Here is a 248,372-nt window from a genome sequence, read left to right as displayed (position 1 = left end):
AAGTCAAGCACAGTTGTTTTGTCACACCAAAGAATGTACTGAAGACACTTTATAATGTGTTTGCAGCTGATTTCAACTGAACAAAGTAGAAATATACAATAATATTAAAAACATGAAATCTACATACATGCACAGCATATACGTGGCTGAGGCAAATTCTTAATAATTGCTATATCAATAAATGAGAAAATACATTTTAGTTTTCATATAATTAAATTTCAGACAATAATTACAATCATGTACCACGATGATTATCCAGTGATACTCAAACAACAAATCCTATTAAAAGACGGAAAATGGAATATATGAAGTACACCGTGACAAAGAGCCTCATTATAGTCCAACACCTTTAAAAAATCATTTTTATTCGTCTATTTCACTAATAATTTCCCAGAAAAACTTTTTCCTCCCTTCGAAGTGGTGTTTGCTGAAAGCTGCAGTGCCCAGATGTTTTATGAAATTATTCATAGTTTTTTTAATAAATTACATAATATCTCTGTAACTTGTTTTCAATGATTAATGTTGTCAGAAGTTCCACAGACACGTCGGGGGAGATTGTATTGAAAGTTCTGAGAACACTGCCTGCTTCATTTTGCTCCTTTCATAACAACTTGACAATAAGACGAACATAGAGACACAATAGACTCTAAAGGAAGCAATAAAGAACCACTTGTGTCTTTGGTTTTTATCTTATTATCAACTGTGAACTGAAAACTCTTTACAAAGATTGTATTGTCTTCTCCACTTGCAATAGCAACACTAATGATATTTGTTGGTCAGGATATGAATTGTAAGTTCATGTTATTGAAGTCTAAATTAAGTCTCTCATACAAACCCTAAGAATAAATGCAAATAAGGAAAAATGCAGCGAAATAGAAGGAGGTGCAAAGTTTGCATGAATGACTGAACTATCAAAACATTATTCCTTTTGATTTTGCATCATCTGCAAGATATTCATGAGCTTCTGTTTCCTAGCAACATAGTGTGTGAGCAGGACGAGCTGCAGCAGCCACGGCTCTGATCCTTCGTCTCCATCACAGACAGTAGGTGAATGAAATTTTAACTGAATATTAGAAGAAGGAAAATGTGAGGCTTTGATTCGAGACACACACGAGAGCCTTTTTGTGTTTTTTTACGTAATCTCCTTCCACAGGCGGCCCACACTCCTCCTCAGTTCTCTGCTTCACACGTTTATTCCGAGTCGCTTCTTTCCCACCAGGATTTCTTCCTCTCCCTCCTGCGTCCACAGTGAATCGTTGATGCCTCTGGATCGTTTCTGTTTCACAGCAAAGCAGCCGCTGTCGGTGTTGACTGAGCTGAGTACAAGGAGCTGGGAGGGAAGCATCGCTGTGTTGCCTCTCACAAACCTGCTGCAGATGTGTAGGTGCATCAATGTGCTCAGTCTGTCCCCTGAGGGGCAGTTGGATCATCTGCAGCTGCACAGGGGAACGAACAGGACTGTGGATAGACGTTCTATTTGCTCCGCTGTTCATACTTGAACGAGGATTGGGTCGGCACTATAGCTGCGGCTCCCCCCCCCACCCCCCCATCCCCCGAACACTGCAATCAGATACACTTTAAATGGTTAATGAAATGAAATTGGTTTCTGACGACTAAAAAAACAAAGGAAATTACTTTCTTTTGCACGTACACTTTTAAGGGCCTCCGACTGTGGCTCCATTGTGGAAAACGGCACCGAGACCATCAGGAGGACATGTGAAAAGGATTCATAATTACACATTGTGATCCGCGGCCTGATGCGTGATGAGCTCTGCGTACACGCCCCCTTTTCCCAACTGCTGTGTGAGCAGTATTTGAATTAATTGACTCCTCTAATCTCGAGCAGCAGTCGTTGTCACTGTGATCTTGTAGCGATGAAAAGGGAGTCGACGCTTTCTCTCTCTCCTCCTCTGGACTTTGTTTGTGTCGCTTCATCAACAACGTGGCCGAACATGCACAGTGTCATTAGTTCATATAAGTCATTAGCCTGTGTGGATAAACCTCTTAACCTCCATCTGAAGCTTTTGTGTCTTTCTTCTGTTTGCAATTACACAGTTGAGTAGATTGCACGGAACCTCTCGATGGTCTTATCTCTTCCGAATGCACAGGGACACTTGTTTCTGAATGTTCTTCAGAGACAAGGCCCCTGAACAATATCTCAAAATTGTCTTAAATATTCTTTGAGTTTATTGAAAAACTGCTGCTTTCAGGCTCGGATGCATCGGAGCAAAGAGAGAACAGCTGCTGGGGGAATAACACAAACTGGGATTTTCCTTCTCCACAGTTGTGAGTTGAAGTCTCGGCTGACTGGAGCTGATGGGGAAAATTAGAGTAGTGCCATCGTGGTCGCTTGATGTTGTGTGATTGATTGATAGATAGATACACACATTAAAAACTGCATATAACCCTCCTACACAAAGACATGAAAAAACAAATTAAGGTATAAGGCCATCTTCAGAGCCCATCCTCTGCGAAGGCTTAACAACTCCTCTACCGGCACTTTTAAATTCATTCGATTTAAATTTGTATGACAGGCATAAATATCACTTCCCTAAACATGCCTGGTTTATTTCATCAAGATCCATAAATTATTCTCTGAGAAATCAAGGAAAAGGTTGAAAAAACTCCTCACGAGGTCAAAAGAAAAGTGGGAAACCAAACTGGATCCGTTCCCTGATCCGGTTCCACTCCAAAATGTAAAGTGTTCTCCCTCCAATCATATCATTTCACATTAATCTGTCTCACAGTTGTGTTGACTAATAGACGACAAACAAAGAAAAAAGGGGCGAAAACTTGGCTGAGGAACCAACGTGTTAATATTTACATAATTCACATAATAACTCATGAGTTAGCAGCAGGTTTATGTCATACACACAGCTTATGATAAACCCACCCTTCAATCACAGAAGCCAAACCCCCCTGTAAACGTTAGTCTCTGGTTATTTCATCTCTTTGTGGTCTTTATAGGTTTGTGTGTCTCTCCGGTCATTTTGCGTCTGTTCGTGGGGGTTGTGCGACTCTGCTGGGATTGTTTCTCCTCTTTTCTGTTCCCTCTGACTGTCAAGAGAAGAAATATTGACTGTCACTTCTTCAGGGGCCCCGTGACTTCTCGGGCTCTCTGCTGTTGATGAAAGATCTCCTCCTCCTGGCAGCTGCTTCACAGTAAACACTCACCATGCAGCTTTACTGCTCTGCAGGCAAACACATCCATCCCGAGTCCCCAAAGCCCGAGGTGACGTCTTCAGATGTCTCCTCACGTCAAATAAATAGTTCCAAAACTCACACGCATGGTATTTACTGACATGAACCAGAAACCATTTAAACCGAGGCCAAAACAAACAACATTACGTTAATTTGGATCCTGTTCAAATCTTAATTTACCATCTGATTAATTATGAGGTTCGACATGTGTCTGTTTATCAACTCTGTATGTGGTTGTGCTGTTTACTGAGTGTTTACTGTGTGTGTTCCCTGTTGGTGATAGACTGTAAATAAAGATGGAAGCGATATCAACACTATCCAGAAACGAAGCCAATCCTGGATTCACACGCTGCCATCTGGTGCTGATGACGCCATTTGGACCCAGAATCTGTGCGAGTAGTGAAGATGGAGAGGAGCCGTGAGGTCCAATACACTGACTAGAAGAAACGTGAGTCAGTCTCAGCTGTCAATCATTTCATGTTTCAGCCCAGTTTCATACCACAGTCCTACACGATGGCTTCCAGGTTGCTCTACCACGAGCTACTGCATTCTTACGCTATGGTTCATAATGTTTTTACCATCCACGCACACAGTCAGAGCTCCTGGTTGAAGCTCCAGTTGTGTCACGGGGTTCTGTTCATGCGTTGCCACCATAGATTGACTTCATTCAGTTGGAAACACTTTCAATACTTTTAATCTAACTTTTAAAAGTCTAAATCCTATTGGCTGCTATCCTAAAGTCAACCTGTCCCCAACATGTCTTGTGGATTTTTGCTTGTGGACGTCTTCCAGGGAAGAGACTCTGAGAGACCCTGATGGAGCTGATTAAGGTCGTTTGTAACATCCCAAGAAACAAGCCTGAAGTCATTTGCAGCTCGTGTTGGTCTGAGGCAAGTTTTATTTGTCGATAATAAATTGACTGACAGATTTATTTTCTCACCCACTCACATCACTGTCGTGTCCTTCAGTGTTTTTCTTTTTTCCTCCTCTACATGCAGTATTTCTTCCTCTATAAAAATCCACAGTGCAGCAGAAAATGAAGATGAAGTAAAAAAGTCACAGTGTGAGGTTGTGACTTTATTAAGAATTCCCGGGAGAGAAATGAGCTGTGAGACTATTTTGATATCACGAATTAAAAGCTTTTGTCTGCATCATTTCACTTAAAAAATGTATCATCATTTTGTTGAAACAAAGTAAGGAAATAAAACTAAGTATGTGAAAACCTTTGCAGTTTCAGGCCAAACAGAGGAGACACCTCATTCTGTCTCGGCCGTGTGAAGATGATGTATACTCTGCTCTGCATGTTGCAGTAATCTGGTGCTTGTGCGTGCATTCAACACGCCTCTCTATACAATACCTGTTATTTCGGAGCCTTTTGTGTTGCGGGCTCGCTGCACCAGGGAGGCGTGGAGAAGATGATAGATCATGAGAGCTCGCAGAGGGCCTCGGATTCAAGTAGCTGCTCTACCCATTCATTTTAAATAATTTCATGTTGGCCTTCCACAATTCTCTGTCCTCTCTCTCTGCTATTGTCGGAGCAATCGTGGCAACATGTTATTTAGAGGACGGCCTCCCCTGTGTTTTTCTTCTCTAAGGCCGTTTAAACTATAGTCATTTCTTTCATCTATGTTATTTTCTAGCAGCATGAATACAAACGCACCCCAGCAGAAACGCTGCCAATCATTCGAGGATGAGGTAAGTTTGCTAAAGTGTCATTGTGTTTTTCCATTCAGGCGGCGGACTGTAGAACACATGAATCATAATAACAGGTTTGAAGATGTTCGTCCTCCGCTCTATTCCCCGAAAATCAGACAACCGCTGAAGTTTTAAAACATTTTTAATAGAAATAAAAATTTTGTATCAAAAAAAAAACTAAACATGCTTCAGACACTTCATCAGTTCTCATGAGGTTTTACAAATACATAGTCAGATAGCCAGGCACTGTATCTTTTTGTACATTTTCCCCCAGTTTTAGGATATGTCAGGACATAAAGCAGACATCATCAATCAATATTTAATAACATACATTAACTCGCCATTTAATTTGGTCAGCACTCACGTTTTATCCTGCAACACAAATGGTGTCGAAAGTAATACAGAGGGAGGCATGAGAAGCAGCATTGAATTCACAACACAAATGACCCCCACGATGTCACCACCCCCCCCCCCCCCCCCGAGACATTAGAGGGCTTTTATACTGCACAAAGCCAACTATTAATCTTTTCAGCGAGCTCAGGGGTGATGGATAGAGATATTGTATACTTTTGCAATTAGATTTTCATTTGTTGAAAAGCCTTACAACTCCCCGACACCTCCTCCCTATCAGGGAAGTGCCTGGAGAGGACATGTATAGTAATGAATTTCCTCAGTGGCCCGGTCCATTATGGATATCACCTTCGGGGCATATTGCACCGTCCTCTCAGGGGCCCACTTCATCTTAATTCCCCTCCTAATAGCCTTACACTACGTGTGGTGGAGAGAGTGGCTGGTGGCAGTGATGGGAGGGTCATCCAGGACGACTGCTCCCGGCTAAAAACACTGTTTATTTTAACCAGGAGCCGCTTGCGTGTCGATGCACACACACACACACACACACGTATGCTGAGTGGCAGTCTCGGGCTCGCTGGTAATACAAATCATGGCCTCACTTAAGCACAGAGAAACAATCACTCACTAGACCGTCACCATTTGAGAACAGTTTTTTTTAACGCACACAACAGGCTCAGGCCCAAACAATTGTTAACAACGCTGCAACAGAGTTTTTTTTTAAAACGCATTCCAAAGATATAATTTTTTCATTTTCTTTGTTTTTTTTTATTCGTGGTTTTTCCTCTTTTTTTTTCTTCTTTTAAACAACACAACACAGGATGTTCGAAACGGGCATGCTCAAAGTCGGCAGAGATCGTCTCCTACGTGGAGCCGGTCCGGGTCCAAGTCAGGGGGAACCTGGAAGAAGAAATCAAAACACATGGTCGGGACCAGCAGATCAGCTGGACATGTTGAGATGATCCCCCAGCTCCGGTCGTTTGAACTCGTGGGACCAGAATACATTTAGAGATTAAAAAAATAAAAGAAGAACAAAAACACAAAACCGCTTCTGGAAATCCAAGCACCACGTTTTCATGCCCTTTCCGGTGATGAGTAATCTCCTTTGTGACGCCTTGAGACTTTTAAGATTAATTGTAGTTTGCAAAAAAACTGGCAGACAACACCGAGAACACCGGAACATATTCTTCATCTCGAGTTCGGGTTCAGTCGGCGCCGCTCGGGAGACGTCGTGGAATGAGGTCATCGCTGAAAGGTAAACACTCCAAAGGAAAACGCTCCATCCCTCCAGGCCCCGGATCTCTGCCGTGCAAGTATTTTTTCATTTTCATGTTTATTCTTCTGAGGCAGACAAAAGATGGAATCTAGGAAATGTAGTGTTATCAGTTCAGGTCCTGGGATTTGTCCGTCCCTGCACGTCTCTGTGGTCTCTCCTCACCATGTCGTTTCTCAGGGCTTAACGCTTCTCTGGTCCTCCCGCCCGTTCAATGACACATCCTCTCTTCTATTAATTTTTTTTTCATTTCCCCCCCCCCCCCCCCCGGGCTGTGTTAAGTTCCCCTCGCGTGTTCCCTCCTCCGTCCGTCAGGGTGGAAATCCTGAATTACGATAAGAACCTCTGTCCCTTCCATTAGATTCCGTGGTTGCTGTAGCTGATGTAGGTTTGCTTTGTTGGGAATGCTGAAAGAGAGAGAGAGAGAGAAAGAGAGGGAGGGTTGAGGTGTCAAACTGTAGCACTAGAAAAATGATGATATGTGGCCATTTTTGCTTAAGATGAGAAGATATGTGTCCAGTCGCTGAGCAGCTCTCGTGCCACAGCACAATAATTCATCAAGATTCCTCTGATCTCCACATTTGAGCCTAAAACACATCCCAGCACGAGGGGGGAGGTTCAGTGAGACCCCCCCCCCCCCCACCACCTCTTCTCCCTTCCCTCTAGCTATCAGGCCTCAACTTGCCGCTTGTCTCCCCGGACCGTGTTAGCCCGACTCGCTGAGGTGGAGCAGATAAATCCTGACACATCGCCACCAGGATCTCGGCGGCCGTGGGAGCTGGCCCGGGACAGGAATTTTTCAATTTCATCAAGCCGTATATATCCGCGCGGCCGGCGACAGTGACAAATGGCGCTTATTCAAATAGCCGTGCCCCTGTAAACGCTCACCCCATCAGGATAAATTGCTGCCGGCTATCAATTCTGTGTCTTTGCCTTCTCGCCACTTACTGTAACAAAAGGCCTTATTAACCCTTCCACACAAAAAACTTAGGGCGAGATGGGAATTGATGCTGCGCCGTGGAGCTGTGCTGCCGGGGCCTCACAGCTCGGTGGCATCGTTACTATCGATGTGCGGCTTCGTGTGAACAGCTCAACACAACGTCAGCTCTTTTATTCTCTCCGGTGAAAGGGAACATTCCTCTCTCCCGTTGGTGCGAGAGGTAAATACAGTTTCCAAAATGTGCAACAAAAGGTGTGAGTCCTCGTTAGTGAAGTCGAGACAGAGGAAAAGTCTCTGTGCCCCCCCCCACCCCCCCACTGCCTGAGGTGAAGCAGAGGAGCAACGCTTTGAACGTTACACGAGTCATTTCTGCTGACTCACATGCTGAAGTCATTATTTACTTCACTGGTGTGTGACTCCAGTGTGTGTCACTGGTTCGGTGCAGCCAGGCTCTGTTGTTGGTAAACACTGAGACACAGAGGAGAACCAGACGCCCCCGGCTAATTCACAATTTTGAAATTAAATGATTAGTCATAAACTTTATTCTAAATCGATGGATTAAACTACAACATGTTGAACTAACACACAGTGAAATGTTTCTCTGAGCCCAACGGGAGGTTTTCAAATTGATGGTTTTGTCTGAAATTTTCAAATAAGAAATGATATTCTTCAATTTCAAGCGACACCCAGTGAATGTTTGGTTTCATTAAAATAAAAACAGATTGTGTTGTTAAGTCGATAATGAGCAACTTCACAGTTTGAAGTTAGATTGAAATGTCAATGATGATTCATAGGACAATAAAGTTTAAATCACTCATCTGGCTTCAAAATGAGTTTGATTTTAGTTTAGATTTTAGTTTAGCTTTTTGCTTTTAAATTAAATTAAAGCAACATTTTTTATATCACATAGATTAGAATGTAATACAAGCTGCATCATCAGACTGATAGGTAAGGTTAAATTGAATAAACCCCTTAGGGATGATAAGGCAAAAAATTGACTCATCAATTATTCAGTAATTTAACAATCATTAAACCCAAACTCGATAATCAGCGGAAGTTAGAGAAGTCAACCAATTAAAGCACAAGTGATTGATGTAAGTTCTACATTTTATATTAGGTCAAAGGTCAGGGGAACATTTGATTCAGTATTCGCGAAAAACAGCGCAATTTTATTATGAGCTTTATTCTTACCTAGTCGGCCTAGAAGTGAAATAACTCCAGAGACACAATCAATATATCCCTGTTTCAACATGTGAAAGTTTTACTGATGTAGAATACATGCATTGTTGAGACACAGAACGCCCTCCTCCTCCTCCTCCTCCTCCTCCTCCCCCTCCTCCTCCTCCTCCTCCTCCTCCTCCCCCTCCTCATCCTCCTCCTCCTCCTCCCCCTCCTCCTCCTCCTCCTCCTCCTCCTCCCCCTCCTCATCCTCCTCCTCCTCCTCCCCCTCCTCATCCTCCCCCTCCTCCTCCTCCTCCTCCTCCTCCTCCCCCTCCTCCTCCTCCTCCTCCTCCTCCCCCTCCTCCTCCTCCTCCTCCTCCCCCTCCTCCTCCTCCTCCTCCTCATCCTCCTCCCCCTCCTCCTCCTCCTCATCCTCCTCATCCTCCTCCCCCTCCTCCTCCTCCTCCTCCTCCTCATCCTTCTTCTCCCCCTCCTCCTCCTCCTCCTCCTCCTCCTCCTCCTCCTCCCCCTCCTCCTCATCCTCCTCATCCTCCTCATCCTCCTCCCCCTCCTCCTCCTCCTCATCCTCCTCCTCTTCCTCCTCCTCCTCCTCCTCCTCCTCTTCCTCCTCCTCCTCCTCCTCTTCCTCCTCATCCTCCTCCCCCTCCTCCTCCTCCTCCTCCTCCTCCTCATCCTTCTTCTCCCCCTCCTCCTCCTCCTCCTCCTCCTCCTCCCCCTCCTCCTCATCCTCCTCCTCTTCCTCCTCCTCCTCCTCCTCCTCATCCTCCTCCTCTTCCTCCTCCTCCTCCCCCTCCTCCTCATCCTCCTCCTCTTCCTCCTCCTCCTCCTCCTCCTCATCCTCCTCCTCTTCCTCCTCATCCTCCTCCCCCTCCTCCTCCTCCTCATCCTCCTCCTCCTCCTCCTCCTCCCCCTCCTCCTCCTCCTCCCCCTCCTCCTCCTCCTCCTCCCCCTCCTCCTCCTCCTCCTCCTCCACATTTACTGGATTCAGTGGAGTGTTAAATAACACGCTACACAGCTGTTTATAAGTAACACTGCCCCCCCCCCCCCCCCTCATCAGTATTCCTGCTTCTTACTTTGTGTTTCCAGGCTTTCACACAGCTCGGTCTTTGCTTCTCCGTTGGGTCTGAGTCCGGCCTTGGGGTTGAATTTGTTGGACATGGTGGCGGCAGTGACCACGGCCTTGAGGCTGCGCGTGCGCTTGGGCACGTTCTGCTCGGGGTGGAACAGAACCACGTAGACCTTGGGCATGTAGAGCAGCCCCAGGGACACCGAGGCGCTCAGGCTCACCGAGATGGTCAGCGTGGTTGTTTGGATGTACATCTGCAGAAAAAGGGGAAAACACCAAACAGTGCACAACACAATCAGTTTAGCGTTTTTTCCACACTAGATGTTACACGTTTCTCTGTGTGGGTGTAGCCGCCTCGATGACATCTGCTGTGTGTCATTCTAATTAGAGCGTCCAATGACCCGTTTGTGGGCCAAGCTGTTGTTGAAGTAGTTTCCACTGCGTCCAGTAAAGGATTCAGGTCTATGCAAGTGAAAGTGACGTGATTAAACTTGTTTTAAATCAGCATCTCATCTGCTTTTTTACGGCTCCTGGGCCGGACCAGCCCCGGCCACCTTGTTTGTTTCATTTTCTGCCATGCTAGTTTTAATATGACCGGCCCGTGATGATCCTATTTCTGACTCATAACAAGCGGGCCCATAAAAAAAAGAAACAAGCTCATGAAAATTTTACACAAGGTCAAACTCTCTGATTTGCGGGGGCAGGTTTGTGGTGGTGGTGGTGATGGTGGTGGTGATGGTGTGGGGGGGGGGGTGGGGGGGTATCTCTCTCATCCACGTTCCATTTTAATTGTTTGCAAAGTTGCGGCGAATTAATGAGTCATTTTCGGGGAAGCGTTAAAGTGGGAGGAAAGCCTGTGTGTATATTTCTATACATCACACTATATTGTGACTGCTTGACTGGCCAGCTGAGAGAAATCAACTTGGGTTTGCGAAGTCCCCCCCCCCCCCCCCCCCTCTATCTCTCTGCAGCAGGAGTCCCGACCTTTTGGAGACTGGCACAGACACGTCGGTGGAAACATAGGAAACAGGGATCAGATGTTTTTTGTGCCCAAATCACCTCGGAACAGACGATCAAGCTCTTCCACAGGATCCAATTTTTAACTGATTTTTAATTTGTCACATTCAAGTCATATTGTTCAAATCACAACTACAGATTGGGAATCTGTAAAAAACACAAATGACATGCTGTTACATTGAAACCGAGGTCCAACATGAACACTGACAAAGTCAATTTGCCTAATTTAAGGACCAGTTTGTTTACACGTGGTTGTGTTTGTTGACAAACCGTGTGTACAGGCTGTGCACCGCTACAGAAAAGGCTCAATTAGGTGGATTTCCCGGTGTGAATACAACGGGCTCACCATCTGTGTGTAAAAGTGGGAATCACAGGAACTCGTCCTGTTCATTCGTTTTCTGCCGACATCGCATGAAAACCGACAAACAGCTGGCTCGGCATTGTGCTCGATACCTCAGCACACCCCAGATGAGACAGACGCCTCCACTTCCTGTTGTACATGTTTTCATTTATGAATTCAGAGTCAGTGTAAGGACAAAATGTACTTACTCCGATGTGAGCGGGAGCTGACACTTCATATGAGGAGAGGTTGTTATCTCTGGGTTTTTACAATGTAGGAACATGTATTTTTGTTTTTCTCAGCCCATAGAGTATTGGGCCATATGTTAGAAATATGAACATTTTAAGAGGAGTTTCTTACTCTTTCCTTTTTAACCATTTACCAGCATTTAAACCTAACCCTGAATTACAAGAAAATCCAAAAACTATTATCATTATCATCTCCCTGGTTGAGTATTACACCCGTCAGCTAAGGAGGTCAGTTTCCCATTTGTTTGACGTAAAAGAAAACTTGGTGAAAGGATGAAACATGAAATAAAAGTTAAGTAACTGCCAGCAAATATTTAATGGATCTTGATGTTTATAGTTTTGGTAAACGGAGGGAACTGATATTTCTGAGGATAAAATTAGTTGTGGAACCAAATGAAAATCTGGATCCAGTGGATTTTATGAGAATTGTTTGTGTTCATCACTTGTTTTATCATTTTAACATTCCAGCTGAATCAGTGTATTTAATCAATTTGATATAAATAAAAGATAATCTTCCTTATAGCCATTTAGCTTATAGCAACAAATAAACTTATCTTCTTTATTATTTTTTCTTTCATTAGCTCATTTTCCAACCTGTCTGATAATATATAGCTACAAGTTTGATAACTTTGAAAACCACACAAGTATTGAACTACAAGCTCTTAAACAACTTCACTTTGAGGCTTTGAAGCCGGATTTCTTGGGTGGCTGTGGCGGAGGGGGAGAGTGGTCGTCCTCCAACCTGAAGGTCCGCTGTTCGATCCCCAGTCTGACCCATCTGCATGCCGAAGTGTCCTTGGGCAAGATGTTGAACCCCGTATGGCCCCCATAGAATAACTAAGTGCTGCGAATAGATGCACCGTATGAATGTGTGTGTGAATTGGTGGATGTCAAACTGTACTGTAAAGAGCTTTGAGTGGTCATCAAGACTAGAAAAGCAATATATATAAATACAAAACCATTTTAACCATTTCTAGCATCTGTATGTTTCTATGGCTAAAAAAAAAGAAAATAATTTGTGTTGTTCTCACACTGCCTCAAGCAGAAGCTGTTGTTATTACTTTAAATAACATAATTGAGTTGTGTTTTCATTTTCCTGTCGTCTTAATAAGGCAGCTTATTAAATAGTTGAGAAAACATAAAGCTTATTACTTATTAAAAGAATAAAGAAAAGAGCTACGTGTCTTTTAGTTTTTCATTATTGACTGAAATTAAAAGTAGAATATATGATTCCACCTTTAAAGATGGATCATATCTCTGTGGTTTTACTGGGTGAGTCTATATCAACTGCTGATTGAACCCCCCCACACACACTAGGTCCCTGCTGGTTTTTCATCAAAGCTGAGTAACATTTAGCTGATGTGCAGATGTGACCTCTGCTTGGATGTCCTGTTTGTTTGTGTGACGTGTGGCTCTCCCTCCGGACTGCATGCATCTCGTCTCAGTGCGGCCTGGTGCCATGTGGGGCTGCTGGCCTCAGAGAACAGTGGAAGAACTGAAGCAGTATGATGGAGGGACAGCTGTGGTGGTCCTCTCCCAGCTGTAAGGAGCGTTAACCAGTGAACTGCTCTGGGCTCATTTCACTGCCGCCTCAGGGACCGACGGTTGAACCCAAGCTGTTACCACGAGAAGGAAAAAATAACAATCTGTGTGGCCTTTTCTCCAAGAATAGCTTCCTACTTGGACAAGCTGTTACCGGTTACTTATAGATACTGTCAGTATATCTGAAACAAGTATTTAGATCTATAGTATATATATATATATGTGTTATATCAGTATCGTAAAATATATACAAAAGTTTTCCAAGCTCAACTACATTTTCCATTCCGATTATGAAATTCTACACAATTTCATCATCATCATCATCATTAAAACTTTTTCTCAATTTATTTGTCCAGAAAAAAATGAAATGAAACCGTGATTAACAAACATCATGAAAAACTCAAATGTCTCAAATGAGCAGTTTTCTGAAACCAACATCTAATTTTTCAGAATTTTAAAAGAAAATTGCAAGTTATCATATCAGAGAATTAAAATTCAAGTCTGAAAATGATTTGAGGATTTTCTTGAAATACTATTCGCCAATTGAATGATTCAATTGATTTTGTAAATATTGTATGATGACAAAAACTAAACCATCGATGCAATTAGATACATGTTACTGTTTCACATGAAAGGTCAAGTAAATGAAAACATGAATTTATTCTTAATTAAATTCAATTATTTTAAATTATTTTATTAGATAAAATGCTTAACAGACTTAAATGTAAAATATAGAACACAACTAGTGCTTCACTAATACTGGCTCTTTAAGGTCAATGTGAGTATTTAAAAAAATCCATCTCCCACTCTGCTGCCTCTGAGAGTCGCCCGGTGTTTACTCCCAAACCGAGCCCTGTTCACTGTGTCAGTTCTGCTCCCATGTTCAATCCATTCATTTGTCTCCTCCTGATTACAGTGCACCTGATCCAGCACCGGGCGCCGCACATGAAAGAGAGTTTCTGTGTTTCCCACACGCCTGACAGGCCTTCAGCGGAACGCGCCCGGGGCGAGAGGCAACACAGGAGAAGTACAGCCGCAAAACATGGGAGGAAAAAAAAACCCACTGGGATCTATGAGTCCATAACGTCTCTGACACGAGGAGTTAAAAGAAATCACACATCACTGGCTTTAGAGTGAGCTCAGCTAAGTGAGAGCATCTGTGATAACTGATAACGTGAGATTAATCTGAGGGTTAATCAATGTAAACAGATAAAGTGATTCTATTTCCTGCCGGGGACTCTGGAGAGCTTCTGCTCCAGGATGCAAACTATCAAATTCATTCAAACTGCATAATTCCCTATTCTACACGGAGCTACTGGTTATTTCTCAGCGTGCAGCACAAATGTTGCGCAGAGAGACTTGCTGCATGAGGATTCACTTTAATTGCACACTAATTAAGTTTATAAACAAATAGGAGCCCCTGGGGGGGGGGGACGCAATAATATACCTTCATGGGAGAATGTCATTTATTAAGATCACAATCCTTTGGCCTTGATTAGGTTCACTGCCTGCTCAGCCATTACTGGAGCACCGGGGGGGTCAATAGCCAGGACCCAGAGGGACCGCTGTGCTTTCGGCCTAATAAACACAGCGACCGCTCTATGAAGATGCTGCTCTGCTCTCTCTGCAGCATCGGTCTTCATTATGTATCCCTGAGCCTGTGGGACATCAGTGTGAGTAATGCTGCTAATCTGTGGACTGAGGAGAGACAAAGAAGGAAAAGGAAAAGGGCCGGGACGAACACACCGAGGACGCTCCGGTCTAACGTCTTGTCTCGATGAACTCCCCCTCAACTCCCCCTCAACTCCCACTCAACTCCCACTCAACTCCCACTCAACTCCCACTCAACTCCCACTCTCTGTCCGACCGGCGCACCGACAGCAGTTCAGGCTGACACCGCCAAAAGTGTGATGGAAACTTCACGGCGAAATAAACAACAGCGCTCGATCCGTCAGTCCAGTCGTGCACCGCGATGGCAGCTCCTCACTGTGTGGGCTGATTGAATTTGAATTGAGCCTATTGTTCCAAAGCCCCATTTCCATGCAGGCTATCGTGCGACGCCCCCCCCTCCCCCGGCCCCCGTCTCGGAGACAACCCCTGATTTAGACGCTTGCTCCAGGTAAGCAGGTGTCACATCTATTCCTGACGGCGGCGCACAGTTCAGTGATCGTGCTCCACAGATAAAGCAGGTGTCCCTGTTTGAATGATGGAGGGAACCTCCTGCGCCGTTTGTTACGTTCATCCCTCCGTCAGGTTGACAAATAAACGGCTGTGCCTGTAACGCCGAGGCAGAGGCCCCGTTGTAAACTGGTGATGAGAGCAGAGGCGAGGAGATAAGGTAAATCAAGACCCCGGAGGAAGTGGAGCATTTAATTGGTGTGAACTACACGTCAGCGTGGGCGGTGAGGCTTCGCGGGGCCTGTCACTTACAGTGAGATGATTACGAGGTGCGCTTGCTTTGACACGTTCACTCTTTTAATAGGTACATTGTTTATGTAACCGCTCAGAAAATCAGTCACAGGTTTTATTTTCTTACGTGTGAAATGTTAAAGCCAAGAAGTCCTGATAAAAGAACATGGGTTGATTGTCACTGGTCTTCAGAACACACATGTGTTCACAGGACACGTGTGTTTTTCTATTTGGGGATGGGGGGGATTTGTCATTTTAATTATTAGAGGTTATGTTTTCACCCCTGTCTGTTTGTTTGTTGATTTGTTTGTTAGCTGCTTTGATTGTTTGTCATCAGGATTGTGCAAAATCTACGAACAGATTTCACCAAACTAGTGAAATGATGGGAAATGGGCCAAGAAAGAAGTCACTGTGAATCTGAGGCAAGCAGAAAATGCCACGTCGGCATCGGCAAACATGCAAATCTATACCGATATGATACCACATGTTTAAAGTATAATCCAGATAAAACTGCAGTTTTTCTTTTCACAGAAATCAGGTTTTCACCACAGCTATTGCTCTAAACTGCCACTAGCGAGTGCTGTGTTTAGATAAGTGGAAAATAAGGGATTCCAGGTAGTGTAGCGTCAGCAGAGCTAGCTCAAATGTCAACAATTTGACAATATTTCATGCAGGAAAGTCAGTTTCAGGGAGTGGCACCAGTGTGGACAATTACAACAGGAGCAATCTCATGAAGTGAAAAAAATGCTGAAACTTACCCAGACTGGTCAAACTCCACGAAAAAGCCAGTTGCCACCAACTTGATTTATTTTTAAACAAAACACACACTGTACGACTTGTAGGGAACGAGAGGAGTTGGCAGCAGACAACACCACAAATGTCCAACTGTCATGTTTTCTCGCACCACAACAAACCTGGAGAGCGTCCAGCAGCTTGCACTGTGTCTGTGCAGTGCAGTGCAATGTGTGCTGAAAGGAGAGAAACAGGAAGGATCTGTCTGTCTGATGAAATACTTAATAAACTTCTCTAGTATAAATGACTCAAAGCACTTTACACTACGAGGCGCATTCACCCATTCACACACATTCATTCTGTGCTTCTTCATTTCAATGTTTGTTCTATTACAAGTCATTCACCTTAGTGGTTAGTGGATAACCTGCACTTCCTTCTGTGCCACAGACCATCCATCAATCCATCGGTCCATCCATACATACATATATCCATTTTCCTATCTACATAAACAGAATATAAATGTTGGCTGATCAAAATTAGATATCTGAAGATTTGGCCTTCCACAATAGGAAACTGTAATTGTTTTAAATAAACATAATATGATACTTATAACTACTTCCCCCCTTTGCTCCTGATGGATCACGGTCATGAACTCTACCATCACCACAGAGCTTTGTCATTTGAGGACTTGCTGAAACGGCCGATGCTGGATTTAATTTCTGGGAAGTCAGTTTGTGAAAAGCGTTCCACTCTAACAAAGAAAACGTGCACGGCCTTACTTCCCCTGAACCGTATTAGAGTGTGAATACTTTTTTTTCTGACTCGACACTCAAAGGCCCTTTTAATATTATATTAAATGTGATTTTTCTCTCTTAAATGAATACAAGGGGAAAAAGTGGAACATTTCCCTGAAGCTAAATTTCCATGTTTGAGTTTCATTTTATGTTTTACCTCAACGCTTATGGCTCAGGGTGATGGTAGAAGTTCTCTAAACGATAAAAATAGGCCTATCTCCCAGCCATTGTGTGTACAGTTTTCAACAGAACATAAAAATTAATGAATGAGGAAATTGGGAGCGAGGAAACTGAGGGTCTTTGATTAGTTTTTTTGAGTTTGTAAATCATCATCATTTAAATTCATCCGAGGTACAGAAGAAGAAGACGAAACAAAAAAGTAGGACTTCACTTACTCTTTATAGATTTTTTTTTTTCTATCCCCACTTGTATTTTTACTATTCAGAGCCATGCCAGCTAATGGATTACCTCATCCTCCGAAAAAAGCTGCTCGATATCTCTGTGATTGTTTAATTCTCTTTCATCTTCAGAGAGGAGATGGGATGATTAAACAAAGAGCTCTCCGGTCTCCATGGCTGCTGTTGACATGCGACTTAGGATGAGCAACACTCACATTAAAAAAGAATGTGGGCTTTGTACTCGGGCTGCTTTTTCTTTACTGTGTATGATAATCAAGAAGGTAATACTTTTATTGGTGCACAGGCAATTTTTCTATTGTCTACATCAGTGGATTTATGGGGCACGAGAAAACCAGCACTCAGATTCACACAAGTTGAGGCTCCGTGGTGTTAACACAACATGCAACATATGGGAAGACGTCGTTAAAGTGCGAGTCACACACTTTTACTAATTCATATTAATGTAATGCAATTGGCTGCAGCAGTGTGGGTGTTTTCTGCAGTGCCGTCGACTGTAGAATCTGATTTTAGGATGCTGAGCATGATGCAATGCACACTCTCCATCTGTGTCTCCACTCAGGTAAACCGTCGCAGCCAGTTTTCCTGAGCCAGGATTCTGATGCATTGTTTCGTGTAAAGGAGGTAAGGATTAATTTGTTGCATCTGTCAGACCCATGCTGGCACCGTCGATAGTGTCCCTGCCAAAATGAGGCTTTTCCCTCTTGGCTTCTCTTGTAGCCACTGAGCCCCTTTCGTTTCACGGCCAAAGACCTCTTTCAACTGGATATACAACATTTCTACTGTGTCATTGTTGTAGCCTTTTGGCTTCGACTCATCCGGAGGCGCGTTCCAAGCCCCTCTGGATCCCTCTTGACCTGTAGCCTCCCAGTGCTCCCACTGGATGTGATCCAGGTCCACGGTTCACGAGGTCAGGAACATTGATTTGACATGGGAATATGAGTGTGCGCTTTGTGTTTATGTAAACAGCTCATGGGTTTCTAATGCACTGTGGCATACAGCCATCACATATAAGTGAGTCACAGGTTTGTGTGCTGCCCACAGAGTTAATAGAGAATGAACTCAGAAAACTGTGTCCACACTTGGAGAGCGTTAGTGTTTTTTCAAAGTCTGAGACTTCCGCGTGACATCCCGCTTTTTAGCTGCGGTTTCTAGCAGCTGAGGTCTATTCACTTCATTTATAAAATTGCAGTTATCCTAAAAAAATTAAGTTGAATTTTGATATGAAAAAGGCAAATTTATTGAGATTACAGAGCTGCACTGTAAGTAGTGGGAAACGTTTGGAGTAGTACCTGCACGATTTAAACATGAAAAGTCAAAGCACTTACTATCCACCATAGTTCCAAGTATAAGTACCTTGAAATGACTATGATTTCAAAGTAATAGTTTCAATCAGTTGTGTCAATAGTAGGAGAAGAGAAATAAAGCAGAAGTGGTTGTAATCTTACCTTCTCCGTGGACTGTGAGGTGCCGAAGAAGATTGGGATGAACGCCAGCCAAATAATGCAGGTGGTGTACATAGTGAAACCGATGGGTTTTGCCTCATTGAAGGTCTCGGGCACCCCTCTGGTTTTAATGGCATACACTGTACAGGTGACCATCAGCAGCATGCTGTAGCCCAGCAGGCAGATGAGAGACAGGTCAGAGATGTCACACTTGAGCACACCACGAGCCAGCACGGGGTTAGACGTCCTCTGGTCCTCGTAGTCAATGATTGCCTTGGAGGGATCAACGCCGAACCAGATGCACACCCCGAGCAGCTGCACCGACGCCAGGGTGAACGTGATGGCTAGCTGGGAGGCGGGAGAAATTAACTTGGGTGCGCTCACGGACATGCTGCCCTGCTCAAAGATGCGGTAAATACGATTGGTCTTGGTGAGTAGGGCGGCATAGCTGATGCTCATCCCCAGACCCAAGAAGATCCTCCGCAGGGAGCAGATTCCGACATCGGGGGTGGAAATCATCAGGAATGTGGTGGCGTAGCAGAGAAAGATGCCGGTCAGCAGCACGTAGCTCAGCTCTCGGCCCGATGCCTTCACGATGGGGGTGTCGTTGTGGCGGATGAACGTGACCACCACAAACAAAGTGGCCATGATGCCGAGGACGGCAATGAGCACGGGGATGACCGCCCACGGAGAGCTCCACTCCAGCTTGACGATGGGGATCGGAGCACAACCCGTGTGGTTCTCGTTCGGCCGCAAATCAAAGCGGCACATCTTACAGGTGTAGGTGTCCGCCTGATACTGGTAACCATCGCAGCGCTCGCAGTGCCAGCAGCAGGGGATGCCCTTCACGATTTTCTTGCGCTCGCCAAGCTGACAGGGATGGCTGCAGATTGAGGTGGGGATCTGACGGACGCCACCCGGCCACTGCATCGAACGAACCTGCGACGGCGGAGAGATACAGAGACATGAAGGGACGTTAAGACAGATGAGAAGAGATTTGTGCTAAGCTGCCTGTATCCTTTAAAATGGCGGTGACAGGTAGTGATGCTTTACTGATCCCAGAAGATCCGCAGCCCCGGGGGTCGAGGAAAGTCTAGACAGATGGTACTTATTGTTGGGGTTTTGGAGCTTGTGCTAAAATATGATCTGATACTACTTGGTTATGAGCTGCGGCAGTGGGGCTAGTATCGTTTCCCCCCCTGTGAGTCTGTAGCTGGAACTACCACTGTGGTGGATTTGAGTACTTGGGCTTGTTTTTAAAGGATTTGTCTGCCTGCCTGCATCCCTGTCTATGTGTGGACATATTTTGTCACCGCAAAAACATCACAACAGGTAATATAGAGTCACTAAACTTTAAAGTTGTGAAGTTAAAGGGGACATATTATGAAAATTCCACTTTTGTAGTGCTTCTACATGTTAATTTGGGTATCTGGCATGTCTACCGTCCCCAAAACTCTGGAAAAAAACAACTCCCGTGATTTGTTGTGGTTCCTCTATGTCAGAAACGATACGCTAGAGTGCGTCGAATGGGATTACGACCGAAATAAACGTCAAAGTCACACCATGCCCATGTAGGAAGTCTCGCTAGCCGGGCTCCACCGGCCCGGTTAGACTCAAAACAGGTCAATCTGAGGAGGGCTGTTTTAGACAGGGTTAAAAGGTGCTGTTTTAAATTATCTTTCTGGTATTTTGACCAAAATATGTTACAAACATTTCAATAAGACCCGAAGGAACCATATCAACTTGTGGTAAAATGGGCATAATATGTCCCTTTTAATTTAAAATCAAAGGGTCGAGGTCGAAGAAGGGAGTCGCCTGACCCTTAATTACCAAAAGCTACAGGGTCAGAATGTCAGCGTGATATTAGGCGGTGTGGAGAAAGTCTCTATTTTTATATAGATTCAGTAAAAATGTCCAAGTGAGAGGTCGAATCATCTGAAGGGCAGCACACAGGAGGAAAAGGGGGGGGACATTGTTTGCTCTACAGGAAACTGACAGTGTTTCATTCCTCTTGTTCCAGTTGTTTGTTTTTCAAAAAATCAATACTCAAGAGAAATGAATGATGAATTCCATTCCAGCCGACTCCTCTCTCTGGTGGACCCCTCCCCCCCTCCCCCTCTCCCTCTCCTTTTACTGGCATACTTGTAAAGATAAATTAAATTCCTCATTTAAAACGGCGCCGCTCTCTTTAACGTTATCAATTTTTTTTACTCAATTGTGATTCGTTCATCCAAAGCCGGTAAATGTGTCTCTAAATATGTATTTAATTAAGAACTCAAAGAACGCTAATTAAATAACGCCGGCTTTAGAGTCGGAGCTGGCACGTTACACAGTCGGTGCCCAGCCACAGACCTTATTCTCTGCATAGAGCACACGTTGTGTAGAGGTTGTGCAGACAAAGCCCCTCTCGAGCTGCTTCATGTGTTCAATCGTGCTCTCCTTCTACCCGCCCAAGGCCTCCTCTTCATTTTGTCCAAACATAATTTGTTTGGTGCCTTCGTGTAATTTGCGGTTATAATACCGTTACTCCATCACAGCTCCTGCCCACAGTATTGTTTTTTGGGAGAGTCACTGATGCCGTCTGGAGAGATGATATTTAATATGTCTGTCCTTAAGCTTTCATAGCGCTCCTCTTTTCATCACAGTCTGCCCTGTTAATCATTCAAGCGCCCTCTGGATATTTACACCTTTGAAGATGGCACTCAGCGCTGTCGAATGGTTTGGGACGAGGCAGTGGGAGAACTCGCAGCTGCGGAGAAGTCGGGTTCTTTACAGAGGCATTTTTTGCCGCGGATACCAACGTTCACACAGCACTTACAAGCAGAATGGAGAATATCTGCAGAACATGTGCGGGCGATGGACAGAAAACAGAGATGCTTACGTTAAAGTGGAGCTGATCGGTCCAGTGGCCGATGATTTTGTATTCAGCCGTCTGGTTCTGGATCTGGTACTGGTAGATCTCGTAGCGTCCAGGGGCGTCTCCGTTTTCGTTGAAGAGCACAGGGTTGCCGGCTATGCCTAAACGAGAGATAAACCATCATCATCATCATCATCATCATTTCCTGCACATGCTATTTTCTGTGTTGTGAGCATGAATCCGTGAAGGCAAACTAATGCGATGCCGTTATTATTGCAGTTAATACAGCAATCATTCCAGCACATTATAAACTAATCTGATGTTTCTGGATTCTTTCTTTTTCTCTCTAATTCAATGAGAGCATATTTTCAATAGCTGTGGATGTTTCCCTATGAAAACATGTAGTAAGACTCAGGGTCACACCGGATGATTCTTGATCACAAGGTTAAACATTCAATGCCAGCAGGAATGTGGTGTGTCTCTGACTTTCATGCTGTAACACATCAATCTTTTTCTCTCCAACCGTCTTTTAAAACCTCAGATATATCAAAACCGACATATATTGAGGTCAAAGTTTGAAGTAATTGTTATATTGATTTTTAGTGGTATCACCAAGCCCTAATATGTAATATTAAAGTAGTCGTATAGCTGCCTTAAAACCATCTTACTACAGTCGGCTAATATTTCTTGCGTTCCTGGTCTCTTCTCTCTCCTCAACCCACTCGAGGGCAAATGGCCGCCCACCCTGTGTCCTGTTCTGCTTGAAGTTTCTTCCTGTTAGAAGTGATTATTCTTCTCCGCTGTCACAGAGTGCGGCTCATTATAGGAACTGTTGGGTGTCTCTTTATACTATTGTCAGGGCATGATTTCACTATACCAGGTACTTGAGACCATGTATGTTGTTGGGCTATGCAATCTACGAGGGCACAAACGGAGCATAAACCTCCTCATAGGCTGATAACCCATCATGCCATGTTAGAGAAAGCGAAAAATAAATGACTGGATCTGCCCATTCATCCAAATCTGCTCCAGACGAATATAATGGGTTCTTCCTTGAGTCAGGCCTCAACAGCAAGTGGATCATATATTGTACAATCCCTGGTTCACTGGATAGATCTAGGATTAAGAATGGAGACTCCCATCTTTACACGTAGCTAACAAGCTATAGATGCACGACAAATACAGGCAGAAGACAAAAAGGGACTAAAGTGGCCAAACTGAAAGTGACACTAGTGGGACAGATATGTCGCCCACTAGTCATCAGAATGGGCCAAAGCAAACCAAACAACACACTTCCTGACATAAATCTGCTTGAACGTGATGTCAGGGTCGGTGAATGATGTAAAACAAAATCAAATCAGATTATCAGGCTATATTTTAACTTCACGTTGTAGTTTATTGCGATATTCTCCTTACCTCAAGAATACTATCGTAGAAAGCAAAACTTTTAAATTATATCCAGACAACTACAATAACAAAACAGTTTTCATAATAGGGACATCCACATAAAGATGCTGTTTGCAACCAGGGCAGCCTCGTGTCCCTACTGAGTAATGTCCAATAATCTGTTGGGGAAAATATATTGTAAAAAAACTAAATATATATATATCGATAATTTGAAAAACCAAAATTGACCCTCACTTGAACTCCAACTCACTTTTATCCCCCCGCTCATGGCGTCTGTCCGGTTTGTCCTCTGCCGTGATCACCATGTTTAACAATGTGCTCCCGTGTGGCGTTTTTAAGACGGGCTGTAATGACGTGTCACAAAAGAGAGCGCACCAAAGATTTCTTTGTGAGCTCCCCGATGGAAAAAGCAGATGAGCCTCCATTCCAGTCCAGCAATCTGTTTAATCATGATGGAACGTGGAGTGCTTCTCCTCCTCCGAGGGAGCACGAGGGAAACTTCCTGTCTAATTGCTTTTCTCATCAGCTCCACACAAACGTCTATACCTTCCAGCCGATGAAAGCTGTAAGCCCTTGCATTTTTTTTGTTTTTTTCCATTGGCTGGTTTATTATCAAGTCTCCCAAAACACAATGAGCACCCCAGTTAAGAACAAGAGGGTAAACGTGGCCAATTGCCGCTGATGGATTTCTGCTGATGAGTATTCCCCCCCCCCCCCCCCCCCCCCCACCCCCTCGCTCTTTGTCTCAACCCTGGAGGATGCGGCGTCCTAATCCACATCTCCATGAGTCAGGCCTGCTGGATTACGGTATTACCTTTTCACTCAGCCTCGCCTGCGTGACAATGCCGCCTTTGCATCACAAAGCAGCCGGTGATCACGGGCGGATTACAGTGACTCTATGAAGCGGAGAAGCGTTATGTTTATAGAAAACATATTAAGCTCATCAGTGGTGCTGCTAAACTGTCATATTTTGCCACCACAGATTAGAATCGTGCTGTTTTTCAGCTTTAAAAAAAAAAAACCCGTCTCCTGCCTTTTACTGTCACGGTCGGGGGTTATGTGCCGGAGCCTGTAAGTGCTCATGTGGACACCGCTGTCAGTGGAAGAGGAAATTGGAAGCTGAATGCCACACTGGTGGTTTCCGAGAGAATAATACAGCAACACTACCGGCATAACGCTGCTGATATGATTATATTAAACCGCTTCATGGGTCTTTCGGTCATGCTTGCTTTTCACGTGAAGACCTTTCGGAGAGATTGACACTCTCGGCTTTGAGCTAGTGTACATCTGTAAACTCTGTATGCACACGTTTCACCTGTTACCACTGCTCGTATATAACACGCACGCTTGATGCTGGGGTCGGTAATCCTGGAAAAGCTAGAAAGACCCCCCCCCCCTACGCCCCCCGCTGCTCGCCAACGTCTGGGTAATGTCTCTGGGGTGCACCAGCAAATCATTTCATTGTGTTTGGATGACATGATTGGTCGGGTTTATTACAATCCTGCGATTGGTAACGGAAACTTGTTTCCTATTGTTTTTTTTCCCGATTTTAAGTGATTTAGTAATTTCAAGATTTTAAGATTAAAGTTTTTGGGTTTGTAATACACAAGTTCATTTTAAAAATGTTGCAAAAATATGATTGTTGACCTGTTACTCAATTTGTGAGTTGTGAGCCCCAATGATCCCGACGGCACAGACTCACCAACACAAGATGGCCGCACCAAGTATCCGGGTTTGTTTTGGCTTAATCTTTGTACAGTGGAGACCCGTCTTCCATTTTTTATATTTAAAGTCTACCTTTTTCTTAAGCCGGTGGGGCATCCTCTTCATTAAGGTGCATCGTGGGTCAGTATGCTCAACGTTTGAGTTGCAGATGAGGAATTAGAACCTGTCATGTGGCACAAGCTGCTTGTCTAAACAGTCGGCTCACCAGTCAGGTTCATAACGAGCCCCTCGGAGGCCTCTGCCACCGCTGCATCGTGCCGCGCTCCACCACAGGCCACTCGTTTGCTCCCTGCTTTGTATGCTCTCAAACAAACGCCGGGGTTAATGGAGTGCTTGTAATTACATGTAATATTTAATGATCGTGGTGTTGCTCCACCTCCCTCCTCCGCTGCACGCACACACACACGCACACACACACACACACACCTTAATAATTACCCAAGTGTGATCATTAATCCAACATGTGCTTGTTCTGCATGGATGCACAACCAGGACACCTTGGTGAACGGCAGCACAGCTTGCTGCCCTCTGCACAGGTCATTAACTCTTAATGACCATTGTCCAGGTAAATCATGCAGAATTTATCATGGATGCTCTTTCTTTGTGGGGAGTTGTTTGTGTTACTGTCCTCACCCTCCTGCCTCTGTCATTACATTTGAAAGATTACCCACTCACAGCACGTATGGTTCTTCATATGGCACTTATGGCTTTATTGTAACTTTGCAAACATTAAATTAGCTTAAAAAACTTAGTTCAGCATAATGCACATGCAAATAATACGTCTCATTACTAAGCTGCATCATCTCTCCTCTTGAACAGATACACTGCTCAATGCTAATTTCCCTCTGTCCTTGTCCTGCCCTTGCACTTCACTGTCAGGTGACTGATAGTTCAACTCAACAGTTAGTGCAGATTCCCTAATGGATGGAATCTTGCCCTCTGAGCCCCTGGAAGGTGTTTAATGTGAAGCAGCAGTGCAGGATGGATTTGAGTGTATTGACGATGACTCAAACCGTGCTGCAAAAATCTGCAGACTGGAAGTGACTTGAACTAATGACTGAGTGCTACAGGAGAGTAGCTCAGAGCAGCTGCTTGGTGACTGACCTGCAGCTCTATGGGGATGAATATCACCTGAATTTGGCCTCATAACAGGTACAAGAATCGATTTTTATAAGAAATTAAATGCAACATGTGAAAATAGTGTAACAGCAGCAGCAAGAGAGCTGTGTCGTGATGTCAGAACTGGTCTGACCAGAGCAAATTGGGAAAAAGCAGCACTTGAGTGAGTGGGAGAGAGCTTCAGCAGCAGGTCAATGAATCTAACCTCAATTAACGGCATCAGCAGACCCAACAATTTAAAGGATCCTAACTTTTTATGTTTAAAATCAAAGGTCATAAAATGTCGTGAAATAGTTTTCGAAATTTTTAGGGATCTTACATTTTGAGAAGATGACTTATTGGAAGCGATATTGGCCCTTGTGGATTTACCTCTTGCTTATTTCTTCATCAATGTCTGTTAACAGCTAAATGCAAAAACGACCAGATTACCATGACCATTAGTGGTGGTGTTATTATTTAATATAATGCATCAGACTAGAAATTATTGCTATATCATATTTTTCCATAGAACAATATTGTTGTTGATTCAAAACACACTGGCCTGCTCTAATGTTCAGCTTGACGTCCTAAAAAGCATTTCACTTGGTTGGTGCAGATACTGGGAGAATGTGATAAGACACGCTCATGAAACTGGGAAATGGCAAATCCTGTCTTTGATGTGAATAAGCCTGTTTCAAACAAAGTCATGGTTCTTCACTGCAGCGGAGTCCAGTAGAAGCTCTATCTGAGGATGTACAGTACATTTCTTTGGTGTGGTCCTTTAAGTTGACAAAATTATATTCAAACATAGCCTCTGGTACAATGAACAGGCTTCACAGTGTTATGATGTTAGATTTTGAGGAAGAACAGGCCTGGGTTTCACGTCAGCATCGAAGTGAAGACATTTTGCATTGTGCGAAAAATGTGTCAGCTGGAATCATCCTTTTGAGCTGCACAACAATGAGGACGCGGCACATCTTTGACAGGAGAGGAATAGGTGTGGAAAGACGGGGAAAAGAAAGAACTCGCCTTTTTTATTCTTCACTCGACCGTCCCCGGTGAGAAAGACGCTGGAAAGGCCACTGCCTTTCAGACGGCGCCACAGCGAAAACACTTTTCCCTGACGTGATAGCGAGAGACATGAAACACTGATGGGAAGCTTCATTCAGCCGAGGCCCAGTGAAGTCTGAATGACTCTGAGCCACACTGAATTAAGAGGTGGGAACAAGAAGGAAGCGGCTCTAAAGAGAGTCAAACAGTGCGTAAAGACGGACGGACGCTGTTTGATTCTCCTGCTTTCATCGGCCACGGCTCTCTGCTGCTGAATGAACGGGGGGGGGGGGGGGGGGGGGAATAGCATTGAGCTTTTGAAAAGGTGATTTCGAATACAGCAGCTTTCGGTTTATTTGTGGAGGAAACACACAAATACTCCCAGAGTACCGCGAAATATTCCCACCATCTACTCCACTCCGACTTGTTCTTCGTCTTCTCTAAAAGGTTATCAGCCGCCTGCCTCTCCCCGTGTCCCCTGTTGAGATCCTGACAGTCCACCGAGATATCGCAGATGAATGTTTTTTCTTCCGCGTCTTTGCTTCTTAAGAACATTTCGACATTTGACCTTTGTAAAGTTTCAGTACGTATGCAACCTGAGACACAATCCATTGGCAGTGGGTCTGGTTTTACTGGACTCCTGCGAGCTCTGCAGAGAAAGACAATACGAAGGAATTTGAGCAGATGTCCAGATAAAAACTGCTGATAACAGAAAACGTGCAATAATAGATTTTCTTTGCTGGCTCTGCCCCAAGAATGAATCATCACGATGGAAAAATATTACCTGTTTTCACAAACAATTTCTGATGGCTCCTTTTTGTTTACTGGTTTACTAATATCGCATTACGGAAAAAAATATTGTCTTTGGAAATATAATACACAGGCCAGGCAAGTCCGGTCTCAGCACTTACGTTGTTTTATGAATCTGGACAAGTTCAATATACCGCTGCCGTGTGCTGATGCAATTAGATGGAGAGTAGCATAACCTCAAGGCAACTCCCTCCGGTCAGACGGTGGTGACACGTTTATGTAGTTCGCCTGGTTCAGGAAATATTTAGTTCGATATGATCAATAGTGCAGCACTGGAGGCCACTTTGTGAGGAACAGCACTTAATCCTCATTGTAAAACCAATTTTTGTAGACGCAGTTACCAGGGGTTAGAGTTATCCCTCATTCAATAGGGTTGTGTTCTGGAATCTAACGGCAATCACGCAACGGTTCCTACACGGCTGGAACATACAAGAACCAATCACAACACAGATTTTGGTGCCTCGTTTCGGTGCTAAGTGGTTACGGCAATATGAACATCACCACACGTGCCTAGTTGACATAACACTTTGGTGGTGACACAGCACGTAACCTCACTCTACAGTTAACTGGTAGCTTTTCAAATTCCAGTCGACACAACAACAAAATGCAAAAAGCTAAACCGTCGAAATTGTTGCAGTTTTTAACGCAAAAGGATTCCGACAACAGGAATTGCAGCAAATGTTTGAAAATCAATTCAGCGTAAAAGAAACGAACACGACAAACTTAACGAAGCCTCGGCGATGCACGCGTTACATTTGAAAAGGAAACTGCTTGTTTGACTGTTTTCGATCAGCCGGCAGTGTGAGCGCCCCTGGTGGTGAGGAGACAGTTGACAATGAGTTTGGAGCTGGAATATTTACCGTATGAAGCATTAACACTCTTATTTAGATTATTGCAGTGGGTTTATATTGTCAAGGTTAAAGCACTGGAACCATTTTTAAAGAGTTGATTTATAATCTGTATCGGAATATATATATATATATATAATAGCCACACTATCATTCCACCATTTTAGATAAAAATGTGTGACTTGGAGGATTTTAACAGAAAAACCTCAAAGAACACAAACATCGGTGCCAGAGGGAGGAAAGAAGCTGCCTTGTCTTCCAGCTGCATCTGAAACTCCTGCTCTGAACTCTGTGCCAGGCTCAGTGTGCTCTCTAAGGTAAAAGATTATATGCAGAGATGGAATAAGAACACAACATTGAGTATATGCAAGTCGGAGACAAGCACATTCCTTTGCAGACAGTTGTGTAGACTTCATGAATCCTGACAAACGATCAGAGATCTGTTTTTTGTGGGAACACAACATGCATGATGCAAACAGTGGCCTGTCAGTTGTTTCTCTGCCACATGCTCTCGGATGCTCAGCCTGTGCAGTTGGGTTTAAGGGTTTTTTAAAGGTTGTTTTGTTTTTCCCAGCAAATAAAGTGATTTCAAATCAGCGTCTTTACATTCATGAACTCAATACAGGGCAGCTGTGGCTGAAGGGTAGAGTGGTCATCCTCCAACCTGAAGGTCGGCGGTTCGATCCCCAGTCTGACCCATCTGCATGCCGAAGTGTCCTTGGGCAAGATGCTGAACCCTTAATCGCCCCCCATAGAATAACAAAGTGCTGGGATAGATGCACTGTATGAATGTGTGTGTGAAAGGGTGAATGTAAAACTGTACTGTAAAGAGCTTTGAGTGGTCATCAAGACTAGAAAAGTGCTATATAAATACAAATCCATTTACCAAGTGGGTCAAAACTGAGATATTATTGAATATAATATTGTGGAAATCGTACGTTTATCCTACTCCAGATTTGAAAATGTACACAACCAAACCTAGACGCACTTTTCCTGCTTGTTGCTATAACAACATTTATAGGTACACACACTAGACGTGGGCGACTAATTCACACGGGTTTGTTGTGATAGTAAACACAAATAAATCATTAGCGAGTGACACATCTGCCCCAAGGACGTCAGTGGATTCAGACGCTGAAGTAGAGTTTTCTCTCGGTAGATGTCTGAATAAATAATTCAGCTTGAGAGGTTTTCTTTTCTGCGAAACAACTTGTAACAACCTGGAAAGCTGAATTGATCTCACCCGCACTTTTTGATTATTTGCCAGTTTGGCTGGGCAGCTGGTGAGATCCACTTTCAAGCAACACTGTGCAACTTTTTTAGACCTTAAAAATAGCAGCTTCGAAATGAGTTGGAAGATTCACAAACGATTGGAGCCTCGATCGTTCCCATTCCCCGCAGAATGAATCACCCTGTGTGGCTGCAGGGGGCGCTGCTGCTCAGTAAAAGTTACATACTGTTGCTTTAATGTCGCCTATAACTCCTCCTGTTTCCCAAACTTGTAAAAACAGCCATAAATAAACAGAAGGCTACAACTGTCTGAATCTTTAAATATTGTAAAAGTGTCTAGTAAATTACTCACGTTCATTGTAACAAACAGCTTCCTGATTTAATTGAATTGATATTCTGCCGATGTAACATGCGGAATGACAAATGAACTTGCCGGGCAGAAGTTAAATGAATAATTAATCTGTACCATCACTGCAAACTCCAGTCTCGGTCAAAGAATTTTAATTGTCTTAAATTGCTTTGTGTTAAAGAGGCAGTGTCTATATAATGAAACCCACTGATGGATCACTGCTCTTGGTGTGAGAGCAGTTCATATTAATATGTGACGTGATCCTGACTAATAGCTGGGAATAATGTGGGGCTACATGGAGGAAATTAAAAACATACACAACAGGAGCGTGAGTAAGATACTGGTTTCTGACCCAGGAGTTGGTAAAATGTCCCCGGTGTTCACAAAATACTTCAGGTTAGTGGATTTATAGACTTCATCAGGTGCCGGGTTCAAAATAATAATAATAATTTAAGATTTGACTAAATATTTGATCATCTTTTTCCATGGTATAGTCTCAGTTTACTGCTCGGAAATTATGTTCCAGACTGTAAAACAGTCATTCTTCTCAAAGGATGAAATCCTAATGACTTTGCTGATTTGGTTCATTTTTCATTCGGCATCACCACCGCTCAATATTTAATATACAGAGGATGAATCAAAGTGACTGAGGGGACCCATTGTTCTTCTCTTCCATTATAATAAAATAATAAAATAATATTTCTACAAATCCCTGATTATTTATTGTACATTGACTGTACTAGACATTTATTCACTCACAGTCTCTTTTAAACTTTTTGTTTTATTGGGTTTAAATTGTAGTGTATTCCTTTAGCTAATAGATATCCATAGCACAGTTACAAACCATAAATGGTAAGTTAATATTCAGCTTTCTCTAGCATAAGTATAGATCATAATGACATGTTAATATCTTAAGGCGCCTTGAATCTTAAGTTCAAACCTTTAATATCTCCAGATGTGTTCAGTGTGTTTCTCCTTGTCTGAACTATCCTTGAACTGCCTATGGAATAATGAGAGGAGAAATGGTTTTCAGCCGGTCCTTAAATCTTAAGGTACGACACATTCCCAAATTTAGGCAGAAGGCCCGGTTGTGTGACGTCATTATATCTCTGGGTTTGTGGTAAACAACTCCCCTATAAAACGCCTTACCTTGCAGAGTCAAGGCGGATTTTCACCATTTGGCTGTGTGATGTCTCCGAGTCTCTAGCGCTCGTCCTGACCTGTAATACTCTTGTGTAATAAACATTATACTTGTAAGTACTGGGTCCGCGTCTCCTCTCTTCGAACACCGACTTCAACAAGACACTACTGCGGGAAAGATACTATAAAATATCCATGGTTTGTCTGGCGTGTTCAAATTTTACTGTACATCAGTTATTTGTTTGTTTTCAGGCAAAAATAGATCATGTTTACAGTTGCCTGTGCAAATGTTAAAGGAAAAAAAGACTCCAACGCAGTGACCTTCAAGGTGCAGTCTCATATCATGAGGGCATGTGAAGATGATTTGCCTCTGAAATGTTACTTAGAATACCGAGTGTTTTAAAACCCCACATTAGAATAAACCTCCAAATCTGAAACTAACATAGTCTCTCCAGCATCAATACAAATAACTCACCTGCAAAGTTGAGCTGGCGGATGAGCTTCAGCAGATGAGTGCCGTTGATGGGATCCATCCTGGCGCACAGGCCGACTTTCCCTGGGCACAGCTCCTGGTGCATGTTGTGCAGGGCATGTGCCATCGCGTAAACAGCATCGATAACAAACTGCACCTTCCCTTCCTGCTCATAGTTCGAATCCTTTCCTATCCGCTCCTGATCTGTAGGACACAGACATGTAGATATATGTATTAAGTTGACACATTGCATTTAAACTATCGGTTATTTGGTACAATCATGCAATTAAATGCATTTCAATTCATTAGGAGGCAATGCTGATTTTAAAAAGATAAATGGGATGGTAAATGTTCTGATACCTATATATATCTATGCTGATTATATTATAAATATATGTATTGAGGCTTGATATTTTTTAGTGGATGTTTTTCCAATTAAATTCAAATATACCACACTTGAATTAATACATTTTAACACATTTTATATAAAATTCATACATAGATGAACATTTACTGTTTTATTCTGTTGAATACAAGTTTCCATCTAAGTTCCTATCGACATATTGTACTGATTTGTCTGTGAAAGGTTCATATGGTCCAATAAAAAAATCAGCCAACCGATAAATGGCTGAGGCTCCGATTTAAATTATGAAAACTGAGTCTCTGTGGTCGCCCATTGACTCATTGTTAACACGGTCAAGTTCGAGGTGAGTCACAGCTTCGGATCCGTGTAGTTAAGCGATGGTGTGAATAAAGAAGTTTTTTACAGAAGGGCTTAAAATACTAAATCAGGAAAAAAAATCTGCAATTCTCTCTCAACACAATCACGCAATCAAGATACATTTATTCAGTTAAACACTCGAGTGGTTTCTCTGAGTGGCTCCGTCTTAAAGAATGATCTACTGGGGAGTCTGTGCCCGACCCGAATGGGCAGCGCATTAAGTGCCTGTTCCAGACGACAAATATGAATAATGGTACCAGGAAGAACCGAAGAGTAAGTTGAGGAGACTGCTTCTGTTTGCCCACAAGTCCCTACAGCCTTTATTTATCAACACTTCTCTGCTGTGTCACCATCACTCAGGGGAGAAGCTCGGGTCGAACCCAGCAGCTCGGTGCAAACCAGTTGGACTGAGCTGGGCCGTCTGATGGGAGAGAGCGTGGCGTCCGTCCAGGAGGCATCGCTCCTCACCGAGTCTCATTCTCTCCGTGCAGAAGGAGGCTTGCCTCTCGCAATTAGCTAGAAGGTAAATATCTGCATTGCTGCAGAGGAGCGAATCAATGCCAATATCTGAAGTGCAAGGTTTTCTCCTCGGGGGAAATCTCATCACTTGAAAACAAAAACTCTCTCTGGTCTGCCCTGCAGGAATACACAGACTTTGCAAACATTAAGTCTTGGACCTACACGTCTATGTCATTAACTATTAACTACGCTGTGCAATTTTCTATTAGCAACTTCAAAAAAAACTGATAAATGCTCTAAATTAATCGAATCCCTGAATCCCGACTTGTTTCACAAAGCGTCCATATGTGAATTCTGTCTTTAGGGCTATTGCAGGAATGTATTTAGAAGTCAATACGGGGAGAGAGGCAGGAAATGGAGTCATCCATTCACAGGACAGGGATAATCTGCTCATGGGCTTAATGTAATAACTTGTGATAGGAGTTTATTAATCCTGGCCCAGGTTGTTTCTGGGCTCCCACTGATTGTTAATTGCTGAGAGAACGAGGGTTCAGAGGCGGAGATACAACATGCCAATCCCAACTTCTGCTTTGTCCTCGCGAGCAGCGTGTCTTAAAGCTGTATGTGCACAGCAGGTGAGTTCCATTTGGATTAACAATGGGCTAATTACCAGGGATGAGCTAATGATAGAGCTGCACATATTTATATATCTGCCAAATGGAATCCAGCACGTTAATAAGGGCACAGCGGGGAATCTGCAGGTGAGACTTTAAAAATAATAACTGAAAATCCAGTTTGAATTAATCAGTGTCTCGAGCAGAAATGTGAAATAACACATTATAGTTAAAATGACAATATGGTCAAACGTGCCCAATTGGTTCGGATAATGTAAAGATTAAGAGTTTTTCTGATAAATCGTACATAGTTATTATTATTGTTGATGTTTTTGTTGTTGTTGTTATTGGTTTTGAATGATTAAATGTAAGTAAACATAATTCATGGTGGGATCGTTAATAAATTAAGATGTGCTATTTACATGTCGTTCACTAATCCCTCTATCTCCTGGCTACAGTTTGGATAACCACACACGTCTCACAGAAAAAGAATGTGTCACTGATGTGCAGAATAATAAAATCAACAATAGAAAATATAATGCAAACTGTCCTGACTTCAAATGTATGTTGTTGGATGTGTATTCACATCTTACATGAATTCATCTAGAGATACAGAAACTAAACACTGACGGGAACAAGGTGACAGCAGAACACATTGATAAGTCAAGTGTGTTTTGAGGGAATGTCAATTGTCACATTTTGATAAAATAATACAATTTGAACATATGTAAACATTCAAATAAATGTGCTGTTACGCTTTCTTCCCACTTATGGTTACAGCACATTCTTTTTTAAATGGAAATCTCAAAGGACCATCATAATGATGATGAAGCCATGCACTGCGTGGCTTCAATATGTTTTACGCCTCGACATTCTGGACATGTGGATAGCAGTGCTTCACATTTTGCAGCAGAAAAGTCATTTATCATGCAACATCTGTCCCCTTAAGGTTCAAGCAATTTCAAATCGCCCCTTCAGTCTGGAAAAAAAGCTCTAACCCCCCCGAATCGGCCGAGGTCTCCGTCTGTCAGCCATCGTTCATCTGCCACATCTCTCCGGCTCCGACCTCGGACCAGAGGCGCTTTAATGTCCCTGATTATCTCATGAGCTTTTTGAAATGCATGAATTATCGTTGGAGGTTACGGCTCGGTAATTAAGGGCCACGGGGCCTTGATTGGCCCGAGATTGTCACAGTTCGGCCGGCATGCTCGTGCCACGGGGAATCCTGCGAGCCAGAGTGAGTGTGAGAGCGATATTTCTCTTGCACGCTTGGCAGGCCACCCACACCAACTTTTGTCCCCCCCCCCCCCCCCCCCCAGACCTCCCTCCATCCCCCCCTCTCTCTCCCCTCATTGGCATTTTGGCTCCCTCTCACACACATTTCCCAGGGCCGGCGTTTTGCTTTCAGAGAAATCCGTTCAAATTAAGCAAAGCAGAAGCAAAGTGTTGGTGTCTTCCGCTCCGAGGTGTCACACAAGACGTTTTGTGACAGTGTGTGTGGGCTCGTGATCTTTGACCTCCTTTTTTTTCCCCAGCTTGTGATTGGCCCCAGGACATTTAGTCTTTTCCTGCCAAAGCAGTTGGACAGCCTGTTAAATTAATGTGACACCACTGCCATGTGTGCTTCTATTTCTTTGTCTTTGCGTGTCTATATAAACAGTCTATACTGTAAAATCCATATTGCTTAACTATGTTTTGTTATATGTATTTTTATATAAGACAATAAAGGCCTAGTACAGAACAGCAAAGCTAGGTTTAGGCCAATTACCACATTTGTTCATAATTGACGAATTAACTCATTACAACATTATCTGTAACCTTTTGAAGAAGAAATGAAAATATGTTAACATTATGAATATAAAAGATTCTTTTAAAATATACAATTTACACCGTAATGACACGTGAGCCAAGGCCCATCAGTCCCCGTATGAAACCACATTCAAATCCACTAGATCTGTTATTTTTCAGAGGAATAAACATAATGTTGAAAAACTTTTATCACGAATTGTTAAAGAAAGTGAAAATATCTCCTGGATCCGCCCCCTGAACCGATCCACACTGGGTTTCTCCTTCATGCTGCCGTATCCTCCCACAACATTTCAGCTGAAACAATCCATATTTTTGTGATTTTTGTTTTCGTTTTATCTGAATATGAATAAGCTTGATTAAACTCATCTTGTTTCGTGCTATGTACAACACAGGTCTATGATTTCCTTTGTAGAAAATAATTACCAGTAATTTTGCAGTCATTTCCCTCAAATCATTTTTTGATTTTTGATTTTTGATTTTTGATTTAATTTCATCAAACAAAAGAATATCCCCCTGCAGCCGACTTGTAACCTGTCCAAAATACCCCCCCCCCCCCCCCTCCTCTCACCCACTGCATGCTGGGAAAGGCTCCAGCCACCAACAACCCCGAGCAGGATAAGCGGTTTAAAGAGGTAGCTGCTCGGATGAAGAAGCAGAGCACACGCTTGCTTTATCTGCATTGCCGTGTTACCTGCTGCTCCCCCCCCCCCCCCCCCGACCTCATTAATACACAGGAGAAATAAAAAAAGAAGCCTATATGAGATGGCTCCTGCTCCGCCGTACCTTCTGCCTTCAACATTAATCAATATCAGTTTTACATCTCCTTCATTCACACATGAAAGACCAGTCTCTCTCTCTTCCCCCAGTCACTCATGCCCTCCTTATCCTGTGATCACGTCAAAGCAGCCGAAACCCACTCAGGACACAGATAAATCTGCAGCAGGCCCCCGTGTGCTTCTTTCTCTTCAGCTGAGAGGCCGGTGTCACATTTGAACCTGAAACCAACTGGGCCCGCGAAGCTGAGTCTGTAGTGACGCTCAACACCTAGAGTGTCTCTAATGGAACAGTGACAGAGGAGAGTCTTTATAATGCTGCTGTGAGTGTGTGTGTGTGTGTATGTGTGTACATGACGTCAAACCCAGCAGCTCCCGGAGATTATAAAGAATAAAAAACATCAAGTACACAAACGATTAAAGTACAAATACTTAGTCAAAGAGACCAATCATTTACTCTTATACTGACCTCGACTGGGTATTTGATATCTTAGTGTGTAGTGATCACTTCAGACATTCATCATATCTGCTGTACCTTACATACTCACATTATTCAACATCTCACGACAGATTACATCCTTTGTTCATATTTCTATGTTTGAGTCACTTCCTCCATCAGCAGTTGTTTGTTGGTTTATTTGTTTGCATCATGATGCAAAAACTACACAACTGATTTCCATTACAATTGTCAGAAGGGTGTAACTATAGCGGAGGAAGAAACTATTACATTTTTTTCCTTTGTTTTCACTTTCTTATAAAAATTAGGTTTATATCCGACCTGTTTTAAAGATTTACATTTTCTGCATCATTATTTATTCTGGAGTACATTGAGTGTTTGCTAACCTGCTTCCTGTGTAGACTTTTGCTAAATAGACCTGATTTGACTTTCGTGATATCTCTATGACTTCAGGGGCGGATGTATACAAAGCTCCTCAGAGTCAAGACTACAAGCATTTGGATGAACAGCAGCAGAAATATGAATCCTCTTTGAGCCAAATGTAGATGCTGGGATGCAGATTCTTCCATATTTGACATTAATAAAGTTATAGTGAAATTTAACATTAATTTACTGATGTGCTGTAGTGACGTACTAAGTTGAGGTTCTTTTAATTTGAGTACTTCAGTCAGAGGTAACTTCATGCTTCTGCTCTTTTTCATCTAAGAGGTAAATATTGTGCATTCCACTCTCCTTTTCCTTTCCAGTGAAAACCACGTTCCTATAATTTGGTCATTTTTAAGGTTTTTGATAAACTAGAGTTTTAAATGTTTCTTGATTGCTCCAGGAAAACTTCACCAGCTAAATAAACAATTTGAAACCCAAGTATTTGAAATAAATGTTTGTAAACCCAACAGTAAAAAAGGGGATATTATTCTCAACTTTAACCATTTCCAGCTGTAAATTGAAAAACACGTTAATAAAGCAACTGGTTTGATAGTAAAACCTAAAAAAGGAATATTTCTCCTGGTAATGATTATATGAGTGAGGGTTTAAATGAAGGGCTTTTACATAGAGTGGGGAATGTTCACAGTGGGGTCTCAGTGCTTTCACTAAAGTAAGGTTTTGAAAGCAGGACTTTTCCTCCTGCACTGGAGTAATTATGAGCACGTGCTCCGAGCGTTATCCAGGCTGTTGATCAGTCGGCACACTCCTGAACCGTCACCGCCGCCCCCCGAGGAGCTGGCTGATGTTCTCGCCTCAGTCTCCGCTGGCAGGTGCCCCAGGGTCACTCCTACCCATCTCAACACTAACTCATGTATCAGTATTATCTTTATCCACCTGAGGGTTGTTAGCCCACACATAACCCTGCGTGTCATCTCCTCAGAGTGCTTAGCGCTGGGATTTACAGCCTGTGAACACAACACCAGCTGTTGGCCCAGCAGCCCCTTGCACCTCTGGAGGAAAAGTTGTGGTCCATCACCGGCGTGTTTGGTGAGTCTCGGGTGTTTCAGCAGTTCGGCTTTATCTCTTCACTGTTTGGCCTCAAAATGTTCATGTGAAAAATCATGAGGCTTTAATTAAATATACCTCATCAACCAAGAGTGTCTAGATTTTTCAGTTTACCTCTTTCGCTGATCACTGAACATTGTCACAGCACACGTAGGTAAATGATGATCACACGATTATATGTAAATGTATGTCAACACCTCCATTTATAACAATACGCATATGTCAGAATTATAAAGCTCTTTGTGGCAGTGGCAAGATTCCTCTTTGATTTGTTTTTAGGGATACAGATAAGAGACGTCTGGATTCTTCAGTCGGTCAAAATAACAGATGATTTGAGCCTTTAATCAATGTTTATGTTTTCCTATATGATTGCTCTACTTTTTCTGAATACAAAATACATATAAGATATGCAGTGATGTTTACAATTGAAAAAGAAGCTTATTTTCTTTGTTCCAGTTCAATATATTTGATTGTTTTGTTAATAATAAGATTTATAGGCTTAATCACTATATAAATTCAATGACTCTATTAAATGTCTTTGTCATAAATAGTTTGACAATAACATCTTAAGGAAGCGTATATAATATCAAAAACAATCCATATCGGTCAGGCTCTAATATAGTTATATATGATTCTTCATGGTATATGCAATTTACTTTATTCAGCATTTGGAATATGGAGTATATTTTGTGATAGACTAAAATCTAACTCAAATGAGAAACATCATAGATAAAATAATCAGATGGTAAGGTCTACTAGTGGATAATTGAGTTAATTATCAGACAAGCTATCTATCTGACAAAAAAATATACAATATAAATAGTTATCCTAATCATTTAAATATTTCAAAATGTCTATAAACCAGTTCTGCTCACAGATTGGTCTGTTACATAAACATTAAAGAGACACATATAAATAAAGCCAAAACCCCCATATATAATATCACCCAACCATAATGGACATTAGCCTTTACTATTGGAATGCAGTACTTTGAAAGCAACACGATTAGTTGCAAGTTTATTACGTTCATATCTTTATAACTAATAAGAGTCTAATGCAACAGCTGTGCTATAAATCCTGATATATAAGCTCTGAAGGTTATGACGCTTGGTTTTTACTTCCACTGTTTTAGAGATGATATTCAATTAACTTTATTGTCACTCTGCAGTCTGTGGTGCTGTTGATCTGAGCTTGATCGTGAAATGGGTTCCTGATATTTCATCCAGTCCCTTTATGGGAATGATAAACTTTAAAATCCCATTTAAAAGTCACTTGATAAACATTTTCCAGAGCAAACAAATAAAACCTGGTGGCTCATGAAGCCACAGCAAGACGATATACAGGGTGGGGGCGGGGGGGACTGACCTGTAGCCTCCCTACAGATAACTGTTGTCATCTAAAGTACAGTTCCCACAAACAAAGCCACGGCGTGTTTGTGTTTGTGAACACCCCTGTGTGTGTTTGTGTGGACAGTGCTGCATGCAGATTGTGTGTGCACACATCTGGCTCCAGGGCAGTGTGGTGGCTCGGTGGTTAGAGCCGCCATCTCCTAGAACGAGGTCATTACTCTGATGCACTTGGATTCCCCCGGAGTTTGTGTTGTTTTGTCGCCTGAAGACATGTTAGTCAGTCCGACTTCGAGACACTCAAAGTGTAACTCTCCAGGATGAACGTGAAAGTCCGACATTATATGAGGTGAGCAGACAAAAAGAAAAGAATCAAGTACGACTGTGTTCAATCAGGAAACGTGTTGACATGGACCTTCATCATTCCATGTGTATTGCAAAAAATGAACTAAGAGTGGTTCAAACTTATTTTATAGTTGAAGAGTAACTTTTTGCAGACCTGTCTAAGACTCCATGACCTTAAATGTTTACGACCTGAAACCTGTATGACCTTTCTATTACCTATTGACTGTCCAAAGAACCCAATGGAAATGTATGTAAATCATTTGTTACTGTGCTAGTTCCTGTCTTAAACTACCCTACAGAACCAGTCTGAACTGGCTCAGGCAAACCTCCTTGTACTCCTATATAAGACCCTTGACTTTGACTGTTCTCCATCTTCACTCTGAGATCCTTGTGCCTCCCTGTGTTGATCCTTTCTGCAGAAAGCCCCTTATTAAAAACACGTAGATAACTTTCTTTTCTTTCCAGAATCTTGTATCTCCAGATTTCCATCACACATGTTAAATATTACCTGACGAAAACATGGAGTAAGGTTAGAGAGCTACTTGCCTACACGTATCCATCTTGGCTGAATTGCCCTGCAGCAAATAACCACTCTGCAAGATGCAATACGCACAAGAACAGTAGAGGCAGATATATGTCCTGTGGTCTATCCACGTCACATCTATTATCACCAACGTCCTGATTGTCTCCCCAGGAATCCGTGTGTAATGACGCACAATGGATGTAATCACTCCACTCATGTAATAAGCATGTCTTCGATCATGACGTGCGCTCATCTGTGAGACGAAGCCCCCTCTGGTCCACGCTGATCAGTATTAGTGCAGCGAACAGTGACAGATTCCTTTCGAGTCAATAAACTGGAAATTAACACAATGGAGGATTCTTTGAGGAAACCCCCCCCCTGATAACACAACTATAATTCTCCTCTTTTAAACAAATGTTGAGCTGCGTAAATGGTGTTTAAAGCTGAATAATAAAACTGAAGCATCAACCAGACCACCTGGGACATTCACATGTTTCAGCCACGTGGGCCAAATGAACCAGACTCAGCAGAAATGAACTGTAATAGGCCGGCGCTGCTGTCAAAACACATTCACCGTGAGCCAAATAAGTCAAGTTCCCTTAAGACATCAAAAGAGAGCGTTTCCAGGTTTGGTTGGAAACCCCCGAAAACAAGAAGAACATAAAACAGAGAGAGAGAATATCTTACTTGTGCACTTCTTCAGCCCGGAGCCTTTCTTCACGGCGTGACGGCTGAGCTTGCAGCTGAAGTTGTTCTCCCAGAACTCGGCGAACCAGATATTCCGTCTGTTGTTCTCCAGCGTTCGGCTGATGAAGTAGCGATCAAACCCTAAGACAGGGGTTCATTGTCACGGATGCAGTCAGTGTGAGTGTGAGCTGACGCGGCTTCAGTCTGTGAGACAGAGCTCTGTTGTTTTTTTTTCACACAACGTTAATTAGCCGTAGACTGAATAGATAAATTGGCTTTGTTGCTGCGTTTGATTGATTTGGTTGTTTTTTGAGATCTGATGATCGTAACAGTTACAGACGGCTCAGCTCTGTCTCACATCAACATCATGGTTCACTGATGGACTGTGAACAAAGATGGACGACATGACAGCTCCCCAACAGTGAAGCCAAAGCGTCTCCACGTCTGCCCTGTGGTTGGCTGGAGTAGGCGTCAGAAACCCCGCCTCCTCCATGTTAGTGGATGGGAGATGGACCAAATTAAAAAGCCAAATAACGCATAATTCTTTATCAATTGAGGTAGATCTTATCACACTGTTGTTAGTGTTAATTATTATGTTGAATTTGGTTTTAATTAGATTATAAGATAAGATTAATTTGTGATGGTGGAGATCATGTAGCACAGCACAGACAAGATGGTGGAATTCTTATCCAGGATATTTTTGCTTCATTTATAAATAGCGGGAGGACGTGGAGATGCATTGTCCATCTTTACAAACAGTGTGTACACATGGATTCATGAGTCATGCAGGTCTCGTGTGTGCACAATGGCCGTCTCTGTACCTTTGATGGACAGGCGCTTGGGCAGGATGGTGACGGCCCCCTCTGCCATCTCCTCCTGGTGCACGACCGGAGAGATCTTTGAGCCCCAGCTGTCCGAGCCCACCCAGATGAAGTGACCTGTCTGGTTCGCCTTTTTAGCCGCGTGAAGCAGCCGCCTGCAAAGGTGAAGGAACAGATGTTGCAGTGGATAAGGTCAACAACCCCCGGCCAGCTCCGCTTTGATTTTTTATTTATTTATTCTTTCCACAGTGGTTTAGCAGAGCTGCACTGAAGCGGCCGTCTGCTGCAGCTGTGATCTTCTGCTCTTCAAAGCAGAGTTGTGTAGCAGTGTTGTGTAGCTGTTACCAGGACGTGTTTACCTGATATCGTCTTCGTTGGCAAAGATTATGACGACTCGTGCGTTCGGGTTTTCTCTGAGTCTCCGGATGACCTTGTCGAACTCTCCCGTCTTCGGCTCCCGGGGAATCTTGACGGACTGGGAGATGCAAACGCCACCTGAGACCACAGAGGTTTACAGACATCAGATTAGAATTAAGAAAAACTGGACAACAATAAGGTCAGGGTGTCAGAAGATTAACAGAAGTTAATTTGAATATATGACCGTGAAATGCTGTAAAATGTGACTGAGCAGCAGAAGGATAATTGGCATAAAAAAAAATAGAAACAAGAGATCAATCTCACATGAGTTATATAGTTTAGAAGTATCAGGAGAATGTGTTGTGGATGGTATATTTTTATATAAAGTCCGCATAAAGCCCACATGATTTAGCAACTTTCATTTTGAAAGGTTCATAATAACATCTTTGGTGTTCCATTCACAGATTTCCAATAATTCCTCAAGTGTTCTTTTATGTTCATTTAATATCATAAAGATGTGGTTCTTATGTAGAGTTCAGTCAGACAACTCACGTTCGATCATGTAATATTTTTATTACAACAGATTTAGTGTTTGGCGTCTAGGCTCCAACTTAGTCACTCCCCCATATGATTACACAGGAATGATGGGAGAGATGAGCAAATACTTGTAACCCCCCCGAGATTGAGTTATGTCACATGATGTATGTAAAATGATTGGAGCAGCGCAGCTCGAGTTGCCTGACAGAACTAGCTCGCCGGCGTCGCCACATTTTTGCCCGTTTGCAGTGAACATCCTCCAGATTTATCTTTTCTTTTTGTTCACAACTTTCTTTCCTTTGTCTTCTCATGCCTCTGCGCTGACAACAGCCAGTTGCCTTGTAAATGTGTTATTCTAAGAACGTCTGAATAGAATCCTTTCAAAATTGATACAAACATTCACTAAGAACTATGGATGATGTGATTAGAATTTGGTGGACAAAGGTTAAACATGTTTTTGGCTTTTTGAGCATTACATCTCAAGTCTGCCTTTGAGGAATTGGACTCCAAATCTCTGGCACTCAAAGATTAACTGATAAAATGATGGTGATCAAAGGTCACAGTGAACTCATGCGAGTCTGGAAGAAAATGTTAGCAGATTGAAATTGCTCTGGTGATATTCATCCACAGGGCAGTAATTATCTTTTGCTGTATGTGTAACGTTATGTTAAAGTGAATTAATTACTATTTCATGTTTTGGACTTAAAGCTCTTTTCAGTTTCTTTCCAACAGCTGTTAGAAAGGAAGTCGAGATGTTTTTACTATTTTACAGTGAAGCTCCTACTGAGGTAATTTCACAGGCACAGAGTATTCATGTGAATGTCCTGCTTCTACACAAATGCAGGGATGCTGTGCTGTTGTCTGGCTCCTTTGCTGTAAAGCCCCGAAAAGTCAGTTCTCCAAAACACATCGCAGACACATGCACAAAATGACTAACCCCGTCTGAGTCCTCGCTAACACACACTGAAATGTGTTCTGTGCAGAGACTGCAGTGCTTCTCCGACAGGATTTCTATGGGAGAGATTTACAGAGCCCCAGTGTGACGTGTTCGTCTGATGGATTGTTTCTGAGCTTCCTGCAGCTCTCAGGACATTTAGGACTCGGTGCTGCCAAGAGATTGTCTCAGTACATACTGTACACCGTAGATCCCCAAACTGCCACGTGCTGTACCTGTCACTGTGGTGGATAGAGACTATGGACTCAGAGAGGCTTAAATAACCCTATTCCACAGCGGGAGTGACTTTATTTATAGTGTCACATAAAAGTCTGACAGAGAAGTATAACTCCTGCAACCAGCAGGAGATGAAGTTGAACAATAAACCGAGGAATTAATTCAACTTAAACGTTCATCTCCATCAGGTGAGCCCTTGATTTAAATGCATCTACACAGTCAGAGATAAATACGGAAAACAGCAGAAATGCCTCTTCTGAATGATGTTAGGATGTAAAGCAGATTACTGTCCCCAGTGTGTGTGAGATTTAAAAGAACAAACTCTGCAGTGAAGCCTCCTGTCGTTCTGTGGTCTTCCGCCCTGGTACCCAGCGCAACGAGGGGGCAGCTGTCCCAATTTAGCTTTGTGAAAAAGTTGGGAGGTCTGAGTCCTCGTGTTGGATGAAACTGTCGTGTGCCTGAGCAGCTGTCACAGAAACCTCATTACGTTTGACAAGGTCAGAGCCAGTCCTCAGAAAGGCAAAGAAATACAAGTTCTTGTCAGGAACAGAAAAATCTGCAGCGATCCTGCACGGAGAGCTGAGGGAAGAGAGCGGCTCTGAGAGAAGTGAGCAGCACGGGTTCCTCCTCCTCCTCCGAAGAAGAAAATCATTTCTCTTTTTATAGAGTAAATTGGTGGACGTGTGTGTAAGAGGTCAGGCAACCTTCTCTTCTCTGTAAAGGTCAGTTTGAAATAATATCGTAGCAAACAAAATCAGCCCCGAGGCAGATTAGAGCTCGGCCAATATATCGGCCAATATGAGCTTCTCTGTATCAGTGAGGGTGTTTATGTTTGATTGTATGATTGTAGTACAACACAAACCAATCAAGCTGTTATCAAGTTATCAATCCTTTAAATATGCCCCATTTTCCAGATCCATGAATTGTTCCCTAAAAGAAAGTGATACAAAAATATTGGATCTGCAGCAAAATGTTATGATCATACCTGAGTGACACCACGTGATTTTGCCAATTCCTGGAAATCTGTTAATTTGTTTTTGTGTATTTAGTTTAAAATCAAACCAACAAACAAAAAAGGGGGTGAAAACATAACCTCTCTGGTGGAGGTAATGGTGCAGAAAATACTTTTTACATTTTATGTCAAATTACTTTTTTCTTAATTCCAGTTCTTTATTTTGTTGTATTTGTATTTAATTGTATATATTGTTATTTAGAATAAGGTTATTAACTTTAAAAAATCAAGATTCAATTTCTTTGTAATAACGGTTTGATAACAACATTTTTTCAAATGAGACGATTCACGATATCGACGTTGGAATCGGCCCCAAAAAATACCCTACTGGTTTGACTCTGACTTGACTTAACAATGAATAATAACCTAAACCCAGCACAGTAACTGTTTGACCCACTCTGAGTGTCACAGGGTCCAGTGTCCTGCCCCCTGCATGTGGACGGCCCTGTCCTCTGTCTCCTATTTAAGGAAGCTTGATGGGAAGGAGCTCTCTCTCTCTCTTTGCTGCTTTGCTTTGTGTTGTTGGAGGTTTGGTGGTTTCCAGTTCCCTTAGTTTTCTGTTTTGAAGTTAGCTTAAGGGAAACTCTACAGCCCCTGTGTGTGTGTGTGTGTGTGTGTGTGTGTGTGTGTGTGTGTGAGGGCCAGACTCCCTCCATCTTTTTGTTCTTTTGGGCCAGCGTCCAGTCGGCCAGAGTTTTGGGTTTGTTTGAATTCAGTTTTTTTATAAATCATGTTGCTGCTCCTCGGGGTGGAACCTCCTCTGAATACAGAAGGTTGAGACAATTGTTTTATTGTGCGTGAATCACATCTCCTCTTGAAGAGATGCAGAGTCCCAAATAAAAAACACTTTTACTTTCTCACATCCTGAAAATTAAACCATACACTTGCAGATCTATTGAATGATAATTGTTTGGGACATGCTAACCTGCTGCTCTTTGATTCTCATATGAACCCATACTCTTTATTTATTACAACGCTGCACACACAGCTTTCAGTATAGAAGAAATACTTTCAGCAGAACTAGGAACAACATCTTCTGTCAGCTTTGGTTCCAAAAGAACATATCTTAGGTTTTTCTTTAAAAGACAGAAGATCTATTTTGTTTCACCTCTTCTATTTGTGTTGTTGTCAAGTTTAAGGTTCGTCAGTTTCCATTTGGGAGGGAACTGCTTGTTTTTCTCTTGTTTGGCCTCCTCTGAGCAGGAGCCAGTAATGGATGTGTCCTGCTCACATCGTTTTCAGGAGGAACACAACAGATTGTTAAGCCATTAGTTTAAGAACAACACCTTTTGTCTAGTGTGGATTGAAAATGTAAGCATCTCAACACCAGTGAATAATTATGTGTTCATTCCAAGAAGTGATTTGTGTGTTCTTTTCCTAAAAATCACTTTAATTGTCGTCTGGCTTCAAATCCTCTTCTGGTTTATGGTCGACTGCCACAGGGCGATTGTGTCTCTGCTGCAGTCGACCCAGCGTTTCATCACTTCAGCCGTTTGTGTGCGATGACCCACTTGTCCAGTTGACATCATTTCAGTCATTTTGTTTTCGTTTCTTTACATGAATTGGTTTAGAAAAGTGAGAAAAGTGAAACCCGCCGCCATCGCTCTGCAGCTTCTCACATGCCAGAGACGAGGACTTTCCCCCGGTGGCATCTTAACTATGTCTTAACTAAGATTAATGGAAAGCAACAGTGACAAATAGCTGCTGTGGTGTCGGGACGGCCGCGGCCATGGAGTCCGTCTCTACAACAATGGATGAGCTGCTCTCACTTCCTCCTCTTCCTCCTCTTCCTCAGCTTATTTATTAATAGTTCTATTCGTGATTGAGATACAAACAGTCTATGCAATCACATCACATTTTAAAGTCAACACATGAAAAGACAGTTTATTATTTAAATTTTTGAATCATCTGAGTATTGGATTCCGGATCATGTCAAAATGGACATGAGAATTTAAGGTTTGGACAGATTTGGACGATTGAATTGTCCAAAATGTGAAATGATTCATGTTTTTAATGACATAAAGTCATCGTTAAATAAATCCAGGTCAGTCAGACGGTCTCCACTGTTTGGTAAAGAAACTCCAGAGCATCTTCCACATTATTAATTTTCATACTTTGGTCCTTGTGTTGTAGAAGCTCATGGCACATGAAATGTAGTCATGGCACAGCAGCAGTTTGATAGCGGGTGCAACAACCAATCAGCACACTTATTTTAAGCAAAGGTAACTGCAGTACAGCCAAGCTCATAAAGCCCTCCTCCTCCATGTTAGCAGATGGGACATGGACCAAACTAAAAAGTCAAATTACACGTTAAAACATTTTGTTCTGAAGTTTGTTTCTGTCATTTACGTAGTTCCTATCATCTTCATTAAAGTGTGACTTATACATTTGGTTTAACTTGGTTATTTGATGCCATACAAGGTGAAACATCCTGATTGACAGCTGAGACAGACTCGCCTGGTCCAGCCTGTGCATTTATCAGACACACAGCCCCGAACCCTGATTACTAATGTGCAGACTGAGGCTCCCGATGACATTAAATCAATCGCAAGATGGCGGCACACGTATCTGGATTGTTTTGGCTTTGTTTTCATACGACAGGAGGAAGTGGAGACTTCATCCATCTCTAACCCCAGTTCGTGTTGTGGATAATAACTCAAATCCTGCATTTAGACCTGCATATGTATTTTGTTCATCTTTATATCTCATATATACGTTACAGCAAACTACATGCAGCTCCTTGTCAAGTGATTCTGTGGTGAAGTACGATGGAGAAATCCTGGATAAACATCTTAAAGCTGACAAAAGGCTTTTCTCTCTGTCTATATTTTCCACTTTAAGAGCCAATTTCCTGTGTCACTGCTCTCATGTAATAATCTCAGGTAGGATGCAGTCGTTTCTCTGTTGTAACATCAGCAGAGAGTTTGCTCTCCTTGCAGCAGTCCTGTAAAACACCGGTTTCTAATTCCACTGCAAACGGCAGCGCTCCTGCTCCGTGCTCTCGTTTGAATACATTATGTAAAGACCTCTTTGTCAGCGAGTTAAGTTATTTCCCTGGAAGAGAGAAAATAATTTAAACAAAAAAAAAAAAGATGTCCTCATGCTGAATACTGATAGCACTAGATCACCAGTAATGCAGGAGAAATGAGGACGTGTGTCAGTGGGTTAGTGGAAGGAGGTCAGAGAAGAGCAGGGATCAACCTGCATGTCAATCTCACTCGAGCGGGAAATAACACTGAAACCGACACGACTGAACTATTCCTCCCGTTTTTTTACAAATGTAACGTGAACTGCAGAAAAGTCACAGAAGTTCACGGAGGGAGCTGAAGTGCTGATTGTGTTCAGAGAGGGAAACCGGATCCTGAGAGACACGGTTTGATGCCAGCGAGGAACTTTGTGACGGTTCTACCTGGCTGCTGCGCTCACAACACAAAGACGGATCTTCTAGGTCTGCTGCTGGCACGCTTTCTGTCAGGAGCTTGTTTCTGCGGATGTGTGAGGAGAATCGAAACCATCGAAATGACTCACTCTTCTCACCAAGGCTTAACTCCGACCGCCTGTGAGACTGCTTTTCACCCAAAAAATTGCCGAGACGTATTTTTCCTCAAGCGTGGCTGGCCTTGTTCTTTAATCTGTCTTGTGTCGCGTTCATGCTCAGTTCGTGTTCAATTAAACCGAAGAAACACAATAGTAGCAGGTCTGAAACACAATTTGTTGTTTCCCTGCTCCGCCGAGTTTCCTAATTGAACATCTTTCCGCTGTTATTCGTTCGCCACACACGTGTCCTTTTGTGTGTTCGGTCTGCGGCGCCACTCAAGTAAATAATTAACACGTGAGACGCGCCATCTTGACTCGTGAGTGTCTTTCCCTTTTTCCAGCTCTTGACTCTTTAAAGTGCTGTTTCCTGTTTGTGCATTCAAAGAATTTGACTGGACCGCTGTGCTGAGAGACTCCAAATGTGATATTTCTGTCATCCTGTGGTTTTCAAATGAGCTTGAGAGCTAAATTAAATTATTTGACCGACTTGTCAGCAGGAGATGTCTTGAGTTTGACTCGAGCCGTTATGCTGCTCGGCTTCACAAAAGAAAAACCATAAGTAGCAATCACGAAACTGCCAAGACGCCATTTAGCTGATAATGTCTGGTTCTTACATCGGGCGAGCTTGTCTTTTCTCTACAGGTCAACGTCAGAACTCTTCACTCTAATGAGACATTTCCTCTATTTGGTTAAAAGTGCAACGACTTCAGGCCTTTTTACACGTCGGTGTGAAAACTGCTCAAGGCTTCGATGCTTTTCAGTTTTCATGCTTTTTGTGTTATTGTCATTTTCCTTTTATAAGAATAAACTGAAATAAACAAAAGGAGGTAATTGAGGTAATTTACAAAGTTGTGTGATATTTTTCAAAGTACACTGCGGAAATCACAGCTTTACTTGGAATCCTACAAATATTGTGATGTTTCCAACCACTATTGAATAGCCACTTAGTACAAATTCAGTCAAAAAACATTTCATCATCACAAAATAACAAATTGTCATCGTTGTACGACTTTAAAATAGGTATTCAGTGAATGTGAAGTGTTTTTTTTTTAAATGGTATTTTGAAAGTAACGACTTTTCTATCTTCCAAAAGATACAATAAAACAAATCATTCTTTTCTTTATAAACAGATAGAACATATCAGATTGAAACTTTTCCTCTGACAGAAATTCCCTGTGAACTAAATTCCTTTTGCACCTCACATGCAGCGACGGAGGGGTCGGATCCCGTCAGTGTTTGAAATGTTTAACCTTTCGTTCGTATCGCCTCCATCAAGCTAATCACGGGGAGTTTTTTAAACACCAGAACAAAGTGCCGCAGTGAATCATCCCTCAAAGCAGCGGGGACATCGCGTGGAGGTGGTGCCACATCCAATTAAGGTAAAAAAAAAAAAAGTGAATTTAATTACGGAGCCCTCCGTCAGGACGACTCTTCTGAGAGATCTGCAGAGATTCCCTATTAACACATGGATTTGACAGAAACCCCTCTACTGCAATCTTCTAGGCTGTATCATGTTTTTTACTTTTCACCTCTCTTCTAAAAGAAGGCCAGCGCTTTCAATCAAACCAATTGACTTCTGCGTGACCTCAATCCTAAGACTCCAGTCCAGAAATGCCACACACAGACCAGGAGCCCCACACTAAGCCCTGAGAACAGGGGGGTTTACACTGTGGCCTGCCTAATTGACTCTGTAATAGTGTCATAGTTCAGTGGCACCAAATTGAACTGAGTTTTCAAGCGGATACAATGAAAAATGACCAAAAAAAGGCCTCGCGGTCCAAATCCTCTATGCACAAGAACAGTGTTGATAAAGCAGTTAATATTAAACCCTGTATTTAAATCTTGTCACTTATCCTCTACGTTTAAACGACACTGTGAAGGATAACACGAGGTTTGACTGAGTTCACACTTATTTTTTTGAAGAAAGACAGTTTCACAGTGCTCACCTTAAAATCTCAGCTTAACCCGTGTGAGCTGAACGGTGGAGCTGCCCGAGCCCGCTGAGGGGAGAATGATCTTTGAGTTTGGATCAGGTTCAAGGCTACAAGATGCTCTCACACAGCAAATGTGTGTAATCTGACAACAAGCATGCGTGTCAGGGACAAAAAAAACACAAACACGGTGCTGCCCCAGTAAAACAGAGAGCTTGCTGGGTCGGGGTCAAGCTGGGACGGTTCACCCAGCGTACGACCATGACTGTAACACCTCCACTAGTCTTTGAGTCATCATCCACTTAGCAAACTATGCAAATAATTATAATTATTATAAATTTGGAGGATACTATGTACAGAGGGTGAAGAGATCCAGTGGAGACCTTGTATCCATCTCTTCAACTTTTAAAAATAACACATTGTCAGTTCAACTCAATCCAATGTTCTTGGTCCAATTTGAGGCAGTGAGCAAACATACATGACTCAGCTGTACCCAAAACCAATTATCCAAAGAAATACAAAAGATCATATAACCATGGACATACCATGCAGGCAACTTAGAACCTCCTCCTGATGGAATTGGCTCAGAGTGTTTACAGAGGACATCTGAGGTTGTTGATAATCCTCTCAGCCCACATGAGGATCTGGTTCTTTTCTAAATGTGCAGATCGTTGTGTTTGACCAAATCTGTTAGAAACTGAGGTGAAGGAAACCTTGAAATAAACAAAGAAAAAAAATTGTAAAGGAATAAAGCGTCTATATTCGTCTAATTAAAGGAGTTCACTTTCTGCCGAGCCTTTTTTTTACATTCACAGACTTCACATATAGACTGGAGAGACGGAGTGGGAGTCATTTGGAGGATTATTAAAATGATAATTAAAAAAATGTTGTTGCGGAAAAACACTACATCACGGCTTTGCTCTCAACTGACGAAAAAGGATTCAATTAAAGCTGTTTCAACTAATCATATAATTCTGCACGTGTTATATCGATAGTAATCAACACGTTTAGATCCCGATGACCTTTGTTTTACCCCTCGGACCCAACACATCAGACATCTGGGACAGTCCTCTTGATTCTGTGTGAACAGCCGGGGCCTCTTTCCACAGAGAGCCTTTCTCACAACTCTGACCTGTCCTGACCGCCGCTCACCAAAAGGTGTTAATTAAAAAGAGGGGGTGGGGGGGGTAGCTGCCATATGGACGAGGCCACCGAGCAGCATGGGGCCCACTGTTTCAGAATTCCACTTTGCCGCTCCTCTGCTGCTCGTCTCACTGTGCCTGTGGACGTGAGGTCATCTGCAGTGACAGGCTGACAGTGATTAGGTAATAGGTCTTCACAGGCCTCTGGTGCTCTGCTGGCTCACACACGCGCCCCCCCCCCCCCCCCCCCCCCATCGCAGATTTGGTCACACCGGTTTAGTCTTCCCCGGCTTCGTCACAATGTGAAAAACTCCAAGCTTCTTTTCAAGAAAGAAAAGCGAAAAGTGTTTTAAGCCTTGGAACCAACCTGACCCGATTTGAGCTGAGTCCCAACAGCGAAACATTTAATTTGGATAAAATAAATTATATTGGAAATGGAGGAAGACTGTGTATATGATTATTTTAACCCATTTGGACCGGATGCAACGAATACGTGTGTGTATGCCTTTAAGACCGGGTGAGACATCTTCTTTTAGAGTTGGATCAGATGCATATGAAGTCAGATGTGATGAAATACATATTGATAGTTTTTTTCTGTTGTTAGTTAGCGCTCAGAGCAAAAAGGTGTTAAAGTTTTGTTTCAGACAACGGCTGATAAGGGATACTGAGACAGAGAACAGCAGGGCATGCTGACCGAGCCTCAGAGGAGGAGGAGGAGGAGGAGGAAGTGAGATCTTGGCGAGTTTGGGAAAATACAATGATTTTAAAATGAAACCAGATGTTTAAGCCATCAAACGTTGTTGATTTTGTGTCTCTCTGCTTCAGAGGCCGAGAAAGTTGTTGAGAGCGTAAAGGAGTTCCTGTCAGGTCCTCAGAAGACCCTCAGGTTTCAGGTGGTGGTTTTCAAATGATGCTCAGATGCTTAGGTTTTACAGAGAGCTGTTACCTCAGGTCCTATTGGGTTAAAGAGACTACACATCCCATCAACCATTACAAACCCACAGGCTGGTCCCCACTCACACTGCTCTCCAGTACACGACCTGCGCTGCGGTGGATTTTACCCCTTTGAACACAGCACGTCAGAAAGAGAAAATCCTGGTTGTTCTGTGGCGAATACAATTCTGAACAATCCACACATCAGAGAATTGGTTTTACACCCAAGAATTGTGGGTAATGTAGTACTTTTACGACTTGTTTTTCTTAACACCCTGTTGATATCATACAAACTTGTGGCTTCTACAGGAGAATAAGAAAAGATAGGAAACAACTTTATTGATCCGCCCACCAGGGAAATTCAGCGTTCAATATAACAATCATTCATAATCTTGGTGGTAAATCTACCGTGGATGGTTACGACGTTCCGGCTGATTTTAACCCGATCGATTGGTCTAAATTAAGAACTTTCTTTGTGTGAGTGAATACAGACACAGTATTTGTATTAGTTGTATTGTGGATGGAAAACTGCAATAACAGTGAAGAGTTTTTAATAAGAGAAGCATCAAGAAGCGATCCGGAGTCTTTTCGCTCTATAATTGACGTGCCAGGAGCATAGTGTCCCATCATTAGAGAGACCTGTTGCCTGGGAGGACCCAAGCCCTTAAGCTGCCGGGCCTGAGAGAGAACAGAGAATAACAGCTGCACATATATGGATAAAATATGCGGACAACAAACAAGCCCCTTTTTCTCCCAATTATTGAGCCGGGTTGTAGAAATCATATCAGGCATTCTGTTCTACATTATGCAGAGCTAGGGGGGGGGGGGGGGACGGTTTCATAAAAACATGGCCCAGGCAGTGGAGACTGAGTGCAACCTTCAAGACTGATGTGTGGAGTAAACTCTTTTAAAAATGGCAAAAACTCTTCAATGCCTGTTTACTGACGGGGGGGGGACGACCTCTGTCCATCCGCTTCTGTCTCCTAATTGGCCGATTGATATGGTGGCGTTTCCATCAGCCTATGAGAATCTTTTACGTTGATTGACCGGACGCGCTGATGCAGGAAGGTGATGTAAACAATATTTGTGGCTTCATACTGTAGAAATAACAGAAACAACAACAATCTGCTGGGGATGCAAACCAAAAGGGGAAAAAAATGTCAAGTGTTTTGTTCTGCTAATTTCCTGTCGCCGCTCAGTCTGCGGAAAACAGAAATAGACGTAGACAGAAATAACGTAAAGCTGAGATCATTTTCAACAAGATTATAGATATCCACAAAATGTGGATCGGCAAAGGCCTTGTCTGCCGTGTGGGAGTTGTTGAAAAGAGGTTGCTGTTGTTGTTGTTGTTGTTGACGTCTGGTTGGTGCATTGAGAGCTGCCCTGAGGAGGAAACCATTGTTTTGATATCCTCCATTCATGTAGGATCCCCCCCACCCTTCAGGATAATTGATTTTCTCTTATGAACAAAAGTTGAAGAATGATTTTGAGGGAAAGATTTTCCTCGGTTCTGACACAAGGTTGATGACGCGTGAAGCATTAAACTGTTTTATTTTCAGTTTCCCCTCTGAGCAAAACGGAGAATGAATCACTCTCAAATGTTTTAACAAATTTATTCCATTTATATTTACTGGTTACTCGTTTATTTCTGTCTGCAGGAATAAAGCTCCAGGAAATTACTTATGTGGCTGTTTAAAGATAAACCATCGTTAATGAGCCAATAACCGGTGACAAATAAACGCCACTGGAGAAAAATAACAGATGAGACGGTGATGAGACGCGTCTGAATCATTTTGATCTAAACTCGTCTGAGTGTGTACACGTTTGTTTTTTTTGTGTGTTTTTCCGTTAGTCTCACAAATATAACTGAAGGGGTCGGTGTTATTCCACAAAGGTCACCGTGTACCTGCAGCATTAAACCTCCTGAGACCAGAATAATATTATTGGTGATGGTATCTTTGGTGCTTCCAGTAAACTCTCTGTAGCTGTGCCGACATGAACATCACACACATATATATATATATATATATTTGAAAATATGTAATTTAGGCAGAATGACTATGAATCTATATATTCACGACTCTTCCTCTGACATTAGCTGTCTCCATGGGTATATAATGAGTTTTGTAATTGTGTGTGTTTTGCAGTGGATTACAAAACGATGATGGCAAGACGAGAAAATGAAATTATAAATGATAATATGATTTATGTGAAATTAGCTTAATCAGTCTGGGTCAGGTCACAACTCTCAGAGAAGCCGACTTTGAATAAGGATCCAGGTTAGATACATATTTAACTGGAACATTCAGATTTCTTTAATTATGTATTTGCAGACACATTTACAATGAATTTTCAAAAATTTGTTATTTTTCTCTAATGAAATACTATGGAGGTATCTCCCGGTGACCAGAGGGACCACACTCCCAGTCTTGTTGGATGGTATTTTGGTTGTGCTAAACCATTCTGACATTCGATGATAATAAAGACAGAGTCGACTTATACACGTTCTCTAAATGTTTTCTGCACTAAGAGTCACTTTGTCCTCAGATAATCAGTTTCAGATGAATTCTGGATTTCCCAGTAACATAAGGACACTCTATGTTGGGAAGCCCTCTTCATGTGAAAATTGTTTTTAGTCAAATATCCGTCGGACCAGGACGTGTGTGCTGTCGCTCACAAAGGCAGCATTCACCAACAGCGTTCTCGTCCTCAGTGTTTTGAGAGCAGAAAGGAAAAAAAGATGCCTCTCACCCTGTGATGTTGTTAAGTGCTCGACTGCACCAAACCAATTTTGCATCAAAGAAGCGAGATGAAAAGAATTCGAAGCGACAGTGATATAATTCCCCCCCCCCCCCCCCCCCCCCGAAATCTTATGCAGCAGCGTTTTTTCTTTTTCTTTCTGTGCATGCAGCAGTTTTGATTTAAACATAATTTTTCTGTTCACCAGATGTCTATAAATATCCTAATAAATAACACAAACAAGCCATTTGTAAAGGCTATGTTTTGTTATTACTTTCCAAACTGCACCTTTGCAAAACACTAGTCGAGAGCTAATGACCATTTTCATTTTAATCACCTGCAAGACCTGCTTGGCACACTTTACTTTGTGGAATGCTTAAAAATCCAAAAGCACATAGAGGACGTGACAAGGGAACACTGCAGCATATGGGTGTTTGCATTTTTGTACATGGATATTTGTGTAGTGATGACATAACACCTATATTTGTGTCATTGCAAAGGAAAATATATATATTTATGAATGCTATATGCAAATGCAACATAAGTTTTGTTACAGAGGTAAAAAACATGTGAATTTCCTGCAGCTACAAATCACCATACATGTAATTTAATCTATTTAACGTCAAATAATAATGATTGTTTCTTTCTCTGATATAGTTGTATAGTATAACACAAGAAAACGAGAATAGAGTTCATACGTCAACAGCCCAGTTTCTTCCTTGACCCATTCAGGGTCCTCCCAACAAGTGTCATGGGAATCAGCTCAGTTGCTTCTATGTACTCTCGCTCACAAACAAACAAACAAACACGCAAACCCCCAAACAAACGGACAGGGGTGAAAACATAACCTCCCGGGTGGAAATCCAATCACCTAATATGCATATTGCCACTTTGCTAATTAACTAAGCGTACAATCTCATTTAGTTCCCTTTATAGATAGCGTTGTGTTTGCATCTTTACCTCTTTAAAAAGAAAAAATCCATTCTAGCTTTTAAAGAGAGAAACTCTCCATAAAAACAGAGAGAGAGGAAGTTTATTCCTGCGAGCACACACTAATAATTAAAAACCCTAAAAACAGATAAGAGCCTCGGCGCTGCTCTTATCTGGAAAGCATCTCCATGTTGTGTCTGGTCTACTTTAATAAAGCTCGGTCTTATCAGCGGCTCCTGTGGATCACATGCAGGGTGAGTGTGTCAGGTACACACACATTAGCACAGGCGCTCTCAGGAGATGTCCTCGCTGCCATAGATTTTCACGCATGCATGTATTGGCCTCAGGGTTCAAGGGTTCAGCTTCAGGGGTCCTCACACAGTCAGCCTCTCTCCCAGCTTCATCACGAGTCCCCTGACTTTCTCTGTCACAAGCCAGGTTCTCCCCCCCCCGGGCAGCAGCTGCAAACCCACGTTATTTATTTATCTCTTAATGCACACTGGCACATTAACTCGCGCCCCTCAGCAAGAAAAGCGTCTGGTCCGCTCCTCGCAGACACGGCTCCCGCTCGGTTCATATACGATACAAACAATATGAGTAAAGTCAGATAATGATGAGACTTTAATTTGCCGGGGCGGCCTCGGGGGCCTCGCTGGGATTCTCCTGAAGACATGGCACCCCAGCTCTGCCAGCCCACTTTATTATTTCCGTGTGCTAATTTCTCTTCACTCTGCATAATGAACTAAATATCCCAATTTTTTAGGACTGAAGGCGAGCTGTGCACCAGCGTTGTGTTTAAAGATAATTTGGATTAGCTAATGTGCAAAATAGATCCGCTGCAGCTTTGTTTGGAATGGGGATTAAATGTGTGCAGCTTCTACTTAAATAAAACCGTCCGTCCACCTTAAGAAGCCGGAAAAAAAAGTACTTTCTCTGCACTCAACACAACCTTTACTTTACTTTTTATGCAGATTGATTAATGAGTCCTGCAGATGGAGATTTATGGGCCGAACTCCAACTGTTCACTCGGAGACAAATAAGTGAAAATACTTTTAAAGGAAAAGCTAATCAGCCTTGCAGGGACAGACATTCTGCTTCAATGAAACACGTGAGAGAATTCATTTAACAATCTTAAGTGCATAATCAGGAGCATAGTTCAAAAGAGGATGTACTTAGCCTCTTCGTTATTCATGGCTGTGTTCTGGTCTTAACATCCAATAAACCAATCAGAGTGCCGTCTCTGATTGGTTTAGCTTTAGAAGTGCTCTCACCTCTCTGGATTGCTATGATAACGGTGGATGTGCCAGGTAGTGAGAAACAGATGTGTACACGAGTGTAGCTGCGTTTGTGTTGTCGGTGTATTTGACATCTCAAAAACAAAAACCCAGTAAATAACAGTGACACTGACTCCAGGCCAGTTTTCTGTTGGTCAGAGACAATAACGGTGTCAACACTACCACAGGCACTCGGACGGGCACAAGTGCATTTGCTGTTTAAACAACGTGGAGGGCCGGATGGGGAAGTGACAACTGTAGCGGCCTGAAACTGGCAGAGACACTTGGGTCGAGCTATAACACCGGGTATAAGAGAGAGAGGAGCCGTGGAGATGCTTTATCTTTGAAGCCTTGTAAGTAATTAGATCAACACATTGCTCATCTACCAGTGAAGGACTTAAAGGAGGAGCACAGGCCAAACACCGAGCTGATGACAGACGACTCAATGAGGTGGCAAAATACTTAGAAGAAAAGTAAAGTTCTTCAATAAGTTTGTACCAATATGACTCTAGGTTTAAATATAATTTTCAAACTGCAGAACAACTTAATGATGCTCCTGCAGGTACAGCAGATTTACTTAGGTCTTATAAGGTGGAGAAGGGGATCACAACAACAACAACAGCAGATTCATAACAACAGCAACACAACAATCGATTCTCTGGTCCACACAGGCTCTTTGTGCAGCTGCAGGTTCCTGAGGTCCTGGTCTTTGTTTCTTGAAGCAGCTTAATTACTGCAGGGTCACCTTTTTTTTTACAGTTTCAAGGAAGAAACACTGCAACCTGCATCAGCACAGACCAAACACACAAACAGCCACTCTCACACAGGCGGGTTCACAATGAGACGCCGCACTAGTTCCTTGAAAGGTTCCATGTCAATACCTGGTGGATGGAACTCCACTCAGTCAAATGCATTTTTAATCACATCTCTCTCTCTCTTTCTCTGAATTAATCATAAATTCTGTGGATTTTCTTTCCGGGAACTCGAAAAAAACATGACAGATCTTAACGTCTCAGTTTTTTTTGTTCGTCTATCACCTGCTGCTCAACGGTTCTATTTGACAGAAGGAAAAAAACGACTTTGCACATTTGCTTTACACCGAACAGACCCCCCCCTCCCCCCACCACCACCCCCATTCTTCAGTCAGAGCTGCCACGTCCCGTAAGAGAAGGAACGGCGTCTCCTTCCTCCGCTCTGTGATGTAACAGATGACACATTCTGTAAAGTCTCCCAGCAGAGAAGCTCTCGTTCACAGCGATGGGACGTTTTCCTGACCAGCAGGAGGACGGGCTGCACCTGTTGGTGGGAACCCCCCCTGCTGTCACCAGTGGACAGGTGAACGCACCTTTTAAAATTCATGAAAACTCTGTCGAAGGAAACAGAGAAGTGAAGGGAAAGTGAATTAAACGGAGCTTTCCTTCTTTTCGCTCGCCTTTTTAGACTTTGACCCATTCGGAGTCATTTGTATACGTTGGCAGCTCGGGCCCCGTAATTGATGCCATTCATTACAGGATTGAAGGGGGGGGGGGGGGGGGTTGTTTGTCTGAGGTAGCCACACCATCGCTGAGAGCAACTTAGACGGAGATGATTGATAGGAGGCGAGTGTTGGTTGCCTAAATGCAAGTGAGTGTTACTCTCTGTGCCGGGCTCGGGGGGGCAGCCATTAACAAACCCTGCGAATGATGATAGCTGCTGCATTGATTGCAGTAAAAACACAAGCATCGGAATTGTTGACCCGGCCTGTCTCCGCCATTGATCACCACGTTGATGTTAGGGGGACGCCACATTCTCTTTTTGGTTTGTGTGGTCGGTTCATTCCTTCGTGGAGCTCGCGGACGTTACTGAACGGATCGAAGCGGGAGGAAAAATGGGAAGTATGAGATTAAAGAAATATCGATTCATCCCTGAGAAATGTGGCAGGATCCCACCCTGCTCCCCCCCCCCCTAGAACCGACAGGCCGAGACACCAGGACTGACTCCTGCAGGGAAAGGCCTCTCTCGTTAGTGTGATCACAACAAAGAGCCGTGTGAGTGTTGTCGGGTATTTATCGTTTTGATTCCTGCTTCATCAGTCTGACAAAAGAATAGATCCTCAGTAACTTGGGGGCTGATGGAACAGATGTTTTCTCGGCGTTCGGCAAACATCTCCCTTTTTTTCTTCCAGCCTTCAAATCCCATCTTGCTTTGTCTCACCCACACGTCGCCCCCCCCCCCCCCCCCCCCCCCTCTCTTTCAACTGACTGTTAAGCGCCTCGTGCAAAGGAAACGACATGCCCTGAGTCAAAGTGACATTATGTCAACATTTTATCCGGTGATTCCTGCCAGACTAAATCACTCTCGCTCTGCGCCTCATTCAGAATTCATTTAGAAGAAAACGCTCTTTCCGAGCCCCCCCCCCCATAACTTCAGAAACGCTCTCCAGTGTAATGTCTCCAATAACAAATTGAAATCCTGAACGCGAGCCAAATGTCTTTCACTCAAGTTTCACAAAGAAAGTTGGAAACTTCCACGGCTCTTTAGTGGCTGCGAAATCTCCCCGAAAAAGAAAGAGGGATTAGGTTCAACTCTTTAAATGGAAACAAACAAATGAAAAGACTGTTTGTTTTCCTCCTTCTCTCTGAAATGCCTGTCGCTTCTTATACTTGCACAAAGGATCGACTCTCACAGCCTTTCCTCAGACTCCCGCTGTTTGTCTCGGAGACGGATGGGCGGTGTTACATTTTCATGAAGCCATGAAAGGTCTTTTTTTATTCAAGATAAAAAAAAAAAAAAAAAAAGGTTATTTTAGGTCTAAGAGGTGAAAAATGAATAAAACGAGGAAAGGGAAATGGGAAATATTTAATATGCCTGAATACAAAACACATTAATCAGCATTTTGTAGAGTATAAATCCCGGTGGAGTTTGCTTATCTTTATTTTTTCCACCACCCGCTTTGAGGAAAACACCTCAACGCAATTTATGAATGCACGGCAGGAGCACTTCTCCTCAGCTGCCTGCTTCTGACGTTCCCTACAATCAACTTCTGATATTTAGCCCAGCCTACACATTCTCCTGATTCCATCTGGGCTAATGGGACAATTGGAATTCTATTTGTTTCCCACTGTGCCGCCTATTACCATATGGAAATCTTGTTGAAAATACAGCATCACTAAATTAAATTTGTTTGCTGCCATCAAGGATATTTTCAGCACAGGGCGAGCAGATATTGCCTGCTCTCAGTCGTGTGCGCGTGCCAATGTTTTTCCCCTCACACAAGGCTCCAGAGCTCCCTGTTGAACCCCCCCCCCCCCCCCCCCCCCGTGCCTCGTTAGCACCTTTCCCATTACTTCCAAATACTACCCTTCAAGCTCCCTGTGCAGGAATGAGAGCGCCATTCATCCCCCATCAGAGGAAGCACACAATTTTGGGAAATCATTGCAACTCTTTGACGGTGGGGGGGGGGGGGGGGTATATTCTGCTCGGGACAATAAAAATCATCACTGTGATTAAACTTTGAATACAGACGCAGGGATGAATCAGTCACAGTTGGACAGTAAATCACTAAATTATTGAGTTTGGCTTCATCAGAAGGTGCAATGATCCACATTACAAAGGGGGGCATGATGAGTCCAGGCCTACTGGTATAAAATCCAAGTGAATAACTTATGATATGACTGTGATTGGTTAAGATAATCGTTATTTACTTTAATCGGAATCGGTTCCAAAGCATTTTCACCGATTCGCTTTTTTAAAGATAAATTCCAGCTGAAAGGAAGAGAGAAGAATCCACTTGTTTTTCATAGTGTAAATAAAAAGGAATGATGACATTTTGATGAATCAACAGCAGATTGTGGATTAAGTTTGAAATTGAAGAACTTTATCAAGACACTTTATCCAGAACCAACTCAGAGACTTTCACAATGAGCGAACTAGCTTTTAACTGAGACATCAAGTACCACAGTGTTAACAAGCCAATCCACTAACAGCTAACTAGCAGCATCATCTTATGTTATATTAGTTCATGAAGCAAAACATGACAAGACACTGAAAATACATTCAACCTTTACCAGACCTGCTCCTGCTCTCTGTCAGTGAAGCTGTGGTGATGGCTGGTTTGCAGCATTATCTCATGGATGTTATTCATAACACACATCTCGTTAAAAATGAATAGAAACATATTTACCGGCTAGATGTCTTACTTGCTTTACTATATTTTCTGTATTAATATGACATTTGCTCTGCAGACTTCAATGTGAACGAAGGGCTGGTTCTGTCGTCATATTTCAGAAAACAAGACACCGCAAACCTTGTGGAAATATTAAACCCCACCCCCCCCAACGTGTGCACTCGACTGTTTTCAAATTTCAATTTCATCCACACAACAGAAGAGTGCAATCACACCACTCTGCACACACAGTAAATCAAACTCTCGCTCCGTGATGGAGAACCCACTGGTTTATGCTAAAGATTAAACTCCTCCTGACTCAATAGGAAACACAGAAGTGGATGGGTTTTAGCCAAATCCACTGGTTTTGAGAGGAAGAAGATGAGAAGCGGATTAAATAATAATATCCAACCAAACTCTGATGCCCTTTGATTATTTTAGATTTGTGTGAATATATATCCTCCTCTCTTCCTTTGTTAAATCGTGTTATTGTCGCTGCTGGAAATGACCTAATTCCCCCAAAGGGATCAATAACTCGAACTCAATAAACCGATCTCAAGACTGATGCCGCTCCACTTCGCCGATGGGTGCATGGATTTGGTAATCCAGAAGTGTGCAAATCAGAAACTGTGTGAGAACAGCAGCAGACGTCACTTTAAAGGTCTTTGACAGTGTGGACCGATAAAACCACGCAAACGTATTGTTCCTGGAACCGGTCCAGATAATAATTAACATTGTCCAGACCTCCCTCTGTACGTTTCAGGAACGCCAAACAGAATTCCTGGAAACATTATCAGCATGGGACAAATAATTGAGTTTGTGGTCCGTTTCCAGAAGACAGGTTTGACCGTCTCAGCGCTGGGGTCGGTCGTCTGGCCGGCAGAGAGCGATGCACTTTATTTCAAAATGTTACAAGATTATTTTCCGATTCAGCGGCATTGATTTGTGTGGATTAATCCAATTAGGAAAGTATATTAGTCTGAGCAGTGGCAGCCGCCCCAGCCGGCGAGGGAAAGACTTCCTGTTGATGTAAAGCAACAAACTTGTGAATAAACGGAGTTCTCGCTTCTTTTCACACTGATTCATTTCCAAGTGACCTCTGGGAAGCACGGTGAGAAAAACACGCACAGCCAAAGAAGAACAAAAAATCTCATTCAGTTCTTGTTTTACTTTCAGAAGCACAGGAATCGTCTCACGCAAATTGGCAAGGAATTCCATTTTGTACCTTCTCCTCTGAGAGAAACCTGCCGTTTTGCCACCAATCCGTTCTAACCACAGAGAAAAGTGACTCGTATGATGGAGAGACACATTTTCAACTTCGAAAAATCCAGTTAAATAACTGGATTTTCAGGGCTGACACGTAAAGTTGAATTGTTTTGCATAAATATAAACAAGTTCAAGCTCTACCCAAAGAAGAGAAATTAGTTTTAAGTCTTTCTGTGAGATAGCAAGTTGGGAAGAGGGAAAAACAAACTGTAAACATGTTATTGACACTGATAATCCTCGTTCTCATAGTGGAAGCAGGAAAAACCCAAAACAATAACAACATAAATAAATGCAAGAGGGCCAAAATATATGTGTCACTTTGTGTGGCCACTGTTTTTGGGTCCATTCATCTCCACATACATATATTCATCCATTCTCTATTCCACTCATCCTCTAAGAGTCGTGGTGAGGCTGGAGCTTCTCTCCCCCCCCATCACCAGGGAGCTGAGACATAAAGCCATAAAGACAAATCCACGCCCACATTCCCACCTCTGGGCGGTTCAGACTCAACACTTGACCTTCAGACTGTGGGAGGATCGAACCCCCCCCCACTGAAGACCTGATCGTTTGAACCACTGCACCACAGTGCCGCCCCGACATCTCTACCACCTCAAGCAGTCCAGCACAACCGCTCTGCCTCGATTTATTAACACCAGTGTTTCTTAAAACTTTCCAAAATCTGTTAAGATTGTTAGATAGAGGTACGACATTATATTAAAATGTGTTTTTAATATTCTCATTTAAAATTCAGTCCTTCTCAGCAACCCTGATATGGTTTAATACCTGAGAAGTGAGTCACAACTTAATCTCTAAGAAAAGACAGAATTCATAACTGAGCTAGACTTTGTTATTATGAACTTTCTCTCTTTCTTTAATTCAAAAATCAATCAAGAGATTATCTTTGAATTCAACACTTTGTCATTTTGCAGCAACGACTGACCCTGACTGTCAAACGCCCTGAACTCCTGTGTTTATCCAATTAGTGTTAAAATGATCATTTGTAGCTTCAATAACACAATGATGCCTTCGAGTTCAAGATATCGTGTTCTCTCGTTTTCATCAGAACTCTGTGATATTGAATAGTACAATATGTAATCCTAATAGAAAGCTAATTCAATTCAGCATCATTTCATTTGTGAAGCACCAAACCACAACATGGAGTCGTTCGCAAAGTGCTTAATAGAAGCTGAGAACATCTTCTGACAGAGCTGATTCTGATTCGTTGTACTGGAGAGCAGCTGAATGAGAATAGGAATTAGTTGGAGAATTGTAATCCAGATTAGCTGCATGAGCTGTCTAATTTACATTATTGTCTTGAGGTTGTCAAATTGAAATCTGCTCTTGCTGTAGTTGGATTAGATAATTACAGAGTTGAGCATATTTTTCAAAATTGAATCCCTCGGCCTTGAACCCTGACTCGTAATTTTACAATTTTCTTTTTTTCCATTTTTCATTACACAGCCCACTTTTCAATTTGTTGCCTTTTTACAATACTTGAAGCCTGTACTTCTGTAAGTGGATAAAATATTAAGCCCAATAAAAGTCATTTGAGCTCAATTTGCTACGCACATGACAGGGAAGCACGTTTGATGTCTTTTCGTCAGGATCCATTATCGTTCCTTTTCCATGTAGCTATTTATGTACCATATTAGCTTACCAGCCACTAACCTTATCTGTACCGGTTCACATTGCTTTTTGTGGCCAATTTGCGCAGCCTCCTTCGGGTACTTCAGGATGAATTAAGCTGCAGCCCCCCCGTAAACCTCCCCCACACCCTAATCCACTGCTTGGCTTCTCTGTCTTTCTAATTTTCTCATCCGTTTGAATATTTATTAATATGAACCTTTACATCACAGAAGTAAATGCCCCCATATCTGAAAAACGTGTGCTTAAATCCCCATGCTGCACATTCCCTCCGGGTATCTGGTCCTAAAGATCAAGGTCGAAGTGGTAGTGCTCGCTTAAGAAAATTCCCATTTACACTATCTGTGAATTAACGGAGATATATAACCATTATGTCACTGACAAGAAGCCCCTGAGAGAGAGAGAGAGAGAGAGAAGATGAGTGATGATTATTCAGCCTTTCGCTTTGCCCAATTAAGCAGTGACACGTAATTGTTTCAACAAATTGCAACAAGACATATCTGCGGCACTCAGGGGTCATTTGCGTGATGTCAGATAATAAATAAAGACCTAACTGGCTGACACGCCACCCAGGGGTGTGAACGGGAGATTAAAAAGGCCATATGGATGGAAGCAGGAACATCACTGCCTGCGCTGTGATCTCCTCCCCGGACGACCGGTGGCCACTTAGAATACAGATGTTCTCAGATGTGGTCCTGTTGCTCTGATTTGGAGCCGTGCTTTCCTCTAATCCAATCAACACAGACGGCTTCGGTATCCATCGATTTGCCTCTCGTGGCTCTGAGAGGTTGTGAGCCAGAGTTTGACCAACCCTCACCAAATCACATGATGAGAAATGTGAAAAGTAAATACAACCCCAAAAAGGAATTGTAAAGAAAATAGAGTAGAAGCAGTCTTACTCTTTAATTCAGGAAGTGAAAGTAAAAAAAGAAGAAACATAATAACACCAGTATTCTTGCATGGTGTAAAAGTCAGAGGCCCGGAGGTGTCTGAACTCTTGCATATGCCTCATTAATCCACAGCTGAAAATAGATTCAGAAATATCACACTGTTCAGTCTGATCTGAGAAATATTAATGCAAAACAACAGTTCTCTGCTCTAAGTGGCAATCTGGAAGGTTTCTCTACTGGTTGATTTTAGGGACACCTGTGGTTACTGGTGGTATAGCAGCGGATGGGGTTTTAGTATCACAAGTCATAGAATTCTGGAGGCACCAACACAAACTATCGTCATAAGTCAGTAAGAAAAAAGTCGAGATATATATCTGATTTTCTTTCCATTAGTCCGTGAGCCACCGGCGAGACACAGTGCGTTGTTTTGTTCACCCATTCGTGATGAACGCTACATCAAAGTACTTATTGTGTTATTATTGTCCTTGAATTTTTCCATTACATTAACGATTTAAAGAAAGAAACTTTGGATGAACCAGCACAACTTAGACAAGAAGAAGTTCATAAAGATTCAAGTATCTAGCTCATGATTTACTTTCTATTACCAGGAATAACTTCAACCCAGTTTGTCCCCTCGCATCTACAAATAAATCACCTAGGAGCAAAGCGGAGTTGTTTGTGCCCCCCCCACCTTTCCTTTTCTTCCTCTTCTTCATCTTCTTCTTCATTTGACATTCCTCCCATGTGCTCCTTCATCCTCGCTCTGTGGCTAATGCCTGTAATCCTCCTCATCAAACAGGGACGGCAGCTCCTCCATTAGCAGGGATTCTCATGTTGATGTCAGCCAGGCCATTGGTTTGCGAGGGGGGAATCTTGTTAGGGCTCTTATTGACATTGTGTTTCATTAACTTGATTAATGACATCTATTGGGGCTTGGCTCCACAGTAATCAACCTCTCTGCAGAGAGGGGCTGTCCGCGGCCACAGATGAGACTCTCCGGGCCTCCTCGACTGAAGCCGTCCGTCTCCTGTTTGTTTCCTAAAGGCTGCACTCACAGAGAATCTTACATTCATAAATACCAAAGTAGTGAGAAGAGCGTGGAGTAGACCCTGGATGACCATTACAACTTTCCATTTCCTGAGTGTGCTTCAGAGAACAGGCCCCTTTGAAATGGAAGAAATGTGTCCTTATCAGCCAGGAATACATTAGTTAAGAGGCTCCTGTAGTAGCATATCTCTAAAGCTCATTCCCCAATGTTTGCTGGAATAGAAATGCAACAGGTTCATCGCCAGGAGAACAGCAAGACTTCAAAGAACCTGAATAACCATATAAATAATTTGTTCCATTAATGTCTCCTGAAGTAGAACGTATCACTTGAAACTAATTGTTAAGGGGACACTTGTGGCTTTGGCTTAAACAATTGTTTGGAATAGAATGAGTACTTCCGTATGATTACAGGATCATTGGCTCTCAGATTCAAACAGGAAACAAACAGCTCTCTCCTGTGGTTTGTTGAAAAGTTCATCCAGCGCAAATTCGTAACAAATATTACGACAAATATTCCTTTTAAACTCCTTCGACAGGAGACTCGAAGTTCTGGACAAGCAACAGAATGTAACAGTCTGGCAATTTAGGTTGTATTTGTCAGGCCAAATTCTGTAAGGGTTTTCTGTTTGAGTTGTTTTCATGTTTGCACTCTGTGTTTCTGTTTCCTGCTTTATTTTGTAGTATCTGTTCCTTGTGTGTTGTTTCTGTCTTCACTTCCTGTCGGTGATTGTCTTCCCCAGTCCTCATGTGTTACACCTGTGTTCGATTGCCCCTGCCTTCCCTCTGTGTATATAAGCCTGTGTCCTTCCCTTTGTCCTTGTCGGATTCCTCTTGTTCCTCTTGTTCCGGTTCTTCTTCTTGTTCCTCTTGGTCTGGTTCTTCTTCTTGTTCCTCTTGGTCTGGTTCTTCTTGTTCTTCTGGTTCTTCTTGTTCCTCTTGTTCTGGTTCTTCTTCTTGTTCCTCTTGTTCTGGTTCTTCTTGTTCTTCTTGTTCCTCTTGTTCTGGTTCTTCTTCTTGTTCCTCTTGTTCTGGTTCTTCTTGTTCCTCTTGTTCCTCTTGTTCCTCTGGTTCCTCTTGTTCCTCTTGTTCTTGTTCTTCTTGTTCCTCTTGTTCCTCTTGTTCTGGTTCTTCTTGTTTGTTGATGTTCCATGGTGCTGTGTTTTCCTGCCCTGTCCTGATCTCCTGAGCCTCTTGTAAGCTTCCTTGTGTTTTTGTCCTCTTGTTCTTGTCTTTCCAGTTATTCCACTCCTTTAGTGTTTTTAAGTTTTGTGTTTTAGTCTAGTTAAGAGTCTTTATATATATTAAATACTCTTTTTGTTAAATACCTCTGCTCCTGGATCCATCTACTTCCACAAACCCTTCACACCGAAAGGACAGAAGACACATTTTCTCACATCTGATCTTTTTCCTGAGCTGGTTCTTACACGGCTGTAGTGTATTTTTTTTTTTTGTCCATCTCCTCGTTTCCTTCATCTGCTCTTAGGCTCGCTCCCTCGTGGGCGGGTGAGGTCACCTGCTGGGGTCAGTGAAAGTGAGATGAGAGGCCGCTCACCTCAAATACCCCACGTGGAGGAACAGTGAAGGTCACCGACTCCCAAAAGGAGAGATCAGAACCCCCCCCCCCCCCCCCCCCCCCCCCACCCACACCACCTGGAATTCATATTTACGTTTTATCATCTTGCTTCTCACTCACATCCCCTTTGCAGGCTCTCTTAAGGGAGCTGGTGCAGCTTGGAGACAGGTGGCTGCTCGGCTGCCGGGGAGAGCCAACTCGCATAATTAGATTTTCTTGGTGAATTCAGCACAAATCGGGCAAAGCGACAGCCAAAGTGCAGCAGTGGATTTACAGTATATATGTAATACAGTATGTCAACATTAAGTCAAAGGACACCAATCACTTACTGCGGGAATTACAGTGTTTCTATGGAGACATCCAAACTAAATGATTATCACCTGGCAGGAAATGTAACTACAGCTAAAATCTGTTGATGTTCTCCGAGCCAATTATTTTCTTATTTGACTGGAAAGTGTTGATTGGAGAAATATAAATATATTCACTGTGAGATGGAACAAACCTGGAATTAACCTCATCTTCAAAGGCTGAATTGTTTATTTTCTTTTCACGCAGACACAAATTACAAATTACCAAATGATTAAGAATTCAGCTTGTAGAAGGTTAGTGAGAAAACAGGCGACAATAAAGCACGTTGAGTGTTAGATATAGTATGATGCTCGAGAATCAACAGCTGATGAATGGCAGGGTGCGGCACGTCAGAGCTGCAATAAACAATCAATTCCCTGGTAATTTAATATATCTACTGTCTTTTTTGGGGGGGATTACTCGACTCCTAATATGTAAGAACATATTAAAATGTTTCCCCATCACATTTCAGAGCCTCTGAAACCTGATGTTATTCACAAAAAACAATAAATCCTCTCAGGTCAGAGGCTGCGAATCATTTAACATCAGAGACGTTCAGCTGAATAAAACAACGTGTTAAGTGTTTATGAAATGAAAGCTACAAACATTCAAAAAAAGTGTAGAAATTCTACAAATTCTGGGACCTGAAATTATTTTTTTGCTCTTCTTCGGTTGCAGGTTAGGTGAGTTTGGGTCGTAGAAAGATAACTCATCGGAATCTGCGCAGTCGTGGCTTTGATAAGATCTGTGTTGTTAGCATGTAGCAGCGGGATCGTCATTACCAGCTGAGTGGACGTGTGTAGTTTGTGGTCTTGTTCGAAAAGTCTGATTTAGTCGTTTGCTGTTTGATTTGTGTTTTGATGAATATGGTTATCATGTTCTAACCAGTTTGTCCATAATTGACAAACTGGTTTCACCTCGTTGGTGTGTGTAATAAAAATAACTTGACTTGGGGATTTCTCCTTAACTTGACTAAATATTTAAAGCTCTGAGTATTTTTTCCAGACGGCAAAGGAGTTCCCTGGTTTTGAAACGACACCGAGACTTATTTCAAGCGACACAAGTTCCTCATTTATTTATGCGTCTCTCTTTGAGCTCAACTGTGTCTCGAAAGTTTGCAGGGAAACAAATCCTCGGATAAGGGAGATCATTTCTAATATTTATAGGTTGTATTTTATTCAACTGAAAATGATCTGTTGGTGTTTTTTTTTGTGTTGTTTTCTCAAGCGCCATGTGAAGTGGAACCCTCTCCTGTGATAGGACCACATCAGTCTTCATTCAGACTCATTCCCAGGTTGGAATCGATTTGCAGGGACATGCATTTCCTGATTCTTCAACTCTGATTAAAATCCCTGGCTTGTTTTTACCCAGAAGGACTTGCTCTCCCTCCCTCGGCTGTCCCCGACTCGTGCCCGGGCGAGTAAGTGTTCACACAGCGACAGACAGAATTGATGAACAACCACTGTCGAGTTGGTTTTATTCTGTCCCGGCACACTGCAAGCTGGAAACATAACCAGGGCACCTTTAACACTCATCCTGCTAATTACACTTGTACACAGTCGACCACAACACACTCAAACTGCTCGGGGGATCCTTCAGCCGTGTAAACTTTGGGAGTAAATGTAAAAAGAGAAGAGGATTTAAAGATGCATATGGTGAGCATTTTGACTGAACACATTTATTTAACCTCAATCAAACTTTCTAAACAGAGGGTTTATATTTGGGGCAACAGGGGCAGACATTTTCCACACTGACAAGGAAATACTTTTTGTTTGTCTCTTATTTAGCATGACTACGCAAAAACAAATGTGCGGATTCTCACAAAACTTTACCTGGAAACAGGTTTTGGGTCAGGGAATGACAATGAAGGTTTTGGTGTGGATCCAGATCAGGGGGTGATCTTTAACGTTGTTAGGAAAGATGCTTTTTTAATATTTTCCTTGATTTCTGAGAGAAAATGGCTCATGGATCTTAATAAAAAAAATAGAATCCGGCACGTGTAGTTTTGATGCAGATCCAAATAAAAGATAAGATCAAGTGAATTTAAATGCCGTCTTAGTTAGGACTATGAAATGGTCCTGGTCCCAATATATGTTAATTACAATACCAGAGATTAACAATAGATAAACTCAGGAGAAATCTGGGTAAAAGAGTGGAAGTGAAAGCCGTCACTGTCAAGTACACACGATTACAACTAGTTGTATGTCTAACTATGGCTTCCTGAATCGTGTATGAACATCAGATGTTATATTCAATATGACGGCAAACAGCTGAGATGCTCTGGCCTTTAGACGGTGAGGGAGACAGAGGAGCGTTGCAGTAATGCTCTCACAGAGGTGTGTGTGTGTGGGGGGGGGCTGGAGTATCGAAGGTCGCAGGGTACCATGGGGGAGGGGTGTGTGGTTTGAATCCATATCTCTCTGCAGCGATGAAAGGGCATGTTCAAGCTAAACCGGAGTGTTAGGCTTGCACTTCAAAGTTGCTCCTCAGAGGGTCCTGCAGCGCTGGCAGCCCCTCCACATTACACATGAGTGTGTTAATTATGTAGCATGATTTTTTTATTTTTATTTAACGCAACTGAACGCAGCTTCAAAGGCCCTTCACATCGTTCATAGCCGGGCGCTCTGCTGAGGTCACCCCAGGTTTAGGACCTCCGCATTGTGACTGAAGGGTTTGATAATTACCTGAAAACAAGCTTCTTCTCCTGGGCTGCAGAAATGCTGCTTAATGCCAAGAAGTCCCCAGTGTCACTCCTTGTGTGAGTGTGTGTGTGTGTGTGTGTTTGTGTGTGTGTGTGTGTGTGTGGGTGTGTTTGTGTGTGTGTGTGGGCCGTCGCATTAAATCTACACAACATGATCTGTGAATGTGTCAACAAACGGAACGAGCAGCTGAATCTATAGCAAAGTGTGATGCAGTGAACTGGAGGATTTTAACCAGCAGGCGGTTTGCTCATCTGGTGTCAGAACCATTTATTAGTTTACTGTCACTGTCTTCGGGAAATCATCATGAATGTAACTGAGAATAAAAAAAAGAATTCCGCAAAACAACTACCCTCAGAAGCACAATTTATTGAAAAACTAAAGTTGAAATATGTTATCTTTCAATTCACTTTGTGTAAAGTCTTGAACTTACATGCTTAAATTGTGTTTGTTACCTTCACTGCAAGTGTATCCTGCAGATAACTATCACCTGACCCCGTGTTTACATTGTTCTCTCTCAAACCCGAATTAAAAGGCTGCATCGATCAAAGCTCGGCTTTGGCAAGGTGGGAACGAGATGAGGAGACGAGAGGAAGAGGAAGAGACAAGGTGATGAAGATGAGAGAAGAAGAGCAGCTCCCGCTCACTCTGCACAGGATTAACTCTTGTGTTTTACCCCCAAGATAAACTGACCTCATCACATTCCAACAAAGTCGACCGTATTGCTACAGAAGTTGTTGTAATGACTGTGAAACTGACTCAACAACAGCACACACTTAGCATAATTATAGCATCATAATATAGCTTCCGTATATAGTGTAAATACATTAATGTATATAAACATTTCCTCAGGTTTAGGTGCTGTTCCTAATGTGTAATAATGCACGTATGTAAATGCATGTAAATCAGGGGAGTAACAAATTTGTTCCGCTGTGTTGAATATTCAAATTCAATTCATCCCTGTTTCCTGTGTTCTGGGATCAAAACTAACATTTGACCCGGTTAATTGATTTCCGCTTGCATGTCTCCGGGCTTAACCGATTTTCCACAGTGCAGTACAACGCTGGCATAGATCGCATCTTCCCACGCAGCGGTGGAAAAAGATCCCCGAGGCCGAGTGCACTCACCGTCCTCCCGAGACTTCTGAATGAAAGCGTCCACGCCGCTCTCGCCGTAGTTTCCCTCGGAGGCCACGGTGGAGACGTAGTTCCAGCGCATGGCCTTCACGATGTCCACCATGGCCTGTGCCTGGTAGGTGTCCGGCGGCACCACCCGGGAGAAGAAGTCGTAGCGGGTGTTGTCGCTGAGCTCCGGAGCCGTGGAGGCGTAGCTCACCTGGGGGATCTGCAGGGGGAAAGGAAATTGATAATGTCGTGAGCTTGGAGTTGCCTCTTGTGGAAAATAGTTTGGGAAAGAGAGTGATGGATAGAGACGAGGAGCGGTACTTGTGTTACACCCTCCGACAACAAGGCAACCCAGGGTGCTTTGCATAAGACATAAAAACCATTGAGATATACAAGAAACACGAGGCGATAATAATAAAAACACAAATGGGATTTCAAAAGAAAATAGAGGATAAGCATGAGTGAGATTAAATGGAAGAATACAAATTACAGTGGAGCTACAGTGCGGTGCAGGATGTGAATAAATAGTCCCAAATTTAATTTCATAAAAGGGTTTGTGGTGAGCGGAAGCATCTTAAGTGTTGATTTAAACAAACTGGAGCCGGAGCCAGCCTCAGGGTTCTCAGATGTGTGGAGCGGGAAAAACTAAACGCTGCTTTTTAGTTGTGACTCTGGGAAGCAGGAGAAGACCTGAGGTTCAAACGAATGTGTAAACCATCCGGTGCTTTGTGGACCAACAGTGGCATTTTAAATGCAAAGGGGAAGGTTATATAGATGCTGAGATGGGAGGGTTGAGTAATGGGATCTGCATTTACTGGTTTTAGTGAAGATGTTTTGAATAAGCTGCTGCTTGGAGCTTTCAGAGACCAGTAGAGAAACAGGGTTTGAGTTTGATGATGATAAAAACATTGACAAGTTTCTAAATCTGTTGTAATCAAATTTATTTTTGTTATAATATAGTGTTAAGATGAAAGTTGGCAGGTCCATTGGTGGAAATATATATATATAAAAAAAATACAGCAACAATAAACAGCAACTGACAGACTTTACAAACAGCACATCACATACAAAACATCAAAATAGACATAGAAAACAGATAATGATCATACAACTGAATAATCATGACCATAGAAGTTTACAAAGATGGACAACCCACTCTACTTCCTCCTATTCTATGAAGCTGGCTCTAAAAAAGATCGGCCGCCATCTTGTGCTTTGGATTTCACTTTGAACCTGAGTCGGTGCATGAGCGATCAGGAAATGGAGCCGTGTTCTCCTAGGCCAAGATCAATCCTGATGTTTCACTCTGTTTCTAAAGCACCAATTAAATAATTATAAGCAGATTCCCAACATTCATTGGTGTGATACACCTAGAATGACAGGAAGTACTTTCATGTGACCTATCCACTAATATGGAGGAGGCGAGGTTCACGACCTATACTGCGTCCAGCCACTTGGGGTGGATCCCTGCCACGTCGTCCATCTTTATGTGCAAACTATCGTTAAACATGAGACGATTAGAAATTAGATCCCGACACCCAGACAAGTCTTCTAACGCCCCCCCCCCCCCCCCCCCCCCCCCCCCCCGTGCTGAGGCGATGAACATGTCAGACTCATGAGCAGACGTCGCTCACACACACTAACATGTTTCTTCCACACGCCCTCTACATGTGCTCTCTGGGCTCCTGCTTCTTACCTCTTCTACAGATAAACAAATAGTTTGTATTTGTCTTTACTCTTTCCAGCGCTGCAGGGCTCACAGCGGCAGTTGTATTAGCAGAGCTTTATAAATGTGAAGAAGTTGCATCACGGCGAGTTTCTGCTGCTCCCACAGCACCAGAGATTTTTTTTTACTGATGCATGTGTTCATGAAAGAAAGAATATTACATAAGAAACTTAAAAGGAGGAAATAAATAGGTCAGCTGCAGCATGAAGCCGTTCTTGGTTGACCATCATTTTATGTGAGGGTTTTTTTCTGGTGCTTGTTGTTGTTGTTGTGTTTCTAGCAGGAGCCCATTTCCACCGACTGCACTGTGTCATTTTTTTGAAATGGGTAAACGGAGTTTGTGTAAATGGAATTGTTCAAAATCCCCACGGCACACGGTGATTCACCAAACAGACGGCAAGGGTGTTTCCAGGTAATAACCCACACTGTGCCTTTTTTGATGAGGATCTGCCGTTGTGCTTATTTTTGTGGGTCTCTCAACACAATGGGGGGGGGGCACTCTCAGTGAAACGCGATCCTAATGAAAAAAGCAGCCCGTTCTCCCTCTGGATGCCTCTTTGCCACATGCAGCATTTCATTATCACAGAGAGCAGACCTGTAGGCTGGGACTCACACACACACACACACACACACTCACACAACCCTTGATATTAAATATCTGACTTCAAGGCAGCCTCCTCCCGACAGAAAGAACAACGCTGTGGCTCTGCAAGAAGTTATTAGGTAAAAAAAAAAAAATGGGGAGTGAGTTTTTCTTGAATGGCTCTCGGCGACAGAATCCAGGTTAAAAAAGATGGTGGAAAAAATAACAACATTTCAAAAGGGAGCTAATGAATTATCCTGAAAACACTGGGTGAGTCAGCAGGAAAGCTTTTTGTGTTTAGGACGTGAAGACACCATTTAAATGGTTGAAAACTGCAAATGTGTATTCATGTGTAAATAGGGGAGCCAGACTACTTACAGGTGTTTGTGTAAATGTCACATATAAGTAGGTGTTGATGACATGATGTACGCGTCTCATACACGAGTCTTTAATTCACAAATGTAAACAAACAAAGACGTGAATCGTGGTTCAGACTTTCAAGTGTGAGAGCAATCTAAGAAACTACATGTTTAGCCTAGTCATAGATTGCTTAAATAATAATACAAATTGGATCTACTCATTTATTCTGCTTAAATATGTAAATTAAAACACTTAAAATAATGTCTACTGACTCTCTTAGGATTGTTATGCCTATTGTTTGTGGTTTAACGTATTTGGTGTATTTAGTTTAATTGTGTTACTGAGTCAGTCACATTATTTGCTTTATAAAATATGTTTTATTTCATAAACACTCACTGGTGTTACTCATGTATTGATCCTATGATACCTCATATTCTGTTCACTCACTCTTCTAGTCACTGCTCACCTGCATCATTCATCTCGTGTTTTACCTGTGGCCCTTACGTGTCGGTGTATGTTCCATCTCATCTGTTTCTGTACCGTCTCATTTCTGCAGGCTGAATATTAAGCAGGTTTTTAAAAATGCAATGTGTTTGTACTACTGACAAAATAATGTCTGTTCGGTAATTTAGAGTTTGCTGTTGATTTGCACAAAGGAAATGGAGCAGCTCCTCTCAGCTGAGTGATGCAACCGTTCCCTTAATGATAGGTTTTGCAAATTGTGTTGAATTGTGTATTTAGAGTGTACATTTTCATGCCCAGCTTATGTCTCATTGGTTTGTTGGAGTATCTGTGTCTTATGTGCAGGTTTTGTACTTTATTTTGTCTTGACTGGAGTTTGTTTGTGGCCTTTGAAGTCTCAGCCGCTTTGGCCTTCTTCTTGCGTGTCCAAGTTCAATTTGAAATATATTCACAAAGACAACTCAGAGGCCAGAGTCGCTGAGGTACTTCCCTTCAGAACCAGGGTCCTTGAGATGAACCGCTGAGTGAGGCTCAGCTCAGGAAAAACATGAAATAATGGAACTGAGTGTATTCATGGAGGACTTTACAAAGAAAGTACAACATTCTTGTGATTGAGGTCATTTAGAGGAGAAGGACAGAACTAGAATCACGGCCTCGCAGTTATCCAAGTCTGACCAGACTCAAAAAATATATGTTATGAAGATTTTGAAGGAATTCATATAATAACTCTAGAAAGCTCCGTCTCTCTGTGGTTTGCATATCAGCTGCATATCGGCTTTGTTAAGGGCTCGAGGAAGTCATGTTAAATTTGATGTGTGGATATGGGATATGTTCAATATTAATACACTTTGAATAAACTGGCGACCAGCAGCAGCAGCAGCTCTTTATTTGCAGCAGCTCAATTACTGCAGGTCGCTTTTACAGTTTCAGAAAGAAAAGCTGCAACCAGCATCACCACAGGACAAACAACAGGCAGGTCTACAACAGGCATAGACGTTATAAAGTTGACTTTGTCATAGGAAGTTTGACATGAAGTCACTTTAACTGTCAAACTCAACCTTCTCTGTTTCAAGTTCCACAGAGGGACTCCTTTCAAATGAAGCAAAGATGTTCAATTAGACAAATGGACTAACGGATTAGATTCTGGTTGATCAAAGACATGTGTTTCATGGGATCTCAGGTCTGTCCTTAGTTAGAAAGGTTCAGATCTTTTGAATCTTGGTTAATTCATTCAGATTATTGTTCACGTTTCTATACCTGATATCATTTTATCTTATCTACTCTCTTGTAGGTCTTTTACTTAATCTTTATCTTGTTATTATTATTTTCTTTCTATCCTTACTCCTTTGCCTCGCTGTTTGAGAACTTTGGCTCATGTCCTGTTGTTTCTATTGTTCTACATAAATAAATCTGACTTGAATTCTCCAGTTCAGGCCAAAATCCTGTGTTTTAACTTTGACTCGTGACACTTGTTCGTTGTCTAATCTGCGAAGTGAACCTTTGATCCTTTGGATTAAATATGAAGAAAATCCCTCACGGATGAAGTTGTTCCTTGAGAAATATGCAGTACTGCAATGGAGACATTTCTAATAAGGTCTGTGAGCCTCCCTGTAATGGTGTCTTCTGTGGAATTAACACCACATTACAGGGTTTGCTGCCCCCCCCATGTGTTGGGGATCAAACGGAGACAGATGAGTCCTGCACTGCACCAACTAATCACGTGTTTCTTTACATCACATTGACAGAACCCGGCCGAGGTGTCCTGCAGGAACTCTAATAACTCATGAGTATGCACAGCATGGCGCCCGGATTACAGTGTCGAGCATCCCTGTTGTGTACCTTGCATCTAAAAATGAGCGAGAGGGAGCTGGAGCGCGGGGAATGAAAAAGTGAATCATCGCTAAGAAGTGGAAAAAAATGTGACATTCTCAGCTGTGACACCCGACTCGCCCGCTCGCCAAGGATCTCGGGCGAGCGAGGCACTGTGTCATTGTCGTGATGATTAGCAGGTACAGATCCGGACTGAAAATAGCAGATCCCTGTAACGCCGTGTCGCTCTGACAATCTGTCACTTTCTGCTCAGGTGACAAAGTTCCTGTTTACCGAGAGAGACGTGTAAATTCCGACATCACGACCGTAAAATTTTCCGAGTTCTTGCTCGTCAAACCTGAGCCTGTGAGCTCTCGGCATCGGGGCACCTGAGATTGTGAAATGCAGTGTGAGAAAAAAAAACAACAACGCTTATTATACTAATTTTAGTAGAAGTGTTTTGCATGTGATTGAATGAATTACGAGGCAACGGAGTGTGAATCATGCCCCGGTGCCAGATTCCATTATGTCCATGTGACTGTTATGAAAAGCTGTCGGAGCAGCACCTGTCTCTGCTCGTTATTTAGTCGCCTGCCTGGATTTCAACACTCGGCTCGAAGTCGTCACGTTCTGAAAATAAATCGTGTTACAAAGTCTCCTCCCTGAAGCTATTTCATCTCCGGGTTTTATTTCATGCTATAGTTTACCTTTGTATCAGATTTGTCCTGTTCACATCTCCTACAGCATCTTATTACTAAACCTTTATTATATCGTCTTTATGTTTTTCTCATCTCTTTTAGTTTATTTTATTGTTTTATCTTTAATAACCTGCATTTGGTGTTTCCATATTTCATATTTATGAGATTTCTGATAGTGTTTCCTCAGTTCCTGTTAATATTGTTATGCTCTGTGAATGGTTTTGGGTGGACGTACTGGTTTTTATTACTGTTATTGTGAAAAGATCTATGTGTAACATTGCTTGTATGTGTTATATTAATAAAGTCTGATTGATTGATGTGGACATACGTTGATATTTACAGTAAGTCTGCAGATTCACTGTATCGGTCACATCTCCTCATCCTGATATCTCACTCTGATTCACTGTGGTTTGATATCAGCTCAATTATTATTGACATTTTCAAATGTCTTAGCATCGCCTTAGGTCATAAGTTCTCACTCAGAATTATATTCTAACAGAAATATTGTGTTTCATCCTCTCACACGTTTCCCAGCATCATTTCAAACCGTTTAGTGACTCAACTGTTGTTTGTTTTCCGAGCATCTGCTGAGACAAAGACCAAATGATGATCATGTTTGGACCCGAGGGGGGGGTGCAGTTTATTTGTTTTTTTTTCTCTCGTGCACAATACTGCACGCTGGCATGCAAAACAGCCGACTACATTTGCATCTGTAATTCAGACACCTGACAGATCCTTGCAACCTGCAGTGCAGCCCAACTGCAGAGCATCTGCTCCGGTGACGCTGCGTATGGAAAACACGGAGGGTTAAACTTAGTTTATCCTCAAGCATAACGAGGAGGACGTTTTACTACAGTGGAACTTTTGAAAGGGGAGACTTTGCAAATTGGTGAGAACCCTTCTCCACCACCGCCATGTTGTCCGATTCTGTTGACTCAGCACTGCCCTCTACTGGATGTATTGCTGGGCAGTGATGGTAACATGCTGTGAAATGGACGTTTCTCTTCTTTCGTGAGAAAGAACAATGAGCCTGAACCATGAACATGATACTTGGACCTTAATGAAATATCGTTTTCAATTTCCGGGTCAGGTCTGTGGGAACAGGTGATGGGTCAGCACTGACAATCGGACACTTTGAAGTACAAACTATTCATTGACTTGAGAAAATAACCTCAAATCTGATTGGACCACTTCTCATTCGAGGGTCACTGAGGGGTGGAGCCAATCCTATCAGAAGCATCCAGAGACAAACAACCATTCACAGTCATATTCACTCGAGGCCATCTAGAGTCTCTCTGACACAAACGTCTCTGGACTGTGGGACGAGGCTGAAGATGAACCGGTTTTGGTTGGAACCAACAACCTTCTTGCAGTGAAGCAACAGTGCTAACCAAGGTCATGTTTACCTGATGATGAAGATACCTCTTCAAGTTTAGTATTGCCGATGTAACACTTTTGAAATTATTACTGATAAAATGAAGCTGTTTTTCATTCCCACGATTCCCTATTTATTGGCTCAGAAGTCATTTTGATTAAGTTCAAACTTTCCTGGGGATCCAGTTTGCTCATTACGTTCTTCACTCATGTCAAACGTCTCATTTGAACCAAACTGTCCGATAATGAAAACTCACCTTAAATTGCTCTGAGTCAAGGCTGCCCCCTCAGCGAGCTCATTAGATGAAGATATATCTTTAACACTCCAACATCAAGGCATTCGGGGACAAACATTAACCTAATCAGGTCCAGTGCCCCGAGGCAGTTCTACCCACATCACCAGCACTTAGCAGCCGGGCCCGCTCTCTTTGGACGTGTAGAAACACAAAACCGTTCCGATTATCGTACACTCAAAAAACATCTGCCGGGCTCCGAGATCCGAGCGGCTCAACATCTGCTTTGTGCCGGTGATCAGTGGGTGTTGACATTGTTTTGCGCGGTGTCACGGAGCCACAGAGCAACAAAGCAACAAAGCTCGCAGGGCAAAAAAATTATACAATAAAGCTCCTCCCTTTCTCCGAGCAGGAGCTTTGTGTTTCTGGCTGCAGCACAGCAAAGGGCTGCATTATACCTCAGTGTCAGTGGGCAAACCAGCAGGGGACTTTCTTTATATATAAATATAAATATAAAACGCCTGCAGTTTTCCTCTCCAGCTTCATGCATATTAAAAAAAGGACCGACGTATAAGAACTGACCGACTGCCGAGTTCATACTCCAAACAAATAGGTGGGCAGCGTATTACCATAGAGTGGAGACGACCACCCGTGTGCTAGGAAACAAAGGAAGGCACTGTTTGGTGCCACCCCCCCCCCCCCCCCCCCCCCCCGCCCTCCCTCCTCCTGTGGTGGAATCAGACCGGGCATCGGGCAGATGGGGACAAAACCTGGTGCCACCAAAAACGGGCCATCCATATACAAATCCATAAAGTCTCCATTGGCTGCTGTAAAACACCAGAGGTCCGGATTGCATGTTTTGGGGCGTGGCCTCGTTGGCCAATCACAACCGAGTTTCAACCCTCATCCTCACAGCGAGCTAACGTTAGCTCGCATATGTCTTACTTGGGTGTAGTTGACATGTTGCCTGGGGCAGTTGTTGACATGTTGTCAAACCCGCATGGGTCGTGTGTGTTGCTTTTCACACAGGATTAACTTGTGATCTGATGAAGGTTGCAGTTATATTATCATTAGTATTAGTCAGTTATAAGTGAATTAAAAAATGTCTTTATACTTTGTCTGGATAAATAAACACATAGCTCTGTATGGGAGTGTGTATATTGATAAGTGTCACTGTACATGTGTAAGTGAGCAAAGTATGTGGACTGTATTTATGTTAAGGGTCATCAACCACTCCAAGTGCTTTACAGGACAAGTTGCATTCAGCCATTCACACACACATTATTGCAGCGCTTCTTTTATTACACACTATTCACACACTTTAGACACACTTCAGAATGCAGACTGGAGGAGCTGGGAATCGACCCAGTGACCAAGTGGACGACGCACTATATTCTGAGCAACAGCTGTTTGTGTATATGTGTGTTTTATGGATACGTGTTTGTTTAGTAATACACGTGTAAGCAAAATGTGCTTATTAATTTTTGTAACAAGAAAAAACACCAATCACATAACAGACAGTAACAGTTCAGTTATAATGGGAAACGTGTTTTTCTCTCTCCTCTAATAGCTTGTTTTGTGTTGGTGTACTTAATGTTGTTTTTATCATTTTAACATTACGTAATCAAAGTAATTTCTATATCTGCAACACCGAACAGACAAATCTCACACACAACATCAAAACTCATTTCTTCATATTTTGTTGATAATCTTTGTTAATTTTCTAGCGTTTTAATCAAAAATAAACTTTTAAACACAGTTACAAAGTGCTTTTAAAGAAAAAGTTGAACAATATTAAACAATTCAAACCAATTTAAAAATCACTAAGAAATAGATTTAGATCGGAGGTTTATGATACAAACATGTTGCCCCTAATTTTGCTAAAATTAAAAGTGTTGACAAACGGAATTCGTACAGAAAACAACCAAAACTTGACTGTTTCTTTTTAGAATCCTCAACATCTCCAACAAACACAAACTCTGACTTGGTTCACGCAGCTTTTCAGTGTAATCCGGGCCCGAGCAGAGATTCTGGATCTGATCAGCGGCTCAGACCAAACGGGAAGTCACGTTCTGTGGCTCAACACTTTGAGTCAAACGCTCCAAATTCACTATCCAGGTTTTTCTCCTTAATTGCTATCAGCTGCTGTTGACACTGAGGGGAGATTACATGTTCACCTTGTTACTGTCAGGGTAACTGAAGCAGCAAATAGCCCAGCCATTCTGAATAGAAGAAGCAATTCCTGCATAACGATATAGGAAAACAGATTCTCACGGCTGAGGGAGTGAACAACAACACGGCACCGAACACAATGGGGACTTTTGGCTATGATTCAAACTTGTGCGTTATTGCGTAAGAGGCCTGTAGAGAGGTGGAAATGAATTCATTATCTCAGCTATTTTCCGTGACTTCCACGTCGGTGTTGCCTCAACTCTTCTGCCCTCTGTTTATTCCGATGCACAATAGTTATAATGAGTTTATGTCGACGGTTAATTGAGCTTTAATGGTAAACGTGTGTGTGTGGGTGTGGGGGGGGGGGGTTCAGATAATGGTGCAGAGTTTCAGCGGCTGCCTGTGGAGGAACCATCCACTGTCAAAGTTCTGCCCCGAGAGACAGTGGATATCCCTGACCATGCTTTAGACCTTTTCATAATATTTCCATCTCTCAGGTTTGACCTTTAATATTTTGACATTCGATTGAATCAAGAGGAGAGGGGCCGGGTCTGAAACACAGAGCTTCTCCTGCTTTGTCTTCCACAGACACTGACCCCCGCTTCAATCAAGCAGATCACTCCAGGGAACCAGAGACTCTCCTCTGCCCACTCCAGGTAATGGTAACTCTTCAAAAGGGAGGATCGGTGAACTGAGCCGACCCTGCTGGTGATGAGACCATTAAAGACGAGGCAGGGTGAGGTGGTCGCCTCCAGATGTTTGTCCTCAAACCTGGAAAATCCTCGACTTACTCAAATCTCTCCGACACACTGTGCAGCAGGGTTTCATTTATAAAATGTTGTCCGGCAGAAATGTTCGCTCAAACAAAAACCGTTTCCTGCTGTGCTATGAAGAAGAAGAGACTATTCAAGTTTGACATGCAACAAAAAGTTCATTAATCGATTAGTTTATCGATAGAGAAGACCGAGACCGATAGGTGACTGACATTTTTCCGTTTTCCAACATTTTTAAGGCAGAATGATAAATAGATGAATCCAGATAAATCGTGATAGCAAACCACACAGTCACAGAGCAACCTTGCCCACCTTGAGTGTGTGTGTGGGCGTGAGTGTGTGTGTGGGTTGCACGTTTGTGAATGCATGTCTGTTTTCTCCCTAAAGATTTTTCCTGATATTGATTTCTTGAGCCCCACCTCTGCTCTGCATGCTCAGATTAGCTCCACGAGCTGTGATCCCTTTGATTTTTGTCTGGAATTGATGAGACAAATGACCTTACAGTTACGGAGCAGAGCTTTTTATTTGACCTGCGAGTCTATGAAACCAACAACACAGAGAACAAAGAGGAGCTGCTCACATCAGCCTGCATGTTCCTTCAAACTTTAAATAGATTCTGGGTTGTAATCAAACGCCCTTGACCAAAAATGACGGAGGAGGCTGCAGTTATGTCTTTACAGTAAATAATCACAGCAGGAGACTTCACTCAAGTTTGCTTCAAGCCTGTTTTCCCTTTATGTCAATCTTTGAAATAAGTTTAGTCATAGAAAATATGGTAATCACAGGGGAGAGCTTTGAAACCCCTTTCACTGTGACCATATGTTAATAGTCGGGTTTTTGAAGAGTTCTGCTTACGTTGAAATTCACTTAAGTTGAAGTGGAAGTGAAAAGAGGAGAGTTTTAAATAACGTAATCAAAAAGGACGGAAGTGGCACAAAGTCAGAGCAGTGAGATTTTCTCCCAGCAGAGCAGCACAGGAGAGAGGACACGCCCTGACCCTTCGATGACCCTGAGGCACAGAGCACCTCTCGCTGTGCAGCCGCCAGAGCAGCAGACGTGGTTCCGTTCACCCGGTAGAAGGCTCGGCAGAATTAAGCACATTTCACCTACAACAATTACCATAACATAAGGACGAGTGTGACGCTCTGTGACGCAAGTTTGTGTGTGTCCTGTGAAGCCAGAGGAACGTTAAGCGTGTGGACGTCAGAGTGTGTAACCAATTCTCAGAGGAACAGAGGCCACCTCCCGTCTTAAAGGTCAGAAATATTTATTTTTAATAAAAAAAAATCTGTATAACTCTAATCTTTCCTTGTGCTTCCAAGTCTTTTATTTACCTAAACATTTACCACAATTTATCAATAATTAAATGTAAACCTTTGACTTGCTAAATCTGAGTTTTCAGCCTCTTGGTAAAAAGGCTGTGACCAAGATTGTGACATAAAATCACCTTTTAAGTTAACAATATGAAGTTTTACACATCCTGTAGTTACCAAGCATCGTGGCATGAAGTTGTGTGTCTGTAAACACAACATCTACTCCCTTGATGCTTCAGTAGCCTCAGAAGGAGTTTGTTCACTGCAAACTCTCAGTCTGCTGCTCAGATCAGAGCAGGTAGACAACAAGTTTCTTTTCAGAAAACAGATGAGAGGTCACAGGAAACTGAAAGAACATTTTTACCAATTTCCCAAGAGATCATTTATGGTGCTTGAGGATTTAAAAAAGGCTCATTTGGGGGATTGATATCTACTAGTGTGCACTTTGGTACAGCTTGATTGAATGACTGTAGAAAATGGTTGAAGTATGAGCTCTGCTGAATTATTCTAGTTTTCATTCAAGATTATTTTACCTTTTTACAGATAAATAAAATGCTTTAAACATTCAGAAATGTGGCACGCTCCTATACCAGGGAGCTATAATGTTATATTTTACTTAATGTTGATATTTCTAATATTGATAATGGTGATAATGTTGGAGAGTTGTTATTAATATCATTACTAACTAAAACATTTAGTTATGATAAGCTTTAGGCAAATATTTGTTAGCAGAAAAGCATTTTTAAATAATGACACAATCAAGCCAAGTGGCAGAATGTGGAGATACCTTCATTGGCCTCGCTCACACCTGATTCCTCTCACAGTCAGAAGCGTAGAGAACCAAACACGTCCTGAGAACTAAACTTGTAGCACAATGATGCAAAGTGAGGCTGCTGCATCCTGAGAGAGCAAACTCTGTCACACAAAGCACTTTTTGAGATTCTCCAAGGAAGCACTTTTCATCTTCTAAACTTAGCTCCCCCCATCTGCTAAAGAGCTCATGACGAGCGTGTGAGGAATCGTCTCCCTGCAATCTGGGTCTGCATCTCCCTGCTCGCCCCCCCCCCCCCCCCCACCCTGCGTGCACCGAGCACAGCCACCTCCACGACCTCTTTACACCGGGGGCTGAAGTTTGTAGAAAACACCAAACCAGAGTTTATCTGTGACACATAGAAAACCAAAAAAAGCCTGACTTCTGTTTTACTGAGGCCGGAAACAACCCAGCAACCTCCCGGCCCGATAGAAACAAGGACTGATCATCTCCACGAGTGAAATCCACAGCTCCATTTCTATCCGTGATTGAGTCGTTCAAATATCTCAAGGCTACAGGACGAGCGTATCTCTGAGTCTGATCACAGAGGACGTCACGCCAGCTCCGGTGTTGGCAGCTCGGACATGTCTCAGTCAGTCCCGGTCCGTTCCTGCTGATCCATCACGGAAATCATCCTCACACCGTCCATCACAGGCTCATATGGCTCATGTCACTGCAAGGGAAGCGTGTCGTTCAGACCTCTGAGGGTTATCGAGTGCCGGCTACACTGCATCGCACGCACACACACACACACACACACAGAGACACACACACACACACACACACACACACAGAGACACACACACACACCTGCAGAATAACAGAGTGAGGAGGAAAAAGCTGGCGAGGAAGATTTCCGCTGACCCTGCCAACTGGGACAGCCACTCTTCCACTCAAACATTACTGACATGTTGAACTTTAATTATTGATTTCACAGCTCCAGCCGGGTGGGTCAGATTGTGTTGAGATATTATTTATTTATTCTTATTTAAAGACCTTTGTTATGAGGATGTTTTCCCAATAAACTGGCAAAAAGTTACTAAAAAAGACATTAAGCACTATACCTTTTTTTGTCCTGCTAACATATACTAATGTGCATAACATAGCATATTCCATTTTCTGTCATGACAAATGAATACGTATTTTAGTATTTGAAGTTTCAGCCATAAAACTGAGCATCTAATTGTACAACCATATAGTCAGGGTATAAAAACAAAGATCACACACTTTAAAGAACTTATATTTCAATTTAAAAAATGGATTCAAGTGGTGCAATTTCAAAAGTGTCAAATGCTCAGTTTTTCAGTTGCATATAATATGGAAAAATACCCTTTTTTATTGGCAGAATTCTTCTCGTCCTATTGAGAAAACTAATTTATGCCTTCAATTTTTACATTTGACATTGACCAAGGATTCAGACCACATCAATTCAGACACATGCTTTGTCTCATAAATCTTAGAAAATGTATTAATATATTCTGAGGTATTCAGCTCGAGCAGTTAAATGTTTAATGGCAACTGACTGACTTGTCAAAGCAGTGAAAGCAGAGGTGAAATAACATTAATGATGCACGGGTCCATTTAAATGTCCTCGGAGTCCGTCCCAGTGAGTCAGCACGAGCATCAATATGTCATAAATTACACCTGGGCTCTTCCTGCTGTAACGTGCGGAAGATAGAGGTGAACATCCCTCTGATTTACCACCGGGAGAAATGAAACCCATGATTAAAAGCTGATGTGAACACTTGGGCTGAGAGCAACAACAAATCAACCTTCGACGGCCATTTTTTGTTGTTGTTAATTGCCAGAGTTAAAGAGCAGAAACAGCCTCCGGACGGTGGGTTTGAATCCCTTCCAGCATTTGTGCCACAATCAAAACAAATCCGAGCGGCCGGGGGGGGGGACAACAATCCGGCCACACCCCCCGTGTAGAGTGGGGGGGGGGGGACCCGACGCGCTGCATGGCTGCTCATCCGCTACTAACACTGATGCAACCGGTAAGACATCAACGAGGTTCTCACATGATGAAAAACAGCCCCAAGCACCAAGTACCCCCCCCCCCCCCCCCCCCCATCCACGCATCAGCAGAGGATGCCAACTGCAGTGAGACATGAGTGAGTCTTCTAAAGACCATCCTGCTTCCAACAAACTGGGGAATCACGTAGCCCCCATGACACCTAAGACGTACACAGTGTATATAAAAGCGGGTGATGCATTACGACAATTGGCAGAAATTATTAATCATGGCTGTAAAAATTAAATGGAAGAGGGAAAAAAGTGATCCTCTGCCAGGTTTCTGTTTCTCTGCAGTGTTGCTTAAAAGGACCCAAGATAAAACCTCGCCTTCCCAATAAAACGCCACTTAATGATACGGATACCGAGCGTCCTCATAAAGACCCAGAGACATCATCAATACCCAGCCATCAGAGTTATTGCACTGCTGGGGCTGGGCTGACTGGAAGAGATGAGGAACGTCTGCTTTGACCCTGAATTAAGTTTTTCTCCAAACTGGAGGAGACCACGGAGCAGAGGGTCACGTTCACCGACCCTTAGAATGGGACGTTGCTCGTGTGTCATCCTTTAATCCGACGGAGTTCAAACACGCGATTTTTGAGTGAAGGGCGAGTCCAGTCAGTGCTGGGAGATTGTGTTCGTTTATTGTGTTGTGGGGGTTTATATGTGAACATCTTCAACTCGCAGCTCAGCATCAAACAACAGGACGGGGATCGGGCGGGTGCAGTTGAGGGTTCATTTAAAAATCTGTGTTTTTTCCATTTAATTCCCTGAACTATCAACATGCAACAGTTTTCTCTGCTTCCAACAAAAGACTGTAAATAAAGATGGCTGACGTTGACCCACTATCCAGAAATGAAGCTGGGAGATCCTGCATAAGAACGCGGCCATCTTGTGCCTTTGGAGTCAGAATTTGCACACTAACGTTCTGAGGATGGCGCCGCGGTACCAAGGTCCTGCTGATATCTGAGGTTGACCAATTAAAAGTCAGTTCTCAGCTGTCAATCATGATGTTTAAAAAAAAATGTAAAGCATCAAGTGACGTATTTAAACCAGTGTTACCCAACAAATCAGCACAGACAACAATTTCATAAGAACGACCTAAAACGACACAAACCATCTTTGATGTGTACTTTGCCTTTTTTAGTTTGATCCATGTCCCGACAACTGACATGGAGGAGGATGACCTATACTGCAGCCAGCCACCAGGGGGAGATCAAATCTAATCAAATCAAATCAAATGAAAGTTTATTGTCACATGCACCATGAGAGCGTCATCGGAGCTTTGATCAAGACGCTTTGGTATTTTTTTAGGTCTCAGTCATTTTGTCCATTTTCATGTACAGTCCATGCTTCAAACATGCAAACGCCCCAAAGTCACCGTATATTCCATATAAACTTTAAAGCATATTTACTGACACATCTTTACACACTTGAATATAAATAGACTCCGTTGGGATCCAATTAAACTTCTGAACATTTGTCACATTAATTTTCCGGAAACTGAAAATGAAATACTGAGTTGTGGTGGAGTTGTCAAAGAGAGTTTACAATTACAACTGCCCTCCCTGCAACATCTGTCTCACTTCACTCAGGGTCAATAACCCATTATGGTCCTCTCATAAAATCAGTGGAAATGCACAATTGCTCATGAGTCATTACTCCTGTTTTCCCTGCTTCCTGTTTGGTGTGTGACTTGTGTCTTTATTCTGTGGTTTACTGATGAAAAACAACTTTAATTCAAATCCACACACGATGGAGGTTGTTATCAAACACATTCAGTTAATGTCCGTTTAAATCAATTTGATTCAGAGAAGGTCAGAAGGAGAATTTGTGACGTCTACAGTTTAGCAAAGTGTATTTCATAACAACTGAGCTGCAACACTGTTTACATCAGTCGTGTAAGAACATACAAACTATTATAACTAGTTATTATTACTATTATAACTCAACACACTTTCCAAATACTAACAGACAACTTTTAAAAGCTGGAAAACAACAGAACTACTTTGTGTGTTTTTGTTTAGTCGATCAAAGGCAATAAAAATCATTATTATTATCACACTAAAAGTCACATTATTGCTGGTTTTAAGTTCAAAGACTGATTTTTGCTCCTGAGTCACAGTAGTGGTTTTAAACTCTTCTTTATGACAAACACTTTTTTCCCCATTTCCCATTTTACATATCTGAAATAAATCATAGTTCAGTCAGTTTATTGCAGCATTAGGACAGGAAGGATGGGAGTGATGAGCAAATACTTGTAACCATGCGCCCCCCCCCCCCGTCGAAGCCTACAGGTGGAAGGGCTGAAGCAACTGGTACCAATACTGCAGCAGCAGCGCGAGCAAAGGGGATGCTGGGAAATTTCTCTATGCCTAAATAGACCACCTGATTGGGTGGGTGTGTATTATAGATGGTTGTGGAGAGTGAGGTATGTCACATGTTGTGTGTCACATGATTGGAGCAGCTCCAGTTGGCTGCCTTAACTAGCTCGCAGGCGTTGCTCCATTCATGTGTTATACCTCCTCACTTTGCTTAGCTACACAATGCATTAACTTTACATAGATATATATTGGACTTGTGTTATTGCTATAGATAAAACTGTATTGCAATAACTTTGTTTTACTGTTCGGCCTTTGAGTTTTATCATTTGTAGGCGTCTACTTTGATTTGAGCAAACGTTAAGTGGAATTCTTCACCAAACACATTGTGAGTATAACTAACAAATGTATCAATAATTTAAATATTTGTAAGCTGAAAACTATAACACACAATTATTTGTCTATCCAGGGTCCACAACAAAGACGGTAAAAAGGAATTCATAAAGAATCAAACACAAACAAACCCACAAAGCTCGACTCACGCAGCCGAGGTCCTCGGAGACGCTCTTAAATAAATGGTTTAAAAAAATGAATCTCATAAGAAGAGTCAGTGAGTGTGTAATGATTAATGGTGTGTGACTGAAGTCCCCAGTCATACTTGCTCTGTTTACAGCTTCCGTGATAAATAATAATCGCACTGGCCTCCTTAGAAGCTCTGACCTGCTTTTCTCTCTTACTGCAGGTGACACAACAGAAAACAACCAATGATAGCATTTGCATTAAATTAGGATTCATACTTTTTCTCCCCAGGAAAACAGCTTCAGTGAATTTATTCTTTTTAAATTCAATCAAAATCAATTTTTAATCAGAACCATGCCGGGCCGGCTGCTGCCACCTCTACACCCCCGTCTCCCAGTCCTTAGAAAAACTGTCCATTCATCACTGAATGCAAATTAATTAAATCAGCGAGGCAGCGTGGACCGGTGTCCTCCTCAAACCTACGGATCACTTTGTGCCGGCAGGTGCAGCCGAAGCTTCAAGTAGAAAAACTCTATTTGTTATGTTTTTAATTTTTTTTTTATTCCTTTTAATGAAGTGGGAAGCTGCTCGCGGTTAATGGGGAATACATTTGAAATGCAATTATAAAAATTATTCCTATGTTTTCTCCATTAGCATACAAGGTGCAGATGGCAGCCGCTCTGTGTTTGTTAACAATATCCACTCAGTTTGCGGAGCCAAGGAAAGTGAAGTCAAAAAGACTTGACTAATGGAGGGCGAGCTACAAGCGTCTTCCTCCTTTTCTCCTGGAGTTCAGCTGTGAAATCATGTTCAGGCTGCTTGGGGGAGGTGGGAGGAATGTAGCTGCTATGAAATGAAACACATAGAAAATAACAATTCACTTTATACAATGTGGATTGATTGGTCAGCAAAAGACAAAGTGGATACATCGAAGACGACATTTTAATTCCAGTTGTAGGATCTGAGATGAACGGTATGTGAAGGGGAGGAGGCCGGTGGAACTGAGCTGTCAAACTAAACGCTGATTATCTTCATTAAGTGCCCACATGACAGTTATCAGCGGCCCAATTATTCCTACCGCATATCTGTCATCCTCCAGCAGAACCTGTCTGCAAACCGCAAGAGACTCGACTCCCACGCTGCCGTTCGCACACTGGTTTAGTCCAATCACCTGAAAGGATCAGGCCTCCCTGTCGGCCGTCTTCACCGACTCTGCCCCTTGTTGCTTTCCTTTTGTTGTTTAATGGATAAATGGGTCAATTATTGATAGACACCGAGTTCTTTAATTATTAAAACTGTGCCTGTGCTTGAAAGCATTTCCGGGGTTAATGTGGATGGGAGAGCGGATAAGAGAGGGAGGGAAATCCTGAATTGTGATGATTAGTGCCGGCTGCCCACCGATCAGGAAATAAAAATAACAGTAAACTAAAGGTCTAAGTTGAGTATTGTCCAGATACACTGTGTATGTACGATATGTGTTGCAGCCAGAGGGCTCTTTAAATAAAAACAATAATAAAACACCTAGTTTAATGACGTAATAACGCAGCGTGGGATTATTGAAGTGGAAAACCTACCTGAAGGGACACGGACGCAAAACACGTCCACGGATGAGGTCACGTATTAAAGTTCTGTTCATGTTACTCAGCAAACGTCAATTAATAATCGTCATCCATTCAAGGTGACCAATATAAACAGTGAAACTGCCGACTGGCTAAATATAGCAGTGTGTTTTCCTGTTGGATATGAAACGTTGTGTTACTCAGACTCTAATGTGTATTTTTCTTGGGGTTTGATCATCGTTGGAGACTTTTATGATCATGAAAATACACATTGTTTCAGTTGTTTTTAGATATTTCAATGAAGAATAATTCCCATATTAATGTATGTCTTAATTTGCATTAAAAGATTATAAGACAATGATATTGGAACCCTCAGTTTCTGATTATTTCAGTCTCCTGGTGAGCCCAGAAAACTTGACACTTTTTATTAATTATCCCCCCATGTGGTTGATATAGTGAGCATTTTAATTGCTTGCCTATACTTGCACATCCAACAGGCACAGAGCAATATTAAACATTTATATAGAAACAACTATATACACTCCTGCAGATTACCATATAATTTACATTTGTATATATAAGCTACATGAACATAAAGCAATTAAACAGATAACTTTCACTTTATGTGAGAATCTCCTGCTCCCAGTTTGAATGGACTGTGTGAAGTGACTGAGGAGAAATTATATATCTGATGTAATGTTTCTGTCAACGTGACAAATTTAGGTCTATAACACTGATTACTATTTATAAGCTGAAAAACAGGATCTTCATTACTCTTTTAACTCTATAACTCTGCAGACGTAAGAACATGAAAATGTTTTTTTAATCTACAAATGTGCCAGAAATCCTATTTTCTCCAGTGAGGACCTGTATTATTTATTACTGTGCTCCACTATATGATCATCCATGAAACAGGGTTTTCCTACTGGTGCATATGATGTCCAGCTGGGTTGTGCTGCTGTTCCACACCATCTCTGCAAAGCCATGAGGTCAGGGAAGGGGTGGGGGGGGGGGGGGTTGCTACAGGCAGTCAGCTGATCTGCTGCTCACGTCTGCTCAGCTGGCTCTTAGGTGAGGATTCCTCCGGAGTTCAGGATTGTCAGGAGGTCTTTTTTAGGAGGAACTGAATTAGGCAGAGTTCTCCTTCTCTTTAAATAAATCTGAATAAGGCAGTGTTGCTGTCGGCTCAGGACGTCAGGAGCGGCTGTGAGAGGATCTGTTCGTTTCTAAGTTAACTTAAAGGTCCAGTGTGTAAGATTTCTACCCTTAGTGATGTTTTCACTAGTGTGTTTCATCTAAATTGAACGAATTGTTGTTTTCTTTACCGTAGAATGAGCCCTTTATATTTAAATACTTTATATTTACATCATGAGCGGAGGCCACCATGTTTTTTACAGTAGCTCAAACTGGACGAACAAAACACCTTTTGAGTTTTTATGACGACTGATGGCTGCAGGTTCTCCTTCATGTTTGGAAGGGGAGAGCGAGTTGAGGGGTATTCAGCTGCAACATGCAACATCACCACTAGATGTCACTAAATTCTACACACTGAACCTTTAAGATCCAGGTTTTCAATGACTAGAATCAATTATAAAGGTTGTGAAACAGGATTGTGATTTGTGAAGCAGAGAATATACAGTTATTCAATACAGTTATTATTTTCTTCTTAAATTAAAAGTGAAATGTATCATTTAAATGTAATAAAGTACAGGTAGCAAATAGGGGTTATCAACATTAACCTTGACTGAAAACCTATGTCTGTGATCCACAGAGATATTGATAAGAGCAGCTTTAACACTATGAAAGTCTGGTTCTGCACACAGAGTGGATATCTGAGTGTCTCCAGACAACGTGTCCCAGTATTCCCAGCCAGTGTTACTTGTTCCTGTGAAGCAGGCAGGTGCTGGGTACTTCTGCTAATTGGCATTTTGGCAGCGCTCTGAGCCAAAAGGCAGCTTCTCAATTACTGAGGAGTTTATCTAGCAAATCTGCCAGAGTGGCAACTCAGTGCATCTGACAAATACTACTAAGTATGATAAATATGATATGACAAATATTTGCAGCTAAATAAACTGTCTCAGCACCGATGCACGGCAGCATTCTTGAGGGACTGTTGCATATAAAGAGATGGCATTTCAGAGCAGAACACCAGCGAGCGGCGTCAACAATACAAAAAGAAACCAGTTGCCTTTTGAACGGGGGATCGGGAACTCGGATTTATCGAGCTCTCGACACGACCTCTTTGGACTTGAAATACACGAGTCCTTTGATTGCCTCGGCCTCCCTGACATGAGCTTTCAATCAGGCCTTTTGAGAGCAATTCCCCCAGCCGGGCTTTGTCATCTATATTTCAACAATTGTTTGGAGCCCTGATGTTGAGGAGCACTCAGCGACCAATCAGTTTTACCTCCCCTCACCTCCTCTCTTCTCTCCGGAGATAAAAAAGATATCCAGTCACCGTCCACAATACTGCAAAGGCACTCAATTATCCACACACACACGTTTTTATTTGCTCTAATGTTCAAATGGTGCTTCAACTGTTGACTGAAAAAGGAGCGATTAAATTTGGGCCGATGGGTCTGTTTTTAAAAACTTCAGCTCCGATATATAATTTTCATTAGTTTATTAATTTCCGTGAGCGGAGGGAGGCTGAGGCAAAGAAATAGAGCAAAACAATGCAAAGCGGCGGTGGAAAAGAAACTGGGGAGAAGCATGAAGTCAGCAGAGGCATGTTTAAGGTAGATAAGGTGAAACCAATTGACAGCTCCTGGTTCTTTTCCCAGTGGCAAAAGACATTTTTATTGGCAAGTGAGTAAGATAGTCTCCCCGGCCCCGAGAATAAACCAGAGAATTGCAGCAGCTGGAGAAAATGCTATTGGTCACAGCCAGTCATGGAAAGTGGAAGTCCCCCGAGCTGCGAGCGGCGCCCATGAAATTCGTTCTTCTCCTCTTTAGAAAAGGTGTGGCCCGTCTCTAATGAGATCCATCCATCGCACTGTGAGACAGATTTCACCAAGTAATTAACACGTTGGGTTTGAGGTACAGTGTCTTCTGCTCAGCCTGCGCCGACTTGTCAAACGTGTGAGATCAGGATCCCTTCTGTTCTCATTGGATTGTGAGAACACTGTCGATTTAAAAGTAGGCACACTCTCTCTTAGTAGAGGATTTTCTTTTTTTTATTATATATTAAGATGAAAAAAGCTCTATATTGCTCACTATGGCTTGTAGAGCTAATTTATCAGTTGATATGAGCCTTTCACAGACATTTATGTATCTTTGTTTATGTTTTTTCGAAATGAAAACTTGCAGCAATGCAGAAAAGATTTGTTCATGTTCGACCTAAAAAAATAACATGTTTATTTTCTTATTTCCTAATATATATTTATTTGTATTTGTGTTTGCTTTTCATTTGGAGCTGATCAGTTGTTGGTCAGTAGGAGTGCCACTGAATCCTTGTTGTGTTATTGTCGCACAGTAAAAACATTGTCTAACGAGTTAAAGCTGAATCGGAGAGTGGCTGAGATGAATCACACGTGTACGTCAATGGAAAATGCAAATGCAAGATCCACAACAATTACAAAAGCCACAATTGAACAACAAAAGCCACACAATGGAGAAAAGTTCAGCTAATACATCTCCGTCGTCGCTCTTTTCCCTTGTGATTGTGTTTCCATTGTGCGGCTCTTGTATTGTGTTGTGGCTTTTTCTAGTTGTCTCGTCACTTTTGCAAGTTGTGGCTTTTTCGTTCGTGTTTTTCCGTCGATGCACTTGTGTGAGACGTCTCAGCCACCGCACGGGAGAGAGAGAGAGAGAGAGAGAGAGAGAGAGAGAGAGAGAGAGAGAGAGAGAGAGCGCTGTCCTCCAGTATTTACTCTGCTCTGACCTCCTCTGATGCAAAACTCACAGATGCAGGAGATTTCATATATATATGTATATTTAGTTAGCAGCACTGACAGCACTGAGGATGTTCACCTGCACACACACAAATTCTCCATCTGCACACACAGCCCTCTCTCTCTCTCTCTCTCTCTCTCATATAGGAGGTGGGGGGGAAGTGGGTAAAAAAGCGAGATGGAACTTTGGTAATTTTGGTTTAAGCGGTATATAGCATCTCCCCCTCATCACCTATTGTCAAAATATCAATCCTCAATTATCAATGTCTTCAAAATAAGGGTTTCACGATTACATCTTAGGATTTTATGGTATTTTATTATATATACATCAACGATATATCTGCCAATACATCACCATTTTTGGTTTTAGTCCCTAAAACTCACAATAAAATTGTCATTGACCCCCACAAATCCATTTTGGTTGGGCTCTCCTTGCAGGTCAGTGGATGTTAAAGACGCCGGCCTCACGCTGTGCAGGGAAACCTCCATCGTTCATCCTCCAACCGGGTTCAGTCGAGGACAGTTGCAGGCGTGACCGGTGGGGCTCGGGCGGCCTGACACATGATGAGTGGGATTGGCAGCTCACAGCTTGCTCTCTGGACTGGTTGGACGGATGATTAAAACAGCATGATGGGCAGCTTCATAACATAGAGCGGGTCACCGTCAAGTCACAGCCTGTCAGGTCTGACAGGAAGAGGAAGGAAGCAAAAAAAAAAAAAAACACTCACAGAGCCGCCCGTGGCTAATTAAATCTGATGGGCTGTGGAAAGTGAGTTAAAATGTAATTTATTCATCATGACGTTAGGATGAATATTGAATTTGACATGTTGCAATGTACTCAACCATGTCCATGAAGGAAGTCACACAAGGTTACGCTAGATACCTGAGACATATTGTAGCTCCAGCTAACAATGAAATCTGCTATTATCAACAGTTGTATATTGACTGTGGTGTTTTCTTAAAGATTCCCCTGACTCTGCAGCTCAGCTCTGTGAAGTCTTATTGTGTCTTTCAGCTCTTTGTTGAGGTTTTATGAATCATAACAATGTTGTTTTGGTTTATCGTCACATTCCGTGTCATTCTACGCAGCTGTTAGCGGAAAAAAAAAGATTCCCCATGTTTAAAATCGACAGATAGGACAGATAAAGTTAGCAGCTACCTGGTTTTTATGTTTTCGGAAACACGACTACAAATTAATCAGAAGCATGTTTATTGCCGAGTAGGTTTTTACATGCAAATTATGTTCTTTGGGATTTTTTGGTGCATAACAAAATCTGAGTGCGAATATTAAGAATATAGACAAATCTATATTTCTTTAAAAAGTAAGAAATGTAAGCACAGGGAGTAGGATACAGATACTTAAGGTACAAGAGCAATAGATTAAAAATGAAATCAATGCAAAATATATGTATGATTTCTAAATACGGACAATATGTACAAACCGTGCGGAAGACAATGTGTAAATAATGCTAATGCTATTTTTGTGTATGTCCGGATGTATAAATAAGTGAATCTTTGCTAACCAGAATGGCCTGATGATAGATTTCAGTAGAGTTATAAAAATATCTCACAATTTTAAAATAAGAATACAAAACATAATCCCGCCGAGTTTGTTCTTGTACATTATTTTAAATGAACAAAATTATATACATAGCAATAACTTCTGAGTAATGATGTCAAACCCAGATGTGCGTTGACGTGCTGTGATTTTGACAAACACGTTCATTATAATAACTTAAAAGGTCACACACACCGCAGCCGAAGTTTGTCACTTTTGATTAATCACATTTAGCGGGTTGTCAGTTAGTGTTCCGTAAGTCCACTAATCACTAATCTATTTCAAATCATTAATAAAAAAATCTGTTACGGCTCTACTTCACCCTCCATAACTCAGGAGATGCTTCCACGACTCGATTACTATGTTGTGTGACTGATTAGTACAACCTAATTACTGCAGCTAATTATGCGGGCTGCCTCTCAATCCCTCAGTAGTGGACCCCCCCCCCCCCCCAACCCTTTCTGTCCGCCTTTCCCTACAGAGTGACTGACCCCGGCCCTCGCTCTCTCTTATCGTCTCTCCTATCTCTAATACGTCAGTGGGAAACAGAAAGGAACCAGATCTGAACCCCCGAGATAGAGCACAGGTTTATCCTCGTGTTTAATTTCATAACCAGAAATCTGCCCGGGATTTGTTCATTAACACCGAAGCGCTGTTCCTGCCAGGAACTCGTGATTTTCATAAGCTCATTAGCGATGGCACCACGGATCATCGGGGTCAGGTTGAGCGATTATTACGCTACAAGTTGAGCAGCCAGCTTATGAAAAATATGTTAATCAATAACGGCTTTTAAGTCCGAGCTCTCGCAGCATAATAACCTGTCCGATTTTGTTGTGTTTTACCAGATGAATTAAATCCGGGGGAGAGAATATATAGATTCCCTGAGCCCACCCTCCACTTCCCATCGTTTAGCGTGAGTATAAGGAACCATTAGCAACACGAGCATCTCAGCGTAGAGTCGCCACAAAGTCCAAATTACAGCCTTCCGAGGGCCCGGCTCATCGCTCATCCATTTAGATAAGCTGACCCGGGGAAGGTTTTAAATGAGGCACAGCAGCAACAAGGAGGATCATGGGAGGATTTCTCCTGGTCAGCCTGTCTGGGTGATTTGTGGAAGGTGGTCAGGGAAACGCTAAAGGTCCTCGTGGAACTTCAACCTGATTAGAGGGGTAAACAAAATCCTTCGTGAGAAGGAAGCTTCCTCCACAGTGTCGGTAACGACCAGGAAATGAATCCGTGACAGTTTTTTTTTTGCTGCAGCCGCCCCGTGTCTCCCGGGTTAAGCTGTTGCTTTGAATAGTGTTTGTTATTTTGGTAAATCGTTGGTAATCCAATGAGTGCGTATTTACAATTGGGTTTTAATAAGATAAAAAATGAGAAGATGGAGGGTGGCGGTGTTATTTCTGCTCCTTTTTTTTCCCGTTGGTTTTCAAAATGCAGACGCTCACTGGGGAGAACATGTTGCCTGTTTTTCCCCTCACTCATCTTTCCCTCGCTTGTATATGAGAGCGTGTTATGTTTTCATGAGGACAAATTCAAGGGTAAAAAGCGTGTACTGTGTGAACTATGTACTTTTTTTTTATTATCAAAGCCAAATGTTCGGATCAGAATTTCATCAGTGAGGAGAGAGGGGGTGAGGGAAGGGTGAGAAGGGGGGGGGGGGGTTAGCAAACATGCGTGTTTCTTCTTCTTCTCCCACGGTGATGCAACCTCAACTTCACACCTTCGTCTCAGTGATTGTGTTTGTGTTCACGTTGAGTTTACACAAACACATCAGCAGCTGTGCGCATAATCATTATGGATTAACTTTAATAAACATGACATTTATTATAACATATATTATGATATAGGGATATATATATATATAAGTGTTTTTCATGTATAGCTTCTCAAAAATGATAAATAGGCCATGAAGTACAATTGATTATAGAAAAAAGAAAAGCTATAAGCACAATTAATACAATTATTGTATTAAATGAATAAAGATTTAAATGAATAAAAGAAGAAAGTCAATGAAGAGAGCTAATAAACATCATAATAGTCACAATATATTTCATAAAAGATGCAAGAAAATAAGTGGATAAAATACAGTGATCTCTTTAAATCATAGACTTAATAAACAGGCTGAAGAGATTCTAATATTTGATATCATTAGAATTTTGTTTTACTGTGTTATAAACCTTGTTTCACTGTTTAGTAGATAGCCTAGATAAATAATAAATAAGGGGACTTCAAGCTAAGTGTTGTGATTTCATGTACTTGTTATTATTGTTGAGATGTGGTGCCTGTCATCCAGCATCATCTCCACAGCACAGACCCGTGCGGGGAATTCAGATTCTCACAGCAGTGAGTCACGAAGCACCTTAATGTTTATTTTATTTATTATCTCTGGTGTCACAAGGAGTTTATACAAAGAACACACCTCTGTTTTTTTTTACCTTCCCCTTTCAGATGAGCAGGAGAAAGACCCTCACACATCAGCGGAGGGATCTGATCATCACAGTTCAGCTTTTTGACTCAAACTCTTTTCAAACTTCTGCGATCGATACTTTTTTTTAACTTGGACGTGAAACAAGATTCTCCTTTTCACACAGAAAGATGAGTCCTCTCGGCAAACTCAAGGATTTTATCAGAGCAGATATGAGATCATAGCATGAATTCAAAGGCCAGACTACCTAAGTGCACCTGACTAAACTATTAAAATGTGTTTTGTGTGAGGAAGGAAAAAAAACGACTATTCATCCCAAAAAACGAAATGAGTGGTTTGTAGTGGCTTCTAACTGTGCATGTGAGATGCAGCATCAGGGGCCGACGTATTTGGTTTTTCAAACTGATATCATCAAAACTCTATTATCAATCCAACGTAACAGTACATGTGACTTTGTGTTTACTGCTTAAAGTCAATTTGTAAAAAAAGACTGAGCTTGAATCTAAATAAACTAAATGAAGCTGAACTATAGTTCCTGGTACTCGTGGTTTGTGACAAGCTTCCATTCAAAAAGTTAAATATATAGACGTGGCAAACTTAAGAATCTGTTGCATTTGCTGGTTTCGGAGTTGGAAATTAAAGATACTGGTGTGGAGAAAACTGAAACACGTGATCTGCGACTACAGTCAATTCACAATATGGTGAATACAGCAGCTGTGGCCCCGTGTTATGTCTTTAACAATAGGCACAAAGCAAATTTAAATTCAGCAGTGGCACCTGAAGTATAAGGGTATTTAACCATCCTCCATTTCAATATTACACGATACTAGTGTAAATACCGGGTCAGGTATACTGAAATGAATGTACTGATCCAATACCACGTCTTTAAAGTACATGAGTTTCACCCAGATATAAAACTACAACCACTTCTTTGATGCTCCAAAAAAAGAGATGGCGCTGTGCTGCCACTGGCAAGTTCTGTTTTTAGAGCAGTGAAGAAATGTAGCGTTAAGCCAGAGCTAGTTAAATATATCAGCAACATGGCAACTATTCACACATGCAAAGACAGTGTTAAGTCACATGCAAGACAAGTCAGATGGAGGAGTGGTGCTTCTTAGCAGGTTTATTTTTATAATCTGTGGCTGCACTTTCACAGCTGTTTGAAGGAAGAAAGGTTTTTCTAGGGTTTAACCCTGAACGCTGCCATTGAGCAACGATAGCAACCTTTGCTTCCTTAAAGGGTTTCAAGCTACAGCTGTTAAAACATGTCATCATGTTATTTCCTTAAACGCACTGATATCGGACCGGTTCTCCGTGTGATGGACGTTTTTTCCGGAAGCTGGTGAAATGAGACCTCAGGCGGCAGCTGATGTCCGACGCAAAAGAGTTGAATGTAGACTCGAGGCATCAAGGAGACCAGAAGGTGGAACAACATATCAACGTTAACACCCTTAGCACCCTTAACTCCTCCCCCCCCCCCCATTACATAGTAAATCCCAAAGTACGTATCCCCTGAATCACAGTGTGCCCCCATGTTGTGTCCCTGAGCATAGACATGACGATCAGCCACTGGTCCGCCCTTCTGCCATAACCTGACCTTGAGTTTCTCTAATGGTGAACAAATAGCAGATGTAATGTGTGAAGACAACCAACAGATTCCTTCACACCACTAGGATGATACCGGATGAAACTGGATTCGGTCCCAGAGGCACCAAATCGCATCAGATCATCTTTGTTATGGGATCAAATATCATCCTTGAGAGTCCGGGGCGCCTCACAACCAGATATAACATTTAATGTTAATACAAAAGTGGAGAAACACACTGCGGCAGCCCGAGTTTCTCACTTTGTAACTCTGGCGTTTTGTGCTTTAGTAACTGTCCTATATAAGCTGTGGTGTTGCAGGATTGCCCAAACATCCCAAATAACAAATTGTGACTTAACCGAAAAAAAGAAAATCCTCAGACACCTAGCTTTTAATCAAAAAGGTTAGAAACACATGTATTCGTAGCTTCCTCTTCAAGGATTATATTTCCACACACTATACAAACACCGAGCTCAGCGGCAGGAGCGGCTGAAGGAGGATATATAACACCAGCCATGCATCCCCCCCCCGCAAAATGCTTGTTCCCGTGCACTGTAGTTACTAATCTCATTACAGCTCATTCAGCCCCTCGGTTCATACAGCTACACACCCACCAGTTCCAGGAGCTATCTCAAGAGATGGTGCAGAGAGGGAGAATTAGAGAGGGGGCACTTAGCTCTGCTTACTCACTCTCTACCCTCCGCTCTTAAATCCCAGCTCTTTAGAAACACACCGTGGAAAGATCAGATGACACGGAGAGGAGCTCCTTTTCATTCACATCTGCCCGACTGGAGAAGTGTCACGATTTCTCATTCCGGGGCCAGAAGGACGGGAGTCACGCAGGCGACTGGGGGGGGCGCCGGCGTTTCCTGTGTCACACCGAACGCACAATTTGTACTCGACTGTTGGGTGTCGAGGAGCGACCGTGCGCCCGGCTCTTTCAGGGGCCTCCGCTCCTGCTCTGACAGTTTGCAGCCGCGGGGCACAACCATTGATCCGGGGGGGGGGGGGGCCTCAGTTGTTTGAAATGGAAAAGATCAATCAAAAGCAAAAGGGTTATCAGATTGTCTGGAAATCTAATAATACGACTCTCACAAGGAGGGCTCGGTGCATCAGTGTAGCCATCGATCCCCTTTTTTTTCTCAACTCGCTGTTTCAATTAGACGGCTCTCATCAATTGGCCCGTCCATATGGAATAATACCAGCCTAAATGGATCAGTATCTTTTTATGTGCTGTCCGATATTACAAATACGTCCAATAGCGAGAACACGGCCGCCTGGGACGTAAACCTTTGTGCCATATTGTAGTCTGTGTGTCAAACTCTGTCCACTTGACGCGGCGGAGCAAGCGTGAATATCGGCAAGCGAGAACTTTTTTTCCAATTTTCTAGAATCGTCCCCTGCTGCAACGGTTAACGATTTCTTCTGTTACCCTCGGAGTGATGGCGAGCGTTACACATTCTGACAGCTCCAATGAAGGACTCAGGTGGCAGGAGGATTTCTCTGTTTTCAAATGTGTCCTTTTTTGGGTTTAACTTGGGTCTTTTTAGCAAAAGTGTCCATTTGTCACCGAGAAGACATTTTGAAAGGAACTGGTCCCTGAAGATGGAGTCATGACATCATCTCTTCTCCCACATGAGAAGATGGCACCGGAAGAGACGAGTTGGGGGGGGAAAGCCTCACTCATTTTGTCTTCAGTGAATTTTTTGCGGTTTGTTGCCAAAAAAAAGCATTTACACGCCTTTTTGAAATCTGCCACAATAGCTCGGGAATCCATAGTTGTGCAGATACCCTCATGTTAAATCCCCTTTTTACGTGAACTTCTTTTCTTACACGGAACAGCGATGAGTCACAAATAGGGCGGCTTCCAATTCCATTACCACGGACGCTCTGGGCACGAGCTAAAAGTGAAAACATGGCAACTCCCAGCCAGAACGAGTTCCCGAAATAATTAGGTTGACTCGGATTACACAAAATGTGAGAATGAGGTATTTCTGTGAGAGGAAAAAAAGAAGAAAAGGGAATTCATTATATTCATGAGACTTTTTCTTTTTTCCCGGCGTGATTAAAGAAACATGCCCAACAGCTTTTCCTCCATCGGTTAAATATGCGTCTGCTGACACCCGACAGAAATCTAATGTGTGCATTTGACTTCACTCCAGAATAATAACTCTGCAGGTTAATTTGACTATTCTCACCTCTCGAACGTGCCGTTACCCCCCCCCCCACCCTGTCTTGATTCATTTATTTCACTTTCATGGCTGACGTCTGGCTCGACAACTTCTCCGCACCTTTCCTCACCTCCTGTCGTTACTGCATGTGTCATATCAGGGACTCAAACATGCAGCAGCAAAGTTATCAGCTCAGCACGGTCTGGTTGAAATAGACCATGACTATCAGCACCCGGGGGGGGGGGACAGACTTAATGTCGGCCTGTTAGCGTCTTTCATGTCACTCAGGCTTATCAGCCCCCCCACAGACACACACACACACACACACACACACAAACACACACTGTGTCAGCCCTGTGAAAACTTTGACCAAGAGACAGTTTTACAGAAGTTTTTGTCTCCTGTCATATTTTGGAAGCTGAGTCCACATTGCGTAAAGGGGCAAGTGGTGTAATTACAGTTTTAATCGGCTGACGTAAACTGGGAGAATACAGAGCAACGTGTGTGGGTGATTGAGTTACATGACGAATTATTGCAGAATCTGTCTCATCATAGGCAGCCACTAACAATTGATCAAACACATATGGCTATTTGCTGATTTATCCTCTTCCTACACCCATGAGATTAACTTAAGTCTCCATGGGCGTCCAAGTTCAAAGAAAAGAACCATGGTTCCCTCTCTAGCTGTTTCCAGTCGTGCATTAAACTCCAGATAAACTCCTGAAATGATCTGGAGCAGCTGTATATGAGTATTTGAGTTTTCCCCTCTGGATAATGTCTCAGGATGAAAGAGAGGTGCCATACAGAGATGTTTCCACAGCAGAATTCAAAGCCTGTCTCCTGCTTGTTTCCTCCTCCACCCAGACGCCACTTCTCACCTGAACGCTCTGGAAGTGTTCCTGTTGTTCTGAACACATCTGACCCAGACAACCTCCTGCTGTGTTCCTCACATCTAAAAGGCCCAAAAAACAACAAAAAAAGCCCGGCCCCATTGTGCAGACATTCTCCAGAGTTCATTCCTGAAAGCGGCTTCTGAGAGGTTATATTGTTTTGTTTTTCTTCTGAACTCACGATGTTTCGAAGACAACGGGGAAGAGGCCGCCTCCACAATAACATGAAACTGGAACAAGACACAGCCTGAGTGTTTCTTCTTGTACGTTTTTTTTTGGGGGGGGGGGGGGGGGGGGGGGGGGGGGGGGGGGGAATACCTTTGAGGTCTGAGCACACAACATATAACAGTCTGGGCCTGAGGGACTCTGACCAAGCCCCACTGACTCTCTAATATATGTATGAGCACACAACCCCACCCCCACACTCAGTCACATGCTCCCCCTTGATGTAGTAGCGATGACATATCAGACCATTGTTTGTCACTGTCATATTTCCCCGAGCCTCGGCTTAAGGAGCATCCTCGTGCAGTCGGCGCTCATGCATTTTTCATGAAAACTCACTGGAGTTCTTTCATAAGACCGCGTTTCGATAGTCGCCCATCACAGTTGGTTTTCTGAGTCTGTGATCTGTGGCGGGTGGAAGAAAATTGCATTGCCCCCGATAAAGGCCACGGAAGATGAATACGCCTGACGGATGTGGGAACCTTTCGCAGCGGAGCAGATTAATTAGAATAACTAACGCCCAGGTCTCCCGACTTATCACAAATAGAGGGCAAAAATCATTATATTAATAGTTCACAGCAGAAGTTATGGTTGAACTAACGCACATCAATCTCTGGGAAACTGGGGGTCGACGTCCAACGCCCCGCCTGACGGGACGGGACGCAGGAGAGTGAGGATCACAGATAGGCAGGGAACTCAATCAACCGCCGAGACACCCGATCAACTGAACAGAAAGGGTGCACATTAAAGCCACAGAAAATAGTGAGAACTACCTGGGCCAGTCCTATTAAATTCCATAAATTTGCAGCAAATTCCACGCACTCATTTATCTCTTTTCCTGCAAAATCTGCAGGTAGAAGCAAGATTTATTTTAACTTGGGTAAACCAGCTAACCAACCTTGTTCCCATTGACCCCAGTAGATCCTGCTGGACCTTGTTCCATTGCCAAACCAGTGCGTTCACCTGGGTGTAACGTTTCCATCACTTCCGATTGGGAAACCTGAGTCTACTGCAGAGACATGTGACCCGGGAGTGAACGCTGATTGTTCACATTACAGACAAAAGAGCAGTGGACAAGGTAAATGGTCAGTGTGTCTATAGAGCTGTTTTAGTCCTGATGACCACTCAAAGCACTTTACTGTACAGTTTATATTCGCGAGCACCAGCTCACACACACGCATTCATTCAGTGCATCTGCAGCACTTTGTCTATGAAGGGAGAAAGGACGACCTCTTTACCCCCTCAGTCAGAGAAGAGGTTGTAGATATCAGTCCCATAAATTTCCACGATTTTTTCTTCAATATACAGGAACTATTTCTTAGGAGAACTAAGGAAATAAATGCAAAATGCTCTGGCAATGTTACAGAAAGTGAAAATAATAAGTTCATTGAGTTTTCTAGAAATCCATTGAGTTGTTTTGCTCTAGTTTTGCTTACGAACAGACAAACCAACAAACGGACGGTGGTGAAAACATCACCTCCTTGCTGGAGATTTAAAAAAAGTGGAGAAAGTTTCTCAAAAGAAAGTCAGATTCCTCATCCTCCATTTTCTCCCACAGGTCCAGAAACACGCTGTAAGGAGAAGAGGCCGAATTCACTGCATCGTGTTCACCTCTGAGCTCGGTTTCTTAAAAAAATAAAGCTCACCCTGCAAAAAAAACGTCCAAAACACAATTATGTGCTACATTTATGTCTGACAATTCAATTATCATCAAACACAAAGGGTGGTAATTCCCGCTCACAGAACATTCTCAGCAGCTCCATCAGTTAAACGCTGCACCGTGTATTTAAAAACCACCAAATTAGGATCAGACGAGTTGTCGCCCGTCAGCAAAACATTTGAAATAAAGTTTTGCCGTGACTGACTCGCGGCACACAGGCTTTGAGGCCTGCAGGCGACAGATAGCGCTCCCACCTCAGATCATTTCCACTTCCTGTCAGAATGTGGAAATGTCACGTGTTCAGAGCCACCAAAAAGGAAAATCTCTTTCCTCGGCATCTCAACCACACCGAGGTTTGATTTGCAGTCACGTGTATCTGCATGAAAGTGATAAACACGTCTCATTTCGGCTTTTCACGGGGGTTCCCTCCTCTTGTCCTGGGGCTGGGTCACCGAGCAGGAACCTGGAGAATCAGAAAACAGCTGACACACTGTGGTACACATGTTCCAGGGCCTGGGCTCACAATCGATTAAAACATTCCTGACAGCATTATTACATATTTATTTATAGTAGATTGATTGATTGAATATTTTATTTAGACCTCGGAAAACACATTGAGGGATAAGACCCTCATTTTCAATGGTGCCGAGGGTACAATAAAGAGTTGATACATAGAAGAGTTAATACATTGAATAAATAAGAATGAAATAAATATGCATATATATATACAGTAATACAAGGTATAAAACAAGATGGATTCACAGTCAGGCTTGAAACAAATTGCGTGCCGTGCAAGTGTAACTACAGCTGATTAAAATTACATAGGTTCAGGGGGGGGGAAATAAAACAATTTAATATTTAATAGAGCAGAAATTAAAGTTTTATGTTTCACCTCATCAGTGGCAAACACCATTCATTCCTCGATAAACATGTTATCTAATGTCCCCCTTCCATATTATAAACTATAAAGAATTACATTGCAGGGATATAAAAAGTACTTGTGTATAAAATCAAGTCATTATGTTTAGTCCAACAGTTGCACATGAATGGAGAAGAACGTTTTTGAACTTATATAAACTCCATAGATTGTGTTTTAGGTTCTAATCCTGTGAAAACTCCACAACTGAACAGATTGTGTGACTCATGCACGGGCCAATCGTGTATCTACAGATTAAAATATAAAACTACCAATTCATTCACAATGTGTTCACAATGTTTCCTATTGTTAACAAATCTCATGAACCATAAACACACACTGAGAGTCTCCCACTTCTTCCCAGTGTCCCCAGCCCATCTGTTCCAACAGTGTTTGTTATGAATGAAGGTGTAAATAGCCAATGGACGGCTTGATGTCCTGAAAACAGATTTCCACTGTAGGTTCTACAGAACACGGGACTCAAACACAAACTAATAGAGTTTTTTACCTGTGGGTGAATACAACTTTGGTTTAATATTTAAAAAGCGACCAGTAAGGTGTGTGTGGGACTTACTCTAAATAAACTACAGTCCTGTAGAAGGACAATGTGAGGACTGTCGCCTCAAAGCAAGAAGGGTTATTGGTTTGAATCCCAGGTTGGGCCGAGGTCTCTCTGTGTGTTTGCATGTTCTCCCTGTGTCTGTGTAGGTTTCTCTGGGTTCTCCATCAAAACACATGCAGAGTGGAGTTGGGTTGATTGGAGACTGTATATCTTGATGTGGAGAAAACTTTGAGCTGATTTCTGTCCAGTCACTTTCACTCAGATAGAAAGAAGAGCAGCTTCATAAACAGGCTAATTATTTTTGGATTGTTATTGTTTTCAAACTTGTTTTTTTGTCTTTCTTTTGTCCCGATGGGTTTCCTCCTGTTTTTCTTCTGACAGAGTTTCAAGCTGAATTGACCCTTTAAATATTCAGTGATTGCTGTTTGCTGGTGTGTGTGTGTGTGTCTGTCTGTGTGATGTTTATAATTTCATAATTGGTGAATCAGAGACTCCATGTTATTACAGTGGGATGCTGTCAGCTGGACTCGTGTGATCCCATGATCCCGTGCCTAAGTTTGGACATAATCTGGTTATTCCTCTAAATTTCACCGCTAATGAATCCCACCGTAACATAATATCTTTAGATTAAACTATAATTTAAATGTATTACAAGATGGTATCTCATAAGGATGTTACTCTCACACAGATAATAGATGAGATCTGGAGACTTTAATGAAAACACGTCAGGGGGCGAGAAACATGAGCAGATCAGACGACTCCAACTCTTTGTGGAGGACAGAATGAAGATGAACAGGATTTATTTAATTAACTTTGAATCAGAGCTTCCTGGTTCAACTTTGACCCAGACACCACATTTAGCCACAGTTGTTCAGACAGAGGAGAGGGAGGATGTAACGTATTAATTCCACTGTGGAGATCATGTGATTTTGTTTACAGCACATCCACACCGGCTTCGGCTCTTATCAACACGAACTCTCCTGACTAGTCATCGGTGTCCCATGTGTGTGACACTGCTTTTTATTTAGAACAAGAGCAGAGCACAAACTTCCTATAGTTCCACTATGCACAAATATGATGGGACTTTCTTGCCTCGTCAGATTTTGTTGTGACACCGCTCACATGTCAGCGATTACCTAAAATTATAATTTATTTTTATGAATTTGCAGGTGAATACAGAAACTTCATCCAGAGGATTCAGGTACTGAACATATCCACGAAATGTAAGAGCTTTATAAAAACAAGAAGCTGGAGAATGACTTTACGTTTTTCTTATTTTAGCTGTCACCATATTTCTTAGTATCTCAGAATATTAAAGTCACAGAAATTAAACAGAAATATCAATTTCAGGTGGTAAACAGAAAATGAATCACCAAGACGAAAAGCTAATTATAATTTAGTTTTTCCACTGTTGTCAACAATCTCACATCACCATCTGTCAGAGAGAGAACATCGTGTTGATGCCGAGGTCAAACACAGGATGAAACAAGCAGGGGGGGTTGTTTTTATCATAACTTTAATGAGAGACAAATTAATTAAACAAATATTTAACGAGTCTTGAAGGTGAGCCTGACGAGACAGATCGTCAAAAGGACAGATTTAAAAATCCTCACTTCCTGCTCAGCTTCTAGATCAGAAAACGGATTTTAATCCAGTGATAAGCAACTGTAACACACGCGCGGTTATCCCAGCATCTGTTTATAATCCCTGTGTATCGCCACAACCACAAACACAATCTTTCAAAGTCACACTAACACCTGTTCCTGTGTTGTGCCTCCGTCGTGTGAATCCTTTTCATTCCTCACGCCAAGCGGCTCGCAGACAAACAGACGCAGCGTGAATACATGTGCTCCATCACCTCCTATATTTAACTCTCTCACTTTGTCTCTCTCTGTCTGTGTCGGGGACGTGAACGGTTTGCACCATCTTTGTTGCATCATCACGCAGCTCTGCCAGAAGATCTCTCCTCTCCAGCGTGCGGTGCCTGCGTGGGGTTCGACTGCAAACACCTCCAACACGTTCGATTCACAAGTGTTTGGGCGGGATCGAGGCAAATGTCCCTCTGTGGAGGGTTTCATCGTAACATCTAGATTCCAGACGTCTCTCTTTCCAGCAGGTAGACGGCTCCCGCTTCATATTTGTTGTTGTTGTTGTTGTTGTTGTTGCGAGCTGCGACTCTCGGGTTACAGAATATTAGCAAGCGAGGTCATTTGCTCCTTGGGTTTGTCCTTCAGGGAACAGAGGTTTCCAGGTCACGGTAAATATCAGGGATCATCTCCCCCTCGAAGATTTGTTCATAATTCTGTGCAAGACGTGCACTGACACGTATGAAGCTGTCTCTAGGTAGGAGTAAAGTAAATCTCTCTAGCAGAGAGGTGGCTCACCCGCTTGCATGCACCTCCACACCTCTGGAGCTGTGGGTGTTTAAAAGCAACTTAATCACCTCCATGATCTGTGTCTCCGGCGCTGTGCTGCAGCTCCAGCAGTTAACTGGTGATGTCAACATGTCAAACTACAGGAGCTGTCTCACTGTCGTCTTAAAAAACGTCACACGGCTGCTGGAGAACATCTGCTCAACTGGGACCAACATCTCACAGTGGAAACATGTCTTCATTGGATGGAAGGAAAGTAAGTTCAATTTATAATTTGTGCAGAAAGCAAAGGTTATATCATTAGGAGGCACCATCCAGTGGTTCAACCAGGTACTACAGCAAACTACGGTTACACCCCATAACCTCGTATTCTGCAGTGTAGGTGAATATCTTCTAATCAATTATATTATGGGCTGCAATTAATCAACGATACATTTACCAAACCAGCATGAACCTTACACCTTATTTCTCTGTCTCCGAACCCCGTCGCCTGTGTCTCGACAAACCAGAATCCACTGGTGAGTGTGATGTTGGAAAAATAAAATCCTTCTCCAGTATTCACTTCCATGCAGAGGGCAGCTGATTGCTCAGTGTATGTTAGTCTATTCGGAGCATTTTCATTTCTCTCCACAGCCTGACCACAGCTTCTGTCCCTGCTGAAGAGGAGCCCACAGCGTGATGAGGCTCTGCTCATCTTCCTGCTCACCAGTCGCCACTATATTCGGTGGATTTGAATGGTGTGAAGTTATGTATTCTTTTGTGGAGAATTTGCGGGGAGTTATTAGTGCTCCTGCACCACGCTGGCTGCGGAGAGGACAGCTCGTGGTTTCTGGAGACTGACAGCATCTGCTAGTGCAATTAAGATTGGACCAGCCTCCCTGTTTCCATCTCATGCAGCTCAGTCCGGACCAGAGGAAGCACTCACACAGGGGGTTTTAAAACCACAGGGCAGCCGGACAATACCACACAGCACCGCCCTTATCTCAAGGCTGCTGTGGCTTCTTAGCTTCAACCCTCCATCTTGCAGGGACAGTCTGACCTAACTTGGTGGGAATCCACTTCCTCCACCTTTTGATTCTGTTTCATGTTTTGTTTTTTTGTCTTTTGAAACATGTTTTCCAGATTAACAATATTCACCAACAAGATCTGCTGTTAGCTCAGCTGTCATCAACGTGCTGACATTGAGGAAAATGCAAATTTCAAACATTCAATTAAATATTTCTTTATGTGATAAATGCTGAAATGTGTCGCTTCCTTTTCACCTGGGAATATGATTATGTAAATATTATTAGGTGTGTGGATGTGAGCATGACAAATCTTCAATTTATGTACAATTTATTTAAATGAAACACGTATATTACGGAGATAAACCATATCTCGGTATAATTCTGACCTGGACCTTGTTTTTGTTATGTTACAGATACATTCAGAGTAAATCCCTGTTTTCCATTTCCCCACTGAAGAGTCCTTTTCATCTGAGTCTGGAGCCTTTCACATGAAAATGGACAAAAAACATCAACGGTACAATGGTTTGCTGTGTAGGAATACAAGTCTGTAAAAGCATCAGCATTGTGGATGCCACTATAGGACAGCCACTCTTTTTTTCAGGGTCCTTTTCATCTCTGTTTGTAGTGAGAGTTGTGTGATCATTGAACAAAGCAGAATAAATAGGCAAAGCACATCTGGGGTTATGGGGACGTCCCTCTGGTCTCCAGGCCACTGGAAAGCTCTGCTGCCACACTTTAGATGCATCTTCATTTTTCAATCATGTACATTCAGCATCCACACATAAACTCAGACTCTATATAAAGATGGATGACTCATCCCTTTTGTCCTCCCAATATCCAGAAATGAAGCAGAAAGCTGCCATCTTGTGCCGATGATGTCATTTGGAGCCTGAGGCTGCACGGTGGTGATCGGGGGAATGACCAGATAAATAAACACACATCACAGTGTGACAAGAACGACCTAAAATGTTTATATAAAACCCATCTGACGTTTACTTTGACTTTCTAAATTGGATAATGTCCCATCCACCAACATGGAGTAGGGAAGAGTTTATGACCTTAACTGCAGCCTGCCACCAGGGGGCAAACAAAACACTCACAATTATGTTGTCTGTATTTATATACAGTCTGTGGCAGAAACATGGCTCAATGGAAAATAACCAGTGTGAATGTAAAGGTCTCATTCTAAGCTACACATAACAATTCCTAGTTCCAGATGTTTCCACAACAATGGATAATTAACTTTTCACACCGGTCCCTCAAATGCTAGGTAACTAGTCATTTTACAGTTGGACTCAACCTGAGCAGGGATGAGCTCGACTCCCTGACAGTTTGCCTCTCTCCTCTTGTTCCTCACACTCCGGTAACTTGAGGTGTGAGTTCCATTAAAAGCTCATTCGAGAGCGAGTCTGCTGCTGTTTTATCAGCCCCCCTGAAAGAAACTGAGCTGTCAACAGCCGGCCGGCACGCCGACGATCCACTGCTCCGTCTTATCCAATCACGCACACGTATGTATACATGATGTAGAGCAACACACACCGTCTCTGGGAGTGACAGGTGAGCGGTGACACTGCAGCAAGTGGTGACGAGGAGGCGGCTCGTTGAGGAATAAGTGAATTCCGTTCAGAGACGACAGCTGCACCGGCTTTGTTTATCCAAGGATCACAAATATCGTCAGGACTTAAATCCTGAGTTCTCACCGAACGCTGGTGTAAACACGCTGAGTCACGCTCGTGACATTTGGCGAAGTGTCGTGTTAATAATATGACGGTAAACACGATGGTGATGTTTAGACACACGCTGTTTTCTGCTGGAGGGACTGTAATTCAATTTGTTTGCTCTGAGACTGAAAGCGATTGGCTGCATACGTCCTCATTTGGTTGAGGTTAAATCCATGTTTGTTCTAATCTCACATTTTATTAAATTAGCTAAAAAACGATTTTAGACGTACAGTTTATAACACGTAGAAATAAACATAAACAAATCTCTTTGACTCCAGTCAACTAACAAATGTAGGAAAGACTGAGATCACAAAGCTGAACTGTTGTTTCCTTAAGTTCTGGACTTTATTGTTCATCCAGGTCGGTCTTCTTTAGGTAAATATATAAATGTACAATTGCTGTTTCAAGTAAATCAAATATATTATCATTCTAATTGTCATCTCACTGCAACAAGAAGCAGAACTTCAATCAGAAACCGTGACGCGTCGAGATCTGAGCAGATCAGGAGTCACCCTCGGTATCAAAGCTTCCAGATTCAAACTCAAGTCGTGAGAAACCTGGAGGCTCCCTCCCTCAGCACTCGCAGCTGCACAGGGAAGATGTTGCCTCCAGTGAAGCAGCTGACAAGATATTGGACAGAATTGATCAGACAGACATGCTGTGTGACTGCTTAACATTCCCTGGCCGTCAGAATTCCTCTAATTGCTTCCCTGATGCTGTTCTCTCACACAGAACATGAGCCTGACATTTACCGCCACCACAAGTGGGACCCAGGAGATTGTTATAAGTATAGCTAGTCCCTACCCTTCTCAACACATAAATATCATATATCCACACCTACATATGTCTTTTTTAAAGATATATATATATATATATACATATACCTTTGTCATTCTCAAATAGAAGAAACTGATCAGGGGACGATGACTAAGTACAATATGTTTTATAAATACAAATATTGTAAGTTGTCATGAGAGTCAGATTTTAAGTTGATTCCATCTTTTTTAAAGCTCTTATCTTTGGTAAAACTGTCATTATTAAATACAAAATTTCCGGTGATATCTCACTTAAACTACAATACGTTGCATATATCTTGTATAAATCATTAATATTTTTATTTAATTTTACTCATGTTTACTTGGGGGTGGACTATATGGTCCAAATTGACGTTATTGACGTTTAAAGACAAATTGATGGGCAAAGAATGACAAACACTTGATAAACAGCAAAACATGCTATAGATCCTCCTCTCTCTACTAGCATGATGCATAAGAAATATGTCAATATAAATATATATATATATATATATATATACCTATGTTTACATCACATAACTTATCTATCACCTTTTTACTGATGTTTTTATCCCCCTTGCTGCTGTTTCCAGTTGAGCGTCTGGCAAATGACCATCTTGTCTTAAATATTTTCTACATAGCGTATGTTTGCTAGCTTTATAAAAAAAAAGTATATTTTCCCATGTTTCTCCAAAGGAGGGAACGCATTATTCATTCCATCACATCACTGACACTTGAGTGCGACACAGGGCCGTCTCCTGGAGCCTCCCACCATGTGTGTGTTGAGTCCCCAGACCCTGGCGAGCCTTGGCTGGGGCCTGTACCCACTGCACGCAGCAGCGTCTCCACCAGAGGCAGCTTCCACGGGAGGACGTGTTCCCAGATCTCTTCATCATCTGTGGCATGCTAGACACGTGTGTAATGGTCCTTCTCACGCCTCAGTGCAGATTGTAGTCAGTCTTCAGAAACTACATGCAGAATTTGATGGCGGGGGGGGGGGCGGGGAGGGGGGAAGCGAACAACGGGTTTCCAGAATTCCCAATAGGTGTACTGGCCTTTTCACGAATAGACGTCCAGACGACACACACACACACACACAGACACACGCACACACACAAACAGGCTGGAGGCACAACACGAGCACCGGTGCATGTGTGCAGAGGAGAAACACGCCAGCAGAGTTTGTTTGCAGTTCCCCTGCACTGTTTGGCATTTGTTGACTTCCGTGTAACACTGACGATCACTATAGGTCAAACCAAATTGCCTGTTGTCCGAGGTGTCGTGAAAACAAGTTGGCCTGAATAATCACTCACTCAGCCGCACTCCGGCCGCCTCAGGACCTCTTATGTTTACAGGGGCTGTGATGTCAGATTATTTTAATCAGATCTCCCCACTAGGAGGAGGAGGAAAAACAAATATATAAATATATAAGCACCATAACCAGGATTTAATCTGACGTTATAGCATCTTGACAATTGATCTCGGCTGCCCGGCCGGGCTGCTTGATAAGAAGCTCTCCGGCTTCCCGCAGACAGCTGATTATGTTCTGTGGCCACAACCTGTCTCTTTTCCCCGCCTGACACCCGTCTATAGCAGCAGTGATCAGTAAGCTGCTGTAATCACCAGTGTAGGACTTGTGGGAATGATAAGGATGAAAAGAGCAAAGCTAAGCCTCCAAAGGCCGCCCCCCCCCCCCCCCCCCCCCACCTCCACAGCTCAATACATCATCTTGTTCAATAATAAACCGCGTCAACCTTTTTGCCTGTCAACAGATTTATTAGGTCACTGTGTGATACGGACGTTTCCTGATGAAGTGAGGATCAGTGGCTTCATCAGCACACGTACCAGGCTTTAGATTTCATATGATTCACGAGGAGATTGTACATTTTAAGCCTTTTGTTTTTTTTCTCTCCTGAAGATAAGCTCAGAGATGTGATTGCATAAGTTTGCTGATCAGAAAATCTACCCGGGAAAAATATTGAATGAACCTTGTGCGGCTCAATATCAAATCAATACCTTTCCAGTTTTTTCCCACAGCCAGATTAACACATGTTGAAGCTAAAGGCGTTGACGCACTGTGAATGCTGCCATTTGTATTCAAACCAGGAAAATAGAAGTGCACACACGCCCGTGCTTTTCCCTCCGCTTCACTCCTACGGGCCTGATTGGTTATTAAAGACTCAATGCATGCATGTAATGAGTGAAATGGCCTTTTCATCGAGCTTCAGCTAATGATTCCCGACCGTTACCTTCTGGATTGATCCAATAATTGTTTTGTTCATCTGTTGTAAGTTCTGATCACACTGCAAAACCCCCAAAAATGGTTTTCATGATACTACATCGTAAAAAACAACTCAGCTACCTTAATGTGATTTTTAATAAACTGAATAAAATGATATTTAATGATGCTGTGAACTTGACTTTGCTTTATTAAGTTTATTTAGTCTTTAAAGGAGGCAAAACACAAAATTGTAGTTGAATGTTTTTGTTTGTTTGGCATCAAATGTAATGAATCCTTTTCTAAGTTATTCTAACACGGTGGCTTAGGAGGTGGAGCATGTCGTCCACTAACCAGAGGGTCGTTGGTTCGAATCCCCAGCTCCTCCCGTCCACAAGCTGTGAGAATGATGCGTAAATGTGACTTGCAGGGCAAAAGAGCTTTGACTGCTCATTAAGACTAGAAAAGGTCATGTTAAATATCTGTAGGAAAACCTCGTAGCCGGGTGGGAAAGGACAAATACCTGGAGGTGGTACAAATTATAGTTTGGAAAAAATCACTCTAATTTAGTATATTTAATTATTGTGATAACCTTTTTTGGAGCCAAAGATAATTAGTTGGCAAAACTTTTCTGGCAAAACTCAGGAGTTCGAGTCAAGCCTCAAATTAAAACCTTATTTTATCCCAACTGCTTATTTGTTCGATATGAATAATGGAGGCTGTTCAGAGCAGAATGTGACTGAGTGCTGTGATTTGTTTTATCTTCACCGAACTTCTCTTCCCACAACCTACTTATCTACTGTCATGTGTTTACCCAGAACAACCTTTATTCTGAGTGTGGCTGTATTCATAAGAAAACATACGGAGGGATCCAAGGCTGCAACAGAAAATAACTGTGATCATCTAAAAATTATAATCACTTGTATTTTCTTGATGATTTCATCAATAATTTGCTCTACAAAGTGTCAGTAATATGTCCTAATAAATAGAACAAACAAAAGATTTAAAATGAACTATAAGCAAAATAATTCTTGATAACTTGGGTTAGGGTTAGGATGTATAATTGATTATGAGGTAATTAATAATCATTACATTTCACTGGTTGAACACTCGTTGAAATAATATCTTTCCCGATATCAACATACAATAAAAAATACTAAAAATATGTGAAAAATAAAATGCAATAACCTCAAATGCATTGAATGAAATCAACCGGGCCCCCTGATACAATTAACATGACCAAAACTCAATCACTGCTTCACTGCCTCAGCCCTTGTGAGCATGGCGGCTGACCATGTGCATCCCTTTACGGCCACCGGCTCCTTCCAGCATGTTAACACGACGTGTCACAGAGGAAGAGTCGCCTCAAACTGAATTCATGAGCATGACAGTGAGTTCAGTGAACTCCGGTGACCTCCACAGTCACCAGATCTGAAACAAACACATGCACCTTCAGGACGTGGCAGAATGAATGGGCCGGGATGCGATGCTACTGTATCAGGACCGAGCCGGATCTCAAAGGACTGGGAAAGCAAACGGAAGAAGAGCTATACCCACTGTTGGTGTTTGGGTCCTTAATAAAGTGCTTATATTCATATGCCACCGAAGGCAAATCAGCAGGCATGTAACCGATTGCCGCAGGGACTTGTCTGTTGAAGCAAGAGTCAATGTGGAAATTAGTACATCTATTTCCTCCTCAGTTCATTTCTATATTAGATCTCTGCAACTGTCAAATAGAAAATGAGATTCGAAGGGGCTGAGCGAGCACCTGACATTTACCGCTCAGATACATTTCAGGGGGGGGTGTAGTTTTTTTTCCCGTGCACACTTGTTTCTATTAAGTGCCATTTATGGTGAGGGGGTGTGTAGGCATCAGGTGTACGGCAGAGACACTGGTCCAACACATTAAACACACACTCACACATCTAGTTTACAGTCTCCACAGTGACCTGACCTACATGGGATTGGACAGTGGGAGGAAACTGGAGCATCGGGGAGGAAACTAACAACCAGCACGAGCTGAACACACAGAAAGAAACACAGGAGGAGACGTGGAAGATAAATCTGATCTGTTCCCCCGCACAGTAAAAAACACTCTGCTTTTTAAAGATAATGTTTTCCCCTGGGTAACGCTGCAGAGTCGTTGTGTGTCTGTCACACCGCCAGCTAACAACTGGTCCAACTTAACAGGACTAGATTTGAAAAGGATTGTGCTGATCACAGTGTCTGATTAGAAGTTGGATTCTGAAGCCGCAGATGGAAAAATGAATCATGGATAAACATGAGGTTGTTTTCCTGTGCAACTTCATTGCCGGCTGGAACAGCAACAAGGTTCTGGGTTCAACTTTCTCTGGGGGGGGGGGGGTGCATGTTCTCCCTGTGCCCTGTGTGGGTTTTCTCCAGGTAGTCCGGCTTCCTTCCACAGTCCAAACTCACTCAGCTTAGGTTAAATGGAGCCTCTTAATTACCCGTAGGTGAGAATGTGAGTTATTTGTATATTTAGAAATGTTCCACTCTTTGTGTTAGGCAAAAACACAATACATGGGACACTTGTAGGCACTTTACATTATATAGCAAAGATGCCTAGAAATGTCCCGACCAATCAGAATGAGCCGGGCACTTCTAGGCACTTATCATTGAGGAAAAATGTCTAGAAATGTCCCACACTTTTGGTGTTAGGGGAATACAATACATGGGAAACCAATCTTCCAGCACCAGCCGAGCACCGGGAACCCACTCGTAAGCCCCCCATCCTGAGTGCTGAAAATGCCTAGAAATGTCCCACACCTTTGGTGTTTTCGTTGACCTCATTTGACCCCAGAGTCTGTGCAGGACAGCCTCACAGTAACAAGGGAATGCCGATACACGGACTCAACCAAACCTGTAAGTTATTGTTATAAAAAACGACCTAAATTGACATAAACCATCTCGAAGATAAAGATATTTTAAGTGTAATTTGACACTTTTTGGTCCATGTCTAATTGAATAACATGGAGGAGGCAGGGTTTATACACATTTATACATCTGTCTTTATATACAGTCTATAAAAAGAACCATCTGCCAATGTAATGGACTGTGATGGACTGGCTTTCAATCCAGGAGGTCACCTGCCTCTCACCCAGTGTCTTCTGGGATCGTCTCCACCTCCTGACATGAAACTCAAGGGATAAGTGCTTTATCTATATAATGGATGGGTGATTTAGGAGAACCAATTCCTGGTGTGTACAGGCTGTTATTGTCACTCTAAACTAGAGATTTGGATCCAGAGGTCTGAAACCAGGCGAAGTTGTTATCTTGTCACTCAAAAGAATCGGTGAGGATGAAATGAACATTGATTCTTTGATACAGCAGCAGATCAGCCCGCATGGTTCAGATACAGGCAGCAGGAGGTGTTAGCTCTCATGTGTTAGAACTTGTTTTCGCTGCCATATTCAACGTGACACAAACACACAACTGACACGGTCACATTTGCAAAGGGGACAAACCAATTCAATGGATTCTACGCAGTCACGAAAAATGGTATCTATTGAAAGTGTACTGAGTCAAGAGGGAATTCACAAGCAGATCTCACACTCTCTGTGTTTTCATGTTTTAAGGAAAATGTGTCTGTTATGGACAGAATTAATTTCCATGTAAACGAACAGAGATACACAATTAAATGGGTAAACAAGCAGCCTGTAAGACACACATGCACATATGTGCTTAGAGCCAGACACACACACACACACACTTAGACACACAAACACAAGAGTGTGTCTGGCGTGTGAAGAAAAACTGACAGATGGTAGAAGGTCTGGATCTGGATGCCGGATGCACGTTTGTCAAATCTTGAAGATGCAGAAATGTTGTTACGTCTGATTTGCACGGACACACAGTCACTTTTATTCGCCGGGATGAGATCATAACTAAGGCGAAAATGTAATTACAGAGCAAAAACAATATAATTATACAGGAAAAACACGCCACACACAGATCCGACTGAAGAGGCCAGCACTCGCCTCCAGTAATTTGTCTCTTCTGTACAAGCGAGACAGAGCGAGAAGGAAAGAAAACATGTATCATGAAGGATCACAAGCAATGCAATCAGGGATTACTCCTGATTTAAAACATTTATTTAAGTCACATCCGATCTCGGTGAAACCTCCGAGATGCGGCTCTTATATTCGCACAGTGGATGTTATGAAGTGTCTGTCTTGTGGCCCTTTTTATGTCGGATCTTTCAGAAAAATGAGTCACTTATTCATTCAGCAACAGAACAACACAAGTGGAGAAGCAATAATAAAGATAGTTTTGCAGTGAAAGTGCAAGAGAGTATGCGTGTGTGTTTGTGTGTGACTGTGTGTGTGTGTGTGTGTGTGTGTGTGTGTGTGTGTGTGTGTGCCCTGAGCACGAAGATAGCCCTTGGATTGTATTTTATCACTTCATCCATTACATCAAAGCACAGGGAGTTGGCACGCTGCTATTTAAAAGGATTGGAAACTGATGTACAACTTAGTTCTTGGAACGAGGCGACTGTTCACAACACGGTGTAGCAACTCTAACATTGTGTTGTTTTTGTGGTGGTGTGTTGAGATAGTCAGAGAGCCAGTACATTTTTAATGATTTTAATGTTTTCTAATTTCCAGTTCATCAGAAGGTTTTGGGGCTGGACCACAGAACAAATCATCCCATAGGAGAAGAAGCAGTTTAGTGGAACCTCCCGTGTGTTTCCAGTTAAATACTTTCATATGGGATTTTTGACATTCGACCAGACTGTCAATAAAGATGGATGACAGCTCTGCAAAAGGGAAGCCAAATCATCTTGATCACCCCCTGGTGGTAGGCTCTAGTACAGGTCATAAACTATAGACAACTGAGACTCGTGAGAGCGCGTGTCAGCAGAAACTCAATTAACTCAGCTCCACATCAACATCACTACAACCCAGTCTATTTTAGAGCGGCGTCGGTACTTTTAACACAAACAGTTTATTCATAAGCTAAGATCAGCGTCTTTGTGGGGGCTTGACATCACAAAGCAAACAGGTGTGCACGGCTGAAACTCCATCAATCAACAGTACAAATAGTTCTCAAACTGAATTCACGTTCATTTTTCTGTCTTTCTGCCTGTGCACAGTTCTAGTGGTGAATCTTCAGAGTTTGAATAACGACTCGACAAATTATTCAAATCTAAATCTCCTCTGTTTTCGACTGGCCATGTAACTGGATTGGGAACCACTGACTTAAAACACGGATGTGAATCAACAGTCACTGCCAATTGTGGCACCAAGCTAACGTGTACCCTCGGATTTAGGATTTGGCCAAATCACCAAAATATCAGGACAGCCAGACTCAGGCAGTGTGTGCATGAGCAGAATGAAATAACACGGAAGAGGCTGAAGCTCCTCTCCTGGTCCGAGGAACACCGGGTTACCCAGTGTAATAATGTCTGACTGATCGGAATAAAAAAAAAAAAACGAGGCTGATACATATTGCTACTGTATATTTAATATCAACAAAAGGAAGAAAGAAGGTGTGTTGGTTTCATAGCTGCACAAACAGTCAGCATTTTGTTAATGGAGCAGTTGGAGGGCAGAGCAGGGGGGGGGGGGGGGGGGCAGACACACACTACAGGAAAACAGAAAATGGAAAAACACACCTCCCTGAACTGAGCGGTGTGATTATCTGCAGCTCCCACAATGACTTACAGTACTGCAGACAAAATGGCTCTCGTTTGGAAATTACACAACAACAATATCCTGTAGCATCTTTTCATTTGTTGCCTCGTTTTCCCTCCTGTACACAACAATGACACGCTCCTGTCTTCTATCAAATGAAGACTGTGATATCGTCTCAATGGAAATATGCTTATACTGAAACCTTTAAGTAACAGCAATGACACAATAGGACACAATTTGTGCCTCTAAACACCACAACTTCGTGAAAGCATAATGTGTAACTGCATGACCTACACACATCATATAACAAATTGATTTCACAACGGTTGGGACTCAACTTTAAACACGCTGCACGTGGTTAATCGACAGCGAAGAGGAACAGCAAAGTTAAAAAGGCGTGGGAGGGGCCGACTTGAGTGTGAACAATCATATGGTGGCTGACTGAGTGGGTTCGGGGGGGGAGAGATGCCTCGATGGGCTGATCCCAGTTTATCTTGATTTAGCTGTCATTCCCCCAAACGAGCTGCTAAATCAATTTTGACGCGGGGCCGTCATTCAGCCGTGTCACTCGAAGGTTTATGGGCGAATAAAAACCATCAGAACAAGATGAGATGAAGCATGAAATTTCATGACATCAACCATTCCCCCCCCCCCCCCCCGCCTTTCAAGAAGGCGCCATAACGGGGTTAAGAGAAATATGTCAGGAAGTGGAGGATTGACGACCATAAAAGAAGTCAGATTATCGCCTGCACTATTTATCAGGCTCCTCCAGAGACTTTAAACTTGTGGGCAAACCACAGGCTGTAAATTAAGATGGACAATGTGTCGGCTGCATCCTTCTATACGTCCATTCACGTGCTCGACCAATCGAGAGTCAGTCTCAGCTGTCAATCATGACATTTCACCAGGTGTCCATAGCATCAACTCAGTGATTTAAACCAAATGTACGGGAAATAAAACTTCATTTGAACAAAGTGTGATAAGAACAATCTGACAAGGACAGAAATCCTTTTCGAGATAATATTTTAGATAATTTTCTTTTTGACATGTACTGTTTAGTCTGTTCCATGTCCCTTCTGCTAATGTGGAGGAGGAGTTTATGATCTACACTGTGATCCTTTGGTGATCAAGAGGCTTTGGCTTCACTTTTTGTCAGGAGCTATGTCGTCCATCTTTACATAAACGATCTATTGTGCGACCTTAGTTAAAAAACAGTGGTAAATCTATAAGAAGAAAAGAACCAGGCCTTGTATTAAATAGAGCCATGTGTGCTATAGATTAAAATGAAACTGTCAAATAAAAATAAAAATGTTATATCTTCAGAAAAGTAGGAACAGAAATGAGAAACAATTGGAAGCAAAGTGAACACGATAAACTTCTTCTTTTACATTTGAGACTAAATTCAGAATTAACACAAAAAGCCTGGATTTCATTTAGTAGATTTGATCAAATTTCCAAAGAAAGAAGAAGAAATTATATCAATGGTTTGGGGGGAAAACCACTGCAGATGTAATGGTTTCCTGTCACCTGCTGGAGAGTTGGTGTTACCTGCTGTTTGTAATAACACAGTGAACAAAGGAGGAGACGTCAGAAACATTGACTACAAAGATAACCCAACTCATTTTAATGACTTAAGAGTTGTATATGAAATAATCAAACCTACACAAAACACCTAAAGTAACTGGAATCACTTTGAGCGTGTGATGTCACTGCTCATTTAGCTTGACAGGCTCTGACTATTTCTTATGGAAATGTGCTTTTTTTGTTTCTTTCTGAGAACAAAGAAATGTTAAAAGTGATGGATCGTCCCGTGTCAAACATTAACTGCCGACAATTTCATCAACGCTGCTGAGGAGCAGTTACAGCACAGTTTCTGGATCGCACCGATCAAACAGGGATTGATTTTCACCAAACTGGTCCGAAGCCAAAACGTCTGCAGGAGTCGAAGATCAACTGGGGGGAAATAACCGTTAACTTGCTAAAAAGAGGTTGCAACAAAGCAGATGGTGAGCAACCTCTGGGAGGGGAGAGGGGGGGGGGGGCGTGATGGAGCTGTGACCACAAAACAGCTGCAGAATGGATCAGCTCGCTCGTTGAAGGAATCACCAGAGAGGCCGCTAATGATATCTGCCATGCTCCTCGCAGGGCGGCTGAGCTTCCGCTAGATTGCATATGTTTTGAATGAGATGGACAATGATAGCTTTTACCTTTTTTGCGAGCTCTGGTGTAATGGCAGCTTTTGCTAAGTGTTGTTTTCTAAAACATGCACACACTCAGAAATGAGTCACGGCTGTAGCAAATACAACAGTGAGGGAAAACGTCAGCAGCTTTAGAATGTGAATTTAAAAATAGGGCACGGGCAAAACTAAAGAAGTACTCGTCAAATAAATTAGTCTAAAAGTGAGTTTCTGTCATTTTAGGTGTTTGATGTATGTTTAAGTGCCATTTTTTCTAAAAAAACTTGGATTTAATTAGTTAGTTGATGTTGTAGAAATGGAGGAAAAAGTCGAACCTTGCGATTGGTCAGGCAGAAGTATCGGTGGGACCTCGATACCGTGAGATACGTCCCTTTAAAAGGTAAATTACGTACATTTGCAATCGTGGATCATTGTATTGCGCTGCAGTACTTGAAATACCTGCAAACACGTAACTTTGAATATATACATGTATATTAAAAAATAACTACAATTAATAAGCTATGTATTAATGCAAATCTTTTCTGCATTGTTTGTGCAGTAAAATAAAAGTTTTTCGTATCAAAGAATAATGTATGAGGTTACAATAATAACAGACGGTGAGTAATTTATAATCTGCCTTAAAAATTTAATAAAAAACACATTCATATTTGTTATTTAGGAGTTTTAACCGGCCAAGATATCGCGAAAAAAAAAATCCCAGAATAATTTATTGGAAAATAATGCTTGGCAGCTCGGGGTCTCGCTCGCAATCAACAATTCATATTGTGCGTTGTGTTAACTCAGCACTAAACATTATTGGCTGTGCTTTTTGTTGACAGTTGGAGAGTTCAAACCACTTACACTGCTTAACCATAATTTCAGCGATGCCGTGCGAGGGGAGTAAGAGCCCAGGTCACAATCAGATGTGAAAACCTTTATGAAAATCACTGGCAGAGGATATTATTTGGAGTCAGACACAATGTGCAGGCGCTTATCCAATAAAGTCAGTGCGTCGGCTTGTGTGCGTCTCCAGTGTGAAACTCATAAACAAGATCATTAACTGGGGGCAAGAGAAAATGTCAGAATGAGTGGGAAGCTGAAGGCCTGTGTGCTTTTGCATGAAAAGTCAGCCTCTTGTCTTTTTCCTCCTCGAAAGTCCTTGTTGTGTTTGTGTTTGTGTTTGCTTTCCCTGGTCTGTGGTCCCTGCACTGCTGAAACTATCCACTCCAGTGGACGTGCGATGGTTTGTCCAGCCAGCACTGAGCTGTAATGTCAGAATAAGGAGCCGGCAAAATGCTTCCCAGTGAGCATTAAGGGCCGGAGCGTGCTGAGCCTTTTATTGCTCGGTCACTACCTCTCCATTGTGCTACTCATGTGCACCACAGAGTGAAACTAATGAAATTTATAAAAACATTTATTTTCTCTTTCAGCTGAACGAGAGCCAAACTTTTGCTACAGAGGAGGTGAGAAGAATTATAGAGCTCTTATAAAGATGGACGAGATAAGGTGAAGCCAAAACGTCTTGATCGCCCCGAGTAGCTGACTGCATTATAGGACCCTCTCTCTTCCATGTTAGCGGACAGGACAGGAACCAAACTAAAAAGTACAAGTTAAATACTTTTTTCTTTTAGATGATTTCTGTCATTTTAGGCACTTTTTAAAACACGCTGCCAAATGTCTGTGCTCATTTTTACTCATGTATAAATACACATACAGCATATATACTCACTTTATTTAAGTTTACTATGTTTCAACCATAGACTGGATTTAAAGATGGACGACATGACTGAACCCCATACGTAAAGACAACCTCTCGATCGTCTCCCAGTCGCTGGCAGCAGTATAGCCCAGTAAAGCCCTGCCTTTTCCATGTTAGTGGATTGGACATGGGCCAAACTAAACAGTAAACTCAGGCTCCAAATTGTGTTTTCATCCCAAGATGGCAGCTTTCTTATCCTTCTTATCATTCTTATCATTCTTATCCTTCTTATCATTCTTATCCTTCTTATCATTCTTATCATTCTTATCATTCTTATCATTTCTCCTTGTTTCTGGAGAGCAAGAGGAAGTGGAGCTGCGTCGACCATCTTGTTTTCCAGCTCCAGCAGAGAAGAACAGGTAGCGGAGAGGGGGCCGGCCTGTGTTGTCGCCGGTGTCTGTCAACTCTGTGATCTGAATAATGTTGTCATCTGACACGATTTATCTGTGATCCCCCCCCCCCCCCACACACACACAGACACACACAATTTCCCACTGAGATGTTCTCGAGCTGCAGCTCCCGGTCCGTGTGCTACAGTTACATAATGTTGGAGTAAAATATTCATCAAGCTGCTCTGGACCACATCTGTATTCAGCTGAGTGCTGAGGAAACACTTTTCCGTAAACCTGATAACTACACCGGGGCGGGCGCTGCTGCCGCCGCCGCGGCTGGCTTTAAAGTGGTTTGTGTGTAAATGTGCTTGATTGCTTTTGTGTACGCTTGTATCGAGTGTTTATATACATGTTGTTGCGTTTGAGAGGTGCAGTCATGCACATGGTTTGTGTGTGTGTGGGTGAACAAACATACAGCAGTGCACGTGTCTAAATGCCTCACAGTCTGCCTGTCTTCATCAGTATGCTGAGCTGGTGTCTGCGTGCATGCATTACCTCATTTTAAAGCAAACATGTATGTCTAGCTGCAGCGTTAGTCGACCTGCTGGTTCCTTTTCTCGCCTGACGCCAGATCGTGCATGCAAATGTGTGGCGGGTGGCGGGGCGTGTTACGAGGCGGCAGTAAAGTTCAAACCCTCCGGGGTCATCAGCGGGTCCTCTAGGCCCGGGAGGGGCAGCTGGCATCTGCCTGAGAGGTGGTTCCCTGGGAAGCCATAACTCAGGACCCCACCTTGATGACCACACACCACTCTCTATTAAAGTTTTACAGTTTAATCTATAGAAGTGACCAGACTGCTTTACATCCTGTCAGGGGCATACTCTCTTTTTTGATTGTTGTAATGACCGTTATTCAATAAGAGTGGATGTTGATTGATTGGCCCCTCGGAAAGCGTTTGATTTTCTCAAGTCGCCCGACTCACAGGCCCGAGTGATGCTAACTGAAGATGAGCCGGTGAGATCTGGCTGTGTTGATCTTCTCAACCTGCCGTCTGACTGGAGCGGCTTTCGAAAACCTCCAGCTGTCTGCATACGAGGAGGAGGGGGGGGGGGGGGGGGGGGGGCGCTCACACTCTATACACATTGAGGCTGAAGATAAAGGAGATCAGAAGAGTCCAAATTAAATATGCAAGGACACCGCTTACGTGCTTTAATGAAGAGAGGGCTAGCGCTGTGCTAATGACCGAGGATTTGAGGCTTCCATGCGAGAGTGGGATCAAGAGCTCGCTGCTGGAGTCGCTCATTACCGTGTCCCGCACAGACCCTCACCTATGGGAGCGCGTATATATTGGCATATTTATTGCGTGGGAGAAGTGTAGAGATCATGCAGAGGTTCTTTGTGGGTATGAATAGATGCAAACATAAACTGGCTTCCCTCAGATTAATGTTGACAAGCAGCATAACTCTGATGTGGTTTGTAAAAGGACGGAGTCTGAGAGATTAACAACTCATCCTGTGTAAACTGTAGAGAAGTGTGGAGTTTGTGGAGCATCATATGACCTAATACACAAAGAAAGCATTAAAAATGTATAAATGTTAAAACCTACAGAATCTCAAAGAGGCCAAATCATTGATTTTCAAATTAACTCACATATTTATGATGATTTACTGCGACTTTTGTTACCTAACAATAAATACTGATTTTTCTGTTGGCCAATACAGATCTGGGAATACCAGCTTCTCATAGACAAATCAGTATCGGTGGTTCTGCTGTATGATGGACACTTAAATACAAATAAATACAAACAAGTTGTGTTTTTTATGTTTGACGTTTGTGGAGGAGACTATGTAAAGTTTCTTAATGTAAGTACTAGTATTTGAAAAATACCAGAGATAATAATATGTCTTTGTCCTAAGGTTCGATAACAACATCTTAGGAATCAGTGCAAATACATGTGTGTGTTTCACAGCCCCCAGAAATTCATACTGGTCAGACACTATACAGGCAATTACCTATTCATGCAGAAGACACATGAAGTCTCACGTTTTACCTCCTCACACGTCATTGGCTTCACTCACACCTCGTCATCATTGGTGACGTAAAAACCCCAGATATACACAATAAAATAATAAGTGCTTCCAGATCGTGGCTCAGTAATAACATCCGATCACACAGCAGAGCCTCACTCCTGCAGAGCGCTGGCATAATGGTGTTGATCACACCCGAGGGCGAGAGAGGAAGCAGCGCCAGAGTCCGGTCTGGTTCATTCTGGTTCAACACGAGAGAGGATGAGCGGAAACCAGAACCTATTTAATCTAATCTCCACCACATGTGGCTGTAACTACCAAATACTTTCATTACTATTCAATCAGCCAATAATTTCTTCAATTTATATATTGATCTACGAAATACCCCAAATTTTCCGTCTCATTGTCTTTGTCTTGTAGGTTTTGTCCAAAGACAAATCCGAAACAATAGTAAGTTCATTCATGACATTAGAGAAGATGAAATTAGGACATTTGTGCTTGAAATGTTTTTTATTGATGAATTAATCAACTTGAATATCACTAAGTAGAGTGAATATATCTGCCAAGCTCCAGCAATCCCCTCATGAAACCACATTCAAATCACTAGATCCATAAAATCCATAAATCATCAAGATCCATAAATTATTTTCTGAGGACTTGGTGAAAATATCAAAAACACAAAAAAACACCAAATCACACAATGTTAAAGAAATTCAAATATAAATCCTGGATCCAAACCAAAATGTAATGGGTTTGTTCTCGGCTCATGTCTCACACTGATACCAAGTTACGTGAAAATCCATGTGGTAGTTTTTGCTTAATCCTGCTGAGATACAAACCAACCAACCAACAAACCAACCAACAAATCCTCTACTCCAGTAACTTCATCATCATCCTTCTCTATTTCCATTTACAGATTTTCGGAGGTCTCTGTCACAGGCTGCACTCTGATCCTGATCTGCTCCATGTACATTGACACCATGACAAAAAACCACAACAAGACAAGGTTCAGACATGCGGTTCCTCCGCTGAGGATTCAAATCATCAACATTTATGGAGCAGCCCCATCAAAATCCAGTCAGTCGTCGGGGAGGTTAAAACCGGGAGCCGCGGAGGACAGACAGTGAATCAGCCGGGGGGGGGGGGGCGTTCTGTGACCCAGACACACCGTCTCACCTCGAGGTGTTTATAAGCAAGACGGGGGGGGGGGGATAAAGTTTGATTTAGACATGAATTTCAATGCGATATCAAGGTGAGGGAGGGAACTCTCCGGATTATTGTCAGTGCTTTCACACGGAGGATCTGAGATGCATTTTTTCGAAGTCGGTTTCTGAAGTCTGAGCATTATCTGAGGAAGAATCCCTCGCTCTAATTACGCAGAATTTCAATAAGCCCCCTAGCTCGCCCGGTCCCACTGAAAGTAATTTGAGTTATATCTATGCTAAAATGTTTAACTGTCCGTGAAACTGTTTCAAACACGCGACGGTACTCTGTGAAACGTAATTCCCTCTGAAGGAGAGGAAGGTGTGTTGTTTCCCTGTGAGCCGAGCCGTGAACACCAATCAAACCTTCAATAAGGTAGAAATGGCTATTGTGCACAGCAAGGCTACAGCTGGACGGCAAATAAAACGTGTTAAATAATTCATTAAATGTCCATTTGCAATGTACACACTGTGGCGTATAATCAGATGTAAACAGCAAGCCGATTCAGAGAAAGGCTGTAGGTTGAAAATGAAATCAAGAAGTATCCGATTAATCACGTCTGTGACAGGAGACCCCTCTCTCTGCTCAGCAACCAGCTCCTCCAGGGCAATAGTCAGAGAGCTGAGATCCACCGGGGGATTTTCCTATCCAAAGATATGAAAGTGCCCATCGTGCGGCTGCAGATATCTAACACATATCGTTCTGCTCAGCGGCTCGTGGTGTATCAGCCGGTGTTATTAATTATTCAAACAGATATATATGTATGAGGATCGATAAAGCAAAAATAATCTCAGTGTTCAGCATCCAAGCACAGCTCCTGCATGTTCCGTGCATGTTGTGACAATCTGTCCCTGCGTCTTACCTTAAACAGGCGGAGTATGTTGGCCACCATGATGGACACGGAGCTGGAGGACGCCCCGATGACCCCCACCACCCTCTCCGGTTTGGTGATGATGGGCGCGCCGCCGCCCAGACACTTGACGTCGGTGCCGTCCTTCTCGATGAGCGCCTGCACGAAGGTGAGCGACTGCTCCAGGGCGTGAGTGTCCCGGGAGCAGGTGTCCAGGATCCGGGCTCCCAGTGTGATGTTGGGCAGCAGATTGTGGTCGTTATTGATGCGGTCAAGGGCGAAGAGCATGGCCTCCAGCCTGTGGATGCCCTTCTCCTTCTTCAGCTCCCCGCACGGCTTGCCGTCGTGCCCTCGGGCGTGCACCGGGAAGAGCCCACCCAGGGAGATGTCCCCGTCTATGCGGATGGAGTTCAGATGTGTGTGTCCCGGCCCTTTGGGTTTGGCAGCCTGGGCGGCCTTCAGAGAGCCGTTGAGTAGCAGCAGCAGCAGCAGGGACAGAAACAGGCCATTCCTCCGACAGCCGGTCCAATCCGGTCGACACACCGAGGGTTGAGACATGATCCCGGCCTGAGTGCACGTCCACCCTTGTGCGACCGAGCCCAGCAATCAGAAAAAGAGCAGAAGCCAGGTATTACTTTATGATGGCCAGAGGGTTAATTGCAGTACCTGAAGCGGTTGGCACAGAAAAGGCTTCCTCTCATGTCTCCCCTCTCTCACAGGCATTCAATTAACAGAGAATATGAGCTCGGCTCTTTCACTGCTTGTAATCCAGTTCTCTTCTCCTCTTTCCCAGCCTCACTCCATCCTCTGACCACGGCGCCGGGCAGCTGCTCTTGCGTCGGCTGTTATTCACACACTCTTCCTGTGCAGATCCTTCACTTGAGGCATCGGTAAGAACAAAGGTGAGAGATAGGGCGTTTTTTCTCTGCGTCCCTCTCTCCCGCTCCTCTTTCCTCTTTCCTCTTTCCTCTCCACCTCAATCAGACGTTTTTAATCTCCCCCCCCGGTCCCGTGGGCAGGGATCTGGTATATGTCAGAGCCCTCAGGCCTGCTTAGGTCCACAGGCTTCACTGCAAATTCCTGAAAGATGAAAAGGAGAAGGGTGGTGAGACAGTGGAGAGAGGAAACACGGGGGGAAAAAAAGGCAAATGGATTTACATTGGTACAAGCATTTCAATTCCGCTGTTCTTTAACCTTCTTACTGCAGCATTATGTGGAATGAAGAGGCTGTTCTGCCTCCGAACTCATTTCTCTTCCCGTGTGTACAGTCTGCCTACATCTACCGCTGTGAATTCAAAAGGTTGCCACGGGCTCTCAGGGCTGACGTGGAACAGAGAGTCACATCCCCCTTGTGCTTCATTCCCACCTCTCAACCACGTCAGCGGATGAACTTAACCTCCATCACAATAATTTGACGTCCTGTGACTGATGCACGTCACATTTTTTAAAAGTCAGACTGTTTAAATGGCTCCACGCTGTGCTGCTGACGTTGGAGGGAATATAAGTTGCTGTTAGAACTTTGCAATGAAATTGTTATTTTCCAAAAGATGCATCATCGTCGCCGCCACCTCACATATATGTTTGCAAAGGCTGTAAATCATTGGAAACATTAAAGGGTTTAAAAGAACTGATAAAACTGATAAATGTTTTCGTGCCAACTCCAACTTCACCATCTTCTGACTACAGGCAAAATCAGTTACATATGTTACACTGGGATTCACGGGGTCTCAGAGTCCAACGCACGACAGACGAACAGGTTGAGCCTGAAACTGTGATCGTGTCTTTACAGAACTGGGAACAGGTTGTATATCCAATGTAAGAACAAAGGAAAGAAATCCACCTTAAGAAATCGCTGCATTAAGGTGGAACCTGATTGTAGCAGCAGCCGTTAACACAGCAGGGGATGAAATACATTTTAAAAACATGAGCAGAGTATTATCCAGATCACTGGCTACATTTATAAAGACAGAAATATTAAGCCTACTATTCATTGAGATTTTGATACTTGCATTAGGTGCTAAAAGAATATCTCATGCATATTCCCATTCACAGAGCACCGTGTGATCATGACCAGCATTTGGAAAACTGCTGCAAATGTCGATGTCGTAAAATGATTTGAAAACACCGATAGGAATTTATAATGTGATTAGGACGTGTATATTTTTACATAATATGAGGAAGGTCGTTTAATACTTGTTTCCGAGCCTGGGCTCTGTATAAAGATGGACGACACGTCTCTTCCTCCTCCCACTGACCACAAATGAAGCTGAGATATGCTAATCTGAAATCTGACATCTTGTGCATTAGGAGTCTGCCGAGTCGGGATGGAGCCGTGGTAATGAGGTCCTGCCTCAACGTGTAATCCTGTTTTTATAGCATCAAATAACTACATAAATCCCAAATTAAAGGAGAAATAAACACTTGAGTGAGATGAGAGCTGTGGCTGCGGGGGGAGAGCGGTCGTCTTCTACCCGGAGGAGGTTCAATCCCAGTCTTAGGCGGTTCAGAATGACAATAAACTGTACTGGGAAGCGCTTTGTTTTATCAACACTAAAAATGTATATGAAGTGTACTTTGACTTTAAGTTAGGTCCATGGCCCGTCCAATAACAAGGAGGAAGTGGGTCCAAAGACCTGTACTGCTGCCAGCCACCAGCAGGGGAGCTGTTGTCAATCTTCATACACAGTCCATGATTTAGAGTATTTCTTTATTCGGGTTGAGATAATCAGAAAATAGACGTGTCTTATTATTTACTCAGGTTAATATCAGATCACTGCTGCCTGTTGTTTTACTCATGAAGAGATAGAAACATTTCACACATGCAGAAACAGCTACAGCTTCTCCATAACCCGAAGTCTAAAACCTTTCTCTCAGCTCTATGATAAAAGCTGCATCAAGATGAATCTGAGGTGGCTCTGTCTGATGTGCTGCAGCAGTGAGGAGACATTAAATGCAGATTCTGTCCAGATTCAAGTGTCGTGAACAAGCGCGCCTGGTAAATAACACAGATTTAAAGCTGGATGTTGAGATTCCCATCTCCGTACTGTCATGCATCTACACACTCTGACAGTATCAGTCCCACCTTTCCTAGTTTTTTTCCTCCTTCCGACACACACACATGCACACCACATGCCTGCTGGATAGACACACACATAGAACACGCCACTACAAGCTATCTCACGTGTACATATCTCCACCCTGTTCCTTCCTGGAGCGGTAATCGGCTCTGAAGGAACAATCTAGCGGCACACAGTCACAGAGCCGGGCTGTAGACATTGGTTTTCCAGCAGAGTGGGTTGAAGCCTTGAAACCGCAACAGCCGAGATTCATTGAGAGCATATTGGAAGTGACAAGGTCCTTTGAATACACCCAACTATCCCCCACTGAGTAAGGAGTAATTTTTTCAGAGTTGATTCACTGCAGGTCCACTTTAACTGCTGCAGAGCGGATGACAACTGTGGAGAGTCGGCCAGCTCACCTGAGCCCCTGCGACCGAATGAGCACCGTGCACGAGCAAATCTGACTTCAGAGCAAACGCTGCTGCTGCTGCTGCTGCTGCTGCTGCTGCCAGAGAGGTACGCAAGATAAGAAAAGAAAATACAGCTGTGAACACTGCAGAGTTCAGATAAGAAAAGGTTCCACAAGGCTTTTGATTTCCAGACACACGTCATCAGACTCTGTGTTTGCACAGAGAAGAGCGTCACTCCGAAAACCAGCCGACAGAGCGTCACACGTGCACTTGACAGAAAGAAAGATCTTCCACATCACAAGATTACATGAAGCATTATCCGGCTAATCGCTGTGTCGTGTCTCGTTCCAGATGAGTATCTCACAGGGTTTCCTCTCCGACCAGGATCTAGATAATTCACAATCTGAAACATCTCGTTCAGGGCGGAGCTGCCGAGATGCTTTTGAATTAATCACTTCATTTCATCACTCGGTGGAAATCTATGGATCCCATTTTAATCAAGGGGGGGGGGGGGGGTGGTTAGGCCAGACCAGCCCTTTAGAGTTTCATTCAGCATGACACGTGGTGATGTAGTAACCGATTTGAAAAGTGCAGTATTAGCATACTCTATTACCAATGCACTCAGTGTATAGTGTGATTCCAGAGCCCTGCTGTAACACACTCAGTGTGTAACTGAGTGAGTTCTGGTTCTGTTTCTGAACCACTGTGCTCACACGGAGAGAACCAGTCTCCAGATGAGAAGACAAAATGTGTTTTTGTTTACAAATGGCTCACCTCAATAAACATGTGCAACGGAGACGTGAGGAAAATCATTTCCACACGACAAAATGTCAAAGACAGCTGCAGGAATTACCGGAGACTCTGTCGGGAGAGAGCAACCTTTCCGCAGGTGGGCGAGCGAATCTCAGGATGGAGACTTATGCATTCATTTTTAAAAGGCCGTTCAATAACCTTCGGGCGAATAAGTCTGTTGTGACCTGGCCTCGCAAGAAGCAGCAGCGGCTGAGTCAAACAGCAACGTCTTAATTCAGTCAACACCAGAACTCGCCTGTTTAAAACATGTATATTTAAAGGAGACATATGGTTTTTAGATGGAATTTTACCAGATATGAAGGATTATTGCAGTCTCAGAATGACCTACTCCTCCCTTACACCTAAAAAGAACTATTTCCAAAGAGCGACCAAAGTGTGAACATAACGAAGATTGACTTTAATGTCATTACGACCTAATACCACATCTCTTTAAAGAGTTTAAAACTTATTAAGGCCTAAAGTTCTGATTAGTAATTGATTTACCTGTTTACTATGCTTTTTAAACTTTTGTTTACTTCTTAAAGACCCAGTGGAAACCCGGTGTACAGTCAGTTAAGATCATACGTTAATAATTTCTGACAGTAATATTCTTTGTTCTTTTGATAGTTGGTTCAAAGTTTATTGATTCATTTCTCTTTGTTTGAGTTACCTGCCTGGATTCTGCTTCTGACCCAGCAAAAAAACTAACCCTAACCCTAACCCATAAACTGAGCTGTGGGCGGAGCCTGGTTCTATACAGAGGCCAAACCAAAGGACCAAACCTAGAGCTCTAACTCTGTGTTTTGTACTCGACCACTTGGTCCACCGCAAAGAGAGAGAGGCGAATCCCAGTGTTTCAGACAGAGGCTGAAAAGAGGAGCTGCAGTGATGGACAGGAGATCAGTAATTTTGTTTTCGGAAGAATAAAACATGAAAACCATCTCAAGTAAACACAAAAAATGTAAGTTATGAACCTGAATATGAGCGAAATAATAGTCTCTTTGAAACAATTTACGGATTTCACCTCCAACACATTAAAAAAGTGTCTGTTTGAACAACTCTATCACAGAAGATTCAACTCAGTGAGAAATGCAATAAATAAATGAATAAAACATGAATCCGACTGTGCACAGAAAGACACAGCGTGGGAGTTTCTTTACATCGAACCCAGACAGTGAGAAACCTTCCTCTCTTCCACTTCCCTCAATGCGCCTGTCCTTAAAAAACACACTTCATCCGAATGTGACCGGCCACTTCACCTTTAGACTCCCTCATATTTTTTTATTGCTCCAAATTAGAAATTTCACGGCTCTCGCCCGAGCGTTTTTATAGTCCAATCAGAGCTGCATAGGAAATTCATCTGATATATGCGTAGGTTCACTTTCAGCGGAACATTCCCCTGTTCGTTGTCCGAAATTCGAGCCGCTGCCGAGGAATGAAGACACAAAATGGTCACAAATGTGTATCTACAAATTAAAAATAAAATTAACAATGTCTAAAACCGTTTAAAGCAAAAAAAAAATCCATCTCACAAATCTGTTCCAATCCACGATATAAGCAAGCAATGCAAAGACATGTAAAACAAATGCACACAGCTTAAAAGAATATTAGTATTTTGGTTATAGATCTTTTACTTCCTGTGTTAACAAATGTCTAAATATCCTTGACATTCTTCTGTGTTTACTAACACATTGGTAAATGTTTGTGTGCGAATTCTTATTTTAATTCCCACACACAAGTTTATACATGTTGTTTTTCATTTATAGATCACGTCATGCACATCTGTCAACATCCTGAGTCTAACTCCTCTCCGTAGATGAGAAAGCCGGCCGGTAGGGAAACTTCTGGAGAAGCTGTAGCTCTCCCCTCACAGATGGGAAAGGTGGGGCTCTCTAATTGACGCTCCAGCGTGGTGGAGCCACACAGACGATCAATAGGAAGGTAGAGCAGAGCCGCTCGGAGGGAAAGGAACTGAGAGAGGAGGAGGGTTGAGATGCAAACATGGACTGGAGCGCTCAGAAGAGGCTGCCCGGAGAGGATGCGTCAGTAAAGTGGATCAGAGCTGCAACGTTGCTCTGTGTTCATATTAGTGGGACAGAGTAATAAGGGCCGTGAAGAAAAGACATTTGCAAAAGGGTATATGGTCATTAAAGAATAGAATAAAGTCTAAATATTGCCAGGAATAAAGTCGTATAAGGTCATATTTCATTTTAGGAATAAGCAGCAGGGAGAACTCATGTTAGCCAGAGATCCAGTCCTGATGGATCCAAGCTGGTGATCACCGACCTCAATCGTCTTTTTGAGAAACTCCTCAACCACGACCAAGGAAATTTCCTCCTCCTCACAAAAGAGGCAAGGCCGTGACGTTCTTTCTTCAGAATAGACTCAGTTTCTTGCACAGTTTCTTTTCAAAGTCCTGATATTTATGATAATGTGGTGCTGATGAGTATAAAAATATGTTATATAATAAGACAGATCCTCTGATACTCCCCCTCTGAAAGCACACGCAGCCTAGAATCAGGACTTTACCGCTAACACTCTCAAAATCCCTAATGCTCTTTGTACATTTATAGGTTAATGTTGGTTATTATTATTATTAACTTAGCTTTTTGAGCAGGAAGCTGAAAGACTGCAGTACACTGAACTACTCCCACCGGTGCTCTTCTTCTTCTTCTGTTCCTTCTAAAACAGCTGCTCCGCTCCTGAACAATTCCGTCACATGTTAGTTTCACGCCATTGTTGCTGCTTTGCCATTTTTAGTTTCCTATTGTGCAGCAGTATAATGCCTCCCTGCGCCAATCTGTCATCTACATCAAGACTAAACAGTTCATTATCTCAGGCTGCAATTAACTTTTATTTAAACTTTAGATTAATTGGCTGAAAAATCACTCTTATTAATGCTCCTGTGTATAATAATAGGAACAAGGTGATATTGTTTTCGCCTCAGATATATTCAGTTATAATAAAAAAAACTGAGAAAAGCAGCAGATGGACTAAAGGATGATGGATGATTTCTTTGTAAAATGGCTGAAATGAATGATGTCTTTTAAGAACAGCTGCTACAGCTGATTCATTTCTCATCGACTGAGACGATACTGTATATCATCAGCGCACGGATCGTTATGGTCATATTACACATAAACGTTATAGAAATCTACGCATTGTCTTAAGAGGCAGCGATTTATCACGAAGCATCAACACGTTCCACCCCAGCACGGCTACTGCTTGAGTATGTGCACAGTGAATCTTCAGGCCTTCATCCGCCTCCATGCATCACCACAGAGAACGTCTTCGTGTACACTGATGCTTCTTTTTTTTTTTGCCAGCTGTCACGCTTTGCATTTGAGACAAAGAGCAAATCTCGATACCAGCCCGTGTTGCACTTCACAGCAGAGAGAAGCCTCCTCCGCTCAGATCTGTGCAGTCGATGCAGAAACGTGGGGTTGCTGCTCTATTATGCTCTAACGTTCTTTTTGTTTTTTTTAAAGAGCAGCCCCTCGGCCGAGCCTTGCAGCAGGTGAGCAGGGGTTTAAAAATTCTCACATTAATAAAAGAGCAGAGCTGCAAAAAGGAAAGCATCTCTCCGAGCACAGCGGGCGGATGTGCACACTGTGAGTCAAGTGAAGCAAATTATAGAAAATAACAGTTTAAGCCTCCAACAATTATCTTATTAGTTCAACACATAGTTTATTTCATTCCAACTGCGACACTTAATTGGGTTATTGTGCTCTTATATATATCATTTTAACTGGGGCAGGATATAAATGCAACTGAACAGCTAAAGAGTCGGGTTCAACTAATCACAGTGAACTTCAACTGGAACTTCTCATCCATCTTTTATATGATTGTCTTTAGAGTCCCGAGGGAAACCTGCAGGAAGAAGCACTCCCCTCCAAAATAACGATCAGTATGAACTTTAGCAAATTTCTACAGCCCACTGTGAAGCCAATTTAAGAATCATTTTAAGAGCTAGTGCATCTATATAATAATTCCTAGAATCGGATTCTCTCTCATTCTTAGCAGCATGAGTCTGAGCTCTCTGTGGAGCACATTTAGAAGTGTAGGGCTGAAGTTAATGATTATTTTCATTATCGATTCAACCTGCTGATTATAAATCACTTATCAGTTTGTAAAATACCAGAAAACTGGAACAAATGGCTATCACAATTTCCTGGAAACTCCTCAGATTGCGCTCCAAATCTGAAAGGTGTTTTAAATGGCCGCCAACAAAGAGGTTGTGTTTTCATCAGCGTTTTTCTGTTTGCTATTCATCAGGATGATGCTAAATCTACACAACTGGAGCCAAAGAAGAACCCATTTCATTTTTGCACAGGCAGATCAAGACTTTTTTTTTTTTTTTATGGCAGTCTCTTACATGGAAGATAGAGCGTTAGCCTTGGCAGAGGTACGGGCTCTCCAAGAGTCCTTCAAGTTTACAATGGTATAAAACTGAAAGACTTTCACCAGAAACCACAACGACAACAGCATTGTCACATGTGCGGATGACACCGCAGTGTTTGGATCAATCAGCAACAGTTTCTTTGAGAACAAAATGTCCCTTTAAATGTCAGTAAGATCGGATAAAACCATGTTTCTATCTTCGGGTAATTCGTTAGATTTTGTTGCTGTGCACATTTCACAAAAACCTCACACACCAACTGCCTCCTCGAGAAATCCACAGCACCGACTGCACTCTCTGAGTCGTCTCATGATGTGTTGGCATCAGCACCAAAGCTCTTGTGAACTTTTATCGCTGCACCATCGAGATCCTTCTCGCGGTCTGCATCTCAGCGTGGTTCTTGGCATCCTCGCTGCTCAGAACAGCAAGCCGCTCCAAAGGGCTGTTAAAAACACACACCAGCACAAACCACCGGGGCTGAACTACCACTGCTTCATAACATCCAGCACCACTGGCTGCAAGAGGAAAAGCACAAGACATCATTAAGGACGGCCAACACCCCCCCCCCCCCCCCCCCCCCCGCTCATGCTCTGTAGCCTCGTCGCTTTCATCTGAGACACGTTACCGGAGCATCAAATCACACAACACCCATCTCGCTGACAGTTTACTTCCTCAGGCGGTCCGGTAGCTGAACAGCTGACGCAACCGCATTCCCTGCACATTGTTGTATGTGTGATGTCACCGTGTAGATTAAATGTGTGTGTGTGTGCATATTGTGTGCACCATCCACGCAGGTCTGTTGTGTCCTTGTGCTGGTGTCGTCTTTATGTCGAGGCAGAGAGCATTAGAGAACAAGCAGGGGCGTTGCAACAGGGTAGGAAAAGCAGGCAAGTGCATGGGGCACCAGGCTGAGACAGTGTAGCGTTAGCCACATGTAGCTAAATGTCACTTAATTGGCGAAATTCCGTGTGGGAAGTGAATCTTAACAGTAATTTAAAGGAAGGAATTGTTGTGTATTCCTGATTTGTATTTATTAGGGTCAATCTCGATAGTTAAAGATGCTATTACATTGTTGTTACAAAGATCGATGGTAGCGTAAAGCCGTTAAAACATGTTGTATGAGTTGCTCTTTGTTAAATGCACTGGTACTCGAGGGATCTGAATCTGCATCGGAAATAGAAAAACAATGATCTGTAACATCTCCGGTGAATTGAAATGTTTAACCAGGTTAATAACCATGTTCATTCACATTGATGGTCTCACGTCCAGCATGATGTCTGTATGTGTTTCCCACCGCCAGAGGAGACTGATGGGAAAAGCAATCCCACAAACGATCTCCATTCTCTTTCCCTTTGACGTCTGATGCGTTTTGTCACCGTTAGATTTAAACACAGACGGGGGGGGGGGGCGAGGAGCTTGAATATTTTAACTGCGGGGCGCATTAATTACAGAAACCGTAAAAAATGCCGTTGACAGTTGTGATTTATTTAGAACCCTGATTTATGTGGTAAATCTTGCTAAGACACGACATTATGCAATAGCTGACTGTGGCTGTTTGAATTCCCCCTCCGCGAGAACCCTGAGAAAAACACGGCTGCAATTTATCTCTCTCGAAATATCAACTCTGTGACAACCGCACCACGGAGCTGCTCCATTACCGGGCCGGCTCCAGAAATTTGAGGAGATGAAGGCTTATTAGCACGGGGGCCAGAGTTGTGCTTTTTCGCTGAGTGTAATGTGTTGTTTTGACGCCACTGTAAGTCATTTGGAAGACAAGGTTGGGAAAGGGGGCTGGGGGGGGGGGTGGGGGGTGGGTGGAGGAAATTGTCCATCCCCTAAATTTTTTGTTTACTTGCTCTCGATGCTTTTCTTCGCCGGCTAATGGAGGGCTAAGTTCACTGAGCTGCATCCAGCCGGAGACAAATGGACTGAAATGTGAGAACAAGCCCCGGCTCTCCTGCGCTGGAAGAGCGGAGGGAGAGAGAATCTCACGCGGCTTATAAAGGATGAAGATGCTACGAGGGGAAACCATCGGGGAGGCAGGAGAGCATATTAAAAATTGTTGACTTCCCGTTTCGCCGACTGACTGAGTCGATGACGATCATCTCGCCGTAACGATGAAGCACACGCCCACACATCCCTCAGCTCCCGGTCTTTGTCTTTACTCAGTCTTATTCACTCAGCCTCCTGTACGCTTGTTTGGCTGCTCCTGGGGAAGAAAGCAGCAACTTTATATTCATCACCACACCACCAGGTTTCCCTCCTTTTTTAAGCTTTTCAGTTCCTACCCATCATCGCACCCCGGGGCCTGGATTGAGTACAATTCAAGCGCAGACTTGAATCTTGAACCCACAGGTTCAAATACAAGAAGACGTCCCGGTCTCTCCGAGCCTCTGGCACCGGAGGCTGCTCTCACTCACTCTGTGAGCTGCTTAATGGTCCAGGGAAAGCGATGGCATGAGGTGAACCCTCTCCAGCCTCCTGTTGACTCCGAGCGCTGATCGGTAATGATGCCTGGCCTACTTCATCATCTGGCTCAAATGCGCTTATTTTTTAAAGATTTTTATGAAAATAATACACACAAAAGCACTGGTGCTACAAACACAAGAAGAACTAGCATATCCAAGAATTGTTCAGGATTTCCATTGTGCTTATTGCAGCAACAATACAACCGATGAAACATCAATATATTATAACTAGCGGTTTTAAGTATCCATAGGGATGACACCTTATTGCTTTTACGATTAACCACGGTTAAATTCCCGAAGGTTAGTAATACCGTGTGAGATTTTAATAATCATGATAAACGTGGTTGATTACCACAGTGTGAGGCTCGTGGTAAAAACTGTTTGTGTCCCACACACACACAGACGGGCGTGCGGCGGTTTGTTATGTGAGTTTTTTTTTTGTGTGTCTGTTTGATTCACTCGAGTTTATGAGACACATATTGAAGAAAAAAAAAGTCCAACATCTTGCACTGCATGTAGTTCGTCTGCTACACAACATGAGACGAGACGTGAGGAGCAAGGACATCAGAGTGAAAGTGACTGGGACAATCAGGATTCATTATCTGACACCTTCGATCGATAACTACAGACGAGATGTGATCGTCAGTTTGTGGCAGACACGGGCAGACGCACACTCACACTCACACACACACACACACACACACCCACATACATACATACACACACAAATACGGCATAGACAGGTAGAGAGTAATTAGTAAAGCATTGATTGATTAATTCATTCTATTTTGGGAAGGGGATGTACCGATAATACGGATAATACTGATAATTTTGGTCACAATATATATGTATATTTATGTTGGTTTATGAAAGTGTGTCGAGAGAGAGAGAGAGAGAGAGAGAGAGAGAGAGAGAGAGAGAGAGAGAGAGAGAGAGAGAGAGAGAGAAATTGTGTTGCCGCTCAACGCACTTAGAATAAAAGGGATAGTGTGGTAGGAATTAGGGGATTTAGTGTTTCATGTACAGACCTGACGCAGATGGGGACATTATTTTCACCAGTATGACAAACTACATCCACAAAGTGGGATAACGACGCATCGTCATTTCCCCTCACGCACAAGCAATTACACAAAACCCCTCACAGTTGTCGCACTGCACGGCCCTGATGCGACTTAAACAGCCGAACATGTTAGAGAGCTGTAGCATGAAGAGAGAAGACGTCACAGGCCTCCTCGGCTCCGCTCGTCCTAGAAAGTGTGTGTGAAGAAGGAGGTCACAGTCGATACCGAAGGCTGCTCCTCCTCAGACGGATTGATCGATTTACTGTATCTGTCGAGCTCGACCTGCCTGCCTGTCAGGATTAAGGAATTCATGTCTCATCAAACCGGCGCTCCTGAGACAACCGCTTCCAAAAGAAGCTCTTGAAGCTGCAGCATATGGGAAACTAGGGCATGTCAGCAAGAACAAGTGGTTTGGAGGTGGAGTGTGTGTTCGGTTGATTTCTCCCGGATAAAAAGGGGAAACAACACAATGTACAGTCGCAGGAGCATCAAGCGTCTGAGTGAGAGTTTCAATCTGGCCTCAGATCTGCTTATTGAATCCCATCAGCTCTGTTTTCAAAAACATTGTACATGTAAATTGCAGGGGAAAGAGGAAACTCTTCTAAGATTCTTCAACTGCTGGTAAACAGAAACACAGGCAGAGCTGCAGACTCGGGGGAGGGGACCGAGCCCAGAACACCTCTCTTCTTGTGTATAGTGTCAAAAATCTTCATCCAGACGAGGGAACATTTTTATTCCCATGTTTCTGGGAAGATGCAGAATGGCCTGATTAGGTGAAAACTCGAGTGTCTGCACCCAAAACTTTGTGAGACAACAGGAGACAACAGCTCCTCCGTGTTCCCGAAACTCTTCTCCTTGAACGAAAGGAAATAAAAGGAAAAGCCGAGACGACGAGAAATCAGACGTTCACTCGACTCACTTCTCTCTGCGCCACAGCAAGGAAGTGGTGTGTTGGGAAAAGATAAAAGAAAAACTAAAATATGTTAAAATCCTGCTTTATTCCAACTTCCAAAGCTTCAGGCCATTAATTTAAATCAGGCACCTGCTGGGTATATCCCACAGCGGTCCACTACATCAAGAGACGGGTACAAATTCTCCCTTTTCTCTTAAAGGGGACATAGTTTGCCCATTTGACAACAGTTGATATGGTTCCTTGGGGTCTTCATGAAATGTCTGTAACATATTTTGGTCAAAATACCACAAGGATCATTCAAAACAGCACCTTTTTTACCCTGTCTAAAACAGCCCTCCTCAGATTGACCTGTTTTGAGGGCCCCGCCCCCCTCACCCCCAGTGAGCCTGGCTGCGCAGCCCCTCAGTGGGAGCAGTGGGAGCAGTGGGAGCTTGAGCTGGCGCAGCAGCAGTATCCTTCCACACTGTTGAGTCAACGTTTAGAGGTGTCCCGGGGGTCCCTTGTTTATGCGGCCACTTAAATGTCTGACGGGTAGCAGCAGCGAGCTAACGCTAGCCCGGCTCCATCGGCCCGGTTAGCTGGCTCGTCCAAGGCTAGGTAGCGAGACTTCCTACATGGGCATGGTGTGACTTTGACGTTTATTTCGGTCGTATCCCATTCAACGCACTCTAGCGTATCGTTTCTGACATAGAGGAACCACAACAAATCGCGGGAGTTGTTTTTTTCCAGAGTTTTTGGGACGGTAGACATGCCAGATACCCAAATGAACGTGTAGAAGCACTACAAAAGAGGAATTTTCATAATATGTCCCCTTTAAAACTTTGAATAATACTCGACTGTACTGTAACTTAACTCTGGACCAACACACAAAAAATAACATTTAATTTCAATTTCGACCTACCATGACTTCTGAACGTGTCAACTTGGCCTCTGAGAAACTACAATGTGATGTTTTGACCAAAGAATTTATCAACTAATTTAGAAGACACTTAACTCTATAGATTAATACATAGATAGAATAATAGTTTCATGACCTATCCTCTGGGAAACTCATTCCAAATTGAATTGATCAACAGAAAATACAAATTAACTGCAACTTAGGGCTGAATGGCAATAAACTATTTTAATAACTAAAGTAACATAATTGTAATCAATAGCAATATGACAAAAGCCCAATATATATTGAGTGAGGAGATATAACTTATAACTAATCTACCTCCGATTTATAAAAAAATTTCTGTTTATCAAGAGTTTATCATTCTCTGCTCATAAAAAACTGTTTAAAACCTCAACTGTCACTCAGGAGAAGAAATTAGTCCTAAAGTTTGTGGTGATAATTATCCATATCATATATACGGCTGTAGAAGATAACTAATTGATTGATTGAGAGGATTAGTAAGCTTATAATTATTATTCGTTGCACATTATTGTTTGTTTTTAAATGTTCTTTAGAATCTTTACTTGTGAAGTGAAATTGCCCCAAAAAGAAACCTCAGAGAAACTTGGACAAACTTAATAAATAAAAGACTATTAAAATCGAACCAGGACAAAAAGGAAATGATTGTGTCATGCAAAGCAGCACCATCATCTCTGTCCATCTATTGACCTTGTTCTTCTGTTTCGATGTAATTTCTATCTACAGGGTGTTTTTCTTGCGACACCAGGTGCTGGATCTATAGTTTGTCCGACAGAGAATCTTAATTTTATCTCGAAGGTGGAGAATCCTATTTATGCATAATTGATTCAATTACTCTGCCAGCTCAGGAGTGTGAACACCTGTTCCATGAATTAGGCTTCAGACACGTTCAGGGTGAATCCTCGCTGCGGTAAAAAAAAAACACCTTTCCATTGATAATATATGTATTGATTTCATTTTTTGTGTATTTAAAGAGCTTATTTGTTTGTATCCCTCAAACACTCATGTGGACCAAAGGCAAACACTTATATATCCAAGCTGTTGGTCTGTGGCAGCAGATGTTGGCAGCACAGGGACATTTCTTTCTCCAAGCTGGAGGCGGGCAAGGACCCACACCATGTTAAGTGTGGTCAGTGTGTGTAGGCTGCATATCCTTCTGTTCACCACATTTATTTATCCACACATGCAGCCAAATGGCAACAGCCACTCGTGGTGTCTTGGTTACAGAGGAGCAGCGATGGGAATCTTCAACAGGGTTTTTTTTTTATGAAATCTTCTTGGGGAATGTGACGGGAACTCACCAGGATCTGAGTTTCATTCAACACGAGTAAAGATGGAGACAAAGTTGGGAACTATGATAAGAATGGCTCTATAGGGACAGGTGACTAGATAAGAGGGTTTATATTTACTCTGCTGTTGCTTTGCATCTTCTTCGCTGTGGCTTCTTGTGTTACATTCCTTGAAAACACAGCAAAGTGAATGCAGCCCCATCAAGGGAAGGACGGGTTACACTAAGCTACCTCTATGTCTCGACACGACAAGACGTGATTGGTTTAAATCTATGTTTCTGGCACTTTTCAGCTTTAATACCCTGTTTTAACATTTGTCAGAAAATCATCTTTATTGCCCCCTGGTGGTGGGCTGCAACATAGGTAATAAACCCCACCTCCTCCATGTTAGCAGACTGGACATGGACCAGACTAAAAGGTCATAGTTCATGTTAAATAAGATGATTTCTGTCTCTGACCCCAAATAACAAAGAACAAGATGGTGGCCCCCGTTTTTGGGATGTTTTGGCTTCATTTTTTTCTACAGCAGGAGGAACTGGAGATGCATATTCTTTCAGAGTCTGTGGTTGTTAGAGCTCAGCCCAATTGACATCTGCAGTCATAGTTTCAGATGGAGTTAAACTGTTGTGACTGCAGATGGAGATTATCCTGACACATCAGCATACGAGTGAGAATAACTCACACGTCTTAACTCCACGGCCTCTCCCAACTGCGAGGGCTTAACCACTGCGTAATTACCATGTGACACTTTTGAAGACAGCAGGACTCTGCGGTGTCACAACGAGAGCACGCCAATGAAAAAAGAAAAGGGACATTGTCGGAGGGGAAAGACGTCTCCTCCGTAAAAAATCAAGCTGCCTCTCCGTCTGCATTCATGCCGCACTCCAAACATCGGTTCACAGAGCCAGGCCTTCTCAAGTCGCCCTGAACACAGTGGCAAGTCTTCAGGGGCGAGAGGAGAGGATGTCATCGACAAGTTTACACAGAGCAAACCTTGAATGCTGATGAGACTTCTTTTTTTGTTTTACTCGCCGCAGCAAAAGCAATAAGTCATTTCCTGTGTAAGAACTAAAAAAGCCAAGCAGTACTTCTGATTAAGACTTTCCTTGTGCTCTTATTGTGCACCGACTAAATGGACTGTTAATTCTCTCCTCGGTGATTTATATGTTTTCGTTTGCCTCTTTATTGTAGAACTTGGCTCGTTCTGAGACATTGTTTTGTTTCACATTGTGCAGCCGAAACCATTTCTAATAATTTCTCTTTCTCACTTCACTTGTGGTTGATGGAGACAGTTCTTCTGATGGTGCTCCCCCCCCCCCCCCCCCCCACACACACACACACACAGCAGCACGCAGACATCTCCGCTGACCGCTTAATCAGGTACTAATTAACTGACACAACCTTGGAAAACTAATTCGTGATTACTTTTCTGTCCACAGTCATAACCCATTATGTCTGTCTAACGAAGATATTTCAGAAATCCATTTGGAAGATAGCGCTGCTCTGTCGCTAGGTGCCGACTGCTGCGTCCAGAAATCCATTTCATTTTCAAAAGTACGCACCTCTTATTATAGTGCAGTCCAATCTGCCGGGATGAGTGCGAGCACAACAACTCCGACCTCACGTCCACAAGCAGCCACGTGGCAACACAACTGATACTGTGAATATTAAAGATATTTCCTCATGCAACAAGATGTGACCGAGATATGAGATATGCATAAATTCATGAACAGGTGGAACAGCTTCCACAAATACTTGAAATGACCTTTCGGGCCACACAGTAGCAGTGAGTGCCAATTATTGATGTGAATTTTTAAACACATGCAAACACTGAGTCCCTCAGAGCAACACCTGTAGATAACATTATGTGTATTATAATTCCTAATGAGGGCGGTGCAGTGGATTTGCACGGACGCCTCTCAGGCCGGGGTCGATCTGTGTGGAGTTGGCATGTGCTCGGGGTTAGGGTTATTTCTCAGATAGCATAAGCATGCAGGAAACTGGATTGTGGCTGGAACAGAATGAATGTGAGTCCAAAGTTCCCGACTTGTAAAATAGCAAATGTGGCCCAAACAGCCCCAAATATACGTGGGCCTTCTTCTGCAAACATATGGTGCTCTACAAGGTGGTATCCAGATGTGGACCTGAAGGGATCCATGTCATAAACGGTGACTACAGCCCAGATGTTGCAGGAGAGGATCACCCAAGTGCCATCAGACCAGTACGTGAGCCGCATGTGGGAAATCGGTCAAATCTGGGCCAAAACAATTCAGCTGTACAGGTGGGGGTCCCTAAATTGACAATGAATCTGAAAGTGAATAGTCTCTTTATCTTGCCCCCCCCCCCCCACCCCCCACCCCCCCACACCCATGACCCTTACAGGATAAACAGTATAGATACTGGATGGATATATAATGTGTAAGCCCAACCAGCACAAACGCTGCAGCTCTATGGTTATAGATCATTGGTTATAGATCATTATAGCATCATAATAGGAAGTTCTGCTTCCCTAGAGCCACAGCTCACCTAATGACTGTGCAGCCGACGCATGCTGTAGAAGGATGTGTAATATGTGGCTATAATTTATCTCACGCCGGTGCAGCGTAAATCAAAAAGCACTAAGAGTCTGCATCCAGGCGTCTGGCTCTGGGAGGTTTGTACTTATGCAAAGTGAAGCTGCACTACAGTATGACACATGCTTATACAGAGCGTGCTGAGGTGCTGATGTTTAACTGGGAGCCCCATGTGTTGTTGAGCCCTTTAATACATCTGCTAACGTGCACTGAACTTAAAGACTGATGGGAATAGTTTGGTCAATATGGCTGATTGCTTTTTTTTTTTTTATCAAGATCCTTTTCCCTTGGATTCAGGTGAAAATAAAGAAAGTGATAAATATCCCAAAATGTGACGGAAACACTTTCTTCAGCAGTGACCCATCCTTCCACCAAATGCTGAATAATTCTGTTCAGTGATGTTTGCATCATCCACCTGACAAACAAACAATAAACAAACCATCCACCTAAAAATCAAACCAATGAACAGGAGGGAAACAAAAATCCTTGGAAGAAGTAATAACAACAAATCTTACTTCTTCACTTCTAAAACCAGTGAGTCCAGTTGTTCATCATTTTGATTCTACGTGTATATTCTGTATATATAAACATATCAACGAGGCTTTCTACACAGCTGTAAGAGTCTCATCACACCTCACTCATTTTACTGTCCACATCACATTATAGACTGCACTCTCCATATGCATGGAAACGTGATCTATGGCCGTGGAACTGCTGTGTCATCATAACAGCCAAATGGAAAAAAACTGTGCAGCCGATAATAAATGTACTCACAAGCCCAAGAAAACCTTAGAAAGCACCTCGTCTGAGTTTTGCCTTTTTTTGGTCTGTTTAATAAAATGTATAAAGCCATTTTTTGGGGGGACTTTTGACATGTTAAGGTTTCAAATATACATTTTTATATGTTGTAAATATGTATTTATCAATCATTTTTTCCCTATATTTGTTAATTTATGCATAAAGAAACATCGGATTTAAAAATGTCTTCCATTGTGTTTCATTATATTCTGACATGATATAAAAAAAAAAACGACCCGGGTTGTTTTTCTTTTACACAGTGAATCTTCCAAATACCCAGCAGGACAACAAAGAAATGAGAAAAAGGAAAATCAATACAATCGAACAGTGTGGTCAGAGGGATAGAGAGCCGAGGTGCAGTCCTCTAACTTAAAAAATGCTGCAGCCGAAACTGAGCAGATCTCAACGTCTGGAGGAGAGAAGCCGATGACACAGAGCAAAGGAAGTGCCGGTGACAGATCGCCATTCTCTCCTGCAATCACAGGTGTCATGGAGAGCTGGAGTAGCTTGTGGTAATGTCAGGTGTTCGATGTCACTCAGCTGGCCGGTAATGATTTGTGGATGGATTGTAGGTGTGGGAGCTGTGTCTCATTTGAAGCCGTGCGCCAGCAGCACTTCAGACACTCGTGTTTGCCGAGAGATTCCAGCTATTTTATTGCTCCTAATGTGATAATTTACATTCTGCTAGCGGACCCTAATGGATCCAGTGCTCAGTGCATTTTCCCTTTTCGCTCAGCTGAATAATCAATGGCAATGGAAGTTTCAATCTTTTCTGATCCTACGGAAACTGTAAATGTGTTTGTGATGGATTCACACGACGTATGGCTTACAGTTACATTACAGTATTAGTATTAGCATCATTATTACAGTTTGTTTTGTATGTTTTTCATAACTCTTCAAAGCAGGTGACTCCTCTTTTCTTGCCGGTGATGAGCCGTTGTGCAGAACTCCGGGGATTTGTGTTACTTTTATGCAACACAGGCAGTTTGACTCCCAGGTACTGATCATCTGTCAAAACAAGCACATGTGTGACAGTGTGACAGCAACACCCGTCAGTGCATCAGAAACAGAATCAAACGGAGGCTCCATATTACTTTTAGAAGCTTCAACATACAAACAATGATATAAAAACACCTTCAGGCTTTGGTGAATGCAACTTAACCCAAATTCAAACACGGTGTTGCTTTCCCCCCTCAGAGGTGACAAATCAAACTTTGCAATAAACCAGAGAGCTCCAGCTGCGACAGCCGTCAACATGTTGACATTCCAACACGTCGCTGCTCGACTTGGAATTGGCCGTCACTCAACTACCCACCTGCTGCATGGCCGTGTCTCACATGGTGCCGATGCTAAAGCGTGGACAGCATCTGTCAGACAGACGCCTGCCAGAGTCGTCAAAACGGCCTCTGCAGAGCGTCTCTCCGGTACCACACTCTGTTTATGATTACGCACAAACACACAGGTGGAAACAACAACCGCCCCACACTGTCACAGCTGGTGATAAGGCCTCCTAGTCAGCAGCAAGTGAGCGCTCCCACTATAGAAAAACCAAACTCAGCAATGTTTCTTTTGCCAGCTATGAGCTTTTTGCCTCTGCTGTCTCTGTGAAGCCGTCACACGGTGGCCGGTGTTGCCGTGTGCAGTTTAATGACTTCTCGAAACCGGGTTTTCTCAGGTGCTGAATTTTTTTAAATCGTCAAAATACTTACCTGTCACTGCCACTTTGAGCCGTCACCGCCCGGCAGATATGAGCAATATGAATCCACGTGGCTTTACTGCAGCACCGGCGATGTTGGCAGCTTGTGACAGGACTCGAACGGTTTCCACGAGGAGTCCCATCCCGGCAGGAGTGCACCTCGGGATTGTGGGACCTATGAATTTTTGAGAGTGCATCACGGTGACATATAAAATCCTGTTCCAGCCCCGGTCCATTCCCTTTGACATTAAGACCGGAGCACGCTCCCCTCAGAGGAACAACCCGGCTTCTGCCTTCTAATGAAAGGTGTTCGTCATCACCTTGTCAGCAACAGTGTGCGACCATGACAGGTTGATGCCACTTAGTCTCCCTAAGGGGAGCTTCCGCTGTCAGGCAGAATTTGCAGCGCTGCCAATTCACCGTGACAGACGGACCGACCTGGACAGGACAAGGGAGCGCGGCCACGTAATGCCCCCCCCCCCCCCCCCCCCCCCCCCCCCCCCAGTTGTCTTCCCCTTATGCAAGTACATTGGGTGACATTTGTGTCTTATTTGAGTCTTATAGCTGCATCTTGCTCCACCGTGCCTGTCATCCTGTGTTTACACCAACAGATGAATCAAAGAATTAATTTCCTCCCATCAGCCATCAGCCATCGCCCACGCCGTCACCATCACAGTCCTCAGACGGCCCTGAAAGGTCAGTGTGGCAGAGATGGCCGGTCATTTCCGTGGCTGCTAGGAGCGAGTGGCTTCATTATTCCACCCCCCCCCCCACAGTTTGCCTGCGTGGCTGAGCCCTGATCACAGGCATTCGCTGGGAGGGGGGGGTAACCATAATGCTGGCTGACACCCTGAGAAGCCGTGATTGCTTGGAGGACTCTGTGGGCGGGCTGGGTGGAGTGGTGTGGGCGGGATACAGGGGCCGTGTCTCGCGAGGACCTTTTAACAACCTTTTAAAAAGCTCTGAGAGATTCGGCCTGACGCCAGCCGCTCGCTGGAGAGGAATCGCTGACAGAGCTAAAAGGTGGAGGAGGGCGGGGGGTGAGTGCACGGGGCAGTTTCCTGGAATGCCTTTCTGGGTTCACCACGCAGCCCCGTGATTCCGGAGAAGATCCGGACACACGCCACAACCTAATCGCCTTGTGTAGTAGCTGTGTAATTACAACCATTTGCACTAAATAATTCACCAGAGGCAACCGCTGAAATAACATCCAGCACTCATGGAATGCTCCTCTCTCCGAGCTTTTCCACTGGAGCCTATTACAGCACTCTAGCCTCTGTGGGGTCAGACTGGCTGCTGAGATAGAAACGTCCTGCATTACCATCATGTGACCTGGTCCCACGCACCGCGATGCTCACTGGGAGCCCTGGTCCACCTGTTAGCGATGGACTGAGGGACAATCTTCCCTCAGCGCACAGAGGAGAGAAAAACAGCCATTACCCCGAAAGAACACTAAAGTCACGGGAAGCTTCATTACTCTAATTTCTTCGATAAATCCCTCAGACTTCCTGTCGCGCGCCATTTTTCATCTCGCCGCTGAGGAATGAGTTTTTTATGACAGCGAACGTGAGGAATGCGAGAGACTCAATGGGCACTGCTGGGGGGGGGGGGGGGGGGGGGGGGGGGGGGGCAGCCTACCCACAGAGGATCACAGCAGTGGCGATGAATGCATCAGGAAACACTGCTGTAGGCGAGCATAAGTCAACGGTGCCTAATGTGAGCCTTTGGTATGCATGATGTTAAATAGATTGTGAAAATGCTCTTTTCATGACTAAGATGGAGCTTTTCATTAATCCTGGAGCTGAACCTGCCTCCGCAGAAGCAGCGAGCGTCCCCCCGCGGGAACGACTGAACTCCCACGATGGGCTCCGGGGATCTCACAGGAGCTCTCACACAGCTCGTGGACTCGCTCCCGCTTCAGCCCCCCCTTAGCCGCGCAGGCTTTTTGTGATACGCATGTTTGCACGTCATACCTCATGTGTGTGTGTGTGTGTGGCATGCTGCACTACATGTCTATGTCCCTGAGCATGTATCGTTTTCCCCCTGGTGTGTGTGTCAGTGGCTTTCAACACCATGCACGTATGCTTTTGTGCTCCGTGCAGAGCAAAGTGTGGGCGGATGTGGTTGAGGCAGATACAACTTATTTCATTTTCTGCCTCTCGTGTGTGCATGTGCAGCATTTGGTCAGAGGAGATATAGGTTTTGATTTTATTTTAGGAAAGCCCCTGTTAATGAAGCCCACGTGTAGGGGATTAAATCAATAGCACGGAGATATAATAAATATTCACATGTGTGAATGCTGATAAGTCGACGCTACTTTCTAATTTGCTGTCGTTTGAAAAATGAAAACAGGAATAACTCACACACCTCAATTTAGCACAAATCCCTCTCTGCTTGTTCCTCCACCTTCTCCACCTTCCTTCCTTCCTCCCTAGCTTGTGTCTTCCATAAATTAAAAATAATGTTTGTGCAAACACACACACACACACACACACACACACACACAAACACACACACACACACACACATATACATATATTTATTTGTAGCCGCAATTTGAAACCATGTTGGAGCTGCAATTAAGACGGTATATGAAATAAATTTAGTTAACGCCCTCATGTGCATCTACACCAGTGATTGAACATTTTTATTACATTTTTAATATGTCGACGCCGCCAGTAGCAGTAAATGATGCACAACTGATTAAAAATGAAGCAGGTTTCACTGTCAAACTGTTTCGCTTTCTTAAAAAATTATGTTTTTTGAAGTCCAGACCTGCAAGTACTGAAGAGTCATTACCACGTGATTGCATGAGGACTCCGAAGTCGTGGGTAGGAACTCGACCTTCATTTTGATCTCGACTACACACTTCAAAAGTTTCATTAGTGTGTCTCGCACGGCCGTGACGCTGTCAAGGTGACAACATGTGTTCACAGACACACAAACACCTGCCAAACGTAATCAAACCCATCTCTGTGAAGTTCCCTGAAAACCGTCGGTGTCTCCATGACCACACTCTGCCACGCACGTGTGACACACACACACGCACACAAACTCACAAAGTGAGAACAATACGGGCTTCGCTGTTGTGGCTGATAATGAATCACCGCAGGACATGAGAGGATTGTGACTTCACCTCGGTGCCCGCTCATGCTAATTCTGGGGCACGTCGGTCGTGTAGCAGCCACACCGCTCTCTTCATGTTCTGTCGATTCTCCAGAACCTGCACCACGCTGATCTCATCACACTAAGCACAGCGATCTATTTCTGAGCAGAGCCATTTTTTTGGGGGGGGGGGGGATCAAACACCCTCGTGCCAGCTGGCGGAGTGTGACTGCAGAACCGGAGCAGTCCCCAGATGAAGCCCCGGCGACTCTGAAGTCTGAGCTCGTGTTTCAGGAGAATCTTCATCTACATGTGAAGTGAGATCAGCAGCTACTCCCATCAAATCTGCATCTTTCTGCATTTATCCTCACTCTGGCCCAGTCGGGAGCGAGCAGCTGAAAGTGGTGCATCTGCAGAGCCTCTTCTTTACAGCAAGCACCTCACCTCAACTCCACTCAACAAACCTGTCACATTAAGTGTGTTTATGGACAGGATCGAGCCGAGTTCAGACAGTGGAATGTATAATTCAGACTTGGTCCATTATGCAGGAAAACATTTAGGGGTATACAATATTTTAGTGCATCCTGACATCTGTGTGAGCACTGGAGCCCTTTGCCACAAACCTATGGGGAGGTATTCTCACTAGAATGGATCATATTGTGCCCATAACTGCAAAAACTAAAGAAGAAGTAAAAAGAAGAATCAAAACCATACGGAATTGCCCCCCAAAAAAAGGTAATCTGCAAGATTAGTTTGATTTATTAATGGAAAAAGAATTGAGTCTGAAAGTCTACACGATGAATATTCACACATGATGTTTCATTATGAAAGCAGCGCCTCACCTCTGACATCTCTCACATCCCCGTGTGGTGGGAACGTACGCTTCTCTTCACAACTGCAATTTGCACATATATTTAGAGAGAGAGACAGATTGGGTTCTGTCAACATAACGAGGAGGCGTTGATGATTAACAGATCTGCCAAATTACAAAAAGGTTCATACTGAACTTTGCAGCAAAACATAATTCATTTTTGTTTTTTCTCAACTGTATCAGCGAGCAGAGCATGAAACTGTCGCGGTGGCTGATAACAGCACAGACAGAGAGCAGCCACGCGCAAGACTTGAAAGAGCGACTGATGAAGTGAGCGGTGAGGAACCGGCTCACAGGCAGATGGGATGAGAGGCAGGGAGGCAGGTACATACACAAATACACACACAGGCATGTACACGCACAGGTACACACACAAATACACAGACAGGCAGGTACACACACAGGTACACACACAAATACACAGACAGGCAGGTACACGCACAGGTACACATACAAATACACAGACAGGCAGGTACACACACAGGTACACACACAAATACACAGACAGGCAGGTACACACACAGGTACAGGCACAAATACACAGACAGGCAGGTCCATGCACAGGTACACATACAAATACACACACAAATACACAGACAGGCTGGTACACACACAGGTACACACACAAATACACAGAAAAACAGGTCCACGCACAGGTACACATACAAATACACAGACAGGCATGTACACGCACAGGTACACACACAAATACACAGACAGGCAGGTACACAAACAGGTACACACACAAATACACAGACAGGCATGTACACGCACAGGTACACACACAAATCCACAGACAGGCAGGTACACACACAGGTACAGGCACAAATACACAGACAGGCAGGTACACAAACAGGTACACACACAAATACACAGACAGGCATGTACACGCACAGGTACACACACAAATACACAGACAGACAGGTACACACACAGGTACACACACAAATACACAGACAGACAGGTACACGCACAGGCACACACAAAAATACACCGGCAGATATACAGGCAGGTACACACCTTGTACACACACACACACAGACACACACACACACATATACACAAGATCTGGTGACTAAGGCAGGTGTAACTACTGACTGGGCTGATGAGAAACTGGTGAAGTTGCTCATTAGGATTATTCTTTCGAACTAACCCTAACCCCATATCCACAAATCACTCTTATCTTAATCCTCAAAATATTTACCATTAACTAACAATTACAAACCCCAGTGCCATCCAGTGATCCTGTATTTCCCTGTGTTTCCCAGCTCATCATCTTGACTAGAATCAAAGCACAGGGCAGATTTGTGATGTGCTCCGAGGCCGATGGCTTCAAGCAGCAGGAACTCGGCCTCGGCCTCGAGGAGCTGTTGCAGATGTTTACTGACAAACAGCCTAAACTGCACATTCACCGCGTTCCCAGTTCAACTGCAAACTTCTCTCTCTCTCCGCTCCAGTTTCCAGCCTCACACACCTGCTCTCTCGCTCTCCCACTTGCTGCGATCACAGCCCACACTGACTGAACTATCCCTGAAAAGAGGCTGCACTTCTTGTGTAACAATATGAAGTCTCAAACTACTTCTCAAACTTTCTGCAGATTCGTGCAAAGAGAAGATGACAGTCTAAATTGTTCACTACCTTTTAGTGCATAGGAAGAAAAACTGTTTGTAATGTTTGAATGCAAAAATGCAGTTTCCGCACACACCTCTGCATGTGTATGACAATGTGTGTGATATAATAACTAGCGCACTGAAACCTAGTGAGTCAATCTACAGAGAAGGATGACGCGTCCCGACAACAGGCAGTATGTATGGCCTATACTACAGCCAGCCACCAGGGGGCCAATGAGGATATTTTGGCTTCACTTTTAACAAACTAGGAAAATCGCCCATCTTACACAGTCATTGCTCGTCATCCATCAAAGATCTGACGAGTATCTGCAATGTGCAGGAGACAACGTCAAAAACGAAATGCTGCTCTCTCCACTTCTCGACACAATTGTCTGCTACCACCACCAGAGGGCAGTAAATTGTAGCATAGATGCAAAAAGTCCATAGCAGACCCTTGTTGGAGATAGAATGCTGTGAGATATGAGGACATATATCGCTATTTTTAGCCTAAATTGGTTAAGTTCTGCTTGCCTTGCTTGTCCTGACTGCATCAGCCATATTCCAGTTAGTAGGAGCCCTGCGTTCCCTTTATAGGCTGCGCTGACTGATCTCGACAGGAGAACAACTCATTTGCAGTTTTCACTTGAAGCCTTGATTCCCGGCCAATTTTGAGGTGAATGCATAAGAACCTTCACTTCATATTACAAAGGAGACCCGGATTTGAGTCTATGGCCCATGTGATTGCCATCTGCCGAGGTTATCCTTGATCTCACCATTGTACGTGTTGTGCTTCGCGTGTCAAGGTCTTGAGGCCTTTTGCATTTCTTAAGCCTTTTATATATTCCTCCTCGCTCTTATTCAGGCTTTTTTCTTTGATTTGTCCTTCAAACTGCAGCGTCCAGTATTTTCCTGTTGACAATGGATCAAAGTTTCTGAAACCTGAAATGGGTCGCTCAGAGTGACAGAACCACAGAGAATCAGCACCCACCTCTGCACAGTGCGTTTTGGCGTCTTTCGGCCCTGCGACAAAAATCAGGCACACAGCAATGGGGATTTAGCGACTAAAGAGCAAAGAGGATGATGCTCTATATGTGCTGGTGCTTAATTTGAGATGATGTGCAGCAGAACATCTCTTTTTTTAAGACTTCACATTATTTAACTTCTCCCCCCTGTATATAGAGAGGGTGGATGTGTCACCACTTCCTCCCACTTTCCAGACATCAAGTCACTGTATACTATCCCGGATACAAACACTGCCATCTTCTGCATGTGGAGCCAGAGTCTGCTCAGAAGCGGTCAGTGGGTGGAGCCATGGCAGGGGAAACCTGTCAATACACATGCTCGACCAATCAGGTGTCAATCAATCATTGGTCCATCTTCTATCCACTAACATGGAGGAGGCAGGATTTACATCTTGATCAGGGCACTTTGGCCTCACTTTGGGGAGCAGTCATGTCGTCCATCTTTATACACATTCTATGGTCTCTTCTAACTAAAAGAACTATCAGGTCCTTCAGCTGCTGAATGCTTCACTATGGGTCCGTCTGCTGTTTGGTGCTGAACACGTCTCATCAGGTAAAGCTGCAGACACAGGGGATAATTCTCTGTCGGGCTCATAGCGACGAACGACCCCTTTCACGTTGTTTGCATATTGTCAGCTGAGCGGAGCTGTTCCAGGCGAAGTGAGCACAAATTGAATATACAGAGAGCAATGCAGCGAGATCACAGCGGACTCCTGCCTCTGTCCAGCTACGCCCACATTCAGAGGTTGGAAAGCACATCCAGGCAGGAGCCTCGCTGCGCTGTTAAATCTGACTCAGGCCACACTCCAGCTCAGATAAACAGGGAGGTGGTGGTGGTTGGGAGGTCGGCGTTCAGGGAGGTTGAAGGAAGCTGAGGACTATGGGACGTAGAAAAACTGTGATTTCACCTTGTTTGTCGTATACGGACGAGCCCACTCCGAACATTTGTTCTCTAATTAACTCTTAACTCAATCTCTTGCACAGGAACAAACAGCAGGCGGAGATAATAGGTAATGAGCTGATTAATAGAGGCGCTAAAAAAGGTCCCTCAGGAGGTGGTAGAGACCAAAAACAGAGCTTCAAGAGGATGAATAATGAACTCGTGTGCGCCAGGTGGGCGGAAACACGACTGCAAATCAATGCTATTGATGCTTAGTATCTAAAATATAGGAATCCTCTTATCTTAGTCAACTGTAACTGCTACATCTCATTGTTTGACTGAGGAAATGTTAACAGAATCTTTAAGGATCGATTTCATTAACAACGGGTGCTAGTTACTTTAGAGCCCCCACACACTCTCCCTGTCCACCTGCCTCCTTCACCTCCACTGCAGCTAATGTTTGTCTGGGGTTGTGGTTTCCCAGAATGCCTTTTTGACAAGAGGAAGTGTGTCTGTTACACTCATTTCAAGCAATTACGGAGCTGCAGGTGCATGAATACATCTCTCAAAAACCAAATACTCGTACACGTCGCTTTTCACTCAAGAGTGCAGTATTTTTCCTCCCACTGCATCTTGGTCTGTGGAGGCCACTTATGGTTTAGAAAGTCAAAGTGAACGGGAAGGAGTGATACATCTTTTGTTCTATGATGTAGGCCCAGCGCTCCCTGGGCAGTTGTTGAAAAGTGTTACACTAAGAACTGCTCATCACTTATATATCGAAGCGAGATACAGAAACAAGGGATTTTTCTTTACTTGTGTGTCACAACTATATAAAATGTATTTTCCTACTTTAACTAGTTATATTTATATATGACATATTTATCTATTTTAAATAAATACACTAATAATTGGTTGTACTTAATGTCACAATCAAGTATAAGTACATTGTGCAGAAGGATCGGGATATTTGAGGCACTCGGGGGGTTAGGTCACATTTAAATTATGTTAATAATACAATATATATAGTATATTTTCATTAGTAAAAAAATACTATATCTAGAGGTATTTTTCATGGTAACTTAAGATAGTTGCCTTTGGGTTCTTTCTTTTCCAGATGTTTTCAAGGGATCACATGATCAGTGTGGACAAGGTCACATGTTTTTGCTGGAGTCTCATGACACAGCCTGAAGCTGCTCATATACACAATCTACTCAACACAACAATACAACAAACCAGCAAAATAATATATGTAGAATAACGTATGTAAATAATTCAGTGATTATATTGTTGTGTAGCAGTGACTCCGCGGTCAAATTGGCACAGAACAATTTGTGTCAACATCAATACTGACGTTCAATCATAACTGAAGCAGGCAGCAGATAAGAGTATCACCATGACTGCTGGAGCTCAGTTAGAACATATTAATGGAAATAAGGACTTTTGCCAATATAAATCAAATCCGGAGACATGTTTATAAATCAGTTAATTAAAATATTTTTTTATTTGCTTCAATAAAAGCTGCCCCACCTCTGAATAAGGCTGGGGGGAAAAGCTGGCCCATGGCTGAGGCTAATCACTGGTCCCTGTTGTACAGTTAAATGTTTTGTTGCAGTAAGATGATGATTAAACAAACAAGTAATGAAAACAAAGGCGTTAATTGTGCTGCAAAAGTCTTGATTGTGAACATGTTTCTGTAAGAACACAAACAAAACAATTGACACAAAAATTTAACAAAACATCGGCAACAGCTCTTTCATTAGTACTTTCATGTGTGATATATATATATATATATATATATCAAAGCATTGTTTCTCTTCCGTCAATATTACCAACATATTATTTATTAGAATTAACTGCCACCAAGGCTCAACAGTTCCTTCATGAAACCTGATTTAAATTCCCAGGATCTGTATTTTATTTGGATCCGCATCAAATTGCACAAATTGCATTTTTTCCATCTGATAAATCAATTAAAATGTGAAATAATATATAAATATAAAACCCGCCCCCTGATCTGGATCCACTTAAACATTTAAATCCCACTTCCTTGGGTCATGCCCCAACCCTCCACAGAAATTCATGGAAATAGATTAAGCGTAATCTTGCTAAATTACACACAAACGCAGATGAAAACTTCACCTCATGGGTAGAGGTGAATGAGCATAGTTTGAGATAAAGGGCAAAATGCAGAGCATGAAGCGAGCACTAATGATGCAAACTCCATGTGGCGCTCCAAGTCATTGAGGTGAACCTTCCGAAGTTACGTGATGATATTGTTTCATGCAGGTCTGGAACAACAAGCGCGGGACGGTGTGGAGAGATGGTCTCGGGGCCTGTGGGGAACATTAAATGGACTGGAGTAAAGGTGAATGTAACTTGATGACAGAATCGCAGGCGAGAGGCAAGATGCTCTCAAACCCGGGTGTAAGATAATGTGTATAATCTACTGCAGGGATGTTAAGTGCACTCATTTCACACTCCATTTCACACAACGCTGCCCCGGGAAGAATCTGTGTGTATGATGAGTAAGGAAATGCACGGCATCCCTCATCTGGATCTTTCTGTTGTTTTTCTCCATTGTTAATAATTTGAAATCCTGTGGTTTTTCCACATTGCTTCACAGTTATAAATTTACAAGCTAATGCGCAAAATTTGAATAGTATAACCTCAGAGCACCGCACCATCTGTTATAATGCGATATCCCGGTACAAGGACAAACATTTCATTTCCATCTATAATGGAAAATCTCAGTGAGCGTTGATGGTCTATTACAGCCTGATTCGGAATATTATGAAATATTTATCATACTCCTTATGATGTAAGTTACCCAACACGTGTCCATTAGCTTAAATATCGTCTATTGAAAAAACCATTAGACGACTTAAACGCTCACCATAACAAGAGCAGCAGGCTCCTAATTATGGGATGTTTTCCAGAAAACCAATTCCAGAAAAAGTAATTAATGTTTCTGAAAGGGGAAAATTTGTCAATGTATGTGGTCTTTCAGTTTGAGACAAGGAATTATTGATTTCGTGTTCAGATTCTGTCTTTCAAATAGCCCTAGCTTTTGCTTAAATATCGATCAAACTGTACGCTAGCACTCAGGTATTATGTTGCTTGGGCAGATTTCCTCGAGCTAGTAACGACAAAACCGCAACCCTCTTTGTTTTTGCTCTACTGTATTTTAGGGAATCAACACCAAAAGCGCAAGTAAACACAACGAGGGCGGGACAAGTTGATGTATAGACACGACACTCGAACTCTACTGGTCGGTGAACTTCAACAAAAACTCCAAGAGAAGAAGAAATTACATTCAAAAGCAGAGGAGAAATCCCCAAATGCACATATGTGGTCTGAAAGCAAGGAGAAGAGCTGAAGCTAGAGCGCAAGCAACTAAAGTATCAGAGTGCAAGCGCAGAGTCTGGAAACAAGCAGAGAAAGCAGGGGCTGTTAGAGTGTGAGTGCAGAGTTTTTAGTGAATGCATAAAAAATGTGAGCGTCAAATCTATAAATAAAAGACACACTCATGAACAATTGGCCACCACATTAAACCAGATAGCTGCTGATTGGTTTATGTATGAGTATCTCTATATATATATAATATACATAAATACTTAAATACATAAACACAACATTTTATTCAGCTATGTGTTTACTGAGGTATTTTCCCTTCTCTTCCCACATTAAGTGACCGTTTTTTTATTTTATACTGAAGGAAAAAACCTGGGGATGCTGTTTTTGTAGTGTTGCCATGTTTCTCAAGTCCGCTGCCTTTAATATCGGTTTGTTTGTAAACCTCCCCAGTGAGCAGATGGCGTCTGCCAGGAGGAGAATGTGGCTGAAACCTGGGCTCTGCACACCACCGGGCACACGCTTCCCCGTTTCCAGCACGAGGCTTTGTGAAAGGGGAACAACGGCGGTCTGTCGGGAATTTAACCACGGGTTCTGTTCTGGGAAGCCGAGCACAACACGTGGGTTTCTTGCAGTCTTGTTCTTGGATCCATGCGGCAGCTACAGTAAAAGATGGTGTGGGGGGAGTCTCTCTGCAGAGTGGAGAACAGGATCAAGCCCCCACCCACCCACCCTGAAATGATTTCAATCGCTTTGATCATCCATCAAGTGAATGTGATGTGTTCATAAAATGACCCTGTTGCCAACGGCCTGAAATGTAAAGAAGCCTTTGTATCCTCTGGCCAAGCTACAACACGCTGCCGTGTCCTTGTGTATTATAAAGCAAGAGAATGAAGCAGTGCTACTGTATCTCCTCATAGCTGCTTATACACTCTGGCCCACGACATATGAGAACTTAGCAGGAGGCGAACCCGGGGTCTAACGCTGACTCTGCACTTGCTAAACTAACTTGCAGGACAAGATAAGCCAGGCAAAGCTCGGAGAAGTAAATCTAAGGCTTTCTGAATAAGCCCTGCACCTCTCGCCCGGCTGCAATCTACACATATGGAGTATTCCTCCCAATCTCTCTCTGGGGGAGATTTCCTAAGCGCGCTTTGTAGCTAGATCCAGGTAAGGCTATCAGTCACTGCAGTTGTGAGGAACATGCCAACAAGAATAAACCCAACGCAAGACCTAAAATGTATCCCACGAGAGCTCGGAGGCTGGTGAACCCGAATTAAAAAACCTCTCTTCTGCTGAGTCAGACTCTTTAGATAATTACCCAGTGATATGAGGAACATTTCCCCTCTTGGCTGTAAGTTCAGAGGGAATGCAGACAATGGCATATTTGGCTGTAATCACACAGAGCACCCCCCCCCCCCCCCACACACACACACACACACACTTTGAATTGAAGCTATGAGAGTAAGATAGCACAGAGCTAATCTCTGGTCCCACAAATAAGGCCTGAGGGACAGTAGCCTGAAATGGAAGCGATATTAAATAATGATTCTCTTCACGAGTCAGCTGAAGATGTTTTGTCTTGTAGGAACATTGACGAGCATCTCCAGCATCGCTTTGTGTGCCAACAGACAAACTGCGTACATGCAAGTTAAAGCACAATGTTCATCCCTGTCAACCAAACGAATGGCCTCGGAGTAACAGCCGTTTATGCTTACTTAAGTAACCTATTAAAGTTGGCTCTGGGTGCACATCTGCACAGCACAGTGACTGACAATCGATAGTTCCCCCCCCCCCCCCCCCCCCCAATTTTTTTTTACCAACCAGCCATCCCCCGGGCCAACCCCTGCCCCGACAGACACTCACAAAGCACCACCCAGCCAGGATGCCCCCCTTCTTCTCTCCGTGTCTTCCCCCCCGTACGTGACTCAACTTGTTCCAGGGCTGGGGGGGGGGGGGGAGACACGGAGAGAAGAAGGGAGGTGGGGATGAGATGAATGTGGGAGAGCTGCGACTGTTTGCATCCCGTTGATGCACAAACTGGCTGGTATTGATGCACAGATCCCCCCCCCCCCCCCCCCCCCGGTCCACCCCCTCCCCAATTCTATCCAATATGTGCTTTGAGAGATGCAACCACAATTGCATTTAAAACCTTGAAGCTGCAGCAGTTGGGATATTGACTCTTTTTTTTTGGGGGGGGGGGGGGGGGGGGGGGGGTAATCTGATTTTCTACGACTTGAGGCGTCTGTGTGCGGCGCAGCAGCTTCCAAGAAGCTCCACGGACAACGCGTAAAAAACAATCAATGCATGCACAGTTCTGGGCGTTGCACTCCCGATAGGCAACGCACATACACACGCATCCACTTTTCAAAAGCTGCCACGAATCAATCATCATTTTCAGGCATTGAAACAGTTTTTTTTGCGTGCACCCTCCTTTTAGATTCGCATCGTTTCCTTGCTGACTCTACTCCGTCTTGAGGATGAAGTAAATTGATGTCACGACGTTTTCTGTTCTAAACACTTGATCGCGGGAGATGACCCATTTTTTCGGCAGGCTGGGTGGCTGCACTTACCCCTTCATCCTGCCCGTGCACGGAACGAGGAATCCCTTTTATTTTGCATTATAAGAAGTGACCCATATCCAAAAGGAAAAAATCGTATCTTGTCGACTGCTTCGCTCGGGCTGAGGAGAGGGGGGGGGGGGTTCCTCGGCAATGGAGGGGGCAAAAAATAAATAAGAAGAAAGCTGGTGGGTCTGTTCTTTCTCCTCTTTCCTCAGATCAACATGTGAACAATGTTTCTCAATAGTAAATCCAGAGGGAATCCACGCGCAATTCCGAGGCTGCGTCGATGCGCCGGAACCATTGCGAGCGCTGTCCACGGAGAAAGTGGTGCTGAAAGTCTCAAGTCCCCCCCCCACCGCACTCCCACCCACCCCCACCCCCAACTTCTTTAGTGTGTGAACGGGAGGGAATAAATAAATGGCACGTCCAGGTTTCCAGAGCACCGAGCCACTCATACGATACCGCCCCGCCGCCGAGAGGATCGGATTCTTACGGGATAATGGAGCGGAGAGACGCGTATCCCGTACCCGAGGCGAGAGCACTTCCCCCGGCTGATGGACTGGAGAGTGAACGCGCGCTGGAAGTGATCGATGTTGAATGCATCGCAGCACACCGCCTTATCAGGGAGAGAATGCACCATCAATGGGTGTGTGTGTGTGTGTGTGTGTGTGTGTGTGTGTGTGTGTGTGTGTGTGTGGAAGGGGGGGGGGGGGGGGTGAATGCCACATTACAGCATGTATTACCAGCAGCTCTACGGCAGCGGCTGCACACACACACACACAGACACACACAGCCTTCTTTGCATTTGTGAAAGTCTTCAGTCAATCACACACATTCAACTCTTAATAAACTCCGGCTCCATCAACACTTATGGAAGTTAACAGACTCATATTGGATCTCTACCACGTCGTTTACACACGCAGCACATTTTTTCTCTTTTAGCCCCGATGTTTAAAACGGCGATGTCTTAATGTGATGAGATTCTGTGACTATTAAATTATCTGCAGTGTGACGCCAGGCAATCGCTTCAATTTCCACGGTGACGACGACAGGAGGGTCCCGGTGTCATTACTTCAAATGTGATGCTTCTGGGTGGACGCGCACGTTACAGGTGCTGCAGTGTGTCGAGTCTCTGCGCGTGGACCGTGACGAATATATCAAGTCCAATCACATGAGTGCGAAAACTCAATCTAGATGCTGGGGGTGTGTGTGTGTGTGTGTGTGTGTGGTATCACTGGTGTTGCGGGGACCTACCCCCAGTCACATTATGGGGACTTGTCTGCCTTATGGGGACAAAAAGCAAAAATGCAAAGCGTTCATTTTTAAAAGGTGTACATATGTTATAGCTAGGTTAAGATTTAAGTTTAGTGACTATGGTTAGGGTCTCCAGGAAATCAATGAACGCCAATGCAATGTCCTGTGAAGTCATGGAGGCAACTGTGTGTGTGTGGTCCATATTACTCATGTTGTGGGGACCTAGATCCGTTTATCAGTCATAGTATGGGGACATTTCTTCCTTATGGGGACAACATAATGTTAGTCATTCCATATTTAAATGCATGTTTAAAGGTTCAGGTTAAGGTAGGGCTAAGTCTCCAGGATATCAATTTGAGTCAATGAAATGTTTTCCGAAGTCATGGAGTGTGTTTGTGTTTCTGTGTGTGTATGTGTGTGTGTGTGTGTGTGGTCCAGGTATTGAGCATTTTGTCAAGACCTAAATCTGTAATCACGTATCATTATGGGAACATATAATTTAATTTTAAGTCCTAATAAGGATAGCTACACAAACCTATGTGTGTGTTTCCACTCTGACTGACAGCCACCACATCCTGCAGCAGAGTATCGTGTATCCAAGGGCATTTCTATGTTTGTCCAGCATTATCCAGCAAAAAAGCGAGAAATTAGTTTTAAACCGAGCATGGAATGTTCTTATTTGAGAATCCAATGTGAGCGATGGAGGCTTATTTCGGCCAGTAACTTTCACAAGTCTGGAAAGTGTGTCGCAGGAACACAGGAACTTCCTCATATGTCATTTTAAGCGCTTCCTGCAGAAGGTGGCGATTCATTTTCCCTGATGTCCAATGGAAGCCTCATGGTGATAATTCTGCCTTTTGCCTCCCCGTCGGCGCAGCTGCTCTTTCTGCCTCCTTGGTCTCGGGGTTGAGGAGGCCTTCACGGGTCTGAGTGGGTCACACCTGTGGAGTGATGGACGGGCTCCAACACATCAAGAGAGGTGGGTGGAGAGGAAGGGGGTGGGAGGGTCCTTTGAGGGGATTGTGTCAGATCTCCGTGGGGCCCCCGAAGCAGCTGAGACCCTGAATATTCATCCCTAACCACTGCTGGAGCAAATTCCCACTAAACGACTCCGATGACTGACGGTCCTGTGAGCTGCCAGGGGACCATATAAGTCAGGGAAATCACAGAGCTATCCTGCACACATTATTGAACAGTGTTTTACAACTTTTTTTATTACCCCACGTAGCATCAGTGCTCCATCTGTCAGCTCCTCACACCGCCGCGCTATTCCTGTTTAGCGTAGTTAGCATAATAAGTAAATTATTTAGTTGTGGAGGATGGGAAACAAAAGTTATTTCCACCAGGAGACCCATTCCTGCTCTGGTTTCAGATGCAGTGCACCAGTATGCAGCCTTGAGTCTGCTGGAAGGATAACACAGGATGCTGCAGAGTCCTCCCCAGGCCCACTGTGCAAGGCAAACTCTGGAGATTACTTGTTTCAATTAGCCATGAGCCGGAGAGAATTTAAGCCATGTTAATTCCAGTCACTTGTGAAAATCCCAGTGAGGAAGAAGAACCACTGAGGCATAATCACCTGCCCCCAGACGTCTCTCATTTCATGGATACATTATAGGAATTACTCGACATGTAAATTCCGAGGTTAGGAGATTTTCTGTTTAGTGACGGGATAATCTTTTCAAACTACTTAGTTTAGAATGACCTCTGCTCACGACAACTGGTTTATGTTTTACCTTCTCGGTTATTATGAGGATTGTTTTTGCCTCCTATCCAAGACTTTGAAGAGAATTCAGAGCTGCTTCACTAAAGGTTGAATTAATCTGCCGAAGGAGGAGATGCAGTAAAAGTTTTCACATAAAGAATTATGACGTTGATGAAAAGAAGAAAGAGGAGGAGGAGGAGGAGGAGAAGGAGGATTGGAAGTCCCTCTGCATCACATAAATAACAATCTAATATTATGTTTGTGTCTTGCATCTTTTTTCATCAACATCTGTGACAGCTAATATTGAACTCTGCGCGCACGCAGACTGTGTCTGTTGACATTTGATATATCAAATTGAGTTTCGGACTCACTAACACACCCACGAGTTGGAAGACAAGTCGTCTGTTTGAAGCTATATTCTGCAGAGATGAAAGAGGCCGGCCAGGGCAGAGAGATCAGCCATATGTGTGAGTGATAAATATTTAACTGTGATGGGCTGACAGTTGTCACGTTTAATTTTTGAACCCTTAAAGCCTTTTATGATATAAAGAGACTGGCGGCTGTGTGAATTCTGTCTATGGTGCAGAGAGTGCACAAGGGAAAACAGTCAGTTATAATTCATCTGAAGAATATCTAAATGTTTTAAATCTAAATTATATCAGTCACCACTACTGCGGGATCATGTGACCAACAGAGGTTCAGGGTAATAATGTATTAATACAAAAATCATTCATAAAAAAAAACAGATGAACTGCTTACAGATGTTTTCTTCGGTTATTCACTTCCTCGTGTGAAAATTGTTCCTTGTTCATTGTATTTATCGAACACGCAGATATGGTATTTGGCAAAGTTCATCTACTGCAACAGCTGAAAAACAGTGTTTTTTACGACATTTTATTCTGGTAATTTTTACTTTTTACAAAACACAAACAGATAAATAACCAAAGTAAAACACAGATAAGAGCTAAATAAATGGACAAACTGAAAATTCTTAGAAAATAATGCAGCTTCACACGTTTCTCCAATGTTGAAATTTGCTGCTTGTCTTGATCTTAAATGATAGTAATGACAACCTTTTGGTTTTTGAGCACTGGTCTGAAAATGTGAAACATTACTGAAGTCAAAGTGAAATACAGAATACAGAAGTATGCATAATTTGCTGCTTTAATAAGCATAGGAATTAAATGTGCTGCTGAAATTATTTATGGCAGATATCACCCCCACAAGTCTTTGTAATTAACTGTGTACAGATGATAGTGTTGTATTGCAGCTGGCAGTCAGATGTATGTTTCCGCTCCGATGCCAAAAATTACAAACAAGAGCCATGATGTACAGTATGTAGATGTTTCATGTAGCTCTGATCTAAAAATAAAATTTGTCTGTGGGTGTGTAGAGTGGAAGCGGACTCATTGCACTGTTCCCCACTGAAACCTCAGAGCCTTTTGAGTTCCTGCTCATTTATGGAGCATGTATCTGCCATAATAGTTTGAAATGAACCTGAAATAAATGCAAAAAAATGTTTTACTTTCCAAGGTGAAGTTATTTACTTTACACATGTGCATTTATAGGCCTGATGCCAACTTCACAAGGAGCACGAGACTTTAGGTCTTCTAAAGCTTGTAACTTCTTTATCAGCCTAGTTCTATAATTATGACATATTTAGTTGTGATATTTCACTGATTTCATAATCTATAAATATACTGTGCACATAGTTTCTGGGTTATTTCAGTTAAACTTCAGTAGAAATGAGTTTGGACAAGTTGTAACTGGCATGAGAGCAGCCCCTGGTGGTTAGGTTATGACATTTATTTATTTATTATTCTGTTATGTGAAAACTGAACTGTAATAGATTTTTTAAGGCAGAGTTGCTATAATCAGAGCTAATTAACAAATATCTAGCAGATAAAAATGGTGAATAATGATAAGATGAGTTAAAGTACAATAAGAGCGATGTGTGTTTGATATAAAGTATATTTTCTGAATGGAGGATGGTTGATATGCTTGTTAAATCCTTTCTTTTCCAAAAATACCCTGTATATTCTTATTGAGCATTATGTCTGAAGCTAATGATTTGAGATTAAGCCTTTCAGCAGAGGACACCATACAGATAGAGGCCAAAGTCACTTTTAACCCAGAAAATCACAACACAGTAAATTGCTTCTTGTGTTTGTGAAGCCGAGCGCAATCTATTCTGGCCTTGGGCAGAACAACACAATCTCCTGCTTATTTAGTCATTAACGTGCATATTTACTCGGAGAGGGAAAAGGTGCTCGAAAGGGTAACGTTGCCAATATATTTGCAGTCTTCGATTAAACAAATCTCAGCCACCGCATAGCCTTTAGTTGTGTGTCATACGTCTGGACAGGGATTGAAGAGCTGAAGCACTCCAGCTGAAATCCCCTGGTCTTTACTTGTGCCACAATCAAACTCTGGTTGTGACTGCTCTGTCTATGTGACGACATACGCTGCTGTAGGTGACTGCTAACAAGATAGTTCTCATATAGTTGAGTTTGACTACCAAACAAATGGGTTTATCAGACTTCTACATTAAACTGGATATATAATTTAAAGAGTTTTAGAGACGTCTGGCTAATTTCAAACTTGTGACTTGGCTTAAAAATTCTAAAAAGTGTTAATCAAGACTTTTTTTGGTGCATACATTGGTTTCAAGAACAACTAGCTTTGCTTAGCGAGATGAAATCACAATAGTTGTAATGTCATTTCCAAACTTGTCAGTGTAAGATGGGCCAACAATACATTTAGGTCTTATCTCTAAGGGTTTTGTTTTAATAGTTTTTATAGATGTGTTCTTTATGTGGATATTAGTCACATATTTCCACTCGGTATCCAGCAGGTGTAACGGGAAAAACTGTCAAACCTGTTTCAATGTTTGAGCAGTGCGACTTGCTCATGCTCAACACACCCTGCTTTTATCTTCAGTAAATAATATACAGAATATAAAGAGATAACAAAAATACAACTTTAATGCAACATTACTCTCGTTTAGACCCTTGTGGATTGTGCCATTATAGATACAAAACTGTGTTTCTGTCTCAGGATGTTAAAGCAGATGTTGTGTCGGATAAATACAAGCTTAAGCATCAGCAGTCTATAATCATTTCAGATTTTGTATCAGTCACAGGGGACCGTTTCCTTTACTCAAACTAACTTTGAAGGAGCACTTACATGTAAATGTGTATTTTTATTGATACTTTAAATTAAACTTAACTGAGTTCTTCTTCCAGCTCTGCCACTAACTGGCAACATATTTGGTATCAAAAACGTTTCCCTGCATGTATAACATCCTTTACACATAGTTTCAGTATAATGCTTAGTGCCGATAAGCCTTACCTGTATCCACACCCACAACATCTACCTGAAATAAGTAAATACTGTTAGTACGTGAGACATATTGGCCAACATCACAGGCTAATGTGAGGCAGTAATCAGGTGTCATATGGACATAACTTACATTTTTTTATATAACTTCATAGTTTCCCTTCATTAGTATTTTCCTGACAAACCGGTACAATGTATAACTGCACATCCTCAGGCCATTGAACCCGATAGGGGAAAACTCTCCGATTTTAATAAACAAAAAGGACAATCTCAGTAAAACAACTCCTTTCCAGATGGAGAGACATGCATTAACTGTTCTAATTTAAACAAGGAGTTCCTAGTGACCAATTTTTTTTTTTGTAAATGTATTTTTTAATAGTTTTTAATTGTAGAATGGAGTGGCACTCTTTTTTTTTTTAAATATGACGTGTTTATTGAAAGGAGTGAGCGCCCTCTTGTGGAAAAGACAGGGACTTTATTTCTGCCCCTGAGTGTGAACGGTTCACCAGAGACCTGCAAAGAGAAAAATGGTTGCCATAGCAACTGCAGAGAGTAAAAGTGCAGCCTCTTGAGTTTGAACCTATGACACTTCAGAGCTAGTTCGACTGTATGAAGCCTGTTCTCGTCCCCCTGACATAAGACACAGGCATGAAGCTCGGGATAAAACAGAATATAGGATTTTTATTTTTATTGCAGTTTTTACATGTGATGTGACAGTTATACATGTGCAAGATAAATAATAACAAAAAATGAAAATGTCATTTATTATTAATAGGGTTGAAACTCGACATGGACGACTAAGACTAAACGGCCTGGCCCACAAATATTTCAAAACGTGCAATCATTAGACAACAACTTGTTTCCTTATTGATTTGTTAATAAACAACTATTTGAATTGTAATTGATTGTTTGTCATTTTTAATAAAAATTTCTGTCATGTGAGGATTAATTTGATACTATTCTGTATTATTTATATTTAATTACATGACAAACAATACTTTAATTAAACATCAGTAAATGTTGAGGATAATAAATATAAAAAAAAATTTTGGCCAAGAAATGTATTGCTTTCACATCCTTGCTTATTGAAAGCAACATTAGGAGTTGGGGTTGGATGTGTAATGGGAATATCATGATTTTACCACAGAGACCATTTGAGCATTTTTGTCATTTTTCATTTCCATATTATCTTTTTATTTTATATCCTTCAATATCAATATGTTTTAGTGCTGAATGTGAATGCTTACAGTAAAATAAACAATTTATCTTCCTTAAACTGAGAATATTTTGATTTGCCTTCCGGTTAAAGAATAGTTAATGTTGTTTAATCATATTTAATTATATGTTGCTGTTGTGTGTTTACTTTATAATAATAATCAATTGACTAAGCAACAAACATGAAGTGGTGGAGGCCAGTATCATGAGCAACTGGGGATTCTGTCCAACACAACAACAGTGCAATTAATTCTTAAACTTGTCTTAAAACCAAATTTCATTTACCTTTTTGCCCATATAATCCCCAAATGCTGAATCTAAACCACAACTGCCCTTTAGAGTAAGTTTGTTGTACACACAAGTTTGTGTATGTAAGAATATATCACTAAAGTTAGTTATGTGCAAAAAATATACATAAGAAACTAAAGTAAGTAAGATTTATTGCAGAATTACTGTATTAGATTGTCATTATATTGAAGTTATGTATATATTGAAATGCAAGGATGTATTTTGACATGTGTGTTATAAAACTGGTGTTTATTTGGGCACAGACAGTTTTTTGTAGGAGAAGGAGAATCAGAGATTTGTTTTAATAGAGTTGTGTCAGTTGAGGTAAGGATTTCTGTTTCTATGGGAAGAAACAGGAGAGGGATCATGAGTAAATAAGATTAGAAGAAATACTATTGATGTCTGGTGGGAGATTGAACTGTTGCAGCAGTGAGAGCAAGTAGACTCCAGCAGAAAAACTCCAACAGTATCTAAAGATAAAAATAGGGTATGAAAAAAGTTGATGGAAAAACATGAATCAGAACCAACAGTTGTAGCATCATGTAAGAAAAACGTGCTGATGGCAAATGTAAAATGACACATAGGCTTGTGAAATAAGTGAATAGACAACTGTAAAAATAATTAAATTGTTTTTTATATTTGTTACATTTTATTTAATTACCAGTTTGTGGCTATAATTTGGCCTATTATCCAGTTCAAGTTATCTGAACTCTGTTTTGATGTGAAATATTATTGCTGGTCTGATATTTTCAAAGTAAATATATATATTCATAATGAATATACTGAAACTGTGTTGGTGCTTGGCAGCAGTTCCTATCTCATCCTTCTATCCCTCTGCTGTTGCTTCTTTTACTAAAGCTAAATGTCATTAGTTCCAAAGACTTTTATGATGTTCCCTCTCTCTGGAGAACAAGACAAAGGCTGAGAAATGTCCCCTAAAGCGAGAAAACGACTGAAGTGAGTCGAGAGGATTAACGTCATGAAAACTCTGCACTATTTCCTTCCCTGCTGCTTTTGTGTTCATGCATGCATTCAGCATATACAGAAACTCATTAACTCAGCGAATTCATGCCATAAACATTTGTTATTTCCCAATAAAAGATGTATATTGCCTTAAGATGCAAATGATAAATTAATGACAGAGAATTGTAAAAATACATAATTAGTTAGAATTACACTGTTAATGACGCATTAAAGTGGCTCAAACAGACAAGAGAGGACAGGACATTGGCAACCTTAAACAATACAGGTATCAACTGGCAGTATAGCACACACCTCCACCAAGGCCAAACCGTCCTCTGATCCAGATCCACACCCGAATATAATTGTTTCCTCCTTGGATCATGCCCCCACTGCTCCACATAGTTTCATAGGGAATACATCATTTTTGTGTAATCCTGCTCACTATCAAACAAAAAAACCTACATCTACTGGTAGATGGTAGCCTAATTTAAGGGATAAAGGATATTCACCATCTTGTCCTATATTCTAAAACAGTATTGGAGATATGAAACTATTAAATGAATTAATCCAACATATGATATTGGCTAATTGATCATCATCTGGCAATGATAATCTTATAATCAAATAATGATTTGATGACCATTATCAAAATCAATCTAATGTCTATTTTCTAAATAATCTGAAAAGTTGTTTAATCGCTATAATGCCAGAAAATGGCAAATGTTTAAATGGCTGTGGAGTCAAATTCCCATTAACTTGAAAGGGGAAACGGTCTGAGGTTTTTAAACCATGTGTCAAATAAAACTATAAAACGATAAAATTCTCACTTTTCATTAAATAAATCATTGATATTCATCCATGCATTAAAAAAGAGCTTTAAACACACACCCACCATTTACAGAGAAACATCACTAATTTAGATAAAGATGTAATATCTTGTTCTTTAAGCTGCCCAATTCTTCACTGTGTTAATCAGTGTCTGCCGTCTAATTGAAGTGACCCCAAAACAGTGAATATCAGGCTATAGAATCAATACATGATTGATAATTCTCTTTGCATCTATCAATGTGTGTATGTGAGTCACTGTTGATATAAAATAAACAATTCAGCTTTGCAGGTTGAAGAAAAAACTACAATTCCTGTGTTTTACCATCTGTTCCCATACAAGTAGTGTGTGTAAAATTCTTTCTTTTCAGAAAATTACACAGCATATGATTGATATTAATTCATGAATGAAAAGAATGAAACTGTGAAAATAGTTTACTGATAATCAAACATTTGCTCTAATTGATTAATCGACCAGTCGTTTCAGTTTTAACTTGTTGAAAAGCCTAAAAGGATCCCTCTGTCGCTGTCCATTACCTGCGGTGCTGAAACCCATAACCCTAACCCTGCGCACAATTCTGCTCTTTCTGACCGCATACTACGTCGATAACGTAACGTTTGAATTCTTCACTGTGAGCCGGAACGCGCTTGTATTAATAAAAAGTCTCTAACAAGTGGTCGCGGGGAGCGAGCTGGAGCATTAACGTGCGGGTTTCCCTCCACACACAGCGTTGTGTTGCGTGGTTTCACACCCCCCTCCCCAGATCCGTGCTCCGAATTCTCCAACGCCCGATGAGTGATTTCCTTACGCTCCCCGAGCTGTTAGAGGTTAAAATACGTCGTGGGCGTAGCGGCTCCTTGTAATGGCGACCGTGCCGTAGCTGTGCCCAGGTTTGTGAAAATGAAGCGAAGAAGAAGTTATTTCTTTTAAGTGAATCGCCGAGGTTCCCCTGGAGGAGGACTGCGCGTCTGCGGCCGTCGTCTCTTTACGTGGTTAACTCAGCCGTCCTTCTGAACTCCGCTGCCCCCGAGATGATGAAGCTCAAGTCGAACCAGACCCGGACGTACGACGGGGACGGCTACAAGAAGCGGGCCGCCTGTCTGTGCTTCAGGAGCGAGAGCGAGGAGGAGGTGAGGCCGGGGATGCTGCCGTCCGGGTGGGCCGCGCTAACCTTAGCCGCCTCGGTGTCTCCTCCTGTCTTGTTACACCGATCGTCCCCGCGGCTCGTGCGTGTGTTTCGGCTTGGAAACGAACCAACTCGTCGCTCAGCCTCCCGGTGTTTTGAATTAATTGTGTAGTTTTCAGCGGGTACTCGCGGTTATGTAAGCCCCGTTAGCTGTGCGGGCAGCAGCCTCCGCTTCTCACGCCGAGCCAGCCCGCTAGCTGCATGCTAACGCTAGCATTAGCCTGCTAACTAGCCGCCGTGGGCAGCCGGCTCTCGGCCAGCGACCACAGCCCCGAGTCCGGGCTGTTCTGTGCGCTTACCGTAGCACCAGGAGCGGTTTAATGGATGATAACACTGACTTAGATTTATAAAGTGACAGGTGAAGACATGTATCTGCCGGTGTTCAGAGGTTAGTGGGCGCGTTTAGGTGACTTGCTGCTAACTGTGATGGTGTTAATGCAACTGGTCCTGCTAGCCAAACACTGACATGTAGCTATTAGCCGTGTTAGCTTTAGCCTAGAATAACCAACCCTGGTAGTGATACCCGACTACTTTGCAACACCGTCACTGACCCTTCATAAGTCTATATTCACAACACTGATATTTCTGGGCTTTGTTATATTTGCTCGGTGTCAACAGCTAAACGTTTTGTTGACATTTCCCCACCTGACATCTGTGCTAATGAGCTAATGTGGCTACCTCCGTGCTCTTCCCCCCTCGAAGCCGCTGCAGCTACCCCTGCAAAGGGTTATTTGAGAACGGGAGCGATTTGGGAGGCGGAGGTCCAGTCAACAACAACAAGCACAAAGATGGCTTTGTAGTGGAAACATGTTTTTCTTTTTTTTCTTTGACCCGGGGGGAGATGAAATGGGACTAAACTAATTCCTCATTCATGTGAAAGACTTGTGAACCACATGGGCTGATTTCAGGAAACATCACTATGACCTGCACGTAGCTCCAAACGTCTTCTCCTTTTGTTTATACCAGACACTGTAATCCAGCAGATCGACAGTCAGCCAAGTTTCAGATTTACCACAGCAGACTGACACCGTGAACTGGAAAAGGAGCAACCTCACTGGTTCACAGCCCCGAGCCACTGAAAACAAGCATGACACAGCGAGTTAACTGCGTTCACACACATTCCAGTGTAGCACTACAAGTGCCGGGGGGGTAGTTGACAGGTAGCTGTTGTGTCATCAGTTGGGCTTTATTACCAACAGAGGTTGCTAAATGTATCGCGCTCGTGCAACAGTACTTGTGTAATGTGAACACACTATCAACAAGCAACGTTATCTTAGAGATGTCTCTGAACTGTCTTGCATTGGGTGCATTTCAGGTGCTGCTGGTGAGCAGCAGTCGACATCCAGACAAGTGGATAGTTCCCGGAGGGGGGATGGAGCCGGAGGAAGAGCCTAATGTTGCTGCAGCTCGAGAAGTGTGTGAAGAGGTCAGTTGTGTATCACTGTCATTATTACATCTAGTTTGAGTTTTTATTGCAGGTCCTATTGTCTTTTTTACCAAGCATAAACTTTACTTGACCCGTGTATTTTAATCATGATTGTGAAACATCCCTTTCTAGACTTGGTTTATTCTTCTGAGAATGGATTTCCATTCATGGCAAATTGGTTTGAGCATAGGCTCATGGACTGTTTTGTATTTCATCTCTATTAAATCATATCTGTATTTAACGCTGGGCCTTGCTCTCAAAGCCCATTTGGTCAGTGCAGTCATCCTGTTTGTGCGGACAGAAGGAGAGAAAGCCTAGCAACGCATAGGCTGTATCATAGCATCGTGTTTCAAAGCAATGTTAAGGTGTCAAATAAGGTTACACTGAGATTGTACACTGGCTACCCAGAGGTGCCACTGTGGCGCTGTCCAATCGTCAAATGAAGGAAAACAATTGAGCTTCATTGTTGGTACATTTTAGATATTTCTATTTTAACAAGAGCAGCCTTGTTGTGTCATCTTGAAGGACAAACTGGACATTTGGATCTGTGCAGGAGATGTGTAGCAATTAGTCAACAGCTCTGAAGCTCATTGGAAATCAATATCCTGCTGATGCTACCTATGTTTTTTTCCCCTTAAATCAGGAGGCCCTTAAGGGGCCATGCTGTTTATCGCCTCAGCATTTTCATCAAAATGGCGAGAGAGCACTGAAGACAGTAAATTCTGTCCAGCTGTCAGCCCTCGGTGGGTCACTGACCATATAAAGCTTCTTCTCTTGTGTGCGATCCATCACAATGATGGACGCTGATATCATTTCTTATCCTGGCTCTTGTAGTGTGGCTCCTTTGGCGGTCCCAGGATGCGGTGCCTTGCCAACACATTTCCATAGGGTCAAGAGCAATGTCACATCACTACTGAAGTTTGTGGAAAGTGCTGAAAGACCACAATCAGAAACTTTGTGGCGACTTTGAGTGGTTCTCGATGCATCACCGCGTCCTGTGGCTTTCTAAGCCTCTTATTGGACGGTGGTGTAACAGGACATATCCTAATCCTTGCAGGCTCATTCTAATGCCCATATGAGTGGTGAGTGATTGCTGGTGCTTATTGGTTTGGAGTCTTTCCAGGGATGACAGTGAAAACACAGCAATCTGGAGCAGGCCCAAAGTTACAGAGCTTCCTTGTTAGTCACAACCTCTGCTTATCCTTGGTAGTCATGCACCCCCGGCCTTGCATCGTGAAGAGACAGGGCAGGCTTGCATAACTTGTAATTCAGCCTCAATGCTGTACATCTTTTTCTTAGTGGCTGACCAGTGGTTTCAAGTTACACGAATGCTTGAGCTTGGAGACATTTTCCAACTCATAAATACATACAGGTTGACTTTTGGCCTATTACTTAATCCCTGGCACATCTTTGGGGTTTCTAGAAGTGAGCCGAGTCATATTTAATATGATCTTAGCTGGAGGATGTAAGAATACAACACTGAGTGTGTGGTGGAGTGCATGGAGTCAACATTTATTTATAGAATGAAACTGGAACCTGAAGAAGAACCTTCAGAGATGCCAGCAAGTGGCCTTGCTCTGTGTCTAAATCTAACCTGCTATTCTCCTCTGGGAGTGAAGATCCCACTTTCTTGTTATTAGTATGTGTTTAAAGGAAACAGGCACAGAAGTGTTCATGGTGTCCGCTCTGAAGGAAAGTTGATGACATGTGGGTTTATGATCACGGAAATTGTAACCCCGACTGACGTGGCCTGGAAGCATCTCTTAGAGAAGTGGTCAGTGTGTGACAATAGGCGAGAGCTGAACAACCGTGTTGACAATGGTTTTACAGCTCTATAATCTAGAACTGCAACAAATTTAAACGATTGTTTGACATAAGTCTCTCCTGCAAGTGTTTGGATTAGCAAAATGTTGTTATCTTCACTGTCGACCAAATGTATAAAGAGTTTACATTTAAAGATATTACCATGCAAACCAGATTCAACTCCATGTGACGTGAATGAAGAATCAGTAAATGCAGCACACACCCTCCATTTTTGGTCGAGTAAAAGAGTTTGTGTTTAGTTTTTAATACCTGGATTCAGTTTTCCCAGAAACTGGATGGAGTGAATTTGCAGGGGATAAAAACAGTCTTATGATGTAATGTAATCCACTGCAACACAAACAACAAGCACCAGAAATACCTTGAATAAAGATAAATCAACAACTCCGGCCCCGTCTCTACAGGGCTTTATTTTATGAGCCACATTGGATTAAACCCCATAACTTCATATTAAGACAAATCCTGTGTTTAATCTCTTAACATTTTCTTTTCTTTTCTTTTTTTTACTTCTCAGGCCGGTGTGAAGGGGACTTTAGGTCGCTTAGTCGGAGTATTTGAGGTGAGCTGTTTGCTGTTGACTTATTTTCGGTCTTCACATGTAAACACACACTGTTCGCAAATAAGAACTGAAAATATCATGATTTTTCCACCCCCACAGAACCAAGAGAGGAAACACAGAACCTACGTCTACGTTCTTGTTGTAACAGAGGTGCTGGAGGACTGGGAGGACTCTGTCAACATTGGTAAATCACCTTATTTGTTTTTGACAAAGTTCTCAGGCGTCACATGATGTCAGTGGCTCTATTTTCTCTCGCCTCAGCCTCAGTAATATCACAGTCGAGGGATTTTATTGCATGTTTGTCAGAGCCGATCATAACACCAGCTTTGTTCCTGCCCTTGTGATTTTCACTTCTCTGCTGCGTATAGTGCAGATAATTATGATGCTTTTTATTTTTCTCTCTCCTCATGTCCTAACTTGCTCCACATGATGTGTTGTTTTGTCAACAGGGAGAAAAAGGGAATGGTTTAAAATAGACGAAGCCATGCGAGTGCTGCTGTGTCACAAGCCCGTGCAGGCCACCTACTTCGAGGCGCTCCAGGAGAGCTGCCTCACCAGTAACGGAACCCCTTTGGTGACCACGATAGGTGGGGACCTCTCCCCCACCTACAGCATCAATCAGAGCTCAGTCTCTGGCATCAGATAACTAAAACCATAACTCCGACACCCCCTGGAGCTTTTGAGCTTTCGCCACCACTTGCGCTCTTATTTGTGTCTCTTCTTCTTCTTCTTCTTCTTCTCTTTTTCTCTTCTTCTTCTTCTTCCTCTACTCTTCTTCTTTTCTTCTTGTCTCAATAACATTGTTTGCCTTGCCAACTCCTTTGTGCCAGAACTGTGGCACAGACTTGATGACAAGTGTTGGGTGAAAAGTCTGAAACACTTTGTAAATGTAATTTTGGATCCCCCCCCTCCCCCGCCACCTCCTTTTTGTTTTTCTTTTTACTGACAACTGCATGAAATGTCCTCTTGCTCCCTTCATTCTCTTTCCTTAAAGCGCCCTTAGCGTGGTGTTTATTGAATGCAAGAACTACTTTTTACTGTTGTAATGTAAAAGTGTATACTTAGTGCTTAAGCTGAAGGCTTTTGGTGGTCTTTTTAATGTCTCCTCCATTTTTTCTTTGGTTATCTCTCTGTGAATGAATGGGCCCATCAGTGTAGACGACCCCCCCCCCCCCCCCCCCCCCACCCCCTCCTCCTGCTGTAAGGATCAGAAGTGCTGTCTGAATGAACAGAATTGTGGGAAGTGACTTGTCTTGCATGAGCACCGTTGTGTTGTGTCACGCTCAGTCGAGTGACCTGATGCCGACCGCGACAGATTTGTGGTGAACTCTTTTGGATTATTTGGAAAAGGTCTCTTCATTTTGCTACTTATCGTGGTTGTTGATGTCTCTTTTTATCAGAAGGGATACGGCCCCTCAGTAGTCTTTCAATTTCAAGTGCGCCCGCTCTTATTTGGGGAAACGACCCAAGCACTACAGGGTTCGTTCTCCCACGGAGCGCACAGACTGTGGAGAGAGTGAAAGAGTTTCAACATATAATCTAAATGAACCACCATTTTTCCTCAGTGTCTTTACCTCCTTTTTAATCCCATTTTGTTTTCGTTCCTCTTTCTTTTTTTTTTGTTGAATGCTTTTCTTGTGACTGATTACAAGGTCTTCCTAAATATACTTAGAGGGTAGAAGCGGTAGATTTCAACTATCATGGACTTGTAATTTCAAAATGCAGCACATATCACTTAAGTTATTAAACCCATTTCCGCATTTTACTCCTCACATTCAGTTTGGTTAAAAGCATTTGTTTACATTGTGTTCTTGGCAGAGGTGACGTTAGTGGGCACTTTTTTGTTGTCCTTCTGTCCTTAGTATTTAATCTGCATCCCCAGAAACACTCAAAACACCTGCCTGACGTTGAAAGTAATGGAATCTAAAATGCTGTCTTGGGCAAGATGCAGAACAACAAGCCTTGTACAGTTTGAAACCTCGTTTTTAACATGTAAAATGCTTTTGGATACTTTTTCTTTTCTTTTCTCCTCCTTTCTAACGTCTGGCAAAAAGTCTCTTTAACTGAGCTGCGTCACTTGGCCTCTGTGGCACGAGGCAGCTGGCTCAATACTGTGAAACTGGAGGCGCTGTAGATAGCATGTAAGAGGTTTTTATTGTAAATTGTTTATTTCTGTATAGATCAAAGGTGAGAGTACAAATGACTAAACACATCTTACACATCAGTGAGTGCTACGTGTCATCGAGGCTGGGGGAATTGATTGAACCTTCTCGCTGTCGGTTCTGGAGCGGTTTGGACTTTTCTCTTGAGATAGTGAAGAGAACATCCGAGGATAGACGAACGGGGGATGTGGCTGAGATCGTACGTGCGAGAAAAGAGCCTATAATCAAAAACTCTCAAATATTCTTCAGACCAAATCCAATTTAAATTCAGGAAATTCGTTTTTTTTTTTGCATTTACTTTGGCCAAGCTACGTTTTTTTTGTTTATAAACCTATTTAGTTTAGCACCTGCTGTCTTTTTAGGGCTAACAGCTGTTCCACTGGTTTTCAGTATATTTCCCTCAGAGTTAATCTTTCAGTTTCTTTCCCAAAAGCTCAAAGATCGTTCTGTTATATTCTTTCTATATTTAAACCTGCGAAAACAACATTTTTGGGCCATTTGGGGTCATTGAAACAAGCTTTTGTGTCCACCTGTTAAATGGAATGGTAATCTACTGTTCTTTAAGCTGCCCAATTCTCCACTGTGTTAATCAGTGTCTGCCGTTTAACTGTAGGCAGGTAACGTACAGTTGAGTTGTAGCCTTTTCATTGAATACAAGCAAACGCTATGAGAATTGAAGTGACCCAAAACAGTCAATATCATGTCTAAAAATCATGGGAATTGCAGTTTACCTTTTGAATATGACATTCAAAACCCCCTGTCATGATTCAGGAACTGCCTTTGTGGGGAAATAACATGGAGAACTGAAAGCTAGTGGACTAAATGCTAAACTAGATAAGAGACTGATAAGAAATGGCGTGGGCCGCGGTGACTTCACCTCCTCAGCGAGTTAGGCTTCACACAAACTCCTCAGACCGGTTTGTGATAATCCAGGAATGAAACAGCTTTCTCCCCCTGAATGACAGTGATGGTGAAAGAGGTCTAATGTCTCCTTCACAACAATGATAGACTTTGAGCTGGTTTTACTGCTGTGTATCAGAAAGGTGCGGTGGCCAAAGTCCTGCTTTACGATGCCCGACCTGGCACTTCCTTTGAGATTTTTTGTGTTGATTAGCGCTTTTAGTCTTCATCTCAATGTGCTATTAGACTTTTAAGGGGACAAACCAGTTTGTGGCATGAAAAACCAAACTTAACCCTCGGTAATTGGCTTGATGGTTGAATTCACTCTCGGTGGTTTGATGTGGGCGATAGATACTTGGCAAAATGAATGTGAGGAGGATTTCCACAAGTAACAGCCAGTGACGTGATTATTAATGACCACTTGTTCTTTATCCATTTTTATTTTGTTCTGCTTTTTCTTTAATCCGTTGTGTTGTTGACAAGCTAATGTCTTGTATATAGCTAACACAGCCTCCTTACAGCCGGAGGACGCACTCTGGCTTACGGTCAATAAGGATTAATTAATTAATAATTGATTTTCTTTATTATTATTATTTTAAACGACTCCCAGTCAACTCAAAACTCATGCTCCGTCACAAATGGAGTAATTCAGGCTGAAGGTCAGGAGGGCACTTGTGAAATTAATGTCTCCATATAATTAACGTTAGCATGGAGCAAACAATTCTACCCTTTTCTATGATATTGAAGCTTGTGAGCTTGGTTAAAACAGAGGATTTATTAGTTGAAGAACAATGGGAAGTATATGTATCGTCATCTCCATTAACTGGCCCCATCTTGTGGCCAAAGCAAAAAAAATAAATATGAAAAAGCACATCACTAAACAGCTGTGAATTGTTAAAATCAGCTACATTAAGAATATAAATTTATTTAAACCAAAACATTGCCCCCAAGATACTTTGCAATTGAATTAGAAAACGAACACGTGCACTTGTAGCTGTCAACCTCGGCCTCGAAGTTACTCGTCATTGTTTTCTCTGAAGTGTGTCACTGGAATATTCTTTTCCTCTCTTGTCATTTGGGACTGTGGAATTAAACCAGTGCGAGAAGACTGAAGATTGTAATATAAATGTGCCAACAAATAAACACCAGTATTTCACATTCAGGACCGTGTCTGTGAGAATTTGTACCGTTTGTCACACAAATACATGATGTGCTGTAATGTAGGGAAGATGATTTTGAGATTACATGCTGACCTATGGGGCTGTAACTATTGATTTATCTGGAGTTTTCCTTAATTGTAGATACAGTAGTGGCAATTTACATAACCCAGAGTTGATGTATTCAAATTCCTGCTTAAACAGTGAAACCAAACATTCATGTTATGATTCAACTGATCAGTTGTAGCAGATCATTTCCTGTTTAATCACTGAAGCGCTGATCTACTTTAGATTACTACAATGAACTGACTTTGAAGCAGGAATAAACATGAAATGATCTAATGTGCATGTGTGTCAAATAAATAGATTAGATATATTTTCAGTTTCAATGTTGAAGTTAGTCACCAAATCTACTTTGAATAGGTTTGATATGAGCAAACCAGGCGGATGCAATGAAGTTAAGAGCAAAGTGAGGGAGCTGGTAAGAGGACAGTCAATGCACCCACAGTACTGGTGATTAAAATGGTATATCAAGAGACTCCAGGACTGTCAGGTTGATCCACTACCTGATGCAACATGGACCACAGCCTGAAGCAAGATACATAAAAACCAACGGGCCTTTTGACAAAGAAAAGCACAAGAATAGTTGTGAATCGTAATTTATAGTATCTTTATTGCCATTAACAGTTAAATCCTGCGCTTTCACCAGTCAAAATAACTTGATAATGGCTATGGAGTTTTCTGTTAGATTACACAACAGGCAGCAAGTTTATAACGATTTACCTAGTCCTGAATACTGGACAGAATGCATGTGAAATCAGTAGGGACGATATTATCTAAATATTAATCAACATTTCTTCCTGCAGGGTAACAATGCCCCCTGGACCCAGTGTTAGGTATAAGAAGCATTATCCAATTAAATGTTCAAATTTAACTTGCTTGCTACTCTACCAGCAGTCTTTGGTCAGATGGTGTAGAGTACAATTCAGATACCAACCTAATTTGGAGTCTTTTGTTAGAGATCTTTTTAAAGCAGAGACCAGCATTTTATAATTAAAAGCAATTAAAATTCCAACATCTTCTAAGGTCCCTGGTGGTTTGAAACTGAACTTAATGTTTCTTTTGGTAAAACTGACTTAATCATGTGTATATTTGAGTTCAAACCTGGTCACTGTCATCCCCCTTATACCTGCACTCACTTTTATTTCTGATATCTTCTGCTCAGCATCAAAAAAAGATCACAGTAGAAACAATGCTACATTAACCACGATCACCAATAATCAAATACAGACGCAAAGGTTGTATTTTGATTTTTCTTTATTGTACAAAGAAACAGTGAAATTTACTGAGGCTGCTGTCCTCTGCCACGTCCAAAGCCACCCCTCTGCAACAGAGAGCTTCTGTCAGTACATCACTCAAACCAGGTTTATTAGCAAAATCAAGTTTGATAACTGCATTAAAACAAAATGTAGCTTCCTGACGTTCCTTAATTTAAACAGTTTAAAACTACAAATGTAAAAGAATACATTTGATTTTTAAGTTCTGTAGATATCAAATCTAATTTCACCTAACAGAACAAAGTCCCCAATTTTCTTTTTTGCCAAAACACTTGAAAAACACAAACTTCCCCAATAAACAAGATTAAGAAAAGTACTTACGAACTGGAACTCTGTTGCAGCTCCTGCACCGGCCTCTGCTTTCTTGTCAGAACCAGCTGATGGAGGAATCATGAACAAGTCAGTCAATGACATTCAGCAATTCACACCTCTAACACATACAGCACAGAGTTTAAACTTTGTATTAAAACCAGCCCTGCAACTGAAGGATTCGTCATTCATGTATTGGTTTATAAAATTCAATACATCTGACAGACGAAATGAAAGTCATTTTGAGAATTCAGTTCAACTTGTACAATCCAAGCCCATGAGCTGAAGAGGATAAGTATTATGGGATAGTATACGTACGAGGTGCGGCTGATCGCCTGTATGTGTCTCTGTCAGCCTCCCCACGGTTGAGGCGGGCTGGCCTCTCTCCCTCCATTCCTGAAACAAGAAAAGAAAAACATTCAATTTACACTTTGATCAGTTTCTTTAAATTCACAAAATGCTGAGAGAACATTTTATAAAATGAGTGAAAGTTTATTTCAATTATTTTTAATACCAAGGGTCCTAGCTAAATACATGTTCGACAGAAGGATTGCAAAAACATCTGGCCTCAAGAATGTGCAGATTATTTATGACCAACCTAAGAAATTGGGGAGAGAATTAACCTTTTCAGGATGTGTGTTAAACCCCTTCGATTTTGTTTAATCACTCAAATAAAGATGAAACCTCTTCATTTATTACCAGATTCCAGAACTAAAGAGGGAAGATCATTGACCAAACCACTAACTGCAGCGTGAACAATCTGCTTCCTGTTCACACCAGCAAGCACATGACCAGTGTGACATGTGGTTTCAGGCATGTTAGTACGCACAGACATTATTTCTAAAGTTAAAATCTTCTCACAGATTGATCATTTGTTTAAAAATGTTTCTAATAACAATTTTAATTGTGGAAGCATCCAAAGATTTAAGTGGTGGATTAACCATCTACATGAAACAACTACACAGAATCAGAGTTGCTGAAGTCAACATGAACCTCTGCTGCAGCTCTTTCTCTCTGTGTAGTTAAGCTCTTTGGTATGTTCCCACTCAGCAGGTTTACATCAGCACCTAATGGCCTGGTGTGTAGTTATGTCAGACTCCAACATTTACCATCAGGGTACAATGAATTTAATGTGTTCTGAACAGAGAAGCATTAATGTAACAGTATGTATGAAGTTATCACTGCCTGTGTTCTGTAGATTGAGATATTGGCTTTTCAGAAGCAACACAACTGACCAGAGCCACACAAAGTGAACACAGGGGCACTTACCCTTGGGCCTGGGCCTTGCGGCCTCAGGGCGGGTCTGGCGGCGCAGAGTGGCGGGCACGATCTCTGGGGGCAGGTGAAGGAAGTCTCTCAGGTACTGGATGCCCTCATTGGTGAGGTACCAGTAGAAGTGACGCCAGGCAAACTGCTCCTTGACGTACCCACAGGACTTCAGGGACTGGGGGAAAACACACATCACAGTATTAAAACACTGTGTATATGCTACCACTACAAATCACAATCAAAGTCTGTTGATACAGAGGAACTTTAAAGTCTTGAGTTTTCTCCCTGACGTGTAAATAAATTGAATCTTCATGCATTTGTGGCCTTTACTACTTCAAGGTGCCCCCCCCCCCCAGCAGCGCCACTGAAGTGACTCTGCTCATCTGCTGTTTTCTACTCACTCACACTTAGAACTGATCATGATTAAAAACCTGCTGAATTCATATTAATGTTCCTGGATAAACAGGCGTCGCTTGTTCTGCAACAATGAATTTAAAACACTGGGTTGTGTCATAATCTGCAGGAGGAACTCCTCTTCTGTGTGTGTGTGTGTGTGTCTGCTCGTCTCTTTTACTCTTCACACACAAACTTATAATTTCATGTATTATTACGTTATCGAGGATGTTGGATCATAACACCGGATAGTTCTGGTCACTTTGACCCGGATGTCCTGAATGTGCGCGTCACGTTACTTGTTGTGTAGCAGGTTTAAAAACATGTCCCATAAGCTCTAAAGTGATTCAAACAAAAAGTAAATGTGTCGTAATAACATGTGATCAGAGATGATGTTTATGGTTATAGTGTTAAGCTGGTGAAGCTCAGAGGGGGAGTGAGGAGGAAGCAGACACCGACAGAGACACAGGACGACCAGAACTTTAAAGTGTGTGTCTGTCCTGATCCTGAGTCAGTGGTTGTTATAACTACTCAATTAAGGAACATCGCTCAAAACATAATTTGAACGATGATCTGTCGCTTCATCATCGTCCACATCCTGGTGCATCCCAGAAAGGAGACATTTCTACACCTCTAGTTTTGACATGGCTACAATCCGTTTCCCATCTTATGTTCTGCTGGTTTGAACTCGAACATGTGAGATGCAGTTGTCTTACCGTTATAATGAATACTCCACGTGAATGAAAAGTGAATTGATATTACAAGTACTACTTTACCCGCCAAAGAACCCCCCACATTAAAATGTACCTCAACGTAAGCATGTTTTCCTGTCGCAGCTAAACTCAGCAGCGATCTGTCAAACACACTTATCCACAGAGTCAGAGTTGAACCTTCATCCTCCTCGCTCCCTCACCTGCATCGCTTTCATCACATGAAGGTTGGGCACGTTCTTGTCCGTGAGCTCGGGGTGGTTGGGCAGGTGGACGTCTTTCTTGGCCACCATGACGCCCTCCTTGAAGAGCAGCTCATAGATAGCAATGCGATTCTTCTTGGGCATCAGCATCTGAGAACAGAGGAAACGGGTTCAGCGTCAGAGTCCACACGCAGCATGCTAACGGGCTAGCGCACCTAGCTTGATCGAGCTGGCGAGTGAGGGAGACTGTGCATAGACGCTACAGGTTAATGCTTGAATAGATAGAACATGTATGTGAACGTTAATAGAGTAACGTCCTTGAAAGACACTTTAATAAACGGTAACGCCGCTGGAGGAGGCCTGTGTTTCACAAGAAAAAAAATGGTGGCCAGTTCGTGAAGCATCACTGAGGGTGACTTCTCCACTTCTAACTTTAATATCCGCCGTTTAAAAACATTTGGACCTGAAATACTTCAACGTTCCCCCCCGTGACATAAAGATCAGTCGAACCTTTAACGTTAAAGTTTCATAGAGACGCAGATGAAGCAGATTTATTCAGATTTAAATCGCCGGGTCTTTCTTTACCTTTCCACTTGTGAGGGGACCGGAGCCGGAAGGAACGACTGTCGTTGGTGGGAAAGGGTTATTCCCTGCGCTCGGGCCCGGAGGGGAGCTGCTGCCCCCTACCGGTGTGGAGGAGCACGCCGTATGAATGATGTAATATCTCCAAAGAGAGAAACTGGAAACAATTGTATCTTTATTTTATTTAATCTATTTGTGAATATCAAACAAAAACCACACGTATCATTCTAAATTTTCATCCGTATTTAACAAACTAAGCAAAATGTATCAACATTATCCAAACAAAGCCTAAAGTTAATTCTTTAACAGTTTAGTTTGGAGGGTTTAAGGAATGCTATGTACATCGTTTCTATTTTATAAGTTGATTTATTTTTTAATTAATTTTTTTCAAAAACTTTACCAGTTTAATGTCCAGGATTTAAATCCCTTGAGTTACAAATAGAAGCAGATGAAGTCAGTATCCCATTATATTTCCTGACAGAAAAACAAATTGATGAGGTGTTGCAAATTTTTTAAATTTGACAGTCATATTTTGAAGGGTGTTGAAATTGTGTCCAGTGCAAAATTGTTCATGGTCTAATAATTCAGATATTGACCATACATTTCCTGAAACTACTATTTACAAAATAAAGACTTAATCAATTTGTTTTACACTATTTTATAGTTTTCATTAATATCGTTTTTTTGTGCTGTCATTAACAATTTTATATATTTTTTTTAAATTTGGCCCCTACCCTACAGCGTTTGTTTTGAAAGAGCTTCCGGGAAGTCATCTGCTCATCACGGCTGCCTTGACGCGAACAGCCCGGACCATCCCCCATCTGGCGGCTCCTTTCAGAGCATTCACCGGCGGGGAGAGGAAGGAGGCTGAGGCTGCGGATGAAGACAATGATAACATTTTAAACAACACACGCAGGAGCTGGATTACAACTTCACACCGGTATGTGTCTCTTTCTATTCCGTGTCCACTGCTGGTTTGTTGCTGGTCCAATAGGTTCATTCAAAGCTTCTTATAATGCTGAACGGTTACAAACCCTGTCGATGAGAGGAGGCATCTGTTAACCACTGATGCTGCAGAGGAGACCCAATTAAAAGTCCATGATCTCAACAAATGAATCGATTTGAGAAGAGTGTCTGATGATTGAGTCTCATTATGGCTTCATGTTTGCACAATAACAACCAGCAGTTTAGGGTGAGATGCAGGAGATGCAACTCAAACCACAGCCAGACTGTAAACTCCTGCTTTGTGACACCACTGATACAAAATAATGCAATGCAGTGTCAGTTTGACTTGTGAAAACTGCATTAAGCAGCACGTGCAGTGTGGAATAAAGCTGTGATGCAGAGAGGAGCCGGCTCAGGCTGCAGCAGAGCACAGGGAGGGATGATGTCCATAAAGTCTGTGCAGAGGAAATCCTGTGTTTCCTCCACACCAGCACATTTCTCTGATTTATGGCCGGAGTAGAGCAGCTGGTGGTGGATCAGGTCAGAGCTGCTGGGAAGTGTCGACCTCCATCTCTCACTGAGAGCGAGCTCTGTCCACGGTTCTGAACTCTGATGGGCTGATGCAGCTTAAAACCTCAAAGACACACAAGGAGCATGTATTGACTAAACACAGAGACACCAAATGACTTAGAAATATATGAAATAGCTACAAAGAGACAAAGGATGACCACAAATTTACTCAAAACTAGATATATTATATTAAACAGGTGCAAGGACATACAAAATAACAGCAAGAAGATACAGAAAGCCTAAAAGACATTAAACAACATAAGAAATACACAACATAACAAGGCTTAGATGCAAATTTGGATACAAAATGATCTAAAAATACACAAACAATTTCAAAATCTAAAAAACAGCTACCAACAGACATAAAATGATCAAAGAAGAAACAAAACAACAACAAAAAGACACAGAAATAACAACACAGACACAAAACAACAATGTAAAGACACAAACAAACCAATAAAGTGACTTAAAAAATGACACACAATAACCACAACAAATCACACAATTACAACGAGATACAGAAGATATACAAAGAGACACAAAATTATGACAGGAAGACACAGAATAACAACAAATAGACACAGAAGGAACAAAAAGTTTGTTAATACTCTGATACAAAATGACCAGGAAACAACGACAAAATATGCAAAACAGCTACAAAGACGCACACAATGACCACAGCCACACAAATCCTCTGACTCAGTTTGTTTGCAGGCTGAATATAAATCCACCGACCTCCGGTAAATGTTTGACAGATGAAATCATCTCGTCTCGTTTCTGTTCATCGAACTCATCAACCTGCAATAACGCGACTAGAACAAACACTCTGCTGCTTTCAGGAACCATTTAGAAACATTGTGAGTCAGTGAAGTGTTTTTCTCATGAAACACAAACACAGTCATCCCAGTGCTGGACAAACTTCTGCTTTATTTCATGGAAACCTCATCGCTGAGTGGACCTTTGTGTGTCCCTGCTTTTATTTGAGCGGGTGTCTAATTGGTTAAATCCATGTGACACATTAGGAACACTCATTCCATTTGCTGCCCTCCTGTCTGTTCATGGAGGAGCAGTGACAGATGAGGTGTCATTGGTAATGCAATTAATTAGACTAAAGCCTAAATCCTTTCTTTCTCTGTATAAATAAATTTGACCAGGTTATTCCCAGTGGGGCAGAGACACAACAGTTTGCATTCAATTTCCATTTGTTCCTACAAGGCAAGCACGTGACATCTGGTGCTCACCAGCCCCTCCTGACATTAGATAATTGAAAGAAAGCAATTATTCTTCTCCACACGTCCCTTTAGCCTTTGTAATGGCCTCAGACCTCCACAGCATCACGTCTGGGTTGAGGTCAATGCAAATTAAACATTCATTTTTTATCTCAGCTCTTCTGAGAATTACTACAACGTTGAATAGACTTTAAGAACATTTAACAAACTCACGCTGAAAACGTAACTTCCAAATATGACTATAATTCCTGGCTCCAAATCGAGAAAAAGTGCCTTCTATATAAGTAATATTGTATTGACTCAAACGTTTTATTACTTGAATGAATGATGCATGTCATTAGGTTTAAGTGCTGCACTTACGTCATGTGGTGGGGGAAGCCCTGATGGAGACGTCATGTGAGTCTGCTCACTCTGACTTCAGGCCCCGACTCCAATGAGCTTCGTCACGGTTCACACTGTCGTCATCATTATGGACAGAAACTGTTTTATCTTCCAGTGTCAGCGAGGCGCCATCAAGTCTGTGTTCGACTGGTTATGCTTCTTCTAAAACTTTATAATTTATGTTAAATGAGTTTTATATTTATATTAAAGTAATGATATAAACTTAATTCCACCATTTCTTGGTATGATCCTCATTTTGTATGTAAAATGAAACTCGGAAGCTGATGATTGACACGGTTGAAAGGATCCTAGATCCAGGATCAGAGGCTCGTACTTATCAGCCGGGTGGTGAGAGAACTGGGCTTTTGGCTTTGGCTCCAACTGGAAGGAAACTGGAGCCTGAGATAGGATCCTCTCAAGGCATCATGGGAAAAAGGCAGGGCTGCATTTCCTGAAAGGCCACAGGGGTCTGCATCCCATGGTCCTGTCTTTCCAGCTGATACCACACATGACTAGACTCAGGGCTTTCTCACTGTGTGATGGTGTGATCCTGTAGGGAAACTGGCAGAGGTGTTGTTATGTGGTGGTTCAGGATCAGATAATACTTAAGAAAGCAGTCGTTTTTTTTGCAAATAGACATAAACAAAATTCAGATGGAGAGTCTTCTCCTTATATAGTAATTAGGACTTGCCATTATTATACAAACACTCCTGTCTTTGGATATATAAATGTATCTAAAAAACACATAATTTGTCTTGGTTTTCAAATCCAATCGATGTTAACAGCTTTCTGCCCAAAGATGAATCAGCAAATCATTCATGACGTGCAAAACTTTTTATATTTGCTTCACATTTACTTTTTCAAGTGGAGGTTTCTGGAAACGCTGCTGGTCCAGTTTTAGTTTGAAAATTCTGCTGGAGACAATGATGCAGTCACCAGTTTTCACCAAAAAGACAAAAACCTGAGCAACCAACTGCAGAGTTGCAACCTGCTTCGTAATAAGATCTGCATGCACATGACCAGCGCATGTGAACGCTCATGTGATATGCATGTCCAGGTGTGTTTGAATGATGGAGAGGTTGTCTCTGATTGATATGGACGGAGATCATTTCCATTTTAACAACAAGAACATGCATCGGTGTGGACGTAACCTTAGAAACATCCGTCCAGACACTGATTAAAAAAAACACCTGCTCGTGTGTCTGACTCTGCACCAAGCCGACAGATCCTGAATCAGCAGAATTTAAGCAGCAGGTTTTACGGAGCAGATCAGCAGCTTCATGCCAACACACCCTATATATTCCCCTCTTATAGTCTGAGCTTTAGCTGAGTACAGGTCTCTAGAGAAGCTATAGTGAAACACGAAAGAGCCTCTCTAGAGTCAGTTTGGTTTGTCTGCTCTGGGCTACCGTAGAAACATGGCGGTGCAACATGGCGGACATCGTTAAAGATGCTACTGTAGATGTAAAGGTTTCAATCCAACATATGTTAGTTTCAGTTGATTATACACTAATGAAAATGTAATTATGAATATTATATTCATTTTTCTGCCAGTAGATTGCCTCAAATAACAATCTACACAATAAACCTGTAAGGCCTCTTCTGATATTTATACCCTGTCTTCATTTTTAATCACCTGGTTGCTGCCATTACTTCAGAAGCACAGATGGTTCTGCTGCCAAACAAACTGAAGTCTTACCCTTCAACCGCTTTGGTCGTTAAAAGTCAAAAACAAATTTTTATTATTTTCATTACAGACTAAGTTTCAACGGGCCTGAGCCTCGTGTGTCTGCTGGAGAGAGTTTCAGTCAAAGTCGTTGTGGGTCCGCGTCACGTGTCGTGCATGTTTCCACTCTACGGAGCGTAATAAATCAGTGTGGATCTCCAGGGGCATCTCTGCAGTACAGATGGTGCATCGCAGAAGCCATCTAGCAGGAGCAAGGGAGGCTATTAGAAGTTGCTGGCTGCAGGTTTGCTTCGGTCCTCCGAGGCTCCGGCGGGTCAGATTTATTGTGTCGGTGAAGTGCTTCCCAAACAAATGAGGCGGAAGGAAGGGAGCTCGATGCTGCCGTATGTTTGAGGTGCTGTGTGCAGGACTTTGAGGGACTGTTAATGTGATTTGGATGTTGATGATTATTTATTTTCTCGAGTAATAGATCGGTAATTTGGCCAATTCAAATGTCAGATAACAGTGAAAACACAGTCTTTTAAAGTTGATGGGCCTGAAGATGCTGTTTTTTAATGGCCTGTGTTGTTCCATGAGTCTAAAACTTTAAAATAATTTGTTTATTATCACACCAAGGACAACGGAAAGCTGCAAATCCCACAGAGAAGCAGAAACTTCGGGAAACATTCTAGTTTTGTTTGCAAAAACAGATTGACTGATTGATTGACCCTTTAGGTTGAAGATGCATTTGTGTATTGATTCCAGCTGCACCCATTCCAACCTGACGTTTGTTTTAGGATTTCAAGTTAACCAACTTGGATTTAAAGAGGGAGGAAAACAAGCAAAATACCAATTAAACACATCAAGAGAAGAAGTTAAAATTTGTCAATTGTTTCAGTTCAGATTTAGCTAGGAAACAATAAATCCAACAGGCCGGATCCAAGGAGAACAGGAGTCATGGACGTTGTTGGCACGATCTGAATAGAAGCGTTTTAAACTTGGCCGTGTAACATCAGTAAGAGACAAGGATCTGAGGAACAGAGGAGTGGACTTTATTTCATGGCTGGTGTTGCTCAGAGAGAATTAACTTCAAATTCTCAAATGCCAACCTCAAAGGTCTCCTCTGCAGAGACCTGGAAATCTAGATTCAAGCTGATCACACTTGATGTTTCTTAACCTAAACAGCAAGAGTTCTCAATGAGTCATATTCAGTGCTCTGGTATATTTGTTTGTATTTGTACTGTGTGTGTGTGTGTGTGCGTGCTAGCGTGCATGTGCGCGTTTGTTTGTGTTTATCTAAAGGTATGAGGGCCAATTTTGGTTCGATACCACCATTGTCAGGACATTTGGATGTTGTGGGGACATTTTTTCTGGTCCTCACAAATTCAAAGGGCTGTTAGAGGGTTAAGACTTGGTTTTAGGGTTAGGGTTAAGGCCTCAGTATGCTTCTCCGAGTCCGTTTCGGAATGACGGACGGACGGATCGGACGGACCCTTTTTGATTTATAGTTCTACGAGCCTTTTTGTTGTGAAAACAATTCACCGCCAGATCAGTAGATGGCGCCACTGAATTCGAGCATAGAGAGCCTACCTCATGAGGTATATAGAAGAAGTCCACGCTGGTTTATTTACGTCCTCCCGGCTCCTCACACACAGGGAACGATGGTAACAGAAACAGGATGTTGATGACGCGACAGTTTTTGCTGAATAAAGTGACACCCAGCGGGTCAAAATGCTTTTGTTATCGTGTCTTAGCGCAGCGGTTCCCCGGTCTTGTTTCCAAACGCGTTGCTAATTCAACAGCTGCAACAGCTTGAAGCTACACGGAGGCAGCTATCTCCCCCCAGCTTCCACACGCAGTCAGCACGGACAGCCGATACTAACTACTACCAAGTGTTTGCTTCTAACCTGACGGTGTTTGAGAAACAGTGTCATGAGCCGCGGGATTAAAGTCAGCGGGTTTTTGCGCTGTTCCCACCGCAGTTAGCATGGTGGCTAGCCCGCTACCCCCGCTATCAAAGTTCGTTATAACCGTATGTGACCGTACACACATGCTGTAAGTGCTCTAACCAGCCACCGCCAGCCGGACATACTTGTCACAATAATCATAGAGTCGTAGTTGTGATTTTGGTTTATTGTGATGTAGGGAATGGAACAGGAAGTTTCCATTCCGAAATGCTGGCGTTAGCGGACCAATCACAGCCAAGTGCTATCCGTGGGCTGTCCGTCATTTCGACGTATAGTTAGAAAAATGAGCGCGGCACGAAAAGCTCTCCGAGGAGCCTCGGAGAGGCACGGAGAGGGCGTTCCACGTTGGAGAGGGCGGTCCTATCTGTCCGTGTCCGTCAAAACGCAGAAGCATACATTGGCCTTTAGAATAAGGTTAGGGTTAGGGTTAGGGAATGAATTATGTCAATGAGTGTCCTCACGACTATAGACAGTGAATCTGTGTTGATGGCTTTTCTACCTCTGTGTCCAATTCGAAATTCAGTGGTTAATTCTTTACTGTCGAGGCTATATTACCCCTTAGAGTCTTCAAGTGTTTTTGTTTATTAGCAGGTGCCAATTAACATCAAAGCGCACCCACCAAATCTCCTAATACCATGTGTGATACATGCGTTAAAATTAGTTGAGCACTTCCACTTCCACCTTTTCCCTATTCGGCCTGTTGGTGGATGGCAAACAAAGGAAATGGTACATAGCTGCCATCTGTTTCCATCATAGGGGATGGGCTCCCATGATGTTGCACTTATGAAGGATCTCTACCTCTTTTACACAAAAGCCATCCATTTGATCATCGTATTTGCCCACAAAGATTTCCATTCTTTACTAAATAGAACAAAGAAGAATAAACTGTAGTAGTTGCACCAGTAGCTTGTCTTAAGCCAAACGGACAATCAACTGAGAAGGGAACAAAAACTAACCCTTTCCTGAAACAATACCCAAAATGGACTCAATAACAAAACTCAATGACTCAATGGTAAGATTGTCTCGTTTGTCTTTTTTCAATAATCTTGGCCAGTTGCTAACAGAAGAGTTAGTAGACAGCAGACTGCTAACAGAAGAGTTAGCAGAAAGCAACGTGCTAACAGAAGAGTTAGCAGAAAGCAACGTGCTAACAGAAGAGTTAGCAGAAAGCAAACTGCTAACAGAAGAGTTAGCAGAAAGCAAACTGCACACAGAGGATTGGTGGGAGAGCAAGCAGCAGAAAGATGATTGGATGAAGAGCAAGCTGCACAAAGATGATCGGATGAAGAGCAAGCTGCCCACAGAGGATTGGATGGAGAGGGAGCTGCCCAGCACAGAATTTTGGATGGAGAGCAAGCTGCACAAAAATAATTGGATGAAGAGCAAGTTGCACAAAGATGATTTGATGAAGAGCAAGCTGCACAAACATGATTGGATGAAGAGCAAGCTGCACACAGAGGATTGGTGGGAGAGCAGGCGGCACAAAGATGATTGGATGAAGAGCAACTCGCCCACAGAAGATGGGATGGAGAGCTACTCGCCCACGGAAGATTTGATGGAGAGCTACTCGCCCTCAGAAGATTGGATAGAGAGCGATTTATAATAATAATAATAGCTGATTTATTATGCAAACCAACAAACTACTAGGGCTTTTTCTTTTAACACATCATATTTTACATATGTCCAACAATGATCTTTCTCTGCAAACAAAAAATAAATATTTTGCTACAGTCAGCTTCCCTCTTCTATTAGTGCCTTTGTCTTTCAACCAACAGGTATTCTTTTCTAATGAGCAAATTCTTACTGCATCGCTTATATTATTTGTTTTCTGTGAGGGTAAGTAATTAAGTGAAAAATGATATTGTTCATGTAACTTTGTAGCAATTTGAATAAACATTGACACACCTCTCCAATTATGTTGGTCTTTTCTCAGTTGTTGATGTGCTCTGTTACAAACATCAGTTTACACTTCAATCCACCATGAGAGAGGGATCGTTCACATGTGTCTCTCTCTGAGGTTTCTATGTTAATATGTTTCCTCACTTGTTGAGGGTCAAGGACAGAGGATGGGGCACCTTGTTAAGCCCTATGAGACAAATTGTTATTTGTAAATATGGGCTATACAATTAGCATTTGATAAAAAAAATTTGTTTGTTTATTTCCTTCCACTTTCTTATGTACACATAGTGAACTGAATATTCTTACCCATTGCTGCTCGAGATTGGGCCATTTTTCTGAGGTGAACTAATGCATTTTTATGTTTTTGCCTATGCAATAAAAATACGATATTTAATTCATACCTCGTAAATGCATCCTGTTTCCTGTGAGTGGATCTCATTTCTAACAGCAAGAGGAGTTTTCATTCATCAGAACAACAACTGAGGCTTTTTGTGTAATATGTTTGTGGTTGAGTGTGTGTTTGTGTATGCACCTCTCATAGCTTTTAGCAGCTGCAGTGAATGAGTGGCTGAATCTCGCCCCTCAGAGATTCCTGTCTTGTATCAGCTTCCCTCTGCCCGGGGCTCAGGCTGTGTGTCAGTGTGTTTGTGTGTGTTCGTGTGTGCACTGTGTCTCTAGCAGCTGAAACCTGGGGCTTCAATAAATGCCCTGTCTAGTCCGCTGCTCTGCACTGGGCATCAGAAAAATAAGAGGTTAGCGATTACAAAACAAAATGGGATGGAGCGCAGTGAGCACAGAGGTCCCTCCACACTTGTCCTGGAATATTGATTGAATTCTTTTAACCCTGGAGAATAAGATATTGGTTCTTTGTTTCACAATCGTTCACTTGCATACAAATGTCCCAGCCAAGTCTTACCGATGTGAGAGACAAGAGGAAGTGGTCTATAGAGCCAAAGATTGGTTGATTGGTTCGTAGAGCATATGAATGGAGATGTTGATTTAGTTGCCACTGGAATATTACTATGATTACTAGATTACTAGAGTAAAGGCTATTGTGACATCTCCAGTTCTTTTATTTATCTGTTGAGCAACAGTCAAAAGTCCATTACAAATCATCTGTGATGAAACAAAGCACATAGTCCTCCCTGTCTGGAGTTAAAGAATGATTATTTACTTGATATCGTCACAAATATTTGACGACTGAAGCTGCGTCACTAAGTGAATAAACTGATTATTTAGTTAACAGAAAACTAATCAGCTACTCTTAGATATGGGCTATACAAATAAAATGTTATTGTTTATATCTAAAAGTAGCTGATTAGTTTTCTGTTAACTGAATAATCAGTTAATCAACTTAGTGACTCAAATATTTGTGTCTAAGGTCAAACAAAAACAAGATTAATGTGTTTATAAGTAAAACAGTCACTGTAATATATTTTGTTTCATTTCCATAGAATCCCCATATGTCCATCACGCAGAATGCATGATCATCTCCTTTAGGACGAGGAGCAACACCAGACCTGCAGCGTGTGCAGTGGTCGTAAAATTACTTCCTGCGATTATAGAACCAAACACTGGGGTCAAATGAAGTTAGGCCTGTGGGGAGGAACATGATTAGATGACACACAGATGGCCCGTACTCAGGAGACGAGCATCTGTCCGCGTGGAGAGACAAGTGGCTTCATTTCTTTCATGACTTTTCAAGGACTCCAGTCAACAGGAGAGAGTCATGGCAGCGTGTTGTATCCTCCTGTTCGCGGCTCGTGTCGTACGATGAATGGAGAAGAGATCGGCTGCTTCAGCTCGAAGCTTTTGGCAAATATAAGAGGACACGCACGCACACTTTGTCTGCTCTGACTCTTTTTATTCACAGCACTGCACCTATTTACGAAAGAGCTTTGTGGGTTTGTTTGTTGTTGGGATTTATTTTCATTTCTGGGGGAAATGACATTGTCCTGACCGAACTGGTTTCTTTGTTATTTGACTCCACGGGTGGCGTTGGACAGCAGCAAATCTGTATTGATCGAGTGGTCTGTCTGTTTCCTAAGAAAGTAGGACTTAGACCACAGGGACCACTTGTTGGAACGATGTTGTTTGGGTCAGGGAGGAACACATTCATTTTGGTGCAGCTCTGGATGAGGAGTCCGATCCATGAATGTACCAGTATACCATCAAGTAACAGTCTGTCGGGCAGGGTGCAGGGCCAAGGGATGACAGACCTGGCTTTTCTCTGTTCAGATCAAGGATTTATTCCAGGACTGGAGTGAAAGATTAAGTCTACATCCATGCGACCAGGCTGTGGTTTGAAACGTCCTGCTCAATCTGAAACTGGCCACATGAATGTTTTGGCTGTGTAATCCTTGTCCATACTAAAACACCAAAGCACAGAACCACTCGTGCACTCTGGTTCTCTGTAACAACAACGTGTCCTGCACATGTCAACAATCGTTTTATTGTAAAATGCAGAATTTAACCAGTTAGTTAAATAGATTATCCATGTTGCATTCTACACTGGTAGCTGTGGATACTGCTGGTTGTTTTCTTGGGGAGGAGGCGGAACAAGCTTGCTGTGGAAGCTGTGGAAGCAGGAAAGAGGTGGGGAGGTGGAAGCCATGAGTGATTTAGCCACCGGAGGGACGCCTACCAGACAGAGGTGTGGTTAGGTGTTGCAGCAGCTGAGTAAAGGTTGGGTACCACCCGATGACATCAGCTCTTGGCCGGTTACACGGTTACCTCATCAGGTAATCAGAGATTGCCCTCCAGCAGGTGTCCGATGCGAGCACGGATATTAATGAAACAATCGAGCAGGTTTAGGGGAAGGACATCGGTGGATGTGTGCAATTTGGTGCTGATCCAAATACAATTCTGGTGAATTTAAAGGTGACCCCGTCAGGGCGGAGGTATTCTACTTGGTGACAAGGAATGTGTGTGACAAGGGAGAGCCCTCGGCCTCCACCCTTCCTTGCAGCTAGCTAATTATTGATGGACTAATACGCCTTCTCAAGGACCTGTCAAAGTTCAGTCTCACAGTGTGTGTGTGTGTGTGTGTGTGTGTCATGGTTGCAGAGAAGCTCTTTAACTCAGAGTCTCAGGTGTCCATTCTCCTTGAAGCTGTCAGACAATTACTGGGAGTGACGCTGTCGAGGACCGAGCGGCCGAGCACCAGGTGACCGACCAGGTTCCGTAAAAACTGTTCCTCTGATCTGTAATGACACGTCTGCATGTTTGCTTCTGACTCCGCTACAGTTAAAGTAGCAGCCGCGAGCTTCCTTCAACTGCCTTCTCTTTGTTTTCCAAGTTCTCTGACACTTAACAGACGATGCAGCTCTTGAGTTGAAAGTGACCCCAGTGGAGAAAATCCTCTCAGATTCCGTTCACCTAGGACCTCGATCTGTGTCTTATCTGACGGAGGGTATGGATTTATTCTCTGTGTCTCTTCTGTGGCGTAACCTTGAACATCCCCTGGAACATTTACACAAATAAGAAGCATCCAGCTCCCGTCTTTTATTTGTCTTCTCGCTCTGTCGTGGCTCATCTGAGTTTCTGTTTCCTGTTTGGCCTCCGAGTTAGCAATCACCTTTTGCGCTCTCTAATCAATTAGGCATTGATTTCACTGTAAATGACTCTAGCTGATAAAAAAAAGGAATGTTGTACACATTGGTTAGTCAGCGTGTGCTCAGCAGTTGTATTCTTGAAGCTAGATGAACATTGAAGAGAAAAAGGAAAGAGTTTCAACCCCACCTTTTCTTTTTACAGTGCATTCTGGCGTTGGACTCTCTCTTCTTCATGTATACAGTTACACACGTTTGTATCAGGGGAATGCACAACAGCAGCACTTCCTCCACTGGTGGTTATTAAGCAACACCACCCGAGCAGCAGAGGGATGTTTCAGCATCGCCTCTTCAACGATGATATCACATCTGTTGATCTGTGCAGATTCTCACAGTTCCGCCTACACATTTTTTATTGTCCTGCAACATTTGTTATTCGCAGCCGAGATGGCAGATGAGGAAGCAGGATATGTTTTTCAGAGCTGGAATTGTTTACCCTTTGCTTATCGCAGCAGTATCAGTGGTGATATTATTCTCTGTGAAAGCTGGGGATAAGCGTATTGATTCATAAACATAAATAGACAATAACGTCACATTTGAAATGAACTCTCCCACCGCTGTGAAGGTCAGATTGCTTTGTAGATTAGAGCCCGAGCAATTTATCAGTGGGATGATAAAAATCTGCCGATACGAACCTTTCACAGAGATAGTGGTTCATGTGAGCAGATATGAAAACCATTGAAAAATGCAGAAAAGATGTATCTATTATGTTTACGCTAAAAAATTACGTTTATTTTCGTTGTACCAAGTTTATATATTTGGTTGTATTTTGTGTTTTATCTATATATATAGTTATTTTAATATAGTTTGGTTAAAATGTAAAATATCATGACGCACGGTGCATAAAACTCACAAACTACAGCTCCTTTACATCACCCTCTTTGTTTCATGATCTAATTGTGTTGAAAATGAGATTACCTCAGACCTTAAAGAGTTTCTCCGTGTGAGTCGGCTCGGTCGTCTCACCTATCTGTTTACACAGCAGTTTGAATTATTGATGAATGGGCCTCTATATATAGGAGCTGAATCTGACGAGGGCAGCAGCGGCATCACACTTTGTCCTGAGGGAAAGAAAGTGCTGCATTTTGAATAATGTGGCCGAGATGTGTGTTTGTGCTCGGTGGGTAAAACCACGGACACTCTGAGAGGATGTTGTCTCTTGGACGTGGATATTTGAGGATAAAAAAGATTCTATGTGATGTCAGGACCGTAGACATACAAGGCCGGACGACATGACAACTGTCGCCAAAAGTGAAGCCAAAGCCGTCACGATTGCCCCCTGGTGGCTGGCGGCAGTATAGCTCATAAACCCTGTCTGCTCCAGGTTAGCGGATGGGACAAAACCAAAAGAGTTTAGCTTCCACAAGATAGTTTTCTATTACTTTAGGTAGTTCTCATGAAGTGTTCATGTTTCTGATAAGTTTGGTTTTAATTTGTTATTTGATGCTATAAAAAAACATGATTGACAGCTGAGAATGACTGATGATTGGTTGAGTGAATGTATAGGCGTTACTTCGCTACCTTGACTCCACCCCCTCAACACCACAGTGCAGATCCCAATTGTGAAAGATGGCAGCTTTTGTATCTGGGATATTCTGGCTTTATTTCTGGACATTGGGAGGAAGCTGAGATGCGTCGTCCATCTCTATTTACAGTTTTCATCTATTAGGCTGCCCTCCACTTATATTGTTATATCTACTTAAGAGGACACTGTCAAAATATAGATATACTTGTGCAAATATGTTATTAGAGAGTTGGTGATTAACAATACCTTGGAGAAAATAATTCATTCAGAGGTTTGATTAAACTGTAATCGAAGAAGCCAAGAAATCCTGACTTTTTAAAATACTTTTCCAAAAACACTTGATCCTACATTTCCCTGAATGCAACCAAATCCCCGCTCGCTGAGCACAACATCATCTTCATCCTCCTCCTCATCCTCACGTCCGTCCTCCTCCTCACCTGCAGCAAACTGCCTCGGAGGGACGATCAGTTAAAAGAGACATTCTGTCGTCCCCTGTGGTCTCACGGGGACAGTGGGGTTGTCAGGGAGGTCACAGTGACCGACCTCCTCCCTCTGGTGTTCTGTAGCAGTTTTTAGAAAAACACAGGATGTTGTCGATAATGGCCAAACTTTAAAATGAGGGGAATCAACCTGGTGAAACGTGTCAGTAACTTCCTTCTTCCTTCTAACAACGGTTTTCTTCATGAATCATATTGATACTTCTACGTGCCATAAAGTGGTGCAGCTTAACTTTTGATCGGAACTTTATGACGAGTTGTGTAATTATTAATCACTTTACGGCTCCGTGTCAACAGCACAGAGATGCTCTCTGACCTTTCATGCTCAATCTGAACCGTTCAAGCTTTATCTGTCCCAGAGTCACCTCCGCCCTTCGAATGCTCCAATTCATATGTCGTAACCTTCCATAACTTTAGTCTCCACCCGGCTGGAGCCTGCTGGAGGAAACCGTGGTGTAGAGAGACAGAGGAAGTTGAAGACTTTAAGCTTTCAAATAGCATTCTGGTAATTTTGACACCTGGAAACTGAGCACAGCCGCCCACTAATAATACTAGTAGTAGCTAACCAGTCTTCAGAGTTGGAACTTTTGATGGAGCTGCAACTCTCTCGCTCTGCTCATTGAACGCCCCCACACGTCCACACTACAGCATCTCACCCACCCGCCCTACTCCCCCCTTTAGCTTGCTCCCCCTGGCCTGCTGCTCCGTCTGAGCCTGTCAGCCAAAGCACCACAGGATAATCCCTCGCTCATTGAGAAAAAAACACACACACACACACACACACACACACACACACACACACACACACACACACTCAGTCTTTTCCTGCAGAGTGCTCTCTGGTCCAGCAGTTCTCAGATCTCAGATCAGGGTGACCGGCTCCTCTTCTGCTGCTCCGCTCACTGATGCTCCAGCCAGTCAGAGAGGACGGCAGTGAGCAAAACCAAAAACGTATACAGGAGAGGAGGCGAGGAGGAGGAGGAGGAAGAGGAGGAGGGGGAGGAGGAGGAGGAGGAGAGGGGCTGTCTGCCAGAGGAGCCCACGTGTCTCTTTTCTCCTAGCTGTAGCCTTAGCCGCTGTTCATGGAGGACCAGGGGTAAGCTTTTGTTGCTTTCTGCAGAGGGGCTGCGTTCTCCCTCCTTCTCCCTCTCTCTCTCTCTCTCTCTCTCTCTCTCTCTCTCTGGGAGCCTTTTGTCTCCAGGGTTGTGACTCTCCTGACAGGTCGATGCTGCGAGGTTGTGGTGATGTGTTTTTATTTGTATTTTGTTTATGTCTGTGCACTTGTTTCAGAGGGATGGGGGATGCCTGGTGCTCTTGTTTGTGAGGATGTTGAGGCTGCAGAAGAGGAGACGGAGTCAAGAACGAATCAAAGAAGGGAGATGGGGCTAAAGCTTAGATGATGCTCCCAAGGTTTAGGGGTTATTGTGTGGATGTGGGCGTTGTTTGTCTACATTGAATAACTCTCTGGACACAGTCTCCTCTCAATCAGACATACAGTCAGATTCCTGTCTCTGTCTCACTTGTTGGTTGGGATGAAAAGTGGAAGAAGCCGGTCAGCGGTTGTTTTCCTGCCTTTTATCTGAAGCTCTCCCCTGAACAAAAGCCCCCTCTCTGCGTGTTGCTAATGGATTAACCAAGCATGATGAACACCCACCTCTCCACCCCGCGCTCCACGCTACGGTTGGTTTTGCCCAAGAGCTCTCGGGTGAGATTTCCTCTGATTGACTGGATTTTTTAAATATTTTCTCATCACTTCATTGTGAAAAGTGTTGATCCATCCGTCGGTTCACGTTTGACCCAAATACCCACACAGCTCGGGCCCCTCCCCCTGACCTCCTATCACAACACAGCCCCGCTCCTTCACTCTCTATTGTTTTGTTGTGGTGTCTCTTCTGGATCAAACCCTTCTTCATCCGCAGCTTTGTCCGTGTCAAGGTTTTTGTCGATAAGCAGATAATACCAGTCCGTTTCTAATCAAGTAACAGTTTAAGTTTTGAATTTGCCATAAAAAACAAATCAAACAAAGTGAAACCACCAGCGCCACAAAACCTCACCAATTTAACATGTTATATATATTTCTAAACCAATTCTTAATTTCTGAAAACAGGTTAAAAGTAAAGAACCCATTACATTTTGGCACTTTCTTTAACAGTGCATGAAAGGGCCCTTTTTTATATTCTCACTGATTTCCAGGGGGAATGAGTCATGGATCTTCAGATTTCAGACAAAATATCATTTCATATCGTATTTGAAGAACCATAAAAAGATAAAAGCAAAGTCTGCTCATCTCCTACCCAATATGATTTGAACACACTTTGTAAATCGGTGACAGTTGAATGGTTTGGTACCTTCGTGAAATTGCTGTCGGGCTCTTATTATAGTCTGTCTGTGTCTTTTATGAAATCATATATTTCACTGCCGTCTTTATTGCCGTCTTTGTGACTTTGAAAATCAATCAGTCTTTTCTTTTTTAACCTTTTTGGTCTCTTTGAGGTCCCTCTGTGGTTGTTTGCCTTCAATTTGTGATCGTTATTAAGTAGGTATAGTTTATTTACCTTCCTCAGAGCAAGTGACAAAGTGTAATAACACAATATTGTGAGATAAAGGCAGATTTCCAGCTCTTTTGTTTCTTTGTTGACTTTTTCTGAAGTAATTTTTATTTTTCAGCGTCTCTGTGGCAGTTGTTCATCTCTTTGTGGTTTTGCATCTCTTTGGGGTCACAGTGGTTGCTTTGCACCTTTTAGCGCTTTGGTCTTTACATCTCTTTCTGGTCATTTTGTGTCTTTCTAGTCGTTTTGAACAGAGGTAAATTATCGAATAATCTTCACTTGCCTTCTAAGCATTGAGCAGTTAATATTTCACGTTCTGCTTTTCCCCAGTTACCTAAATACTTCCCCTTCTCTAATTAAGATTAAAACTGTGAAGTTGAAATCACATGAGCTGCAGAAATAATTACTCTGGAAGTCTGGAAGTGATTCGACGAAACCGAAAGCGTGTTTGGTTTCTAAAGCGACATGGACCCAGACAGCCGGTCTTAACATGTGGTCCTCGTGAGATCCGATCCCGAGACGCTTGTTAATGCCAGGTTGTTCTTATAACCAGATTCATCAGCTCAGGAGGTGTCTATGCGTCTCACGTCTCCTCCTCTGTGTTCACACTCCTCCGTGCTCATCTTCTCTTCTTCTCTTCATAGTGCATGAGGAGCGTCACTCTGCTGCAGACCGCCACAGCCTGAAGCCTTCCTGCCAAATCCGGGACCATGTCTGGAGTGTTCGAGGAGCCCGGCAGCCAGGAGGAGACCACAGACAGCTTCTGGGAGGTGAGGCAGCAGCGGGGGGGGGACACACACACACACACCTTTTTGACAGATCAGACCCGACTGGGAGCTGTCGCTGACGAGAGATGAACTCCCTATGAACCTGCTCTATCTGGGGGGGGGGGGGGGGGACACATAGATGTCATTCATCAGCTGCGTGTTGGCACAGATTTACACGTCTGTATGTAGCAACAGCTTCATGGTTAGTGTTTAATCACAAACACAGACCTCGGAGTCTGATCTATTTTTTGATTTGTCGTTGTGTCCTTGTTGCTTTTTTCTCTCATTTTGTTTGTCGATTTGTGTGTCAGTTATTTGAGTTTGTTATTTGCTGCTTATATTTTGTGTCACATCCAGCATATTAGTGGTGTTTTCTCCGCGTGTTTATATCACCAGTTTTTTTTTTACCTTGCCTTTGCTTCTGTGGGTTTCCTCTGCACGATTTGATTGGATACTGAACCCATAACCCATTAATAGAACTCTGTATTTGACCTGTCCCCATGTTTGGTCTGTATTTGGGTTGTCTTCCTTGACATTATCAAGTTTTCGAAATGTTTCCCTCGCCTGACAATAACATTGATTGAATACATTTGTTTCTCTTTTGTTGTGGGCAGATATTAAACATCTCTAACAACATGTGACTGTCACATAAGGCAAAGGAAAGCAGATGTAGTGAATGAGAAGCTGAGCAAAGGGAAAACTTGCTTGAAAAAATGATTTAATCATCCATCAAAGCCGAGGCAGAGTTTTGTCGATTGAATAATTGATTATTTGTTTGAGCTTGTGTGTTGTACGGGGTTTCTCCCACAGGATTACAAAACCAACAACCTTTTTCAAACACAAATCATTTAGCTGTAATTGGAGTTCCCAGAAGTCTTTTCATTATAAATGAGAGCTGGAGACGGTTCACAGTGTAAACACAAACTGTAGAGACGCATGTTAGGACACTACACGTACGATGGATTCACTCCGAAGTAACACACTTCTCCTCACACACGTTTTCTCCTCAGACTCCACTGTGTGTGTTTTATCCTCATCATGTCCCTTTAGCCGAGGTGTCTGCTCTCAGCTCACGCTCACTACATCACAGCCGAGCTGCTGCAGTGCCGCCTCGGCTAATCGCTGACTCGGCTCCGCTGGAGCCCGGAGCTGCTGTGGAACCCGTTTAGTCCACGTCTGTTGAGGGCATTGTTCTGTGAGGAGCAGGTAAACATGTCGTTTTCTTCCAGTGAAGACGCAGCATAGATTTTCCCCTGTGTCATAAGGGTGTGAGATGGATGCAGTGAGCTGTGGTCGGCTCTGTATCCGGGCAGAGCAGCAGTTCTCTGAGAGGCTGCTGCTCCTGCGTCCATGGAGTTAGAAATGATATGAACTTAAAGGGATAGTTCATCGTAAAATGGAAATGTACTCATCTACTGGGTGAAGTGGGTGAAATGTTTGAGTCCACAAAACACAATCCAATCCAATACTATCCCTTGAACCCACACACCCAACTGACATTTATGGCATTGCAACTCCACAAACACACACACACACACACACACACACACACACACACACACACACACACACACACACACACACACACACACACACACACACACACACACACACACACACACACACACACACAACAACACACCAGCAGTAGTTTATCCAGTCTTGTCTCTTCAGTGCATCACCTGCAGGCTGAGTCGAGACGATAGCAATAGACTGCGCAGCCATTTTCTCCATAACATTATACAAAAATCCACCTTCTAATTTCCAAAGCAGAAAAATGATTTTAAGAGAGAGCATGAAGAACAATTTAGGAATTCAGATTTCCTCAAATCGATCCCGACAGATTATCTTTATCTTCAAGCAGAGTTGATAAATTGATTACTCGATCAAAAGAAGATTAATTTGGCAATTAATATATATATATATTTAGCCGAGTGATGGCTCTGTCGTGCTCTTGGACTTTGTTGTGGACTTTTTTATGCTTTACATCGATGACACTAATCTAATCTTCAAGCAGGAAGATCGCTGACACACCTCACATGCTGCTCCAGTTAATATGATGCAGATCTCAGATCAGCTGCTCTTCCACTTTCAAAAAGCACCTCTCACGCTCTTTAATTAACAAACAGGTTTTGATCCCATTGGTCACAGCCAAGATGGACTTCATGCTAAGCTACTTAACACACAGATATGGACGTGATATTGATCCTGTCATCCGACTCTCAGAAACACGTCGATCTTTTTCCTTCATCATATTTGAGGAGCGTCGAACAGTAAATCAATAGCTGACCTCAGATCAAATACCAGGGCAGAGCCAGAGGCCGAGACTCTGCAGTGACCAAAGAAACAAAAATAAATGAAACATGTGAAACTAAAAAGAAACAACACACAATATACAACAGGTGACGGTCAAATTAAATCACAGACAGAAACTTTATATATATATATTTTTTTTTTTAAATTTCTGTCAGGTTGGAAACTACAAGCGCACAGTGAAGCGGATCGACGATGGTCACCGGCTCTGCAACGACGTGATGAGCTGCATCCAGGAGCGGGCCAAGATCGAGAAGGCCTACGCTCAGCAGCTGACCGACTGGTCCAAGAGATGGAGACAGCTGGTGGACAAAGGTGAGACCATTGAGACGTCTGGAGGTCGTTCTCCTTGATATCAAAGCGCCCAGTGTTTTGCTCATCCCTGTCGTTCCTCCGCCGTGCAGGACCTCAGTACGGCACGGTGGAGCGCGCCTGGATGGCGGTGATGACGGAGGCCGAGAAGGTGAGCGAGCTCCACCAGGACGTGAAGAACCAACTGATCAACGAGGACTTTGAGAAGGTGAAGAACTGGCAGAAAGACTCGTACCACAAGCAGATGATGGGAGGATTCAAGGAAACCAAAGAGGCAGACGAGGGCTTCAAGAAGGCTCAGAAGCCCTGGGCCAAGAAGCTGAAAGAGGTGAGGGAGTGAGGTGTCACTGCTCCGGCCATTTTGAATCCTAACAGACACAAGTTACTGGGTTCGTTTTGAATGTGAGAGGTTTTCTGGCACGAGTGATGAATGAGATTTGTTGGTGGTGTTGACAGTTTTGAGAAATTACCACAACATTGTTTCTGAGATGATGTGTTGCTGTTGACTTTCTCAGATATAATCTTCTTGAGTGACAAATTACATTTCTTTACAGTTGCTGAGTCACATTTCTCAAAAGTGAGTTTTCATGAGAGCAGCACAGCAGCCGGTCGATGTGACTGAACTCACTTTTTACTTTGAGGCAAAACCCAATAAAAAATGAATAAACAGTTTTCTCGACAAAGTGCAGCCTCGTTTCAGCGTCTGAATCGAGAGGCTTTTCTTTGTCACGTGTTAGTAAATTGAATCAAGACATTTAATGAAATATTTCACACTTTTAATACATTTTAAAACCAAATAATACTCTTGAAAGTAATACTTACTGTTAGCCTAATTTGATTTATGCTTTTTTCATGTATATTTATTTATTTCCTCCACATATATCTTTCGTACAAACAGTTTCATTCATGTTGTGTCTCCCGCTGCAGCTGGAGGCTTCCAAGAAGACGTACCACATGGCCTGTAAAGAGGAGAAGCTGGCCTCCACCAGAGAGGCCAACAGTAAGGGCGAGGCCTCGGTCGCAGCCGACCAGCAGAAGAAGCTCCAAGAGAAACTGGACAAGTGCAAACAGGATTCACAGAAGGTGAGAGCTGCAGCTCCGACAGATCTGTGGGATCCACTTCATGCAACAGCTATTTTTAAGAGCTCAGAGCTCAGCGGGTATTTAAAGAAAATGTAGAGGTGCTTTTTATTTATAAAGGCAGCAGGTGTGGAGTCAGCGTAAGATTGTTATCTCCCCCCCCCCCCCCTCACTGCTTCCACACGAGCTGTTCTGTGGTGAAGTGGACTCTGCTCCTCAGTGGCGGCCTTCACCTTCACACTCACGATCTTAATCTCGTGGTTAAAGACACATTCAAGGTCAACACGCTTCACTTTAGACCCCAGAGATGAAGTGGGTAAAGGAACGGCGGCGGAGACGTCTCACACAACAGAAAACACGAAGGCAAAAGCCACTTAACAACTACAAAAGACACACAACAGAAGTTGACAGTGAAACGAGCAGAGTTATCTACTGTGGTCAAGTCATGGATGTCTGAGTCAAGGAAAGAAAATAAAATGTTTGGCAGTAAAGTGAATCTGTTCATCTTCCCTCCTGCTGTGATTGTGTGTTTCCGTGTTGTGGCTTTTACTTTCTTGTTTTCTGTTAATGTGCTTGTATGAAAAGTCCTCACAGCCGTTAAAGGCTTCGACAGTAGTTCAAATAAAAGACCAGTAACTTGTGAAACATCCGCGGTCGCGCTGTTGAGCGTTTGTTTTTTTTGTTTCTGTCGTTAAACCAGGCGAAGGAGAAGTACGAGAAGTCTCTGGACGAGCTGAATAAGAGCACCCCTCAGTACATGGAGAACATGGAGCAGGTGTTCAACCAGTGTCAGCAGTTTGAGGAGAAGAGGCTGAGCTTCCTCCGAGAGGTGCTGCTGGACGTCAAGCGCCATCTCAACCTCACAGAGAACCAAAGGTCCGAGACGTTCACAACCCACCGAGACCACGAAACCCGCCCACCAGCTGATTATCAACTCACTCTGAATTCCTTTTTTCCTCCACAGTTATGCTACAGTTTACAGAGACCTTGAACGCACCATCACGTCAGCCAGCGCGGAGGACGATCTGAAGCTGTTCAGCAACATCCACGGCCCCGAGATGCACATGAACTGGCCCCAGTTTGAGGTACACAAATGTCTTCGCAGGCTCATGAGTGCAATGTGAGGACGTGGTATACCTGCAGCATCCCCCGTCTCATGTGCTGTCAATCACACGTGTCACATTTGACATGTTTGACAGGAGCAATAAAGACGAGGATGAGAAAAAACCTCAGCTTTAAAACAACAGTAAATATAAAAAAAATTACCTTCATGTACATTATGTTATTTTTGTTTAGAGAGTTCAGGCCATAACCAATCACTGGTGCTATTGAATTAGACATTATACTTACACATGTCTGTTATTTTGTTATTATGATTCATGGCCGGCTGTGGCTGAGGGGTAGAGCGGTCGTCCTCCAACCATAAGGTCGGCGGTTCGATCTAGTGTTCCCCTTCTACACGCCGAAGTGTCCTTGGGCCTAAAAGTTATTGGAAGTCCCTTTGGATAAAAGTAATTTGATTTATAAAATAATACGAGTGAGGGTATTTTAAATGAGAGAAGCAACACAACAACACCACAAATTACTAGTTTTCGTGTATTTACTTTTTCCTAATAAACAATCCCCTGAATAAATGGCCCTGTTCACACCCGGTATTTGAATTTGTCCTCAATGTGTGATTGGATCTTATCTCCTGTGCTCCACATGCAAATAATCCTATTAGAGACAAAATCATGTAGCTAATTATAACAACAAGTATATGTACACAACCTGCTGAATGATCCACGGTTTCACTGATTCATTAAGAAACAGTTATCGCGCAGGGCAGAAAAATAACGAATCTCAATCCGATTGTGTTTTTGCAGGAATACAACCCGGAGCTTTCCCACAGCATCTCGAAGAAGGAGAAGTCAAAGAAAGGCAGCGATGGCATCATGCTGACCAACGTCTCATCATCAGTGGACCAAGTTCAGGCTGGAGACAGCGGAAGGTAAAACATATTCACATTTATACTTTGTGTGTGTGCTCTAATATTTCTGATTCTCCAAACGTGAGCTTCCCTGTCTGATACATTGTGTGTATGTATCAGACAGGGAATACGTATTGTGTGTTTTTTATTTTAGATCCATATTTAAGTATTTTTTGAAATTATCTTTTAGAAATAGAAAATACTTTGTCTACTTTTGTCGAGGCAGAAATTGGTCTTTCCTCATAAAAGGTACTTTAAAAACATAGATATATTCTAAAGAAAAGTTTAAATCTATTACTATTAATAATAAAAAAAACACAAACTACACCCTGGAAAGATTCAATAAAACCTATAAACCGTCAGTAATGAAATATATTAATTTTCTGCTGAACTGTGTTGTGTTCAGTGTCAGCAGCTACGAGAAGAACCAGGCGTTAATGGCGTCCACCGAGTGGTCGGACGAGGACCAGATGGCCCCGGACTCGGGCAACGACACCAACGGGGCGGTGAACCCCTTCGAGGAGGACGCGGTGCCGGGCGTGAGAGTGAAGGCGCTGTACGACTACGACGGACAGGAGCAGGACGAGCTCAGCTTCAGAGCAGGTGAGCGGCGTGCCCACTGACTCCTGGTGTACGCTGACGGTCACAGGGTTGATCCCGTCCCGCATGTTGAATCGCTGCCACAACAGTTTCCAGCCTTAGTTTTCCAAGCAAGGCTCCTATACATATATACTATACTGTATATACACTATACTAGGATTCTGACACTGATCCAGCTGAATTACAAAAGCTATAACCAACATAAGCAAAAGGCTGTTACATGAAATCAGGAGAAATATCCAGCTCCACTGGAGACAAACAGAATCTTATTGTTTTGTCATATTTATCAAAACATGGCACAAAAATAAGGTTTCAAGGATACGGACCTTGAACACAAAATGCACACTTTATGAAACAATAATAACCGGTCAGTTTGCTTTATAATTTTAAATATATCTATAGAACTCAGTAGAGCAATTTCCATTGCTGAGGCCCCACAGTCTCCTTCAATTCAATTAAGCTGCACCAAATTACAAACACACATACATAGCAGTTTCCTAAATGTGCCTTATTATTTTCATTAAGATTCCTTAATTATTTCATGAGAAATTCCCCAAAATATAAAAAAGAAAGTGAAGATGAGAGTATTTCAGGAAAAAGACCAGTTTACAGTTTGAGGGAAAGTCACAAATCCGAAACTCATGGAACCAGAAGCGAGAGAAAACTTCAGGGAACAGAGCAGGAAACTGAGGAGAGGAACTGGGAGGACTGGGAGGACGGGACTAAATACACAGAGGATGATTGAACACGGGTGAAACACATCAGGAGTTGACAGACACACTCAGAGGCAGGAAATGGGACAAAGACAGGAAGTAAAAAAAATAGCAAGAGACAAAAACTTAACAAAGTAAAACAGGAAATAATAAGTTCAAAGTCCAAACAACTGGAGTATAAATCCAAGAACCCATCCAAACAAAGTGTGAGGGAACAACCAACAACTTCAGCAGCTTCTTGGAGTATGTGAAAATATGTAGGAGCAATTTCTGATTAAGTAAAAACCTAAGTCGAATTAACACCCTCCTCTTCCTTAGATTTATTTATTCTACGTGTTTTTTTCTTTTATTTTGTTGCAAATAAACTTCACATTTCTTTCTCCTCCCATCAATGAAGGTGACGAGCTGATCAAGCTGGAGGACGAGGACGAGCAGGGCTGGTGTAAAGGACGTCTGGACACCGGCAAGCTGGGTCTCTACCCGGCCAATTACGTGGAGCCGATCTAACCCGCTCCAGCTGAGGACACTTGTCTCGTCGGAAGGGGACAAACCCAGACTGAACCGTCCGGTCGTGAACGCACATTGCCAGAGAGACTTTTCAAAGCAAAGCTTCCCCCGGGCTCTCGGGGCTCAGTCGCCATCGCAGCGCTCATCACAGACGAGACTGAAACCGAATCTCCCACAGACTCCGCAACCCAAACAAAAACACCCGAGTTTCTTTTTGTGTGTCGCTGTGTGTGATTTCGGCTTTGATGCTAACATGCCATACAGTTCGTCCTCTCATCTTATTGATATGGTATCGTCACTGGTGCCTGGACAGCGGGAATGAGCCATGCATTGTGCATTTCATGTATATATTCTAATCTCTCTTTTTTTTTTTTTTTTACAGTCTGGATACTTGTACAGTTTTTCTTCCTTTGTTGAATATTTACATGTTTAGCTTCATGGGAATAGTTTGACAATTTCGGGGGGAATGTGCTAATTTACTGTTTAAGACGAGAAGATCGACACCACTCTCGTGATAAATATCAAATCAGTTTCCGTAGAACAGTGTCCTTACTTTGAACATGTGCTTTTCATTTTCCATAATTTATTTTTGCCACCGATCTGTGCTACAGTCTGATATTTTATGTGGTGTCTGTCCCTGCTTTTATTTATACATGAAATATAGATGAATTTCATTTACTGCCCATCTTGACCAGGAGTCCCCAGTGGAAGATGTATACATCTCTCAATTAGACCTGATTTAAATAAGGGCATCACGGTCATGGAGGTTCTTGGTTTGGCTGGAGTCTTGCTGCGTGGAGTTTGGATGTTCTTATGTCTGGAACTCATCTCAAACTGGTTAATTGGAGACTCTAGGTTGACATTATAATGGTTTGTCTTTGTTTGCCCCATGATGGCCTGACGCCCTGTCCCTTATAGGATAAAGCCTTGTAGATGATGGACTTACAAAAACTTCTGAAATTGCTCCGGTAGGTCGTCTCCGCTGGCAGCTACCACACGGTGGGAGGGGCTCTAATGTAATCCAATGGGGCAACTACGACAATTCACTAAATCAGTTATTCTGGATCTTTGCTAATGGGCTGACAACCTTACACGTGTTACCTAGCTTAGCTTAGCATAAAGATTGGGAACAGGGGAAAACAAGCGATCAAATCTTCTCATTGAGTTCCACTGTCGGCCAAATGAGCTTAAATAAGCATAATTCTCAAAAATGTTGCTCTATAACTTTAGTAGTTTTTTGCTCAATTCCACAGCGTATCACTGTAATTGGAAAAAACAAGATAAAAACATATTTTGCCCTCAGTAAAAAATACAAAATAACCTCCCTGAAGTTTCTCTTTCTCAGCAGAACTTCTCTTTGATATGGAAATAGCTTCTCCACCACACTTCTGCGAGGATTGTTTACATTAGCCTGTTCAGACTTTCCTCTTTCATCGACTCGCTCCTCCGGTTTTGTTCCTACGTGTGTTAATAATTTAGACAAATCCAAAACCTGAATGGAAATTCAACCTCGCTCACGGCTGTATTTGTACAGAAACCTCATCTCTGAACAAAAGTTTTAATTTGTCTTTTCTTTCGTCTTCCTGCTGAGACTTGTTTACTCTGAGTGAATGCTACTGACTGTGTATTATCGGCTTCCAGCTCTTATCTGTGATTATGTGCATGCTGATGCTCCCCAACACTGTTAACCGCTCTGATCTGAACTGATCCAGTGCATGGCCTCCATTTGTTTCCACTAAGTTATTCACAGATTTATGGATTTCATCAAAATTCGCATCGGGATAATAATGACGATGATTATAATGATCCCATTGACTTGAATTATGTTCTAAAATACTGGCTGTATTACACTGGAAAGAGAAAATTGTTGAATCAATAACAAAAAATAACACTGTCAATTGATACCATACAAATTAATTAAGTATGTTAAAATTAAGTTTATATTGACACAATTATCAAAAATCAAAATTCATTTGTTTTTATCTATTTTTTTACTATTTCCTTTTTTTTCAATGTACAAACCTTTGTTTTTTGTATTTTTTATTGAATAACAATCTACATTTTAATCAGGAAAACTAAATCAAATCTTTATTTGTTTGTTGTCTTTTTAAGTTGGTAAACAATTTAAATTCTCTAGTGTACTTCTTTATATTTAAATATGTGGGTTTTGGTCGGGAAACCTAAATCAAACCTTAAAGGTTCAGTGTGTAGAATTTAGTGACATCTAGTGGTTCAGTTTCGTGTTGCAGCCCACCTCACCTCACCCTCCCCTTTCCAAACATGAAAGAGAACCTGTGGCAGCCTTCAGTTGTCATAAAAACTCAAAAGGTGATTAGTTTGTCCAGTCTGGGCTACCGTATAAAGTATTAATATGTAAAATGGCCCATTCTAGTGTAAAGAAAACAACAATTACTACAATTTAGATGAAACACGTTAGTTAAAACATCACTAGGATTATTTTATATTCAATTTCTACCAATAGATAATTTTCACCTGAATCTTACACACTGGACCTTTGCTCTACATGTCATTTGAGACCGGTCCTTTACTCTTTGTGACCACGAGCGTCGGCGAACACGACACCGACGCTCGTTCTCTTCTGATGATGACTCAGAGAAAGCTGCAGCGTGAAAAAACGCAGACAGAGGATCCGTCTCTGAAATATTGATGAGACGGTTTCTGCAGGGACGTGGGTCTGGTTGAGGTGTTTGTGCTTCTGTGTGCTTTAAAAAAAAATGAAGAGCTGCTTCCTGTGAACACTGGCTTCGGAGTCTTGTGAAATAGAAATTGCCTTACGCCAAATTCTGCCACCCTGCCTCTCCAAAGACTGTCAACCATCACGTTCAACAGAGTGAGGAGAGCTCGCCTCAGAATCCGACGCCATGTCTTCCAGCTCAGTTTACACCGACGCTGCACCCAGGCCCTCTTTTCACTGACTTTCGAAAATACCTCCGCATTGTAACTGTCTTAGCGTTCATTGTCTTTAACTGTATTTGAAACAGAATGGGACTGTTTACAAGGGTTCTGTTAAGGTAAAGCTTCGGCTGCAGTTGAGTCATATGTTTTTATTTTCTGCTCGGCTTTTCTCTTTTTCTTCAGTCAGCTCCAAACTGTAGTGCCTGTTCACCTGCATACGCAACAATAAACAATGTCATCAGAAAACTCTCAGGCCCAAACGAGCATCTGTGATGATGACAACGTGGAGAAGTCAAAGATGTGTCGAGTCACACAAGCAAAACTCATCAGGGAAACACACACACAGCTCATTGTGTCATATTAAATATTACAACAGTTACAAGTCGGCAAAAGTTTGGGAACAACTGATTTAATCTCTCTTTAATTCTGTTTAAAACCTCTATATTAGGACTGTGTAATATGCCCAATCATATGTTATATGTAATGTATTAATAAGATAAAAAAATATTATTTCCTTTAAGTTGAATGATATTGGCTCCTGAGTAACGGTTGTTTTGTTAAACTTTTTCTTTACGATCAGAGAATGACAAACACTGAAAGTACAACAATTATTTAGTAGCTCCAACTGTCAGTGGAAAGTAGCAAAGTAAACTTAAAACACTTAAATCAAGTACAAGTATCTTGAAATTGTACTTAAGCACAGTACTTATACTCCCTCTCTTTTAATCTGGCCTGTGAAAGAGTTAAATCCAGGTTGCTGCTGTGTCCTCCAGGGCTTAATAACTTTTATGAACACTTTCTGGCACTAGAGGTCAGCAGTACCCACACTCAGAGACATGAAGTCACCGCATTCCCACAAACAAACACAATCATTCCTGTAAATTCAACACACACAACCGCTTCCAGTTTTCGGACGTCATCCACAGACCAGCACATTTCCCACACGGCAGCAGGACAGGAGACCTCAGGCCTGTCAATAGTACGTCAAAGATAATGAGCCTCCTCCTTGTGCTGTGATAACTGAATCAACATTAGTCCACTTCTTCTTGTGAAATTTGTGGTTGTTATTTGTTTATTTGTCGGTTTTTCTTTCAAGATGAATAAAAAAAAAAAGCAGCTGTATTTACTTTGTTAAATATATCTTGTGTTCGAGGAATTTTGTGGGAACAGACAACAGACTACAATTACTTTTATTTTTGCTATCTATTTACTTTTTAAAGTTATTACAAGTTATTTCAAATGAATTGGGTGGCTTGAAGTCAGTTTACAATTCGAACCTTTTTTTAACACCACATGTATTTAAATGGCCCAACTTCATTCGTATGTCATCAAAACCACTTTTTTTTTATATCAATCAATCAATCAAATTTTATTTGTATAGCCCATATTCACAAATTACAATTTGTCTCATAGGGCTTTAACAGGGTGTGACATCCTCTGTCCTTAACCCTCAGCAAGAGTAAGGAAAAACTACTAAAAACCCTTTTAACAGGGTAAAAATATGTAGAAACCTCAGAGACAGCAACATGTGAGGGATCCCTCTCCCAGGACGGACAGAAGTGCAATAGATGCCCTTTAAACTCAATATCTAATTCATTGAGTTTAATTCTGTCAGATTTCATTCCCCGATAATATGCCTGATTGTTTTCCAAGGGAAAAGTACCATAGCCAACCCTTCCACCGAATTCCAATAAAATCTCTTCAGTACTTTTTGCACATTTTTGTGGTATTTTGGGAGAAGTTCCCTGTTGATGAAGCAGAAATAACAGATTTCTCATCTAAAGTTGTGTTGCATTACAAGTCAGAAGGTTTAATCGATGTAATGTTGTTATACAGATCAAGGCTGTGCTGCTGTTTTCAAATTAAACTTAAAAAAATATGCAACCAACTTTGACGTCAACAAAGCTCAGACTGGATAAGAAATGATTTTAAGACATTTCTAAGACTTGACGTTTGCAGGGTGGATGCAGAATTAAAATGATTGTTGTTGATGGTACAACAAATGGATGAGGCCTGTTAACAAACTATTAGTCCTTTTTGACAGGTTTGTAATTTGTGTAATCCATGTTTTAAATTAACTGACACGTTAGCTCCTCCTGATCCTTTCTTGTAATAGATGTTTTCCCTTTGTGAGATTTGCAACATGTGCAGTTTAGGCAGAAGTAATTTAACCCCCGACTGAAAACCAAAGAACAAAGGTTTCTTTTACCCTGTTCCTTATTTGAACCTGCACGACTGAACAGCTCCACGCGCCCGAGGCCACGTTTTCTTGGCAGGAATTCGGCCTCTGGCTCACTGCATGTGAGGAGCAGTTGTGATAAAGCTTCAAAACCTGTTGGAATTTTTTTTTTTTTTTTTCAGACCAGGATCAGTTGGTGAAGATAAAAAAGTCAACAAACGCACAAAGTGAGTAATTGCATCATGAGTGCTGAGCTTTGCAGAATGAATAGAGAAGTGGGCTTGGTTTGGTTTGCACAGAGACGGAGCTGCGTTGACACCACACAGGTGCACGTGGGGTCAGAGAATAACGTTTATTGAGCCTGTTTGAGGGTTAGGGTTAGGGTTAGGGTCAGGGTCAGGGTTAGGGTTAGGGTCAGATATCGTGTCCCTGCTCCGACAGACACGGAGGATCTACATTAGGTTGGAATTTGTACATAACAGCAAGAGGGTAAAGTGTGAACACCCAAAGCATTTGAAAATAAATATGAAATAACACAATATGTTTTGAAATAAAGTCGTTCCACACCTTTTCAAAATAGAAAACGTATTCGATATACTTTTTATTATTTGTGTTTGTCCATTATTTTAACATGAGGGGTTTTGTTTTTATTTACAGTAGCATTTTTCACGATGACAAATTTGATTCAACAACATCCAGAGAAAGATTACAAAGATTACACAACCGACTCTGTCCTGTTTGGCATGACAGATGTTTGTCACGACATTATCTTGACTGGACTGGTGAATGAAAATAGACTAAATAAATAATCCTAACATCGGCAGCATGATCAGTATGACAACACCAGCATGTTCTTGTTAAGCAGATAACATTCATCATGTTTATAATCCTAGAGTTAGCATTTATTAGAAAGTGCTAATTAGCACTAAAACACAAGGTACAGCGGATAAAGTGATTTACAGATATTGACTAAAAGGCACACAAAGTGAATTACTGCTCATGCTGAGGAAGATATGAATATTTTTTATTGTTTATTCATTTAATCTTTCAAATTATTACTTTGATATTTCAGCAGTGTGCTAACATTGTCGTTCATGGATCCACTAGAGCGAATATAGATTCACTTGTAATTTCGTGGTTTGTTTTGTGTGTTTTATTATTAATTTCTATTTTTTCTACACATTTTATTTAAAGCAGTTTGATTCTCCAAGATAACATAAAATGCATTACACAGCAGAATAAACCATACGACATAACGGCTCCTCTGTTAAAACAGCTTTCAGGGAATAGATCCCTCTCCAGCAGAAGAAGAAGAAGGAAGTGAAGTTGCATTATGAAAACAGTCACGACAGTTATTTTAAGCATCCTCCAAAAAGATCTCACACTTCAGATAAGGAAGGAGAAAGCATGACTGTTCTGTGGTGGGTGAGTTACGGGAGCTGACTGTTTAACAACCGGGACCAAGCCCTGAATAAAAGTAAAACAATCCCAAACCACACGTTCAAACTGTGGCAGCAGAGAAACTGGCTCCAACTCAAACAGGGTCAAGATGAGCCAAATGAAAAGAACACAAAGCAAACGAGCGCTGGGGCGTTTTCCTGAAGCCGGTACGCAGGAGCCACCAGCTCTGACTCTGTTTGCCTAGTGAGGGATAACTGGGAATCACATCGAATCAACAGGCAGATCGTGCAAATGAAAAAGCAGTGCATTAATAAAGTTTGTCTCTGGGGTTTTTTTAATCAGCGGGTGTTTCATTCTGCAGCAGGAAGATAAAAAAAAAAGAGAAAATGCATCCACATGGTTTGAACTCCTGCTCTCGGGCCCATGCACAGATAAGCAGCAGCAGTTTCCCAGCGCTGCCAGTGGAAGTGTGTGAACCATTGGGGGTGGTGGGTCAGTGCACGTGTTCCCAGTCACCTCAAGTGTTCAAGTGCATGACGGGGACATCGTGTGTGTCCTTTGGATTCTTTTTTTTGTAGGTTGCCGTCCGCTGCCCACTCTGGTGCAGCCTCACACCTGGTGGACGAACTGGTACACCAGTCTCTGGGACACGTCGGGCTTGCGGATGATGCCCTTCTTGTAGTACTGGCGTATGGAGCGGCTCAGTTTGTCATAGTTCATGGCCGGTCGGTTCTTCCTGAGTCCCCAGAGCCGCGCCACGTGAGCCGAGTCTTCGATCTTGAAAATACCTGGAGGGGACCGTGAGAGATTCGTTAGTCGTGACGGTGACAAGCCAGAAAACACATGAGAGAGTCAGTGATGAGATTTTATATTTACTCATAACCTGCACTTCTTTTATTTCTCTTCTTTTGTGTAAACCAGCACTACCATTGTGGTTAATCACCATAAAGGCAGAGAAGGCGATTTCATTAACAAAAGGCTTTTGGACACTTATTAGTCTTGATTCTATAACTATATAACTAGAAATATGCTATGAAATCATATTCTTCATCTCAATTCATTGTACCGATGTGCCAGAATCAATTTTGTGCTTAAATCCATCAAACTCATAAACAGCTGATCAATTATTTGAACACTATTTATTGTGTATTTACTAAATTCACAGTTATAAGCTGTTCTTTGATGGCTCTTTTGATGTTGTATGTAGTATGCTGTATCTTGTATTTAGTATTTAGTATTTAGCATGTAATAAGCTGTGTATTTAGTATTCAGTATGTAGTATTTAGTACGTTGTATGTATTTGTGCGTCATTAAGTTGTGTTTTTGGAGGAGAATGTGTGGTTGTAGGAATTTGCTGATAACATATTTAGAAATTATTTAATTGTCATGATTACATTTTTTACTTGTTGAGTCTTTAGATAAAGTACTTTAGTTGTGAGTTAAGGAGTTGAACTAGAAACATTGGAAGTTTCTGGACTTGAGAAATCAGTGAAAAGCAGTCCAAGTTAGAATTGAGTCACCTCAGGAGTTGACGTGTGAGGCGAAGCACTAAACGGAAACTATGTGTGTAACAGAAAAAACATGAGGGAACCTTTTTCTTTATTGAGCCAGCGGATGCAGCGTCCGTAGCTGTGAGGTTTGAGCAGCAGCTCCCTGAGGAACTGCCACAGATGGATGGGCTGACCGGAGCAGGACGAGTCGGCCTCAGACCAAAGCTCCTCCACGCCTGCAAACAAAACAGCAGGAGGTGGTTGAGGCTCATTGTGCTGTGACCCACAGAGAGAAAAGATGCATCCTCTGAGGGACAAGACGATTACTCAGCCCTTCAGGTTTAAACAGAAAATACACAACGGCTTAGATTTGTGTCTGTGTGCCACTGTTTTATCACAGAAGAGAAACTAACATACCGGTAGTTTTGGTTTCTCCAACTGAAAGTCTCTCCTTCATCCAGGCGGCTATAAATAAAAGAGAAAAGATGATTAAATGATGATTATACCTTTCACGGCTCCACACCAACATACACACTAATACACACACAATCCAGAGCATTAGATGAGATAAATATCACACCCACTACCTGACTTCCATATGTCCAGGTGTGCGTGCAGCGTGTCCCCACACTGCGGCGACCGCTGGCGGAACTCCTCCTCGCTCATGGCACACAGGTTCTTTCCCGTCAGCTCCTGGAAGGACTTCCCCGCCTGGGGCAGCCTGTACAGGTGTTCGATCCACAGCAGCCACTTCTGCACGTTCCCCTCGTTCCACTCGATGGGGTCTGAGGAAACAGAGGGACGTGAGTATGGCGAGAAAACCAGCAGCTGCCAGGATAGTAAACGACCGGGGGTTTCGAGATTATCATCACATTCAGGGCAAAGTGTGTTATGTTCAGGCACTTTTGCGTATAATAAATCGACTGTAAACACAAGGTGCTTTTATGGCCCCTCGTTTCTAATCAGCAGAGCAGATGACTGGGGATCACATTCGGTTTTATGACAGCGAGAACTCTTACAATGCATAAGGCTTCTTCTTGTTTGCTTTGCATGAGCGACCTCGCCCTGAACACTGTGTACACGTCGACTGGCAGGAGAAGAACCATCGCTGCTGTCACGGCCCGAGAAAGCTCCAGCGAAAGGTCAGGATTACACAGATCCTGGAGCAGGCAAACACGGCTCTGCGTCAGTGAGGATATGATCTGACAGATCTGCCGCCTTTCCTGGACGCTCCACACAAACCTCGTGTTGGTTTTGGGAGTGAGAACCAGTGGCTTAAGCATCTCTGAATCAATATTCTTTAACGTGGAAATAACGGACACAATATTTTGGGATGAAAAATGTCTTGTTTGCTTTACAGATCTGTGTCTTTTGTCAGTTATGTGTGTTTGTACTGTAACGCCCCGCTCGAGGATTACGGGCAACAGGAGCAGGTGTGGTGGAAGGCGCCGCCTGACGTACCTGGGGTGATGTTGAGCAGCTTGCAGGCCGTCTCGATGTCCTTCAGCACTTCTCCCACCACCATGCTCTGCACCTGCTCCAGAGAGCGCTCCTCCTCCTGGCCCTCCAGCCCGGGGGAGAGGCCCTGTTCCTGGCTGTCGATGACGGGGCACTGCTCCGGTTCCTCCCTCGACTCCAGGTGGGTCATGGGTGCGGGCGCCATCGGGGAGGCCTCCGAGATCTTCACCAGCCACGTCGCATCTTCGGTGAGAAGCATGTCGAAGCACGAGGGATAGAGGCCCTGCAGGCCACGCTCCAGGGCCTCCACGTTAGGTTTGGTCTCCACGAGGTCCCAGGGGTCCCCGGAGCCCCTGTTTCTCTCCAGGATGGCGAGGGAGTCCTCTGTCATCCCGATCCGGGGCCCGTACACTGTCCCGTCTGGTAAACTTCCCACTGAGTTGGACATAGCTGGTAAATGAGGATAAAAGAAACAGAAGAATCCACATTAAAACTTTTCTAACTCGTTTCCCCGGACAGGTTGCAGAATGTTTGTTAGAAAAAAAGAGTCAAATGATTCTAAAGCTTGCGATTAGAAAAAAATGAGGACTCTGCCTGTAACAGAGGAACTTTTAAAGATGTATTAAGATCTTTGGATGATCAGATCAAGGATAATCCCGGCTATAATGATCCTGATAATCCCGACAAAGCTTTGCAGAATTCAAGCAGTTGCAAATTTGCGAGCGGCAGATATAAGACAAAAAGACAAATACCTTCCCCAACAGTCCCTGATGTCTTAACCGGTTATTTAACTGCTAAACCAGCATTTGTTTAAGCTCGGTGAGAATCTCCATGAGAGCAGCTGCAAGCGAGACTTCCTTCTGGTGATGAGCTCTGAGCAGAAGTGAGGCGCTGGCGGCCGTCGCTCTCTGTAAAGACCCCGAGTCCAACGGAGACCCCAGGAGAAGGAGCCTCAGCAGAGTGAAGACACACACAGGGCGGGCAGGCATGGGGCCGACTGGATTTGGCTGAGTCTCTTACTTGTGGGTCAGTGGCCCAGAATGGCCGACGTCTCGGGGGCAGGTGACTCGCATTGAGACCAGAGGCTTCCAAGGTGCCGTCTCTGCAGCCCTCCGTCTCCACTGTCAGCTGGAGATTTTAATCAAACCGAGGTCATATGATGTGGAGAGGGGAGAGAGAGAGAGAGAGGGAGCGGGCGCCCGAAAACCACGCGTGCAACAAAAAAAGGTTTTTTTTGTTGTTTTGTGAGGCCTGAACTCAAAAGGTGTGGCAGCTTTCTTTTTTTTTTTTCCTCTCGCAGGAAATTGCCATCATAAGTGTGCGTTTTATGGACGTCAGCTGTTGTAATCGCAGGGTGAATTGGCGTATGGCACAGCTGGCATATGGGAAGGCGCAGGGCGGTCACACACACCCCGGGGTTATCAGTGGTTTGTAGAGGAGGCCACCGTAAAGGAAGTGTGCTCCCACCGTGCACATGTTCGAGGAGAATGACAGCTCTATTTGTCAAGACGCAAAGAAATTAAGTCTCGTAAAAAAAAAGGTGACAAATGATAAACTACTAAGTGACAGTGAACTTTTATTATAGGAGGAAAACGTGCCTGCAGGTCGACAAAAAGAGACAAACTGGTCTTTAGACACAAAAATAAAAAATCTTATTCCAATGTCCAAAAGGTGACATTACATAAAAAGTGTTTAGGTTGTGTTTTGTTGTGTTGTGTTGTGTGGTTAGGGTAACACATTTCACATTTATTTTTCCTTTAGGTCACATTAATGAGATTAGCTTCTCTTTTAAACTGGAGCTATTGGAGGGATAATCTTCCTTCTATGGACATTGAATGAGTTTAAAGTTTATCTGTTAATTACTGTTATTGATCAAACTGCGTGGCTGCTGTTCTGGACCAGGTCGTCCTCGTAAAAGAGATTTTTAATCTCAATGGGACCTGGTGCAATAAAGGCTGGGTTTAGTTTTTCCCTGCTTCTTTCCCTTCCTGCCTCTTCTTCTCCGCTCAGTTTGCAAACCAATGACAAGGTGCACCAGCGCTATATTTTGCACACACTTCTTCTTCTTCTTCTTCTTCTTCTTCTTCTTCTTCTTCTTCTTCTTCTTCTTCTTCTTCTTCTTCTTCTTCTTCTTCTTCTTCTTCTTCTTCTGTTAGGTTTCTTGGTGCATGGCAACCAACGTTAAGGTGCATCACTGTCATTTCTACACATTCTATGTTCCACTCTACTATTCTTTGGCGTTTTCATTACTCTAAGATTAAAGAAAAACTTTCTTCTTTGCTCTTGTTTATTGCCGTGTCTCTCTCTCTCTCTCTCTCTCTCTCTCTCTCTCTCTTTCTGTATCATTGACCGTCATTTGTTTTGAATGCTGTTTTGTCATTTTGCTTGTTGTCTTCGATTTTTCCTCTTTGTGAAACACTACACCAGAAAACGGCACCACGTAAATAAAGTTCTTCTTCTTGGTCTTCAACTTTTTATAAGCTGTTAACAACAGATGAGAAAATACTTTCCAGACCTCGCCAAAGATAAATGAAGTTATCTCCCCTCCCTCCTTCTAGGTCTACTCTTTAGTCCTCCACCCCCCCACGGTAAGACCTCCACCCCCTGTCTTCTTTTCTATCCCTGAATGTCTCTTAAACTATCAGCCACTCTCCCTCTCACTCCATCAGAAGTCAGATTAAAAGCCACTGGTATGCCAGCCACGCCGCTGGGTGTTAACTCTGCTCTGTAACAGCTTGCCTTAAGCCCATTAGCAAAGCAAATTTAGCCATATTACCTTCTTCCAAAAGGAAGAGGGGGCACAAGAAAAAGACACAAACACACACCCCCGGGGAGAAGGATTAAGATCCTGACTGATCTCTAAATGAGTTTGGTCAAGACGCTGATATTCATTTCAGGAGCATTAGAGCTTGCTCCATTTACTCAGCAAAGTCAGCCTTTGACACGGAGAGGGGAAGGACTCAGGACTTCAGGCCTCCACGCTGGGAACCATATTTCTTCTACATGCTTGGTCTCATTTGACATGAGGATGGTGAGGTTCCTGTTATCGCCTTGGGTTTCTTCTTTCAATCCATTGTTACCACATCATTTTATGTTTTTTTCCAGCAGAAATTCCTGCAAAACGAAATCCGACTTCTGACAAAAGCCAACAGGTTTTGAGCTTTTGATGTTTGAACGGTTGGAAATCGGTTGAAGAATGCCGCAGTAGCCAGTGATGGAAAAAGAGGAAGAACCAACGGTAGAAGAAGAAGAAGATTTTTAAAAACTTTGATCATGAGCTATCGAGGGAAAATCTGGATAAAAAAGTTAAAGAGGTCGAAATCTTCACTTCCAGACAAGTTGTAGTACAAATCTACCAATTCAGCTTAAAACAAACCCGTCACCTCATTCATATTATTTGCTACAGAAGTCGGCCGAGTGTTTAGTTTAAAGTTAACGACTAAAACACAACCGAACGTGTTCTCTCTAACCTGGAGGATTGAAAAGAGGAGAAAACATCTCACCAGCAGCAGATTTGAGTTCATCTTTCCAAAAGTGACCAGACTAAGTTTGAGTTCTCAGCTCGTCAGAAGAAAAAAGGTCTTGTTTTGTTTGCACGTGGAGCTAAAGGAGTGTGTACAGCCAGGCGTGACTGTGTGAACACTAAAGGGAGATTTTTTGGTCTCCTTTGTTATTGTTCCTCATGGGAAGAAACCAAATGAAGAAGTCCCCGTCCCAAAGATTAAAATGAGTTTCCAGGTTGTGTCGAGCTGCTTGTTGCTCGATGTCACCATCAGAGAAACCTGCAGGTTGGAGATCTTATTTCATGACGAGTGCAGGTGTTCACATCGAAGCATCTTTAATAAGGTTTTTGTTATTGTTCATTTTATGAATTTTAAATCAAAGTTGAATCTGTGTTCTCTTTTATCTATGCTTTACAGACTGTTGCTAATAATAACAACAACACTTTATTTCAATAGTGCTTTTCACAACCAGAGTTACAAGGTGCTTCACAAACATTAAATGGAGAAAAAAAAGAATAAAAGAATAAAATAAGTAATAAACTGTTTTTTGAATGGAAGCACCCAAACGCAATGAATCAAACTTAATTTACATTCTACGTTTATTATTATTTAATTTTAATCTCCTGTTTTTCTTCCCCTGGCAGGTTACACTAACTGCCAATTGGGGAATGTCAGGTGCACTGGCTTCAGGCCAGTAACCAAGACAAACACTGAACCACGTCACAGGATTCTGAAACACAGTCTGTAGCAGGGACCTCTGCCTGGCTGACGGACATCTCCCAGTGGATGTCTACACAACACCTGAAAACTAACCTTTAAAAGACTGAACTACTTTTCCTTCCAGGGAAAGACTCGCTCATCCATCACCTGACTATTAACTTTGACAACTCTGTGTCACCCCCCACTCAGACTGCTAGGAACCTGGCTGCAACAACACCTTCCTCTAGATACATGTTGGACAACATCAGGAGAAGACGTCCCCTTCTAACTCAGAAGGCAGTGCAGGCTCTGGTCATCTCACGCCTTGACTATTGCAACTCCCTCCTGCTATTGCCATCGGACCTCTGCAGCTCATCCAGAGACCAGCAACTCCACTGGTCTTTAACCTGAATTCACTCGCACTACTCCGCTCCTCCGCTCCCTTCACTGGTTACCAGTGGCCGGATCGGGTCCAGTCTACTTCCAGGACAAGGTCAAACGTTACAACCCGGCCCCTCCACTCCGCTCTGAATCTGCCAATCGGCTTGTTGCTCCCTGACTCCTAAACGGTGGATCATGACAGCAGAAAGTCTAAACATCTTTCGCCACAAACTAAAAACACATCTCTTCCTACTACACCTTTAATAAAAAAAAAATAAAGTAGCACTTTGAGTAGCACGTATATAGCACCTTGTAGTTTGGCTTTCCTGAAGAAAATTGTACTTTCTTGATTCTTGTTGTTCCGGGTTTGTACCCTCATGGTTGAATGCACTTATAGTAATTCGCTTTGGATAAAAGCGCCAGCTAAATGAAAAGGTAATGGGTTCTTCTGTTGGTCCAATTAAATTTCGACAGTGGTATCATATCTTTATCTTTGATGATGCCGATGACAGATCTCGTGCATCGTTTGTTGGAGCCTGAGGCAAAGTGCTGATGCTGCTGGATTTAAACTACTGATGATCGGAAAAACGGAAAACAAGAGTAAGATTTGTTTCAGAGTGATATAGAAAATCTGATGGATGGAGACTTTCAGTGGAAACATGGCGACAGACTGAAGCTGGATTTATATCTGCTCTGGGAAATAAGTCGTAGAGGCAGCTACACGTGAAAGGGGTGATGAGAAAAGGTGAATTACTCTGGGACGGTGTGGCTTTTGTTTTAAAGTAGCACAAAACAATTAATTTACTCTTCCTCCTTGGCAAAAATATTTTCCCTGCCGTCCCTTAGTACGTCAGAGCTTCTTGTAAAATATAATATTAGTGTCGAGGCGTAGGTTGACTTTACAGAATAGCTCTGAATGACAAATTGCATCCACACCTTTTGTTATAACAGAGCAGATATTAAGTTTTAATTATATTTGTGGTTGTAACTGCCTTATTTAATTTCCACCCTCAACGAGAATCATAAATAAATATCCTGTCTGAACCTGGACATTTGTGACTAAACTATTTCGGTTATTTCACCGCATCATTGGGTTTTTATAACAAAACCACCAACAACGTCTGAGAGGCTTCTTATCTCACCATATCTTGCTAAGTGAAAGCTAATATGTAATCGTTTATGAACTGGAAACAAGATAAATGTTCAAACAAACAGGGAAAACAAAACAAAATGATGCATTAACAAGATACCACAGTTCTTATTCAACTCTCCCTGAATGATTATCTGTCAATAAAACAACTTCACTTTCCCAGATATGCTTTTGTTTTCAAATCACAGTCGTCACCTATTGAGATTAAATCAAGATTTTTTGTCTATTGTAACCAAGCAGAAAAACATGTATAACCGCTTATAACTTATTATACAATATTTGATCATGATTATTTGATGGTGTCTCTTCTAAAATTCGTTTTTAACACTAAAACCAAAGTTTGTTCATACTGTGAACAGTGAAGTTTCTAGCCTAACCCGACCTCTAACCAAAAACCCAAAACCTGATTGTTTGTGTTCTTTAAATGTGTGTGAGTTGTGTGTTTGTGCAATAAAGTTAATATTGAACAGAAACTATGGGGAGAAATAGTTAATCGTGCACAAAATGAATTGCAAAGAAGATTTTTCTCTTGATTTAGTTAATTGCAAACCACACCCTGTGTCACACAAAACTAAAATGTCCTCCCTGAGATCAAATTAAAATAAAAAATTAAATAAAACATGTCACGACTCTGTGTGAGGAGTGCGTCTTCTTACCGTGGCGGAGATGCTCTGGTGACCAGAGGCTGAGACTGGACTGGTTGATGGTGGACGCGGTTCAGCTCTGGTTCTGCTCAGGATGAGCGATGACCCTTTGTCCCGGGCGCTACCCGAAGACAGAGGAGCGGAGGGCACCCCTTAAATCTGCTTCCCTTTCTGAGGACAGTCACAGAAAACCCTCCCAGGCTTTTTAACAATTAACCTGAAAGTCACAGCCTAAAGCACAACTGCAAACTTTTAACTTGCAGGGAAATTACCTGCTGGGGGTGTGTACAAAGTGAGAGGGAGCCAGAGGAATCGACTGGGCGAGCGAGTGCAAAGGAATCCCTGCTACATGGACTGCAATTTATATTTATAGGCCAGTTGTGTTTACTCACCCACACATCAACTGTGTGTGGGTGTGTGTATGTGTGTGTGTGTATTGTAGGGACCTAAATCTGTTTGCACAGTCACATTATGGGGACTTGTCTTCCCTCTGGGGATAGAGTATCAGGAAACTAATGAATGAATGCAATGTTTGTGTGTGTCTGTGTGTCTGTGTGTGTGTGTGTGTGTGTCTGTGTGTGTGTGTGTGTGTGTGTGTGTGTGTGTGTGTGTGTGTGTGTGTGTGTGTGTGTGTGTGTGTGTGTGTGTGTGTGTGTGTCTGAAGTACTGGCTCAGATGTTCCTTAAAGTAGTTGACTTCAGTGCTGAGGTGACAGACAATTCAAGTGTTGTATCAAGTGGTAACTAAATTTTAACTTTTCTTGCGTTGCAGCCGAATTATTTCAGGTGCAGTGGTTCATTTATTGTATATTTTTTTCACAACAATACTCAGGAGTTTCTATTTCACAGTCAGATTTTATACAAAGAAAGAATTCGATAAGCTTTTCAAAATATTTTTAATATTTAAGTTAGTAGTTCCAGAACTTTTCTCCTTAAGTTATTTATTATGTGTTAAGAGTTTCCACAAAATGAACAATCTTTTAGTTTTTCATTAAATTAACAGGTACAGGTCATTAAAAATAAAAGTAAACAATATATCATTCATTTAATATTTCACAACTCATCTCTCTGTGTCATTAATCATGTCACGACTTTTACAAATGATTCATCGGGTGACACTCGGGATCAGAGGCCGGATCCCGGGTTTGGAAACCACTGCACTGAACTGACTGTGTCAGGTAAATTAATTAAATGTATCTCTACCTCTCAATGACTGTGACTCATCAGTATTAACAATTTAACAATGTTACATACAACACATTAGTCACATGACAGGTATTTTTCTGCAGGGTGAGCACTTTTATTTCTTTCTCTAAACTTTGAGTTCAGGACTTTTACTTAACTTTCATTATGAATAATAACAAAACGATTTTTAACTCACCTCCAAACTGCTGAAGCCTCAGATTCACTTGGGCTGAAATAAAAAGTTTTCACAGAGGAGAGTTTGATGCTTTAAGAGACGAAGTCTTTGAGAACCACGTGGAGCAGAGGGGTAATTATAATAATGTTTCAGCTTTTATGTAAATTGCTTTATATGATTTAATGTCTTAAAAGTAGCAATACTACAATGCAACATACTGCATTATAAGTAACAGGTATTCAAATACTCAAGTAGTAGTGCTCTAATATCATCTTCAAAATGCACTTAAAGTGTCTTAACCCTACTTATAACGCAGAATGTTTTGTTTCAGATGACATTACTGACGTTTTTTAATGAATGCTATGAAAAGTATTCAAAGTATATGTATGTCTTTTTCATTTATCTCCAGCCTCCCTCACATGATTCAGTTTAGATATAGTTTAGTAACATCGCGCATCATGAGTCCTCGGCACAATATTTACAAAGCCTCATCTAAAGTAAATAGCACGTATAGCCCTTAAATATCTAATTATAAAACCTCCTTTCAAATGTGGTTTGAATTTACATACAATTAAACACTTTTCTTTTGACTTTTTTAACAATATGTCCATGAATCTCCGACAGCACACTGGTTCCAGAGCTGTTGAGCCTGTCACACAGTCTGTATCAGCAGATTGAGAGAACACCTTCAGGACCTCTTTTACGTTTATCATCATTATGATTGATTCAGTGTTATCACGAGGCCTTTATGTTACATTATAAAGTCACATCCCACCACATGAGGTTTTGGGTCGATAAGGTTTTTGTCTCATTAAGTGACTTTACATTAACATTTAGGTAAAGACATGACATTTAGTTGCATTATGTGATATCGTATCCAACAATAAAGCGAACAAGCCCATATCGAGATCTCTATCGCTTGCACAATACAATTTCAAATATTGACCTTAATGCGGACGGGGGAAACGTCGCTACCGCAGCTCCACTCTGGAAAAATTTCCATAAGTTTAGAGTGAATGAGTCATAACCACAAAAGTTGTTTAAAAAAAAGTCTGTTTGCAAAGTTAATGCATCGTAATTAGGAAAGTGTTTCCTTCCGAACTGCCCTCTGCGTAGTTAGAGTGTTCAAACAATGAGGCTCTGTGAAAAGCACGGAAACGACAGGTGTTGGTGAAAAGGCTTCGAAAGGAAAAGAACAAACCAGTGGTCACCCACAACAATAAAGGTTCCCACTGCATATCTAATCTCTCCCCTCTAATCGGGCTCTTAATTCACCCTGTGAATCGCTAAATGGCTGCTCTTCTGATAGCACCTACTAAAGCTTCACGTTTCTCTTTTTCCTTTTGTCACGTTTTCTATTCTTTCCAGTGAAGGAGCTTGGAGTTAGATTTGGTCGGGGCCACATTTCTCAATGGACTGATTGTGAGCGGCGGAGAGGGCGTGCACAAACTGCGTCAGGACATCTCAGCAACACGGTGTTTAGAGACACGCCAAATCAAACTGTGAGCCACGGCTGCCTCGCTTCATTGGACAACTTGGGCCATAACTGTTTGTACGTGTGCGTGACTAATGCAGGTTTGTTTCATATAAATTATACTTATGTATGGACTCGTCTGTGCACTTGTCTGGGTCGCGTGCATTCACATTTAACTGTCTCGTAATTAAAGCTGGTTGCTTCCTTGCTCTTGTTAAAACAAATGCTTTGCAGCTACCTAGAGTGTGAAGGAGCTGCATGCGTGTTTGCTTTCACCCACATTCAGCCCGACAACAAAATTTGCATGGCAGTTCCTTCAACTATGTGTTTGACCTTTTTCTTTGGCTCCAGAACAGCTTTGTCATGGTTCGGTGTGACAATGTGCTCAAGGAAAGTAACTGGAAGTCAAACACGGAGCCACACAATTGGCGCAGTGTGATGCCGGCGAGTCTTGACTGTGCAGGTGTCACCGCCGTGCACAGGTGTCAGCGATCCACCTGAGCTGTTTGAGCAAAGTCAACAAACAGGAATCCGCTGGCCCCAGTTGAGTTACTGGTGTCACATGTGACTCAGGGTATGATGAATTGCTCTATCTCAACACTTTTAACTGTTTTTGATGGAAGTTCAAATAGAAAGTCGGTATTTTTTGTCCATTTGGAAAAGTGTGACGCAGGCTGACATTAGATGAGTTAAGATGGGATAAGATGATATGAGATAAAACTAGATAAGATAAGACAAGACGAGACTAAATAAGATAAGATCAGATCTACCTTTGTTGATCCTCTGTAGAGAATATTTAGAAAAGACAACACAAGGAAGTGGCAGTGCAAGGGGAAGATGCAGTAAGAAACCTAAATCTGAATAAAAAAATAAACTAGAAACACTAAATACAATAGAAACAGAAATAATACCATCTACAAAAGGCAGTTTTTTCTAAAATGGTAAATATCAGATGAGGATCAAGGCACAAAATGTGCAGCAGATCTTTATTGTTTATGTGAGACCACTTTTTTACTTTTTTGTGAGCAGTGGAGCTGTGTTATATTGTTTAATCGTGCAAACAGAGTGAAAACAGTGCTGCATCCAACTGTAACGTCGATCCTCACAAGTTCAGTTATTAGGTCATGACTCATAACATCCTTTTTCTGAAGAGCCACTCCAGCAGCCGGGCAGCGTGCCAAGGACTTTTTCTGCCTGGGCAGCAGTGAGCAGTGTGGATATGTGCAGGATCCCTCAGGGACGTGGGGTCATAAGATCATATGGGATGTTATGTCATAACAAACCGAGAAGGAGTAGCAGCTCGAGATGAGGAGGCATAGATGACTTAATTGCCGGCATCGAGAAAATGTGCTGAGTAGAGTCTGAAAACTGAAGCTCACGACATCGGGGTTTATAATGTAGGGCTTCGTGAATGAGTGTGAGAGACAGAGAGAGAGAGAGAGAGAGCTGATGTTAATCAGGAAAGAACTGCACGTCTGTCCCTTCTCATCTCTTCTACTCCTCCTCAGTGCGTCATGACATAACATCCCACATGATCTTTTGACCCCAGGTACCTGCAGGTATGAAAAGTAACAGATTGTCCCACTTTAAGACTCCTCGAAATCAGAATTAAAATGCAGCGTTAGGCCAAGGTACAGAAGCAAAGCTGTAGGGACGACAACGGGGACAATGCTGTTAGTCCACAAAGTTTAAATCAGTTCTGTCAGTTGTCTAACGTCTACTTGATGGACTGACACACTCTTACACATCCCACTCCTCCACTCCCTTCACTGGTTACCAGTGGCTGCCCGCATCCGTTTCCTAACACTAGTACTTGCGTAGCCGGCTGTGAACGGATCAGGACCAGTCTATATCCAGGACATGGTCAAACGTTACCCCCCCCCCCCCCCCCCCCCCCCGCCCGTTCACTCCGCTCTGCATCTGCCAATCGGCTCGCTGCTCCCTCACTTTGAGATAAACAGGAAACAGAATCCCAACTGTTTGCTCCTAAATGGTGGAATGAGCTCCCCAGTGACATCAGGCCAGCAGAAAGTCTATACATCTTCTGCCGCAGACTAAAAACACACTTCTTCCCACTATACCTTGAATAAAAGTTGAAACTAACAACTTAGTACCACTTAAATTACACTTACTTATAGCACTTTGTAGTTTGGCTTTCTTGAATAATAATATACTTTCTTGATTCTTGTTGTTCTAGGCTTGTACCCTCATGGTTGAATGCACTTACTGTAAATCGCTTTGGATAAAACTGTCAGCTTAATGAAATGTAATGTAATGTGTATCATGATGAGGTTCACGTTTGTGTGTTTGTGAACTTCCCTTCGTCCTCGGAAAGACGAATGGATTTCCCTGAATTCTAAACCATAACGACAAGTCCAGGCTAAAGATCTTAACAGCACATTTGCATTTGCTGCTTGTCTCCATTACAGCTCAGGTGATGACCTGAACTCTCAGGTTTCTCTGGGTCTGAGATGTGGACACCATCCAAAAAAAACAGTCACAGGTATATATGGCTGTTTGGAACCAGTGGGTGTAGAACCATTTCCACAGAGTTGTTTGTAATACAACTGCCTGACCATACAAGTAACGCTTAACAAGGAAAACACTTCATTTCCTCGCAAACTTAATTAATGCTGTTAATCACCAAGAAGCACTGATCCATTGACTGATGTGAAAAATGTGAAATGAATAGGTAATTCTCAAAATATGCTCTTTTAAACAAAAATTGAAATGAAGTTTTGGGATATTTTTACCATTTTAAATTCAGGTCACTCTCATGAGGAAAAAACCTGCGTGTGTGCGTGTGTTCGATGCCCATGTGCATGCAAGTGGGACGCACTGAGGAATCTATTGGAGTGGGCCTTGTGCAGACATCGTGTGACAGGGTAACTGAACCAATATTGACTCAGTGTGGATTCTGCAGAGCTCCTATCACATCAGTGATCACTTAGAAATTGAGTAAGTTTGTTTTAACTGCCCATCATCTCTGCCAAAGTCCAACAGACATTTGTAGTTCGAGTGTAAAAGTGAAGGAATGAAAAACAAAGGTGTCACAGACGGGACAGTTTGGAAAAGTACGATCCACATTGATGAGGAGAAGCATTGTAGCTCTTTTATAACTGCTTCACCTCAATGACTTCAATGTGTGGAGAACATGAAGGCATGTTTGGGTAAAGAAAGTGACTTGCTGCATGTTTTTCATCCACTGGATTTCTCTTTAAGAACTGGTGGCAGTGAGACTGGAAGGGGAAAGGCTCGAGGCAAACTGAAATGTTTAATTTGAAAAATCTCTTCCTCCGATGCTTATCTGAGGACATTCAAATGAGCCTCTCCATTCTGTTTCGCCCCCAGCGACGCACACCGTGAACACCGCTCGCCAAGCAGATGCAGCGCGACACGGAGGAGACGGTTTTATTGATCAAAATCACCACTCAAGCTCAAATATCCATTTCCTTATTCCTTATCAAGTATAATGAAAAACGGTGCAGTGTGTCGTGAGGTCATGAGGCACAGACAGGAAGCAGATGTGTGTTTTCATTCACCATCTGGTTGATAGAGCTCCTGCTGCCTCGGAGCATCCAATTGATGAGATTGAGGATTTTATTTGGACAATTAAACCCAATATTTGTTTCTGCTCTTTCAAACTACTGTTTTTTTTGTATTATATATTTGTGAAATCCATTTAGTATTTTTTAAGCCATGAATGTGTTTCGACATTATACACTTATTGACTCTTTCAAGTTGTTTTACTTTTTCTTGTATTCGTAAATCCTCTTATTTCTCATTAAGTTATCAAATAGTACATTTATCTGTATTTTTTATTGATCCTTCTTATTGGACAATCATTTATCACTTGAATAAATCTTTTATTACCATTTCCAGGACCCACCTGAAGAGGAGGGAGGGACGTCTGCGCTTCGGGGGCAAAAAGTAAAGTCTGTCTCTGCAGGGGAATCAAACCCATGCAGGAGGTTGTTCTTCTCTTCTGGAGTTAAATGCAGATAATGATCATGTTCCAAAGCTTGAACTGAACCTGGCAGAACACAACACTCACACCTGTCTGCCAAAGATTTCAGAACCGGTCTCGATATCATTTGAATCCAAGCCAAAGTAAAGTCTGTTACGGTTTGAAGCAACTTTGCCTGGTGGGACTTGAAATGCATGGGCATCTTTTATTTTATGTTGAACATTTGATCTATTGTTATTATGAAGGTATTGAGTCATCCTCGAAAACAAATGGATATTTGAGCTTGAGTGGTGATTTTGATCATAAAACCGTCTCCTCCGTGTCGCGCTGCATCTGCTTGGCGAGCGGTGTTCACGGTGTGCGTCGCTGGGGGCGAAACAGAATGGAGAGGCTCATTTGAATGTCCTCAGATAAGCATCGGAGGAAGAGATTTTTTAAATTAAACATTTCAGTTTGCCTCGAGCCTTTCCCCTCCAGTCTCACTGCCACCAGTTCTTAAAGAGAAATCTAGTGGATGAAAAACATGTAGCGTGTCACTTTCTTTACCCAAACATGCCTTCATGTTCCCCACACATTGAAGTCATTGAGGTGAAGCAGTTAGAAAAGAGCTACAATGCTTCTCCTCATCAATGTGGATCGTACTTTTCCACACTGTCCCGTCTGTGACACCTTTGTTTTTCATTCCTTCACTTTTACACTCGAACTACAAATGTCTGTTGGACTCTGGCAGAGATGATGGGCAGTTAAAACAAACTTACTCAATTTCTAGGTGATCACTGATGTGATAGGAGCTCTGCAGAATCCACACTGAGTCAATATTGGTTCAGTTACCCTGTCACACGATGTCTGCACAAGGCCCACTCCAATAGATTCCTCACTGCGTCCCACCTGCATACACATGGGCATCGAGCACACGCACATACATGCAGGTTTTTCCTCGAGAGTGACCTGAATTCAAAATGGTAGAAATATCAGAAAACTTAATTTCAATTCAGTTTAAAATGGCATATTTGGAGAATGACTTGTACCAGTGGAGGAAATGGATCAGTGCTTCTCAGTGTTAAGTGTTTTCCCTGGAAAACTGGCGTTAAGCGTGTTATTTGTTTGGTCATGCAGTTGTATTACAAGCACCTCTGTGGAAATGGTTCTACACCCACTGGGTTCCAAACAGCCATATACCTGACACTGTTTTTTTTGGATTGTATCCACATCTCAGACTCAGAGAAAACTGACAGTTCAGGTCATCACATGGGTTGTAATGGCGACAAGCAACAAATGCAAATGTGCTGTTAAGATCTTTAGCCTGGACTTGTCGTTATGGTCTAGAATTCAGGGAAAGTTCACAAACACACAAACGTGAACCTCATCGCGATACTCAAGGTAAAGTCTGGGTGTCACCTACGTCAGGGATCCATCATCTGTGCTCTATAAATACCCTTATGTGTAGACATTAGATAACCGACAGAGCAAATTCAAACTTGGTGGACTAACATCATTTCCCCCTTTGTCGTCCCTACAGCTTTGTTACTGTACCTCGGCCTAACGCTGCATTTTAATTCTGATTCCCAGGGGTCTTAAAGTGGGACAATCTGTTACTTCTCACACCTGCAGACGGGCAGAGGGCCAAAGAACTGGTTGCACAGGTTTTTATTGAAACAGAAGCTTTTCAATTCGATGATGTTTGAGGAGTCTGGTGTAAACACGGCTCGTATTACAGAAAACACAACTTGTTCATGTTTCAGTGTTAATTTAATCATACAAATGCATAACTTTAGATACAGAGGGGGAAAAAAAGCTTTATTTTGACATTTTCTCTTCAGATAAAATGTGCTATTTCAGGACTATGTAAACTTTCATCTTATCCGCTCACCATGCCACCCTTCTCCAGTCCATACATCGTCACTAACTTAAACTAGAGAATGAATCCAGCAATATTCAAATTTCCTCACCATCCGTCACTTTCTCTCTCACACCCACACTAACACACACAGAAATGCACACAAGCAAGATCACAAGAGGAAAGTCTACACACACACACACACACACACACACACAAAAAGAGTGACATGACTCAACGAAGCAATCCAGAACAGTGTATACTGTTTGGGAGGAGGACTCTCCGCCGACTCATCACAGTCACAGACAGATGCAACACAGAATGCTGGTGAATTACACATGTACACGATCATAAAGGCAATGAACTCTCAATATAGAGAATTACAATTAGATGTTCATAATTACAACTGGGAGAAAATTTGATAACTTTAAATGCAAAAAAATTACGATTCTGTTTGAATGAAATATCCCCTCAGGAAATAAAAAAGATATTAAGTTTATCAACAACTTCTTCAATTTTATTTTCAAGCCAAAATACATGAGATTATTTATCTAACATAAGCAACATACAGCAAATTTGAAGTAAAAATTCTGGTGGGACAGTCAAATCTAAATAAAGAAGCCAATGGCTGGGAAATGATGAGAAATTAAGTTTGAACTCACCAATCAAACTGTCCGGAAAGGTCCCAACAATAAGCCAAAAAAAAAAAATCCTCTTTCGCCCTCATTAGCATTAGTGGTGGAGAGCTTTGTGCAAATAGCAATAAGAATACATCAGTGCTTATAATGCTGATGCAAACCCTTAATTTTCATATTAAAATTGTCTTACTACAGTCCAACTACAGCTTGTCACCTTTTCCTCTCAATGTTCTCAGCATGTCAAGTAAACGTTGGTCATTCCCCCGTGAAAAGTTGAATCGAAGAGCAACTGGACCTGGTTGATGCTTAAAAGACGTTTGAGCTGTCGGGCTTCTTCAGGTCTGACTGACTGCTGGAAAAACCTCCAGGGAGTCGATATCAAAGCTGCTGGTGTCTCTGAGTTAAAGTTCCTCGTCAGCTGAGGCCGAAGGTAAATAACCGTAAATTTGAACCAGTATTTGTGCATGTGTGTTGACACATGAAAACATACAAACTGGTGCCTGTAAAAGATGGCTCACTCAGATAACCAATCTAAAGTGTGTAGTGAGGAGTGCACAGGCCGAGAAAAACATGGAGGGTCAAATCTTCAGGTCAAGAAGCTGCAGTTATAATGGCTATGGGATGATCCTCCGATGAAAACAACATGCAGACAGGGAGGACAGGTAGTTTGAACATGGAAGGAAGGAGGCCATCAACGTCAAAGCAGAGAGGAGTTGGTGAACATCACCTAATCCCCGACCTGCACTCGTCTCCTTTCATCCCTTCCCGGGGAGATTTAACAACCTTTCCCACTTGGCCTCAGGGGGGACTTCAATTGCTCTAATGACTGTTGTCAAAGTCAGAAATGAAAGAGCTCCATTTGTTGAGCGGTGAAACGTCTGCACAACCGGTTCCAGTTGCCTTTGATTCAATTTGTCTCGGACCCTGTTCAGACCTGTTGTCAAACATCCATCCCGAGTGATCCCATCACAAGTAAGGGCACCAGAACGCCTCTGAGTCCAACTCTAGATCTGATCTATCTGCCCAGCATCTTTCCTCCTACTCGGCTGACTGACCTGCTTCACAATGAGCACTAAGTACAGGTCTGACTGAACCACCATGCATACTAAATACACTCAATCCACTTTCGGAGGGGGTCTGGGGCACGTGAGGACACATTGCAAGGCCCGGTCGGGAACAGGGCTCCGGATGCCCAAACCCTGGATGAACGAGAATCCTCACAGACAAGTTGGTCGTTTGAGTTTTAGCACCACCTGCTGGCTGTAAATGGGACTTTTTTTCCTTTTTTTTTTTTTTGCACCTACAATGCACAACGTGACAGCAAATAAATAACATCAGCAACAAGTGAGTCGGTTCATCCAAACGACGGAGAATAATTCAAATACTTCAGAGGTACACACAGCTCTCTCAGTTTCCACGTACATGTGTGAATAGACACGTCTTCCTTTGCCCAAGTAGTATACACCATTTAATGTCAGTTAAATCCAAAGAGAAACCATTAACATACATGCACACACGCGCACACATCTAGTACACACACCGTCGACTTCAGAGAACACAGTCACTCACCAGGCAAAATGGACTTAGATGGCTTTTTCAGCGTTCTCACATCTCACAGGCTCAAACTCGCTTGCAAACCTTTTTGCGCTTCAGCATCTATTTAAAGCGAAAAACCCACCCTTAAAAAAACTAAAACAGAATAAACAAAAAAACGCACACACACACACTGTCCCATGCAGTCTGAATGGAGCGGCAGACTGAGTAGTTGTATGACAGCACAGATTAGTGTCTCGGTTGTCAGGACTTTATCTTTGGAAGAGATTGGGTTCCTACACAGGGATCGTCCACATTCTCTCTGCAATGATTTTAGGAATCGTCTTTACATGCTTAAAATGTCATGTATGGAATTAGCGGCTGAGCGCTGGGACATTTTGACATTGATGAATATGGTGTTCTTTTTTAACTTCTAATAACCACACAGAGAGGAGCTGCTCAGTGTTGTAGAAGTCACAGGAAAGACTGGCACTGCTGTGGTGGTTTAAAAAAAAAAAAAAAAAAAAAAAGGGCAATGGTGAAATGTTTGGGTGATAAATGCTTCGGAATAATGTAAATAATTATTCTTAGCAACCAGGGTTCAAGGAGCTACTGGTTTAAGGATGAACACCAGTTACAACCGTAACTTCTGAGCCATAAATAAAATACATAGTCGGATATTGGTGGTGACATCCATTAAACTACAAGAATACTTGAAACATGACAGAAGAATCTTCCAACCTCAAAGTTTGACAATGTGCTAATTTATCATCTCATTCTGTACTAGATGGATCACAACTTATTTGAACCTTTTGAGACACTAAAGAAAATAAACCCCTGTAAACTTATATCAGATTTTTGGACCTGAAGGTGTCAAATTCCAGCAGCAACTGGTTCACAACAGATTGTTGATGCCCGTCGTGTCAGGGTCACCATTGTCAGCATCTAAGTTGTTCTTCCATGAAGTCAGCTCAAGGTGATTAAACCCACATTTTATAGATATACTGGCACATTATCTACCTTCACACACTCAAATCATCCATTTTCAGTCCAATGAGGTGAAAGCTTGTAAGAAATGTATATACTGTAAGGAGATGCTTCAAAAGCACATAGATTTATCTGGAGCTTTTCTGTTGTGGTCTTTCTTGAACTCAGGCATTTCCATGTGGCTGGTGTGTGAGGTCAGACTCGTTGTCACACCAGCTGTTTAACGTCCCACGTTAATCCCCGGGTTTGTGTGTGAAAGTTGTGTAAGGCTGTCGTCCAGAGAAGACCGGCAATACTCCACATACACACACACATACTCATCTATTAAAAAACCCGCATGTGGTGAGTAAAAGATCACACTTCTCCCACAAAGGCCTCAAAATCATGTTTTGTACTGTGCGCCAACGACTTCCCAAACATGTTCAGATCTGTGTAGGAACCCTGAAGGGACGTGGGAAAAGGTTGTTTAAGGTTGATTTTCCCTTTAATGAGCTGTGTTTTACAGTGTAAATAAAAATAGTTGTGTGTATCTATCTTGAAGTTTTTTTTTTAAGCATAAAATGAAGCATTCACACATGCGAATCCAGGTGTTGATGTCAGGTGGGGATGTTTCACTGTCGCAGATGCAATCCATCACCTCACTGTAATTTGTGTTTCTGTGGAAAAGGGCAATGGACAGGGGAGAGGGTTGTCATGAGTCAATATAAAACAACTGTCCACTCCCCCCCCCCTCCCCCCCTCCAACTCCTTTAAGTTAAGGACTCCCAAGGTGTTCAGCTCATCATCCATCATAGAGGGGGGATCTTTCTGTTATTCTAGCTCTGTCCAAAGGGAAAGGGTCCGTGAATACCCTGGAAAAAAATAGAAAAACAGGTATTAGTTTATAAATTAAAAGCTTTTTTATTACAGTACTTATATTTTCAGATGTGAACTCCAGACTCTAGATGTTTTTTCAGGATCAGACGCGTTCAGAACAACAGGAAAATGTCCGAAACACTCAGGAGAGGGGTTGTTTCTAGAGCCATCAACCCCTACGTCGGCCCTAAACTCTCAAATATCAATCTTTTCCAAGTTAAAATCATTGTCCATGTCTTCTACGTGTGTGACAACTCTTTTTCAGATTTTCCAGACACTCTACTTGGGAGCTGGCGGGTAAAGTTCCAGAAAATGGTTTCTCCCTAATACAATGCCCAGAGTTCAGTGCATGCCTGAAGGCAGCTCCTCAGTTTCTGGGCAGGGTCAACCCTTTGTTACTTTAGGGAGGCAGCTCTGTCAATGTCCTTTAGAATGAATGATATATCCAACTGGCCTGACTGGCTGATGTAGGTTAAGTGCTTCTCAACAGACCAGTTTATCCAGCACGGAGAGAATAACAATAATGTGGCCAAACCCGACTGATTCAGGTCGGTGCAGTGACAGAGGACTTTACCTGGACTGAGGAACGATGCATATCCCAATAAAGAAGCAATGCAGAGAAGAACAGTGGAACAACTTTTCTGCTGGTCCCAGTGCACGATTTTAACAAGAGTTTAAATCCACAACCACACGAGCAGCATCATTTGACTAAAACGATAATTGCACTTCACAAAAACAAAATGGGTGAAAGCGAAAAAGAGATGGTAATGGATTAACAGGGATTCTCTTTGTTCCAGAGCCATAATTTCTGAAACAATAGTTAGTTGAGTAGAAATTGTCCCAGGATGAAGTTAGGTATCACCAAGGTTCTGTAGCTTCATCCTCTGGGGGACCATGACTCTCTGGACCAAATTTCCTAGCATCCCCTCTTGTGGTTGCATGTGGTTGCACATGCATGTCCAAGTGTTCATCATTGTTGGTGACAGGAGCAACTTCAAACCTTAAACAGTCTTTTTTTTTTCTGCGCTTCAACTGGTCCAGAAATGAAAATGAAACAGATGGAACCAAACAAACTAAGAAATGTCAGTCATTTGTTTGAAAACATTAGTTTTTTTCAAAAATTAAGGATTCTGTGTTAAAGTGTGTCGCCACTTGATGTAAACGTTCTGATCCAGACGGTCGCTGGTTCTAAATTAACATATCGATGTATACTGGGCATGTGCATGTCACTGCTCTCTGGTTTTGCTCATTCTACTCCAAGATGATGTATTAAAAATGTCAAACCTAATTGTACGGGGTCAGCCCTGAAGGAAGCACACAATGTATCGCAGCAGCCAGGGGAGACACATACTGGGAATGGACGCTTGTATTTTAGATTGCAAGCTGCCCGAGGAACATGGCATGTCCCACTGTCATAGGACAGGGAAGTGGAGAGTAGTTGTATGGAGTATAACATCTCAAATGTGTTGAATACATACCTGACCATAAGTCACAACAGAAAGATTGGTTTGGAGTCCATTTGAGGCCCTATTTACAGCATTATGAGACAGTCCGTTTTGATCTTGCTGGATTGGCTCCTGTGTGCGTTCCCACCCCCCGCCGGGTTCTCTGAAGCTGTCGTCGGTGGCGTCGTGCTTGTTCTTCTGCGGCGAGGCGAAGGGGTTGAAGTCTCCCTGCACGTTCCGTTGGGGTTGGGTGTTGAACTCGGTCTCAAAGGAGGACAGCTGCTGGGTGACGCCAAGGAGACCTCCGACTTCTACGCTAAGGATCACCCAGATCACATCTGTGAAGACAAGCAGCACGGGCTTACTACACGATGGACACAAGATGATTTATTGTATATTTGGGGTTGAGTTAGTTACACAAATGTATACATTTTGGGACTTCACATTGAGCTCAGAGGAATTTTGTTGAAATTGTAAATAAAATATATTCACAGATGAATAGAAAGGGAATCACAGTCCTTATAAAGTAGCTGATTAGAAATTATTGATGTCTTACCTCCATAGAATAACCCAGTGGCCGTACACATCCTCCACTGACCCTGGTACATGCCAGGAGTTGTGGGACTTCGCATCTGCACACTTACATCTGATATTTCCTGGGGGTCTAGAGACTTCACCATGACTGTGTTCACGTGCCCAAACTGATCCCCACCGATGTACTTGAGACAAACCCCAGGCGGCCACGCCTCTGCACCTGTCACACACAGAGATAGGTGCAATTAAAAAACACAGCTCAACAACAACACTGCTTCACGGTTGATGCGACACAACAGTGCACAGAATTAGACAGTGTGCATGTAATATAATCCATACCCGTGTTCTGTATCCTCCAGGTCTTTGTGAACGGTGTATCTGGAGGAACGGACTCTCCTTCTCCAATTGTCACATCTTCGACAAAGGACATGGATGGTGTGTTGACATTGGGACTTTCAAAGTCATAATATGCACCGATAGCAGCCTGGAGGTTCCTGTGTGAACAGAAAGGGAGAAAACGCGTTATCAAGAGTTGACATTACCAAAGTAATCCTGGTCACTTTGACCGGATACTTGCTGAGTCAGGGGAATGAACTCTGCTCTGTACAGCTGATGTCGTCTTTCTAATCGGTTTCCTCACAAACTACTGAAGAGCATAAGCAAATATGACAGTCCACTCGTCTGAGACTGACAGTTAAAGAGAAAATACACCCAGGAATATAATTATAATATTAATAAATGTATTATATGGCCATGTTCTATTTTGTGAGTCTCTTGGGCTGTGGGAAACTATTATGAAAATCTAAAAACATTTCCTTCAGGGATCAAGAGCAGTGATACTGTTTCATAAAGCAAATGCCAGATATTTCCAGGGGAGCTTCATGAAGTGGGTGGACACGCAAAAGCCCTATAAAAAAAAAGAACAGACAAAACAGAGATGCATCTAAAGCCAGAATATCTTGACCTTTCAGCAGCGAAACTAGTTTGAGCTCAGTGTTGTCCAATCACATCTGAAAACCAATGGGTGCATGGTTCCTCTAAAGTCCAAGGAGTGCACACTTTAGGTCAGGCTCTGTCCGAAGGCATTTACAGAGCTACAGTCGGTTGTACACATCAGAGTGATGGAAGTTGGTTGCGTGAAAAAGGATGGGTCTGGACTTTGCTACATACATAGAAAGCAGTAGGGGAGTGTCTGGGTCAGATGCATTCACAAAAAAAAGGAAAATATCCCTTTAATTCAGGTGGAAGCTTCGGTAGAGCGTGTAGGAGGCAGGACATGAGGTAAAAATCACATGGAAAAACTCCAGGTTTTTGTTTTCAACAGAGACAACGGCTTCTGACTTTAAAACTATAAGGCATTATCTTTCCAATGTGTACAGCAGCTCTTTTCATCCTGAGATAATGGTATTCTTGTTTTTATATTGAGATTCACATCTGACGCATGTTTGAAACACCATCAACACGCCCACTAGGTCACTTTGAATATTCCAGACATTTTCCCATGGAGGAAAAATCATGTCAGGAGCAACGGATTCGTACGTTTCCGTTCTCACATATGGAAAAATCGCAGAAAAAGATCCGGACTTCAGTTCAGCCTAGGTCGATTGGAAAGCTAGTTGTTGCAGTTAGCTTATACAAACAAAATAAGAATGCTTGAAATGATGATGGTGCTTGTTCAGGGAAATTTGATGAAAAGCAGGTTAAAACGACCAGGTGACAAAACAAATCTTGTGGAAATTCTGCTGTAAACCCTCACTGATGTGAACCGAGAGTGTCAGTAAACCACAAACTACATCTCGTCCAATAACCACAAGGTCGAATGTACACGTCTCTGCAGGAGCTCCGACAAAAACTAAACATTTAACCATTAGACAGGTTGAATTTATTGCAGAGAAGTTGTAGTAGACTGTAATATTTTTACCTGTGTACCTACTTAATAAAAACTGTAAACGGACCCTGGATGTTGAGGTAAAGGCTGCGTTGTTTTTCAACCAATATTTCAGATTATATTGGTTATGGAAATACTCCAATTCTCCATCATTGAGTTAATCACAAACGTACATTACATTAGATCACCTCTCTGCAACAGTTTCATCAAAGGCTACAAATCAAAGCCATTGGTAATGTTGATTGATTGATTGATTGATTAATTGATTTCCGGAATCAAACCAAAACTGATACCATGTGATGTCATCTTTACCCCCATCGAAAAAACTGAACTATGGTGAAATTGGTGTTTGAGTGGTTTTCTCCCTTTGAATCGGATGCGATCACGGGTATCGATCCCCCGTCAGCTGGTTATCGGCTGATCGGGACCACAGTGACCACAGTGCCCACTTGTTGTCAAGCAGCCGATAGCCGCCGATCACGACTGGTTACGTCAGCGGAGTCGAGTCTCCCACTGAGGTTTAAACTGGCTCCGAACACTGTTATGTAACATGGCTGATAATCTACGCCGAGGGTTCCCTGCGCCTACATTAGCCCGAAGCTGGTTAGCTAGCTCCCTCTTTAGTGTTTAACATTCAGTCCAAAACAAACTTCCACTTCCGTGTAGCCGAGAAGCAACGGACGAGGAGCTACCTGCCATTCCTCCTCCCTGGCTCCTCAACTCGCGTGTCCGCCTCCATTGTTATTTTTGCTTTTAGCATCCACACGCATGCTAACGAGCTAATTAAAGCGTCGCGCTGCTGCTGCGGCTGCTTCTGCCCGACAACCCGGGGCCCGCGCATCCCCGCACTCACCAGTTCGTCATGTCCAGGAAGAAGGCGCAGCCGGCGGGGTTGAGCTGGAAGCCCAGCAGCCTCTGGAACTCCGAGATGAGGACGTCCTTGTCCGTGGTGCCCATGCAGCTGAACTTCTGCATGAGCTCCGCGTCCACGTCCATGTCGGTGCCCTCCATGGGTGGCGGTTGTCCCGCAGCGGAGACCCGCGGTGCGTGGGGCCGGGGAGGTAGCACTGGGACGGGGAGGGAAGAAGAGGACGAGAGGCGGGGGATGCCTCTCTCAGTTCGGTCCGAGGCCTCGTCCGGCCATAACAGCCAGCTCCACAACAACAAGCGGCAGTGCGCATGGCACCAGCGGGGGGACGGTATCTGACGCCGCCGCAGCCCGCGCGTCACCCTTCGCCAATCACAAGGTGGGCGGCCACGTCATCTGTTGCTATTTGCAAGCTCGCTTCTCATTGGGTCGCCAATTAGAGCCGAGCCGAGCCGCTCCGCTCCAGCCCCGCGCCTCAATCTGGGCAGGTTTCGTGTGGGATGATTGTATTTGTGCATGAAACATAGTGGATGAGGTCACCGACGTGTAGAAACATCGAGTATGTGCGCAGTTCTGTCCCGGCTCCGTGGGCTGGGTTCGTCTGCAGCTGGGCTTCAGGCTGCTGGAGACGTTTTTGTGGCCATGCTGCATCTTTTATACCGTCACCCTTCATGTCTCTGAGGTCATTTTGTCATAATTTTCATCTCATTGGTCATAGTGCATCTTACATGATAGCCATGTAGCATCTCTCTGTGGACATTTGCATCCTTCTATCCTCATTTATTATCTTTTTTGAAGTCATCTGGCATCCCTGTGTTCTCATTTTCTGGGTCCCGCATGTTCTCTTGCTTCTTCCTTTGTTATTTTGCATGTTCAACATCTCTCTATGGTAATTCAGTAAGGTTTTGTATTAATGTTTCATGTCTTTGTGCTCATCTTGTGTCTTCTTTTAGTCGCTTTGAGTGTTTTGGGTTCATGTAGCAGTCATGTTGTTTGTTTTGTAATCATTTTGTATCACCCTTTACCATTTTGTATCATTTTGCATTTATTTAGCATCTCTTTGGTCAATTTGCTGTTATTTATCATCTCTTCATGGTCATTTTGTATCTTTTGACATCCTTTTACATCACTGTATTGGTTCTTTTGTGTCTTTTTCTTCATATGTCATGTCTGAGATAGATGGATAATAAATATTGTAACTATCTTTACAATTATATACTATCTTTATTCTATATCCACAATGTTATACAGTGTTTATCAGATATTGTTTGTAACTAAATTGGTTGTAATTGTAAATAAAATAATGGGACTTGTTGAACCCACTTTATATTGGCCCATTCAAAACAAACTGTATGAAGGAGAGTGTACAGAATGCAAAGAGTGTCAATAGACTTTGAAAATATATTTCTAATGAATAAAGTTTGGATATTTTTTATATACATTCGTGTGTAAGAATATTTGTGCTACTTCAGGGGGAAGAAAACGACTGGAGAGCAACTTCCGCTGCTCGTGTCCTTCGTGATAAACTTTCAAACTTCATCTTTCTTTGAACAATTATTGCTTTTTACTGTTATAATCTTTTTTTAAAAATCTAAATGATTTTTTTTTGGTCCAAAACAAACATAAACATTTAGGTCACACGCTGTAATCAAGCTTACAAGACGTCCAGGCGGAACTGAGTGTTTGTAGAGCTCATATTCGGCCGGAACATTTATCCGTAACACACCGGCGCCGCGCTCTCGACGGAGCTTATTCTGAAACATGCCGAAGTAAGTACAGACATTATTTAATCTCTGTGTCATCAACCTCTGGTTCACACTTTCTGGTAATGTTAACAAGTGTTAGTTCTTGAGTTAAATACAGAATCTGGAGGAAAGAGACTTTACAAAGTAACCAAACAGACCCGTTTGTTTCTTGCTTTGTTCGGGGTGCGGCTATGTGCTGGAGCGAACCTCGATTTAGCAGCGAACCAACAACCTCAAGCACCGTGACATTCACTCGCGTTTTACTCCTCAAACACGACATTTACGGCGCCTGTTATTTACCAGACCCGCTCATAGAGAACCAAGACTCGTGTAGATGAGAAAAGAACCGAAGATTCACGTAGATTTAGTCGCATGTTCGGGAGTTTTCCGAGCCCATCACATCTTCATTCATCTTCCAGCAAATACACCCGGTTCAATTGGTAGTTTGATTTGGTAAACTCGGTTAAATACACAATACAGCGTAGTACCACAGCTCTACATTTAATTTTTATATACAATATTTATTAAGTAATACTGTACTTTGGGTTCAAACAGTTTGAGGCGTTGATTCAACCAGGTTGTGATGCTGTTGAACTGATAAATGAATGGAGAGAACAAAATGGTAGAATCGTACTTCAGTAAACTACAAACAACAACTTCTGAAATGACCCTAAAGTTGAAACAACACCTCCACAACAGTGTCAACAAACACCAAACGTTTAAAACATTGGAAAGGTTTATTTTTCCTGCAGGAAAGTTGTACTGGGCTGCATTAGTTTTTCGCTGTGTGTTCTTAATAAACAGCAAACTGACTCTCACGGTTATTGAAACCCTTCAATTCTCCATCATAACTTAGGCAAATACATCAGTTGATCATAATCAGACTTTAAGTTTCATAATAGACACTTTCCTTGTTGTTCTCTCCGTCACAGGGTTAGATGGTTTTCCTCAGCCATCTCGTTATATTCATTCACAAAGTCCAACTTCAAACGACCTCTCTTTGCTATTTACAATTTACATCTTATATCTACAGATCACTAAGACACTAACTCCCAAATCTTAGATATTCTATATACATTAAATAGTACCATACACTCCCATTAGACTTGTCAGAACTGGTTTCAGGTACTTCACATGGTTTTGGCTGAAATGCAGCTTGTTTGTTCCTCTCGAAAAAGAAACATCATATCAAATCTGACGCTAGTTTTACATTATTTGGACTAGAGCTGCAACAATTCGTCCATAAACAGAACATTTATTAACAACTCACATTGGATTTTATGTGTTTGTTCGTCGTAGATGGCATTTGGAGATATGAACCTCTGGGAGAAATAAAAACAAATCTGTCGTTTTATCGATAAATGGAGAAAGTAATATGCAGATGAATCATTAATGAACTATTGACCATTAAAGATGGAGTAAGACACAAGACGACATCACCTTTTAACTTTGCTCCTAGATGAATGTTTTATCTGTGGTCGTCACGTCGGGTCTTGAAATCATCTTCCAAGCAGCTGCAGCATCACAATAAAATAAGTAACTGGGAAAGTAAGAAAATAGTAGTTAGGATTTTTACTCTGAATAAATCAATTTTCACTTTTCAAAACTAATTATCTTTTAAAAGTGAAAGTAGGGAGACTGGAAAGGTTAGAGAATATTGTAATTTCATTTATAAAAGCGTCGTTCGAGAGCTTTTTATTTTACATCTGAAATGAACTGCAAATTCTTGCAAGATTGTCTTTTTGCTTTTCTCCAAACTAGCCCATGAATTGTCTTGTACATCTTTTGGTGCAATACATGCATCTTATTTTTATGGGACTGTTTTTACTAGTTTTACTAATCATTTCACCCAGACAGGCCTATTCAATGGGTTTTACATTTTTTTGTTTTTAAAGCATATTTAATCTGAATATGAATCAAATCAGAATCTCATTAAAATTTGTAACTCTCCACAGGTTTTATTGTGATTACTGTGACACCTACCTCACACATGATTCGGTAAGTTGGTCAACTTTTATAACTGAGTGAAACGTGGAGTTAATCCCAGTGTCCAGTCATAAAGTGAGAAAAATGTAAATCTATTTTGATTTATGGTTTTTCTGTTCCAAATGAAATTGTCGAAAAAGCATAAATCACTTCATCCGCTGTTGTCCTGCGGTTAAAAAGCCATTCATTCCTTTTCCCCTGCAGCCATCGGTGAGGAAAACCCACTGCAGCGGCCGAAAACACAAAGAAAATG

At 42.6% G+C, this 248,372-nt stretch overlaps 7 protein-coding genes across 8 annotated transcripts in view; 3 read left to right on the top strand and 4 right to left on the bottom strand.

The window, feature by feature from the left end:
• Window positions 1-6,877: 6,877 nt before the first annotated feature.
• On the bottom strand, window positions 6,878-129,268 carry LOC128456044 (metabotropic glutamate receptor 4-like). 2 transcript variants are annotated; one of them, XM_053440079.1, is made up of 10 exons: window positions 128,717-129,268; window positions 71,985-72,201; window positions 42,043-42,178; window positions 41,684-41,838; window positions 40,863-41,003; window positions 31,641-31,841; window positions 21,533-21,669; window positions 18,655-19,590; window positions 9,716-9,962; window positions 6,878-6,927 (listed from the first exon to the last, which is right to left on the bottom strand). In XM_053440079.1, the coding sequence occupies exons 1-10, from the start codon at window positions 129,260-129,262 to the stop codon at window positions 6,878-6,880; spliced, it is 2,766 nt and encodes a 921-aa protein (XP_053296054.1). In that variant the 5' UTR covers window positions 129,263-129,268. The 2 variants fall into 2 exon arrangements, with proteins under 2 accessions (XP_053296054.1, XP_053296061.1); XM_053440086.1 differs by lacking the exon at window positions 128,717-129,268 and adding an exon at window positions 74,345-74,355 and having other exon boundaries at window positions 71,985-72,235.
• A 43,615-nt stretch (window positions 129,269-172,883) lies between these two features.
• On the top strand, window positions 172,884-181,284 carry nudt3b (nudix (nucleoside diphosphate linked moiety X)-type motif 3b). Its single transcript, XM_053435498.1, has 5 exons — window positions 172,884-173,198; window positions 174,570-174,680; window positions 177,016-177,060; window positions 177,160-177,244; window positions 177,510-181,284. Exons 1-5 carry the CDS (start codon window positions 173,100-173,102, stop codon window positions 177,704-177,706), a joined length of 537 nt encoding a protein of 178 aa, XP_053291473.1. The 5' UTR covers window positions 172,884-173,099; the 3' UTR covers window positions 177,707-181,284.
• A 1,294-nt stretch (window positions 181,285-182,578) lies between these two features.
• rps10 (ribosomal protein S10) lies at window positions 182,579-186,191 on the bottom strand. Its single transcript, XM_053437281.1, has 6 exons — window positions 186,086-186,191; window positions 185,501-185,650; window positions 184,195-184,369; window positions 183,244-183,321; window positions 182,938-182,993; window positions 182,579-182,663 (listed from the first exon to the last, which is right to left on the bottom strand). The coding sequence occupies exons 2-6, from the start codon at window positions 185,648-185,650 to the stop codon at window positions 182,622-182,624; spliced, it is 501 nt and encodes a 166-aa protein (XP_053293256.1). The 5' UTR covers window positions 186,086-186,191; the 3' UTR covers window positions 182,579-182,621.
• A 735-nt stretch (window positions 186,192-186,926) lies between these two features.
• Window positions 186,927-214,331, top strand: pacsin1b (protein kinase C and casein kinase substrate in neurons 1b). Its single transcript, XM_053440330.1, has 10 exons — window positions 186,927-187,022; window positions 203,566-203,691; window positions 206,160-206,316; window positions 206,406-206,641; window positions 207,241-207,396; window positions 208,094-208,269; window positions 208,358-208,478; window positions 209,259-209,383; window positions 209,769-209,965; window positions 211,073-214,331. The coding sequence occupies exons 2-10, from the start codon at window positions 203,632-203,634 to the stop codon at window positions 211,180-211,182; spliced, it is 1,338 nt and encodes a 445-aa protein (XP_053296305.1). The 5' UTR covers window positions 186,927-187,022; window positions 203,566-203,631; the 3' UTR covers window positions 211,183-214,331.
• A 2,514-nt stretch (window positions 214,332-216,845) lies between these two features.
• Window positions 216,846-227,425, bottom strand: LOC128455513 (SAM pointed domain-containing Ets transcription factor). The gene is made up of 6 exons (XM_053439187.1): window positions 227,016-227,425; window positions 220,630-221,076; window positions 219,756-219,953; window positions 219,586-219,633; window positions 219,270-219,404; window positions 216,846-218,466 (listed from the first exon to the last, which is right to left on the bottom strand). The coding sequence occupies exons 2-6, from the start codon at window positions 221,072-221,074 to the stop codon at window positions 218,288-218,290; spliced, it is 1,005 nt and encodes a 334-aa protein (XP_053295162.1). The 5' UTR covers window positions 221,075-221,076; window positions 227,016-227,425; the 3' UTR covers window positions 216,846-218,287.
• An 8,105-nt stretch (window positions 227,426-235,530) lies between these two features.
• ilrun (inflammation and lipid regulator with UBA-like and NBR1-like domains) lies at window positions 235,531-244,692 on the bottom strand. Its single transcript, XM_053436312.1, has 5 exons — window positions 244,374-244,692; window positions 241,972-242,126; window positions 241,655-241,852; window positions 241,132-241,436; window positions 235,531-239,649 (listed from the first exon to the last, which is right to left on the bottom strand). Exons 1-5 carry the CDS (start codon window positions 244,529-244,531, stop codon window positions 239,614-239,616), a joined length of 852 nt encoding a protein of 283 aa, XP_053292287.1. The 5' UTR covers window positions 244,532-244,692; the 3' UTR covers window positions 235,531-239,613.
• Window positions 244,693-246,077: 1,385 nt separating this feature from the next.
• The window catches only part of snrpc (small nuclear ribonucleoprotein polypeptide C), a 5,558-nt gene continuing 3,263 nt past the window's right edge, over window positions 246,078-248,372 (top strand). Inside the window, 3 exon segments of the mRNA XM_053438908.1 lie at window positions 246,078-246,157; window positions 248,089-248,131; window positions 248,324-248,372. The exon segment at window positions 248,324-248,372 is cut by the window's right edge and continues 60 nt beyond it. Coding sequence (XP_053294883.1) covers window positions 246,150-246,157; window positions 248,089-248,131; window positions 248,324-248,372 — 100 coding nt within the window. The 5' untranslated portion in view covers window positions 246,078-246,149.

This window comes from Pleuronectes platessa, chromosome 2 (genome assembly GCF_947347685.1).
Source record: "Pleuronectes platessa chromosome 2, fPlePla1.1, whole genome shotgun sequence".
Taxonomy (NCBI): Eukaryota; Metazoa; Chordata; class Actinopteri; order Pleuronectiformes; family Pleuronectidae; genus Pleuronectes; species Pleuronectes platessa.
The sequence above is the reverse complement of the archived record's forward strand: the minus strand, read 5'-3'. Positions and strand labels throughout refer to the sequence as shown.

What these genes read in the sequence shown, in the direction of transcription:
- LOC128456044 (XM_053440079.1), bottom strand. Translation starts at nt 129,262, where the DNA reads ATGTCTCAACCCTCGGTGTGTCGACCGGATTGGACCGGCTGTCGGAGG. An exon ending in CAAGCGCCTGTCCATCAAAG is followed by an intron (nt 41,004 to 41,683) that starts GTACAGAGACGG and finishes CCCCTGTCTTAG; the next exon opens with GGTTTGATCGCTACTTCATC. An exon ending in CCTCACAGTCCACGGAGAAG is followed by an intron (nt 9,963 to 18,654) that starts GTAAGATTACAA and finishes CTTTTTCTGCAG; the next exon opens with ATGTACATCCAAACAACCAC.
- nudt3b (XM_053435498.1), top strand. Translation starts at nt 173,100, where the DNA reads ATGATGAAGCTCAAGTCGAACCAGACCCGGACGTACGACGGGGACGGC. An exon ending in GGAGCGAGAGCGAGGAGGAG is followed by an intron (nt 173,199 to 174,569) that starts GTGAGGCCGGGG and finishes GGTGCATTTCAG; the next exon opens with GTGCTGCTGGTGAGCAGCAG. An exon ending in GCTTAGTCGGAGTATTTGAG is followed by an intron (nt 177,061 to 177,159) that starts GTGAGCTGTTTG and finishes CCACCCCCACAG; the next exon opens with AACCAAGAGAGGAAACACAG.
- rps10 (XM_053437281.1), bottom strand. Translation starts at nt 185,650, where the DNA reads ATGCTGATGCCCAAGAAGAATCGCATTGCTATCTATGAGCTGCTCTTC. An exon ending in ATGTGATGAAAGCGATGCAG is followed by an intron (nt 184,370 to 185,500) that starts GTGAGGGAGCGA and finishes GTTTTCCCCCAG; the next exon opens with TCCCTGAAGTCCTGTGGGTA. An exon ending in CAGGCGATCAGCCGCACCTC is followed by an intron (nt 182,994 to 183,243) that starts GTACGTATACTA and finishes TTCCTCCATCAG; the next exon opens with CTGGTTCTGACAAGAAAGCA.
- pacsin1b (XM_053440330.1), top strand. Translation starts at nt 203,632, where the DNA reads ATGTCTGGAGTGTTCGAGGAGCCCGGCAGCCAGGAGGAGACCACAGAC. An exon ending in GCAAACAGGATTCACAGAAG is followed by an intron (nt 207,397 to 208,093) that starts GTGAGAGCTGCA and finishes TCGTTAAACCAG; the next exon opens with GCGAAGGAGAAGTACGAGAA. An exon ending in AACCTCACAGAGAACCAAAG is followed by an intron (nt 208,270 to 208,357) that starts GTCCGAGACGTT and finishes TTTCCTCCACAG; the next exon opens with TTATGCTACAGTTTACAGAG.
- LOC128455513 (XM_053439187.1), bottom strand. Translation starts at nt 221,074, where the DNA reads ATGTCCAACTCAGTGGGAAGTTTACCAGACGGGACAGTGTACGGGCCC. An exon ending in TGGAGAAACCAAAACTACCG is followed by an intron (nt 219,405 to 219,585) that starts GTATGTTAGTTT and finishes TTTTGTTTGCAG; the next exon opens with GCGTGGAGGAGCTTTGGTCT. An exon ending in CTGGCTCAATAAAGAAAAAG is followed by an intron (nt 218,467 to 219,269) that starts GTTCCCTCATGT and finishes GGTCCCCTCCAG; the next exon opens with GTATTTTCAAGATCGAAGAC.
- ilrun (XM_053436312.1), bottom strand. Translation starts at nt 244,531, where the DNA reads ATGGAGGGCACCGACATGGACGTGGACGCGGAGCTCATGCAGAAGTTC. An exon ending in CTGGAGGATACAGAACACGG is followed by an intron (nt 241,853 to 241,971) that starts GTATGGATTATA and finishes TGTGTGTGACAG; the next exon opens with GTGCAGAGGCGTGGCCGCCT. An exon ending in CACTGGGTTATTCTATGGAG is followed by an intron (nt 241,437 to 241,654) that starts GTAAGACATCAA and finishes TTGTCTTCACAG; the next exon opens with ATGTGATCTGGGTGATCCTT.